General features: G+C 43.2%; 1 protein-coding gene, 1 long non-coding RNA gene and 1 other non-coding gene across 5 annotated transcripts; 1 reads left to right on the forward strand and 2 right to left on the reverse strand.

Annotated features, from left to right (window-relative positions):
• Positions 1-58,968: 58,968 nt before the first annotated feature.
• On the reverse strand, positions 58,969-210,518 carry EPHA4 (EPH receptor A4). Of its 3 annotated transcripts, none has more exons than XM_043577961.1 (17): positions 210,367-210,518; positions 207,231-207,298; positions 202,274-202,937; positions 139,517-139,672; positions 122,454-122,792; positions 94,798-94,922; positions 93,605-93,764; positions 92,294-92,405; positions 83,632-83,690; positions 81,721-81,834; positions 81,274-81,459; positions 77,025-77,086; positions 76,359-76,568; positions 74,315-74,464; positions 70,681-70,874; positions 66,946-67,101; positions 58,969-61,472 (listed from the first exon to the last, which is right to left on the reverse strand). In XM_043577961.1, exons 1-17 carry the CDS (start codon positions 210,455-210,457, stop codon positions 61,466-61,468), a joined length of 2,853 nt encoding a protein of 950 aa, XP_043433896.1. In that variant the 5' UTR covers positions 210,458-210,518; the 3' UTR covers positions 58,969-61,465. The 3 variants fall into 3 exon arrangements, with proteins under 3 accessions (XP_043433896.1, XP_043433894.1, XP_043433897.1); XM_043577959.1 differs by lacking the exon at positions 58,969-61,472 and adding an exon at positions 66,229-66,596; XM_043577962.1 differs by lacking the exon at positions 58,969-61,472 and adding an exon at positions 66,481-66,596 and having other exon boundaries at positions 66,917-67,101.
• On the forward strand, positions 92,430-92,972 carry LOC122481826. The gene is made up of 2 exons (XR_006296940.1): positions 92,430-92,533; positions 92,685-92,972. It is a non-coding gene; the product is annotated as an uncharacterized LOC122481826 (long non-coding RNA).
• Positions 210,519-279,618: 69,100 nt separating the features above from the next.
• Positions 279,619-279,725, reverse strand: LOC122482238. The gene has a single exon (XR_006297044.1). It is a non-coding gene; the product is annotated as a U6 spliceosomal RNA (small nuclear RNA).
• Positions 279,726-288,358: the final 8,633 nt, after the last annotated feature.

The raw sequence follows: 288,358 nt of genomic DNA on the forward strand, positions 1-288,358 counted from the left end.
CAGCTCAGCGTGCTGAGCATTTTCCCCAAGGATTCCGACCGATATGTACAACAAGACAGGGAGTCTGAGGACTGCTTCTCCTTAATACACTCCCTGGAAGAAATTCCTCCTCTTCAATTCTTAAGGCATCATGACACTTGCCAACCCATGATGAGAAAGCCTCAAAGTCATGTCAAAACAAGAGTCTGAAACACTCCAGGTCAGACGCTCACCGAAAGGTTGTGTCTTTCTAATATTCTAAGTCATACCACCGACCAGTTGGTTATCCTCTAACCACTCATAGGGGGGGGGCCCTGACATGAGACCAGCTCCCTCCCCAATCGTGTTAGAACTGGATATCCCTCTGTTTCAATGCCAAGAAGCTTAACCTCCCCACCAGGGGAATCGACTGCATATCCTGTCCCTGGGTGAGCCCCACTAGTGACAGGCAACTCATTGTGTATTTTGATACATTGTGTAGAACTCATTCTATACGTTGAATATCGTTTATTTCAATCATTAACAGGTTCCTCTGCTTACTTTTAAAGTTTATCCATTCTGAGAGAGAGAGAACGTGCCTAGGACAGGGGCAGAGAAGAGGGAGAGAAAGAGAATCCCAAGCAGGCTCCCTCCACCCTGTCAGCACAGATCCCCACACAGGGCTCAAACTCACGAACTGTGAGATCATGACCTGAGCGGAAACCAAGAACCAGACGCTCAACAACTGAGCCACCCCAGGGCCCCTCATAATCTTAATTGAAAAGTAGAAGAATCTAGGGCGACTCTTGGTTTTGGCTTACAGCTTCACAGGTTGAAGCCCCATCTTGGGCTCTGTGCTGAAAGTGAAGAGCCTGCTTGAGATTCTCTCTCTCTTTCTCTCTCCCTCTCTCTCTGACCCTCCCCGACTCACACTGTCTCTGTCTCTCTCAAAGTAAATAAACTTTAAAAAGTTAAACAAAAATCGTGTTCGCCTAGATTTCTCCTGCTTTAAATTTGCAAGAAAATAACAGAATCCTCATCACAAGGAAGACGTATAAAGTATGTATTCAAAATGTCCGAGGCATTCCCACGTGTGGAATTTATCAGCAGGAATATCCCGGGCGGTACACGCGACAGCCATGACCCCAGTCGGTGATCGCTTCAAACTCTGCCTAGCTGCTCTCCACAGGACTAGTAAATATCTCTAGCATCAGCAACTAGAAGTCATCTTGTATTCCGTGTTTTTGTCGCCTTCTTGGCAAAGCCATTAGCCTATCAGATCATTTTCATTTCTAAAATATAATCTACATCTCTCTATATTTCTACTACCTTTAATACCTGGCGCAATCTACCATCAGCTGTCACCCGGATTAACATAAATGGCGTAACCTCACTGCTTCCATGACTGCTTACCAATAATCCCCTTCGTACACAGAGGGACTAGTGCGATGTTTCTAAAATGTAGATCGCATTGCCTCATCCCTCCTGGTGAAAACTTCCAATGGCTCCCTCGATCTACAAGGCCCTGACGTAAACTTGTAGTTCCCTGTCCTTGTTTCCCTCACTTGTGAGGGAAAGGCTAGCCTCACTGGCCTTCTTTCTAAGCCCCAAGCATGGCTTCCTCCCCCTCCGCCCCGCCCCTGCCCCGGCCCCCAGGTCTTCTTGTTCTTCCAACCCGGACAATCAGCTTCCAATCTTTACGTGGCTGACCGTCTTAATATTCAAATCTCAACTCAAGGACCACCCTTCAGGGAGACCTTTGTTACCACACTCTCCAGAGCCCTGTCCTCAAGCTACGTCCCATCACATCTTACTGGGTGGCTTTCTTCTAATATTTATTACTATCTGAAATATATCATCTGTTTATTTATTTGTACTGTCTGTCTTCACATTTAGAATCTAGCTCCGTGGATCAGGAATCTTGCCTCCACTGTTTACTCCTTTCCGTCCAGTCCTAGAATGACCCTGACACAGAGGAAGGCCTCAGAAGCATTTGTTCAATTTGTCCTGCCTGTCCACTGTCACAGAGTGAGGCAAGGTGGAGTGGCTTCATGCTTATTTTATTTTATTTTTTTTTTACGAAACATTATCAATCAGCTTCACTTTATGCTCTAATTATTTTGCCTCCCTCCTAGTAGACATCAGCTAAACCTTAACCGGCTCTGCTCAGTGATAGAAAATGCTAGAATGTGTGCAATGTGACATTGTTCTCACTTTCAATGACTGTCTCACGCGTGATTTCTAAAACTTTGATTCTTATACACAATAGTAACCTACTTCTCAAGCGAAGAAGTGTTGGATTTAAAAATACACAAATGTGACAAAAGGAAAGAGGGATGACAAGAACAAAAAGACCCGAAATACGAGTACTTCCCGGGATGAGCAAATCCTCCTCACCCAGATCACCACAGAGGAGCTGGAAAGGATGCCTCTGTCTGTGAATTTCAAAATCAAAAGGTTATTGCATAAGATTGGGGATTTTTTTTATCTTGCTCTCTGCTCATACAATCTTTAACTTAGCAGCCAGTGGGAAAGTCTGAAGGAGAATATGCCTGAATCAGAACCCTCTATGGCATTGTTTATTAGACCTTGAGCACGTCACAAAACCTGGCTGAGACTCGTTGTCCTCATCTGAAAATGGGGCGGTGCTGATACTTGCCTGCTGCTGGACAAGCAGCACGAGTGTATATGAAGTGCTTTGTGACATGTCAGTCATTACCGCTATGAGAAAGACATAAAGATGGAGACCAGGGGCGCCTGGGTGGCGCAGTCGGTTAAGCGTCCGACTTCAGCCAGGTCACGATCTCGCGGTCCGTGAGTTCGAGCCCGGCGTCGGGCTCTGGGCTGATGGCTCAGAGCCTGGAGCCTGTTTCCAATTCTGTGTCTCCCTCTCTCTCTGCCCCTCCTCCGTTCATGCTCTGTCTCTCTCTGTCCCAAAAATAAATAAACGTTAAAGAAAAAAAAAAAAAAGATGGAGACCAGTGGTAGAAACCTACACTGGACATTACAAAGGATACTCCCCAAGTGCTAACCATTCACAGAGAAAACAGGGAAGACAGCACACCATTGAGGAGGGGTAGGAGCTGGAAGCGCTTGGTCTAGAGCTTCTCAGAGAGAAAATGACACTCGAACAAAGACCTGAAGAAGGAGAGAGCCGCCATTTTGCGGACAGAAACAGGAAACGATGATTTGAAAGAAGTGCCCAGAACGGCCCAGAGGTCAGGAATCTGAAAAAGCAAAGCAGAAGCAGGTGTAGGGAAATGCACTGCAGGTTTGTCGGACGGGAAGACAAAAGCCTGAGTGTAACCAGAGATGAGATGAATTAACCTAGAGAGGAACTGAATGGTGGGAGGGCTTAAAATCCCAGACAGAAGGGTTGTGACCAGCTCTGGAGACAGGCAAGGGCTTGATCAAACGAATACCCAGGACCGCTGAGAATCCTAACACCCTTCTTCTGCTGCAAGAGAAGACGTGTGCCTGGATAAAGGGGGCAAGAGAGCCCCACTGCACTTTGTCAAATCAGCCTGCATCTGAAGAACTGGGTTTTGTCTCAGGTGCCACATTTTTCAAAGGACATGTCTTGAAAGCACTCAGAGGAGGGTGACTCGAGTGGAGAAGTTAACGGAAAGCATACCAGACAAGAAAGGGAGAATTGAAGAGTCTGGTTATATGCAACCCAGAAAAGTCAAGAAATGCGATAGAACCATCTTTTCTGGGTGGGTTGCTCTCAGGGGACTTCAAGACATTACAGAAAATCTAGGACCCAGGAGATCCCGCTCTTCTGAGGAGTCAGAGAGCTGTACCGAGAAGTCCACTGACCGGGAAGCCAGAAGACCCGGATTTAGTTAGAACTTCACTCCTGGCTTGTGTAGACATTGCTTACTTTCCAAGTTTTTAGTTAGTTCGTGTATTTAAAAAAAAAAAATCTGGTTACACTAGAAAATCTCTAAAATGGTCACATAACTCGTGGCCGAGGCACAAGAAAATACCTCGATAGTTCGGTCTTGTACTTACCAAGTTAACCGGAAATATTAATTTTCCTGTTCCTCATTTGAACGAACCGAAAAGGATGCAAAACAGAACAGCAGTTGATTGTTTTACTTTGAAATTTTGAAAATTAGCCAAAAGAATAAATACTTGGGAGTGTATCAGAATCCCTGTACCCGAGAGATCGTACCAGAGTCAGAGACGAAAATAAGGCACCACCAGTGTGTCTCAGAGGGAGCGTATCTGGGAAGCCAGGTAGGAAGAAGTCACTCTCGAACTGTGTTCAACAGACATTTTGTGCTACATACAGAATGTCTGTGCCCCCCACAAATTCACATGTGGAAGCCCTAACCCTTCGGCTGATGGTATTTGGAGGAGGGGCCTCTGGGCAGTGGTTAGGTTTCGGTGAGGTCATGAGGGTGGAATTCGTGTCTTTAAAGGAAGAGGAAGAAAGGCCAGGGCTGTCCTTCTGTCTCTGTGCCATGTGAGGACATAATGAGAAGTTGGCTGTCTACACGCCAGGAAGAGGACCCTCACCCCAAACCCAACCATGTTGGTGCACCAATCTCAGGCTTGCAGACTCCAGAGTTGTGAGAAATAAATGTTGTTTGAGCCACCCGGTCTATACCTTGTTGCAGAAGCCAGAGCTGACTAAGACATCAAGCGTGTCTGGATGCTAAATGTTATTACTTCTAAGGGAAAGAAAGAAAGAAAGAAAGAAAGAAAGAAAGAAAGAAAGAAAGAAAGAAAGAAAGAAAAAAGAAAGAAGAAAAAGAGAGAAAGAGAGGGAGAGGGAGAGGGAAGGAGAGAGAGAGAGGGAGAGAGAGAGAGGAAGGAAGGAAAGGAGGGAAGGAGGGAGGAAGGAAGGGAGAGAGAAAGATGGAGGGAGAGAGAGAAAAGGAAAGGAAAGGAAGGAAGGAGGAGAGAGAAAGGAAGGAAGAGAGAGAGAGGGAAAGAAGGAAGGAAGGAAGGAAGGAAGGAAGGGGGGAGGGAGGGAAGAAGGAGAAAAGGAGGAAGAACAAAAGAGTTTTATGGTAAAATAAATTTAGTAAATGGTAAGTTCAACAAAACAAAAGTTTTCTTTAGTGTAGGATTTTTCAACACGTTTCATATGTTCAAGGGTCTTGTGACTCAGGAGGGACATCGTACAAAGCAACTTCTTTTTTTTTCAAACCACAAAGGTGACCTTCCTCTTCACAATGCCCACTACCTCCCCCTGCAAGCATTTTAGCAAAATGTTTATCAAACAATACTTTACAGAAACCCTACAGAACTCTGCCTCTGGGTTGGATGGTCCCAGTAGAGGTGGTAAGAATGGTGAACTCACCCCGTGGGACTAGAGCAGGGATCCCTAAATCAATCGTTAAACACGAACAGGGTCCCTGCTACGTGTCCATGGTGGTAGCAGATACAGAGACTGAAAGCTCCTCTCACTATTCTCACTTTTCAAGATACGAAGAAAATAAAAATTTGCTCACATAAGAAGATAAATAACGGTGTGAGACTCTTATTTGCCAAGTGTCTGAAAGAGCTGCGTGGACTGAGAGCATTGCAGGAGCATGGAAAGGTGGTGGGAGCCTCAGCAGTGAGGGCAGGGGAGGGGAGTGTGGTGGCGGGCTCTTGGATGATGAGCAGGACCAGACTGGTCTACGGCAAGAGTCAGACATTTTAGCAGAAAGAGGAATATGATCAAAACGATAGACAAACACCAGGGATGCTGTGGGGCACTGAAGAGATGAGTCTGGGGCTGAAAGTTCTGGAACAGTGGCACATGATGCCACCAGAGGGGCAGGGAGGGGAGCTTATTAGAAAGAAACTCAAATACCAAATGTGGGACGTTCCAGCCACGCCATGCAAGCGATGGTAAGATGCTAAAATTTTCGAGCAATTGTGTGACCCGATGGGAACGTTCATGCCAACTTCAGCTGCACAGAGACGACTGAAGTTGCCAACTACTCACTGCCCCCCCCCCCCCATTTAGAGGCAAAGAATTCTTATTTCCGAAGCAAAGCGTTCACTCAGTTCCAGAAGGAATCCAGGGTGAAGGGGGGAGTTTCTGTTTTCTCTCTTCTTCTGGCAAATAAATGATCCCTCTGGTGGAGGAAAGGGCTGGGTGGGCTATTTTTAGCCTCCTGCCAGTGGACCCCAGTGATAGAAGACATAGATATGTTCTAATAAAAGATTCAGCTAGCTTCCTAGGCCGGCTCTGCACACTGTTTAAGCAAACATTCTAAAAATAATACAATAAACTTATATAACCAGGAGAGACAAGCTGTGGGTTGCAAAGTGATTTAAAGTGCTTCCTACTTCAGTTTGGAGATTTCTTTGAATTTCAGCCAAGACAAAGCCACGATGGTGTCTAAAGGAAGGAGCCTCAAAAGAAGTCTGGAGAGCCCTTCTTCCTCATGATTTCTAGATGAGCTGGATTGCAACACTCAGAGCCTTCTCTGGCCCAGCAGAAGCCACCCCTTCGTGAAGGGCAGAGCAGGGGGGCCCTGGGCCTTCTTCATTTCCGTCATTCATGTCACTGCTCTGCCTGAGCCCAAAGAGAATTCCAGGGGGTGACTCAAGTCAAGCAACGGGGATGGAAATGGAGGAGAGAAAGAAAGGTGTGGAGCGTCTGGTCCTGTGTCATCCTCTTCCTCCTGCCCCATCCGACTTGGCCTCCCCCACCACCTGGTCACAGATGCGGTAGGGCCATGAAGCCAGTAGCCGTGCTCCGGGGAGCTCTTTCTGCCAAAAAGCTTTCCCAGGTGAGGGGGTGAGGGAAAGAGGTGGTCTAGGGAGCCAAAGCCTTACGCAGGGGGGGCTAGACCCCTCAGTTCCTAGTTGTACCATATTGTCAAGGGTTACTTCAGGAATCTAAGTTTTTTCTACGAATGGCCCTGGAGAGTAACACATCGCTTCCACTTAAAATACCATGCATCCCCATTGGAAAGGTTTCTTCTTTTCAAATTGATTTATGAGGGTCTGGGCTCCTCTTATACTTTAGTTAACCTAAGACTTAGGAGATCATTCCAGTGGCACGTCCGGTCAGCCATAAAAGAAACAACCACAAACAAGAGACTGGCGTGGCTAGAAAAGTGAAACATCAGACATTCCGAAATTCTTTTTCGGGCTGCTCTGCTGACCTCCCAGAAAACCTCCAGTTTCCTCTGAGTGCCAGTTCAAAACCACCACTGCCCGCTGGGCCTGGGACTGCTCCCTCTCACCCCTCTGGCCAGCCCCCCAACCACAGAAGGCAGCCATCTTGGCAAGTGGCCGCGCTTAGCATGGTGGATGGAGGCAGCTGGATGGAACCTTAAGCAAAAGGAAGTCCACCTAGCACAGACTGTGAGCTGAATATGCAGGTCTCACTCCCCCCCCCCCCACCCTTTGAAAAGGGAACTGCCTTCAGCTCCCCTCTTTTGAAGGATAAGCCTGAAAGTCAAGCACTGCACTGTTTCTGGGTTGCACTTGCTCTAAATAATGCATTCAGTCCAGGGCTGTCCGGGGAAGAGAGCACTGGGGGTGACAATATCCAGCCCCGTCACTAGTCCAGACTCTCTATCCCAACGGAGCCCGAGGCTCCCCTGAAAGCTCATTTATGAAAAAAAAATACAATCAAGCGGGGCTGCGAGGGGCTGCCCCTAGGGACCTTTTGTGTCATTGCCTTGAGGAGAAAGAAATTCACCTTGAGCTGCGCCGCACTGACGTTCTCTACATGCTGTTCTGTGCCTGATTGAATGCAGCGAATAATAAATCCAGGCTGCCCAGCTTCTATCCGCTGATGGTTATGTTGGAGCAAGGAGGCAGGCGAGATGATGTTGTATCCTAAGGACACCCAGCATTCATCTTTCTAAGATGATGAATCAGGAGACCCACTATTCACCCCGTTAGAAACAAGAATCTACAAACCGAGGAAGAAAACCAACAGCTCATTATCATTTCAAAACCACAAACTGAGCAGGGGCGGGTGAGGGGTGGGGGGGCAGGGAAGGCAGGAAGCCGAGGGGCAGCTCAAGGACATGTGCCCTCCCTGTAAGGGCTTGACAGAGTGAAATAAATCAGCCCCATTGAAGACACACAGCAGCTCCCACGGGCAAGGGAGTGGGGAGTGCATTTGCTCAGCCTGAGGTTTCAGAAGCATCTCCGAGGCTAGTCAACTGTGGAAGAGCCCAGACGAAAGAGAATCGTGATCTGTCATCCGCACAGGGACACGTGCTATTAATAATTTTACCACCGGGAGTACCGGGATGGCTCAGTCGGTTCGGCGTCCAAACCTCCGCTCAGGTCGTGATCGCACTGTTGGTGGGTTCGAGCCCCACCGTCCGTCGGGCTCTGTGCTGACAGCTCGGAGTCTGGAGGCTGCTTGGGATTCTGCGTCTCTCTCTGCGCCTCCCCTGCTCGCACGCTCTGTCTCTCGAAAATAAATAAGCATTTCAAAAATATATTAAAAACTAAATCTACAACCGGAGGAAAAGTAAAACGGTCCAGCAAACTGGATAGCTTGTATGATTTGGGTCCTTCTTTCTTTTTTTTTATTCTATTTTTGAATTTGATTTTAAATCCAGTATAGTTACCACGCAGTGTTATGTGAATTCCAGGCGTGCAATACAGTGATTCAACACTCCTATATGATACTCAATGCTGGTGGGGATAAGTGTACTCTTTTTTTTTTTTTTTTAATGTTTATTTATTTTTGAGACAGAGAGAGACAGAGCATGAATGGGGGAGGGTCAGAGAGAGGGAGACACAGAATCTGAAACAGGCTCCAGGCTCTGAGCTGTCAGCACAGAGCCTGATGTGGGGCTCGAACTCACAGACCTTGAGATCATGACCTGAGCCGAAGTCAGACGCTTAATCGACTGAGCCACCCAGGCACCCCAGGGATAAGTATACTCTTAATCCCTTTCACCTATTTCACCCCTGCCCCCCAACCTCCCTCCCCTCCGGTGACCATCAGTTAAGAGTCTCCACGGTTAAGAGTCTATTTTTTGGTTTATCTCTATTCTTTTCTTTGTTCATTTGTTTTATATCTTAAATTCCACATATGAGTAGAATCATATGGTATTTGTCTTTCTCTGACTTAGTTTACTTAGCATTATACTCTCTAACTCCACCCATGTTGTTACAAATGACAAGATTTCATTCTTTTTTATGGCCAATTAATATTCGGTCACACACACGTACACACTTCCTTATCATTCATCTCTCAGTGGACAGTTGGGTGCTTCGATATTTTGGCTTTTGTAAGTAATGTTGCAATAAACATAGGAGTGCATATATCTATTTGAATTAGTGTTTTTGTATCTTCGGATAAATACCTAGTAGTGCAATTGCTGGGTCGTAGAGTAGTTCTATTTTTAATTTTTTGAGGAACCTCCATACTGTTTTCCAGAGTGGCTGCACCAGTTTGCATTCCCACAAACAGTGCTTTTTTCCTCCACATCCTCATCAACACTTGTTGTTTCTTTCCCGTGGTTTTATTTTAGCCATTCTGACAGGTGTGAACTAATATCTCATTGTGGTTTTTATTTGCCTTTTCCTGATGATAAGTAATGTTGAGCAATTTTTCATGTGTCTGTGGACCATCTGTAGGTCTTTGGAGAAATGCCTATTCATGTCTTCCACACATTTTTAATTGCATTATTTGTTTTTTGGGGTTTTTTTTAGTGTTGAGTTGTGTAAGTTCTTTTTTTTTTTTTTAATTTTAGAGACAGACAGAGAGAGAGCACATGAGTTGGGGAGAGGGGCAGAGAGAGAGAGAGAGAGAGAGAGAAAATCCTAAGCAGCACAGAGCCCAGTGCAAGGCTCAATCCCATGACCCTAGGATCATGACCTGAGCCAAAATCAACAGTTGGACGCTCAACCGACTGAGCCACCTAGGTGCCCCTGTAAGTTCTTTATATATTCTGAATACTGGCCCTTTATCGGCTATACCATTTTCAAATATCTTCTCCCATTCAATAAAATTATCTCTCAGTTTTGTTGATTGTTACCTTTGCGTGCAGAACCTCTTTTTTTTTTTTTTTTTTTGAGTGTAGTCTTAATAGTTTGTTTTTTCTTTTGTCTCCCTTTTCTAGGATTTTTATGGTTTCAGGTCTCATATTTATGTCTTTAATCCATTTTGAGTTTCTTTTTCTGTATGGTGTAAGACAGTGGTCCAATTTCATTCTTCTGCATGTAGTTGCCCAGTTTTCCCAACACCATTTGTTGAAGAGACTGTCTTTTTCCCACTGCATATTCTTGTCTCCTTTGTCAAAGATTGATTGACCATCTAATCATGGGTTTATCTCTGGGCTCTGTATTCTGTTCTGTTGATCTAGGTGTCTATTTTTGTGCCAGTACCATACTATTTTGATAACTACAACTTTGTAATAGAACTTGAAATCTGGGATTGTGATACCTCCAGTTTTGTTTTTCTTTTTCAAGATTGCTCTGGCTATTGGGGGTCTTTTATGGTTCCATATGGATTTTAAGGGTTTTTTGTTTGTTTGTTTGTTTGTTTGTTCTAGTTCTGTAAAATACGCTGTTGGTACTTCGATAAGGATTGAATTAAATCTGTAGATTCAATGCTTTGGGTAGCATGGGCATTTTAACAATATTGCTTCTTCCAATCCATGAGCATGGAGTCTCTTGCCATTTGTTTGTATCATCTTTAATTTCTCTCATCACTGTTTTATAGTTTTCAGCCTTCAGATCTTTCACCTCCTTGGTTAAGTTTATTCCGAGGCATTTTATTATTTTTGGTGCAATTCTATATGGGACTGTTTTCTTAATTTCTCTTTCTGCTGCTTCACTATTAGTATATAGAAATGCAATGGATTTCTTATATTGATTGTGTATTCTGTGATCTTACTGAATTCATTTGTCAGTTATAGTAGCCTTTTGGTGGAGTCTTTAGGGTTTTCTGTATACAATAGCATGTCTTCTCCAAATAGTGGAAGTTTTGCTTTTTCCTACCAATTTGGATGCCTTTTATTTCTTTTTCTTGTCTGGTTACTATGGCCAGGACTTCTAGTACTATGTTGAATAAAAGTGGTTACAGTGGACATCCCTGTCTTGTTCCTGACCTTAGGAGAAAAGCTCTCAGTTTTTTACCATGAGGATGATGTTAGCTGTAGGTTTTTCATAAATGGACTTTATTATATTAAGATACACTCCCTCTAAACCTACTTTGTTGAGGGTTTTTTTTTATCATGAATGGATGTTGTACTTTGTCAAATGCTTTTTCTGCATTTATTGAAATGATCATATAGTTTTTAGCCTTCCTCTTGTTGATGTGATGTGTCACATGAATTATTTGTGAATATTGAACCACTCTTGGATCTCCAAAATAAACTACACTTGATTGTGCCAAGTGATTTCTTTAATGTATTATTGATTCTGTTTGCTAGTCTTTTATTGAGGATTTTCACAACTATGTTTATCAGAGATATTCACTTGTAGTTCTCTCTCTCTCTTTTTTTTTTTTTTTGAGTGTCTATATCTTGTTTGAGTATAAAGATAATTCTGGCCACATAGAATGAATTTGGAAGCTTTCCTTCCTCTTTTATTTTTTTGGAATAGCTTGAAAAGAATAGGTATTAACTCTTCTTTAAATGTTAGGTAGAATTCACCTGTGAAGCCATCTGTTCTTGGACTTTTGTTTGTTGGGAGTTTTTTGATTACTGATTCAATTTCATTGCTGCTCCTCTGTCTGTTTAAATTGGCAATTTCTTCCTGATTCAGTTTTGGGAAGTTATATGTTTCCAGGAATTTATCCATTTCTTCTAGGTTGTCCAATTTGTTGGCATATAATTTTTCATAATATTCTCTTACAATCCTTTGTATTTCTGTGGTAGCAGCTGTTATTTCTCCTCTTTCATTTCTGACTTTGTTTATTCAAGTTCTCTCTCTCTCTCTCTCATGAATCTGGCTAAAGGCTTATCAATTTTGTCGATCTTTTCAAAGAACTAGCTCCTGGTTTCATCGATCTATTGGGGTTTTCTGTTTGTTTGTTTCTGTTCTGTTTATTTCTGCTCTAAACTTTTATTATTTCCTTTCTTCTCCTGGACTTGGGTTTGGTTTGTTTTCCTTTTTCTAGATCCTTTACATGGAAAGTTAGGTTGTTTATTTGAGATTTTTCTTGACTTTTTATGTAGGCTTGTATTGCTATATACTTCCCTCTTTGAACCACTCTTGCTACATCCTAAAGATGCTGGACCATTGTGTTATCATTTTCATTTGTCTCCATGCATTTTTCATTTCCTCTTTGATTTCTTGGTGGATCCATTCCATGCCATTTATAACATGTGATTTCACCTCCATGTATTTGTGCTCTTTTCAGATTTTTTTCTCGTGGTTGATTTTTAGTTTCACCGTATTGTGGTCAGAAAAGATATATGGTATGACCTCAATCTTTTTGAATTTAGTAAGACTTGTTTTGTGGCCCAATATGTGATCCATTCTGGAGAATGTTCCCTGCGCACATGAAAAGAATATGTATTCTGATGTTTTAGGATGGAACGTTCTGAGCGTATCTGTTAGATTTATCGGGTGCCATGTCTCATTCAAAGTGACTGTTTCCTTATTGATTTCCCACTTGGACGATTTATCCAGTAATGTAAGTGGGGTATTCAAGTCCCCTACTATCATTGCACTATTATTGATTACTTCCTTTATGTGTGTTATTAGCTGCTTCATGTAGTTGGGTGTCTCCACATTAGGTGCACAAATATGTACAATTGTTACATCTTCCTGTTGGATTGCCCCCTTTATCACTGTATAGTGTCCTTCTTTGTCTCTTGCTGTAGTCTTTTTTTTTTTTTTAAGTCTATTTTGTCTGATATAAGTATCGTTGCCTTGGTTGTCTTTTGACATCTCTTTGCATGATAAATGTTTCTCTCCTCTCACTTTCAGTCTACAGGTGTCTTTAGGCCTGAAATGAGTTTCTTGTAGACAGCACATAGATGGGCCTTCTCTTTTATCCCCTCCATCACCCTATGTCTTTTGATTGCAGAATCTAGTCTATATACATTCAAAGTAGATATATATTATTGCCATTTTGTTACTTGTTTTGTGGTTGTTTTGTAGTTTCACTCTGATCCTTTCTTCTCTTGCTCTCTTTCATGGATCGTTTGGGTGTCTTAGTGATATATTTAGATTGCCTACTCTTTATGTTTTGCATACCTGTTACTGGTTTTTGATTTGTGATTAGCATTCAGCTTGTATATAGCATCTTCTGTATATATCAGTCTGTATTAGTTTGATGATTGCTTAAGTTTGAACCCATTCTTTCATCCTCTCCCCCCTCGATGTCTTAGATATAGGATGTTATGCTTTACATCCTTTCATGTTATGAGTCTCTTGACTGATTTTTATGTGTACACTTATTTTCACTGTTTTTACACTCCATATTTTTCTTACTCCTACTCATAGGCTTTCCTTTCCACTCAAAGAGTCCTTTAACATTTCTTATAGGGCTGGTGTAGTGACCACGAATTCCTTTAACTTTATCTGTCTAGGAAATTCTTTATCTCTCCTATTCTGAATGATACCCTTGCTGAATATTCTTTGCTGCGGGGGTTTTTTTCCTTTCAGTACTTTGAATATATTATGCCCCTCCCTTCTGGCCTGCAAAGACTCTGCTGATAAATCAGCTGATTGCTTTATGGGATTTTCCTTGCGTGAAACTGGTTTCATTTCTCTTGTTGCTTTTGAAATTCTCTAGCTCTACTTTTTGCCATGTTAATTACTACGTGCCTTGGTGTGGATCTCCTTGGGTTAATTTTTCGGAAGGGCTCTCTGTGCCTCCTGTTTGTAGATTTCTGTCTCCTTCCCCAGATTTGGGAAGTTTTCAGCTCTTATTTCTTCAAATAAATATTCTGCCCCCTTTTCTCTCTCTGCTCCTCTCTGGGATCCCTGTAATGCAGATGGTATTATGTTTAACAGTGTCACTCAGTTCCCCAAGTCTGTGTTTCATTTTGCATTATTTTTTCTCTCACCTGTTCAGCTTGATTGCTTTCCATTACTGTGTCCTCCAGATGAATGATCTTTTCTTCCACTTCTTCTGGTCTGCTATTCGTTTTATCCGGTGTATTTTTAATTTGATTCGTTACGTTCTTTATCTCTGACTGTTTTTTTTTTTTTTTTAATGTCTTCTCTCTCTTTGGAAAGGATATCACTGAGGTCCTCCACCCTTTTCTCAAGTCTTGTGACTATCTTTATAATCACTGCCTTAAATTCTCCCGCAGGCCTCTCACTTGTCTCCATTTCACTTAGGTTTCTTGCTGTGATTTCGTCCTGTTCTTTCATTTGAGAGGGCTCCTTCCCTCTCCTCCTTGTGCCTCACACTCTGTGCCTGTTTCTGCGTTAGGAAAGTCAGTTGTGTCTCCTGCTCTTGACAGTAGTGGCCTTACGAAGGAGAGGCCCTGTAACGCCCTGCCCTGCGTGCCGTGTACCGCCCTTCTGGTGGAAAGGCCACCAGAAGCTGGCCCTTCCAGGGTGTCTCCTGCGCGTGTTGTGCGCGGCCTACTGTGGTTGGCCGAGCTGCTGTTTTCCTCTCTGCCTGTGGTGGGCGGGGTTTGGCCCCTGTGTCGTTAGTGGGCCAGTCGGGGGGCCACCTTGGGCTTGAATCGTGCCAGGCCAGCCATTTGCCAGAGATGGAAGCAGCACCAAACTGCAAGGCGTGTCCCTGAGAAGGTTTTGTTGATGGGTGGGGCCTGCGGTCAGACCAGCTGTCTGCCCCCAGCCCACTGCTGAGCTTGCAGTCAGACTGGTGTGTGTGGTTACCTTCCCCTCTCCCCGGGGCAGGAGTCACTTTGGAGTAAGACTCCCCTTAGGGGTGGGGCTGGCAGTGTCCATGTAGGGTTTGTGACCATCGGCTGTGGGAGGGGACCTGGAAGAGGGCCTGGCTGGAGGGGGTGTGTCTGAAGGGGAGCTCCGAGGGCGGGGCATATTGTTAGGAAGTTAGGCAGGGAGTGTGAGCACTGCCTTGGTTCTATGTGTTTAGACTGGCAGGGTGGAAGAGGAAAATGCCAGCTGCCTCGTTTCTGGAGAAGTCTCCCAAGGATCCCTGCCCCTCCAGTACATGCTCTGAGATGAGTAGACCAATCTCCCTCCTCTATGCCCCCCCCAGGTGTTCTGCAAACTGCTGCTTGTATGCTGTGTATCTGAGGGGATGTTTGTTGTGCTGTCTCTTTAAGTGGGGGTGGGAGGTGCTCAGTTTCCTCCTGTGCTCCCAGCTCCCTCAGAGCCAAGGTGAGTGATTTTCAAAGTCCCAGATTGTAAGTCCTACTTGTTGTAAGAACTCACGACATTTAGAGCTCCGGCTTTCAAACCCAAATACTATGGAGATTTGTCTTTCCTGGGCAGGTCCCCTGGTGTCATAGCCTGTTTCTCTCCCTTCTGCCCCTGTGGCTCCCTCCCTCCAGCAGCCAGCCCCAAGGGGTTTGGTTTTCTATTGCATCTCTGCCCTTCCTACCCTCTTCCATGTGGCCTCTCTTCTACATTTTGTTGTGGACAGTCTGCCCTGCCAGTCTTTGGGCCATTTTCCGCGTTATTTACCACCGATGGGAACGTTGTCTAGTTGTATCCGTGAGGCAAGGTACACTTAGGGTCCTCCTACTCTGCCCTCTTCCCCCAAAGTCTGTCCCTCCTTCTTTCTTGGCTTATAATCTGAACTGTTACGGAAGCCTGAAAAATGCAGTCGTGAACCAAATACGGTAGTGATTACTGCCTGAAGGCCTCGTGATCAAATCACGTCACAACTAGACACAAAAATACCAACTCTGAGAAGTCACGTGGAGGAAAACAATGCAGGGCAGGATGAGAGAGAACCACGGGGTGAGTCTACTTTAGACAAGGTATTCAGGAGAAGACTCACAAGGAGGTAGTGCCGATAGCCTGTGTCCTAAATGACAAGGAGGAGGCGGCCCTGGGAAAGTGGGGCAAGAGCATTCCAGGAAGAGGGGAACTGTAGGTCCCATGTTCCTGACCCGGGCAAGAACTTGGCACATTCGAGGACCCTGAGGGAAGGTGGAAGGGGAGAGAGGCAGAAGGCAAAAGATTGCCCCAAAGTAAGTTTCCAGCAATGGGTGGTGGTCACACCACAGAGGACCTTACTAATCATTCCATATATCTGTATGTATGTACACAATGTGTGCCTACCGCGTGAGTTTCTGGGCACCGTGTGTTTGAATTTCATAGAAAAGTCATGAAAAGCCATTCATGAGTTTCGAGCTCGGAAGAAGAGTGATCTATTTACATTTGAAAAGTATCTATTACCATTTGAAAAGTGGAAAATCAGTGGGGAGGGGGAGAAAAAGTTGAAAGGAGCAATTAGGAAACTCCTGCTGTAATTCAGGAAGGAGTGGATGGTGAGTTGGATGACAGCCATCTTGTCCTGATGGGACTGGAGAGGAGTGGTTGGACTAAAGATGTACTTGGAGCGGGTGCTGAGAGCACTTGGTAATACCGAGGGTGGAGAGGAAAAAGGAAGGGATCAAGAATAATTCTACTCTGAGACCGGGATGAATAAAGACCCAGAAAGGACCAGGCCTGAAAAGACAATTAAAAGGGCTCTGTGGATATGTAAATTTTGAGGTGTTTTTCAGATAATGAAGTGAAGAACTCAAGTAGGGAGGGGTGTGTATGAATCTGAAGCCCGAGAAAATATGTACATAATTGGGAGTAGTTGGAATGTAGGTGATGTTTAAAGACAAAGAGAGCTGCAATCATATGGAAAACCTGTAGACAGACAAAAAGGCAACATGTGTTAAAAGCATTCATTTCCTTTCAGTGACCCTAAAAATTATTTTTAGAATAACAATCAGTTTGATATTTGACAAAAAGAAGGCATCTCATCATTGGCCACTTGATTTTTTTACTACCTGCCTTTTCCTGTATTTCCATTAGGATGGTCCTATTTATGCTTCATGAATGTTCCCTGTACATTGAGGATATAGACTTTCACTACTTATGTTGAAACAGTTCCATGGGGCGCCTGGGTGGCGCAGTCGGTTAGGCGTCCGACTTCAGCCAGGTCACGATCTCGCGGTCCATGAGTTCGAGCCCCGCGTCGGGCTCTGGGCTGATGCCTGGAGCCTGTTTCTGATTCTGTGTCTCCCTCTCTCTCTGCCCCTCCCCCGTTCATACTCTGTCTCTCTCTGTCCCAAATAAATAAATAAACGTTGAAAAAAAAATTTAAGAAACAGTTCCAGTCTGTCATTTATCTTTTAAATTTCTATACAAGATTGAGTCTGTTTCCATCCTATGATTCTGTTTGTTTGTTTATTGGTTTTGGTAAAGAAATTTAGACTTTCTCTTCATGATTTGGCCTTTGGCATAATATTTGTAAAATTCTTGCCCATTACCAGGTCTTTAGATCAAAAATATAGAACTTAGAAGTTTATTACAGCATGTTTATAACTAATTTAAAAAAAAAAACTAGAAATGTCCTAAGAATATATCAAAAATTGATTTATTAAATGTGTAGCTTTATAAAACAAAATGTTTCAGCCATTAAAAGTAATGTATGTCTATTTAACGACATTGAACTATCTCCAGTATGTATTTCGTAAAATTTAAAAAGAGAGAGAGAATAGAACATCTCAGTTTAGGATGACTCCCTTTTTGGAAAACTTGTATTATTAACAGCTATATTTCTGTCTATTGCTATTTCTATAACAAAAGAGTAATCAAGGGGCGCCTGGGTGGCTCAGTTGATAAGCGTTTGAATTTGGCTCAGGTCATGATCTCACAGTTCATGACTTTGAGCCTGTGTGGGGATCTGTGCCTGGAGCCTGCTTCTGATTCTGTGTCTCCCTCTCTCTCTGCCCCTCCCTCGCTTGTGCTCGGAGCTCTCTCTCTCTCTCTCTCTCTCTCAAAAATAAATTAACATTAAAAAAGAGTAGTCATTTTACTTATGTATATCTTATCTCCCAATTAATTCTTTTTTTTTTTAATTTTTTTTTCAACGTTTTTATTTATTTTTGGGACAGAGACAGAGCATGAATGGGGGAGGGGCAGAGAGAGAGGGAGACACAGAATCGGAAACAGGCTCCAGGCTCCGAGCCATCAGCCCAGAGCCCGACGCGGGGCTCGAACTCACGGACCGCGAGATCGTGACCTGGCTGAAGTCGGACGCTTAACCGACTGCGCCACCCAGGTGCCCCGTCTCCCAATTAATTCTTGAGATTGGATACTCTCCTCATATGCTCCGTACTCAAAAAAATAATCATTACTTTTTATATACATTAATAAGAGATCATTTCTGATTTTTTAAAAAAATGTGTACTATTAATAATGAGGCTTCTCGTTTACTTAGCACATAATATGTGCCAGAGGCTGCACACACATACATCAATTTAAAAGGGTAGAGAACTGGCAACAAATACTTCAACAAACACAAAATGAAGTGATCATTGGCTCACCCCTAATTAGCAAGTCAGAAATTTGGATGGATGCTGACTGCCTTTCATAAAAGTCTTCCAGTTTTTTTTTTCCTCCTTTTCATGGCCAGGGGCAAACGCGTCAAATAACCCATCCAAACCTGACATTGACAGCTTCCCACCTGCCTTTTTTTTTTTTTTTTTCCTCTCTCTCTCTCTCTAGACCCCTCTAGATACCCAGAGCCAGCAAGCTGCCCTAACCCTAGATTCTGTTACCTACTTAGATCCTGCTGTCCTACCTTGTCTCCCTCCACCAGAGTCCTCTCCAACGAATCCCCTCCGGCTGGTGGTCTCATTTCTTTAGCACAGCTGGTCTTATCTAGGACTTCTGGGGGGGGGGGCGCCAGCTGAGTCAGTTTCTTCTGGAGAAGTAACAGCTGACATACTTTTGATCTTCCAGGAGTCATCTGCGTCCAAAATAAAATCAAGATGTACAAAAGGAGGGGACCCTGTAGCAAAAACGACTCTCATTGGTGAAATGTTATGGCCAATTGAAGTGGGAAAAAAACATCCAGCAAATATCTCTGGACTGTCCTGCTCTGGCTGAGGGTCTAGCTGGAAGTGAGAGCAAGAACACAAAAGAACTGGGAAAGATGTCGGGGGGTGGAGAGAAGAAGGGTCACTTTCTTTATGATGCTCTTGACTTTTATAATGTCTTCCTTGCCTACCTTTTGAGAACCATGGATCCTCTAAAGTCTCCGCATTTGGTCTTGTCTTGTTTTGTCTTTTTGTTTGCTTGTTTTTGTAGACCTTTTCCCTCACTTTGGTGGCAGTGAGAGCTCCAGCCACAGAGGGGAAACAAGCAAGAGTTTTTGGCTCCTTGTGCCTGATAGTACCTCTCATGGGGAAGGTCAAGGAGATGTACCTTGCAAGAAAACCCCAAGCCATTTCGCCCATTTTTACTCTTCATCCAACCTCACATTTCCTGTCTCCAAAGAGTCTCACCATATCCTAAATTGGCCAGGCCTTGAGAAAACTGAGAAACCACACTGTCTTGGTCCAAAGAAATAGAGACACGGGGCTTACATTTTTCTCTTCCATTAACATTCAAGTATTTTAATGAACACCAGATTTTACTATTTGTTCCTAGGGGAGGACGTTTGAGTTTTCTGTGGCTCATTTTATTTTTAATATTTAAAAATCTTTTCCCTCAATGAGGCATAACCATAATTGCATTTGTAAGAAGTAGGCTCTATTTGGTTAGTGGAACGATTTCATAAATGCGGTGACAAAAATTAACTTCATGTTCCTTTCGTAAGGTGCTTTTCTCTCCGTCTTTAAATAATATATATATCAAAACCCGGAGGTTTTCAAGCCAACCCAGATCTTGTTATGTGTGAATACCAATGCAAGCCGGTGTAATACCAACGTAAGCAGTTCTTAATGACTGATAAGAAGCCATGTAAGCAGGTAGAGACAAAGAAAAACTCATGTGCATGAGATTGTTCCGTCTCACCACAAAGAAGAGCAAATCATCCCCCAAAGTATAAAGTGGTTTAAAGACAGGGAATTGAGAACTAAATTTGCAGCTGACATCTTGACAGTCGCATGACCTAGTTTCAGGCACAAAGCTATGCAGGAGAGACAAGTGAGGAAAAGGAAGGAGAGGCAGATGGAAAGAGCCAGAGAAAAGGAAGAAAAAGAGAAAGAGGGCGATGTGTGTCAGTGATGGGAAGAAAAGCCATCAAAAAACAATTAAGAATGAGAAAAAACCAATTAAGGATGAAATAGTATAACAGAATATAGCAGATAGACTATCAACCTTATAGTTGTCCTTTGACAGGCAATTGATTCATGGGATAAGTCTTATACATTTAAAGATTTCTGATATATATTTATGAATATAAATTTACATTTTTCAATACACAAGTGACCAATGCTCTATCGGGACAATAGCCCAGTGAAAACTGAGGGAAGGGGAAGAAAATTTTACGTTAATTTTTCCAACATCTCAGATGGTGGACACCAAGCCCTCCAAATATCGGAAGTTTTTTCCTATGTCTATGTTCCGTAAGGCTACATCTGTTCTCGTGACAGATTCAAACAGGCATCTCTGAGTTCATAGAATAACCCTGACCGGGACCAGATTATAGGAAAGAAAAGAGAGGCCCCAGGAGTAACGTCAATGCAAGGGCAGGAAGGGATACATCTGCCGGATACAACACGAAGGCCTGAGGATCATGGGAAGAAAACAAAGAAATGTTCTCGATACAGTGTGCAGGTGGTCTGAGAGCCCGGCCTGCCTCAGTCACCCGGGCAGCTACCCGGGATGGGGGCTGGAGGAAGATTCTCTGGCTGGTACCCACCCACAAATAGCAGAGATGGGTGTCCCAAACGTCCCATATAACAATGGCAACAGCAACACGATGAGAGAAGGTAAGTCTTGCCTCAGTCAGAAATTCATAGCATCGTCCATGTTGGGGTGCAGGGAACTGGGGTTGAATATTGCAGCTTGCTGGGGCAGCAATGTCCAGGGTTGATGTACAGACTTTACGGGCAAACTTAGGAAACCTCAGAAATGTTAAGGGAACGAGACGCTTAAATATGCTATATCTCTCAACATCAGTCAGGTGAGGTTTTATAACCAATGAAAACTGGATATTAAAGTCAATGTAAGGCATTCATAATCCCAAATAGAGAAGGGTGGGTAAACTGGTTCCATTTGTATTGTTTTTTTGTTTGTTTGGTTGGTTGGTTTTTTGTTGGTTTTTTTTTTTTTTTTCCTGTTGCCTATTATACAAATCCACTCAACAAAGGAAATCCTGAAGACTTAACTCTGAGTGGCTATTTTAAAGGCCCGAAATTCCTTTCGTTAATAGTCTCCAATTCACGCCTCCGAGATACAAGGTTGTGTTTTGCTTTTAAAGATAAACTAGGATTTAAGATTTAAAAAATCTGTGTATCTTCCGGATTAGGTGGTACCTAGGACCCTCATTACTCAATGCTCATTCTTCTGGTTATGCTTTTCCCATCACTTCAGCAAGGCTGGGCATAGCAGGGAGCGTCGACGTTTAGCAGTTTTGTGAGTACTACCTGTGGATTTCATTGTGGGGACTCAGCCCTGCCTTTTCCACATTCGGGCGTTGATAAACACTATCTCAGTGGATTTGTCCATCGCTTCATTTCAAATTCCATTTAATGCCCTCCCAAGGTGTTTTCAAAAACGATAAGCCGGGGTTTCATTTAAATATAACTTGAGATTTTTCAGTGTTTTAGATCAAATTTGTCATAACATCAATGAAGCACTGGCTGAGATAAACGTTCTGTCTGGGGCACCACACACATTTTTCTGTAAAAAAAAAAAAAAAAAAACAGATTGGTAAATATTTTTGGCTTTGTGTGCCATATGGTCTCCACTCAACTCTGCCATTGTACCATGAATTATACAATGATAATATATCAACAAATAGGTGTGCCCCTGTTCCAATAAAACTTTATTGATACAAACAGGCAGCCAGCCCACGGGCCCTAGTTGGTTGCCTCCCATTCTAGGTCTTTATATGCTTCCACAGATATCTTTGTTTTGTTAACGTCGTGTTCATAACAATGGTACCTGTTTTTAGAAGTGACGCATGAATACAGAAGCAACAACAGATTTCAGAAAATGAGAGCACAGCCTTAGAACCGAAATGCCAGCTCTCTACGAGAGCATTAGATTGCTAAATAAACAACAAATGAAGCTATTTTAGTAAATAAATTACTCCTCCGTGTCAAGAAAAAAAAAAATCACAAAGCGCAGACTCTTGGTATTAAGTTAAAATAAAGATCTGGTACATTCGTAGCCTAATGATAATTTTTTAAGTTTATTTTTATTTATTTTTGAGACACAAGCTTTTCAACATTCCGTCAACACAAAGCCCAATGCGGGGCTCAATCTCACATACTGTGAGATCATGACCAGAGTGGAAATCAAGAGTCAGATGTTTCTCCAACTGAGTCCACCCAGGCACCTCTGTGGCCTAATTATAAAAGCACATCCATACACACAGAGAAAAAAGGTGATGCCATACAAAAATGATCGAGGAATTACCTTAGTATGTAGACTGATGAATATTTGAAATGCCTAGTTCAGAAAACCCCATCTCATCATATAAGCAACAAAACTGTCCCCTGATTGCTTATTAAGCCCATGAATTTTCGGGAATGATAGGCATGAACAGCTAAAGCCAAAGAGAGAAGCAAAATAAAAAGAATTTGCCTCACTCTGCTCCGGTGTCTGTCCATGACAACCATGTTCAATGTCAGAAAAGGTAGGGAGAGTCGCCTATTAAAGGAAGCCAATGGTTCTTCATCAGCAAATGTCATTTCTAAAGATAATATGCTGATTTAAACTTTCAACTTTCCTCAGGAAATATTTTTTATAGGCCCACATTTTCGTAAAACCTCTTTTTCAAGCAATAAATATGCAAGGGGGGAAATGTGGCTTCTCTGTGGTTTCTATCATAATATAAACATAAATTCCTCATGTAATTCTCTGTTCTGCAGATCAGAGAACCGGTTTTATTCAAACTTGACAAATAAAACAGTCAATTCCTGCTAGCTCATCTGGTAGGCATTCAGTAGTTTCTGTGGCTTCTTTGTGCAGCTACGAAAAAATCCTTTTGTGCTGGTTTCTTTTGTAAAAATTACGCTTGAGTTTTCAACAAAGAGTGGGTTGTGTTAGATACCCTTTTCTGCGCATCTCCTTACCACTTTTTTAAAGCTTTAATTTTTAGGGGCGCCTGCGTGACACAGTCAGTTAAGCGTCTGACTCTTGATCTCAGCTCAGGTTGTGATCTCATGGTCTGTGAGTTCAAGCCCCACATCGGGCTTTGTGCTGATGCGCACAGAGCTTGCTTGGGATTCCGTCTCTCTTTCTCTTTGCCCCTCCTCAGCTTGTGCTCTCTCTCTCTCTCTCTCTCTCTGTCTCTCTCTCAAAATAAGTAAATAAGCTTAAAAAAATAATAAAATAAAATAATTTTTAATCAACATACAGTAAAGTTGACTTGGATGTAGAATTCTATGAATTTTAACACCTCTATAGATTTATGTAAACACTGACCAGTTCCAGCGAGCCCCAAATGCCCTCCTACTGTCCCTGACTGATCACTTCTTTCTCCATCTCTGTTCCCTGGCAACCTCTGATCTGTCTTCTGCCATGACAGTTTTGTTTTTTTGAGACTTTTCCCGTAATACAAATCACGTAATCTTTTGAAATCGCCTTCCTTAACGTAGCATAATGCTATCGAGATCCAGCCTCGTGAAGCAGTAGGTCATTCTGTTTTATTGCCAGCTAGTTTTCCATTATTTTGATGCACCGTGGATCATTTATTCACCCATTGAAAGACATTTGGGTTTTTCCCAGGTTTTGATGATGATGAACAGAGCTCTATAGCTCTATAGCTCTGCTCACGTGCAGGTTCTTGTGTGAACCTAAGTTTTAACTTCCCTTAGGTAAATACCTAAGGGAATACGGTAAGTGTATCTTTATCACAGATAAATAAAGTTATCTTTATTCGTAAAAATTATGCCTGAGCTCTAAACAAAGAGTAGTTTGTGTTAGATATGCCTTTCCGCCCATCTTATTACCACTTTTTTTTTTAAGTGGCTTTTTTTTTTAAATTTTTTTTTTTTCAACGTTTATTTATTTTTGGGACAGAGAGAGACAGAGCATGAACGGGGGAGGGGCAGAGAGAGAGGGAGACACAGAATCGGAAGCAGGCTCCAGGCTCTGAGCCATCAGCCCAGAGCCTGATGCGGGGCTCGAACTCACAGACCGGGAGATCGTGACCTGGCTGAAGTCGGACGCTTAACCGACTGCGCCACCCAGGCGCCTCATAAGTGGCTTTTTTTTAAAAAAGCCGCTTTCCAAGGTGGCTGTACCATTTTGCATTTTCTCGCAATAGGAGAGTTCCTGTTGTTCCTCAACCTCACCAGCATCTGTTCTTTTTAGTATTTTTGTTTGTGCTTAGTCATTCTAATTGGTATGTAACAGTGTCTCATCATCCTCCTTTAACAAAAATTGTTTTCTCTTTTTGGGTTTCTATTTTCTACTCTTACTACAAACTATGTCTTCTGACTCTGTTTTGTTCTAGTGCTAAAGAGTCTATGCTTTAAGGAACATTACACCCGTTCCTTCGGCATCTGTCTTTCCTTTTCCCCATCCTTGGTGGTTCCAAGCTGAGTGTAGAAGCAATTCCTATTTCCGAAGGAGTAGCAAGTAAGTGGTTAATAGACAATGAATCACCTACTTTGGAGCAACACCCTATTGGCCAGGGATTGGCCATGTTGATTCAGGTGTGTGTATAGTATTTTTTTTTTCAACGTTTATTTATTTTTGGGACAGAGAGAGACAGAGCATGAACGGGGGAGGGGCAGAGAGAGAGGGAGACACAGAATCAGAAACAGGCTCCAGGCTCTGAGCCATCAGCCCAGAGCCCGACGCGGGGCTCGAACTCACGGACCCGCGAGATCGTGACCTGGCTGAAGTCGGACGCTCAACCGACTGCGCCACCCAGGCGCCCCAATTTTTTTAAGAAGCAGAACTGGATTGTCCCAGTAAGGTAATTCACCTACGAATTATCATATATACCCAGGCTTGCCATCCGAAGGAGATTCCTAACAAATACATCTCCATACTTGTTGACAATGTACCCTATGATAGGGTTACAAAAATAGCTAAGCACTAGAAGGTCAAACTTGCCTTTGCAATATCCGATTTTGGGACTGAACCCTTGTAGGCTAATAATCAATGGAAATGGCAAGAGGGTATAATTGGGGATTTCAGTGCAAGGATTCGTTGTGAAAACTGCCAAGGTAGAGAGGGTGGACGGGACTAGAGTTATGAGAAGGGTGGGGCTGAGGGACAAGCCAGGGAGTAACTAAACCTGGTTCTGGATCCAGTTCCTTGGTTATGCAGTCTTTCAAAGTGGGCTTGGGGTAGCCTAGAAATGTACCAAGAGCCCTAGGGAAGAGGTGAGCTTTGCAGAAGTTTGGTGATGAGGACACACGTGGGGTGTTGTAGAGAAAGTGTGTTCACTGCACCCGTTGGAGGTTGTCAAGCCTGCAGATAACACACAATTAAAAAATAGTTTCAGAGAGGGACAACTCGGCAGCTAGGATGGCTTGGAGAGCATAAAACAGAAAGAAAGGAAACTAGCTGGGAGAGTCTTAACATAACCTTGGTCCCAAACTCTTAATAGAGACTCTGCTTTTTCTCTGCTCTCCCGTCAGTGTCAAATTCCTCTCTATTCTCTTCTTTTATATTCACATCAATCCCACCTCACCTAGCACCATGATGCTTCAATCTTGGGTTACTAATGGTTCCATATTTCGTCTGTTATTGTCTCCTGGAGAATGTTTGGAACAATTATCTCACGTAGACAGCATACATATGGCTTACATTTAGATGGTGAAGGGGCAGTGGCTTAAAAAGTTTTCTCAGGATCTTGAGTGTAAACTTTTTGTTTTATACTTTGTTGTTTCCCAGTAAAAGAGAGATTCAAGTTCAGTGTGACGTGTGTCTGCCAAACCCTTCAACCACTCCTGTCTACTGGGGCAGCAGGCTGCTGATGCTGCCTTGATTCCCTGCAGGTCCCCCAGAATCCTTGGAATACACTACACACTTTTCTCAGTGTGTACTCTTTCTTTCTTTCTTTCTTTCTTTCTTTCTCTTTCTTTCTTTTTTAAATTTTTTTATGTTTATTTATTTTTGAAAGAGAGACAGAGACAGAGACAGAGCATGACAAGTGGAAGGGCAGAGAGAGGGGGAGACACAGAATCCGAAGCAGGCTCCAGGCTCCGAGCTTCGGCACAGAGCCTGATGCGGGGCTCGAACCCACAAACCACGAGATCGTGACCTGAGCCGAAGTCAGCCACTCAACTGACTGAGCCACCCAGGAGCCCCAGGGCTACTTTTTTCTTGATGAATTTTAAGAGAGAAAGCTGGACTAGACTTGGACATTCCCAGGATCAGGATCCCAAGAGCTGTATAAACAAAGTCCATGAAAACGACCAGACTCAAAATTCCTGGTACATTTGGAAATTGGCACAGGGCCTTGTACATAGTCGTTACTTAATGTGTACTTAATTGAATTGGATCTCACCACTTTATTTGATGTAACACTTTGCTCTATTTCTTCCTGGTGATAAGAGTAATTACAGGGAAAGGTTTCTGAAAGAGACAAATACTAACCAACTACATGCACAAATTTAAAATTATTATAAAACTCTTGGCGTGTGGAGACACAACTGTCATGGACCCAGATGATGACGCACTTTATGATATGTGTATACAATTCCCGGGTGTGAAGTTTGGTGATACACAATGAAATGTACTTTGATTTAAAGTTCAGAGGGAAATTTTCCATTAGAAAGTCTTCTGATAGGCTGCCACTGTCAGTTATTCATTCACTCGTATTTTCCACCTCTCAGTAGCTAGAGGCAATACATCAGAAAGACACATTTGGGAACAAATCTTGGATCAGCCTATCTTCATTAGACCGTCCTTAATTACATACACTTGGTCAACAGTTCATTAAATAAAACTACTGGAAAGTCAGCTAATGTTAATGCTACTCTCTAAGTATTACTTGGCTGTAAGCACTAACCTTCACCCGTTCAACGATTCCTTCAATCCATGACTTAATCCTTCTACATTTTTCTAAATGAATCTGTCCATCTGATTGAAAACCGGAAAACATAAATCAATGTATTAACATCCGGGAAGAAAGGTGTTGGCATGGTCTTTAGAAAATATGTGGAATCAGACCTAATCTCGCTCTGGAGGTAAGAGGCTTTGCTTTTCTATACCTTCTTTATTATTATTTTTGTAATAAAATGACGTAAGATGAGTGAACTAGATCCGCGGTTCATCTCTCTCTCTGGGGCGGATATCATATGCCGGCATTCCTACAAGATAACCTAACCCGCTACCATACTGCCCCGAACAACCCACGTCGGTAAATGGTATCTAGTTTTCCTACTTACTAGGGAGTGTGTTTTTAATTGGCCACATCGTTAAAAACTTCTGCAGGACCCATTCTATCATTTTCAGTGTTATGACTACAATTTTCTTTTCTTTTCTTTTCTTTTTTTTTTTTTTAGGCTCCTTTTTTGGAAAATCACAGCGTTGCTCTTACATTCCCATGGTCAGAATCTGAGTTGGAAATTTTAGAAGCGTTGCGAAGAACTACTCCCCCATGCATTTCCCCTGTTTCTTTATCCCATTTATGTCATATAATTATATACCTGAATATAATCTATCAAAAAGATTACCAAATATAACCCTGGGAAAATCCAGGATAAGTACACTTCCACAAATATTTATGGGATTTGTGCCGGAGGCTTTGCGCACAGACGTTTCTCCTTTTCATTTGTGCCAAGTTGTAGTAGGTCTGTATTATCACATTCTAAAAGAAGAATTAAACAGACAAGGATTCTGAGTGACTTTAGGCAAATACTTCCTGAATCCCAGTTTCTATCTATAAACGTGGAGGTGGGTGGGAGATAGTTCTACGAAGGGGTCTTCAAGGCTCCTTCCGCCAGCTCTCTTCTGAAACTCCAAAGACAGGTCTCTTTCTGTGGTCGACCGATTGGTAATTATTACCCTTTAATTGGTAATAATTGCTGACTGGTAATTAATTACCTGTAATCGTTTACCTGCGCAGCAGACAAGCCAAGACAGCGACACGCACAGCTTCATGGCACCATTTTTACGCTTACGCGCCAGCCCCTGGTGTCTCTGCATCATTTCCAAGCGTCGTTTGTCAACCGTAAGATGGCTCCCCCGATGAAATCCTGTGCTTAGCTCTTTCAGGTTGTTGAACTCATGCTTTTACGTTCCCCTCTGCCTCCATTTCATAACCTTGAAACTAGCCAGGTGGCCTACTCTAAATCACCGAGGGTTAATTAGTCACTGTTTATTTGTAAGCGTCGGTCCTCTCTGCTCCCAACATCTGCTTCTTGTACTCAATGTTTAGCATCTATCACGGCTCATCGTTACCTCTGATGAAGCCGGTTGGTCACGGGGGCCAAGTTTCAAGCCAAACTTTAAGTCAGTTTTCTTCACGTTGGCACATCGAACAAATATTTGTGGAATAATGACTGGATTTGGTTAGGGAGAAACCATAGGCTCATGTTGAGGCCATGGTTTCTACTAAATGGAGTGTAAATTTTCTGTGTTTATGTTAGTCACTACCGTTGCATTGGCATAATAGTTGTAAAGAAAGATAACACAGTATTACAGAGTTCTTTTTCTGTCAGCTGCAGCGAATGACTACTGAATCGCCGGGCCCTTTTACCTTGGCATCTGCAAAGGGGCCTTCATAAACCTGAGAGAAACCTGTGAAATTGACCCTCAGAAGATTTCTATCCTGGGACAAGACACACATCCCACCCCCCTCCGAAGAACTCTTGCCTGGCCTATGAGGCATCTTGGCTGCATCCTGGATGGGGGAGTGCCTTGTCCAGGTTCCCAAGAATAGGTTGGTTAAGGTATCCTCCGAGAGGCACACGGAAGGATGATTCTCAAGAAACTTCATTTCTGCCCATCATAATGTGGCTCAAAGTGGTAATCCAAAAGGATTTTGTTCTCTACTCTCACCAAACACGGAGCTCGAATCCTCCCAAAAGGAGAGAGTGGGAGAGAGAATAAATACTACGTGTATTTCCAACACTACATTTTTTTTTTCAATTGGTGACTGAATAGCTGCCCTCCACCCACTCCTCTCGGAATTTTAAAACCGTTTACCAAAAATGGAAGGACTTCTTATTTGCTCTATGCTTTGAGTTATTAGAAGTCTCAACTCCAAAGAATCAGGTCTGAACTAGCAGCCAATAGTGAACCCACACTTCTGCCCAGATAGCCTCAGCCCCGAGCTAGGAATTCAAACACAAGTGGAAGTGGACTCCATTTGTCTCAACATCAATGAACTTGTCTTTATAATGAAAGACAAGACTTGTTTTCCCAGACCTGTAAGAAAAACATATCTGTTTTGTGTACCGCAGAAAACCGGTCCATGGACAGTGTCACTTAATGAAGGCAGAAGGTTTTCATGCCACAAAGAGAGGCCTAATGAATATCAAGGCCCTTGGCCATGGGAGGGTTGCCTGATTGTACCAAATGCTCTCAGCTGTTGCCTTCAAAAGAGGAACTTTTTTTTTTTTTTTTAAATATACCAGTGATTTTCCCTTTTTAACTGGTCTTGAAACTTGTCTCAGCTTTGCCAGCCACAATCCTGGGGACTGATACCAAATCAAGACAGGCTGATTGACGCTGATTTGGAGTTTATACAAAGCAGGAAGAGTGCATACGCTTTCCATATGATTTTTTTTTTTTTTTTACAGAAAAACATCTGACCCTGGATATGTTAATTTATAAGCGACGTCTTGAGATTTTTTTTTATTTATTTATGCATGTTTGTCAGTTCTTTGAAAAGAAAGGGAGAGAAGCTGATTGCCTTCGCAACATGAATTTCGCAGAGACTCTCTAAAACGGAGCGAAATGTGCTGTTTCCAAAAGCCAAAATGTTTCTGTCGCTAAACTGTCCTGGTTGGCTGGAGTAAGAGAAAAATAATTTAATTAGGAAAAGGAACTAAGAAATGGCATGAATTTCATGACTCGAGTATGAAAATGAAGGTAAGAAAAAAAACAAACCCAAACGTGCATCAGCCAGACGCATTTTTCCTATTCATGAAATATACCATTTTCTTGTTTGGGCGTTTCGGAGAGTTACAGGAGCTGAGTGGGAAGGACTGACCTTGGTAGGAGTGGGAGCCTCAGTCCCGTAGGAACTTCAGTCCTGTAGCTGGGTTGAGCTGATTTTTTTTTTGCCTCGCTGCTCTACGTTCTCTGCTTTGAAATTCAACTATTCTGTCTTTCGTCTCTTACGAGAGGCATGAGACCCTGACACCAGACCTCTGAACTTAAGACAGCAATCATGTGTCTGTCCCTTCTTGTGAAATGAGTTACACCAGTTGGCCAGTACAGTATGATGGTTAGTGCGTAGGCCTCAGGAGCACAAAATCCTGATTTTTTTTTTTTTTAATGTGTATTCATTTTTGAGAGACAGAGAGAGACAGAGCGCAAGCGGGGGAGGAGCAGAGAGAGAGGGAGACGCAGAATCCCAAGCAGGCTCCAGACTCTGAGTTGTCAGCATAGAGCCCGAAGCCAGGCTCGAAATCACGCACCGTGAGATCATGACCTGAGCCAAAGTCAGACCTTAAATGACTAAACCACCCAGGCGCCACCCCACAAAACCCTAATGTAAATTCTGGCTCAGGCCCTTCTGTCTGGTTGAACTCAGGGAACATGTTTTTAGCTACGAAATGGGCGTAGTAACTCCCATCTCAGGAGGCATTGGGAAGACTGAACAAAGCTCAGTTGGGTTACATGTGAGCTACTCCAGGATATCTGGCACATGTATTAGGCTCTGAATTTGGCAATGATAACGGAGTGTGTATTGTTTTATGTCATTTCAGAGAGGAGCATGTCAGAGACTCTACTAATCCTTTCTTTTCCATACTAGTCTAGAGATTAGTGCTTCTGTTCTAGCTATTGTTTATTTATTTTCAAAAAAATTTTTTTTACGTTTATTTATTTTTGAGACAGAGCATGAACGGGGGAGGGTCAGAGAGAGAGGGAGACACAGAATCCGAAACAGGCTCCAGGCTCTGAGCTGTCAGCACAGAGCCCGACGCGGGACTCGAACTCGTGGACTGCGAGATCATGACCTGAGCCGAAGTTGGTCGCCCAACCGACTGAGCCACCCAGGCGCCCCGCTATTGTTTAGAATATCAAGCAAACTTACTCCGCGAGTCACAAAAAAAATAAGACCTGTCATTGGAGGTGCCCTGGAGAAGCAATGCAAATATAGTAAATACAGCAATCTTTGAAACAGGAATAATCAAAACAAGACTAACTGAGTCTTTCCTTTGTCGCAACTTAAAATAATGGGAAAAAACAGAAGCGGATTTCTCATGAAGACCAAGAAGCTCAATTCCTGAGCCCTCGCTTCCTAGACCCTTGCTCAATCATCTATTTTCAGGCCTAACTTTGCATTCTTTTCCTCAAGGAAGACTCTCAGAATTGTATCACCATCAAGGCATGACACCCGGCTCCACCCTGCTGATGTTGTCTCTGATTAATTTTCCTCCTAGAATTCCTGCTCCTCTTCCCTACTGAGCTTTTGATGTAAAATGTGAATGCAAAGTTTGGAAACTGACGTGCAAAACAAACAAAAGGCAACTGATCATCTGATTAATTGGCAAAACCCTCACCCTCAAAACACCCTGAGCACTGGCATATGTTCACTAGCAGTATATTTGGGTGTTTCACACCCAATGCATCACATTTGGGTGTTTTCTTACTCAATTATAAAGCAGCGTTTTAAATCATTTGGACTGACAAACGGCATACATACCAAAGGGTACAGAGATTATAAGTGAAGAGCCGGGCAGAATCTTAGAAATTAAAGACATCTTTGCAACAGTCCCCCATGTCGAAATATATGACATTCCCGACTTCCTAGAAAGCTCTTTTGTGCTCTGTCATTTATTTTCTCCAGTTTTTTTTCTACGTGAAAAACTTCAAACCTTCAGAAAAAAAAATGAAATAAGACAAAACACACAAGCACATGGCTTAGCTAGATCCACTTAACCATTTGAGAATCGTCATAACACCTGACTCCTAAAAATCGATGTATTCCCCAATGGCAGGACATCCCCCAAATGGCCACAATACCATTATCGCAATAAATGACACGTCAATTAAGTGGCATCACCTATTGTCAAGTCCATATGCAAATTCGTTCCCCAAATTTTCCTTAGACTTTTCTTCCCATCCAAGATTCAATCCGTGTTTCTGTGTTACTTCTGTTTGTCGTGTTAGCGTTAGTCATCTTTATTCTGTAACAGCCTCGCCACCATTTTTGCCTTCGGTATATTGAAAACACAAACAATATGTCTTACAGAATGTCCCAGAGCCGGGCTCTGAAACTGGGTCTTCTGACTGTTTTTCCTTGTCGTTGTGCTTGTTTTGTTTCTACTCCTGAGGGCGGTACGTCAAATGTCATGGGCAAGACCGACTACGTTATTTCTGGGACCTGTGCAAAATGAAAATGCGGGGCTCTTGTTCATAAAGCAGGAGGGGAAATGCTGTTTAAGAGAGGAAAACAATTACGTTTTTATCTTTAAAATTATTTTACTCCTATGAAACATAATGAGTGGTAGTATTAATACATGAATAACAATATCAATTTGCAAAATGCAAAATAATTGGTATCATATTATATAATAAATAATAATCCGAAAAAAGTCAGAACTTTATGAAATGTTAACATGATATCTGGAGTGATCCTAAAACTTTTTCTGGCTGTCTTCATTGATTCATTTTATTAGATCAGTCAAATTTATACTTTTAGCAAATTCACTTTCAGTCAATAGAATTGAAAGTAATCAGTCTTGCCAGATGAAAGACAGCAACTGATTTTTGATCATTTTTAACCCTGAGGAGGATCTTACGGTGATGTGTTACCAATAACTGTTAAGGGCATCATTTTATAGGCTGTGACAATATTGGGCGAAATTTTTGATAAGTTATTTTGAAATACAAATTTTTGTACATTTAGAGCTAATGATTCTTGAGAAACAATCTTTCTAAAAAGATGTAACTCTTCATACAAATAGGTTTTACGTAAGTTTAAATTTAGCTGTAAGTGTGAATTCATACAAAGGCATTCTGATGTGTCCTCTGTCATCTTACATAACGTGCGGAGGTCATACGAGAAACCAAGAGCGGCTTCACGGTTTGTATGTAATTCAAGTGCCTATTTATGCGTTATATCACTGTATCTTCAATTACAAGGAAATACTCATCTTGAAATTGTTTTCTTTGGTTAATCCAAAGCTTCATATGAAAAGAGTGCTCTTTTTTATCGAAGGTGATAGTTTTTAAGTTGAGTTTCAGTTTCTAAGCCCGTGGCTATTTGCTTTGCAATGGCACAGCGGTTTTTCAAACCCGCAGGTTCTAAACTCTTTTAAGAATAACTCCTTGATATGCTTTATTGCAATGTCCACGCATGTGCTCCTATTTTGTCTTAATTTACTGACAAAGTTGGCTGAATGCATGCCAGTAGTCCTGTGCTGGTTATATATAATCAAGTTGGCTGTTGACGCATTCTGTTGCCTCCTTGGGGACCCATGGTGCCCTGGACTGCCCTGGGCGTGCACGTGTGCACCGGGTGGCTGAGCCAACTGCTCAGCGTGCGTGTCACCTGCTACCCTTCCCCGCCCATCCACCTGAGCCCATACATGCCTCCAACTGGTGTATTTCCTGTGCTCACACACATGGGTGTGTGACCTGTGAGGTCACATGGCCCTTCTCTCTCTGCTCACCCACATGCCCAATTGCATTCACTTACAAAGCACAAATTCAAAGGTAAAATTATGACCAATTTCTTTTTTTTTTTTTTTAATGTTTATTCATTTTTGAGACAGAGAGAGACACAGCATGAGCAGGGAAGGGGCAGAGAGAGAGGGAGACACAGAATGTGAAGCAGGCTCCAGGCTCCGAGCTGTCAGCACAGAGCCCGACGCGGGGCTCGAACTCACGAACTGCGAGATCATGACCTGAGCCGAAGTCGGACGCCTAACCGACTGAGCCACCCAGGCGCCCCAAATTATGACCAATTTCAAGACAGAATAGCAAAGCATTCATCCCAACTCAAGCCTGTCCTGAGAGTCGGACCATGTGACTGCACAGGTCACCCACTCATGAAGCTGGCTGGCCCTAGGAACTGGCTAGGAGATTGTCCCCTAGGAGGTCGGGGGCAAGTGAGTATGTGTCCGCACATTATTTCCACCACGGGGTGGGTGGCAAGCCAGAACTGAGAACCCTGCCCCGGGTACAGCAAGACCAGTTGGCCTGGTGTTCCGTTTTTGTCAGGAAAACACAAAAATCCGGATGTTATGTGAAATATTCCAGGTTAAAAAATATATATATTTTCTTGAAAGTTTTTAAACACTGAGCAAAACGTTTACAGGTTGAAGTCGGCCTGACTGTTGTTGGTTTACAACTCTCCCACTAAGAAATTTTGCTAGATTAGATGGAAATAGCACTCAAAGCCGTAATGTTTAAAAGTCTGGTAGGAAACTGGGGCTCCTGGGTGGCTCAGTCGGTTTAGCGTCTGATGTGGGCTCAGGTCATGATCTCACGGTTTGTGAGTTCGAGCCCTGCATTGGGCTCTGTGCTGACAGCTCAGAGCCTGGAGCCTGCTTCCGATTCTGTGTCTCCCTCTCTCTCTGTCCCTTCCCCCTCTCACTCTGTCTCTTTCAAAAATAAATAAACATAGGGGTGCCTGGGTGGCTCAGTCGGTTAAGCGTCCGACTTCGGCTCAGGTCATGATCTCACCGTCTGAGTTCGAGCCCCGTGTCGGGCTCTGTGCTGACAGCTCGGAGCCTGGAGCCTGCTTCCGATTCTGTGTCTCCCTCTCTCTCTGACCCTCCCCCGTTCATGCTCTGTCTCTGTCTCAAAAATAAATAAACATTAAAAAAATTTTTTTTTTAATAAATAAATAAACACACAAAAAATAAAAAGTCTGGTAGGAAATTGGGTCAGGGGTACAATTTTTAAAAAGCCAGAACTAGTGGAAGTAGACCTGTATGATTTATTTTTTTGGATCAAACTGCCGTATGCCGTGATTTTCCCTCAGACTCCAGAAGAAAAAAAAAAAAAAGCATGATGAGTAAATGCGTGGAATACCTTCAGACTTATATTATCAAATTAAAAGGAAAACACACCTCACAAAGTAGACGGTGAGTGTCCCACTGCGGGTAGGAGTCCCAAGGGAAAATAAAGATACATTGTCTTTGTCTCGGTTTCATCTGAAATGTGAAAAGCCTAACATTAAGCCATCTCTCCCCCACACCTCGACCTGCCTTGCCTTCTCACCCCCAAACTTCCCTTTGTCCCAAATCCTGTACATTTGCTTTCACAAATCCAATATCCAGCAGTTACAATTAGGGAGAAAAGAATGGAGACGTCTTTCCCTGAAAGTGAAAAACTACAGCTGAATTCATTTTACTTAGCACCAATGAAAACACACTTATGAATTTATAAATATTTTGCAGCACGATTCTGCAAGTGTTTCTAATTTGGGCAATGACAGGTGTCTGTTGTTTAAAATGAATCGTGATCCTGGGGTCTTTTACTTAGGATTCAAAACAGGCCACTGCAGAAGAAGCAAATCGGATGCCAAGTTTTCTTCGGCAACAAGTTGCGGGGTGCCCTGCTTCCTTAACTCAGTTGACACGTATCAGGCTAGCAGGTGAAATGCCTACTATGTTTCACCTGCTGTTGCACCTACGTGCTGACTTCTTCCGAACAATTCTGAGACCTCGGTCTTAACCGTCCCATGTTATGGAGGAGAAAGCTGGGCTCGGAAAGGACAAACGACTTAGCCAAGGTCGTACCGTGAAGAAGCGGCAGAGACGGAATTCACACACAGAGCCTGAGTCTTACCCAGAGGGGTGCTCGCCGACGATCACCCTCGTCTTTGCCGACAGCAGCTCAGCTGAATGTCCGCAGGAGTCACCACCACAGAGCAATGCCAGTCTTACATGCAGCTTAGGGGAGGGGAGGCGGTGGGCTTCGAGTGAATGGTGTCCAAATGCCTCGTTGTATGTATTTTCAGGGGGCAATTGAGAAATTAAATCCTAGGGCGCCAGGGTGGCTCAGTCGGTTAAGCGTCCGACTTCAGCTCAGCTCGTGATCTTGCGGTTTGTGAGTTCGAGCCCCATGCCGGGCTCTACACTGACAGCTCAGAGCCTGGAGCCTGCTGGGGATTCTGTGTCTTCCTCTCTCTGCCCCTACCCTTCTCTCTCTCTCTCTCTCTCTCTCTCTCTCAAAAGTAATAAACAAACAAACAAAAATTAAAAATAAAGAAAAAAAAAGAAAAATTCAATCCTAGACTCTGAGGTCAGACTGTTTGTGTTCAAATCCTATCTCTGTAACTTGGTTTATGACCTTTGGCAAGTTACTTGGCTGCCAAAGGCCTCAGTCACCCCCCCTTGGCAGAATGGGAATGGTAACAGCACCCACACCTTGGGACTCCATTGAGGGTACAGATAGGTAATGAGTAGAACTCGGTGAGTATTGTACTTGGCACGTTGTGAATGTTCAACAAATCTTGAGCGTTGCGAGGCTGCTCAGTTTGAGGAGACCCTTGGGAGCACACCCACTCCCAAATATCTTACCTGCCCAAGAGTCACATCTGAAGTCTTTTTTTTTTTAATTTTTTTTCAACGTTTTTTATTTATTTTGGGGACAGAGAGAGACAGAGCATGAACGGGGGAGGGGCAGAGAGAGAGGGAGACACAGAATCGGAAACAGGCTCCAGGCTCCGAGCCATCAGCCCAGAGCCTGACGCGGGGCTCGAACTCACGGACCGCGAGATCGTGACTTGGCTGAAGTCGGCCGCTTAACCGACTGCGCCACCCAGGCGCCCCAAGTCACATCTGAAGTCTTGACAGGACAAATTTAGTCTTAGAGGTCACTAACCCCTCCTCCTATTTCAACAATCAGTTCAGATGTTTGTTTGTTTGTTTGTTTGTTTGTTTCTCCCGGGAACTTTCGCAAACATACCATACTCATTTGTCTAGCTTATCAGATTATACACCGTATTAAAGAAAACTACATTATTCTGTATTATGATGTATGCTATCATACTAGATACAGTACGACTAGAACTAGATTTTTGCCCTACGAGACTGTGTGGTCGTTGAGGGCACATCATCTTTCTCTCTTATCCACCCGCGGGTGTATCTATGAGTGCTGACTCTTGCCCTAATCTGCTGACATAGACTCTTACCTCTGCAAACCACTCCCTCTGGTGCATGCAAAGCACCTCTGTGAATCGCTACCAATGTCACTCTTTCTGGCAAGCACCATGGCCCTACTAATGTCCGGACAACCCGGCCCTCCCTCTGGGTACCATCTCCTCTGTCCACCACAGTCACCACCTGTCAGGCACCTGCTGGAGTCATCTAAGCAGCATCTAAGGAGTTGCCTGTGAACAAATGGGAATCTTCCTCCCTCTGTCTGCATTTTGCCATGTCCTAAAATATTCCAGAATAGTAGTGGGGCAGGAATGGTAGGGAATGGCAGTGGTTCGCCTTAGGTAAAGGCAGTACGGGGATGCGTTGCCGGTGGAGAATTAAAAATAAAGCTATCTAAAAGGTCGATCTGTACTTTATTATCACTGTGCCCTGGCAGTTCTTTTTTTTTTTTTTTAAGATTATTTATTTATTTTTAGAGAGAGAAAAAAACACGAGAGAGAGAGAGGGGGTGAGAGACAGACAGAGAGGGAGAGAGAGTCCCAAGCAGGCTCCATACTATCAGCACAAACCCCGAGGCGGGGCTCAGTCTCACAACCATGAGATCATGACCGGAGCCTAAATCGAGATTCGGCCACAAGAGCGATAATCACATAGGCTTAAAAATTAGCAAGTGTTGTTACTTATATTTTAATAAACATGGTACTCTACATGAAAGTTAATTCAGAGAACTCCCAGCTGTAAAATCGCCCTCCAAAAACACACACTCAACCGTACAATTTCATTTGAAGAGCTGAGAATCCTTTGAAATCGGTCCAGTTCACGTTGGGTGCGGTTTGTGTCTGCGATTTCCTAAATACTAAATATGTCTGCATTTAACCAGTAGGTTCAAATTAATGACCACATCGTGCTTGGAAAGATGCAGAGATAGAATTTGAGCTGCTTCAACTCTGTCATTCTATCTGATCACTTAGATTTTTTTGTGTCTGGTACCTAAAAGCAAGGAAATATAGTGCAAATAGCAAGCTTTGCCTCGTAGGTACAAATTTTAGTTCGTACATTAATTTGTCGAATTTTAATATTAGCACTAAGGTGACGTTTCTTTTTCAATTGCTTTTCAAGCAAAAAGAACAAATCAAGAAAATAACGCGTTCATTATTACAGAGAATATTTTTTTGAACTGGGGAGAACAAATAAGTAATGCGCTCCAGGTATCAGATATGTTGGGGATGTCATAAAAAGTTGTGCTGCCCAGGCCATGATATTTTACAAAGAATGATCTTTCAGATATTACTGAAAGCCAGAAATCCACATTACAGAACAGAAAGAGAGATCATGTTACTGAACACACATATTACTGAAACATATCATACTGGATGTATGATATTACTAAAATCTAGACCAGATGCAACAAAGTCTGAGCTGGAGACAGAGGTCAAAACCTTTGTTTCTAGGCCAGGCTTGTCCTTCTCCTGGTCTTCCTCCACTTCCAAGGTTTCTTGGGCTTTTTTTGGCAATGTCTCCTGCCCCACTCGTTCTCCCAGGTGCTCGGATATGTGGGCGCAAGGCCAGTCATTCAGCTTAGCCTCAGACTGGGGCCCCTCCACCTTTGTAACCAGCTTAGGTAAGTATACAGCCCAGACAGAGCAGGTGTATGATAAATGTCCAATGGATAAATGAAAGAATGAAGTGCATGAAATTAAACCACATCAACATGATCCCACTGAATCAGAGCTATTTTTCTCTTGGCTGGATGGGGAAAGGGAAGGGAGGCTGGGTGGGTGTCAGGGAGTTAGGTGAAGGGTCCAGCCTAATGCTAGGCATTGGGGTAGTTTAGCTCACTTCCAGCCTGGCCAGGTTGGAGCCTGCGTGGGGTCATGTTTCAAGAACTCCTCTGCCAAGTGCTGGAGTTGAGCAACCAACAAGGAGAGTCCCTTTATTGTTGCTTTTCTGTTTCCATAGCACTTTAGGTTTCATGCTTTGCAACCATTAATTATTTATTCCGCGAGGCACTCCAGAGAGATTATAAACTAGGAAACATGCAGAGGAAGATCGAGTGCCATGCCAGGCCTACGGGACACTTCAGAGACAGTGAGGATGACTGCCTCATGATTTCCACTCCTGTGCTCAGATCCCCAAGGCCCTTCCACCAGCCTTTTCAACCACAGGTGAAAAAGCGCAGCCTGGCCTCCAGAAGCCATTCAAACATTGACTCCACTCACTGTGTTTCATCGTAATTGAAGACTTGTAGGAAAATGACTTTAGCTTTTGAAACTCATTTATTTTTGTTTATTTTTAATTTCTTTCTCCGAGAGCGTGTGTGCAAGCGGAGGAGAGGGGAAGAGGGAGACAGGAAGAATCTCAAGCAGACTACATGCTCCGCACAGAGCCCGACGTGGGGCTCGAGCCCATGACCCTGGGATCATGACCCGAGTTGGACGATCAACTGACTGAACCACCTAGGCATCCCAAAATTAATTTAAAAGGAAACTAATTATGAGGGAAAAGAAGGAGTTATATATAAAATATTGAGCTTTGACTCAGTTTTTCTTTCCTTATCAAGTAGTGAGCAGGGGTGAAGCAAGATTTTATGGACCCTGCTATTTTGAGCCCTGAGGATAGGTGGTATTTTGATCTATCAACAGGGCAGGGAGTTAGTACTCAGCAAGCTAGAATTTCAGCAGGACTTCCAGAGTGTTCTGGACATCTCCAAAAATGGATGGATGTCCTATCATTTGGGCTGTGGCATCATCCATTCCTCTAGAGTGTCTTCTGTAACCCCTTGGACCACTCTAAGCAGGACTCAGGGAGGCCCATGAAGCTCCACGTGCTCCTAGTAAGATGGCCTTTCCTGCAAACATATCACCATCCACCTCCTACAAACTGACCAAGAACTTTTTTTTTTTTTAATTTCTATTTAATTGGTTTCTTTAATTAACATCCAAGTTAGTTAGCAAATAGTGCAACACTAATTTCAGGAATAGATTCCTTAGTGCCCCTGATCCATTTAGCCCCTCCCCACAACCCCTCCAGGAACCCTCTGTTTGTTCTCTATATTTCAGAGTCTCTTATGGTTTGTCCCCTCTCCCTGTTTTTATATTATTTTTGCTTCGCTTCCCTTATGTTCCTCTGTTTTGTCTCTTAAAGTCCTCGTATGAGTGAAGTCATATGATATTTGTCTTTCTCTGACTAATTTTCTTAGCATAATACCCTCTAGTTCCATCCACATAGTTGCAAATGGCAAGATTTCATTCTTTTTGCTTGCCAAGTAATATTCCATTATGCATATATCTATCTATATATATCTATATATAGAGATATAGATATATCACATCTTCTTTATCCATTCATCCATCAATAGACATTGGAGCTCTTTCCATACTTTGGCTATTGTCGGTAGTGCTGCTATAAACATTGGGGTGAATGTGCCCCTTCAAAACAGCACACCTGTATCCCTTGGGTAAATGCCTAGCAGTGCAATTGCTGGGTTGGAGGCTAGTTCTATTTTTAGTTTTTTGAGGAACCTCCATACTATTTTCCAGAGTGGCTGCTCCAGCTTGCATTGCCACCAACAGTGCAAAAGGGATCCTCTTTCTCCGCATCCTCTCCAACATGTGTTGTTGACTGAGTTGTTAATGTTAGCCATTCTTACAGGTGTGAGGTGGCATCTGATTGTGGTTTTGATTTGTATTTCCCTGATGATGAATGGTGTTGAGCTTTTTTTCATGTGTCGGTTGGCCATCTGAAGGTCTTCTTTGGAGAAGTGTCTATTCATGTCTTTTGCCCATTTCTTCACTGGATCATTTGTTTTTTGGGTGTTAAGTTTGACAAGTTCTTTATAGATTTTGGATACTAATCCTTTATCTGATATGTCGTTTGCAAATATCTTCTCCCATTCTGTTGGTTGCCTTTTAGTTTTGCTGATTGTTTCTTTAGCTGTGCAGAAGCTTTTTATTTTGATGAGGTCCCAATAGTTCATTTTTGCTTTTGTTTCCCTTGCCTCCGGAAACATGTTGGTAAGAAGTTGCTGAGGCCGAGGTCAAACAGGTTCTTGCCTGCTTTCTCCTCGTGGATTTTGATGGCTTCCTGTCTTACATTGAGGTCTTTCATCCATTTTGAGTTTATTTTTGTCTATGGTGTAAGAAAGTGGTCCAGGTTCATTTTTCTACATGTTGCTGTGCAGTTTTCCTGGCACCACTTGCTGAAGAGACTGTCTTTATTCCATTGGATATTGTTTCCTGCTTTGTCAAAGATTAGTTGGCCATATGTTTGTGGGTCCATTTCCGGGTTCTCTATTCTTTTCCATTGATCTGAGTGTCTGTTCTTGTGCCAGTACCATACAGTCTTGATGATTACGGCTTTGCAATACAACTTGAAGTCCTGGATTGTGATGCCTCCTGCTTTGGTTTTCTTTTTCAAGATTGCTTTGGCTATTTAGGGTCTTTTCTGGTTCCATACAAGTTGTAGGATTGTTTTTTCTAGTTCTGTGAAGAATGCTGGTGGTTTTTGATAGGGATTGCATTGAATATGTAGATTGCTTTGGGTAGTATCGACATTTTAACAATATTTGTTCTTCCTATCCAGGAGCATGGAATCTTTTTCCATTTTTGTGTGTGTGTGTTTTCTTCAATTTCTTTCATAAGCTTTCTATAGTTTTCAGTGCATAGATTTTTCACCTCTTTGGTTAGATTTATTCTTAGGCATTTTATGCCTTTTGGTGCATTGGAAATGGGATTGATTCCTTGATTTCTCTTTCTGTTGCTTCATTATTGGTGTATAAGAATGCAGCCAATTTCTGTGCATTGACTTTATATCCTGCTACTGCTGAATTCATGAATCAGTTCTAGAAGTTTTTTGGTGGAATCTTTTGGGTTTTCCGTATACAGTATCATGTCATCTGCGAAGAGTGAAAGTTTGACCTCCTCTTGGCCAATTTGGATACCTTTTATTTCTTTGTGTTGTCTGATTGCTGAGGTTAAGACTTCCAATACTATGTTGAATAACAGTGGCGAGAGTGGACATCCCTGTCTTGTTCCTGACCTTAGGGGAAAAGCTCTCAGTTTTTCCCCATTGAGGATGATATTAGCGTTGGGTCGTTCATATGTGGCTTTTATGATCTCGAGGTATGCTCCTTCTCTCCCTACTTTCTTGAGGGATTTTATCAAGAAAGGATGCTGTATTTTGTCAAATGCTTTCTCTACATCTCTTGAGAGGATCATGTGGTTCTTGTCCTTTCTTTTATTGATGTGATGAATCACATTGATTGTTCTGCGGATATTGAACCAGCCCCTGCATCCCAGGTATAAATCCCACTTGGTCATGGTGAATAATTTTTTTAATGTATCGTTGGATCCGGTTGGCTAATATCTTGCTGAGGATTTTTGTATCCATAATCATCAGGGAAATTGGTCTATAGTTCTCTTTTTCAGTGGGGTCTTGGTCTGGGTTTAGAACCAAGGTAATGCTGGCTTCCTAGAAAGAGTTTGGAAGTTTTCCTTCCATTTCCATTTTTTGGAACAGCTTCAAGAGGATAGGTGTTAATTCTTCCTTAAATGTTTGGTAGAATTCCCCTGGAAAGCCATCTGGCCCTGGACTCTTGTTTTGGGGGAGTTTTTTAATTATTAATTCAATTTCTCTACTGGTTATGGGTCTGTTCAAATTTTCTATTTCTTCCTGTTTCAGTTTTGGTAGTTTATATATTTCTAGGAATTTGTCCATTTCTCCCAGATTGCCCATTTTATTGGTGTATAATTGCTCATACTCTTCTCTTATTATTGTTTTTGTTTCTGCTGTGTTGGTTGTGATCTCTCCTCTTTCATTCTTGATTTTATTTATGTGGGTCCTTTCCTTTTTCTTTTTGATCAAAGTGGCTAGTGCTTTGTCAATTTTGTTAATTCTTTCAAAGAACCAGCTTCTGGTTTCATTGATCTGTTCTATTGTGGTTTTGTTGTTGTTGTTTGTTTTGATAGCATTGATTTCTGCTCTGATCTTTATTATTTCCTGTCTTCTGCTTGTTTGGGGTTTTATTTGCTGTTCTTTTTCTAGCTCTTCAAGGTGTAAGGTTAGGTTGTGTATCTGAGACCTTCCTTCCTTCTTTAGGAAGGCCTGGATTGCTATATACTTCCCTCTTATGACTGCCTTTGCTCTGTCCCAGAGTTTCCTTGGCTTCCCTGCACTTTTTAATTTCCCCTTTAACTTCTTGGTTAGCCCATTCATTCTTTAGTAGGGAGTTCCTTAGTCTCCAAGTATTTGTTATCTTTCCAAATCTTTTCTCGTTGTTGATTTCGAGTTTCATAGTGCTGTTGTCTGAAAATACGCACAGTGTGATCTCGATCTTTTTGTACTCGTTGAGGGCTGATTTGTGTCCCAGTATGTGATCGATTCTGGAGAACCTTCCGTGTGGACTGGAGAGAATGTATATTCTGCTGCTTCAGGGTGAAATGTTCTGAATATATCTGTTAAGTCCAACTTGACCAAGAACAATTCTAAGAAAAGGCTACAAGCAGAGTTTGTTAATCACCTTCATAGAAAAAGCCACCACAGCTCATCCAATCATGCTTTCAATTTCTGCTTACCTCAGCCACTTCCAGAAGGTTAGGACTTCTGGATTCCATTGTTCCTTGGGCTTTTATGTCTCTGTAGCCTCATAATCTCCTCATCTGACCCAGTCTGCCACCACTTCTCTGCCTCTCAAACCCTTCCACTCTTACCTCTGGAACTCAGAGGCTGTTATGAGCCAAATTCCTTTCATCACAACATTTACTCCAAGGGCAGAGGTTCTTTTTCCTTCTCTCTCTGATGGAATCTGGCCATTGTCTAACAGCACTACTTCTCCAACAGCCCTCACTACCAACAACAATGTTTCTCTATGGCTCCCTACTACCCTAGGGCCTGGACATGTGGTGTTATTTAACTTGCTCCTCTTGGTTATTTCCACATAATTTCTCATCCCTTCTTCTTCAAACACACAGACTCCTTTGAGCCACATCTATCAGGTAGCACCATCAACTATCCCTCCTTGTTTTACTCGTGTAATAAGTACTCAATTAGGCCTCCACATATATTGAAAATATTAGCACCCAGCTCACCGCCTGTCTTGCCAAAATTAATCCTGCCCCTGTCATCACTCTTGGCAGCTTCAACATCTAACGAGATAATCCATTCATCACTTTAGCTTCTCATTTCCAACAATCTTTCCTTCACTTCACCTTAGCCCTCAACTCTCATGATCTTAACAACCTAGATCTCATAATCTCCATCTCCATAATTATATTACTTCCACTATCTTGACTTGAAGCATTGTACTCTCTGCACATCTGCTCTGTCTTTCTACTTCACATATTCTAACACCTTCCCATTCCAACAATTCTTTGATCTTTATTGGGACTTCCACTCTATTGACGTTAACACACCTATCAGTCCCCCTCATGTAGTGGGCTTACATTCTTTTTTCCCCAGTTAGATTCTGTGGATCACACAGGTTCTATGGATCACAATCAGAGAGAGGTGGGTATTTCTGCCTCGGAGTCTCTGATGAAACTGTAGTCAAGACCGTGGTCATCTGAAGGCTTGACTGGGGCTATAGGATCTGCTTCTAAGTTGGCTCAACCACATGGCTGCCGGCAAGAGTCTTCAGTTCCTCACCACGTGGACCTCTTCATATGCTGTTTGTCTTCACCAAGGGCAACTGACTTTGTCCAAAGGAAAGAATCCAATGGTGAGAAGAAGAGGAAGCCACAATACCTTTTATGACTGAGTCTCAGAAGACACACACTGCTACTTCTACTATATTGTTAGAAAACAAGTCACTAACTCCATTGTACGCTGAAAAGGAGGAAAATTATACTCCACCTTTTGAAGGGAGAGTAGCTAAGATCCCATGTTCATATTTTTACATACCGTGATGCGACAATGTGCGTATGTTATGTGTTCGTAGGGAGAGGGTGGCAGGTGAAGGAGCAGGTAGGATCATGAGTTCCTTTTACAAATAGAAGCTGTGTATCATTTTAGGATAAGATGACAAAACTATATTGCATACTTTCAAACTGCTTCCATTGTTTAAAATTGTTCAGTTGTTTGTTGACTAAAACCACCAGTGGATGCACATACCCGTTTCATTATGTGTCTAAAAATAAGCTTTCTAGTCTGTCCTAGATCTAAACATGTAGTTTCAGGCCAAACATGTTCTTTTCATCTTCACAATATGGATATGACTTATTTGGGGCTCTATTTTAGAACCACCTAGAAAATGGATCCAATCTCCCACGTGATCTGTGGAACACAACGTTCAAAGGCAACGAATACAAATTAATCTGTACCAATTATCCTGCTTGTTCAGGCACTGAGCACCCCTGAAACTCTCCCCTACCCAGGTGTTTTTCAGATTCCCCAGGGGTAGTAACATCTCATGTCTCCTCAGCATTAAGTGCTCTCCTGTTCCCCAGCTCCAGCATTGTACTGAGGTAACTGGTCCCTGACTATAGGCAAGAGGCCCCAAGAGAAATACTGCTTCACCACACATCAGGTCTCCACTGATGGCTTCTCTAAACACTGGGAATACCAAAGCTGCACTATGATCTATGGCACTGTTTGGACCCTGAAACTCATAAATATTTCATGAACACGTGTCCTTTACTTTCTGGCTTTATCACCTGCGGTAGGTGATAATACTGTTCAGGAAATATTTACGCACTTCCCCCTCCCTCATGACAGGAGAATATGCTCCCCACCCATTGATGTTTGTCTCCGCCATGTGCCTTGCTTTGACCTCATGGTGGATGGAAGGTACTTCCCTACCTCTGGCTCTTGAGTTCAGTCATGTAACGTGTTTTTGTTAAAAGGATGTTAGTGTGCATGACATCATGGAAGCTTGAAATGTGAGCGGCATTTTAGAGTGGCACGTATGCAGATCTTATGTGGCAATAACCAATTTATAACTTCTGTGATCTGAAAGTTAGTCTCTCAGGGGTGCCAGGGGAGTGGGTAGACACTAATCTGTCCCTTCCAATGTTTTTGCACACACTCTGTCCCCTTCAGACACTCCAGGACCAAAGTAATCAAAATGAAGGAAGGACCTAAGTCCAGTTTGAGACTCAAGTCAGGTATCTTGGTACATTTGATACTTAGCTGTCCTTGCTCTTTGTGAATCAGCTTGTAGCATTTCTTTAAAATAACATTTGGAATTAAAACTTCAGAACAACTTTTCACTACCACCTTCAAAAAGCACCTTTCCTATAGAGAGAAGTTTACTAGAGTTTTCTCTATTTAATTAGGCTCTCATGAATCATTGGATTTTCATATACGTGACCTCACCCTGCAGGGTCAGAGGTATCTTTGCTGGCAAATCTTTCACAAAGAAGGCATTTGTTTCAGAAACACACATTTAATTTAGATGAATTTTAACAGCCACAGTGCTTGATTCTGATGAAAATGTTTACTAGCAGCATCTCTGCTTTGGAACCATTTGTTTCTATTATTTTGACAGAAACAAAATTTGGTTGGTTGTTGTCTGGGATGTGAAGTGGTTTTGTAAGCATTTCAGCTTGATGCCCAGGCAGGCAGTCACAATAATTCTTCTCCAAATAAATGGGAACCACTGTTTTTCTATTCATTCCTTCAAGAAGAAAAGTTTAACCAGTGAAAGGATTTGCAAAACACGGCCTTACAAAAACCCTAAAGTGAATCTCAACAAAAGTTAGCACATTGTAAATATTTTGCAAAGGACTGAGCAATCTTTTCCTTCAATAAATAGTTGTCTGCACAGTAAAGAAATGAAAAATCCACAGACGAAAGCGTGTCGTTTCTTTTATAGTGGGGAACAGCAAATATTATTGAATTCGGCAAGACTTCACGGTGCGCCTTATGAGTTATACGTAAGGTGGAAGGGGGGGTAAATTTCATGCCAACATATTAAGTGACATAGAAGTGACTTCTGTAATTAAATCATTTTTTTAATCATCAAAATTGAAAATAAGAGAAAACAACTTCTGAAGAAGTCCAGGGTCAATCAGCTAAATAAACTAAAGTCATTCAGTCAACTAGCATTGATTGGATTTTAGCAAGATGAAATTGACTTTGCTCCAACTCCACCCACTTCACGAACTAATTAAAAAAGCACATCAGCAACATCTTCAATCAGCTAAGCAAGATAAGTGGGCTTCAAAGCAATCAACTACAAAACTCTGTCAAGAATAGCAATAGATCCTCAAAGAACCTCCGAGAGCTTTCTGAAAGTTACTTGCGTCAATCGGAAGAACAAACCCTCACAGACATGGGCTTGTGACTCGGGGGGGGACCCTTTTGGACAAGGTGGCTGGCAGATAAAAAAGAAAATCACACACCAGCAGGGCATACGTTAGCATCCAAGATCTCCGTCGACTTCGGCCCACCGAAATTTCCATCGCGCACGAGTGATAACAGTGCTTGGATCAGAAGGTCCTGCAGGGTCATTGGACAAATCATTTAAAATGTCTAGAAAGGTACGAGCTCCTATAGGCCTTAAATGGAATAGAGGATTATTAGATTACCTTTTGCAAGGAGCACTGGCTGTGGGTCAGCAAAAGACCTTGCATTGTGAGTGTCCCACTCTCTCTCCCATCCAAAATACCACAGAATATTTTGTTCATTTTAGCATGGAGGAAAGAATAAAAGAAGCCCTTTGAGTTCACTTAATGGCACAAGGAATGTTTTTCTTCTTTCCGTGTGTTTCCATTCTCAAAGTACTGGAAATCTAATTTCTTGATAAAAGAGACCTAACTAGTCAAAGCTCTGTTCTATTGACGATCCTAGGTAACAGGTTCAGGAAAAATCTGAAAATAGAAATTTCTTCCCTTGGACTCTCTGATGAAAAAAAAAAAAAGAAGAAGAAGGAATAAGGAAGGAGGGAGAAAAAGGAAAGAAAAGACACAGAGTGACGTAAGAGACCATCCACGACTAGTACGGTGTTAAGTTTTCTGGTCAACCTTTGGGTTGGTTGGGTGGTTGGTGATCTTTCTTTTCTCTCTCTGTCTTGCTCTCTCTCTTTCCATCATCAGTGATTTGTTTGTTTGTTTGTTTGTTTTGTTTTGTTTTTTATGGTCCAAGTCTCTATTCACAATTTTTATTGCTTTATATGTGTGAAGATATTTTTAAACCTTTCAAAAAATAAATTTCTATGAAATACATGCATTCAGTGATTGCAGGGCTGCATGGGTGATGATTGGGACAGCTCAGGCAACAGGGACCAGTCAGCGTGTCGTAGAACACGAACCATGCACCAGATAACCTGAAAGTACTTAAATATCATAACAGCTGCTACAGCAGTACCAGGAAATCTGCTAAATATCAGTGCTGCCCTTCCTTTCTGTGACTGTATATAAACACTCTTGCCTTCAGAAACTCATATCTAGGAACCAAGACATTTAAAACATATACTGCATTTTTGAGCTGGAAGATAGTAAAGATTGGGAAGCCCAAGTCCTGGTTTTAGAACAAAGAGTCAGGAGTGACATATTCCCAGTTACATAGCTCTTTGTAGCAGAGTTCAGGCTAGATCTAGTATCTTCTAAACTGCATGGTATTATTTTCCAACAACATCAAGCAGAGAGTACTTATTACACTAAGTAGATTTCCTATCATGTTGGTGAATAGCTGGGGGAAAATCAATTTCAGGTCATCGATCAGAGAGTTAAAAGTCTTACTTAAGGTGTGAAATGTTACTGGTTCTCATGAAAACACAAATTTCCCTTACGTCCCACTCCTCCATCAAGGCGGTTGGACAGATAACAATAACGATGGGCATCGTATACCAAAAGAGCTCGGAAATGAAGAAAAAGCAATGTTTTCACAGGTCTGCTTTGGGGAAATGCTGTAGGAAGTCAACCAGTGAACCGCATCCCTCTCCAGCTCTGTTCTTCAAGAAGCAAGATAGTATTTTAGGAAGAGCATCATCTTTGGAGGCAGGTGGATCTGATCTCTTCCCAGCCGACTCCTGGCTAATAGCCTTCTCTAAGTTTTCTAAGTGTTTCCCAGCATCCTGTCTCCCGTGTCGTCCAGAACAAATCTTCCAGGTTCCTTTTGGTTTTCCTGTGCTGCTGAAATACTCATGATAGCACACCTTTTCTGGGCAGGTACTTTTCACAACAAACCCTACTGCCTCCTCCCTGGCCTAACAGTGAACTTACGGATCACCCAATTCCCCATATCACAGTTGGGAAAGGATTAGGGAAGATGTGGTTTACCCCAAAGGAATTGAAGTTTAGGGTGACAGGGAATAACTCCCAACTGCAACCATCCCCGTTCCCAGATTTCTCATTAGATCTCCTTCATTCGGTCAGCACTCTGCCTGTCTCCAGCTTGTTTCTTTGTGCAGCGACCCAATCCTTCTCACCACTCAAATACTCTAAACACTCCCATGGCTCAACTTTATTTCACCACTTAAGGCCTTAAAGAAGAAAATGTCCTCTCTGCTAGTCCCAGGGGGAGCGTCTGTCCAGCCCTGGAACTTCCTCCTTTCAGGAGGACTGACAGTGATCAACCTTCCATCCAGGACAAAGTTGCCACCCGATGCATGTGACCTGGTGTCATAGTTCAGACGTGGCATTCACGAGAGTCAAAAGGCTATTTCCCAAAGTCTGGCATATTCAGTTTCAACACCACACGTAGGACAAGAGTCACTCATTCCCAGTTGCTAAGACTAGTCCAGTTTTTTTTTTCCTTCCCCAAAGTATGTCTTCCAAATTAAAACATGAAAATATGGCAATTTGTATATCATTTCTGTCATGGTCTGGCCTCACGTTCTGATTTCCTGTGAGCAAGTTTCGGTGCTCTGTGTGTGTGTGTGGGTGGGTGGGTGTGCATGGATCTAATAAAAAGGGAAACAAATTGAAGGGATCCAAAGACAAATCATAGCCTGACCCTGAAAATAAGAAACTTCTTAGAAACCTGTAAGTGATAGGGTTTCAGCTTGAAAAAACTGTTTTTGCCTCCAGTCCTCATGGGGGTATAGAGCGGTGTTTGTGGCTATTGTTAATCACGGTTGGATTAGTAGGATGAAACGGTAGTTTGAAACATCCAAACGAAGTAAACGGACATCAGATACTAAATCTCAAGTGATAGTTCTTAGGAAAAAAATAAAGCAAAATATGGCTAAGCTTGTAGGACATGAAGGTAAAGAGCTACCATTTCTTAAGTGCCTATTACCGTGCATCTGGCCATGTACCAATGATTTACTTCCACGTGGCAACCTTAAATGTTAGACCATTCCTATTTTACATATGAGGGAAGCATGTAATTTGCTTAAAACTTAGGCAGTAAAGAGCGGAACTGGAATTCGTATCCTGTCTATTTGATACAAAACCCAATGATCTTTCTAATAGCCCTCAACATGCTCTTCCATTTGCCTGACACCCGGGCAGACGATACAGGATGATAAAGATGGCAATACTGAAGGTGAGAAAAAATGAAGAAAACCAAGAGGTCAAGGAGTTTTAATAGCTTTTGGATGATTCACATATTTAGCGTGAGGATATGTACTAAGGGTAATGACAGAGTATTTCTTCTTTCCTTGAATCTCAATGCAGTGAAAACAAATCATGAGGCTTTGTTTATTCATCCATGCAAGTAACCCGGCCAGCAGTGATTGAGAACCTGTAATGTGGCAGGCATGCCTATATGCATGAAGATATAGACAAGAAAGTTAAAGATTTTTTTCTATTATTTCCAAGATTCTGTTGATCGTATAGTCTAGTAGGGGAACCGACAAGAAAATCAATAAGCACTCTGCATTGCTAAAAGCACTCTAGACAAGGTAGGCAAGGGGTGACAGGAGAAGTGACTTAGTGACTCAGACTCACAGGATAAAGAAGTACTCCATTAGGCGCTGACTCAGGATCCTGAAAAACGAGTAGGCATTAACTAGGTCGACAAGGTATATAAGGAGAGGAAACAGCATAGGTAAGGCACTGAAGTGTGGCAAGCCTTGGTGTATCTGGAAAATTGTAAATCGGTCTCTTTGAAACTTGGATAAGTGACACTTGTACTCTAAGGTTTAGTCTCTTCACGGGTGTGTTAGAAACCATCAAGGTATCTTCTCTGTGCAAGTGGATGGTTTGTTTGAACGAAGCAGATTCACACCTAGCAGAGTTCTCGGTCCTTGGCAAAGTCTTCATTAATGTGAGCTTTTGTTACGGAGAAGGTTGCAGACAATGGTGGATTATGGTTTGGGTTAACAGTCACAGAAATCCTCTGGGTCAAACTGACGTAAACAATGGAGGAGATTTCTGGGCCTCCGATAGGAAAAGCGCAGAAGCAGGCCAAGCCTCAGGCACGGTTCAGTCAGAGGCACAGCTAGTGGAAAGCTGGGAAATGTCTGACAACCAGCTCCGGGGGAGAAAGGAAGGAGGAGGAGGAGGAAGAAAGAGGAGGAAAGAGAGAAGGAGAAAAAGAAACAGCAGCCCTCACTTTCAGTGTTTGTCCACGATTATGGTGTAAACACTACCACAGTGGCCAGTTGCAAGCTCTATGCCCAATGGGAGGCTTGAGCTCACATGCTCTACTGACTGAGCCGGCCAGGCGCCTCACACGCATCCTACAACTTTAACAATCAGCTCTCCGGAGCTGGTCGGTACAAACCGGCTCCAGTACACCCTTGGATACGGCTCTGTTTCTTTGAGACTCTCTTCATCTATGTGTCTACCATCTTCGTCCGGAGGCTGACTTCTCTCATGATTCCAAAATGGCTGCCAGAGCAAAAGTTGCCCTTTATTGTTCACGGGGGGGGGGGGGAGGGGGCGGGGTGGGAGTTCAAGAAGGATTGCTTCCCATACTATGGGTAAGACGTCTCAAGTTTCACCCTGAATGGACCTCTCTGGAGCAGCCATTGGTTCAGAGGTTTACTCTGGGTCAGACGCACAAGGATAATATAGCGGGGGATGGGTCAGTCCCCCCCTAATGACATCAAGAGAAAACCTGGATCCTCAACAGATACCTGTTGGGTGCTATCAGGGGGAGACCCCAGGGGGAGTGAATGCCACGCGAGCTACCGGAGTTTATACCTGGGGAGTTTATACCTCATTATGAGGAAGTTGCCCCCCGGGGAGGCAAATCATTGAAAAATGAGTCTTTTAACATCAGATGCCTATCCTTATTTAATAAGCTAGCTCTGCTTTTACTATCGCGGCAGATGACATCAGGGAAAATTGTGTAGCACGTTAGCCTAAGTTTTAACTTCGTATATTTTATAAACAGTCGGGACCTAACTTATAAAGAGGCAATTTACGAGGATCTTCTCATTTTGCAAATGAAAATTTGTTTTGATTCTCTACGTTCCTGGCCATTTTGAGGAGGGGGAAAAAAAAAATGAACTCAATTAAACCTTGGCTGAATGGTAAATGAGGTGGTGATTCTATTATGTCATCCACAAGATAATGCATAAGCAAGAGCGACCTCCAGGGCAATTAGCCCCCTGAGAGATTCTAGTATTTCAATAAGTCACAGAAAGAAATTCTGAGCAATTGAAAGAATAAGAGGTCTATTCATTGTAATGTTCTTTCGCCCAAATTTAAAAAAAAAAAAAAAAATTTGTTGTGCACGTGTGTCTTTTTGCCTTTTTCTTTTCAAGTATTTCTTGAACTTCTTCGCAACTTTTCAGCCCGGCACATTTTGCCTCGGGCTGATTTTAAATTATGCTAATTGGAAGAGGGAAAAATGCTGGTAATGGAATAAAACGGAACGCTATTTCTTATAGCATCTGGTGCAATCTGAGCCATTTAAAAGTGCATCTTACGGAATAGAGCTCTGAATAAGCAATGCCAGTCTGATTACAAACAACATGGGTCTCATTAGAATCCGTCAATCTGATTGCTAGGTAGTGACATACTGCAGATTACTAGGCCATAATTGCCTCTTACATATTATGTGTATAATATATAGTTTCTCTGGTGTATGTTTAAGCCACTTTCTCTCATGGCTATCTTTTCCAGCTCTACACAAAGCAATGACTATGTTCTACTAAGTTGATTTTAACTGGGTCCTTAGGTCCTAATTCTATTTTCTCCTAAGTATTCATCAAGTTTTCTACAACAGCACTGTAAACAAAGAATTATGTTCAGGGCGATCGCCAGAAACAAGATATGTCAGGGGTCTATTACCCATTCAACAGGGAGCCGTCCATGGCTGAAGGCACTTCCTCCAAAGGGAAGGGTGAACTAACTGAGGCCAGAGCCCACGGTGTAGCTACACGTCTTAGGTTGGTGACTGAAGCGTGTCGTGCATTTTTGCTTTGCCAAAATCTCTTTGGTTCTTTACTAGGACTAGAAGAAGTCAGACATCTTAGCCCTGGTCATGAGTCTGGTGCAAATAGGTACTTGGAGTATGCCTTGGGTGGTGAAGGTGGAATGCGTGTGGTGGGTTGGGGATCAGGAAACTTGAGCCAAAATCTGTACTTCAGGGGGTGCATCCCTTTGCTTTTCTCTCCTTCAGTCCTCATCTGAAATCCCAAAGGATAGACAGAGGACTTTCGTTCCGAGACATGAGGAGGGTTTCGTTTTCAAATGTGTTTGGAAAATGCTACCTTAAATTGGCAAAACCAGTTTCTTCACAGCAGGACTTCTCAAAGCCCTCAATGTACCAATGTGCTTTATGAATCTCCAAAAGAGGGTGATGGGATGCATCATGGTTTTCCCATCTTAATTGGCTGTAGAACCCTTCTTGCCCCAACCCGTACCATCCACTGGATAATATTCGTGAACTTCTTACCCGTCTAATGTTTTATCAAAATATGCGTTTTTCTCAGGGCACCTGGGTGGCTCAGTGGGTAAAGCGTCCCATTTCGGCTCAGGTCATGATCTCATGGTCCGTGAGTTCGAGCCCCGCATTGGGCTCTGTGCTGACCGCTCGGAGCCTGGAGCCTGCTTCGCATTCTGTATCTCCCTCTCTCTCTGCCCCTCCCCGGCTCGTGCTCTGTCTCTCTTTCTTGCTCAAAAATAAACAAACATTAAAAAATTAAAAAAAAAAAAAACGTATACTCTCGTGGTACATTTGGACCGCACCGACATTCACATGACCTAACTGGCTTGCGTAGACACCCATGTTTGCAGCCCCTGCTTCTTACGGAATTGATGACACTGAATTCTTTCAAGACCCTGACCAAGTAGAGAATTCTTCCTCTTGTTTCAAAGGTGAGTAAACTTAGTTTCGAGGAGATGAAGTGATTTGCTCAAGGTCGCCAGAGGGAGTGGGCAGCCAAGGTAGAGTTCACGTTAAATCTGCGTACTTTGTGATTACGTGATGCTCAGGCTCCACTTTCGTTCATTTTTCTCTTGCGCGTGGGGGCGTCTTTTGTTTCTGTTTGGTTAATGGTCAGTCTCTCTGTCACACACTGTCATCAAAGTGAAGAATGGCTCTTGAGAAGTGCCACCATCCGTGATTTTTATGCCTGGAACACAAACGTGATTATTACAGAAAATCACTACTTCCTCCCCCACTCCATATCAGATAGTCGTATTTTAGTGATAATAGACGACACTCTGTTTTTAAGTGAACAGTAGACTTTGGAGATCAATTCTTACAAAACACAGTGCGTAAGGTGAACACTGTATTTCAGTTACAGTTTCTTTCAACTAGAGCTTACCAAAAGAAAAAAAATCAACATGACAAACCGATCAAAAATAAGCCACCTGGCAACAGAAGGGGAAAACAGTGCTTAAGAAAGAATGTACTGGCACCAAGGGGCGCGCCTGAGTGGCTCAGTCGGTTAAGCACCGGACGCTTGGTTTCAGCTCAGGTCATGATTTCATGGTTTGTGAGTTCGAGCTCTGGGTCAGGCTCTGTGCTAACAGCGTGAAGCCTGCTCGGGATTGTCTTCCCGACCTCTCTCTGCCCCTCTTCTACTTGCATTATCTCTCTCCCTCTCTCACTCTCTCTCCCTCTCTCAAAATAAATAAATATTTTAAAAGAAGAAGGCACGCTTACCTGCTAACAATGGCTTGTGGCATCAGTATCAAGCTGGAACATACCCGCCTGGAAAGCTGCTCAATCGGATTGAGTTTATCATACATGGGTCAGGGTGATGTAGAAGTTACAAGCAAATTGCTGGAGTCCAACTAGTTGTGTTTAAATCCCAAATTCCAGCCCTATCAGCAAGGTGGCCTTGAACTAATTGTCTGACCGATGGGGACGTTAGTATTCTCAACCATGAAATGAACGCATGAAGCCTTACATCTCAGACACAGGCAGTTGCATTTAAACAAACAGCGGAATACATGTCTGGCATGTAGGTAAGTGTTCAAAAATACTAAAGGGGATGGAACCCTGTAAGCCTGAGCTTTAGTGCCAGTTCTTAGGATGCTTCAGGAAGAACTTTAATTAAGGTCTTGCCCATCCGATCAATGTCCAGGGGTTAAGGTGTTAGGGTTTTGCACATTCTAGTTGTATCTAGTTGTATCGTTATTCAGAGGAAAAATAATGCTTCAAATCGCTTGCCCAGGATTAGGGGTTTTTCTATGTTCCCCACTCCCTTGCCTCATCCTAGGAGCACTGAGTGGCTAAGGCAATTAAAAAACCTGAAAAGGCAGAAACTTTTGTATATCAACAGAAAGCTGTGACTGGAGAAAGCATAGAGATCTGTGTTATAGAAAGAAAAATGTTATCGCTGAAGTATCTGGGTAGATGAGGACAAGAATGCAAATGTGATAGCAAGTCTGAACATTGCTCATGCTTCTCTGCATTTCTGGGGAAATAAGCATTAGACACATTTATGGGAGAAAATCAAACAACGCTTATAGATGCACTTGACTTCCCCAGGAAGCCTTCCCTGACCTCCCGTTGGTGCACGGTGCTCCTTTGTACTTGTGGTAGAGACTGGCTAGCTGCTCAGCTGATTTAATTCCTCTTCCTGTGCACACAAGATTCTTATTTCCGGCCTCCAAACAGTCGCTTAGGCCCATGTGATGTTTTGGCCAATAAGATAAGAGAAGTAGAAATACAAGCCCTTTCCAAGCCTGGCCATAAAACAATCATCTACATTCTCTTAGGTGGTGTCCTTAGATGCCACAGATTGAAATAGCAGCCTCACAGGAGGAAAGGAGCTTGGATCCACGTCACCGTTTGCAAAGTTGCCAGAAAGATCCTCTGCATCCTCATCAGGCTATGATGATGTTTGCTAGAAACAACACTTCAGCGTGTTAAGCCCTGAAAATCTGGGGCCATTTATTACAGAAGCTAGCATTCATGACCCTAAATAATACAAACGTCTCATATGACACTACACTGAAATCAATCTCAAAATTATTTTTCAGATGACATGTGGCAATTTTGATACCATTCTGCCAGCTCATTCTAGAAAACCTAGGGGAGAATATTGGTCGCTGAGATGGCTAAGTACGCGCCAACCTGACTGGTCATGGAGGGGGGTCCAAATTAAACATTATTTCTGGATGTGTCTGTGAGGGTGTTTCTGGATGAGAAGAGCACTTAAATTGGTAGATTCAATAGAATGCCCTCTCCGGTGTGGGTGGGCATCATCCAATATGTTGAGGGCCTGGATAGAACGATAGGCAGAGAAAGGCAGCATTCCCCTCTTGTTTTCTGCCTTAACTCTGTGAGATAGAACATCTCATCTTTTCCTGCTCACAGATTGGGATTTACGCCTTTGGTGTGGCTGGTGCTTAGGCTGTTGGAGTTGAACGGAACTACCCCATTGAATTCCCTGGGTCTCCAGTTTGCAGATCATGGAACTTCTCAGCTTTCATAAATCCATGAGCCGAGTCCCTGTAAAACGTCTCTCTCCATATATTGATAGATACAAATATATTTCTAATACAGTTGACTTTCTGTCTTGTTAAACAAGTGGGACAGAAAATACCAAGCCCAGTCAGTCTCACAAATATCTTATTGACTACATGTTAATATAGCTGAAACTCGAGAGATACTTAACTGAGAAGGAAACACAAAATAACCTGTTTTACATACCCCAGATTCTTTTTCTGTCAAGATCTGTTTTCAAATGTCTCTGATAACACTAAACAGCATGCTCTCGTTCTCTGAAGCCAGCTGCTCTTAAGGGCTTTCGTTAATACATTGTAATAAGTCTTAGGACTGATTTTCAATTAACAGGGGCTCAGCCAATTGATAGTTTGTTTAATGAAATGGTGTAATGAGGACAGCATTCACCCTTAAAACCATGGCCCTTATTATTTTTGTATGCCACACTCATGTAGAAGTTGATGAAATTGATGGGCTTTCTCCCCATGAAAACACACATAGACATGTCACTGTTAACATTGGGACCATCTTTTAGGGATACTCTTGGACCCCAATGCACTCTCAAGGATCCAGGAATAAAAGCTTCTGGTAAGGATGGGTAGCTGGTCACTTGGATCAGTAGCAAAGATGTTAGAGAGGGTATAGAACTGAGGATGTTACAGAAGACAGGTTATGTCAGTAAAAATGCTCTCGAGACTACTGTAGTCCCCTCTTATCCACGGGAGATACATTCTGAGAACCCCCAGTGGACATCTGAAACCATAGATAACATCAAACTCCGTATCTATGATGTTTTTCTTTCTGATGCATACAGGCCTGATGCATACAGGCCTATGAGAAAGTTTTTTAAATGTTTATTTATTTATTTTGAGAGAGAGGGAACACGAACAAGCGGGGGAGAGACAGAGGGAGAGGGAGGGAGAGAGTGAGAGAGAGAGTGAGCGAATCCCTAGCAGGCTTCATGCTGTCAGTGCAGAGCCTAACACGAGGCTCAATCTCACGAACCGTGAGATCGTGACCTCAGCTGAAATCAAAAGTTGGACGCTCAACTGACTGAGCCACCCAGGTGTCCCTAAAAGTTTAATTTATAAATAAGGCACAGTAAGATATTAACAATAACTAATAATAAAATAGAATGACATTATATATACAGTAACAAGAGTTATATGGATATGGTCTCTCATTCTCTCAAAATATCTTGTTTTCTAATAAAAATTTTTCTTTTAGTGTTTATTTATTTTGGGGAGAGAGAGACAGAACATGAGCAGGGGAGGGGCAGAGAGCGAGGGAAACACAGAATCCGAAGCAGGCTCCAGGCTCCGAGCTGTCAGCACAGAGCCCGACGCTTGAACCCACGAACTGTGAGATCATGACCTGAGCCGAAGTCAGCCACTCAACCAGCTGAGCCACCCAGGCGCCCTCTCTCAAAGTATCTTATTGTAGTATACTCACCCTTCTGCTTGTGATGACGTTGAGATTATAAAATACCTAGGTGACGAAGTGAGCTGAATGACATAGGCACTGACATAATATTAAGTTACTATTGACCTCCTGATGCTACCCCAGAAGTTGGGTCATCTGCGCCCAGGCCACGGTGGACCGTTGGTCACTGAGACCACAGATGAAAGAGGACCACTGTAATTCCCATTTGCTGAGTTCTGGCTAGATCATCTGGTTAGACACTGTGCTAACGTTCTAATATATTTAGTCTTTATAAAAGTTTGTGATATTATAATTGCCACTCTACAAACCAGAAAATGGGCCCAGGAAGTTAAGAAATTCACCCTAGGTTGCATGGCAGGAGGGGACACGAAAATCCAACCAAAGTTCATGGTCTTAATTACATTGGATAGGTGCAAAACTCATAGAACCTAAGTCCAATTTGCTAAGGCGTGGTTCTCAAGGGCCAGGGCCATTTGGAAGTCAACGTTTTTTATCCTCTAACTAAGCACACTCAATTGGAATTCAAGATCTTGTGGGCTAACCAAAGGACAACCAAGAATTCATGGATTTAGAAACAGCATGCATGTTGACAAATTATTGAAAAGAGACAACTAGATTCCAGGTCTGTATACGGCAACTACTTTATTATTTTCAAATGCAAACTCTTTGCATTTAGTTTGCTATTTTACAATTTTACAAACTAGGTATAAAAGACCATAAATAAATGACATAAGTTATGTGTACCTAAAGTTCATGAAGGGAAGAAAAATACCTTGACAAAATAAAACAAAATAGAAAAATCTATGTCTAACTCAAGAGAGCGCTCAAATTTTGGAACATGTACGAACCAAGCAGTGTTCTGTTAATTTCCTTTATGGTATGAACTAAATTATAATAGGCCTTGTACATTCTAATTTTAACCACAGTCCTTGCATATTCCAACATACTTGGAGTGATACAAAAAATAAATGCACTCTTCAGTGTGTATCAACGCTTGATGTTTGGAGAATGTTAAGTGAAAATATTGCTTCTAGAACTTTCCTTGACTGGTCAGAATTTGCGTGTCTTCGGACCAACATTGAGGCTATAAGCGTGTATGGATTAATACACATATCCTTCACAGATCGAATACAAGAGTTCTCAAAACATACACACCAGTAGTGTCGTGAACACAACCTGTCTCCAAAATAACTCTTTGAACACACCAGAACGTTTCATCCATGACTGTTAAAAATAATTTGGGGCCGGCAGACACATGGTGAAGCTACTCGATTTGGTGCAGGGGAACAGCTTAATGCTGCCCTAATGGAAGATCTGAGCAAGATTCAGCATCTGAACTCGCTAGGCCAGCACTCGCTTATGGGGCTAATCCAATCCCTGAAGTTGGCCTCCTGCCCTGACCTCTGGGGAAAGATGACCAGCTCAGAGATTCAACCTCATTTCTTTATACATATTTTTCAGGCATCAATGCATAGGCACATCCCTTTAAAAATATAGTAAAGTCCCCAAAAAGGGGTGAATTCACTTTGTCACTCTGGCATAGCTATGAGAATACAATGCCACACACCCTGTCAGAATGTAATAAATATTTATTGATGATTTTCTCTACTTCTTCAATAGCATAGGGTTCGGAATCTTTTTTTTTTCCCATTTTTCCCTGATTTGATGTTATAGCTTATGTAAATGGCCACAGTTTCTGCAACCGTAGCTGAGAATACGCAAGGCAGCCACTCAGATTATGAAAAAATGGCAGTATGTTGGCTGGAGTTTGGTACACGTGTCCTATCAGAACTGAATCTTCACACACTGGACCTCAGATTCTAGAAGGCTAAGGGCCATAGGAGTTAGCTGCATATGAATTAATTGTAGAACTCATCCTCTAAACTGGGAACCTGAAATCACTTGAGGACATTTAATCCCAACTATGCCAACCTCAAGAGTCACTGGCATGTATTTTTCTGTGACATTGAGAGACAAAGTATTAATCCGGGACACATCATCTCAAAGCTGACACACGCGTCTACGTTCATCTCCGAAAGCGCATGGGTTGCATATATTTGTTCGCATTCAACGAGTCCATTTATGCAGGAAAACAAAGGCTACTTCTATTCCACTTGGGGTCACCAGACAAATTCCATCCCCTTCTCTCTCTCTCCATCAAGAAATTGGTGATTCAGATGGGAAGTTCAGTCCGCATTAATGATCTCGACGATGGGTCGTCACCCGCACGGATTTATATTCTAAAATTACCCCCCTGCTAAGGTGAAAATGCCTCCATCCAAAGCTGTCGAATTACTTATTAAGGTTAGTGTGGCAGTTACGAAACACACTTCTAGATACAGGGCATTGAACACTTCCGGGCTGTCTTTCTAAGGGGACGGGTGCGGTCTCCAGGCCCACTGTCGCACGCGGCTCGTAATCTCAGGACCGGTGGAAAAACCAGCACTCTCCGGGTGTAGCATTCCACAACATTCGCAGGCAGGTCTAAGCATGAGGTCAGACGCTCACGCGCGCACACACACCCGCGCACTCGCACACTCACACCTATGTACACACATCAAAAGAGATAGTCAGCTCATATTTAGTCTAGGAAAAAAATATATTTATATCACTGCAATGGCACACCCTGGGTAAAATGTGACTTCAGCAATGCATATCATAGGCAGCTCAAGGGAACTGGCTTTGTTTTGCGTAGTGGCACCTGACCTGGTGTCCGTCGTAAGACCTGTAGCCTTGGGTCACTTGCTGCCGCACCAATGCAGCAGTGACGCACAGGAATGAGATACGGAAATACATATAAATAAAACCACAAGGAGTTTAGGAACAAGGGCTCTGCGGAGTTGGTGCTGCGAGGCAGTCCGTTCCTCAGTGCAACGGGAGAACAGGTGCTGAGCCTCGCACGTTTGCTGTTTCTTTCACTGGGAAAGGAGATTGGAACGTCAGCCATTTGTTCTTTTCAGGTACGGGTGTTGTTTCATCAGGGTCTTTGCTCCAGAACTGGCAGAGGGGAAGCAGAAGAAACACATCTCGAAGGGACGGAGGAGGGTGTGTTCTGTTTTCTTCTGTGGGCTTTGTGATCGACAGGAAGGGCTGTGAGGCCAAGATAGCAGAATCTACTCCCTGTAGAGAAAGGAGCAAGATTTTAGACAAAACATCAACCAATACGGCCAGCCAGTTGTCAGCCAACGTTAGGGGCAAGAACAAAGCACGTAAGGGTCGGTGTGGCTCAGTAAGAAGCAGCTCAGGAGGGAGAGCATGAATTCTGCTTTCCTCCTCTGAAACAGGACCACTATAGTAACAACAACAACAACAACAACAAAAGTGTTTATTAGTAGCTTAATTATAACAACTTGGGGAAGGGACTCGTCTTCCTCCTATCACACGGATGAGGCCGTTGAATCTCAGCAGAGCCGAGCAATCTGCTCACGGTCATGTCACACATGGCAAAGGAGCAAAGCGGGGATTCGAACCCACACAGTCTGAGTCTATAGCCATGCCTGATCCACTGTGCAAACAGCCTCTGTGAGATGAAAATGCTGACTTGTGATGATTCATTTGTGTCAGAGGAGAAAGGTAAAATGATGTGAAAGGCAAACTGCGTTACACGTAAAGCCCCGGATACTAGCTCCCAGTATTTCCAAAAAGGGAAATTGTGTGTCATGGGAACAGATCTGGCAACGCCACGATCCGCCATTATTCAACGACATGATTGGCAAAAATGCAAACGAAGAAATAAAAATCACTGAACGTTTTTCTTACAAAGGAACTTCTAATGAAGGAGAGTATCTGGTAAAGGAGTCATACGAGTTGCATGGACCAGGCACCGAGAGGGACCCTTTGGGCCGTGGCACGGGGAGACATTTGGTGTGCCAGTGAGAAAGGTTTTGGGGGCTCAAGCCCACCAAGAACTAATCAGTCACGACTGCCCCATCAGTCTAGCACTGGGCAGATCAGCGCGATGCAATGGAATCATCGTGGCTCTCCACTGTCCTCACAATTATCAACGCAAACCCGAATAAGCAGTTCCTCTTCTTTCTTTTGTGACAACTGACAATCAAGGTAGCTTTGGGGACTGTGTCTTCCACCACAACGGTATCGAGAGGTATCTCAGGTCTCTCAGGTATCGAGAGAGCAAGGATTAAGGCCGGAACATATCTTCAAGGACAGTTTAGCTCGTTTTATTAAACCAATCGTTTACATGCTGGTTTTGTACCTATGTGTGTTTGTCGTGTGTGAGATATAAATCCAGGTTAGTTTCTTTGAGGTCAATGACCATGATTTGGTCTTGTAGAGAACACTTTAGTCTATTTGGAGAGAGAGAAATAAAGTTTTCTTATAAAATACTCAGATAGAGATTACTTCTTAAGCAACTTAAAACTATACATGTGGGTACGGTTATAACTAGCAAGTCCTCCCTGCAAGAAGCCTCTTGTCAACATCATTCATTTTGACAATTATGGGGGGGAAAAGAAAGAAAGAGAAGGATTTGGATCTACTTTTCCAACTGTGTCTTCTCTGGAAATGAGTACGTCTATCAAATGTAGTTCCTGAAACCTGACTGTGCAGAGACTTAATCAGGCAGGCATGTATTTACATGCAGGACAAGGAGAACAGGAGTATGACCTTAAGACTGTTGGAACACAACCAACGCCATATGGATAGGCACACTTTTGGAAGGTGATTTTGTTGTACTGCTAGAAATCCCACTCTTAGAGGAGAAAAAGGAGTCCCAAAACACTTTTGTTCCCTTTCAGTTCCCCAACCCTCTTCTTCACTAAATGCCTGGATATAAATACATGTTGTGAAAATAGTTTGTAATAGGAAGTGGGCTATTTGGGGACTCACTGTGTATGTGAAAAGGGTTGGATGTTTGAAGTGACAAGGGTAGGAAATACGAAGGATTGTATCTAGCTGATGCCAGAATATTCTAAGGTGGAGAAAAATAAACGTTAGCTCCTTTGAATGGAGACAACCTCTTTATCATGGGGAAGTGCTTGGACAAAGACCAAAGCATGTGGTCTATGTGGCATCAGGAGGGAAAGATGTGACTTTCACTGCATCTAAATAAACAAAGCATTGTTCCTCTGAATCCGTTATGAAGGCATCAAAGTGTCTTTACCATCCAGTTCCATCTGTTACAACGGGATCTGACTTGTGCACTTCATTTTTTTTTTTCAATTCTAAAACAATGTCACGAATTTCAAGGCTAAGCGACAAAGGAGTATTTGGTAGGTCTACAAAGGTAGGTGTACCTTTTGTACAGACACACGTTTAAATCACATCCTCACGAATCCATTGAAGGTGAAGCGGCTTCGCGGGCAAGGCTCCTACCACTGAACTTCATTTCACCTCACTCCAGCATGTTGCAATGCAACATTTGGGTTCGCGAGTGAAATAGGGATGAGTAGCACTCGGAAAACCCTGGAGGAGGAAGAGAGCACCTTCCTTCCGCGAAGTCCAGCGCGTTCTACATAAGAGCGTGTCACGTACGCTTACGACAACGCCGTGTGTTAGGAAAGGTGTTATTATTGAAGTATCATCATCTCTAATTTACAGGTGGAGGATCTGAGTTATAAAGAAACATGGAGTGAATTTCCCAGTGTCAACATCTCAGCTGGCTTTCGAATCCATAGCTGTCTGGACGCCAGAGCCTGGCTCCGTGCCCTGGGAAACAATGCAACCTTCCCTCTGTCCTCCTGTTTCTCTTCTAGAATGTGTAACTTCGCAGAAGCAGTGAGGTTTCACTTTTACAGCTACTGGATATTATTGTGGGGACTCGGAAGGCCCTCTGTTGGCCTTTCCACTGGCCTGGACTCTACCTCCTACGCTGTGTTAAAATGAAGGTTCGGAAGGCAACCTTTGAACGTCGTAAGATTTCACGTCCCACCTTGCAATCCTTGCCTGATGAGTTCACGTACACAGATACTTGCTGAGAAAACAACACGACGACGGCCGCACAGCGTCCAGCATTAACTCGTTAGGGTAGCTTAGAGCTGACACGTTCTCTTTTTAGAAACGTTCTGCTTTGAGTATGTTCAGCGTTTAGAAAAATAGCGCAAGTCTTAAGCTGCTGCCTCGAAGAAAGCAAGACTTCTAATTATTCGGTGTATGCAAGGAAACACTCTTTTGACTTACAAGATAATGTCATAATGCCACCTTATTTGAATTGCACCGTGGAGATTGAAAACAAAATACTCCACAGATTCCCTGAAGGAAAAAAATAAACATATACATTTTTTATTTTTTTTATAGCAAGCAAAAAACCCCACCTACATTGTCAACTTTGAACATGGATATCCGGAACTCTTAGGGTTCAGCAAAAGTGGTGATGAAACAGAAATTGTTGGAGTAGTTAAAAAAAAAAAAAAAGAAAGAAAGAAATTTCACATTCCTTCTGAAGAGAAAAGCTTTTACAACCAGCGTGGCAAAAAGGTTTTTGCTAAACTGTCATGATTTGACAGCATCAGATTGAACATGCCTTTTGCTCTATAAGAAATAGCTTTCAGCATAAAACCAAGGGTGGGGGGGGCGGGGGGAGGAAGGTCATTAAAATCAACCAAGTTTTTGTTTAAAAGCGCAAATGGAAGCGTTTAAGAAGTTAAAATCTGTCCAGGCAAAAAGAGTTAGGTCGTTTGTTTCTGACAATACACAAAGCCATTTAATTCACGTTGCACGAGGAAAATTCTGGGATTAAAATAGAAGGATCTAAGGCTCACGGCCTTTACGGATGAGAAGCCATGTTTTCCGGTAGGTCACATTCTAATAGCGAGGACATCAAGGTAAGTTCCAAGTCTCACTCCTGACTTCGAGGTAAATCCTCCCTGGCTGACCCTGTCTGGTGCCGGGGCTACAGGAGCAGGGCAGAAAATAAGAATAATGGACGGACCTTCCAGGATTTCTCAACTGCAGCAAAGTCTCCAAAGAATGAGGCATGATCCCAGATTAGAGGTGATTACTTGGTACCCCAAAGATAGGAAGTATTTGTGGCCCGAATGACGGGCACCAAAGGGTAAAAGGAACTCAGTGTGAGAGAGAGCCAGTGGGGGTCTAGGTGCCATGTTCCCAAACCTGACTTCGTATGGTTCCTATTTCACTTCTTCCCGAAGGAACAACAGGGAAGAACCTACTGGCTTCCATACCGGTCTCTACTCCCACAGTCAAGAGAGGACTAACATCCTGAAAGAACCCCTAACTGCCTGACAGTCATGAAAGAATATTTATTGGTTGGTGTTTCAAGTTGGATCGAGTTAAAAAGAAAACCAGAAAAAGAGTTTTCACTGGAGAAAGATCCATTGCGGATTCTTTTGCCTTACCTTGTAGGTCTGGGTTTGCTTCTTTAAAGGAGGGAAGTGTGCAAGTTCCCTATTCAAGATTGTCACGGTCCACTATCCATAAGGTAGTTACAAGAAGTTTGTAGAGTCCCAAAAAACGACTTTATATGGCACAGCCTCGGGCCCAAAGAAACAGACCTTGTTTGTCCAGTGAGGGGGAGGTGTTTGGGTTTTATTATTATCATTCTTATTATTTTTCTTTTTTAAAATCCACTTTCCTTTTCTTTCCAGCCCCTTATGATGACTTTCAGGTCACCATAAGCCACCAGGTGGCCCGATGAGCTACGCGGTTTTCACCTAGGTTGTTTTCCGTGGTAAGAACCAAGCCTTAGAAGCTACGACTGAGTCCTTCCCAAATGTTCCTGGGCATGGTATTCATTCCGGTGAGAGCAAGAGGACGGCCATTTACACCACAAACAAAATACTGTAGCTGTAATTCCAAATGGAGAGAGGATCAAGGATGTCTCAGAGAAGCTCAGTGTCTGTCAGCAAATACTCATCAAAACCCGGAGGTGGTGTTCTATTTATACAGGTACGTGTATTTTACAAACTGGTGACGGACGGAGTACTTCTGAGACACAATGGGTTCCAGGTCTCGATTCGAGCGACGGTCTGTCATTTCCGTAAGCCCCGCGATCTCAGCAAAATCTGTACACCGGGCGACGCTGCAGGTTATTTTACTCTTTCTTTCATTTCAGAGGGCGAAGACGGAGTTAAAAAAAGTGCAGTTCTTCAATTAAAGTGCATGGATGAGGTAAACTAATTTCAAGAGTTCTGAGTTTATTCAACAGCACTGGCTCAGACAGGAACCATTCGGCCGTGTATCTGCTGCATTTGGGTTCTCATCGCCTGGACGCTGCTCAGAATCTTATTCTGATGTGTGACGGCTGTGATGCCGATTCTTGCCAGGTCACTGGATGTAGGGGGAGAAGTGAGAGGGAGAGAAAAAGGCATGAGGGCCGAGAATCTCGTTTCGGGGCTTCATGCAGACACACATTTGAATCAGCCACAGCTCATACGGCACAACAAGGCAGGTATGTTCTAATGTCTAATTAAGCAATTTAATGCAACAATGTAGGTGCTCGAGAGGCTGTGCAAAAATTACACGCGATCAAAACGAAAGGCATTCCAGTTTTCTTTTTCTTTCTTTCTTTCTTTTTTTTTTTTTTTAATGAGTAGGATGATAATGCAGCTCAAAGCAAGAACGGCAAATACTATTAAATCTAGATTTACCCTTTGGTGTTACATCGCTGAGTACTTACTCCTGGTTCATGTGTACTATAGCCTCTAGTGTGGTATAGCCGGCAGCCGTGAAGTTATCCTTATACCGGTCCATTTTAATGGCCTGGAGCCAGTCGCCAACGGATACCACGGCGGAGAACTCGGGAGAGCTGGGATCCAACAAGGCGGTGTTAGGTCTGGCGGTGGAACGAGAAAGTGTGGACAGACGAGAACCATCAGTGAGACAGCAAGACTCAGAAGTCAGATTGCCTAAGACAGGCATTGAAATGCCAAGGACGGGCTTTTTAGAGGACTGCCTGTTGTCAAATGATCATCGTGCGACGGTTTTTTTTTTTTTTTTTTTTTTTTTTTGCCCCTCATCGCACAAAGTCGCTAAAACATGTATCAATCGCCTTCTCTGCCCTTGATTCCACTTCCCACATTTGTTTCTTGGGGACCTCTTGGCATACTAAGGATCATCCCAGTCTTTTCACATCTCAGCCTGGGGGGAAAGATCGGGGGAGACCTTGTGGCTGATACCCGTTGAGTCTTTGCAGGAAGAGGGAAATTCCTGCCAGCACTATTACATACCTCAGGACAGCAGCTATGGAAACCCTAGTGAAGTAGGAGTAAAACAAAAAAAACCAAAAAAACAAAACACTGTGAGCTTGCAACTCGCCAGACTTGATGGAGCGGAGAAAACAGCAAGAGTTCAAGTCCAGCGTGCTCCCAGCCAGGTCTGCAAGGCAGGCTCAGTGCATTCAAACAAACTTGGGGACAGCAGGGAGTTAATGCCCTCTTTAATCAGCCCATGCCTGACCAGCACGTGTGCCAAGACGGGAAGGAAGAATGGCCACTTTGATCACCGCGTGGATTCTCGTCTTCCCTTGCTGGGGCTCTTCAATAATCATTTCAAGGAACTCTAGGCACTTTTTATGAACGTATTTCTTAGTTTACGCATTTCTCAGGCCAGGTGTCTTACGTTAGGTCATTGTCAAGAGCGACTACACTTCAAGGCGGGAATTTTGCCATTCCTCGTGATACTGATAATACAATAATTATTATCAAGAGAAACATAGTCCTCTTTATCATCAAACTACTTAATAATTATTGGGTAGACCTTCACCGGGTATTTTATGCCACCTTTACTTTAATCACCTGTAGAGCAACACGGCTACTTGTTTATTATATTTCCTGGAGCTCCCGTTTCCCTAGACATTATAGAATGGGGTTGGTCTTCACATTCTGACCTAGTTTTCCTCCTGAGGCTGCGCTGCTTAAATAGAGATGTTTAAATAGGAATATCATCATTACTGAATTTTTAGCCAAAAAGAATATATTCTCTTGTGAAAACAAAATTAAGTCGGTATAATGCCTTGATTAATTTTCTGCGTGGCAAAATTAATCTAATTCCATTGTTTATTTTATAATTTTTACCTGTTATTTTGGTTTGCACAAATTCTTTCTTATGTAACTATTTCAAACAAGACTTGTTTTATCAATCAGTTTTGTGTCCAAATCGTAGCTTGCCACTGTGAATTTTTATGTCCGTTATTTCAATTAAGTCCAATTTTCTGAGTAAAATTGTGTGAATTTTTATGACAAGAATAATCAAGATTTAGCTCTTCCCCCAATAACAAGTAACATCACATAGAATTTTAGACATTAGTGTTCATGTTTATCAATAATATTCATCATTAGACAAGACCAATAGTTTGCATTTCTAACTTTAAGCCAAGAGCATGAATAGGGCAACATGTAGGCTCTAGGTACCCAACAAGGTCAAAATGACCTTAGGATGAAAATAACCTCATTCACTATCAATGAACTCTAAGGATTATTTGCAAGCTTGCTCTGGAAGTCTTTGTGCTCTCTGTGGAACACCATGACATCTGCCTAATTTGTGCTGAATCACATACAATGTTATACTACATCCCATTATCAGCAAGCAGTAATCAGCATCAAAGCTACCGAAGTACCATCAGCGAGAAGAATTTAGAATTCTAAAAAGTATATCCAATAACTCAGTTTGTTCTCAATTTGTTCTGCATAATTGTACGAAGCACACATTATGCAGTATCAGTGGCTGAAGAGTTTATACCAGCAGGAGAAGCACCAAATACCAATGAACCAGACTTAGGACCTTCAGACAAAATTCATGGGATCTGGAGCTGGAGACCTAAAAGCTGGAGGAAATTCACCTTGGAATAGAAGAGGCCAGAATTGAACTGGATATCGGAGAATTAAAGAACAAAAAGTAGCCTGGAGATGCTAAGGGGAAAAAAGTTTTTTTTTTTTAGGTCACTTGGCTATCAAGTGGCAAAGATAAGATGTGAACTTAGCCCATCCCTAGTGTTCTTTCAGAAGAGCTTGATCATTAAGCTCTTGGGCTGTGGCAAATGCCAAGGGATCTGAAAGCCCAGAAGAGAACAGAGGGTGTCTCTGCTGCTTGTTCCAGATTCTTCGTGCACTGAAATAATCAGCATATATACCTTCTCTTCCGCAACCATTAGGCTAAGTTTGCAGAAGACTGGAAGGGGAGCTCCCTGCACTGACCGAGACTGGAAGGTCTTGGACATTGTGGGAAAAAAAAAACATCCTCCAATTTTTAACTCAGCGTCATGATGAAAGAGGAGCCTTGAAGAATTGCAGATTTGGAGGTGAGTAGATACCTTACTTCTTGCAGGCTCGAAGCAGCTGAGTATCTTATGCTAGTCTTCATTTAAATCATTTAACTACCAAGGGCGGTCTATACTCTTTGGGGTGGGACCGGTATCAAGGTATCCGGAATCTTACACCAGGTTGAAAAGTTCCTATTGAATTAAGAGCACTCGGGAGTATCTGGGATCTCCTTTCTGGACTGATCACGCTTCTTCCTTTTGCCCTTTCCAATGAAACAACTACCTATTTTACAGATGGTTCAATTATATTCATTTTTAAAACCCTTCTCAAACATTCAGCCATATGCTTTGCAACTTGATCAGTTTCTATTTTGGTCCTGCTTCCTTCTACTCTTGAAAGACTCAGTAAAGAGAGATGTTAGGAACTGAAACCGAATGAATTTTGTGCTTTGTAAGCTTGCATGCGCCTATAACCCTTTAGAAGTCAACCTAAAACAGTGCCTAAAGAGGGGCGCCTGGGTGGCTCAGTCGGTTGAGCATCCGACTTCGGCTCAGGTCACGATCCCCCAGTTTGTGGGTTCAAGCCCCGTATCGGGTTCCGTGCTGACAGCTCAGAGCCTGGAGCCTGCTTCAGATTCTGTGTCTCCTTCTCTCTCTCTGCCCCTCCCCCGCTCAGGCTCTATCTCTCTCTGTCTCTCAAAAATAAATAAATGTTAAACAAAAAATTTAAAAACAGTGCATGAAAAGCTGTCCTCTATTCCTCATTTTTTACTAATCCAGTGTTCCTTTCCCTTCCCCAAGTATAGCATCTAGTGACCTGAATGTCTTCCCAAAGTACATTTTATCTTTCTTCCTAAATGTTCAGGTCCAGCATAATAAAGTAAGCACTTTAGCTATTTGTTGCTGGGTTTTTAAATTTTTTTTTTTTTATGTTTGTTTTCGTACTACTTTTTGAGGCCCGACAGGTGTTAGGCTCTACGAAATGGTGAACAAAACTACCATAACTACTCCATTAACTGAGACAGAAGCCACCCAGGCTGCAGAGAGCTGTGCAGTGGCCTCTGACTCAAAGGCAGGAATTAAAAGTGAGCCACCGCTCGCCTGCCACCTCTAATGTATTATTTCATACATCACTATTAAGAAGGCATGGCCGACCTGGAGCTCTCGGTCCCCGTCCTCTTCAAGCTGTTGGGGTTGCGGATGAGTTTGTCCAACATGTTGACAATCTGCCCAAATTTCGGCCTATCACTTCTCTCCTTCTGCCAGCAGTCTAGCATCAGTTGATGGAGTGCAATGGGGCAGTCCATTGGAGGAGGTAGCCGGTAGCCTTCCTCGATGGCTTTAATCACCTATCAGAGAAAACAGAACGCTATATATTAAGCGGCCAGGGGAAGCTGCTGTCAGAGGTCCATCCTCCTGACCGGCAAATTCCCCTGGACGTTCAGCTGCCGGCAAGCTCGAGCATGGGAACAGCACCAATTTCTTCGCAGAAGCCAAAGCTGGACCTGAGTGTTGCTGGCAACGGGACAGGGAAGCCAGCTGTTGCCATGAGCTGTTCTCAGATGACAGGCAATGCCAATCTGAAATTCTAAAGTGAAGAACGCATCAGTGTTCCGAAGTGGTTAGAACACAATCAGATCAACAGCCTGGTGTTGGGCTGGCTCTCGGAGATCACATGGTGACCGCCCTCCTCCTCCTCCTGCTATCCAGCATCCTCTGAGCCCTCGTAACAAAAGACACTCTAGCCTCGTGTTACAGATCTTCCTTCAGAAGCATTCATGGTTGCGTCCAAGATGAACGTCTCGTTGTATCCTTTTAAGTCTGTATCCGCTTGCACAGACAGCTCACGGGTCAGTACAGGAGCCCTCCTTCCAGACCTCCCAATCCAGAAGACACTCCCTCTCTCTAAAATAGCACTCTCCTCAAACCCTCCACATGGCCAACCATCTTTCCTTTTGGAAGACCAAAATACACCAATATACCAATGCTACATCACATTCTTGGGTCTCAGTTGTCTGACAGTTGGCCCTGTTAAAAGGTGTTAGTAAGTGGATTAAAAAAAAAAAAAAGTAGTAGCAAAGAAAATTAAAAAAGAAAAAAATTCTTTTCGAGCATTCACATTCTGAAGGGGACCTTTCCACATCTAAGGAAAGAAGTTATAATGGTAGACGGTTGTCTCATTGCCCAGAGTTCTCCCTGCCTAATAAGACGTGAGTTAACTCTCTAACAGTCTTTCTTCTAATTCAAAATTTTTGAATCTGTCTTCACAGGTATTACAGTAGTTTTCTTATTGGCCTTTTGCAAAGCCCCCCATCTTTAGTGTATGAATCCCAGTAATGTAATATCGTAGGACTCATGCCAAATTTAAGGAGGGGGAGTATTTCATAATTTCTTGGCTACACATTAGCATCATTTATGGGAATCCGATGAAATTCTAAAAGTCCTTTTTTTTTTTTGGTCTGGAGATTTTTTTAAAAAGTTTTATTCATTTTAAATCAGTTTCGTTTGGTTTCTATCAAAATGGGTAGCTGCTAATGAAACAACCAGAGCTCTAGCCATCTCAGTGGCCACGCTGGATTCACCCCGCAGTGGGGTTTATATTTCCTGTTCAACAACTGGCCTTCCACAGCAAACAGTTAATTCAGCTGGGTCCAGTTTCTATGTATCAGTATGATTATTGTCTTTTCAGCTGGCACACAGTTTGACAGTCCTCTTGTGATTTATTAAGCCCCCTGATCCTTTTTCTCCCGTGTATTTTTGCCAACATCCTGTTGTATTCGTATTATTTACTACTCCTTCTAGAGTAGACTTCTACATGCTATCTTACTAAACATTGGTCTCTTTATTTCTGGCAATTACATGAAGTCAGTTTGATCTTCTGACTTTCTTTTATCTTCCCAGGTGCATGGTGTTGACTCTAGACTTGATGACAACATTTTACATTGAATTGATGAGAATGAGAGAAATATTGGGCTAACGCCAGGATAACACAATTTGTTATGAACCCTCAGACTGCTTAATACTCTTTCATTAGCTTCCTCTCCACTGCCAGCTTGGAAGATGGCTTGTGGGTTAACAAAGCATATTTTCTCAGTTTACTGCTGAATGCTTTTGGGGGGCTGAAGAGTAAAACAAACAAAAAACTTGGTAAGTCTGCCATATTTGCGACAGTTATTTTGAGTCCATTCACCATATGCCAAATGAATTCTACTCATGAAAGTGATTTCCCAGTTACATTTCCTATTGATTCCTGTCCTACGCAGAACCCAACGGAGACAAACACGCGGGAACGACAGATCGACATGATCTGTGGGAGAGAAATGGCTTCAAATGCTCCTCACGGAGAAAACCAGACAACTGAAAAGTTTAAAACAGTAAAAATTATTTTAACGTAATATAGAAACTGCCAAAACCATGGGTCTGAAAATATTCAGGGCCGGGAAACGGACAGGATCTTGAGAGTCGCATTTGGTCACAACTGCCAACTGAAAGAGAGTTGAAGTATCACATCGTTAAAGGAGTCAAGGTATGCATTACTTGCTCATTTAGGTTGTTTTTGTCCTTCCGTCAAGTCTCTTATCCGAAAACAAATGTTGTTACAAGGTAGGTACTGGAAGGTGTCTGTAGCACAATCACATCAAACAACGCATTACACACCCCTCACTTCTGTAATTTTTTTCCAGCCTGCGATTACCTACTAGTTATGCTAGCTGCTGGCCTTCTTCCTATCCGCTATGAACTTTTCTGTATAACTTAACAGATAACACAATGTCAACACCATCATTCCTCTTAATCTGGCTAGCGAATTCTCTTCTGCGCCCCTCGCCGTGGAGTGCATTAGTTTCTCTATCGCTCTGAACATTATTTTATTGGTAAGGCAACCAGCATCCGATTTCTCGAGTTCTTCATCTAATAGCCAAGGCTGTGCAACCTCTTGCTGTTTCAGGACAAAGCAGATGGTCAGGTAGCATTCCACATCAGAGAAAATTTTTGAAAAGGAGATTTTTTTTCTAAGCTGTAATTTTTAGTGAGAAATTGAAGGCCACGCCTGTGGAAGCCCTGTGTGCTAATATTTTACTTCACACGTACAACTAACAAGTGTTCTGGGAAGACCCCTTGGTCCAAGTTTTTTGTTTTTCTGTGTTTTTCCTTCTTTTTCACTGGAGATGTTTGTAATTAAATTCTATTACTCTGGAATCTTATTAGTGTCATTATTGAATGCTTTTCTGAAATTGCAGACATTGTGGATACTCCCTTATGAAGTAGTCCAGATGGTACATTTAAAGGGATGTGCATAATTTACAAAGGGTCATTTAGTGGAGCTTTATTTTAGAGTCCTCAAGGGGCAAGCTCTAATTACAACTATGCCAGCTTTAAAATATTCACTAGTTCTCTTCAGATAAACCCTTGGTGTCCATTTTTTCACGTGTGAAATTTGCGTTTTTCATATATCCTTGTATTTTCCTAGAAATCAAAGTTGAATTGTATGCCACTGTGGATTGGAGCATTAATCACGTAAAAGATAAATCTATCGAATATAAATCTATAAATTTATAGATAAAAATATAAATCTACTGAGTTGGTCTCTCATGCTACCCCCATTTAGGCGACGTAATTTTGGTCCTTGAAATCCACGACTGTGAGGTTTAACGAGATTATTACACACATTTGTATTGAGAATCTTGAGTTTCATGTATCATTTCAAGCTCAAGCCTACTCCATCGTACACTGATGCAATCCTTCCTGAATCTCAATGCAGAGACATATATTTCAGAACATAAAGACTCACGTCTTGATTGGACATATCCCAGTAGGGTCTCTCTCCATATGACATAACTTCCCACATAACGATTCCATAGCTCCATACATCACTCGCTGATGTGAATTTACGATAGGCAATTGCTTCTGGCGCGGTCCACCGGATAGGAATCTTGCCACCCTGTGAACATTCGAGCCATAAGTTATTCCCTAAGTACATCACTGATGTGCCATTTTAGTCCCTGAATGTTCTTACTGTTCGCCAAGCAGGACAACAGCATTCCTGAGATAGCTCTCCAAACAATAATAAGAGACTTGTTTATTTTAACTAGTCTTCTAAGTCGAGACACTTCTCATGTGTTTTCTTTGGTCACAGGGAAGTGAACAAGTAGTCTGTTTAATTATTTTTTAAAGAGCCTACCTATTTGAGTTCTGCTTCAGGCGATATTGTAGGAGAAAGGAAGTCGCAGGATTTACAACATGCATATGTTATGACGGTGTATCAGTGGATGCGTAGCTGACGCTCACTTTGACTTCTTGCTGAATTCTCTCACCCAGCAGCACAATGGTGATATTTAATATTGCTTCTGGAGTCATGAACTAAGGAAGTTAAGTATGAAATTTTCTATCCTCCACACTGCCATCCTTCTTTTATATAGCATGAGAAAGATGCTTAACACGGTTAGAAGATAACACATTACGCAGGCTCTTAGAGGAAGACAAGTAGCAGATGCTAATGTCATTACTGACTTTAATGGAGGGAGGGCACCTGCAAACGTGGCAAAGGAACTGACTATTACCCAGAAAAAGTTTAAAATCGGTGCTTGATTTTTTTTTCTTTGCCCCAAATGTCTATTGTTTGGTTATTACACTTAGGTGAGAGGGGGTTTGAACCAAGTTTCAAGTTTCCTCAGGTTCCATCTGGGGAAATTAATACAACTTAACTTGCGACTCCAGCGTTTCCAGAGAACATCATTTGAGAGCTTGCTTTACTGAGGCTGCTAAACGAGACACTAAACAGTACTAGAAATTACATTGATTCACTGCAGTGTGACTGAAACACTGAAAACCCAGAGTGTTACATTTCTACTTGTTCTATACAGAAGGACACTTGCGCTGCCTTCCACCTTCCTTAACTAGTTGGCTAAGGTTTAATCTACGTAAATGGATCATTCTCAAAGCCTCCTTTAATCTTCCTCTCCAAATAACTGGTAAAAATACAAGATCTTCAGTATTCACAGAGATGCATTCTTTCTTACATGAATGGACTTAGAATTCAAAAGTGGATAGATGTGTAAGTTTCAAAGCTAGAGCCACGGCCATAGAACACTACCAGGGAAAGAAAAGAAACCCACCCACCCACCCACCCGCCCACCAACCAAACAAAAACAATGCTGAGGATTGTAAATGCAAAGTGAGCATCAAAGGAGGAAAATGTCTGCTTTCCGTTGATTTCAGCAGTGCCCAGCCTTAATGGCCAAACCCTTTTAGGATTCTGTGTATTCCATTAGTATCTTATATTCAGATTGTCCAGCTAAGAGAGGATAGCCATTAACTGTATACTGATAACTCTTCACTGTGCCCTAATCCGGCCTATCTACCAGGAGTAAAACGAAGGCCATTAACGTTGAAAACTCCTTGCACAGTGTAAATGATTTATAAATCCTGTATACACATCCTCAGACTCAGTGGCCAACCAACTAGAAACGTTGCTCTACCTTGTTTAAAATAAGAAGACTTTTTAATAATAGAAAAGAATCAAATGGAAAATCTAAAACAGGAAGGAAGGAAGGAAGGAAGGAAGGAGGGAGGGAAGGAAGGAAAGGAAGAAAAATTAAGTGTAATAAATACAATAATTACTCAAAGCTCTAGTTTGCAGTTTTTAAAGCAGTCACACATCTTAAGGCGGTTTCAAAATCCCTCTCAGAAATACAGCTTCAAAGTGAATGCGGGGATATGAAGAGGCTCTGAAGGATGAGGAAACTTACAAAATCACAAAGGGCTTAAACATCAAAGTGAGAAAAGAGGAACAGTTTCATCAGAGTCAAAACCCAGAGGTCGCAAATCCTCCTTACCCTGGTGGTGTAAGCTGCTTCCGGATCATCCTCAAGTACTCGGGACATGCCAAAATCAGACACTTTGCAGACCAAGTTGCTATTTACCAGAATATTCCGTGCAGCCAGATCTCGATGCACATAGCTCATATCCGATAAATACTTCATCCCGGACCCAATGCCACGGAGCATGCCCACCAGCTGAATGACAGTAAATCTGCCATCATTCTTCTGCATAGGAAAGGAATAAGGAAAAATCTCATTAGCATTAGGCCAAATTAATTTTCACCAAAGCATTTATTATTACTTAGATCTTTTTTGATTTCTGTATCAAGCCTGCAATGAAATGCCACACTATTTCCGGACCTTTCTGACCGAAGTCACTAATTCACTAGCAGAGTGTATCCTAAGAACTGGGTTTGCTTCCTGTGGTAGATGGAAATTATCCAACTGTAATGAATCTACGGCTCACATAGCCCCACAATGCAAGAATAAATCAAACACCACCCTCATTGAACATGGATTATTTAATAGCCTTTAAAAATCACATCATTCTCTATTTCTCCCCTTCTTCCCTTGCCCCATTAAAAAATTCCATGAACACAACTAAACAGAATGGACGCAAGGAGTCTGTTAGAGTTTTCTAAATACCGACATTCTTGGGTTTAATATAAAGTAGTCACGTACCCTGAGGAATGCATCCAAGGAGCCATTCTCCATGTACTCTGTTATGATCATTACTGGTTTACCTAGAGTTTTCAGAAAGAAAAACACAAACCCTTGATGAGCACTGCAGTTAATGAGATAAAAATGGGCTGTGCACAGTTTTACTGCCAAGACACCTGTCTTGTGCGATCTAATTTAATTAAAACAAGCCAAGCTTATGCCTCAGCTGTGGGGAGCTAGGAATGAAATATTAAAAGGACGGGTAGGTTTAAATTCCATCTGGAAGGTTAACCCTTTGGGTGGCCTGTTGACAAGGTCTTTAACTAAAGTGGCCTCCGGTATCCAGGGAGCACATGAATGGATAATTGCTCTCTCAAGCAAAAGGGGAGGAAGATAAATGGGCCGGCCTGTTTAAAGGCGAAAAAATCTTTAGGATAATTAATTTATTTTGTCCCCAGAAGAGCCACTTGTGTGATGCTAAAGGAATCAATGGACAGAGAAACTTTTTTACTTATTTGGAGAAACTCAAGTTTCTAAGAGCAGTAACTACGCAGGATACTTCATTACTCAGACACATCTTAAAGCTCAAGCATGCACAATATTAACCCCTCTCCTCCCCTCCCCCCGACGCCACCTTACTCAGATCGGGAGATATCTCCTTTCTTTTCCCTTTCCTATCTATAAAAAAAGTTATCCTATTTGGTCCTCTAAGCGGACAACTTCAGCAGCAGCGACAACAGCAACAACAACAAAAAACAAAAATCAGAGAAAAGTTGCAGGAAATTATTTCAACTGAGACAAGTTAATTCAGCACTAGGATATCCTTGCTCCCCCTTCACCTGTTTTTTTGTGTGTGCGTGTTTGTTTGTTTGTTTTTAGCAAAGAGAATAAAATGAATTTAAGGTTTGGGAGAAGTGGGGGGGGGGGGACAATACTTTTATTTTACTTTAGTTTTCTTTCTGAGGAACTTAGGAAATAAGAATCATTCTTTAGTTTCTTCATGGCTGGCAATTGACTCAAGATCTGAAACTCCTTCTTTTTAAATAGTGTTTGTGGGAGGGAATTGGGGTGGGGACGTAAATCCTCAATATTGTACTAAGGGAAAGGTTAAAGCAAAGAGAACATAAAAGATTCCCCGGGAGGAAAATAAAATGCTCGTTTGATAAATCAAAAATATTCACTTTCATTGCTATACTTGTGGACGGTTTGGACTTAGACATTCAGTCAGGGAAAATGGACTGGGGTAGGTCACTGCTGGAAAGTTCCTGTAACCATCCTAACTTAATACCTTTCCCATCCGGAATAGACTCCGTTCTGATGTGCGGAGGGGGGAAATGTCTTTATTTCAGAGGCAAAAATTAGGAAGAACAGAAATTTTCAATCTCAAAACAGTCCAAGTTATCATTTTTTAAAATCACTTGTTTATTTTTAATGTTTTTACCTTAAAGTTTACTTACTTATTAAACTTATAAGAGAGAGAAGGGAGGAGGGGCGGGGTGAGAGGGAGACAGAGAATCCCAAGGAGGCCCCTCACAGACAGGATAGAGCCTGACGGGAGGCTCAAACTCACCAACCCTGAGATCATGACCTGAGATGAAAATGAACCATCCAGGAACCCCAATCACTTTTTTTTATTGTGTTTTTGGTATCATGTCTAAGCAATCTTTCCGAGGTAAAACTTTTGGATGAGGAAATGATACCACGGAGAGTTTATTCTCTGTGATGAATGAAAGAAAGCTGGCAGAAAAAGGGGGAAGTCGTGGCTTCGATCAAAGGGTGAGGAAAACCACTTCTGGTCTTTGCCCTCAGCTGGAGGGAGTCGTCTCTGAACCCTTTTCTGTCCTCCCTCAATATAATAAATAGGAAGCTCTTTGCTTTACTTATTTTATAAATTATTAAATACATTTGTAATAAGTTAATTGTATTAATTTATTCTGATAGAGAGAGAGAGAGAAAGTACGGAGGGTGTGGGGAGAGGCAGAGAGACAGAGACTCCTAGGCAGGCTCGGTGCTTGAGCCCGGTGGGGGACTCGATCCCACCAACCCTGAGGTCATGACCTGAGCCGAAATCAAGAGTCGACGCTTAAACCCGCTGAGCCACCCAGGGGCCCCGAAGCTCTCTGTTTTAGATTCATGTACCCTCTACATCTGCGGCCACGGACAGACCAAATGCATCCAAGTGAGCTGTAATGAACCCGACTCAATCAAAAGATACTTCGTCAACCGATGAGTGAGATGGACTCTCTTGCATTAACACCTACTTCTACCTCACCAGGTCCCTCTGGAGGTGTGGACAAGAGCGCAGAAGCCCCAGAAGAGAGTTGCGGGGGGAGGGGTGGTGGAGGGAATGTATCATCTCCCCATCAGTTTAAAGAGTTCTTCAAGTAACTGCTGGTAATGAATTCACACGCTCCCACATCACCTTTGTGCCCTCGCGCCTCCCTCCTCTGACTGTTGGCGGGTCTTCACGATTTTTCTACATTCCTTCTTCTGTTTATGAAAAGTATCCATTTGTCAGAATCTTTATGAGCTCTCCAAGAGAAATAAAGACGAATGTCTCCGTAAGCAGAGGGGCTTATGAAATGGGGCTCAGCTGGGCTCACGGAGGGAAGGTGGTTCCTCCCCTGAAACAGGCAGGGACGTGGTGGGGGGGGGGGGGGGTGGGGGGGTGGAGTGGGGGAAGGGGCCAATTCCTCTGGTGGAAATTTTCAATCATTTTAACTCAGTGACAACTGCATTATGCAAATGCATCCAGTCGTTTATAACAGTTACAGCTGTAATAGCTATGGGTTTTAGAGGCGCGGTGGGACTTTAATACAGAGATCCCCTGGTTCTTCTCTCTTCTGCAGAGGTGCCACGAAAATCACTGTCTGCAGCAGGAAAAAACACCCCAAGCTGAACAGAGCCTCCTTTTGAGAAACTGGACCCCTGCAGAAGTATTTAAACAGAATGTTATCTTTCAATTAAGGTAGTGAAGGGCTCTGGGCAGCTCCGAAGGCCAACGGGCAACAGAAAAATATCCTGTCTGCAAAACTAATCTTAAAAAGCAAAGAGAGGCATTCTGTGCTAATCATAGCCTTCGCCTTAGGTGGGAAATCATATACCCTTAGCACCAAGGTTCCGTTTTTGAGGGATTCCGATGATGGGGAAAGGTGTACTTCTTAAGACATAGCGTTACCATTTAACACTGAGGGAAGTTTTCTGTTGTTTAAATTCGCCAAGCATTATGCTAAACACGGGAAGTCTTTCATCCAAAATAACCTTCTTGGGCAAGTTCTATTCTCATCTCTATTTTGTAGATGAGGAAACTGAAATCTTGAGCAACTAACTGCTCACGACCACATGCTTTCCTAGCAGTGGCGTGGACACGGGAGTCTCCAAGTCCGGTGCCCTGAAGCCTTTGCCTCACCTTCCAGATCCTTTCTGCTCTACCCCAGAGCTAATGGCCAAAGTTGTACCCTTTTAACCTACTCTTCTCTCCCCACGGCTCCCTTTTACCCACTCTGCACGTGTTCACTGAGGGTGCTTTTCACAGGCACCTTGAATCAAGTGAGAGGAACCTTGGCCTTCCTGGAGACACGGCCCCGGGGCTTATAAGATCTTTGCCGGGTAGTGACGTAGTAGGTACTGCGCCTCCTGGAACAGAGCCACCCTTCAGTAGTAACCGCTTCAGCTCACTGTCCATGTGGTGCCTTAAAAATGGGCCTTAGCCAGCCTTACAGATGTATTCAGGGTTTGCTTCACAAAATGCATCTGTTGAGCTGTGTCGTATTTTAACCGAAGCGTGGTTCGCAGGCTCCGCGAATGCTAATGGGCTAAAACAGGAAGGTTCAACCAGGTGTTACTGTAAACAGACTTCCAAGATTCACTCCCCGCATCTGGAACTGAAGGTTCGAGCACGAGGCGTGGCGAGCTTTTGTTGTGTTTCATACGAAAAGTACTTAAATTTTATTTTGCTTACCATCTGCTTGCGCCTACCCTGTGACAATCAGTTTGGTCTAGCAAAGGTTTGAAAGATGGCGAGGCATACCAAAAATCTGCAATATTAATTTCCCTAAAATCTCACACAAGCTGCCTTGGAAATAGGGTATCAGCCTAAACCATAGACCCATTGAGAGCTGACTGCAAGATTAATGACTTGTCCTGCACTGATTTCCTCCCATTAGCAATCAGTGGGTCTGCTCCATCTGTCATTTCCCTGGAAAGAAAATGTGCGTTTAATTTGCCAGGAACTTCTAACTTGGCTTTGTAAAAAGAGTGCCCCACGTACATTTGGTGACAACGCCTTCCAAGTGAATTATATTCGGGTGGTCAAACTGTCCCATGATGCTGGCCTCACTCAGGAAGTCTCTCCTCTGTTTATCTGTATAACCAGCTTTCAGAGTCTTGATGGCCACACAGATCTCTCTCTTGCCAGGCACTTTGAGACGCCCACTGCATACTTCACCAAATTCACCTTTGGGAGAGAAAACGAATCAACGGTGGGCCAGAAACACATTCAAGATGAAAGTAAGAGCTAACATTTGTTGCGTGCTACTTACATGCCAGGCACTCTGCTAATGTTTTACATAGATCAAGGGAATTTCACGTACGCAGATATTCACATACCTACCTGTACACGCGATATGTTCGTACACGTTTGTATAATCCGCATAGGTATATTTAATATCCACAAAGAAAACAGGCTTGCTTATTAGAGAGACACTCAAACACCTACCAACTCCTATGACTTTTTCAATCTTAATGCAGGATGCGTCGATTTCTTTGGCAAATTCTCGAACTGCTTGGTTGGGATCTTCATAGGTAAAGGGGTCCACGTACGTTCTAACACCTAAGTAATAAACACGTGACAGGTTGGCAGACTACTTCTCAGAAACCGCTAATGAACTTAAGTCGTCCGCGTCTAAAAATATTTAGCAGAGGAAGTTTTCTTAGCATGACAAACATACTTAGCAACAGACATACAGAAATGTTTAAACTCTTGCTCTGGTTTTCATTAGTGGGTAAACAAAGAATTGTTAGCTACTTAAGAGGCCACAGCTCTACTGACTTCCTGGAATGTCTTCACCCTTCAAGGAGGAAATTTTAAAAACAACCCATCCCATGGAGGAAAAGAGAGTCTCTACCAGAAAATTTGGAATGTGTTAGCTGCATACCTTCGTGCAAATTGGTTGCTCGTGTCCCACCCACCATCTGCAGCTATATTTGCTCAGGGAAGATAATGGGAACTTCCTTTCTTAATCGGCCATGTTTACACGGTGCCCAATATCTGGACCAATTAAGCACGTGACCGATAATTAACAAATGAAGATGAAAGCTAGGTTAAAATAGATAAGAGGGACAATGCTAGCTAGCTGACTGGAGAATATACACTCTGTATTGGGCTTCCACATTTATTCTGCTTTGGAAAGAAGGTGTTATAAGACACTGAAGGTCATCCGAAAGCTGCAGTTGGAGAAAATGTTATAGCCTAGTTGTGAATGGTTGGAATATCAGGAAGTGTCATTCAGCCAAACCCCACAGACAACTCGCAGCCGAAATTCAGAATGTCCCAGGGCTGCTGGGACAAGAAGCATCAGTAATTACTGGGACCCCTCCTTTCCCTGCCAGAGCTCCTAGGGCTTTGGGGTACAGAAAGGGGGTAGGGCACCGGTTGGCCTAATCTCCTTGATTTTCCGGAACTATCAGTCTTGTCCTCATCATCTCATTTAAATTAAAAAAAAAAAAAAGTCACGTTTGTTTTTAAAAATATATATACCACATGCAAATTTTAAAAATATGGTTTTAGAAAGAAAATAAGGTGACTAAATGGAAGGTTGTCAGACATTCCATAGCCTTTATTGCTTTATGTCCTGTAGCCAAGAAAATCTTTCTCAAGATGATTCTTCCTACCCCTAGTTTCTCTCTTCCTTCCACCTCCCTGTGCTGCTGTCCAATAGGGCACTTATTAGCCACACCTTGCTATTTACATGTAAATTACTTAACAATCAAAGAAATTAAAAATGTGCTTCCTCATTCACACTTGCTCCTTTTCAAGTATTCAATAGTGCACGTGGCTACTGGCTAATGTGTTGGACAGGGCAGGTAGAGGACAACGCCATCATCTCAAAACGTTCTATTGGATCTTAAGAATCTTCTACCTCGTCAAGTCATTCTAGGGCCAGTTCTTTGAATTTATTCTTTGACCCCCAAATAAGCAGAACCCACTAAAGAGATATTAGTAGTCCTGAATGCCACAGCACATATTGTTGGGGGTAGAGCGATTACTGTTCGTTCCTTGTTCTTTTCCTCTCCAGAAACTGTATCTTACACAGATGAGAAAAATTGTCACCTGTTAAGCCTTGTCACCCAGCTACACAAACGACCCGCAAGACCAATAGTTTTTCAAGGTAGACAGTAAAATAAGGAATAAGAAGAATCGAAAGGAAGTTTCCCCAACCCCCATCTTTAACCTCACTCGAAACAATCCCAAATCACTTATTTCAGTGGGACATAAGTACATTACTTAGATAATTCTATGAAAGAGCTATAATACTGATAGCCACATGAATTTAATGCAGGCATTTCTAAACTGAAAACACGAGGCAGAGTCGAAAAATAAAATTTATTCTTAATCCGATTGTTGTACCTTGATTCAAATGTTTCTCTTCATCTGCTTCTTGTTTAGCTTTACTGTATTTGCTCCGTCTATTAAAAATTAAAAAAAAACACACACACAATTATTTTCAAAAGTAGTAAGCCACAAGATAAGTTCTTTGCTACCATACTATATATAAGGCAGGCAAATAAAAATACTGTGCACATTTCACAGGCAAGTAAACCGAGGTTTATGGAAAGTTTGCTGGTGAATAATGGTTTCAAACACAATCAGAACTGATTGTGTCTCTGCCTTTTTTTTTTGAGAGAGAGAGACAAATCATTAGTGGGGGAGGGGAGAGAGACAATCTTAAGCCGAGGGCCGTGGAGCCCTCAGCAGAACTTGATCTCACCGCTGTGAGATCATGACCTGAACCAAAATCAAGAGCTGGACGCTTAACCAACTGCACTAAACAGGTGCCCCCAGAGTCTCTGCTCTTACCCACAATGTTAGAAACTAAGGTGATAAAACAAATATTTTATAATATAATTTCAAATCTCCAGAATCAATTTTTCTTATTGAAGATAGATTATAAGTTTATTGGCTAGTTTTCCCATACATATTCCAAAGCAAAATAAGTTTCCATGGGTGAATTATGGATAAATCAAATGACGATAATGTTCAGTATGTGATAAGTAATAGTAAGTCCTGTTGCTACAACCACAAAAGCCACTACCAGAAAAAAACTCATTATCATATTATATGATATTCTTAAAACAATAGTTTTGTGGTTATTGACAAAAACCTCATTATCATATTATACGATATTCTTAAAACAATACTTTTGCGGTTATTGGTTTCAGCTGCTGCTTGCAAACTCCTAAATTATTAATGAAAATTTAAAAGGTAAATATTTGCGCTTTCTACTTGATCACGTTCCTTAAGAGTTTGCAGAAAACTTGAAAGAGTAAAAATGAGAAGTTTCCATTTGTAGCCGAAATCTCTTTCCAAAAAAATGGCGTATGATCTCACATTTGGTATTCTGCTCTAAATGTCCTAAAGAAATGAGCTTTGGGTGTTACAAAAGTCTTGGGAGTCAGAAATCTTGAATACGTATAAATCTTAAATCAATAATTTTGATACGTTATATATGCATGCATGGGTGTATATATATGTGTATGTGTGCATATCACTGAAATGAATCAAAAGCTCAACTCAGTTGGTACAACGGATTTCTAAAGTTTGGGGGACGATGAGGTCAAATAAGTGAATAAGATGTGTACATTTGTGTTTCTGTCCCAAATGTAAAGTGCACTGGAGTTCACTGGAGTTTATCTCCTAGTTTCTAGGAGCTTTACAGACAAGCTAAGTCCAGATTTCTCACAATGAGGAAACTGAGGCCATAAAGCATCTCGGCAGTGTGGTCCTATCAGAGTCTGGACCCCTGAACCCCTGAACTTTGAGCAAGTAGAGAAGGGTGGGACGATCGTGTAAAAGAGAGAACAGCAGAGAACCTAACGGGGCCGAACTGGACAACCGGAGATGCAGTCCCATCACGGTCCCCCGTCAGCTCCTGATTGTCCTCGGTGCAGGATCCAGCTCTGCGATCGGGCCCTCAGGGCCTGCAGATGTCTCTCTGTGCGTTGTCATTTCCCTGTAAGTAATACCACCTTCCACTTGTACACTGCATTTCACTTCTCAGAGTGTTCCGGACACATTATCATCCCCTCCGCTAACTGTTTACAAAGCAGGAAGCAGCTTGGTAAACAGAGACCTCAGTCACTAGAGTTAACTGCCAAGCATGTAGAATTCTTGCATTTTTACTTTGCTTTCAACTTTTTAAAGAGCCATCGTGTCTATTTTTGAATCCTATCTTCACGACAACCCCAGGGAAGTAGGCAGCCAGACAGACATGCTCAGTTCCACAGCACATGGGGCAAGTGATTCACCCACGAGCCTCTTAGCAAGGACAGGAGTGCGTCTCCCCTGATCTGCCCACTATTTCACATGCCCCGCGTAGTGGAGATGAAGTTATATCAAGATATCTGATGAGAGTTATTGTAAGTAATACTGTATTTTATATCAGTATATCCACTTAAGTTGGATTCCACTGCTTTGAAAAGCCATTGCTTCGTCAAGGAAACGCAACATGTCGAAATGTCCCGAAACCAAGCGTCTGGATGGGAGATGTAGTCGGCCCCTCCCCGCCCCCTTCCCCTTTTAAAGGAAATAGAAGTGTTAGGTCAGGGACTATGAAAACAAGATTTTATGTCAGGGAAACGCGTGGCGAGGTCCCGGGGGTGTGATAGGGTCCTGCCAGTCTGTGCGATTGTATCTTATCAGCGTTCCTAAAAGCATGATCTAAAATTACAAGTATATCTCTCGAACCACTTAAGATTTCCAATACTGATTTGAATGTCTTTCCTTTAAAGAAGCAAAACAATGCATAGAGCAGAGGAGAGCTTTGGTACCAACTTTAAATGGCCAGCGAGTCAGTCAAAAAGACCCTGAAATATCCCAATAGAAACAAAGGCCTCCAGCTGTCCAGGAGTGCAGTTATCTGTTTTACATCAAGCACCTCCATTAAATATGTGCAAAGCCAGAGGAAATGCAAAATGGCAGGGATCATTAATTATAAGGTGGCCACGCCCACCCCCTCCTCAGACTTCTAAACATAGAAGGAGGAAGTAAATTAGAGGGGAAGGTGTAGTTTTAAAGAAACTTCTTGACTTGCAGTGTTCCTTGGAGGAGAGGACCCTCCAGGAGTCCAGAAAATGCTGGGAAAGAAACACAAGAAATTACTGTTCAAAGACGAATGGTAGCCTGATTAGCTTTTCCATGATACACTGGAAACGGAAACGCCCAAGTCAGGATCCATCTGTGTCACCTGATGACTCTTTTCCTTGGCTCAGGGTTGGACAAAGTGTACGTTAGTGTTCCAGGAAAGCCCACTGAAGTTGGGTTGGCCAGGCTGGAGGAAACCACACAGCCTAAAGAAGTGCTAACTCTAAACTGACATCCAAGGCTGATCACCTGAATGGCAGAAGGAATCCTTTGTTGCTGAAGATCTTCTAGTTCCTGGGATTTGGGCAATCTGATTGTAACAGGGCGGGGTGGGGGGGGGGGAGGGGTTTGTTAGTGAATGCTCCAGAAGGAAGCCGGGACCTTTCATCTGCAGGAGGGAGAGGAAAGCCTCCCCTTCAGGTGGAGCTGGGAGGCAGAGCTGAGCCCTCCCCAGCCCTCCGTCAAAAGGGGGGCGGAATCAGGGTATTAGCAGGCATTGTTGAGGAACAGCGTGAGCCCCAAGCACTGCCCTCCCAACCCATGTGTCCTTCTGGCACCTTGACTATTCAACAAAACAAACAAAACCTTGGAGGGGGAGCGTGGCAGGGGCCCAGCACAGGAAAACCCTGCTTTTATTAAAATACTAACTTCCCTGATCAAGTGGATGGATTTGATTGATGTGGTTCACTGTTCCAAAACTAATTAGCAAAAGGTAAGTAATTTATTCAGCTAAAGTGCAGATTAAAGAAGATAAAGCAATGTAATAACCAGCACGGCTCCAGGAGGACCCTTTGCAGCATTTAATGGCATCACCCATGAAGATTCATAGAGCCCATCCTTCTTTTTCCCCTTCCTTAAGCTGTCATTGTTCTTGCACCAAATGATGTCTAAATGTTCTTCATGAGCAACATTTTGAAATGGTTGGAATTGAACCGTACAATTGCACGCAAGTTGTTTAGAAATGTTCCCAGAGTACCATCTGCCCCCTCATTGTATGAATTTACATGACTCCATCAGAGCCAATTGAGGCTAACATTTGAGTGCATTCATTCTTATGTGATCATAATATTCCAATTAGGACACCAGGCAAGATAGATACAGACTGAATGGGAACTGGCTCAGCGTTACGCGAACAGTTAGCTCCAAAGTGGAAAATCGTAGCCTTCATTCGAAGACAAAATCAACGCGCCAAGTCTGACTTTATGGTGTGCGTCAGGCGTGCACATGAACTCACAGACTGCGACTGCTCCCACCAGCCCTGAGACTCCTGAAATCGGGGGTCCGCTCGGACCGTCCGCGTGGGCTTTTGACGTAGGTCAGTTTTTTTCAGTTCGGAAGACATGAAAATAATCTATGCCAGTATCGGTAGCCAGGGACGATGGATTCCTGTCCTGATCAGGCGACTAAGTAGCTGTAGGACCTCGGTTTAGTTAATTGTTTAACCTCCTCGCCAGGCCTCGAGATCCTAATGCAGAAGATGCCAGTGTTAGAATTAAGTAGTTTCCTACACCAGAGCCACGGGTATATATGTTTCCAGAAATCTTGCGGCAACCACCTCGTTTATTTTCTTAGAATCAATTCACTTGTTTTTTTCACTTGTTTTTTTCTTTAATTCTAATAAAAACGGGACAGTCAGCATACCCCAACATGAATGGACATAACAATAACCCAGTAGAACCAGCCATCATTAGAAAGTCAGTATAAAAACCTCCATGCCTGGTTATCAGGCACTACTTGTCTCTGATCACCAAAAGAGAGAGGAGAGCCTCATCTTGTATTCTAGCCTCTTCTTAGAAGTTTTTCCCGAATAATCAAATATTATTTGGGGGAAGGGCACACTGGCCTAAAGCAACCCAGATTAAGAGTATTTGGGATAACCTGATGAAATCACGAATAAAGGAGCAGGGATCAGAGAAACGTAACGCATTGTAACACATTCGATCATCAGTCCCGGAGGTGATGACCTTCTCGCTGCATTTTATGATGTCATTGTTAACAGTCCTTTCAAAAATCACTTTAGCTAGCAATAAAGTGGTTCCACTGCGGAGACCACAAATAAATACCTGCAGCAGTATGGGGACACGGTGTCATGCTTCTGAGAGAACGCACACGCGTGGTTTGGGAGAAACTTTCTAGGGACAGCATCGCATAGATACAAGGCAAACAGCACGTAAACGGCCCCGCAGCAAGGACACTGTGTGCCCACAAAGCTGACACGGTCTTCTAATTACAACTCAAGGGCCGGAGGACACACGGACCGTAGACACTTCTAAAAAAATGTAAGGTAATTAGCTTAAGATCACGTGGGTGGTAAAAACATACAATACGTCTTAAGCCAACGTACTCGGCGTATCATTTCAAATACGTAAATAAAGTTTATAAATGTGGGGGTTTGATGCTTTCACTGAGCTCCCTGAATGGTTTATACACGCAAGTTGGCCGAAAGGAAAAGGGGATCTTCTCATTGAGAAAGGAATGGAGATTACCCTGGCTCACCTACAGCTCAGGCTTCTCAGTAGAAAGGAAATATAGTAAATGAAACAATTGCTATCAAGGAAAAAAAAAAAAATTCTAGCAAGATACCAGCTGTGAGCCTGAGGCCGTTTCCTCTTTCCTCAATGACAAATTAGCACCAGACAGATTTTTCTTTGAGGTGATCGGAAGGGCTGAAACTTTTCTCGGTGTGTGGGTCCCTGCCCTCTACTTCTTAAAAAAAAAAAACTCACATGGCATCATGTGGGCCTCCGTTGGAGGGGGATCACCTTAAAAGGGGGTCTCTCCGTCTCTAGCACCGACTCCGCCATCAACATTCTGTGGCTCTAAAACATTAAGCAGCAGCCCTATCATTTTCCAGCCAGGATATTCCACGGGTTGGTTTCCAGACTGGTCGGCGAGATCATTTGGGGGCGCCGCTTACTACCTTTCGCACTGAAAGCACGGACCAGACTTTTGTCCACACTACCCGTCTCCTCCCTCTTCACCTGTTCTTGTCGCATTGAAACATCTGTACTGCGGCGTGACAGAACACACAGCCTGCGTGCAGAGGACAAGCAGCTGAGTGTGCATCAGCGGGTGCAAAGCCTGTCAGCTACCTGGCTCCAGGCGGCTTTCCCGTGACAGCTTTATGGCCGACACTAAAGAAGAATCAATAGGAGGGCAAGGGGTTGACATTTCATTTTCTAAAAAGTGATCCATTGAGGACCAATCACCAAGCGGTGTTTATCAGCCTTGGGAAGTGACATTTTTTTTTAATGGGGGAGAAGGGACAAGAATCATCGCTGGGTAACTCGACAGGCTCAATTCTCGAAGGTGGGGACTCATAATTGGAAATCCGATGCATCCTCCTATCCATTCTGCCCTAAAGAATAAAGTGATCAATAAAGGCAGCACGGAAATCAAGTCATCAAGTTTGCGATTCTATGTTCTATAGCTCCAAGCTTTTAATAAGCCTGTCTTCCTGCATGACATTTTCATGCGCTTTTCCTTTCTTTTTGTCAAAGCAGAACATCCGGAAGAAACTTAGGATGGGGTGACTTCTTCCTAATTATTCCCGTTGCGTTGGTATCGTTAAGGTAACTTGAAAAGACAAAGGTAACGCTAAAGAAACGCTGGTCGCATAGACGAAGGCTCCCATCAACATCAAAGAGGAGGTTGAGACACAAGACGAGACCCACTTTCTGCAAGCGAGTATCCTCTCAGATGGTTCCGAGCATCACATGGTGCTGAATTTTAGCCAAATGTTATTTTGAGGTGGAGGAAATTAAGAATTTTTTTCGTAGTTTGAGACTTTTAAATGTCTTTCCTTTCTGCTAAAAATTATTGCGATGCACCGTCAAATTTTCAGAGGCGGAAATGTGTGATAATGAAAGCAAGAGCCCATGTGATTTTCATAACCACCCCCCCATCCCACCATCAGAAATGGATATAGATTATTGCACACAGTTGCCCGTGTGTTTGTGTGCCCGCCATGTGGACATACGCAAGACCCAAAGGCAATGGACAAGCAAGAGGTTCATCGTGACTGACTTCCACAATCAAATGCCAGGAAAGGTAAGTCCGTCTGGAATTCAAATTCTGGGGGCACCCGGGTGGCTCAGTCGGTTGAGCGTCCGGCTTTGGCTTGGGTCATGTTCGCGCGGTCTGTGAGTTAGAGCCCCGCGTTGGACTGGCTGCTGCCCAGTGCAGAGCCTGCTTCACATCCCCCTTCCCCTGCTTGCATGCTCTCTCTCTCTCTCTCTCTCTCTCTCTCAAAAATAAACATTTTTTAAAAAAATCTTAAAGAAAAAAAGTCAAATTCTGTTTAGGCCAAATTGAAGTTTCCAAAGACTGAGATATAGCAATATATGGGTGCGACAGGCACGTCTATGTATGTTTCGTGTATGTAACACAGCAAAAGGAATAAGCCGTTCGAGGTTCTTCGGGATGGAACTCATGGCTCTAATCAAACATGCTGCTATGGACTTTGCACCGAAAAGAACAAACACAATGACAAATGTAGGTGGTGCCTGCTCACGATGAGTTCTTGTTCCATACTGTAGGAGAGTGACCGTGATTGATTTCAATACCGGACATTCGGGACAGTGGGAGAGGAGCCATGATATTAATAAATACATGTGACAACTGAGACCATCCGGGCAAATTAGGATATACAGTCATCACCCTAATTATAAAGTATCACAAAGTGAGGAAAAAGCACCATGGCTTGCTCAGGCCAGTGGCAATGGCCAGAGGCATTGTCGTGATATCACCGAGTTAGGTCACCAACAGCAGAGGCAGAGAGAGACAGGATACAACGGACCCTAGCCAGGGAGCCGAGCATGGCTACTGGGTAAGCCAACAGTGGGTCTCCTATTAAGGCAACGCAATGATCCTAGACCAGTACTGCACCTTTCTGAGATCATTTTCCTCTTCTAGTACATGAAAGCGGTTATGTTTAAGATGATCGTTTTTGACATCCCCAGGTTCTGCTTTTTTTTTTTTTAATTTTTTATATTTGTTTTGCCAAAAGCTCCACCTTGTGAAATAGTGGACAGCATAGGGGAGTGAAGGTTGGAGAAGCCTAGAAGTGGGCACATATTGGAGCTAAGTGGCCATCCCTCCTCCACCCCCCCCCCCCCCCGCCCATTTCCTCGGGAGCCTCTGGGGAGGGCAATAATGAAAAACATCGGCTGTCTGGTCATTTTCATTTCTCCCTCTCTTTTCTAGATTGTTTTTCAAGTATCAAGTTAGTTTGTAGACTTTCATAGAAGAACAAGTAATCTGCTGTTTTAGATTCATCTCCAAGAACAGTGCGATGCCCACAGCATGCTTAACGGTTCTCCTTGTTGATGGCCTTTCCTGGAAGAAGATTGAGCGCGGAGCCCAATTATTTGCTTTGGTTGCAATTATTATTCACCGAACTCACATTGAAGCACCTACTGTGTGCTGACTTCTCTACTTTACCCATCAAAATTCTGTCAGTAACTCTTACGGGCAGATCTTCTAAGATCCTCTATCCCTACTTTATAAAAGGGGAAAAAAGACGGTAAGAGTTTAAGTAATAGAGCTGACCAATGGTAGGGCTCAAATTTTGGACCCACGTTTTATATGGCTTCTTTTTTGCTTTGGCAGTAAGTCCGAGCTTAAGAGAGGTATAAATGTAACACCTTACAGCTCAGAGTATCTAGAAATCTCTCATTGGCTTGCTTTTCAGCTGGGTTTCCAGGAATTAGCTGGGTCTTTCCAGGACTCTCAGCTGCCACCAGTCACAGCCAACAGCTCCAGCAGGGACGTGGGGAGATCAAAGCCAAGAGCAAGGAGCTGGCCACCGCACATGCCCTGTTTATGATGTTAATCAAAAGCCTGGGCTTTGTGGGGAGGAGACAAAAAGCTCCCTCATAAAAACCCGAGATGGGGGGTGGGGTGGGCAGTGAGTGGCTTAAGTGCTTACCTCCTGCTGATGACAAAAGCCGCAATGAGAATGACCACCAGCACCACACTGCCTGAGACGGAGACCAGGAGGACTGTGGAGTTAGCCCCATCTCCGATGATCCGGGAGGGCACTGGCAAAGACAGTGACACAACAATCACTTCTGGGAAGGTCCCAGGAGCTAAAACGTCTGTCTGCCTGGGGCACAAGTTCCAAAGTGCTGAAGCCATGTGGACCGCTCAGAGCCTCTCTTGCCCTTCGGTAAGTGCTTACACAATGGGATTTCTAAGAGAGCTTTAATGGGATGAAGACGTTCTCTGTATAACTGCATGAAGAACTTCAACCAGAAGATTCTTCTTAAATCCCCTGGTAAACATTACCGCCCATTGTTTTTTCTTCTTTCCGTTTCTAGTTTCAGCCCTAACGCTTATTTAATGATCTGGTGCGTTCCTTAGTGAGAAGCACACTTGGAAATTTCAAAAACGACAAGCAGGTTTGAATACTTACCCACCCCTCACCCCAAATCTATCAAAACCCTGCTTACTATTGCCCAGCTCAAAAGCCACGTCCTCTTTGAAGCCTTCCAGGAATATCCCCCCAAAATGTCAAACCCCTTCAGATTCAATTCTAGAGTACTTCCTCTTCTGTTTTTACAATCATATTTTATTTCACAACTTGTGAATAAAATTACTTTCTAGAACTGACGTTGAAAATTCTTCTCTACATCTCCTTCTCAAGTAAGCTCAACTTTGGTTGGTTAATTACATAGGGGGAGCCATCTTATGGAAACTGCTTATTCATCGGGCATGTCCTTTGTTAATATTTTCCATTTAATCAATTAGTTGGTCTAGCTCACAATGTTGAAAGATTTGATATATTGGTCCAAAGAGGCTTTAAAAAAAAAAAAAAAACCGATCTGACTTGGTTAAAACAGATTCCTAGAAAGAAATAAAAGGGCGGGGGGGAAGGGGCCCCTTCTTTACTCTTCCCAGGGAGAAAACTTCCTATCTTAATGTAAGAGAGCTATGCAAGGCTCAATCGGTCCACTTAGCAGCCCCGTCTTTCATCGTTTATAGAAGACTCAAAATAAAAAAATAAACAAATAAAGAAGAAGAAGAAAACATTTTCAAGCATACAAAAAGACAGGTTAGATAATACGAAAAATGCTCTTTTCTAAATAGCATGGGATTTTCCAAGTTACAGACATCTTATTTCCACGCGGTGTTCGCTGCAACAGAATGTTTGCCTGACCAAAAATGAGGTACAGCTCCTTGGATTTCACTGTAATGTGATTTCACCTAGGCTGTAAAAAAGGGCCTCAGCAGCTGATACCTGTGTTGGTCGTGACCTCTAGGGGCTCACTGAAGTCTCCATAGCCGGCTGCTGTCCTGGCTCGCACATGGAACACGTAGGAAGTCAGAGGATTCAGGCCTTTGATATCCGTGTTTCTGGCAGCCGTCCGGACGATCCGGTAGCTTCGCTCATTCTGATCCTGCATCGTGGGGACGATAAAATTGGGGAAGGTGGTAAATAAATCCCTCACCTATGCTAGGCCCAATTTTAAAGGAACCAGGCCAGGGCACTCAGAAGTTGAAAGTAAGTAGAGATTGCTAAACTCTCTAAACCTTATATTCTCTTTGGCGTGGGAACTACCACTGTTACACGTTGGATGTGGAAAGACACGTGGAGTTCAGGTATGATCACCATTGATGCTGACCATGTCCGGACCTTTACTTATAATCTTTTTTGAAAAGAACATCAGACGGTGGTTGGTGGCTTTTCTCACTCCACAGTTGACAATTTAAGAGAAATAGCTGTAAGAAGTTCTCTTGTCTGTTTCTATTTTCTGTCTAGAGAATGTCAAAAATGCTGTAATCTGGTTTCAGTGAAAAATAAATCCTGTCCCTTTTCTGCTTTTAACAAGGAAGCCAATAAGTGATTATCTTTAAAAAGAAAGAGAAGTCAATTGTTCATTTTCTAGACAATCTTGAATGCAAATAGCTCTCTTCAGAATCCTGTCCTTTATGAGAGACAAGTTATTTGTAAAAATAATGTCTTTCTATAACTTTAAGAGGCTGCAAAAATGTAATTTTCCTTCCCCGATTTTCTATTAAAAGTCATCAAAACCCACACCTTGATTCTGAATAGCAGTGATCTACTTAAACAGATCATTATTTCGACTTTTATGAGTCACTCTCACCGATAGAAGGCTTATATATAAGAACTTCTTCGCTATCTTGATTCCCATTACTCGAAAGAAAAAAAAAATGGTTATATTAGAACACAATGTATTTTTCCTATTTTTCAAGATAACTGATTTAATACATAAAATTCATAATTGGATTCGATTGGGGAACAAAATGCATTTGGTTTTGAAATTCACCGGTACTCTGGATTTACAACTGGCTAAGAACTAGAGAGACAAAGGAAGAAAGGAGGGAAGGGAGAAAGGGAGGGAGGGAGGGAGGGAGGGAGGGAAGGAACAGAAAGAAGGAAGGAAGGAAGCTTGCTCATCCAAGTAATACCTTCTCGTAATACTTGACTTCATACTCCAAGATCACCCCGTTGGGTCTATCTGGTTCCAGCCAAGCCAGAGCAACACTGTACCTTGTGACTTCTTTAGCCTGGACCAAAGCAATGGACGATGGTGCTATTGGGAAAACAGACAAACAAACAAACAAACGAAAACAAAAGACATCTTGCTTTAACGGGGAAGAAAATGGCGGTCTCAGTCAATAATTTCATTCTACTTAAGAAGAGTGTCAAGGATTGTCTTGTCGTCCCCCCCGCCCCCCCGGTCCCCAATTCACTCCTTCCCAGGACAGAGGCGTACCAGTCGTATGATTCTCTTCAATACTGTGGCATACGGTTTGTCTTAGAAAGAGAACCTCTGAAGAGCGAGCCTGGCCGGTCCACAGGCCTGTGGCGTCACCTCCAAAGAGCTTGCAGCCATGTCTCACAAAAGGCTGGAGGTACACAGAACGCCGCCTGCTTCTTTATTTTGGCAAGCCAGGAAAGGCACTGGAAGAGCTCCTCTTGAGCTGAGTAAAACCGCACCTCATCCCACCTCCAGAGTCATCTTACAGATCTTTGATTTTATACCAGCAGGGGAATTTGCAACTCTTCCCCGAGTACTGTAGGACATGCAAAGAATCTACATCCTTTCCAACATAGATAAAAGTACTGTTCCATTGTAGCTACGTCTGCCGTGTGGCACGATGATGTAAATTACGATGAACCCAAATAAAGCGACGATGTTCTCTCTGCACATGTGTGACGTTCTGCAGCTATTTTTACAGAAGCTGAGATCTTGCTTTTGCCTCTTGAGGAGCAAACTTTCTTCATTCCCCGAAAACAGACACAAAAACGGTCCTCTACCGGGTGTGTTGTCGGGGGGGGGGGGTTATTTTCAGATCTTGAAAACCAGGCTGCCCTCTTCTTCCTTGTGACGGTCACATCTCCAGCCCGCTGTTGTCGAGCTCTGCTGTGACTGACAATGACACAAATGTGCCATTACAGGGAGAAGAGGGGCATTCATGAAATCTGTAATCTTACCTAACAAAGCTGGTCTGTACAACCAGAGATTAGGGGGATCTTCCTAAATTGAATGCGTATTCTTGTTTGTTACCAAATCGGGGGAAAACGCGAAAACAGACATCAAACAATGGCCCCTGGGGAGCAACATCATAGTGTCCTGCTCTTTCCCAGCACACACACGACAGCCAAACCCTAACTCAGAGGAAACAAGAGAACAAGTGAAAATTAGTTGTCACTAAAAATGAGCTGGGGCTAACTTCAAACACGCTTGACCATATCTGACAGGTATCTTGATGGAAAGGAAAGCAACCAGAGATGCCATCATCCCACAGGGGAACCTTCCAGCTCAAGTGAATCCAGCAGGGAGCACCTCCCGGAGGCCTGGATTGGGCAGCCTGGCATCTCCCCTAGGGGTGCTTCAAGAGGGCGCGTGCGCGTCCCCACGCACCCACCCTGCCCTATTTCTCTCTCCCTCTCCTTCTCCCCCGAAGCTATTCCAGACTGAATCTCAGGCATAAACACAAGTGAAAGATACAGTGGATACACATGTCCTCCATCAAAGGCAACCCCAAGGTTAGTAACAATACCCAACTGGATGCACAGAGAGCTGTGTGCCGCAGCCATATGGAAGCCACTGAACATCTGAAGAAAATGAAAACCGGAAATGTGCTCATTAGCGGCATTAGGCTTCCCTCCCCCAACACACACAGACGCACACGCACGTTTTCCCTCTCTCTCTCTCTCTCTCTCTCTCTCTCCTTCCCGGTTGACACGGAACCATTGTCCAGCAAAATGCCAGCAGTGACTTTCTGAAATACGGAGATCGCAAGAAGGCTAAGAAAGCTGCCCGGCTGTGAAAAGCTATTTCACTCCAGGTAATAAATACATTGCCTAACAGAGCACTTTAGCATACACTCCATAAAAAGGGGCTCTTTAAACTCCGATGTTCGGGGTTGGAAAGTGAAACAGAAAAGCAAGGACTTTAGAAAGAAAGCGGTGGGGGTGGGGGTGGGGTGGGGTGGGGGATCATAAAGTTATAAAATGGACTTTCTCTCAGAAACGGCCTGGGTTAGATCCTGATAAGTGGCAGATTCCTCGGGAAAGAATTGCCCGGCTGCCCTTGGGGCGCACTGACGAACTGAGCTGGGTTTCTCTCTGGTTGGGTTACCGCTAAACTGCGGCACGTGGGCCATGAACCTGATTTCCATTTTAGAAGGTGGGGCGGCAGGGTTTCCGTGCCCACTGAAGGGGAAGATGAACGCAACCGAAGTGCTCACAACATCGCAGGCAGGGAGTTCACAACACAATCACGCGCACTAATAGAATATCCCTAATGCGGCTCGAGGCGGAGAATCCGTGCGCCCAAATGTGCAAATAAACCAACAGTGCGCGCTCTGGCTCGGCTGTCGTAAAAACGGGAGCAAACGAGACAGAAAGAGAAATGCAGCGGCCTTCTAATTCCCGAGAGGTATTATGCCGTGTGGCTGTCATGTCTGAAGTCTTTCTGAACGGACGTGTTCAGGAAAGCCTGTGTACCAGGCCACAGGGACAAAGGCATTCCGTCGCCAAGTGAGATTGAGGAAATATACCAACTGCACAGCAGTCTAACAGGGCAGCCCTTCCTTCCCCGGAGGAGAGCGTCTTACCTTCGCTGGCACAAAGAACACCAGTCTGGAAAACTCTGGGCTTCACCGCACTGCCACTCTGGAGGAAAGAGGCAAGCTGGATCCGCGCCACATCGTAAGCCACGTAGGGGGTTCTTCCCTCGCCCTTCCTACCCGGCTTCCAATCCGGCCTCCAACTCCACATCTGGAAGCCATCGCCTGCCACGTGGGCCCGGCTGCAGCTCGCTTCCCCAGATGAGGCAGCTGGCAATGGCACTTCTCGATCGTTCTCCCACCCCCAATGGTCCCCAAGCTCGTTTTCTCATGCCCTCCATGTAGCTGCTGCCGCATCCCTCTGCGACGGGTACTGTGCTTTCAGCGACATTTTTCTTGAGCCAACACCCTCTATTGACTCGAGCTGTACTTAAAAAGAAAGCCCCATTCCTGATATACATGAAATCTTGTTGTCACTGGCAGTTAATAGCGGGTAGCCATAAAAATGAATATGGAAATAAACAGTGCTATCAAGGTTGGCTGGACATTCTTGCCTCCTCCCCGTGCCTTACCAAAAATAGAGATTAGCCCCAGGTGAGAGACGCATTAAGGATAATCCCCGAACCCGGTTGAGATTCTGGCCTTGGAGTAACTGGAGTCTCTGAGAGAGAACTGGGAAGAAACAAACTTTCACACAGGGCAACTCAGTATTACAGAACGGTCCACGTGGACTTTCACTAACATGATCTCTGACGCCACCATTGGGATGTTTCCACATTTTGGTAAATCCTGTCGAGTCCTTGTCAATTAGAAAGGTTTCGGATCCCGGGTCCAGACACCCCAGGGCTCTGTCCTCTGCTAACAAATTTGCAAGACAATCTACTGATAGAATAACAGATTGAACACTCTCCTTAGTTCCAAAGAGGGCCCCTCACCATAGGGGAAATTTGGGTCAACATAAAAACACCAAGCAGGGGGTGGCTGGGTGACTCAAGTCAGTTGAGTGTCCACCGTTGGTGTCAGCTCGGGTCACGATCTCAAGGTTCGTCCGTTTGAGCTCCATGTCAGACTCCGTGCTGTCAGTGCAGAGCCTGATTAGGATTGTCTCTCTCTGTCTCTCTCTCTCTATCTATCTCCCCCTCCCTCCCTCATTCTTTCTCTTTCTCTCTTAAAATAAATTAAAAAAAAAAAAAAACTTAAAAAAATAAAATAAAACACCAAGCAGAAAAAAGGTCCTGCTTGCCTCTCAGTTCTCTGGCTTACATTCTGAACACCGTGGACACATAGTTTTTCCTCAGTACTGACTAACTCATCCACTAAGCACATACTTAGTGAGCACCAAGAGAACAAGGAAAAGTTAAGAAGGGGAAGACAAATCAGAATCAAATCCAGTCCGTGGTATCAAATTAAGACCCATCGTATCCATCAGCTTGTTTTTTAAGTTTATTTATTTTGAGAGAGAGAGAGAGAGAGAGAGAGAGAGAGTGGGAGGGGCAGAGAGACAGGAAGACCCAGAATCCGAAGCAGGCTCCAGGCTCTGAGCTGTCAGCACAGAGCCCCGTGCGGGGCTCGAACTCACGGACCGCAGATCATGACCTGAGCCGAAGTCCGACGCCCAGCTGACTGAGCCACCCAGGAGCCAAAGGAAATTTTTATGATAGTCTCACAGAGAAGACACCCATTTTCTAGAACTCAAGAGGAGACAGTTCCTGGTAACCTCTTCTTTTCCAGATTCTCCCATAGTGATGGACAGAAGTACAAGGTGAGGTGGGCGCTTCCTTATCCCACTGTGGTTTTAGACACGCAATGCACCTGCTGAAGAGTCAGAGGAAAAGTCGGGACGAAGCGGAAGGCTGATGAAAGTATCCTCAGTTGAAGAAAAAGACACGTCTTAGGTTGGAAGCATTCCTACCTACCCACAGACTTCCCTCATAAAACAGATGTTTGCTTTAAGGAAAGTTTTGTGCCCCCGGACATAAGGAAGAATTCTTCCGTGGCTAGACTTTTGGAATAACACACAACTAGGACAGCTGGTCATGCTAGTCAACAGTAACATGGTTGAGAAAGATGACTGATGGATGTGGAAATCACAAAGGCAAGAACTACTCTGGGGTAGTTTGAAAGAAAGGTTTGTGACTTAATTCAATTAAGTCCTTAATTTTCAAGTGTTAGGAGCAGTATCTCCAATGACCGACAGATGTCCACTTTCCTGTCCTGAGATGCTGTCTGTCATCTGAGACCACATCCTATTAATCTCAAGGGTATTCGGTAGTTTTTAATCCAAGCCATATTCTCTATTTCCTTTCCTTTTCGCTTACAAATCGCGCTGACATAACCGTTCAGTCATTCGACAAATGCCCTTTAAGCCTCTGCTCGAAGAACTTAAAATCCAAAGAGCTAAGGAGGCATTTATGTTTAGACAGTTAAGCGCTATCTGGCTAAATAAAGATAGTGGCTGAGATGAGAAGCCGGAATAGGCAGGAGGGCATCGCAAATTGCAGAAAGAACTCTGGAAGGATTTGGAGTAAAGTCGGTGAAACACGGTCAAGATTAGGAGGGACAAACAAGAGGCAGAAAGGTGAAAGATGGCTGAATAGAGGTGTACCTGCTCCAAGTACGACTGGAAATTTCAAGAAAACACTTAGCGCTCTGACTCTGTGAGCACGGAGGGCTCATCTAGGACATGTGAAATGAGATACAGATGAAAATATATTTGATTCATATACTTACAAGTATTCTTTGCCTTAGTAATTTGGTGGGAAGACCAATGACTTCTAGCAGGATTGGGGGCAAAATTCTGGGTTTGAAATTTACCAGCTGCCGTCTTGGGCAAGTCACTCAAACTTCCTTCACTCCGTTCTCCCATTTCTGAACCACCTTCCTCTCAGATACAAACGAATAAAAGTGAACTAAATGTGAAAATAGAGCTTAAAAAAATCTTTGTAGACACTGAAATGTTTTCTAAATATAAAGTACCAGAAGTAAGTCATCCCTAAAACAACTTTTTATCTGCACCTGTTTCAGATGACCTTTTGTGGGTCTGGTTCTGCTATTTAAGTTAACTAAGCTATTGACAATTAGGACTAAAGCAAAGGACAATTCTAATTATAAACGGAGTCTCTGTTTTCTAAGAGATATGAGATGCTTCTGAACTTCTTTCAAGCACACAGGTTGTAAAATGTCATTCAAATGTGAGTTGACATTAAAACTAGTTTCCACTGCACCTGTTACAGACAACATTTTGAGGGATTTGTTCTTTTGGTTGACGGAGGTGTTGACAGTCCTCTCTGGATTTCACCTCTATATCCGGAGGGTATGTAAATAGTTCTCCTAACCACAAAGGTACCGTGGTGGTGAAATCTCTCCCACCAAGTCATAATCCTGAATCCAGAAAGGGCCCTAAGCATCTCTCTTGTTTTGTAAGACCAGAGTGATCTCCAAAGATGCGCTAATGTGAACAAAGAAGCCATTAGGTACCACGTGGATCCCCGAAATCCCACCAAAAGGAAGTGTCAGGGTAATAGAGCCCAGAACCCTACGTAGTCAGGTTAAGGGCAGCAAGATTAAGCATGTGGAACAGATGTCTTTCTGCACACTCATTGAAAACAAGTAAAATGGAAAACAAATAAAATGGTAGTGAAATATCATTTTTTTAAAGATGGACCAAAAACCATTGAGGATGAAAGAAAAAAAAAAATTCACCAAAGCCTGAAGGTTGAATGAACTGAGCTTTCTACTAGAAAGCCAACATAAATGATCACCCCCCCCCTTCAAATAATTCTGTATTCAGAATTCCACATATCCCTGGGAAACTGAGAATGCTTTCTGAATAGAATCCCCATTTGCTATGTACCTGCGGTTACGCTTGGTGGGAGACCTGGCCCCATGCACGCAGAAAGCACATGTGGGTTTTATCTCCTTGTGTGTTTTTGATAGACAGAAACAGCACAGATTCGGGGGCTCTATCATGACTCTCTAACGGTGGTACATTTCACAAGGAAGAATTACAGGAGATGCTTTGATGTCAAACAGAGGAGGCTCCTTTTAAGCAAATGGTAAATTTAACTTTCTTTGGTTCAAAGCTCAGCAGTTCTCCTTGCTCCCCACCAACGCGAGTGCTACAATTTTCTTTTATTCGCTTCCTCAATGACTTGCCATTAAACACCTACAAGTCATTTTACTGCAGCAGTTTGGTACTTCTGACACCCAAATAGGATGGAGAGGAGAAAAAAAAAAAAAGATAAGGAGCAAAGAAAGGCAGGAAGGAGTTGCTGTGAATCACCGCGGGCCATCAAACTGTTTGCTTGGGTCCAGTATCGGGAGCGATGAATTAAAAACAGTTCGGAGGACTTGGAGTGGGGAGTGGGGGGAGGGGGAAAGCACTGAAACAGATCGACTGCATTTCACTACTGGCCCAAATTAGGAGGGCGGAGGGAGGAAGGCAGGAAATAAACAGATGCAGTGAAAGGTCTCCAGCCTGCAGGCAAGGAAGAGTGAAAACAGCCTTTTATGAAAGTCAAGAAACCAAAAGCCTAGGATGTCAGTGGTACAACAATGCCCAGTGCTTAGAGGGAAAAGGACTTCTTAACCACAGCGGGGTTCCCCCTCCCCAGGATCTGAATGTAAAGGGATGATGTTTACTTAAGGGGTCTTTCACGGATAGGAAAAATAAACCCGAAGTTTATACATATCTCTGCTTAATGCAAATGGCATATTTAAATTTAATTACTTGGAGCTTAAGGTGGTTTTTGTTCCCCCCTTTCTCTCTCATTTCAACACCGCAGCTCTGATTTGCTCTTTATCAAAGGTTTGTGCATTTTAAAACGCTGTCAGGCATCAAAATTAAATGCTCCAGAACACTAATGATATCCTTGTGATTAAGGGTTTTGTCGTCACAGCAATGCTAAGAACTCTCGTGCTAATATTAATTGCTTTCTTCACATCCCACCAAAGGGAGGGAAGGATTTCTCCTCTGAGCTTTGTACGACCAATGGCATTGAACAACACTGTAATTTTGTTTTGTATTTTTTACTATTATCACTGCGGTCTTTTAGAGTACTCAACAGTGTGCCCTGTTTCATTTTATTTTATTTTTTTTTAAGTTTATTCATTTCCTTTGAAAGAGAGAGAGAGAGAGAGCACAAGCCGGGGAGGAGCAGAGAGGAGACTCAGAATCCAGTGCCCTCAGCGTACAGCCCTATGTGGGGCTCGAACTCAGGAACTTGAGATCATGCAAGAATGGAATGGTCCTGAGCCACCCAGGCGCCCGCAGTGTTTTCATATACACATGATTTCGTTTGCAATACGCTCAACCAGCTGGGTTAGCCCTCCGTTATTTTTTAGGTAAAAGTCATTAAGACTGCATTCCTGTCCACCCTCCTCAATAATCACCAATGTAAGAACGCCACTCTGCACCCCACAGCTTTTAGCTGCTGTACCATTAATAAGCACCTAAGCACATTCTATCCTAGTCAAGAAATAAATCTGTAAAATTGTTTTTTTTTTTTTAAAGGTACCGAGGGGCGCCTGGGTGGCTCAGTCGGTTGAGCGACCGACTTCGTTTCAGGTCACGATCTCACAGTTTGTGAGTTCGAGCTCCGCGTCGGGCTCTGTGCTGACAGCTCAGAGCCTGGAGCCTGCTTCGGATTCTGTGTCTCCCTCTCTGTGCCTCCCCCACTGTCTCTCTCTGTCTCTGTCTGTCTCAGAAATAAATAAATATCAAAGAAATTAAAAGAAAAAAAAGGTACCGAAAAAGTTGATGATTCCAAAATCGATACTGAATTATTTTCCTATTCAACAAAAGATCTAGAACCAAATTCTCGATTGAAGCCTTTAGAAGACTCTGGATTAAATGAAGCTCATTTATATTTAAATATGGATGTATTAATATTAATTAAGCATACACTTAAAATATATGAGGGATGCATTTTTTTTCCAGAAGGTGATTTCTTTCCAAGGTCAGTACAAAGAGTCTATTTTAAACAAATACTATATAAAGTAAAGCAGGGCACCATAACACTTACCAAAAGATACAACAGACCCATGCTTACAACGATTTTCAGAATCTCATTTTGGGAGACTCCTGGTGTTTTCAGTAAGTGATCCAAGAGTAAGACTTTACAAAACATTAAGCTCAGACTCTTAATTTACTTAGCTTTCCAGAGGAATGGGTGGCAGGTGATCTTAGAAAAACCTTTTATAGGGAGCTATTAACCATATTTTAAATGATGGAATGTGATATTCTTCCCTTTCATGTTAAGTATCTGCAGAAGAAAGGTGAAGGTGTTGGGATTAACCTCTGTGGCTAACTGCCCAGAAGATGAGAGCCCCCCTCCCCTAAATAACTGTTTCTGGGGGTGCCTGGGGGGCTCAGTCGGTTAAGCATCCGACTCTTGGTTTCAGCTCAGGTCATGATCTCACGGTTCGTGAGTTCAACCCCTGCATCAGGCTCTGCACTGATAGTGCCTGGTTGGGATTCTCTCTCCCTCCCTCCCTCCCTCCCTCCCTCCCTCTCTCTCTCTCTCTTTCTCCTTCCCCTGCTCACTCTGCCTGTCTCTCAAAATAAATAAACTTCAAAAACTTTTAAAAAAAGAATAAATAGGGGCGCCTGGGTGGCGCAGCCGGTTAAGCGTCCGACTTCAGCCAGGTCACGATCTCGCGGTCCGTGAGTTCGAGCCCCGCGTCAGGCTCTGGGCTGATGGCTCAGAGCCTGGAGCCTGTTTCCGATTCTGTATCTCCCTCTCTCTCTGCCCCTCCCCCGTTCATGCTCTGTCTCTCTCTGTCCCAAAAAATAAATAAACGTTGAAAAAAAAAAGAAAAAAAAAAAGAATAAATAACTGTTCTGGGATGGAGCTGCTCAGACAGGGACTACATTTCCCTTACATGTCAGATGGTTCACGTGACTGAATTTCAGCAAGGGAATGTGGGTTTAAGTGACTATTCCTCTTCTAGGCCCGCGTCTTTGGGTTCCTCCACCCTCTCTAACTTACAGTCTGCCCGCTGGATGTTGATGCCCACGTCCGTCTTGAAAGCTCTCCCACCAACCCCTCCCTCATCACCACCCGCTGGATGTAACTTGGGCAAGAAATAATTTTAATGTTTATTTATTGTTGAGACAGGGACAGAGCATGAACGGGGGAGGGTCAGAGAGAGACGGAGACACAGAATCGAAAAGCAGGCTCCAGGCTGTGAGCTGTCAGCACAGAGCCCGACGTGGGGCTCGAACTCACGGACCGCGAGATCGTGACCCGAGCCGAAGTCGGACGCTTAACCGACAGAGCCACCCAGGAGCCCCTAAGAAATAATTTTAAATGTCAGTTAACCTACTCACTGACATTTGGGGTTACAACAGATATTCATTCAGGTAAAGTGTAGCCATTTGGCAAAAAGAAAAAAAAGGACATTTTTCGAATACCGTTTTCATATAATAACTAACTAAAGTGTAGTGTATTGTGGCTACAGAAGATTGAGCGGTGGTCTAAAGCTGCCTGAATGGCCTTCAGGTCCCCTCTTGGGGATGCACCTATGAGCATGCACCGTGAGCAGATATCGACGCACTCCTCTGGCGAGCGCGGCCCTGAGGTCGGCCCTGCCCGGAATAGAAGATGCAGGTTTGCAGGGACACGATCGGCCACGGGTCTTTTACCCGTGAGTGGATTCAGCAGAGTCCCACATTCCTGGGCTCAAAGATTCCGCTGAGCTCGTCTTAAGGTTAAACGGGAAAAGACAGTGGTGTTCTCCAGATGGCTCGGTTGAGTTTTCTTTTCAGAAAAGGGTTCCTCTTCGTTGCCTAGTTACCAGCTGGCGTGGCCTGGGCCACGTGAATTGGAGGAAAACAGAGAAGAATGGGCAAATGAGCAAATACTGGTCTCCTCGGTGAGGCCCTTGGGCACACAGGTAACATCGCTTCATCCTTGCATCTCCTCTGAAGCGCTTATAATTATCCCCTTTGAATTCATATCTGCAAACTTAGGTAATACACGGAAGTTCAGTGATCGGACCAGCGCTATAAAATGAAATTTTTAAGCCCCAAGAGTGCCTGCCTCAAAAGCATACAATCCTCCTACCGGATGACGCGCCTGTAAACACACGCTCAACAAGTGAGCATTTATTGAGTAACTACTACGTGCCCAGCACTGTTTCAAAGGCCTTGAATAAATTAATCCTATCACCCTCACGAAAACCCTACGAGGCAGGTATTATTATTGTTCTCCTTTTACAGATCAGGAAACGAAGGCACAAGAGGGTTTGAAGAGCTTGCCCCGAGTGACAGCATATAAACGGTGAATTCACAAGTCCGGTCCCGGAGCCCACAGTTTTCAACCCCTGAGCCACAAAAGGCCTCTGGTCTCTCCCCTCCTCGCACTGGTAAGAAATGAGAGATCTGAACGTTAAATGGCTTGCTCTCCAGCAGCAGCGCTAGCAACAGAGCAAACCTTAGGTCTGCTCCACGTCAGTCAGGTACAGGGCCACCTATGTGCATTCCTGCTTGCCAGAAATCCAGAGGTAATTTAGACATGACCTCTGTGTCTAGACAAAGCTTAAAGCTTTTACAGATGGATCACCTCATGAGAGAACTACTTAGAGGGCTAAGGGAAGAATTGTCTAAAATGGAAAAATTCAACTGCAAAATAAAACAACAGCATGTGAAGCTAGGGAAGGTGGAGGGAGAACGGGGCAAGGCTGTGGAAGGTTGGCGACGTTCTATTCTTTGCCCTGGTTTATGGCGGCACAGGTGTTCGCTTTGGGATAATTCATTGACTATATGTTTATGTCTCATCCACTCTTCTGTATGTGTGTATATTTCATAATCAAAAGGCTATAAAAGACAAAGAAAAGCGTTAACTAAGGGTATTAGGGATGGAATACGAAAATTAATATTAGACCCATCCAAAATGCTTAATCTTTTGGGTAAAGGTCTAAAGGTGTCACGAAAGATCTAAGTTTTTGCAACTTAGGACTTTTGTAACGAGTTAATCGTTCTGTTTCACGTTTGAGCCGTACAGCAATCCCTGCTTCTCTGTAGTAAAGAAAATGTATTAATTAAATGCTTGTTTTGCTATTTTTTAAGGTTTATTTATTTATTTATTTATTTAAAAAAAATTTTTTTTTTCAACGTTTATTTATTTTGGGGACAGAGAGACAGAGCATGAACGGGGGAGGGGCAGAGAGAGAGGGAGACACAGAATCGGAAACAGGCTCCAGGCTCTGAGCCATCAGCCCAGAGCCTGACGCGGGGCTCAAACTCACAGACCGCGAGATCGTGACCTGGCTGAAGTCGGACGCTTAACTGACTGCACCACCCAGGCGCCCCAAGGTTTATTTATTTTTGAGAGAGAGAGAGAGAGAGAGAGAGAGAGAAAGCCTGCCTGCACGTGCACGAGGGGCAGAGAGAGAGGGAGACAGAAGATCAGCTGTCAGCACAAAGCCCGACGTGAGCCTGGAACTCACCAACCACGGGATCATGACCTGAGCTGAAGTCGGATGCCTAACCGACTGAGCCACCCAGGCACCCCTCACTTTTTAAAAATTAGTATCTTAGGGGCGCCTGATCTCGCGGTTCCCAAGTTCGAGCCCCGGGTCTGGCCCTGCGCTGACAGCTTAGAGCCCGGAGGCTGCTTCGGATTCTGTGTCTCCCTCTCTGTCTTCCCCTCCCCTGCTCGCACTCTGTCTCTCTCCCTCTCAAAAGGAAATAAACATTAAAAACATAAAAAAATAAAATAAAATAACAATTACCATCTTAAATTAGCATTACTATCTGTATAGCCATACCGTCAGTTGTAGAATCACAAGTGAGTAACAGCTCAACTTGGAACCGAGGCACGTATCCCCCAGAATAACGGGATGGCTTAGGGGCACCGAGTGTCTCTGCTGTAGTTCAAGTGTGTATTCTGTTTCCTCTGAGAGCGGCTTGTTTTACTTTCTATTTGCTTACTAAGAAACTTGTTGGCAGGTTCCAATCAGGGTAGCCCAACATTTGCCAACAGAAACATGGCAGGATTCAGTGTGTATTTCCTGTTAAGTACGAATGCCAGTTTGAGGCAAATAGAAAAACAAGTCTTTCTACTGGAAGGCAATTTGTAAGAATTTGCCTGAGCAAGGCAACCGTTTTAAGATAAGGGAATGGGCAAAGTTTAGCAAGAATAAAAAATTTGATATTTTGTTTTCTCTGAATGCTGCTAGGAAGATGAACCTTCTCACTGCTTCTCAGGAGGTTGAAAAGTATCAAGGAAAAGCTCTTAGTTGCAATGAGTTTGCATGTGTCTTGATAGGACAGGAGGACGAGCCTTGGGCAACGTGAGCCCCTCCATGCCCAACAACGTCTGCCAAACTTATTCTGGAATCCGGAGGATGGTGGAAAGGAAAGGTTCTGTTCTGCTGAGCAGAAATACAGCATAGAGAGTAGCAAAGGGTTAGCTGCTCTGAATCAAGGCTTCTATTCCTCGAGCTGTCAACTCGGCTCTTGGAGAGCTTGGAGCCTTCCAAATCTGGAAAATAAAAGCTGTGCTGTGGGCTTCAGGTTGTCTTTGTTACTCAGACAGCTGCTAATCGTCCTGCTGTGTTTGGAACCAAGGAGACAATGCTGTAACATTTAGCTTTCTGACATGCGAAGCATCTAGATCAGTCCCCTATTAAAGATGTATTAATCACAAAGACTCTAAAAGCCAGGAAGATAGATGCGCCCAGTAAATCTTCTGCTCTCGCCTTTTACTTTCCACACTCAGGTTTCTACATTTACAGGCAGACATGCTTAAAAGCCTGCTCCAGAAACTGACCAATAAAAGGCCTTGTTCATTACTTTATATCAGATGCCCGATGATTTCCTACCCCTGAAAAGCCTTTCGGAAAGAGGTAAGACATTGATCATTCCGCTAAAAGAGTCGTCTGTTTCAATAAATAGATCCACTGTGACTGTTGTCATCTTGACTTTGTAAGTGCGATAACTGATTCAGGAGTGTGGCTTTCTTTGCCCCTTGCTACGGGGACATCCAAATAATGTGTGTAGTTAAAAAAAAAAAAAAGAGTTATCCGATAAACTTCAGGGAACAAAATTTTACTCCTCCTAGTACTACCAGTACTAATTAGCATCACTACTACCCATGCTAGTGCTCCTAATAATACGAATACCTGGCCTCCAAGCCAGGCCAAATTACCCTCAGGTCAAGGCTCCGAGTGAGAGTGAATAAATGGTAGCTTATTCTGGACTCACACACCTGGAACAATGGAAAGAGTATGTGCTGGATGAAGCCTCGGAACCCTGTGTACTGAAATTTATTGTTAATAAAAGGTCTCAAAGTCACTTCTCCACCTTGGTCTTCATTTCACAAGAGCACTGAAGACAGACTTACCACATTCTCCATAGCATGTGTTACGACTGGGTGACCTGGTGATCAACCCCAAAACAAAGAAAAAATTGAAAGAATAGAAACAAAGAGTCTGCCTGATATTATCATAGAGGCCCAGAATGCAATTTTCTTTCTTTCTTCCTTACATAGAATCTTCATAGGAGGCATCCAATCACCATAATACGAGAGGAAGAGAAAAACCTCAACACACGAGGTTCCTAGACCTACAGAAAAGCAGCATTAGCCATTCTGAGTTATTGTAAATCTTTTGAAATTAGATTGCTACTTTTTTTTTTATTATTTCTGAGGCTAATGGAACCCATAAGAGACAAGTACAATATTTGTGAGGTGCCAGGTTGGTGCCAGCTCAAGGCCCTGAATTCCTTGGCTTTCGCTGGACTCTGAATATATCATGAATAACTCCTTCCCCATCACCGGCTCAGTGACAGTCCACCATCTTCCAAATTGAAAGAGTAGGAAGTCAATTAGTGTCACTTACGATGTGAACACCTGTCGACTAAGACCTGGACTGAGACCAATTTCATTACCACAGCCACTCAATGGCTGCCAGATGGTCAGGACTTGGACCACTTATGATGTAGTCCAGATTCAAGGAGGTGACCTAAAGACGGAAAGGTCTAGAGTCCCATTAGTCATCTCCTGAGCCATCCAATTCCCCAGCACATATACAATTGGAATAGGATACCTATTTTTCCTAATGGTCATTTAAAAAGACCACAGGAACTGCTAAAAAAAAAAAAAAACAAAAACAAAAACAAAAACAAAAAAAACACAAGCTATGGTAACCTAAAATTGAGGATATTAGCTCCTTAAATAATAAGCATCCTCGCCAACCATGGTCATTTTAAAATCCCAAACTACTGGGTAATAACTCAATGTCCTTTTCTCTAATTGCAGTTCAAAACACATGGACAGAGCAGGAACACACACACACACACACACACACACACATGAAAAATATTTGACAAAGAATAAAGTGGAGCACGAAATTATAAGCTACAGATTATCACTGACAGAGTAAGATAGATAGGCAGAGGGTACATTTCAATACAATTTTGGTCGCGAATCTATGTGTTCTGTGCTACTTGGAATTTTTCCAAGTCCAAATGTTGCTTGGCTTAAACAACGAGGGCTAAAGGATGAGAAATGATGGCCATGGATGATAAAGTAGAGTGTTGCAGGTGGAAGAGACAGAGAGAGAGACTGAGAGACAGAGATTGAGAGGGAGGGAGGGAGAGAGAAACGGGAAGAAATCCAACCCTGAGACTCTCCATTTTATTCCCAGTTGGCTTCATACACGGAAGTCTGGGAAAGGTCTGAATACAGGGAAATCAAATATTCAGGGGCCAATATCCATAAGCCATAGAATGAATGCTGAGGAGCTGGTTTTTAGTACTACTTAGGGAAAGCTTTGTTTCCTTGTAGCCAGATCTTTCTTGCCCAGTTTCTCGGTCGCTACAAAGACAAGCACAAAGTGACTGGTAAGTGGAGAGAAGCGACAGAGACCTTTGGGTTAAATTACAACCAGCACATTTGGAAAATGCTTCATACACAAATGGTCACCACATGCTATGCTCTCAAAACTAGGGCCACGAAATGATATTCTTACAGCCCTCATATTTGAAACCCTATCTTTTTGGCAATTGTCATAAAAGCTATGATCGAGGTTAGAGAAAGGAGCATAATTTATGAGAAGGAATTTTAAGCTTGGGAATTTGCAACCATAGAATTAATGTTTTTTTTTTAATATTGGGGTATCAGCCAGAAACTAAATTGTATGTGCCAGATAGTTTAAACTCCTACAGGCATTATAAGACCGAAGCTGCAACAGCGGACCTATTAAATTTTAAAATGTGATTAAGGCCAATGGATGTCTCCAACTGGATCTGTGTCTGAGAATTCAAGATAACTTTTGTAGTCTTAAAGAATAACAAAGAATGAATTAGGAAACCTCTCATTGTTTTAGGGCTTGAATTTTGTTTTCTTTCTTCTCTTTTTCTTTTTTAACTAGGAAGTTTCACAGCATCTCACCGGGACCCCTCTTTAACAGAACTTGCTGAGGTGTGAAATTCAGTATTACTGGCCCCACCCAGGAGTCACTCTGTAAATCCCAAAAGGACCTCATTAGAACAACACATCACCTAGAAAGAGTCCCACAGCATGGCCTCCAAGAAAGACAGTGGAGCAGGGCGCCAGCACACTACAGGCACTTTCCCGAAACTATTTCATGTCCTTCTGAAACAGGAAGGGAAGAGAGAGGATGGAGAGAAAGAGAAAAAGCCATCGTCCGAAAGCACGCGTACAATGAAGGTTATACTCTTGAAGAGTTTACAGTGAGATTTAAAGAGCTTCTCGTCTGTCATTCTTCCCCAGACAATACCCTCTTATATTACACAAAGATTCTTTAAATATGTCACCAGCCTCTTCGAGCCACACCTGAATTAGATGGCTACTCGCCATTGGTGTCTGCGATGAGGGCTGCGAACACAATTTATGCTTTTTAAGTTCTATGACACTAATTTTCCCAGGCTGCTATTCTGCCATGTTTGTACTCCCTGCTTTCGGTGGAAAACAAAGCAACAAGAATCCCAATTACATGCTGTAATGATAATCACCACCCCGATGTTAAAATGGGGAGAAACGAGCTGATGTTACTTTCGCGAATTCTCAAGTCTCCTAAAGCGTCCTCCTGGGAAGATTCCCCAAATCAGGCTCTGCTAGAGCCCTGTAGGATTCAGTGAGTTTCCGTGCAAATAAGGGCTACACCAACAACTCTTCTGATCATCTCAATTTTTCAGATGGAAAAAAAAAAATCGTCGTTGATCATCTTGGAAAGTGGAGGGAACACTTGAATAAGCTTTCAGCTAGTTGCATATTCAAAATCTCTAGCCTGTTTGTATGTGTGCCTCTGGCTTTGATGCAGGAACGTGGAAGAAGCTGTGCTCTCTGCCCACCTGGACACTTTCTATGCTCAAAATACACCCTTAGTATGCTAAAAAAATAAATTAGGGTTGATTCAAGAGGCAGATTGACAGCTTGCAGTATGTTATCTAGAAAATAGCAACCCTCCGGGGAGCCATTGTGAGCTTGCCCCATTCAGTGCTTGTGCTAATCGATGGATCTCACCCAAGTGAGCTCACGGGTGGCAGTCCCTATTTAATACCCACTGAGAAGTCGCAGTCACATTTTTGTCTTGTTGGGATGCACACATCACCATCAAAAGGTTCCTAGACAAGAAGTTTTTAAAAATCATCCACCCCAGAGCCTTCATTAAAGAGGCTTTTTTTTGACAGTGAGCATCCCACTGCCTGAGAAATTCATACACAGAGCTTATCATTTGGAAGATGCCAGGCAAAAAGAAGTGGCCCACCCTCTCCTCCCTCCCTCTCCCTCTCCTTCCAAGAGGGATCACAAAATAAAACAAATATTTCAAATCATTGTCATTTACCCAGAAGATATTTTGGGTAGATTGGGTTTTAGAAAGGTAGTCCTCGTGCCTTGTAATTAAAAAAAACAAAAAACAAAAAACAAAAAAAACAAAAAACAAAAACAAAAACAAAAACAAAACCCAGATGGGTCAGGAGAGCCACAAAGAGTTCCTTTAGCACGAGCTGGCCAACTTCTCAGAATAGAGGAAGAAGGAATTTAATGCAAGGTTCTGTTTCTTCAGTTCTGTGCCTGTATTGATGGCCATTTTGCTGACCCATCAGCCAAATTCCCACAGCGCTCCGGGTACCAGCCTTCACACGTGAGATCCAATCATTAGTGACATTTTCCAACGAAGCCAGGGTGGTCCCCAGAGAAGTGGCCACACTGATGTGTGACATACCTCTCTTTTCTGTCACTGTAGTTCTGGGGCAGCCCATGGAATCTTTTTCATTCTTCCGGCACAGGCCAAGGAGGAAGAAGTACGCCTGTGTGTGTTGGGCGCAAAAGGTGGATGCTGGGGGAAGACCTTCTTAAAAAGAGCTATTTTTAGGGCGCCTGGGTGGCTCAGACAGTTAAGCGTCTGACTCTCGGTTTCGGCCCGGGTCACGATCTCACAGCTTCATGGGTTTGAGCCCCACTTCGGGCTTTGTGCTGGCAGTGCAGAGCCTGCTTGGGATTCTCTCTCTCTGCCCCTTCCCCACTTGTGCTCTGTCTCTCTCTCAAAATAAATGAATTTTTTTAAAGCTATTTTTAACATTGATGGATAGAGTTAAGGCTTGCTTATCTTGACAGATTAAAATGTAAAACCTAAAAAAAGAAAGAAAGAAAAAGAAAATCTTCCCAAGTCTTCACCTGAAGACAACATCTGGAATACTCTCTTGCTGTACACCCACGTGAAAACAGCGCGCAGACGCTGACGTGCGGAGAAGGCTCTGTACGGCGGGGGTAACCTGGACACACATTTTAATGAGTCCCTGTAGATTTAAGATCTCTCCATGCAAGATTAGTCCTGCAGCACAGCTCTTGGTTTTCCCGGTGTTTAAGGGAAAAAAACCCTTTAAAGATATTAGTAGGGGGCTAATGGGACGTTTGATAAAGTTTCTCTGGATCTTTTTATTAATGTTCAATGCAAACTAGACTCTAGGGTCTCTCCTAGCTCCTCGGAGGAGGTAGTCATTAATTGAGCCAGTTGGAGTGATACCTCATCAATGTAGAAGCCCACCTAAGACCTTTGCTAGTCCTGCACTGTTCATTTCTCATCTCAGCCAGGCACTTATTTTTCAAATCTCTTGATGGCTTCTCCAGAGGGTGCAAAGGCGGTGTTCGTGTTCGAAGTAATAAGCACAGCACTGAGAAATGAAAAACGAATCAGAATGAGGACGTCGAGTGTTTAGGGTGAATGCCAGAGAATGGATTTCCCTTCACACATACACACACACACACACACACACACACACACACGCGTATGTGAATATGGACATTTATGTAAGAGTGAAGGGATGGGAGCGGGAAAAAAGGTGTCCTCAGTCTTGGGTGTAAATAACACTTTCATGTTCTTAGAGGGAAACCAGTTGACTGTTGAACAGCATGGGTTTGAACTGAGAAGGTTCACTTATATGTGGATTGTTTTCCATACAAGACTGTCCTATAAATGTATCTTCCCTTCCTTATGAATTCCTTAATAACATTTACTTTTCCCTAGCTTACTTTATCATAAGAGTATAGCATATCAGATACATAACAGACAAAATAAGTGTTAATCGCTTGTTTATGTTATTGGAAGGCTTCTGGCCACCAGTAGGCTATTAGTAGTTAACTTTTGGGAGTCAAAAGTTGTATGTGGACATTTGACAGTATAGGGGTTGATGTCCTTCACCCCTGCAGTGTCTGAGGGTCAACTGTACCAACACCTTTTTTAAAATGCAACGCAATTTTTATATATACAGTAATTACGAGTAGGCTCAATACACACTATTTGTCTATGCTGTTCAGTCAGCCTTGAAGCTGGATAATTTAGTAGGTTCTTTTATTTTTTTTTCTCCCCATCAGGACTTGTGGCACCCACCCTGAGCATAAATTCATGGACCCTGGTGCCACACAAAAGAAGCTGTGTACCACTATACATCTCCTGGATTGTTTTATTCTTTTTTTAAATTTTTTTAACATTTATTCATTTTTTAAGAGACAGAGACAGAGGTACGAGAGAGAAAGGGAGACACAGATCCGAAGCAGGCTCCAGGCTCTGAGCTGTCAGCCCAGAGCCCGACACGGGGCTCGAACTCACGAACCGTGAGATCATGACCTGAGCCGAAGCCGGATGCCCAACCGACTGAGCCACCCAGGCGCCCCAAGTTTGTTTTATTGTTAATTATGATCACAATTAGTATGTTTAATAATTATAAAGGCGGCAACAATATCCAATAGACATGAAATTATTTTATGTATAACATTAGAATCAAGCGACTGTTCCCTTTCTTAAAAAAGTAAAAATGTGCTGCATGTTTTAAAATGTACATTTCCTGGGTGCCTGGGTGGCTCAGTGAGTTAAGCATCCCACTTCGGCTCAGGTCATGATCTCACAGTCCGTGAGTTCAAGCCCCGCGTCAGGCTCTGTGCTGACAGCTCAGAGCCTGGAGCCTATTTCAGATTCTGTGTCTCCCTCTCTCTGACCCTCCCCCGTTCATGCTCTGTCCCTCTCTGTCTCAAAAACAAATAAGCATTAAAAAAACATTTTTTTAAATAAAAAAATAAAATGTACATTTCCTAGGCATTGTGATGTAAACCAGGAGCCCATAGGAGGATCTGGGCTGTTAATGAGAAAACCATAGCCTGGCTTCTCTGAAGCCCATTGTGTGCCTGGTTCGGGCCTGTAATTACTCATGCACAGAAAGGACTCTAACCAGCTTCCACTCAGAAGTCCTAAGGATTACATACCAACCACCGAGGACGCGCAAACAACTTCCCAGCAAAATCTCTCAACAGAATTGCTCTACAGCTTGTTTAAAGAATTTTAAAAATGGGTCTTGAGAAAGATTTCCGACTTAACATTCAACTAGTTTCATCGCGTGTTTTTCCTCTAACTTTCTTAGGAGTTAGAAAAATAGAACATGATTTACAAGAGATCAAAGGCAAATGAGAGATCATCTCCACGAAGGGCCAAGGCATAAGAGAGCGTCTATGACTATTTAAGAAGGAAATCGCTGTCAGCATCTAGCAACCCAACAGTGCTCGGAATGCATATTTTCAAGAAAACTGAACATCGCCTGATCAGAACACTTCAAGCAGGTTCTACATTATACATTTGAACCTGAGGGTCACTGGGGAAAAGGTCTTTGGTACAGGAGAGTGAAGGTATGCTTGAAATCTACCTGATTCCCTGAGATCTTGTTTATGTAGCCCAAACCTCTGCAATGGAAAGGGTCTTGCCAATTAGGAAAATTGTCTCGAATGTGAGATTAATCTCAATGTTAATCCACCACAACCTTGACCAGGGTGGTTTCTGACAAATGACACCATTCCCAACACCTTCCCAACCTCCTTCCTGACTGGTCCTCTTTCTCGATTTAGTACTCCAGAGCAGGGATCGGCAAACCTTTTCCCACAAAGAGTGAGATGGTTAATATACACGCGGTACGGGCCACTCCCTCTCTTGAAACTACCCAGCTCTGCTCTTGCCCCGTGAAAGCCGTCTCAGGCAGTCCGCCAACGAATGAGTGGGGCTTCGTTCCTGCAAAACTTCTTTACGAACACAGAAAATTGAATTTTATATAATTTCCCAGTGTTTCAAAATATTCTTCTTCTTTTGGTTATTTTCAACCCTTTTGAAATAGAAAAAAACATTTTTAGTGGGTTATATACACCACCTGGGAGACGATGGAGATTTGGCCCCTGGATTTTGGTTTGCCAACCTCAAGGGCACTAACAGAAAAGTCAGACATCTGTGCTTCAAAAATATCAACAGAACTTCCCCCTTGCTCCTCTCACTTCTCAAACTTACAGAAAAGCGTCAATTCTGGTCACGTCCGATTTGGCTTAATATTCCATCACCATTCTCCAAGTCGCCAGGGGTGTGCTTTCTGCCTGTTACTTTGATTGCGAACCACACTTGAGGCCACTCCCATGCTGCCCCTCACCCCTAACTGTGGCCAGCACCATTCCAGAACGACTTTGCTCTCCAAGGCCTTTTCACACCGGGCCAAACTGGCCTTCCTGATCTCTCTCCCTTCTTCCTATTCCTTCCTACCCTTGGTTGCCATCACACAATGGCCCCATTACCTGACATCTGTGTTCATTTCACCCTAGTCAGGGGCAGAATTATACACACTGAAGCGAAAGAAGTTTGCACAGGTCCTTTCCAAAGCTCTGTTCTTCATTTGATATTTGCACTTTTGTAGGATATGTTTGAAATCGCACAAAAATTGTCTAAGCCTCAGACCCCACAAAGTCTGGTGCCACCATTCCTGGAGCACATTTCCTAGCTCAATTGCTCTAAGATGTTTCTGTTTCTCCCACCATCTCCTTGAAGCCTTCCCCTTACCATGTAGAAGACAGGTAGCAATTATACCCAGTGGGGATGAGAATTCCCACTGTTCTCCATTATCCTACTCAAATAACATAATCTGTCTAATTAAAAGATGACAGAGAAAGAAAGAATGGGAACTTGCCAGTTGAGTAATAAAAGACAGTATGCCTCTTGTACTCAGTTATTTTCTTTTCTCTACTCATTATTTTGGTTTTATTAAATTTATCACTACTTGAGAAAGAATTCATTGATTGTTTTGGGCTATAAATAAACGTGTTAAGTGACAAACAGGACTTGAGTATCTGCTATGGACTGTGCGGTGGCATTAATGTCGAGGTGTCCTGTCATTTTATTGGTGATGTGGTGGGTTTTGTTTTTGTTTCTGTTTTGCTTTTTCAGTCTTCTTGATTGTCCATCCTAGAGAACAAGGCTAGTATGACAAGGAGCACCAGTTCATGCATGGCAAGGCAACTGGGATTCTTTCACAAGGGCCCCCAAAGGGCTGTTTATAACCCTCTAAGAGCAGCGTTGGAAGAATTATGTTCCTGGCATGGAGCAGTGGAACCAAGCAGAGACAGGCTGGCGATGGAACCCTTGGAAAGTCGGAATTTCTATGAAGTCATGAAATCTCCTTTTCAAATGTGTATCACTAGAGTTTCTCCGTCTTGGCACCATGGGCATTTCGAACCAGATAATTCTTCATTGTGGGGGCGGTCCTACGCATGATGGGGTGTTTAGCAGCATCCCCGGCTTTCACCCACGAAGTGTAATGGCGGTCCCACCTGCGACAGCCAGAAAGATCTCCAGGCATCGCCACATGTCCAGGGCGGCGTATGGAAGAACCATACTCGAGAGGCAGCTAGCTTACTGTGTTGCCCTTCCAAGGAAATACCTTGGTAGGTGTGAGTTTGGAGGGGTAGAGAGAAGGCAGGAATCACAGACTTTTGGAATTAGAAAAGATCTTAGAGATCAGCTAGGTTCAAATAATTATGCAATCCACCAAATATCTGAACTCCTCCAAACTCAGTGTGTTAAAGATGTTTGTCACTGGGACACTGCAGCTGTGCTGACAAGAGGTTACCAGATGCCATTTCATCGTCAAGGATTTGGAAGAGTATCTCATGCAAAGGAAAAATCAGAGGTGTGATCACTGGGGCGCCTGGCCGGCTCAGTCTGTAGAGCATAATGACTCTTGACCTCGGTTGGGGCGTCGTGAGTTTGAGCCCCGTGTTGGGTGTAGAGTTTACTTAAAGAAACAAAGAAACAGGGGCGCCTGGGTGGCGCAGTCGGTTAAGCGTCCGACTTCAGCCAGGTCACGATCTCGCAGTCCGTGAGTTCGAGCCCCGCGTCGGGCTCTGGGCTGATGGCTCGGAGCCTGGAGCCTGTTTCCGATTCTGTGTCTCCCTCTCTCTCTGCCCCTCCCCGGTTCATGCTCTGTCTCCCGCTGTCCCAAAAATAGTTGAAAAAAAAATTTTTTTTTAAAAAAGAAACAAAGAAACAATCAAATAAATAAATGTGCCACAGCTCGCTGTCCCAGGTGCAACTGGGGGTTAGGAGGGAATGAATACCACCCATAGCAGTTCGTAACGATGTAAAACAGACGAAAACAACCTTGAGTACGATTTGGCTGGCCGCAGAACTGAAAGACAGGGGTGGGGGCTTAGAGGGGGTGTGAAACGGTGCAAGCTGACTCTGAGATCTTCAGATCTACTGCTGGCTGCCATCTCAGCATGTTACTTTTTGCAAAAAGGTTCACAGCTCGGTTGCTTGGCCGGGAAAAGGAAAAACCCTTGTTTCCTTCATACAGCCTCTCTCTCTCCTGGCGACACATCCTGTATTCATTTGCCCGAGATGGTCCACTGGAGTAAAAGTAAACCAAAGGAAAGCCATTTGGAAAACAAATCACCCGGCCGTCTCCGTATTCCCTTTTCATAAACACCAGAACCATCTTCTCCTAAACAAAACACGCAACAGTTGCCACAGGATGTTTGATGGAGGAAGGGACAGGTTCAGTTTTCCCGGGGAATCTCACTTTGTTCCTTTTGGACTGTAATGCAGGGAAGTGTCGGGAGGGAGGAGTTGCCTTTTCCTGGTCTGTTCTTCTCCTACGGGGGACTTCCGCGGGAGCTTCCCACCCTCACCCTCTTCCCGGCCTCTCCTTCCCACTTTTGGCATGGGGTGGGGGTGGGGATGAATTCTGTCACGGAAATCTGCTGTCTGACACCCTCCCACCTGCACAGAGTGGACAACCTCGGGGGCACAGGCTTGATCCTTCAGGGAGCCTGCCGTCAGCCAGCTGAGCCAGACCGTCTGGGTGACACTGGGCAAGTGTCTTTAAGAGCCAGCCCTTTTGGCCCCGGAAATAAAGCTCCCATCCTTCAATCAGATGGTGGGCAATAAAGCTGACATCCTGAGCTCCCGGGGTCTGGTCCCCAGTGTCAATTGGGTTTGAATTCAGGAGGGGAGGAAGAGCATCTTGTTAGTTACTTCTTAAGACCCCAACAATAGGACCTGGGTGAGAATGATTTAAATAACCATGTGAGAACACCAGCCCATTCACACCACATTCCACAACTAAAGGATGAAAGGCCGGTCAGACCTACCTTTCTGGTGCCCAGATACTGGTCGCCTAAAAGGGGAGAATGCCAGGCTGAATACAGGGATGCTATTAATTATCCAATAATGGTAAAAGAAAGCAACTTTGTCCTTTCAGGAGCAGGGAGGGTGCTCACTGGTTTCAGGTACTGGCCCTGACGTTAGCTTGGGTGAGTCAGGCCACCTTCCTGAACCTGTTCAGCTCTGAGCGTCTCAGAGGTCCTGGTGACAAAACCAGGTATCTAAGGAAGGCCCGTAGTGTTTGTTGTGGTCGTTAATAAGTGACTGATGAGAGAAAGAACCCTGTGAAAACAAGGCAGAACAGGCGAGCCCCTAAACCGGGGCTTTCAGGTGGTAAATGCTAATATGCGTTTATTCTATGGATTCCTTACAGAATGAGCCATCATTGCCTACAGGGGTCCCTAAGGAATGGAGTTTAATGAAATGATAGAAATGACTGCAATTAGAATATAATTGTGTGTACGTAAATACGCTTAGGGGAGCTTTGATAGAGTTTACGGTTGCCACATTCACCCAGAATTTTGGCCTGCGTTATTAATTTGCCCTACTATGAAGAAAGGGTTTGTTAATCAAAGATAAACTATTCCGCTGATAGCGAATTAGGAAACTCCAGATCCTGTAATGAGGCAGTGCCTCGCACATACACAACTCTCTGCTAAGCGAAAGCTTTCTGGCTGGCCACATAGGAGGTCTCCTTATTGAAAGATTTATTTTTAATTTTGAACAGCTTCCCAGCATTACCCTTCATGAAAATTAAAAGAGGGAGCTGGAAGTTTGTCCTGTTCAGCAAACCGCCCGGCGGGTCTGCTCACCACGGCAGAGAAAACCTCACCGTGTCAGAGGAATCCCCCGTCCCCCCCCTTCTGCTAGATCGAAAAGAATTACACCTACATTTTTAATAAAACTTAGACTTTCTTCCCCTCCCTCTCTCGTCTTGTTTTTGCACGTTTTCTTCTTTCGGAGGCTTCTTAGCCTGCCTTCTTTGCACTCCTTGGGCCTTCTGGCCTGGTCGGAGCTGACATAATCCCTTGGCCCGCATTCTTACGTATACAGAGAGTCATGGGGGTCCCCCCACAAAATCTGTGGGAGCCAAGCCTGTCCTCAGCATGTCTCCCAATGGCTATTCTCGGCCAAAGAGAATGACTTCACCTTGTACAGCTGAGGCCTCAAAAAGTCCCTCCCTACTTTTAAATCAGTTAAGCACACAAAGTAGCGATGTGTCTGAGGATACGGCGACGGCCGAACATAAGAATATTGATTGAATCATAAACCAGATTCCCCAGCGGGCGCAGAGAGGCTGGCCCCGTCTAACTCAGAGACAGCAGTAGCACCAGTATGTTCCCCGGGATCCACGGGCAATATTTCCAAAAAAGAACCAATAAAAAGCTGGCAAAGACAGAGTACTTGCGATGCTATCAAAACCTCCTAAATCACACCAGTCTTTGTAGAAAAGTAAAGCCGATCACCGCTAACCGTGTTCAACACCCGAAAGCGCAGAAATAAAAGACCAGAGCAAAAGCAGACGATCTGTTCACACCACGTATTTTACAAGACGGGTCACATCTGTACACTTGAAGCTACTTTCCGGTAAGATTCGCCATTCGAGCCCCAGTTTCAAACCCCCACCCGAGTCGTAACTTTGTATTTATTCTAGAGAGTTCAGGGCAAGGGGAAAAATAATGGCTTTGGAGTGGGACGCTGGAATACTTTTCACTACAGGATCAATTAATACAGATATATTTTACTTAACTATTGAGTGCACTTACTGAAACATTCATTTGAGAGGGAAGTACAGTAAGAGGTGATAGGACTGCTTGGCAATTTACAATCCTTTTCGGGCGAAGTTTGTTGTTCTTAAGGGCCTCATGAAAGGATAAGCTATCGCTCTTTTTTTTTTTTTCCCCTATTCCCCTTTAACTCGCCAGAAATAAATAACAGGGAGCCAGCAATGTGAAGCAGGTGGCAGAGACCCAGGATGGAAAATTAGCCGGAGAAAGCGTGAAAACGTTTGCAAGGGATGAGCGGGAACCAGTGGGTCAGTAGCTGCAATTTACAAACCCAGATTGGGCTTTGCTCTTTGAAACGTTTTATAGATATTCGAGACTTTGTAACAGTTCTGCAATGAACTCAGCAGAAACTCTTCATGAACAGAGAATGTCTTCAAGTCGGCTGAATTAGAAGAGGAAAGTGATGCGGAAAATGGGGTAAATGCACTCTCCCCCACGTGTCAATTATGGATTCACCTAGCAAAGGGGCTGCAAACCTACTATGTGTTTTGAGGAAAATTCTGCCAAACCACACAGAGAGAGCTGCCCATTAATCTCTTCACCATCCACAGATTTACCTGATGACTCTAGTAGAGGCAGGTATACATTTTTTTTTTTAATTCAAACAAGATCAAAACATAGCCACTGATGCTTTTGTTGGAAAAGACAGCACATGCCAATATGGTGCTCTGCATTGGTAAAAAGAATTTTATAAGCCAAAATAACCTGTTAAATGCTCTGATGTCCAACCATGGGCCTTGTGATCAAAATGGCTGATATGAATCCCTGACAAGAGAAGTCCAGCATGGAGTGACCCATCTCACCGACTGTCATCCCCTTTCAGTCAGACAGCGTCTTTTAATCTCATGTGATCGTCACCACTTAGCACAGGGCATGCTATGCAGTTGGGTGTCCAAAACAGTATTGGTGAACAAATGATCATTCTTCTAAGAATCTTTTGTATTACAAGGCAGCTCGCAGGATTATAATCAGATCCATGGGGTTCCACTTTAACTGTAGAAGTAAGTCTAAGTTAATTCATGGATACCTACATAAGCCCTTTATCCTGTACATTTATTTTTTATTTTTTAAACTTTTGAAATTTTTTTTTTTATTTTTGACAGAGAGGGAGAGAGAGAGAATGGGGGGCGGGCAGAGAGAGAGGGAGACACAGAATCTGAAGCAGACTCCAGGCTCTGAGGTGTCCGCACACAGCCCAATGAGGGGCTCAAACCCACGGACTATGATATCACAACCCGAGCCAAAGTCAGACACTCAACCGACTGAGCCAGCCGAGCGCCCCCTCTCTCTGTTTATATCATACAATAAAGTAGATCGGATTCCTACCTGCTTGGTTGGTTGTCACGGTGACAGACACCGACTGGTCCGGGCTGGGGTTATACTTGGACACCCCATTCACGGCCCAGATTTCGAATGTGTAATTGGTGTGAGCCAGCAGGTCAGTGATGGAAACTTTGGTGGTCTTCAGGCCATTCTGCTGGGGGGTATAGTGGACCCCACTTCCACAGGGTCGGCACTTGCTGGAATCACCAGCCCCACATCTCTTGCACACCACATTGTAGGAGATGTCCTGGCGACCACCTGTGTTCTGAGGGCTGCTCCATTCCAAGTTCACGGACGTCTCATTGACGTTTGAGATCAAGTTGAGGGGAGCAGATGGTGGGCCTGGAGAAGGAAAAAAAAAACACACACATACACATACATTATCACACCAAGAACTTAAACTATCCTTTTGGAATCTCTCCGAGTTTCTATTATTCTCTGCAGCGATGGGAAGTAAGGTGGGCCCATGTGGCAAAGAAAGCAGAAAGCCAATCAAGCCAGCGAGGAAAAAAAAAAAAGAAAAATCTTTTAAAAAAAGCACACCGTGAAAGAAGGCTGCTACATCGGTAACACTGACTGCTATCCTGAGACGGCGTGCATCTCGACGTCAACATCAAACACGTTCCAAGTCCAGGCTTCTCTTTGAAGCGGCAGAAAAAGAAGATAGAACTTATCTGGTTTTTATCTCACCATCTGCAAACAGGCACAGATGAGCCTGATTCAAGTTCCCAGGGCTAGTGTGGGACCCTGGTAGAGTAAGAGTTATGTGCCACTTCTGAAGATAAATCGGGATTGCTAAGTACAGCGCGTCCTCAATGCGGAGTAAAATTAACCGAATCGTATAGACACGCCTCTTCAGCCCAGCACGGCAGTTGGGAGTTAAGCTCGTCATAGGTAATTAGTAGGAACTCGTGTAACCTGGTTGCAGCGATGTCAAAGGTAGAGTCGTTGGGAGATCCCAACTTGCGGCAGGGATCGTGCAGAGGCTCTCAGGCCCCACGTCCTGCCCTTCAGCTAGCCAAGGCTGGACCAGGCCCTTTTGAGCTTACTCATTCCCGCTGACATCAAAGAGTTTGTGAAACATGAACGGTGGTGGTGGTGGCTGTTTGGAAACAGAACAACTGACCGCAAACAACATAGTGGTTGGTTTTAAAGATAGCAATAAAAAAATAATAATAATAATAAGACTAGAGAGCCATGACGAACCCCCTTGTTTCTTGCCGGAGATTAGTCTTTACGTGCCAAAGAGCTGCAACGCAAACTGCCTTCAAGGAGAAGAATCTGGGTGGGAGAAGGGAGGGGATAGTCCTGGACTGAGCCAGTACCAAAGGCTGGAAAGATACCTTCCCCACTCTGATGCCAAATACCTCCTCAAAGGGACAGGCGGAAAGTCCTCTCTTCCTTTCTCTTCCCCATTTTGGTCTTCCAAGAAAAGAACCAGAGTGAGTTTTAATGGAAATTTCAGGTTTCTGGCTCACCCTATCTATTCTAATGTATTTGCACTGAACTGCTTTAAGGGGAATGTGACCATGTTCCTCAGGAAAAGGAAGTTAACTGGAGGCCTGTGTGAACTGGGAAGAAGCTTTATCTAGTCAACCACAAAGGACTGCCTTGTTCCAAAGTAACCACGGGGACAAAATCGAACGAGGCAACCTACTAATAAGGAGTCATACCCAATATTTATTACTCAGCTCATGCTGTTGGACTGCTAAAGGATCTTGGTGGTAATGCTGAAAAAGGGTTAATCCAGGGCTTCCCGATCTCCCCTCGAGACTAATTATCAACAGCCTCTCTTAATTTTGAGATCTAGGCCCCGTCCAGTGTCATAAAATTTGTTCTTAAAAGAGTACCCCCACAGGGAGGCGCCTGGGTGGCGCAGTCGGTTAAGCGTCCGACTTCAGCCAGGTCACGATCTCGCGGTCCGGGAGTTCGAGCCCCGCGTCAGGCTCTGGGCTGATGGCTCGGAGCCTGGAGCCTGTTTCCGATTCTGTGTCTCCCTCTCTCTCTGCCCCTCCCCCGTTCATGCTCTGTCTCTCTCTGTCCCAAAAAAATAAATAAACGTTGAAAAAAAGAATTAAAAAAAAAAGAGTACCCCCACAGAAGTCTGCAGAAAGAAAATACGAATTTCTTTCTTGCTGAGGTTTCATATTTATAGCTATGGTCCTTAGCTTAGTGACTGGAATATAATAAAGGTAAGTAAGTGGGTTCTGAATACGTGAACAGTTATCTAAAATCATAGTGTCCTGGAGACAGACAGGAAGTTAAAGATGATTTGGCCAAACAACCTCATTTTAAAAAGACGAGGGAACTGAGATCCAGTAAGTGGACCTGCAACTTCATTAGTGACAGAGTCGGACTAAAATCGAAAAGTCCTGACTCCCACTCCGGGGTTATTTGCACTCCGTTATGTGGCTCCCCATAGAGGTGTAATAACAACAAAAGCAGTAGTTTCGGCCAAAGTTTAAGAGGTAAAGGTAAAAAGGGAGGGTGTATCTTCAATCCTGTTCAAATTTTACGGGTGCTTGCCACCACGGTGAAATCCACTAGTAGTCTGCAGCTAAAACTTACCACGGCTCGGTTTATAAAATGGGTCAGCCACTGGCTCTTACTTTGCTATGACTTCCAGGGTCAAATACGAGTGACTCTTAAATCCATTAACCTCCTTGCCAAGGTTCCTGATCCACTTTCACATGGGAAAATGTGACACAATGAATCAAGCAATGCAGAAGCAAAAAGTCAGTAATTAGTATGTAGGACGGGGCACGGCAGTGTCTAAACAGAGAAGAAATGGAGCAGAAAACTAACTGGTCACAGGACTCAGAGATATAACACTGCCCCATGGGAAAGAAAGGAAAACAAAACAAAACAAAAAGATGCTGCAGGATTTCAAAATGGAGGGCTGGGCCCCAAACAAGTGGTGGCCTGGAACAGGCTTCTCTGGGCACCGATTCTTAAAGAAGACCCTGCGGTGGATGCTAACGGGAAGACAGAGGACTAGGCAAATTCAAGTTCAATGATGCCTCCATGAATGGTTTGGTGACTTGTACTGCATAGGTTTTGTTTTGCTGCCATAGGGAGTGATGTTATATGGGCTTAAAAATTGGACTATGGTAGAGTTTTATTTTGTGGGTTTTTCTGGGGGGGAGGGGTAGCAGATAGAAAAATGCCCACCCAGTACGATAATCACGGTGTTCTGCAAAGGCCTGGGAAAGAGTGCATGCTTTATAAATTAAAATCATAACGGTGGTTGTATTTTGTTTGCAGGATCGTGGTTTTCTTTCTTTCTTTGTTTTTAAACTCATGTCCATTGAAAGATGGTAAGTATATTTCCATTTATAAAGAGGTGCCCTCTTTTCCTCAGAAAAGAAAGTATTCTCAAGACAAGAAAGTATACGCTTTAATACAACCCAAAACTCCATCCAGATCCAACAGTAATACCTAATATTGACAGCAGCACCTTAACACAATTACCTGTAGAGATGGCTATAATGAAAAGAAAATAGCATTCTGAGTAACACGGGCTGTCTCAGTAAATACAAGGCATCCAGAAGGAAAAAAAAAAAAAAAAGACAAAAACGTAACTCAGATCATCTTGTCTTCTGTTTACGTGAAGTAAGTAGTGTATCTGGATATTTGGGAACCATTAAGTTTCTGACAAGGGATTTTGCCTGTCTCACCAGAAACAGGTCAACTTGCAAGCAAGTCTCCAATTACAAATATGAGATCTGTAACAAAACACGGTAATCATACTCTTTGTTTAAATTTTCTAGTCTCCCTATTGAGATCGCACCTACTAAGCACCAAGCCTCAGGTAGCTTATAGGTCATTATACGTTACAGGGTCTTGTCCTTTTATCCTTTCCCAAACTACCCACTACTAGCCCTTATGTAGTACCGTCAGCAATCCTGCTTATGGCATCGTCCCACCGTACAGGTCACATTTATTTCTCTAACTTTGGACCACGTGACGGGGTCTTGCTGATCAGACATACGCTGCGTTATCTGTTTCTGCCACCGGTCTATGTACTCCCCAAGAGAGCTGATGTCGTCAGCGTTTCCCAGTGTCTACCCTGATTCCCACTTCAGCATAAGCACAGTAAACGTTTGAGGAGTTGACAAGTGAATGAATGGCTGGATGGCAAACTAACAAAGTCCTGCAATGCACCTGAGGCCCCCTACCTACAGTGTGTGAATTAATACAGCCCTCCCTGAGCTAAAGCTGGGAGTCAGTTCTTACAGACTCATTAGCATTAAGCCCTGGAGAGGGGTGTCTCAATATACCTCGTTTAATTCAAGTCCCCCTGTTCTACACTTTAATAATACTTTGCAAAAAGGAAGTAAGGCTGTATACCATATCTTAGTGATCACTTCCGTTGGGAGGGATTGTGGACTCATTCACATGCTTATTGTTTGTTGCCTGCTCTAGAAGACAAAGGGAAAGACAAATCAGACTCATTTTGATGCTTTCCTGGATACCTGAAGAAGGAAAGGGCAGGAAATCAGGGGGAAGGAAAAGACTAAAGGAAGCTAAATATGGATGATGTGAGCAGGAGGAGGTATAGTGCAGGCCCCGGACTCACTCTCATTTTTTATATCTCCGTTACCAGCCCAGCATGGCTGGGAGCTTAAAATGCGGACTCCATGGGGTGCCTGGCTGGCCCGGTAGATCATGCAACTCTTGATCTCAGGGGTTGTAAGTTCGAACCCCACGTTGAGTGTAGAGATCACTTAAAAACAAAATCTTAAAAAGATAAATTAAAAAAAAAATATGTGAGCTCCCTCAATCAAAGTTTTGTTAATTGAGGACTGGTTATTACGGCTTTCTTTCTCCATCTTGGTTCCAGCCGATGGTTTATTTGGTTCAGAAGCTGTGGGCAATTTTATACCTGAAGAAAGTTAAGTTTTACATTTTCAAAGGTAGGCTGGCATTTTCCTTAGTAGCCTTTCTAGAACCACAGTTTCCTGTACGTTTTATGTTTACCATCAACATTAAGACATTTTTTTTTTCAACGTTTATTTATTTTTGGGACAGAGAGAGACAGAGCATGAACGGGGGAGGGGCAGAGAGAGAGGGAGACACAGCATCGGAAACAGGCTCCAGGCTCTGAGCCATCAGCCCAGAGCCTGACGCGGGGCTCGAACTCACGGACCGCGAGATCGTGACCTGGCTGAAGTCGGACGCTTAACCGACTGCGCCACCCAGGCGCCCCAAGACATTTTTAAATACAAATCAATCAAATGCTGGAGTGTCGGTAAGGGGAAATAAATGGACTTCCTTTACATTTTTTTTTACTTCTTTGGAATTCATGTATATAAGTCCCTCCACGAATGGAGGTAGAATGTTAAACTCTTTTAAACGTCTCATGTTTAGAATGTCCTTCGTGTTTGAAATATAAGTTAGTGGCATAGATAATAACTCTGCTATCAGGGCCAAAGGTCAAATACAATAATCTTTAAGTTACAAATCCTTTACAACAGTATTCAACAAAACTTTCTCTGTAAAGGACCAGATAGCTAGTCAGTATTTCAGGTTTTATGGGCCACTCGTTCTCTGTAGCTACTACTCAAGTTTTCACTGTACCTCGAAAGCAGCCATAGACATCACCTAAACAAATGGATGTGACTGCATCTCAAGAAAATTTTATTTTCAAAGACCGGGGCAGTCGAATTCGGCCTTCGGGCCGTAGTTTACCAGCCCCGGCTACAAAGAAATTGTTGGGAGAAGTGTACCCTCCCTTCAAAAAGATGCTCGTTAAAATCCTCACAATTTGGCACATTAATTCTAGGGACTTCAAGCATACCCTGAAACTATCTCGGGAGCTCAGTCCAAGAACCCCTGATTTATATCTTCCGACAGCCCTGGCTTCTAAGGTTGAAGTTACATCTACCTTCACGGACTCAGGAAGAAATAAAATATGTGCAATATTATGGCCTATTTCTTGAGTTCCTCGGTGCTCTGAAAGCAATGGGCACCGTATTTCCTGCCACTGTGAATAAAGTGAATGAACATCCATTTGCTTCACTGGTGTGAAATACTTTCTCGATTGCACAGCAGGTACTTGTGAAAGGTGCTACAATGGGTAATTATTATTTTCTAGTGGGATGTCAGGTTGCATTTGGTTGACAGGAGTTTGACAATATGAAGTCCCAAAGAAACCTTAGCCAAATTATAGCAAAAGCAAAGGACTATCATATCATATAATAAAATATCATATCATATTGTATCATAAAAGGAATCTTGATCTCCCTTAACCCATCATGTACTCTCTTCTGGGAAAAGACAACCTTCCAGAAATAAAGCATACTCTATCTAGAGAAGTTGAGTGAATGTGACATTTAAGAAGGGCAACATTCCAAGTATAAAAGAACATTCTAGTAACTCTACAAATCTTAAGTTCTTCTCTCCTGTGCATTAGGCAAAAGTCTAATTCCCGAGTAGTTTAGAGAACACACTAGTTTACGTCAGGATTTAAAGTAGCCCCATGTAGGAGAACCCAATGTTAACATGTCCACATGATATCTGTATGAGCCTTACTTATCAATAAGTCATTGAAAAGGGATCAGCCAACACTGAACCTAAAGTCATAAATGCCTCCGATGCGAAGGAGGAGCTTGGTGTAAACCATTCCAAGGAAAGTCAATGTCAAGCTAAGGGCTCTCTACGTACCCCACCCCCAACCCACAAGCCAGATAAAATGCTTTTCTTTTTCAATGTTAGAGGTAGCAATTGGTACTTCAGAAGAAGTTGGAAACCAAAAAGACGGATACAGTGATCACTGCAGCCAGAAGTGGGTTCTGCCGAAGGTTTATAAATCTATATGGATGCAAGGTATAATATGCTATATAAACCCAAAATTTGCAATGTCTTATAACAATTGTTAAAATGCTAACAGATTGTAAGGCTAGGGGGAAAAGTCAAGTTGAAAATTCCCATTATTAGCACAACTCGAGACACGCAGCTCATATGTTTTAGACTTGGGAGTTCCACCTGCAATTCTCTCCCCTGGCTTTTCCAATAGCTGCCTCCTTATCCCTCAGGGGGTCCCAGCTCAGGTCCTCCCTCCTCCCTCCTCCCTCCACGCAAAATGAAACGCTTCGTTTCCTCCATTGTACTCTATCACATCATCTTTTTCCTTCTTGTGAGAATTTTTGATCATCCTATTTATTATTCATATTCCAATTAGAACAGAAATATTTTTTTCTGGTTCATGAGAGTATCCCCGGCCCTTAGGAAGGTGCCAAATTTATTAATAGGTATTCATTAAGTATCTACTGAATAAATAAACGAATTAATGACGATTCCTGAACCCAGTCCAGCTCACTCATCAAAGGTGTCACCACTACAGCACTGGTGTATGTTGCAAAAGCATATTCCAGGGGTGTATGGATGGCTCTGTTGGTTGAACATCACTCTTGATTTTCGTTCAGGTCATGATCCCACGGTGTGGGATCGAGCCCCACATTGGGCTCTGCACTGAGTGTGGAGCCTGCTTAAAATTCTCTTTCTCCCTCTGCACTTCTCACCCTTCCCCTCTAAAATTAAAAAAAAAAAATAGGGGCACTTGGTTGGCTCAGTCAGTTGAGTGTCTGACTCTTGATTAGGCTCAGCTCATGATCCTAGAGTCAGGGGATCAAGCCCACATCACCCTCTGCACTGAGCATGAAGCCTATTTAAGATTCTCTCTCTCCCTCTGCCCTCCTCCTCTGCTCTCACTTTCTCTCTAAAAAAAATTAAAAAAATAAATAAAATACCACATTGCTTAAAATAAATAAAATAAAATAGGATATTCCCAAAAAAACAAAAAAAAAACAAAAAAAAAAGGCAATCACAGGCTAGAAGTTTGAAAAAATGCAAGCCTGCAACCAAAGCAATGAGATAGTTGATAGGAGAACAAAGTAGCTGGGCTCACGTCAAGAGTGGTTTCCAGAACCCTCACAGACATCTAATAATACTTAACGGATTTTTAATCACCATTTTAACATTCCACGCCCGAGCCACGAAATTAATTCTGGACGTGGAAAGAAACATCCCCCAGGAGCATGGGCAGAAGCCTGACTCTTAAATGATCAATGTCTTCAAATGCTGCGACTGTCACCCTACCAAAATGCCAAGGCAACAAGTACAAGACGTCTCTTCTGAGGAAGAGGGGCCGTGGGTCTCGAGTTCCACTTCATAAGGCTTCATTAATCATGTCCAACTTTTGGACTGTCAATGATACTTCAGTGCCTTAGCCGTAAAACCTTCCACCCCTTCAGATAAGCCTGTGTTAATCTCTCTCCGGCTGAAAGACAGGCTAGAACACAGAGTCAACAGTTGGGGTGTGTAAGTTTTGCCTGAAACGAAGCCCAGGCTTCCTCCCACCGACAGTTGTGTATGTTGCCACTGTTAATCGCTTTCTCTCAGTCCCTGCGGCTGTGGGTCAGTTTACACAAAGACTGCTGTTTGGGGACACCTCTTCTGAGATCGATGAACAGTGCAGTTTCTGTGTTTCAACGATGAGTAGAGCCAAAGCGTAACTGCCCGTCATTAACAAATAGAACCATTTGGATGCACCAACCACTTGTTGCTCCGTGAAACATTCTTGGCTTCCTGTCAAAGTAACTTCTTGCTGCAATTCTGCCCCTGCCTCTTTTTCTGGCGTATCTATTCTCACATCATCCTCTCCAGACACCTTCGTCTTTACTGGGCTCACGGAGGTTTCGGTTTATTTATTTGAGGACGACTAGTTTATGGCTCAAGTGCTTTAAAAGGAAACTCCCCATTAGTCATGAGGAGGCCACAGTGGGAAAGGCAGAGCAAGGCGCTTTGTTCCGTTTCTTCGAAATTTTGAGCAGTTCGCTTTAAAAGTAGCCAGGCTGTGAATTAATTTACATTTCTTGCAAGCTGGTTTTTCATACTTTATCTTATTTCATCCTCATAGTAAAATCTGACAAAGGGCATCGATCAGCCTCGGCAATCTGATGACCAAACCGAAGATAAGAAAAGTTTCGCAAGTCGCCCAAATGAACACGATCCAAATGCGCAAAGGTACTGTGATCAGAAAGTCTGATTCTGGGGCTATAATGGCCCCTGTCACAAAGATACAAGCAATCCAAGGCGGGGGGGGGGGGGGTAGAAAAAAAAAAGAAAAAAGAAAGCACGACTCTGAGCTTTTTGTGGACCATTCCTCACTTTCTGACTTCCTCCCAGAATCACGTTTCTTCTAGTTGCCTGTCCTTAAGGCTGAAATGTGCTGCCATGACTTCCTAGATGGTGCTCTTGTCTTAGTTGAGTTAACCTCTCTCTCTGGTCCTAACTTCCACTCAAGAGGGCAATTAGGAGTTTCTGTTAAAGGCTTCTCCCCTGGGGTGAGGGGGGTGGGGGCACAGGGAGAAGGTCACACGAGGGGCGGGGGGCAATCATATCGATGCAATGAAACTCTTCTCTGAGTTTATCTTCTGTTGAGCTGTAGATCATGTGTAGAATAAGAGTCAACTATGGGAGGAAAATCAAAATACTGAGAGCAAAGAAGGTATCCAGTTCTCACCCCAGGGGACCTCAGCACAAGGTATAATTGACCCTGTTTCATAGAAGCATGCTGGGCACAACCACTGTATGACTTCCATGACTAGTGTCAAAAATGCGATCCAGAAATGACAGGGCTCGATTGATAACAAGCCACTCTGACTCATTCATGGTGGTGGAAAAATTGCAATAAGCTGGCTAAATGGCGTTGGCAGAGATTATTCAAGTCTTTCACTTGGGCATGTATCACATCAGTGTTCCTCAAACCTATGCACGTTCCAGTCGAATCCACGTTGTACTAGTAATCCCTATACAATGTCCACATTGGACTGTTGATCTGTATAAAATGAGAAGTAGGCTGGAGGACAAAGAGAAGGCTAAAACAGCATTGTTTTAAAACACACAGTTCGAAGAGAGGACACTTGATCCTTATTAAATACCCTGAAGCTTTTTCAAATTTTATAAACAGCCCAATGGCAAGTGGTCAGACTGGGATCCATCCATCCTCTTCCAATAAGCACTACTTGGTGATCTTTCCCCCTGTAGCCCTAATTCTCTTCGTACAAGAATCACACTCTTGGCCTCTCCAGAGGTGCTTTTCTCTCTATTGGTAGTCAAAATGCCGAAAGGCAATCAGAAAGGGAGAGGCAAGGATGTGGGTTACTCATTACCGATACCAGACTCTGAACCACTGAGATCTACCCAAATAAGCCAACAGGTTCATTTACCTGTTGAAGACTGCATCTGAATCATCAAAATCTCTTTGATTGTTCTTATCTGTTGGGTATGGTCCGAGGACAGGCATATTAATCGGCTTAACAACTGATTACCGGGCGGCATGACCATATGTTGTGAACTAAAATCCCTGTCACAGAATCTGGCAGCGGGAGAGTTGGTGTCTCAATCTGAGTTTTTATCCCGCGACAAACGGAATGTAGCATGAAGTTGTAGTCTCATTTCACAAATTCGATAAATGACATAAAGCAACAAATTCCCCTGTAAATTTCAGATCCAAGAATTTCCGTAAAAATAGGTTCACAAAAATGATTGATTACATGGCCGATCAACTGGGATATGGTCAGAGATCAACGAACGGATCTCTTGCAACACTTATCAACGAAACTGTAGGAATCTTTGGCTTTTGTTTTCACTCCTACACCAACGGGTCTTTCATGACCGCTGACTACACTCTCATTGATCAATTTCATAGAATGTCCTGCCTTCCACCATTATATTGCTAGTTATTGGAAGCCCTAGAGCAAAAAGATATATGCTTTTGGGTGGGGGAAAAAAATGTAGCTTACTTAAAACCGAAGGCTGCCTTTTATGCTATGGTTTATACATCAAAGACTCATGCTAGACATCCCTCCCCAAATCCCTTAGCCAGACTGTTAAGCATGTAAATCTTTGGGGCAGAGAACTGAACCGAACATCAGTGGCACCTTCAAGGGCTTGTTTGAAAATGGATGTGAGATTTCCAAAATTAAAGCGCTTAAAAAAAAAAAAAAAAAGGGTCTCTCTTCTCCTGACCTTGGAAACAAGTAAGGACGATGTTATTTTAATTTGCATTCAAGTTTTAACAACACAGTCACACAGCACCACTGGGATCCACATTGGGTTTCCACTGAAAATTGCTCATCATTTCATTATGGTTCATTATGTTGATAACTGTCAGAAGGCATTAGAAGCGAGGGCTTTGAGTAACAGACCTGAAATGGTAATTTTAAAACAATACACTTTCTGGAGGAAATAACAGTGGTGCACTACATTCAATTAGAAAAGGCAAATGTAGAAACAAAGTAAGTGATGTTCGCTGTTTGGAGCTACGCTATTTCAGTCTCTCAATAACCTAAGCCTGCAGACCAGCGTTTTCAAATCAGGACGTTTCGTCGTAGACCTTGGGAAATTTGCCCTCATTAGCTCTAAGCTCCTCCAGTATAAATTGTCTTAAAAGCTGCAAATTTGGGGTATTTTAGGCCACGTCTGAGGATCAATCAGTCACTCTTTGTTTGTTTGGCACAGCTGACTGAATCATTCAAGGCCGTTGACTTGGAGACAGATTTGTGAAGACCCCTCAAGTTGGCAATCCAAAATCATAATCTCTTATTTCACAGAGTGCTCCAATCAGGAGGCTGTAATAAGTTTCATCCAACAAGTTAAACAAAGAGCACCCCAAAGCACAAGGACAGATTTCCAACTGAAACGTACAGAAAACCATTCTGGTAATGGTGTTCAGAAGTCAAGGTGGCAAAACCACGAATTAGCTTTTCCTTCCCAGATATCCGAAGCCCGATTTACTTCTTCTAGAAGGCATTTTTGTCTAGTACATTTTGCCACACAGTAAGGGGTTGGCAAGTCACCTTAAATAGGATACAGGTTCGGTCTCCCGGGGAGGGAAAGACCTTTCTCACTATCGTCACTGAACAAGCGACTAAATAACTAAGGTAATCAAAAGGCTTCCTGCACAGGCATGTAGTTGGCTTCTCCCACCACTGCTGACTGTCAGACCACATTCCTGACTACAGAGAAAGGTAAGAGGGAGGTGAAAGAGATCTGGAGGGGAGGGGCTGGTTATCAGTAGAGTTAAATGACATGAATCTCTTTAAGAAAAATCACATTCAAATTCCCTCTAAGAAATGATTCACGGGATCAAAATTTCTTCATCAGCTTGAACGGCATCCTTGTGTGTAGACAGGTATGGGAGTCTGTGTTGCTGGCAGTCACAAAAACCCTGTCACCTTTCTTGACTGATACCCGTGTCTGAGGTGAACATTGACATTTCCACTCTGAGGCAGTAACCTGGTGGGGACTGTGGAAGAAAATATAAACAAGCAAACAAACAAAGCTCCATGGTGAGTGTATTTGATGATGTAACTCCAAACCAGGTTGGGTTTTCTTCTGGGAGACAAAGGAAGGATTCAATTTCCATCAAGGGAGAATGTCCCCCACCCTTGAAATATCTTCCTAGAGTCACCACTGAGCTGGAGAATAGGCCTGACAGTTACAGCCATGGAAAAGAGGGCCTCCTGTCTCCTGCCATCCATCAGGAAGGATCTAAATCCTCACCACACAAAGATGGTCCAACTACCAGCAGAATCAGCAATAGCTGGGAATTTGTCACAAATGCAGCCTATCAGGTCCGACTTCTCCTGCTAACCCCTAGGTGACTTCCGGGTGCTTCCTACATGCATTGATATTTAAGAAGCATTTCTTCTAACTCTCTATTCTGACCGGGGTGCGGATTATTTTCTCGAAAATATTCGTGATGCTTCCACGGAAATACAGCCTATCCCACAGGCGGCCATTTATGCTAACCTTAACCAGAAATGCCAAGAGAGGCACTCCTAAAGATAGTGTTTATTGGCCATTTAATCCTTTGAAGTTCTCAAGCAGCGTGCATGGTATGAAGACCTTCTTAGGTGTTTCCTTCTAAATTAGCCGATGCTGCTTGTGTTCACCTGGTCTAATCGTTCTCCGAGTGAACAAAAACCTGATTTTACAAACCAGTGGAGCAGAGTCTCTCTTTGGCTAGAAGAATGAGGCTCAGATAGTGTGTTTTATTTCTTCATTAGCGTGCCGTCACAGTGAGCGATCACTAAATGCAGGGCTGCATGAGAATGCTGGAGTTAAAGATAGCATAATGAACAAAGAAGGTGCCTGATTATCATGGCTGTCAGCACAAGGGAATTGGCTTTGTCACCTGGCTTAACCAACTGGTAAGAACTGATTAAAGGCTGGAGTCGGTTTGAAAGGATCCCTGATGTTTATGTTCCTTTCTCTCCCCCACATCTTGTCAAAAGAATCCGATAAAGCTGGGGCGGGGTGGGGGGGGGGAGGCAAGGGGGAAGGGCTTCATTCTGTGGGTTATTTGAATAGGAGGTTCTTGGAGAAACTCCCACTGTCTTCTCTATTGGAATGCCTACTAAGTGCCGACCAGGACTTCCTGCGATGGCAAAAATACTCCACAGAGGAGCTGTCCAGTATGGTCACCACTGGCCCCATGCGGCTAGGGAGCCCTTGAAATATGGCACAGCATAAATTGGAAACTGAATTTTAAATTTAAAGAGTCATATGTGCCTAGTGGCCACAGTATGGGACAGTGCAGGAAGGGAAAACCCGAAAGTGAGCTGTAAAGTAGAAGAGACTATAATTCTGCTGCTTAATTTACTAGTAAACCTATTAGCAAAATATGGTCACCCCCCCCCCAATTATCCTTGTCTCCAAGGAGGTCTTAAGAGTCTTATGTCGTTAATGTTTATTAAATTAAAAAAAAAACGCTTAAAAATAAACTCTGTAGAGAAGTGGGCTCAACTTTGTGTTTACAATGCAATTACGGGGGCAGCTTTTGAAAATGCTGATGCCTGAATCTTATCCCCAGAGATTCTGGAGTCTAGTGCAGCCACTGGGCAATTCAATTGCACGGTCAAGTGAGAAAAGCACCATAGAGAGGCAGTCAGACGCGCTGGCAGTGTGGTGTGGACGTGGTTTGGGGGAGGAAGTGACCAGCTGGGGACACGAGAAGGGACCAAACATTTGTCAGATCCCTACCGTGGGCCAGACCTTTGCAAATATTTTCTTGTTTAATTCTCAAAACAACCCGACAGGCAGATCATGAGAATCCCAGCTGACCGATGGGTAAGCGGCGTCGAGGGGTTGAACAACCTCAGAACTTTGTGGTGTTAACAGCACCGTGCTTCCTCCTAGCTCGAGTCAGAGGGACGCAATAAACTTAGAATAACACAAAGAGCTTGAGTCAGTCAAGTGTAGGCGGAGTACTAACAGGATGGACCGGGGGGAAAAAGATCACATATCGCGTCGCTATTTTCATGGGTGTTTTATCAGTGACACAAAAAGCTGCCAGTTTTCCTTCCTTCACGTTATTGAAAGCAATCGCCGACAAATGCAAAAGTTACTTTAGCTCTGAAACTTTTTGATGCCCCCCCCCCAATTGCTAAAACCCATATTTTCTTTTTCTCATTTGGATCCTCAAGATACAGCCAACAATTTATGCCTACGCAAACATTAAATTCCAAGGGCTCGGCTACCACACTGACACATGCGGCAAAGCATTCCAGTAACTCAGGCAGGTGGTGACCTCTGGGGTCTCCCTAAACCGCTCCCACGTAGCAAGGTGCAGTAGTTACGTGATGGGCCCGTGGTCCTAGAATGCTGGTGACAGATCGGAATCACGAGACTGAAAATGCCTGGAGGCAAGAGCCAGACCATCTTGCCATCAAAGATGAATTTTATGAGGTTCTTAACACAGTCGGGCCGCAGTCTGGGGAAGGTTCTATCTGTATGGGAAGACAGACTGCATGATGCAAGGTGAAGGCAGCCATCACACGGTCTGGCCCCAATACTGCCCTTTGAGTGTTCTGGTGCCCTAAAATCCCACACCCAGGGAACTGTTGGCAGCCGGTGTGGTCAGAGGAGGAGAGTTTACCTGATCCCACAGAGTGGAACACGGGATGAGGACTCTCAGGTTGGAAAAGAAAAAGACCGGGACTTGAGCTTATCAAACATCATGGCCATCTAGAGAAAGTACTTAGTCTAGGGAAGGAACACAAAAAGAAAACGAGGAAGTCTTTGCCCATTTACGCTTACACCCAAGGCTGGCCCTCGTATTCTCCTTCCGTCAGGAGGGAGTTTGAGTTCGACCCAGGGAGGGGAGTGGGCAAGAGAGCCTGCCTATGATAAGAAAAATGTCAGTCTTCTGGTTGTGCAGCTCTATCCCCAAGCTGGGGTGGGGTCCTGGGCTCCTTCTTAACATCTCTGAGCTGGCAATTACGTCGTGTATAAACGGAAAATAATGCCTATTTTATAGATTTGGTTTACTATGAGCCCTGTGATGAGGTGTATTGAAAGTGTCTGATACATTACCTGGGTATCATAAAATGATTCTTCTTGTTTTTTTGTTTTGTTTTGTTTTTTCAGTTTATTTATTTACTTTGAGAGAGAGAAGAGAGGGCAAGCTGGGGAGGGGCAGAGAGAGAGGGAAAGAGAGACAGAACCCCAAGGAGGCTCCACACTGCCAGCGCAGAGCTCAGTGCAGGGCTTGAACTCACAGAACCATAAGATCATAACCAGAGCTGAAATCCAGAGTCAGGTGCTTAACCGACCGAACCACCCAGGCACCCCGTTCTTCTTCTTCTTCTTCTTTTTTTTTTTTTTTTTGAGAGAGAGAGAGAGGAAGCTCACGTGTGTGAGCAGGGGAGGGGCAGAGGGAGAAGGAGAGATAGAATCTCAAGCAGGCTCCACGTTCAGCCCAGAGCCCGACACTGGATCATGACCTAAGCCGAAAGCAAGTCAGACGTTCAACTGACTGAGCCACTCAGGCGCCTCTGTGAAATGGTTCTTACTGCTGTCGTCGTTTATAAAAGAAACTCTGGAGGGTCCAGTAATGTCAGTCCAAATTTAGGATGGATCTGGAATCTCTTCCCACTCTTTTTAAGGCTGATACTTGCCTTAACCAGACAATGGCCTCACAGCCAGAAAATACTTCTATCTGGAGGGATGTTGGCTCCAGGCCAGCCAAGATGGAATTTGTAATAGGGAACAAAACAGTAACAGCCATAAACACAGTAAAAGCTAAAATATACTGAGTAGCGTCACTTTTTGCGTTTCTATGCTAACAGGGCCCACAGGACGGTGCTAAATACCAACAACGATGACGGAGGTACTATTTTTAACTCCATTCTACAGATGAGGAACCGGAGACGAAACTTAGGAGACTAAACTGTCAACCTGCTCTTAACTGTGGGGAGGGAGGGATGTTGGAAACAAAGACAGAACATGTGTGAACCCCGCGTGCCTGGCTCTGTCCCTCGACACACTGACTCACGCGGTGGAAGCACCATGAGGGGAATGCCTGGGCCCCCCCGCTGCCTATTCTGGTCAAGGTCACAGCCACGGCAGGGTCTGCGAAGCCCACAGTGCTGGTGGAAGCAATGGCAACACTAGCAGCTCGGTCCACAGAAAGTGGGAGAACAGACTTCCCTGCTCCTCTGCATACCAAGGGGCCAACCCCATCCATTCATTAGCCCGGCATGTATTGAGTGCCTATCATTAAACAGGCGTTTATTAGGACCCGGGCCTAAATGTTATGAACACAAAACTATGAGGAAAGAGGGAAGAAGGGTAATGACAACGCAAGCCATGACCTCAGTGCCCAAACTGAAACCACAGCCCACACGTGATCCCGTCCCCGGAACCCTGCCCGGGACCTGTCTGCCCCGCAGCTGTCAGGCTTCCCCAAGACTCCCGAAGGAGACGGTAGAGCCATGTATAAATCCCAATCTCAGCTCTAATCGCACTGCCGGACAACCCCTGAGAGCCCTATCACTGCTCCAGAAAGTGGCCTGTGGTCAGCTGTGCGTTTTGAAGGCGACCCGGACAGCGAGACGGATCCTTCCTTTTCGTAAGCATTCCTCCTGCTTTGAGTAACAAAAGATTTCACAGTCGATCTAACTTGCCCCCTCCCTGGTCATCTTGGGAGAAGACCCAGCCAGGCGGGAACGGCAGCCGTTGGCATCGAAGAAACGAGACAGAAGCACACAACTTACGGGTGCAGGGCATAGAGGCCGCGTCGTTGTCGGCTCTGAAAAAGCCTCGGTCACAGGTGCACGATGTGGCTCCTTCCCAGACAGAGTAGCTGTGGGGCGGGCACTTGGCACAGGTGGCATCCGTGGAGAGGGCCTTGTAATAGCCAATTTTGCAGGCTACGGGAAAGAAGGAAACACACACCAATATAAGCCACCACTAACAGAGCAGAGCAAAACGTCACCTCCTTGACCCAGCAGAAGGGGGACGTTTCTGTGAATCGCTAGTGATCACCTGGCTTGAGACGCAGGTAAAGCAACGAAAAACATTAATCGGTTACAGTCACTCTTCAAAGGTCATTACATTCCCGGTCAGGTGGCAAGGAGCCCGACGGGAGACATTTTCTTAAAACCAGGGGTATCGGTCAAATTGCAGCTATGTTTCCCGAGGGCTTCTTGCGTGCAGGTACGCTGCTTACATGCAGGATGGTGTCCAATCCCGATGAACAGCTTGCGCACACGTACTGTTATCAGCCCTCCCTTGGAAATTTGGGATGCTGGCTTTGAAAAGTCCATTCTTGGTGGCAGACCACGCGACAGGTAAAGGTCAGGGACCAGCTTGGACGCCAAGTGTTCTCTCCCCCAAACCTACGCTCTTGGCTACATGCTACGGAATCTGAGAGCGTGGTCTTGAACCAACAGTCGGAAGCGTATCCAAACGCTCACAGAAAAATTATCGGTGATTATTTCCTAATTACCGGTACGGAGGGAACCAAAGCAAAAGGCCAACAAAGGCAACGAGGCATAAAAGAAAAGAGTTGGTAAGACATGGGTCACGGTTTCAAGGGAAAGTAATATAAAGTACCGACCGTAGATTCTGGACTATAACATATTGAGATTTTTTTTTTTTTTTTTTAAGATCAGCCAATATTTTATGTTCATTTTCAGATTAATAAAACCCTCTTGTTTTCCCCTCTCTCTATTTTTTCAACACCCCACTGCCTCCCTATGCTCACACACCCTACGTGGCTGCTGCAGAGAACATGGGCCATATAGTTCTTTATGCACCTGACATGCTTTCCATGACCTCATCTTCGCAAACATCACGCTGACACCAATGGCAGCTTTTCCTAATGTGGAAAATCTCAATAATTCTGGGAAACCTCACAATAAAAAATAATTAATAGGGCCTTGCTCCCCACCCCACCCCCCCGTTTCTCCCCTCTGCCCTTCACCATCACCTCCCAAATCTGTCTCCACTTGAAATAAAATTGACCAACACCATCAGTAGTAAACCCACAGCGACAAGGCCATGAAAAATAAAGTTGTTTCGGGCAACCAGAGGTTTAAAAAAAAAAAAAGGTGACAGATACCCACCACCTTTCCAGTACGATTCCCTTTCAGTGTTGTCCATTTATCTCATCCTTAAGATGTTCCTAAACTATCAAAAATACCAGCTGGGAGGGGCGCCTGGGTGGCGCAGTCGGTTAAGCGTCCGACTTCAGCCAGGTCACGATCTCGCGGTCCGGGAGTTCGAGCCCCGCGTCGGGCTCCGGGCTGGCGGCTCAGAGCCTGGAGCCTGCTTCCGATTCTGTGTCTCCCTCTCTCTCTGCCCCTCCCCCGTTCGTGCTCTGTCTCTCTCTGTCCCAAAAATAAATAAACGTTGAAAAAAAAAAAAAAATACCAGCTGGGAGAAGAACCCATTAGGCATTTGCCATCAGCCTGACCACGAAAGGAGACCGACCACGCCAGAAACCCAGCGGGTTTCACTCGAATGAGGAGACAAAAAAAGAGATCCGCAAAACTGCGTGATTCTCTGAGGAGATATGGCCACGTTCCCTTGTCTCATTACCTCATCCCTCAAGCATCTGTACGGCTCCCAGTTGGAGTCTATTCCTCCCCTTTGAACAGCCTGTTGGTATTTTCTTAATCATGCTCTGGTAATGGCAAGCGGAAAGGGAGTTTAGCAGAAGCTCCAGAAAGGCACACGGTTATTTCACTATTATTAACTAAAGTTGTTTATGGAATTTCCTTTAACGAGCCAAAACTTTATGATGTGTGGAGCACCGACAATAAAAGTGCTAGGAGATCAATCTCTCCCTTATTTGCTTTCGTCTTTCACTGGACCGGAGAATCTTAGAAAAACAGGTTGCTCCAATGACTGAGATTTATGTGTCTCAAGTTTAGACCCATCACATAATTAGGGATGGTTCAATATGCAAGGTGCTTTCTGGTCATGCTTAAGATGGCCCTAGGGTTTCGACTAAAATCAGAAACACCAGCTTGGGGAGAAAGATGCACTGAGGGTCAAGCTTGTCCTTCCCACGTCAAACACAGCGAGTCCCTGAACTCAGAAACAAATCCACTGGGTCCTGGGGGGTTACTGAGTCACAGCCAACAAAGGCAAGTTGTGGAAACGTGCTGCAGGTTTGGTAGAGCTGGGACTGAGGAGGAGGCATAAATTGCTTTATTTTTCCGCATCTGGATAGTGGATTGAAATTCTCCATGTTCCTGGCGCACCTGGGTGGCTCAGTCAGTTAAGGGTGGGACTTGGGCTCGGGTCATGATCTCGTGATTTCGTGAGTTCGAGCCCTGCATCAGGCTCTGTGCTGACAGCTTTCTGATTCTCTGTCTCCCCCTCTCTCTGCCCCTCCCCTGGTGGTTTTCTCTCTCTGTCTCTCTCTCTCTCTCTCTCTCTGTCTCTCTCTCTCTCCCAAAACTAAATAAACATTAAAAAAAAAAATTTTTTTTTTAATCCTCCATGTTCTTGATGATCCTTATGCACCTCCATTTCACCAGGCAGCAAAACCTAAAAACTCACAATGGAAGTGGAAGAGTGACAAGAAAAATTGGCCCATGATTTGTTCGCCGCAACACGAAAACAGAGCAGGTCGAGAAAGGTGTAAGGAAGAGAAAAACAGACTATTGCTATTTCGTCAACTTCTATTCTGATCAGACTACTTCCAGTTAAAAAATTAAATTCAGAGTTCACAGAAGTCAAATGAGAGGATGTCGTGAATTTCCTAAAGTTCAAAAATTAGTTGTATATTTATGTTAATTTCAGGGAAAAAATGAGATCGCAAGTTTATAGTTTGTCTCCGTTTCCTTGAAGCTGGTAGGAGTGTGCTAGCAAGAGTTAGGTGTATGTGAATTCATTTGTGGAATACGGAGTTTTATACGCATTTGGAAAATCGAAGGCTGTTGTTTTTTAAACGCACTGACTATTTTTTTTTTAATTTTTTTTTTCAACGTTTATTTATTTTTGGGACAGAGAGAGACATAGCATGAACGGGGGAGGGGCAGAGAGAGAGGGAGACACAGAATCGGAAACAGGCTCCAGGCTCTGAGCCATCAGCCCAGAGCCGGACGCGGGGCTCGAACTCACGGACCGCGAGACCGTGACCTGGCTGAAGTCGGACGCTTAACCGACTGCGCCACCCAGGCGCCCCCGCACTGACTATTTTTACTCTCTTTTCCTCTTGCTTTTACAAGCGCAAGGAAAAATACCACATTGTCATTGTGCTATTCTCGGCCACCCTTGCCGCCCTTAACACATTCCTTTGTCTTCAACTACATTAAGACCATGTTATTAATATTTCAGCATTCTTAGAAAGGCTCTCTCAAAATACAGGAGTGGTTTTTCATGCACGCAGCCATTGTGCTGCCCACGTTCAAAATGACCTAGTAAATTGATGGTTAGGTACTTTATTTTGCTCTTGTGGTTCACAGTCGTCTAGCATTTGGTGCGTGAATGTGGAAGCAGATCCCATATTTATTCACCACCTATTTGCATTTTTAAAATGTCACTACATCTGTCATTCCAAACAAAACCCCCACGAAAGGTGTATGTGGTCTAACAAGCATTGACATGCGTTGTGATTTTCCTTCACTCTCCCAGAGGTGAGAACTATTCCACTGTATTTTTTTTACGGCCGGGGCTTGGGAAGCAAGTTAGGAGTGAGTCAAATTGTACACTCTACACCCAAGAGCGTGTGTGATTCCTTCTGCCCCCTCGCTGGAGTACAGTGAAGGAGCACCTTATTTGGCCTTTCAGATACGTCATTGCGGGAAGATGAGTTCACGTGTGCAGTGAAAACTCTGAATTCACTTCCTTTAGTTTTGCGGTAATGAGCTCTTTCTGCTGACTCTAAACAAAAGGAGAAGACAAGTGAGGACAAGAAGAGAAAGCAAAACTCTTTTCTCTCATTGGCTCACCCAGTGCCATAACGGGTTGCATTTTAAGGATAGTCTTCTACGGAAGTTTCCCTGTGGCATACTTACACATCGTAATTTCCGGTGAAACACAAAACCAAAATGTTCTTCAGATGATGTAGTACCTTCAGGATTTCTCGGTGCACAGATGATTGACACGAGGTGCAATGCCAAATTCAAGGAGCTAGTTAAACCCACTCTTTAAAAACATTGCATATAGATGGTGTGGTCTTTTTCCCCCTTCTTAGAGAAATAAAGACCGTCTTTACGGTTCATTTTGAAACCGTTCTGGTTGCAAGAATATCTAACAATAACAGCACCTGTGATGATAGATCAAGCACTTAAGGTGTTCATAGGCATCGTTTCATTTCATCTTCACAAGGATCCCTTGAGCTTGAGACTTTATCCCTATTCGCGTTTTGCAAGTGAAGAAACTGAGGGTTGCAAGTAACTTGCCTGAGGTCACACAATTAGGTGGAAGTCAGTATCTAACCCCGGCTCCTGTGCTGATGAAAGTTTTTATGCAGTTACACAGGGTGAACACTGACCGTCAGCAAAAATCCGACACAGATGGAACAGAGTACAAAAGAACTGAGGTTGGTCCCAGCTTCCCCTTGTGCCCCCAGACCATCCTGGGGTTGTTTTCACAACCAGTGCCATGCTCTCTGCAACCTGCGAAGCAGTTTCTAAAGACTCTCAGAGCTGCACTGGCCGGTACGACGGCTTTAGGCCATAGGCAGCTACTGATCTGGTCCAAAGCAGGCTATAAGCGTTAAATACAAGCTGGATTCCAAAGGCTTAGGGCCGCAAAAGCAAAGTCTCTTATTAGTAGTTTTTATATTGATTACATATTGAAGCAATAATGCAGGGGGGTATAGCAAGTCAGAAAAATGTACCATTAAAATTAATTCCGCATGGTAGATCTCACCTTTTTTTTTTTTTTCATGTGGCTACTAAACTTGAAATTATCTAAGAGGCTCGCAATCTGTGTCTGTTGGACAGTGCTACTCTCAAAGTCCCTCATAGTAAGGCGCCTGTGGCTGCACGCATGCGCACAGGGACTCTCGTAAAGGCGGAGCGCAGAAAATGCTGGGGCACGCGTCACAGTCACCCCAGCACCTTTATAAGGTTTAGCCTAAGCCCACCTCAGAGAATCAGAGAATCGGGTCAGTTTCTATTTAAGCGCTGCTCTCAGGCACCTAGCTAATTTGAAAAACCTAATTTTGGCCCAAGTACTCATAAATAGGCACAAAACGGTTAAAAATTACCTTCCTAGGTAACAAATTTGCATTTTAATACAGAGTGTCCTGAAGGTCAAGGCTGAAATTTTAGCAGTGGCTCTCTGGGGGAAATTTGAACCTTGGTTTTTTGTTTTGTTTTGCTTTGTCTTGTTTTGTTTTAAGTTCATTCATTTTTGGGAGAGAGAGAGAGAGACAGAGAGAGAGAGAGGGAGAGTGAGAGGGAGAGAGAGAGAGAGGGAGAAAGGGGATCCCCAGTGGGTTCTGCACTGAGAGCAGAGAGCCCAAGGCAGAGGCGAACTCACCAACGGCTGGAACTTAACTAACAGCGAGATCAAGACCCGAGCCAACCCACTGAGCCACCGAGGCGCCCAGGAAATTTGAACCTTATATGCAAACTCGTCTCCAGGGAACAGATGGTGCTGGGGAGAGCCCATGGGTCCCTCCAGCCTCTTCGTGTAGGCATGCTATTCCGCACACACTTCCAAATAGGTTCTATGGGGACACTGCCCTCGGTGTACTGACTGGCTCCACAGTAGGTCTGGTAGGTTTAGGGAATCTACTTGAGAAATATCAGAGTCACTTTTAAAGGGCATTATCCAACTCAGTTCTCTGATTAACTGTTTACTTGCTAGACTATTATATGAATGATGTAAGAAAAACTGACGGGAAAGGAAAACAATCTGTCAAATAAGGTTTCCGCTTTGCGGTGTTTATAACAACGCAAGCCCCAGCCATCTTCGGGGAAGCCCTGAGCATGAACTGTTTCCCCACTGCAGAGATGGGAAAACTGAGGTAAAGTTAAGGATTTGTCCCAAGCAGGGTTGATTTTCTAACCTAGGCGGTGTGGACTGAATTACTGCACTCATGGGGGAGGACGGCGAGAGAAATGGGGCTCTGTTTGGGGGCCCATCTGATCAGATTTCACTCCCGAAGAGGAAAACACGGCTCAACACTGGTTTTACTGATACGCACTGAGAGTAACTGAACATTTGAGTTTTTTGAAGGAACCTTAAAAATCAACTAGTCCAGGGATTGGCAAACATTTCTGTAAAGAGCCAAACGGCACATAATTTAGGTTTTGCAGGCCAAGGGGAAGATTAAGAATATTAAGAAGGTATTTCTATTGCAAGATAAAATTCTAACACATTTTCTTTATTTTTTTATTAATGGGATTCAAAATAAAATAGTAATAATTAAGTCATTTTTTAAAAAAAAATACAGATTTACTGTTGGTAAGGATGAAATTCTTTTTTTTTAAGGTTTCTTTTTGAGAGAGCGACAGAGGGTGAGCAGGGTAAAGGCAGAGAGAGAAGAAGACAGAGAATCAGAAGCAGGCTCCAGGCTCTGAGCTGTCAGTACAGAGCCCGATGCGGGGCTCGAACTCATGAACTCTTAAGATAGTGACCTGAGCCAAAGTGGGATGCTTAACGGCCTGAGCCACCCAGGCGTCCCAAGAATGAAATTCTTATCTGGAAAGATAACATTTCACTTACTTAGGTATCAAAGACAGTGTCCCCTATTACGGAATTGATTGCAAATGTCATCTGTAAAAAACATTTTTGGCTCTCAGACCATACAAAAACAGGTGGTAGGCCTGAGGGCACTACTTTGCTGACACTTGATCTAGTCCAACATACTCATCTTCGATGGTAGTTCCTTCTAGAGCATTCCAGGACTAGGTCTGGAATCCAAGGTTCTGTGGTCTCTGTTACCCTACAGGGCCTCCGTTAGTTCTGAATGGTGAAGCTTAATAAAAAACCCTTTGTTACTATTGCTGCAGAAGAAGAATAAACTTTCCATCAACCACCTTACTGGAAGACTGACCTGATTCAGTACTAGTATTAACTAAATCCACTTTTAAAATGATTCTCTTGGGGGCGCCTGGGTGGCGCAGTCGGTTGAGCGTCCGACTTCAGCCAGGTCACGATCTCGCGGTCCGGGAGTTCGAGCCCCGCGTCAGGCTCTGGGCTGATGGCTCAGAGCCTGGAGCCTGTCTCCGATTCTGTGTCTCCCTCTCTCTCTGCCCCTCCCCCGTTCATGCTCTGTCTCTCTCTGTCCCAAAAATAAATAAATGTTGAAAAAAAAAATTTAAAAAAAAAAAATGATTCTCTTGGTTAAATGACGTTTAACCTGATTTGGGGGACAGTATCTCTTAGATGCTATACATTTTTGCAATTAGACATTCTGATTGACTTTCACTTTCTATTGTGTTAAGGTTTTATTTCCTGGGAATCCTGAGCTCAAATTGTTTTCCTCTACACAATACAAGAATGACACTCGCCTTTGCTCGTCGTGCCGCTAAAATCATAGAACAAATAAAACTAAAATAGGCCAAATTTGGCAAGGATGCCTAGCTTCTATTCCCGGGAGCGGTCACTCTCAGACTTTAACATCCACCAGAATGATTTGCAGGTCTCGTATAAAGATTAATTGCTGGACTCCAGTCCAAGTTTTGGATTGTTTGATGGGGCCCGAGAATTTGCATTTCCTACAAACTTCCAGGTTGATGACAATGTGGTCCGGGCACCACACTTTGAAAACCACTGCACAGAGGCGCCTGGGTGGCTCAGTCGGTTAAGCGTCCGACTTCGGCTCAGGTCACGATCTCACAGTTCGTGAGTTCGAGCCCCGCGTCGGGCTCTGTGCTGACAGCTCAGAGCCTGGAGCCTGCTTCACATTCTGTGTCTCCCTCTCTCTCTGCCCCTTCCCTGCTCATGCTGTGTCTCTCTCTGTCTCAAAAATAAATAAACATTAAAAAAAAATTAAAAAAGAAAAAAAAGAAAACCACTGCCCAACAGTAAACAAACAGACCCATCTCTCAGTAGCAATGTCAAAGGACAGTTCATCTCAAATTAGGTAAAACCATCTCATCCATTTTCTAGGACCCAAACGCTACAGGGAATGACAACTGGGCCTCATTATTATCAGGGGGAGAGTAATTGGGTTTGGGGGGTGGGAGAGAACGTGCCAGAAATGTGACATTTAAAAAAAAAATTTTTTTTTTAACGTTTTATTTATTTTTGAGAAAGAGAGAGACAGAGCATGAACGGGGCAGGGGCAGAGAGAGAGGGAGACACAGAATCGGAAGCAGGCTCCAGGCTCCGAGCCATCAGGCCAGAGCCCGACACGGGGCTCGAACTCACGGACCGCGAGATCGTGACCTGAGCTGAAGTCGGACGCTTAACCGACTGAGCCACCCAGGCGCCCCGAAACGTGACATTTTTTGAAACTGAAGGAATGAAAGACTTCCATAGGAAATCGAAATTATTCTTCAAACCAGTATAATTGCACTTTGTAATAAACCCCGACATTATAGAACAGATCCTGTTGTAGAATGTTTTCATAAAAAATGGATTAATCCGACACGCCTGGATGGCTCAGTCAGTAGAGCATGGGACTCTTGATCTCAGGGTGGTGAGTGCCAGCCCCACGCTGGGTGTAGCGATGACTTAAAATTTTTTTTAAATCTTAAAAAAAAAATGGATTAATCCGAAAATCTAAAGGACACTTACTAAACTAGCACTGTCTCCAATAAGTAATTGTCCCCTAATACCGGTACTATGAATTGCCCCTCTTTCTTTTGACACTGTGCTTCAAGACTATTAAATGGCATGTTTAATTCCTGTTTATTTGATTTCAGAACACTCTTCTGTTATCTGGATGCTACATTCGGGATGGCAAAACCCAGTGTTGTGTTTTGTTTTTTAAGTGATTAAATAATGGAACAATTATATAGAGATGTTTTTGATATACACTGGAGAAAATGCTTTCTGAAAGACAGTGGTTCTCGTTCTGAAAGGCCAGATGGGAACCAAGTCTGTCCCACCCATGCCGAGGTACAAGCCTGTGCCGAACACCTGAATAATACATAAAAGCTGTACGAATCGTAAAAGCTCTGACCTGATTTTAGTGACTTTGGGTCCTCACTCCCCCCAGGGTATTATTTTGAGATGGCTTTAGGGGAGGTGGTAAAAACAGAAGGTTTCAGATAAAAGGAAAATATTTCATTTTGGTTATCTCAATCAAGTTGATAAAGGAATAGACTGGACATCCGTTTCAGGAACTTAAGATATTTAGGGCAGAGATGCTTCATAATCATCAACAAAAAGATTGTAAGTAAAAGTAAAAAAATGACCAAAGGAAAAAGTAGTGCAGAAATAAATCACCGGTTACTTTTTTCTCTAACATTTCTACTCATTGTCTGACTTCTTTTTAGACCCCATAAGCGTCTACAGCAGGGGCAGCAGGGGACAGAATGAGAAAGGCCAGCACTTCGGTCTAGAGTCCTCTAGACCCGTATTTGCTTCTTAGTCCCGCCATCTATTTGATATGTGAACTAGAACAAACTAAGTCCTCGGACTTCGACTTTCTCCTGCGCGGGGCCGCTGTCATGATGAAATGAGACAACGGGTAGGGGTGAAGTTTGGTGTCTGGCCTGTAGTAGCTACTCATTAAAAGGGTGATTTGTTAGGGCTGCAGTGTCATGTGGGTGGCCTGCAACTGAGGAGAGTGTGGATAACCCACGTATTTTACATAGTACTGGGCACAGTTTCTAAATCATCGCCAGATAACTTACTCGTAATTGTTTCATTTCCCCTGCTAACGTGAGAGAGAAAACTTTAGAGTGAGTTCCAGTTCGTAGCATCTGCAGCTTATTTAGTGACCGCAGGTATCAGGTAAAAATTTCCTTTTTATTAAAAATATGTAAACACATTTGTAGAATGAAATAGATTACTGGTGGGGGGTGGGGGGTGGGGGGTGGGGGTGGGGGAGGGGATTCAAGGTTTCTTCTTTCCACTGACAGTTTATGATCCAGACCCTTCTCTTCTAGCTAGCCACAACCCTGTCCCATTGTCTCCATTCCATCTCCCTCTATTGTTTCCACTGTGACTTGGGAGCTAGCTTTCATAAAAACAGATGGAGGGAAGAAACAATGAACGAAAAATCTATGCTGAAAATTGAGTTGCTCTTTCAAGAAGACAATGCAGTATAATCTCATAAATAGGTGGGTAATTCTAAAATGTCAGATGTAGACGGTTTTCACGTAAGATGCAGTAAATCCTCTGGAAGGAAGTTCACATAAAGCTTGCTCAATTTAAATTAACTCCATAAAAAATTATTGAACACAAACAAGAAGAATGCAGTGGAGAAATAACTTATTATTTCCCCTGCTTGCCTGGGAAACAGACAATCTAATTATGGAAGGAGCTATTTCTCTTCTGGTGAATTTGGAGGGAGTCAACTTGAACAACAGAAGGTCCGAAGTAGACAAAGTTCAATTAAACATGGAATTAATTAGCAGACTCCGCACGTTGACAAGACCTCATTGCATTGTCAGAAACTCTACACAACCCTCCTCCTTATTGTGTAAAGTTAGTGATGGGAATGAAGATTTCTGGCTGTCATCTCTGTACCTGCAACTTTTGGCTGGTATGCCTGGGGCTCTCCCTCGTGGGGGAATTTTTAAGGGCTCCAACAAAGGCAATCAGGCTTCCAAATACAGATGTAAGTTACTTGACTGATAGATAAAGTGAAGGGCGGCTTTGGGACTTTTGAAAAAGACATAATCTATTCCGTTTGTTCTAAAAACCCCGAGGTTGCTACCAGGTTTGATTACAGTGCCGTTAGAAACTTTTATTTATTGAATCAGGACAATTCTAAGATAGAGTTACTATGAATTTGTAATGGATCACGATAGAGCACTGTTAGAAACAAATTACATCGGCTTGCTAAGGGATGACAATTTCAAAGTAGAAGGCAGCACAGCAAATTACTATTTGTGATTATTACTGGAATTGCAATAATTTCTTTTTTTTTTATGTTTATTTATTTTTGAGACAGACACAGAGCATGAGTGGGGGAGGGGCAGAGAGAGAGACACGTACAGAATCCGAAGCAGGTTCCAGGCTCCAGGCTCAGCACAAAGCCCAACACGGGGCTCGAACCCACCAACCATGAGATCATGACCTGAGCTGAAGTCGGATGCTTAACCAACTGAGCTACCTAGGCACCCCGAACAATTTCTTTTTTAATGTGTAGTTTGTTAGATAAAAGATTCCCTACACTTACTCTAAGCCTTGTTCTTCTTCCGCATAGGGCACTGAAAATTTTCTATGTGAAAAAAAAAGTAAGGGATTTTAACATTGACTTGAAAAACAAGTCAGGGAAAAAAAAAAAACTCAGGGAAACAATCTAATCCCTAAACTCTCCAAATTTTGTATTTTTTCCCTTTATCTCATACCTAAATTTCACATATCCACGACCATGACTTTCGTAAGTAAACTTCGAGACTGAAGAAATGTTAATTTGATATTTGTTTTCGATTTATCTATTCTATTTGAAGACATAATGTTCACGTATATGGAGCAGAACTTAATTGAATGACTTAAACAATATTTTAAGATTATGACAAAATGTAAGCTTATCGGCTTTTCTAATATGTTAAAATCTGTATGAAGAAAGGAAACAGATGGTTACTAAAAACACAAATGACCACCCTATAAAGAAAGACGATCAAGAACAAACAATACTTTAAGATGAGCTAAAGGCAGAAAGCGTTTAATCATGTTTTTAAAAACACCTAATCTCTGCCTTGAATTTGAACATAAATTACTGAAAATTGAAGGGAATACTTCGGAAAGATTTCGATTAAGTCCTGCCATATAAACTATCAATCCTCACCGTGGATAGTACATCACTCTGAGTGATGTACTATCCGTATCTAAAGCCATTAACATGGAACTTGATTACCCGTGACATTTCAGAGAGGGCCAGGTTTTTTGATGAGTTGCTATTGTCTCTTTCACCCTTTGGTATTTGGGTCCATAAAGACTGGTGGTGGCTCATTACATATCCACTGATTACAAATACCAGGTCAAGGCACTGAATAAAGGAAGCAGCTGTCTTATCTTCCACAGCTAACGCTACCGCATCTGAATTTAATACTGAGTCTGTGTGATTAGCATCGGCATGTAGAAAGCTACCCCACTAGGAGGCATGTGCATTTATTTGTTCACTTGGCCACTCATGTTTTAGCAAACATTTATTAAACCTTTACATAGTAACAGTAACTGTAATAACGATAGTGAATATTTATGGAACACGTACTAGGCTCTAAAAGGTGACAGAAGGGGCACCTGGGTGGCTCCGTCAGTTAAGCTTCTGACTGCGGCTCAGGTCATGATCTCGCGGTCTGTGAGTTCGAGCCCCATGTCAGGCTCTCAGAGCCTGGAGCCTGCTTCAGATTCTGTGCCTCTCTCTTTCTCTGCCTCTCCCCCACTCGTGCTGTTATTTTTTTTCTCTCTCTCTCTCTCAAAAATAAAGAAACAGTAAAAAAAAAAATACTAAAGCACAAATAAAAGAAAAGATGTATTTCATAAAAAATAAAAAATAAAAGTTGAGAGAAATGTGAAGCTGTTGCCTTCAGGAACAGAACAGACCACTGCTCACCCTCACATCTCTTTTTTTTTTTTTTTTAACATTTATTTATTTTCAAGAGACAGAGAGAGACAGAGTGTGCATGGGGGAGGGGCAGAGAGAGGGGGAGACACAGAACCGGAAACAGGCTCCAGGCTCTGAGCCGCCAGCACACAGCCCGACGCGGGGCTCGAACCCACCGACCCTGAGATCACGACCTGAGCCAAAGTCGTTCGCTCAACCGACTGAGCCGCCCAGGCGCCCCTGCTCACCCTCACATCTTAAGGAATGTTCTCCGGCAGAAGTGCCTGCAGACTACTATGGGGTCCTTCCCTATGCACCTAACCCGGGCCATCTGCTTGTGGAAGGAATGGAGTAGAAAAGTGGCATCTGAAAGAGTAAGCGACCCCTGTGTGGAATACTCCGAAAGAGTTTAAGCCAGGAAGCTACCCCGGAAGTTCAAAAAGGACAGCGGGTGCTCCCGGCATCCAGTAAGCTGACTGCGGCAAGGACTCTCTTTTTAGGGAGCTCACAGCCCGACTGGAGACAGAAGTGGTTTCCTCATTAACTCCACGTACATCCTATACGTGCTCATTTGCTCCATTTAAAAGTCAAGGTGGTAACGAAGACTGGGAAAGAATGAAATATGGTCTGAAGGCAGGGCCAGATCAAGAGAAACACGTGTTAAATAATTATTTGATTAACTCCAGCAGCGTTGCTCGTCATTGTCACCGCAACGACTTTACAGCCCGGGTTGTCACAAATCATGATTTACGCCGCGGGAATAACAGCACAGTAATAACTGCTTGGCGCCCCTTCTTCCTTTTTGTTATGTTGATGGGGCCTGAGGATCTCAAAAACAGCAACAACAAAAAATAGCTTTAAAAGACTGACTTCCCCCATGTCAGTTATTAGCAACGCACTCACGATGCTCTGCTGAGGGTTTTGATCGTGAGTTCCTGTGCTGTTTGCCTTTTGAACACGATTGGGAATTTTTTTAAGAGAATTTTCAAATTCTGAGTACTCCTAATAAAAAGAGAGTGATTCATGTGTAACGGATGCGATCAGGTTAAACGTCTGCTTTTGGCACTGCAGGTAGTGGATTAATGATTTCTCAGAACTATCGGCCAACATTTAATATTCTATGTGTCTGACCATTCCGACACTGCTTATGTCAGAGGAGAACAAAATAAAAATTCCCAAGGAGCTCCCAGAAGAGTGCTAGTCTAGACCAAGTGAAATTTATGGGGAATCTGCACCGTCTGTTTTTGGTGCAGTATAGTAGCAATCTAAGAGATGAGAGCAGGAACCAGAGAACCAGACGCGAGATAACAGTGATGCGTTTGCTACTATACAAAATAGCGTATAACCCACGCATTCTCTCCCACTGACTCAGTTACACTCATGCAGGCGGGGAGCATTTGATCATTTATTCAATGCCTTCTGAAGACATCCGGTCGACAGACCCGCGTCCTGAGAAATCAGTTTCAATTGCTAGCAGGAATGTGCAGGGTGACTTGGAGAGCCCGCATGCACCTGCCTGGACAAGGATGGCCTGGTACCTTGTTGGGGGCTTACAGGTGAGCTTCCTAAAGAACCACATGAACAAGATGGGGTCAGGGGACCTGTGCATTCACGGATCTGGACTCCACAGATCCACAGCACTAGAACACACACATCCGTGCCTTCACTTGATCTCCTGTGGTAAAGCAAAAGGGCTGATCTCTAGATCCTCAGGATGGCAGGGCAGGTCGGGCTGGTCCCACCCCCCAGGGGCTCTGGGAGGTGCTCCCGGGGAAAGTGCTTTGGCAGCCTCAGCTTTCTCTGTCATCAGTCTGGATCCGTGGGAAAGAGCAAGATGCCAAAAGTGCTTGCAGGTGAATTCTTCGTCCCTTTCAAGTGCATCTGACTTACACTGATGATTTAACAAGTGTGTTTATCTTTTGCTGGGAAGGATTATCAGTTTGGCCGGTAAATCTTTCCCAGTTATAAATTATAAATCACAAAGAGGGATGTCAGGGGAAATACCGTCATAATCTGCCCGTGCGTCTGTGTCTCCTCCCAGATATCAAACATGAGCAACCGTGATGAAAATTGATATTAATACAATTAATACAAACAAAAATGAGACCATGATGCTGACATGTTCCCACAGGGTTGGGTCATGAAGGAAGAAAAAGTAGAAGTCCCCCTCCTTTGTAAAATATAGATGGGAGGAAAGTGAATGGTGACCCATCTGAAGAAAAATGGAGGACAAATCACGCTGATTATCAAACACGAACGAACTGCGTGTCTGTCACTAACATAAACTAAACCCATGTCAGATGCACAAAAACCTTTACTCATCCAAAACCAACTCCTAGACCAACCTTCAAACATGATTACGTACAGCATAGGAAATTGAAAACTTTTTCTAGGATTCGATTTCCAAGACCTCCATCTAGGTATACGGAAATGGTTTAATCTCTTTGCTAATAACTCTTCCTTCCTATATAGCACAAAGCAATGGAAAATCATTAGCAAGTCCTTCCAAGCAGCCGTCAAAAGTAGATCACTTTTGTGTCTAGAAAGCTGTGACCAAGAGAGGAGCTGCATTTTACGTATTAGGATATGAAACATTTTTTTCCTAGCCCTGAGGCGGAGTCATTCTGAAGGAGGCTTGGATTCGAAGGGAGGTGAAAAAAAAAAAAAGAAAAAGAAAAAGAAAGAAAGAATGATGAGGTCATAAATACTTCCCCAGCCTGGCGGGGGGGGGGGGGGGGGGGGGGGGGGGGGGGGGCGGGAGGGAGGAAGCCATTAAAAAAAATTGGCAGGTGAATGATCATTTGCATGAACAAAATGAAGCTCTTTTTCCTCAAGGCTATGTCAAGGTTACACATGGTATGTCAAAAACACAACCAAGAATCCACTCCACGCTTACGTAGAAGTGCAGGAAGTGAATTCAGACAGCACGCCTGCCAGGAGGCCAGGCTCTGGAGACAGCAGACCTGGATCCCGGTCCCAACATTTACCAGCTTAAGATCTCCAGGCCTCGGTTTCTTAAAATTTATTTATTTTTAAAACTTATTCATTTTTGGGAGCGAGAGAGACAGAGCATGAGTGGGGGAGGGGCAGAGAGAGAGGGAGACACAGAATCCAAAACGGGCTCCAGGCTCTGAGCTGTCAGCCCAGGACCCGACTCGGGGCTCGAACTCACGAACCGCAAGATCATGACCTGGGCCGAAGTCGGACGCTCAACCGACTGAGCCACCCAGGCACCCCCGGGCCTTGGTTTCTTGTAAGGACACCAGACTTCTCCCTTTTGGGACTGGTGCAGGCTCATCCATGGAACTCAGGATCTAAGCTCTGCCACTTACCAGCTGTGGAACCAGGAGCAAGGGTCTGATTTACTGCCTCACAGAAACAACCTTTTTTTTTCCTCCAATAAATTCATAACATTGAACTTTTTTTTTCCATTAATTTTTTGTTTTGTTTTGTTTTAGAGAGAGAGAGAGCACAGAGGAGATCGGCACAGGGAGAGAGAGAGAGAGAAAATCCCAAGCAGCCTCGAAGCTCAGCGTGGAGCCCAACACGGGGCTCGATCTCACGCCCCTGGAGATCATGACCTGAGCCAAAGTCAAGAATCGCATGCTCGATCGACTGAGCCACCCGGGCGCCCCCTAACTCTCAACTCTTTAGCGAACTTTCTCTTTACCTGTCTTGGCAGAGATTTCTGAGTGTCTCTTGTGTTCTTTTCGCCACTTATTAAAGTCAAAGAAAAGAGAATGGAGGAAAGAAATGTCTTTTCTTTCTGGTGTCGGGGTTCACTCAGTCTCCATATATTGTCGATCACTTACACGCGCCTGGCTCAGGAGGAGGACTGAGAAGGTCTGTGCTTCCAGTTGCGGACATTCGAGTGGCAGGGTGTCACTTAACAGGAGAACGACACGTGTGATGTGGAAGCGTGAGGTGGGGAGGGGCTGAGAACAGGTGTTGAGGAACCGCCCTTCATAGGGGACCAGTGAGTTGGGCGCGGAGCTAAACGGGCGTCAACACATGTGAAACTTTACATGGAGAAGCATTCAAGGAAAAAGAAAACGTTGCGGTGGCCCTGTGCTGAGTGGGTATTAGACGGATGGAAAGACTAGCACCGTCTCTGGGCAACGCTTCAAGAGCGCTGAGACCAAGTTCCGAGTGCAGCGGGGTCTGCACTATGAGACGTAAACTCGGCGCACAGTTTCAAGGTTGTTCTCAACACGGCAACGCGGTTTGCTGCAAACGTTCAAAAGATCGTTTGACTGCTGGTGGAACAGGGACTAGAGGGAGGCTACGGGGGCCAGAGAGACGTGATGGTCACCTAGGGGAGGGGGAGATAGTGGAGCTGGGCTTAATAGCTGGGTTCCGAGTAAGCCACGGAGGTGCTCAGTTCGCTCTCCCCACGGTCACAAGGTGTTCCTTGCAGTGGACTTAAGACACCAAACAAATGACCTAAGAAGGAGCTTTGGAGTTTCCCCTTGGCTCCGTCCTTCCATATGAGTCATGTCTAGATGCACCTGAGCAGACCGGGCCACCACTTCCACCGTTCATTACCAAGCACCTCGTGCATTTGCTAACACAACAGCCTTTAGGAGCTGGTCTCCAGGCCCGGGGTTCAGGCCGCTTACGGCAGGCCACACCCGGATGGCGGCCACAGGACCGCACCCACTGACAGCCGCCGGCCTAGGGGCCAGATTCCTGAGCGTGATTCAAACCGGAAGCAAGAGTGCAGCTGACAAGACCCTGTCAACAGCAGCAGAAGTAGATGAAGTTTATGAGGTTCCCAGCTGACATTCGGTAGCTCTTGGTGCGGGCCGTGAGCTGGTGTTTTGCAAGTGAGGACCTCGCTTTCCTGTTTCCGCACAGAACTGCTGGTGACCTAATTGGGAGACTAGCTGGCTGGTTACCAGGAAGGCTGCCAAATCAAAGTAGATTTGTTCAGATCCAGTACCCTTCATGCCCATTTCCCTTGATTGCCCCTACGGTCATGGAACTCAGTCCTTATTCTTCAGTGTAAAATGGTCCGTATCTCCAGCTTGTAAGAAATGAGGATGGGGCGCCTGGGTGGCTCAGTCGGTTAAGCGGCCGACTTCGGCTCAGGTCATGATCTCGCGGTCCGTGAGTTCCAGCCCCGCGTCGGGCTCTGTGCTGACCGCTCGGAGCCTGGAGCCTGGTTCGGATTCTGTGTCTCCCTCTCTGCCCCTTCCCCGTTCATGCTCTGTCTCTCTCTGTCTCAAAAATAAAATTTAAAAAAGTTAAAAAAAAAAAAAAAGAAATGAGGAAACTTCCCATGAGAATGTCTCTCTCTTACAGACCCTCTTTATACCCCCTCCTTCGGCACAACTGTAATTAAGTAATGAACTGTGTATTTAGAGGTTTACTGTCCATTTCCCCCATGGAACACATCTTCCCCTGGAGCTCAACGGCAGCCAATATGCCCATCCTGTTTACTATGAGAGCTCTAACACTGAGGACAGTAGCTTGTTAATGCTAGCCGCTCGGTATATGTTTACAGAGTGAATAGATGGATGAATAAATGGCTTCGTTAGCATCTGAACTTTGATGACCACCTCCAGAAGTTTGGAGCCAGAAGGCAGCCCAGTCCAACTCTTGGCCGTGACTTTACAGAGCTCCTTTCGGGTTCGCTTTCCCGTTTCTGTGTTTCTTGGCCATTGGGACTGAGATTTCCCCTCAAACAGCCTCGCAGCATCACAGGCTCCGTTGAAAAGTTGCCAAAAGGGGGACAAGACGATCCTAACACGAGAAGGCAAGAAGGGCCGCTGCTAATATTTAGAGGGCAGAGGAGCAGGGGAGGCAGGATTTTAATGCTCTCTGTTTGTGAGTAGCCGTCCCTCAGGGAAGGAGGAAAATCGTGGTTCAGATCACCCAACAGAAAATGAATCCAGAGAACAGATTAGTCCTGAAAAGCGAAAATATTTAGATATGAATAACTTGGGGAGGAACGATAGCAGGAAAGGCTGGAGGGGCTGGGGCTGGTGGGGGAAGAAATAAGTCATATCAAAGGCAGCCCGGAGAGCTGAGACAGATAGGATAAGAGATAAGTCCCTTTGCCTAGTTAGTCACACTCTCCCACACACAATGCTCTTGGCAAAGGTTCCTTTACTAACAAAGCAGCCACATGTTTTCAACAAATCATAGTGCAGTATAACAGCTAGGGTGCCTGTAAATGTAGTTTTACATAGATTTGCGAAAGCCTCAAAGGGGTAGAAAATAACAAAACAAGATCTGTGCTTTGAGACTAGTAAATACTAAGATTATCCGGGTCCTGTGGCCACAAAGGTGACACAGATTTCCTCACTGTAACTGTAAGTAAGGCATTGTTTCTGGAAAGGGGTGTTTGGACCTTGAGTCGCGGGCAGCAGAGCCGATGTTAATCCCAGGGCACTAGAAGGGGGCAAACAGCTGGTGGCTGAAAGCAAGACTGAGGGAAAGAGAGAAGAGGAGAAGAGGAAGGGACAATCGACATGGAGAAAACTCATTCCCTTTTCTGCAGTTCTTCAGGCTAATCCGAAAGAACTTCTCTCTTCTGTTCGGCTATAAACGCATCCTCCCCAGGAGACTCTGGTCCCCGAAGGTATTACCCCTGCTGGCACTCAAAGCTAGTCCCACAACTGTCCCTTAGGAAGGGAGCCTTGTCGAGTTTTATGGCTAACAGAACCTTGAAAGACCTGTGCGTAGTGGGGGAACCACCAAATCAACCTCTCAAATGTAAGGCAAAGGGAACGTTTTTAACTCACAGTCCGAATAAACAAAAGCAGGTTACCTCCAGCACAATCTAGAGTCCCAGCCATGCCTTTTCCATTTCTTGGAGGATTATGTTTCTTCCTCTGTAGTTTCTCAGTTTTTCTCTCTATCCTCACCTCTTTTGTTTCGTCTCCCCTTGCCTTTACTCGCCATTAATTTGACTTAATTTTTATAGATTTTTTTACGTTTATTTATTTTGAAAGAGAGAGAGGGAGGGAACACATGGGGAAGGGGCAGAGAGAGAGAGGGAGAGAGAGAATCCTAAGCAGGTTCTGCACTGTCAGCGTGCAGACCGACAGTGGGGCTCGAACCCACGACCCATGCGATCATGACCTAAGTGGACATCAAGAGTGGGACACTCAACCGAGCAACCCAGGCACCCAAGGCTAATTTTTCAATACTCCTTTCACATAATAACTAAAATATAATGTTCACGTTCATGGTGACAAGCCTGTTTAAAATCTTTCATGCGCCCCATTGTATATACCATGAAAGTCAAACAGAAGAGTACAGAAACCCAAGAGCCCCAACATCCTGCCCTAATTTGTCCCCCGAATATCCTACATGCAATCAAACCAGACTGCGGACCGTCTGATGTTACTTGAATGGTCCACACAGTCCCACTCACTTACAAATAAGAAAATCTTAACCTCTCTTCAAAGCCTAAAACCAACCATCGCCTCTTCCATCAAGCATTGCTGCTTTCAGGAATCAGAACTCAAGTTTATTTTTGTGTACACAGCACCTTTATGCTGATTTGCACATTTATTCCCCTTATGATCCAGCAAGCGACTGATAAACTCAGAGGATAAGACTTATCCTAGACATAGTTACATCACACACACACACACACACACACACACACAGAGCTTAGTATCTTATCCTGAATATAACAGATATGTTTTCAGGAAGTATGAATCTGAAACTCACTATTCAAGTGTTTCAAGGTTTTCAGTTTCTTTTTTTTAATTTTTTAATGTTTATTATTCATTTTTGAGAGAGAGAGAGAGACAGAGCATGAGTGGGGGAGGGGCAGAGAGAGAGACACACACACAGAATTCAAAGCATGCTCCAGGATCTGAGCTGTCAGCACAGAGCCCAACACGGGGCTCGAACCCACGAACCATGAAATCATGACCTGAGCCGAAGTCAGACCCCCAACCGACTGAGCCACCCAGGCGCCCTTCAAGGTTTCCAATTTCAATTTCTCTCCCCCAAATCTTACGTTTGAAAGTTCCTGTAAGCTCTGATTTTTTTTTTTCCTATGTGCTGGTGCCCAAACGAAGAAAGCCAATCACCCTTGCATCCACGTTTCATAATATGACATCCTAACATTCTGAGAGTTGCACTTTCAGTATGCATTATCTGACATATTATACAATGAAAAAGGTTACTACGTATTCAATGACTCTTTAAAAATCTATTTGCATTTTACGAGCCCTAATGGTATCTGCAGGTGGTTGAAAAGTAGAGATTGTGAGAGTCTGATTATTGCACACACAGTGAGGTGTGGCTTGGTCCCCAGTGTTAACCCAGGGACATCTTGCAATAATTCCTTCCCTATTCTCATCCCCCCCAGACCGTGACCTCCTACTGTGAATGTCAATCAAGCAGCTATTGCCTAACTTCAAGCAGCCAACTTCACCTCCAACTTGCCCTTGAATGGGGAAAGGAAGAAAGTCCTCTCCAACACCAAACCAACAGCAGTATCTCCCTTCCCATTAGATGTCTCAGGATATATAAAAAACGGGACTGAAATTGGTTTGAAGGTCTCTAGGCCAAATGCCTGAGAGAGTAGAGATATTTATAACCAAAACAGGGCCTAGAGAAGAGGAGTCAGGTTTGGAAGGAGGGGCGCGGGGTCAGTTAGGCGGTCACTGACTCTGAGATGTTTGCGTTGAGATGTCGAGGAAGCAACTGGAAAGACAGGTGTGGAGGTCAGTGCGACTGGAGACAGAGATGTGACAAACATCTGGGAAGCACACAAAACTCACAGGCGTGGAAGAGCCGCAGGTTCAGAAAGAGTTCAGGAAAGAATTAGAAATGCCAAGTTTCAAAGGCAATTGGAGAAGAAGGAAGTGCAAAGGCAAGGCATACAGGAGACCGAAGAGTCAGAAGGACACTAGAATTTCCTGAGCACCACCAGAAACTTGCCTAACTTCAGGCAGCCAACTTCACCTCCAACTTGCCCTTTAAACATGGGACCTCATTTAACCCTCCCCGTGTGCTCTCGACACGGCCACTGTCAGTTGTACCCACCGTGCATGCAAAGCACCTGAGAATTTCAGTGTCCAGTGCCAATGGCCAAAGGCTATATATATTCATCATGGAGGAAACAGGAAGGAAGTACAAAATTAGAATTTCAAACAGTCAAGGAAGCTGTCAAGGAGGATGAGGTCTAGCAAGAGGCTGGGATTGTCAACGTCAGAGGTGTTTGTAACCTTTGAGAACACGTGGCACAGGTAGAAGGTTACTGCAGGAATGGTTCAGCTGATCCACCACAATGAATCAAAAAGTTAGCTGACAACCCCTAGGCAATGACTAACCTAGACATTATATAAAGACGACAGATGGCTATTACGATAAAGCTCAGGGAAGCTACTGGAATTAACCCCGCCCCCCCCAAATATCCAATAAACACCCACCCAAGAACATGGTTCAAACAGGGTCTTTCCCCACTTCATTTACTTGGGTTCCATTTTCCTCGCATCTTCCCTTCTGAGAGTTCAATCGCATCCTTAATATCTTTACTTAGAAGCCACTACCCCCCTTGCTATAGATTAAAAGTGATAATAAAAATTAAATCCTAACAATTATTTGTTTTTAAAAAAACTGTCTAGAACCATCTAGAATTTGAGAAGCTGGTTAATAGCCTGAGTAATATGAGCAGCAAAGTTACTGGGGCTCGGAAACACACTTTTGCTACTTTAACTTAGAGTTTGAGAGGTCAAACTCGAAGAAGTGTGAGTTGAATCAGTGAATTTATGGATTAACCAACTTATTGAATAAATACTTTTACACATCTAGCGTGTATCAGTGAGTGTTCTATGTGCTAGGAATAAATAAAAATTCCTTGTCAATTTGGTGGGGAAAGAGAATAACACAGACATACATACAATAAAATAAAATAAAATAAAATAAAATAAAATAAAATAAAATACTCAAAGTATGGAAACAATGGTAGGTGGTTAGAAGTGTTTTGAAGGGGCAATAAAAAATAAGATGTATTTCAATTGAGAAAAATGAGACACCCAAACAATGCTTGGCTTGTAGAGGGCAGTGGAATGTTTACTACGTGGTAGACTGGAGGCCAGAGGCAAAGAGAATGACTCTAGAGCAAGAGGCTTCTGGACATTCCTGGGTTTTGCCTCCTGACAGTTACCACCCTCACTCCTTAGTATCCGTACTCCACAATCCACAGGGGAGCATGAAACCCATCAGATTCTGCCCGAGTGGACTTCAACGGTAGGCTTCTGGCTAAAAGAAAGAAAAGTAAACCTTGAGAAACTAGAGAAAGTATGATCACCTATGCACTATACTCAATAAGGCAAGTGGTAAATTAAATGATCTTTCCTCCATATCTTTGCAGGTATTTTTGCCAAATCGAGAATGAAAGTGCAGGGCAACGTTTAGTCCGTGCTGACTCGTGGTATACCTAGAAGTCATTATGACCCACCACGTTAGTCTTATAACCAGTCTTATATGAGAACGAACATTACCTAGGAAGTACAATTGTCATTGCCTGTGTTAAATGGACAGGAAAACCAGAAAAGATAAGGAAATACGGTCCTAGATGCTGACCTTTCAGAATTTCCCAAAGGCTCAATTATCTACATAAACTTTAAATACAGTTGACCAACGTGAGGGTTGGGGGGGGGGCCACCGCTCCCCCTCCCCTAAAAATGTAACTGCTGATATCCTACTGTTGACTGGTAACCTTACCAATAACATAAAGGTCAATTAACACATATGGTGTATGTTATATGTATTATGGATTCTTACAATAAAAGAAGCTAGAGAGAAGAAAATGTTATTAAGAAAATCACAAGGGGAGCTCCTGGGTGGCTTGATTTCAGCTCACATGATGATCCCAGGGTTGTGGGATCAAGCCTCACGTTGGGCTCCATGCTGGGCGTGAAGTCTGCTTAAGATTCTCTCTCCCTCGCCCTCTACCAGTCCCCTGCTCGCATATGCATTCTCTCTCTCCAAACTAAATTTAAAATTTTTGAAAAATTAAAAATAAATCAAGCAAATCATAAGGAAGAGAAAACATATTTACAGCACTGTACTGTATTTATCGAAAAAACTCCACATGTAAGTGGACCCACGCAATTCAAAACCATTTGGCTTAAGACCAGCTGTATATCCTAACGGCTTGACTTAAGACAAGAAGACACAACATATAAGAAATTTGTGGGGTGTCTGGGTGGCTCACGGGGTTAAGCGTCTGACTCTTGATTTCAGTTCAGATCGTGATCTCACAGCATGGGGATTCGAGCCCCTGATCCAGTGCTGTACTGATGGTGTAGAGTCTGTTTGGGATTCTTCCTCTCCCTCTCTCTCTGCCTGCACTCTCTCTCTCTCTCTTTCTCAAAATAAATAAACTTTAAAAATTAAAAGAAAAAGGGGCGCCTGGGTGGCGCAGTCGGTTAAGCGTCCGACTTCAGCCAGGTCACGATCTCGCGGTCCGTGAGTTCGAGCCCCGCGTCAGGCTTTGGGCTGAGAGCTCGGAGCCTGGAGCCTGTTTCCGATTCTGTGTCTCCCTCTCTCTCTGCCCCTCCCCCGTTCATGCTCTGTCTCTCTCTGTCCCAAAAATAAATAAAAACGTTGAAAAAAAAATTAAAAAAAAAAAAATTAAAAGAAAAAAAAGAAATCTGTACCTAAACTTCTGAATACTTGCAACATGTCAAGTATCAATTCAGATTACTACCACCTGGATCAGTCACCACATAAGAGATCTTCACTCGCATCCAAAAATCCAGATTTGACGAGATCGCATTTTATGGCTACTGCCAATAAGTTAAAAATAAACACGCTCATATTTAAGGTAGGTGTTGGCTCAAGTCAGAGATTGAGAATGCCGTTTTTAAAATAACAACCTTATTTATTTTTATAACGCTTTAAGTTCCCCATAGGGTGCTTATCTCTTGTCCCATTTACCTGGGATAAATGCGAGGGAGAGGGGAAAAAAAAAAAAAGAGGGCAAATTTCCTACATCCATAAATATATAATTTGATAACCTTCTGAAAGAGTTGACGGTTTTCAATAGTCACCAAATTACATGCCCATGATAGAAATTTCTATCTCATAAAAGAATGTGATAAACATTGATGATGGCAACTAGACCGATCGGTCAAGCGAGGCGGCATTCACCGGGGCCTCGGGGCAAAGCTTGCCGCCATCGGTCCCCCTCCCCCTGACGTCCATTAAGCCCCCTGAAACTTACCACTTAGGCGGATGCAAACCGGCACCGGCCTCAATGTACCACGTATATATTAAGTTAAAAGGTTAATTTTCTGACTCGTGGTCTGGATATTAGAGCTGTGAAGGAAAATGAATCATCATATGCTCCCTAAATGAGCTTTCAAGTGAAACAAGACCCCGGGGGGGGGCGGGGGGGGGAGGGAGGGAGGAAGGGATATGTCTTCTGTGTAGTTCCATTAGTTCTAGCTATGGGGATGCTCACTGGGGACACCTGAGCCGCCTTCCATCGGGGGCGGTGAGGCCAGCGGCCGACGTCAGGCTGGAATGGCACGAGGGAGCTGCCCTGTACAGTGACGTGGGGGACTTAACCCTCAGTTGTGTCTCCTCGGGGAAATGGGGACGTTATGTATGTGAAGACCAAGGGCCACACAGGACCTGGCCTAGCACTCAAAATGTACTGCCATTAGGTGGCCCTGAGGTCCTCCCCGGGAAATGTAAACGTGGATCCTATACCTTCCACATAGAACGGGTTCCTCCTGAAATGGGGATTCCCCTGAAAAGGTGTTGCCAAGAAAAGAGGCTCGGGGTGGGCAAGGAAGAAAAATCCTATTGAGTAGTTTCAGGCTCTGTGTCCCCAGTAGGGCGGGCTATTGCCTACGATCCCATCTGCAACTCTGAATTAGATCCTGCTTTTTCCTATTTGATTTTCACCACGACAAAGCAAAGGTCCAGCGAAGGTGCCAACCAGTTAAATGGCCAAAGCAGGAGGCAAAGTGAGCTTTACCACATCCCCAAAATAATTACAGCTAATGTTTATCGGGTGGTTATAGCTCAGCGCTTAACATTATCTTATAAATACTTCAGATGATCTTACAAATGAGGAAATACATTACCTCTATTTTAAACTAAGGAAACTGAGGCAAGAAGGGTCAATCAGCTGGTTGAGAGCACATGGCTACTGGGTTTTGGAATCAGTGTCTGGACAAAGCAGTATAATTCCAGAACCAGGGCGTAAAACGCAAGCATGCCTCCCGAGTATCTGTCTTTCCTCTAGGTGCTCAAGGACTAGGGTCCATGGTCAAGAAAAATTCACACACACACACACACACACACACGTGTTTAAATTGAGAAGCGGTCTTCAAGTCCAGTCTACTAATCTCTCTTAGAACAACACAAAAGAATAAACTAGAAATGTGTGGAAGTCCAGTAAATTCACCACCGCCCACTACTCTTGGTTCAAAGGATTTAATATTAATCAATATGTTCTATTCCTCCATGACAAGCATCTCTGACTAACGTCCATGTGCACCTGCCCAGTGCCTCATGGGAAAACAGAGAGAGAAAGGGAGAAATGCAAAATATGACCCTGGAAAGAGGTAGCGGAAATGAATAGACACATTCTTCCAAAGTTGCCCTGGACAGACCTTCACAATCTCCAGATTTAGAACAATGACTCAGCCCCATGGGATGGAGGGGTCATAGCATGATGTGAAGCCGTATCACTCCACCCTCATTCCCACCTAGATATTTACAGCCAGGTGTGGTGGCCCCCAGCCCAGACAAGAGATCCTCATGGGTCTGCTCAGAGCCATAATATCTAGAAGCCCATTCTTTCGCAGGACCACCTTCACAAACCCTACATAAGGATTCCGCTCAAAGTAGGCACGGATCAGTCCTGCAGATGGTTTTTTTAAGTTTATTTATTTATTTGGAGAGAGGGCGCGCACGCGCGTGCACATACAAGCAGGGGAGGGGCAGAGAAAAGGAGGGACAGGATCCCAAGCAGGCTCCATACCATCAGCGCAGAGCCCAACTGGGGGCTCGAACTCTTGAGCCATGATCAGGAGTCGGACGCTTACCTGACTGCACCACCCCGGTGCCCAGTCCCGCAGATATTAATGGCTTATATTTCCCCCACAACGGCCCTATGAGGCAGGTACTATTTTCATTACCTTTTTACCAAAGAGGAAATGGGAGCACAAAAAAGGTGAAGTTGAGGTGCCCGGCATCTGGCCAAGGAATGGGTATGGCAGGGTTTACACTGAGGCTGTCCGACTTCAGAGTTCTCGGTGCTGCCCTGCCAACCCTTCCTTTTATTTTTTTTTTAAATTTTTTTTAACGTTTATTTATTTTTGAGACAGAGAGACAGAGCATGAACAGGGGAGGGGCAGAGAGAGAGGGAGACACAGAATCTGAAACAGGCTCCAGGCTCTGAGATGTCAGCACAGAGCCGGACGCGGGGCTCGAACTCACGGACCATGAGATCATGACTTGAACCGAAGTCGGACGCTTAACCGACCGAGCCACCCAGGCGCCCCAACCCTTCCTTTTAATAGTCCTCCCGCTTCTGAGGCTCATGAGCAGAGACAAAGAAATTCTTTCGCGTATTAAAGTTGTTTATGTATCTTGCCCAGGCCTCATCTCCACCCAACAGGACTCCCCATTTCGCCTCCCCTCCCTTCTCCAAAACCTTATCTGTTGTTTAAAACACAGAGCTATGCCTGTCCTGTTCACTCTTGTGTAAATCCAGCAAGATTCCTGATATAGAAGCCTGTAATCCCTAGTAAATGTCTGATAAGAGTCTCTTAGGTGAGAGAGTAAACATATTAGCTTTAGAGGAGAATGTACCCATCCAGTTAAAAATAAACAGGCTAAAGAAGAGAGAGCGCCCAGCATGAAATAGCAAATAAAATAATCCCAATTTCAGGCTGGATGACCACCTTAACAGAAAGCACGCATCCACTACACGGATGCATTAACAAAGGCAACAACAAAAATCTTTGTTTTTACCTGCCTGCCCATCTGCAGCTTCCAGCCACCTTTGCTCACTCTGTCCATATCCCCCCCGAGCCCACAAGGTCAAGCCTGAACACCTTTTTCAATTATAATGTGATTAAGCTGCTTCTTGCAGGGCTGATCGGCGGATCACTTTCATAAACAGTACCTCATTTAATAAACTGAATCGTCAACACAACGCAGAAAAGTAGGAGTTCTCCCACTTCCTGGATTAGGAAACAGCTTCAGCGAGGTTGTCCAGCCAGCAGAGCAGGAACCTGATCTGATTAGAAGAAATCCAGTGCTGCTCCTGTGTCACCCCCTCCGAGCTGGCGGCCACACCTCTCACGGCTTTCCTTTTCTATCTAGCTTGCTGCTCCTATGCTCTTTGGTGCCATCCCCATATGTGCTAGACCCCGGAATTTAAAATAGCTTTAAGTAGTCATGCAACTAAAGGCATGCTCTTAGCCTCTGTCAGATACAGCCTTCCGAAATAAACAGAGAGTCAAATTAGAATGTCCAGTCTCGGGGACGCCTGGGTGGCTCAGTCGGTTGAGCGTCCAGCTCTTGATTTCGGCTCAGGTCATGATCCCAGAGTCGTGGGATCGAGCCCGTGTTGGGCTCCATGCCGAGCATGGAGCCTGCATAAGATTCCCTCTCTCTCTCTCTCTCTCTCTCTCTGCCTCTGACCCTCTCTGCACACCCCACTCATGCACATGCTCTCTCTCACACACAGATAAATCAATAAATCAATAATAAAGAAGAACATGCAGTTTCAAGTAAATTAAAAGCAGAGAGAGAGAGAGTACAGGGGTGCCGGGGTGGCCCGGTCGGCTGAGCGTCCAACTCTTGATTTCGGCTCAGGTCATGATCCCAGGGTCAAGAGATTGAGCCCCGAGTGGCTCTCTGTGCTGAACATAGAGCCTGCTTGGGATTCTCTCTCTCCCTCCCTCTCTGCCCCTCTCCCCGGCTCTCACACTTCCTCTTTTCTCTTTAAAAAAGCAAAAACACAAACAGGGGCGCCTGGGTGGCTCAGTCGGTTAAGTATCCATCTGACTCCAACTCAGGTCATGATCTCACAGTCCGTGAGTTGGAGCCCCGTGTCGGGCTCTGTGCTGACAGCTCAGAGCCTGGAGCCTGCATCGGATTCTGTGTCTCCCTCTCTCTCTGCTCCACCCCCACTCACGCTCTGTCTCTCAAAAAATGAATAAGCATTAAAAAAATTTTTTTCTAAAAAGCAAAAAACAAAAAGAGTTTAAAAACATTCTATTCATTTGCCAAAAAAAAAAAAAAAGAAAGGAAAAAGCGATACCTCAAGAATATACACAGTATATTAACAATGGTTCTGTCTGAGTGATAGGCTCATGGGTCATTTTGTTCACTCCACTCCAGTACTTTCTTTATGCTTTCTAAATTTTCTGTAATTAGTATATATTACGCTGCTTTGGCAGGAGAAAATCATCTAAAAAATTGCTAACCAAAGAAAACACTAAAATGAGGAGTCTCTTGAGGAAGGACAGAAAGGGACAGCGGTCACCGAGGGTCACTTTTGCCGGGTCCGAGGGAGCCACGGGGAGCTGGGGGTGAAAGCGGTCACCACCATCCACAGAGCACAGGGGAAACTGACCAGAAGGCTCCCTCTCTCCACACGGGGACCGTGACTTCTGGGAAACAGCCACCCCTCCCTGAGGGCCGGCAATCCTTTCCGCCTCTGAACACCCTGACTTGTGCCAACCAGAGAATGCCTATCTTCTAAGACAAGTTTGCAGACGGTCTGGATCTGGGATGAGGAGTTGAGTATCCTGTAGGCAGAGCTAATTTTTTTGACCTAACGCTCAGAGATCCCCCGCCCCCCCCGTATCAAATCTCTGACTCAAATTCATCCCCAAGATCATCACACGCTATCTTTAAGCCTAGTCTTAGAGCAAATTTTAATGTATCATAGCTCTGCGGTAACGTCCCTGAATGTGGCATGAACGGTAAAGGTTTGTAGGCGCGACACTTGGAGCTTTGACACCCAAATCGAGCGCCCTTTTTTTCTCTTTTTTTTTTTTTTTCCTTCGGTTGGGCAAACCCTCAAGTATATTTTCCTCAACGTGAAGACAGAGCCCTGGAAACAGAAAAGGTGTCTTAATGTGAGTGTTGTTTTCACACGAGGAAATCCGACCTACCGCAAAACCAAGCTCGTGAAAGGGGAGAAAAACGGATTCAGGAAGTGAAATGATGTCCAGTGTTATGCTAACTGAATATCAAAATAATAAACACCAAAGGCACACAGGCCAGAAGGAACAGGTAATAAATCAAAATCCTTGGGGGAATGGGACCTCATTAGGCTTGAAAGAGGGACCAGTGTTGCCCAAACTGGTTGTTAGCACAAGGTCCTCGCTACCTCCCTCCTTTTCTTCTTCCTCTTTAAAAAAAAAAAAAAATTGGGACCAAGGCCACGTCGTTTAAGACGTAATATAATTCCTTTCCTTACGGTACATGCCACAGCAAGTTGCCATCAGCTGTTATTTGTTATTGAGGATCTGTGTAAACACGAAGGCCAGGAGACTGACTCACCCATCAGAACAGGAAGAGAAAGGATGTGATCACACTGTTACTTTCAACCGCCTTCGTGTTAGCATTGTCCATTACAGAAGAGATGGCAGTCGACGTTCCCTAACGTCCTAACGTGAAGCGTTTGAGCCCATCGGGAAGCAAATTCTAGAATGGAACAATGTAGCAGCAGGTTACCAGGGTGGGCTCGCAAACTCAGGTTTGGGCACCTACCTGTGCCCGGTATGGCACTAGAGTGATTCTGCCACCAGCAGAAGGGCCCTGCGGGGGTGCCTGGGGACACGAGGACCCTGCACAGCCTTCGGTGGAACAGCGCAACCAGCAGGAAAGGCTGCTATGCTAGGAATCCTTGAATATGTGGGCTGACGGCTTGGTGTGTATGATGCGGGAACGGGACACACAGGGAATTCTCTTCTCCAGCCCCACGGGGTGTGTCCACAGCCCCGTAGAGCCAGGAAGGGAAGAATCGCCGCAGGACATTGCGGTCTGCAGGAAGGCCGTTCCTTTTGTTATCAAAAAGCAGCACGTCCTGGGGCGCCTGGGTGGCTCAGTCGGTTAGGCGTCCACTCTTGACTTGGGCTCAGGTCATGATCCCACGTTTCGTGGGTTCGAACCCCATACCTGTCAGTGCAGAGCCTGCTTGGGGTTCTCTCTCTGCCCCTCCCCCGCCTGCTCGCTCTCTGTCTCAAAATAAATAAATGAACTTGAGAAAAAGGCAGCACATCTTCCCCTCTGCCCAGATTCCACGACTCCCCTGTAGGGTGGGTAAATCTGATTCTTTAAGCGCTGCCCCCCGCCCCCCCAATGCCAAGGACCCTGGAAGTCCTTCAAATACCGGCTGGAAGTGGCTGAAGACACGTTGACACCTCAAGGGCCTGGGAATTAATTTACTGAGGCTAATTTGCAGTCACTCGTTCATCCCAGTGCACCCAGCTAGAGTCAGGTTGAGAAAAGAATCAGATGTTAACTGGACTCATTGCGGTGATCATTTTGCAACACATTTTGCAACACTTGGTTGAGCATCTGACTTCGACTCAGGTCATGATCTCGCAGGTGAGGAGTTCGAGCCCCACGTCCGGCTCTGTGCTCACAGCTCAGAGCCTGGAGCCGGCTTCCAATTCTGTGTCTCCTCCTCCCTCTGCCCCTCCCCTGCTCACGCTCTGTCTCTCTCTGTCTCTCAGTAATAAATAAATATTAGAAAAAAAAATTCAAATATCGAACCACTATTTTGTATACCTGAAACTAAGGTAATGTTGTCACTTATACCTCAATAAAAAGAAGCATTTAAAAAAAGAGAAAAGAATACTACTATTTCAATTGCAGCAAATCAATGTCCTAGGACCACTCGAGAAAGCAAGGTCAGGCAAGAAGAATTACCAGAAAAGTCCAAGAAGGGCTTCTAACCATGCTTAGTGTTGAAACTGCAAAATTAGAAACACTTTTAAACTTTCTCTCTGAAATAAACTAAACACGAAAATCCAGTTGGAAAATGTTTACACGGGCAGATTTATTACTCCAGTATAGATTAATAGATTAACCACTTCAGTGCCTCCAAAATACTGATCATTTCTCACATTCTTCAAAGCATTAGACCTGTTTCTGCTTGCAGAAGCCATCCGTACTTTTTGAGCTGAGAGTCAGCTTGCCTGGGACTCAAAATCCTCTTTCAACTAACTTTTGCATTCTATAATTTTTACAAAATTCCTGGCACTCCTCAGGCAAGGATTTCACAGCGATCACAAATGGAAGTAGAAAAACAAAAAGATATTCTAATTCAAGACTGAACCACGAGAGAAAGGAAAAATATGCAAATTTACTTCCTATACAAATAAGTCCTTTTGCCTTCCAACTCAGGGCTGATTCTGGATGATATCCCTTTCCTTCTTTGATGTGCACGAAAAGCTATTTTTGTTTTGCTTTAAGAACAAAGGTAATATAAATAGGGTAAGTTACATCCATCTATCTGTATCATGCCAAATCTGGACTAAACAATTGCTATGTTTCTAGATGCAGACAAAAATATTTTATCTAAATGTCTATTTTATTTTTTACATTACAGCTACTCAAACCCAGTCAGAATTTTTCTTTGGGTAAAGGTCATGGCTGGATTTTCAGAGACTTCAAATACAAATGTTTGCTTGAAAGAACGGAGAAATGAATGAAGAGATACCACGTGCCGAATTTCCCAATGAAAACGCGTCAGCAGCGAGAAATTCTAAATGCATCACTGACCCTTTTCCTTCATCAAGGGAGTGACCGGTGCTCTTTCGAAGGGGGCTGACTGAGACCAAGCAAATACACTGGGATGCTTGCAAAGTTAATTTCAACGATGGATCAACTGTCACAAAGATATTTAAATTCATCCTATTGTGGGGCACCTGGGTGGCTTAGTAGGTTGATCCTCAGACTCTTGATTCGAGCTCTTATGATCTCAAACTCTAGGGATGGAGCCCTGAGTCCGGCTCGCTTAGTATGGATTCTCTCTCTCTCTCTCTCTCTCTCTCTCTCTCCCGCCCCTCCCCCCAACACGTGTTTTGTTTCTCTCCAAAAAAAATTAATTATTTGATTATTTATTATAATATACGAAGTCTCTTATTTATTTATTTATCCTATTGCAAGATAAGAAAAGCTGAACAGTTAAGATTTAACAATCTTGGGGCGCCTGGGAGGCTCAGTCGGTGAAGCATCCGACTTTGGCTCAGGTCACGATCTTGCGGTCCGTGAGTTCGAGCCCCGCGTCGGGCTCTGGGCTGACGGCTCAGAGCCTGGAGCCTGTTTCTGATTCTGTGTCTCCCTCTCTCTCTGATCCTCCCCCGTTCATGCTCTGTCTCTCCCTGTCTCAAAAATAAATAAACGTTAAAAAAAATTAAAAAAGAAAAAGATTTAACAATCTAGTTATTGGCCACTTTAATTTGCTAAGTAGGCGCATGAATGAACTCAATCCCTCATTATTATAAGGGTAGAATATTAATTTCCAGTTCCTGCTCCAGGAACCATTTTGAGCCATTTTGTGAGCTTCCAGGGCATAAGCAAACACTCAAAGTAGTCATGTCAAAGTTGTCAAATGTCTCTGAGCCACACAAACAACCTTGGCATAGAACCTATGACAAAGTTACATTCAACAATGTGCACGCATTATAATAAACCCATTACTGATCCAACCCTCTACATCTCCAGATACTGGCATCCTTGCGCTCGAAATGGGTTACCACCAATCATGAGCCTGGTCTGGTCTGCCTTTGACTTGGTTTCCCCTTTCCTGCTTGTGGCTCCTTGTTAGAACGCTGGAATGGGGAAATGGAGGTAATCCTTTCCCTGCCCCCACATCTGTATCGGTGAAGAATACAGAGGTGCACATGACGAAGGGAGTTGATGGTTGAGGGAGGAAGACACTGTGTTCAAAGCATAAATTCAAAGGTGTGTCCCTGAGAGAAAAATGTTGAAACCCCGGTCTACACCCATCTGTGACTCCTAAAGTCAACACAGCTTCCAGACACAGAGGAAAGCACACTGAACGAGTTCCAGGCTATGGCGTTTCAAAATATATGTAATAACGATGGCACCCGGGGCCGTGTCCCTTCCAAAAAAAAAAAAAAATCAGTATGATTTCAAACACATCCTGGCAATTAGTTTTGTGACAGCTACGTCAAAAACATGCCTTTGAGGTAGGGGTCGGGAGGGACACTCTCTCCTCTACGAAAATCAGAACAGCCTTCCACAGGGCTATCACTTTCCAGACTCTGCCAACGTGAGAGCCACCCCAGAAGTGTTAGGGCAAAAGCCCCTCGGTGGGACCGCCTTTTCCCACACCTCTGTGTCACCACATGTGTCTCCGCCCTAAGTGAGTAAAAGGTACGTTCACAAGAGTCCTAAGGAGGGCAACCCACTGCTCTCTACTGCTGACTATTCAGTCTGTCTAACGCGGAAAGCGGAGATTCGACGGCAAACGTCAATCCAAATGCTTCCCTTGAAGGAGAGCAGCAGACCCCCATTTTACCTAATTTCTTTACAAGGATAACTAAAAGGAAGATTTGAGAAGGGCCCAGAAGGAGAAGAGCCTGCATCCCACTTCCCACAGAATGAATTTATGCAAAACAGACTTCCAAGAAATAAACACATCACCGGTGATCCAGCCACCCACAAGCGATTCGGGAAATTGCTCCGTTCCTAGCTCTGATGCTGGCCTGGATTCTACTTCCATTTATTGGGTCTCCTTGGCTAATGATCTACATCCAGCCCTGCTCCCAACAAGGTTTCTTTTTAACCAAGTGCTTGCTTAACTCAAGAAAATTCTGATACCTTTTATCTACAAAAGCTCCGAATTCTAACACTGGGAAGGACCTCCCTCCTGGAACATTTACGTCTTGCAGGTGCCTGAGGGCCTGGTTTGGCAACAGTGTGTGGGGGGTGGTGGGGGGAGGGATTTCCCTAGTTTTTAGAGAGAAGAGAACAAACAACCCGCAAGCTGTGATTCCCCCTAGAATCCCTAGTCCCCGCGTTCACTCTGAAAGTCTTAGTAGTTGATAATTTGCCTGGGTCTTCTTTTTCTGCTATTTAGTTGATAACTGTTTAGTTGATTTGCAATAATTTTATGCCTATAACCCAAGTGGATAGCCTTTTACTTCTGTGGAGCTGTACAGATTACTCCTCCTCCCCTCCAGAAACAGTTTCCATAGAAAAGAAGGCCTAGGGGCGCCTGGGTGGATCAGTTAAGCGTCCCCGTCGGACTTGGGTCTGATCTCGCGGTCTGTGAGTTCGAGAACCACCTCGGACTCTGTGCTGACAGCTCAGAGCCTGGAGCCCGCTTCGGATTCTGTGTCTCCCTCTCTCTCTCTGCCCCCCTCCGGCTTGCTCTCTGTCTCTTAAAACTAAATAAACATTAAAACAAATTTTTAGAAAAGAAGCACTCGTATCGCTCCAGCAGACAGAACTGCTTCTCCCTTAAGCATCTACCTGAGTTTTATTTTCATTTGTTTTGTAATTAACTGGAAAGAACATTATTCAGAGCACCCAATCGAAACATATGTGGAACCGGCTGAATTCTACCTGTCTGGGATTGATCTGATTGGCCTAGATGGGTGCTGGTCCTGCACTTTCTTGGATCCACAGGCCTTTCTATTCCTACCAAGTTAAACAGAAACAAGCAACACGATTACCTCCCTTCAATCTTGTACTTGGTGGCAAGGGGGCCAGCAACTCACTTTCACCTCCGTGTCAACCAGGCTTCTCGGTGTGGGGAGCAGAGGGGCTCACAGTGGAGTCCAAATTCTATTCTTCCACCTACCAGAACCACCTGGGGGCTTGTTAAAAATTCAGGTCACAAACTCAAAACTCTTGTGATGAGTCCTTAAAAATGTGTATTTATAGGGGCGCCTGGGTGGCTCAGTTGGTTAAGCGTCCGACTTCAGCTCAGGTCACGATCTTGCGGTCTGTGAGTTCGAGCCCCGCGTCGGGCTCTGGGCTGATGGCTCAGAGCCTGGAGCCTGCTTCCGATTCTGTGTCTCCCTCTCTCTCTACCCCTCCCCTGCTCATGCTCTGTGTCTCTCTGTCTCGAAAATACATAAAAACATTAAAAAAAAAAAACTAGGAGCGCCTGGGTGGCGCAGTCGGTTAAGCGTCCGACTTCAGCCAGGTCACGATCTCACGGTCCATGAGTTCGAGCCCCGCGTCAGGCTCTGAGCTGATGGCTCGGAGCCTGGAGCCTGTTTCCGATTCTGTGTCTCCCTCTCTCTCTGCCCCTCCCCCGTTCATGCTCTGTCTTTCTCTGTCCCCCAAAAAATAAATAAACATTGAAAAAAAATTTTAAAAAAAAACTAAAAAAAAAATGTGTATTTATAGCAAACATCCCAAATGATTCTAACGTACAAAACAAGGGTTCATTCGTTTTGAGAACCCTCGGGGTTCATCATCGGGGGAAAGCCCAAAAAGCCATCATCCTCCACAGAGTATTATGTCCTTCTTACAACTATGCAAAGTAACAACCATGGGCCGACCTTCTAGGACAGTTCCAAATTCCAAATCTAAATAAACATCATCATTTGCTTAGTGCCCTGAACTACCCATCTACAAGGTAATAAAGCATCAATCACACCAAACCGAGAGCATTTTTTTTTACTTTTCCAGCAGCTGATTTGTTATTTTCCCCTTTTGCTTAAATGACGCCATAACCTTCAGGTCAACTTTACTCTGAGGCTTTCCTTATCTTTCTTCTGCATACCTAAAGTGGCAGAACAAACATTTTGGTAAACATTACAAATCTTGCTATCGGTGGCACCTTCCCTTCAGTTGGATGAAATATCTAGACTCTACCGAGATCAATGGCTCTCAATAGCCAGAAGAGAGCAGCCAATCAATGAGTATTTGAGGAATGAGCCAGAGCCAGAGAACAAAGCCCTCTGCTCCCCTTCAAAGTCTTCCCCAAATCCAGTCTCCTCAGCCTCTGAGGACGACAGCACTGTTCCCGGCTCAGGGACGCCCATTCCTCTTCCGTCGTCATCTTTATTTACCCACATTTTATTGAGTTCCTCTCTTGCTTGGAAGCCTTCCCAGATAACTCCAGTCAACATGGATGGTTCCTTCCAATCTCTAAGGAAACAAGATTTACTATCCTCTCACACGTTTGGACACTGAAGAGCTAAAAGGTATTTTGCAGACGACTTATCCCAGCTAATTATTTTCTTGATGGGGAAACTGATGTGAGAAAGCTAAGGAATTTATCCACAATCAGATAACTGGATATTTTCAGAAGAAATTAGAAACTCAACATCTTTTCACACTGAAGGACTCTTTCTCAGGCAGAGCGTAGGCCTTCTGGGAGCTTGGACTTCAGATGAGAAATTGTTTTTAATAAATGTTCTAGTGCTTACGCTTTTATTGACGTCTGACCATCAGAGTACTTTCCGTAAGAGGGTTTACAGTAGAGCTTTGACTTTCTTTCTTTTTTTTTAATTAAAAATTTTTTTTAGTGTTTATTTTTGAGAGAGAGACACAGCATGAGTGGGGGAGGGGCAGAGAGACAGGGAGACACAGAATCCGAAGGAGGCTCCAGGCTCTGAGCTGTCAGCACAGAGCCTGACGCGGGACTCAAACTCACAAACCGTGAGATTATGACCTGAGCCAAAGTTGGACGCTCAATGGACTGAGCCATTTAGGCGTCCCTAATTGTTTTTTAATGTTTATTAATTTTTGAGAGAGAGAGAGACAGAGCATGAGTGCAGGAGGGGCAGGGAGCGAGGGAGACAGAATCCGAAGCGGGCTCCAGGCTCTGACCTGTCAGCACAGAGCTCAAGGTGGGGCTTGAACCCACAAACCGTGAGATCATGACCTGAGCCCTAGTCGGAGACGTAACCAACTGAGCCCCCCAGGTGCCCCTAACTGTGACTTTCTTGAAAGTTATGTCCCCAAATCTCCACTAATTCTGAAATTAGGAAGTCACTCTATAAGCCATATTTCGGCCAATTCCCTTATCTCCGAAAGGGGGTTATTATATCCCCAGTTTAGGATGACTGAAATGTGAGAACATGTATCAAATCAGAAAAACAAAGATACACTGAAAGGAAGCAAAGAATCTTGGTTAAGATGTTAAGTCAGTAGCCAGACTTCTCCGGTTGAATCCAGACTTTCCATTTACTAACTGTAACTTTGGGCAAATTGCTCTCCTTGTCTGAGCCTAAATTTTCTCATTGATGAGGAGATAGTAACAGTCACCCCTCCACCAGGTTGTGGTGCTACAAGGAAATACCGAAAGTCAAATGTGTAGCAGAGACCCCAGTTCTCGCCAGGTAGGTGCACAGTGACCTCCACACAAACGATTTATAATTTTTTTAATGTTTAGTTATTTTTGACGGATAGAGACAGAGCGTGAGCGGGGCAGGGGCAGAGAGGGAGAGAGGCACAGAATCCGAAGCAGGCTCCAGGCTCTGAGCTGTCAGCACAGAGCCCCACACAGGGCTTGAACCCACGAACCATGAGATCATGACCTGCGCCAAAGTCGGACGCTTAATCGATGAAGCCACCCAGGCAGCCCAACAAATGATTTGAATTAATGCCAGAAAGTAAAAAAGATAAACCACTATACGCCACGAACCTTTGCACGCCTTTGTGCACTGCTGTGAACACTCATGCACGCTTTCATTCACTGGGTCATTCATTTCAATAGCAACGACGCGTCAGGCTCAGCTCTAGGCCAGGAGGATTTGGCGGGAACCAAGGAGGCCCCGCCTTCACGCACATTGCATCGTGGTTGACAGATAAATCTAAAAATGCCACAGACCTACCACATCCTGATTCCATTGATGCCACCAACTTTCCAAATATACTTCTTTTGAAGCTGCGTTCAAAGCAAGTTAAAAGTTACTCTCGAAAAGAGTTTGTTACTTTGCAATCATGCCTTGTTCTTGATTCGAAAGAAAGCAAAATTAAACGGCACGCTTGATCCTCTCACTGATCGACAACCTTCTCTACGATTTCCAAAAATTAAATCCACCTTAAAAAGCAAAATTGCCCAATGCTAAGCACGTTTGAAAAGAAGGCATTAGACAGTTTGAAAAAGGCAGTTCCAAAAAGGTTCCAAAGTCGTGGTGGCACTGTAAAGATTCTAGAAAACCATCAAGGTGACCACTTTCAGGGATTCATTTGCATAAAAGACTCTGTATTTGCTCTTAAAAAAAAAAAAAAATTGCACTCCAGACTCACACAGACTTTTGTGTAAGCATTCTGCTCAGTAAAACTGAGTACTGGGCATACAGCAAGCACAAAATTTGTTATTTATTGAATTGAACCAGAGCCTAAAACATACTGGCATGAAATAGATGTGTGGTAAGGTTATAAGTCTTCTGTTCTAAGACACAAATGAAAATCTCCTTAGGGATACAGCTCTACCTGTAATTTATCTCTACATTATTCTTGTGTGTAATATTATTTTTGGCATGTTAATGCATTGTCAAAGAATTCCAATCTAGTGACATGACAAAAGCTGTATTTCATTTTGGAATGTAAAAAGTGTGAAAATCAATCGAATTATATATCAACGACACGGAATAAGGGTAACCAGTATATTCTGGGTAATGTCACTTTTCCGGAATGATTAGCAGCCTGGAGCTATTAGATTAATTACTAGAGTTTTATTCTTACTATTATAATCAGTTGGATTTGCTGAAGGGAGATAAAGGCTCAAAGCTTCCCTCCCCCCCCCCACCAAGAAAGAAAGAGTGATTTGCCAGAATCCACATAATTCAGATGATTAACTTCTTTTCTTGGCACTTGACGAAACCCATGAGTTTATGCTGGCAAATAAAATAAGTGTTGAAAGTTGAAGTCACTCTTTGATCGAGTAAATAAACCCACAGAAAATTCAGCCTCAATTACACTCTTTAAATTTATGACATCTCCAGTATCGTAACAAGACGGCGACAAATGGTGCTTTGTTACTGAAAACGCATGATGCATGCTCTGACTGTGCTTCAAAAATCAATGGACTGTTTATAAATAAACAAAATCACAATGACATTTTTTTTTTCCTTTCCCCATGTATTCATTCATTCATTTCAAAACTCACGTACAGAGTGCCTGGACAAAATAGGACCCTCCATACCTACACTGTTTCAGGCGCTAGAGAAGACACAAAGATAAATGGAATATAGATTTATCCTGGAAGAACGAAGATTCTGGCACTGAACTATCTACAGCTATATGTAGCTATATGAGTTGTTCCCCGAACACAGGGCCACAACAACCCAGTAGTAATAAATAGTAGTAATAGCTAATATTATGTTTGAGTGACTACATGTTCCAGGCATGATTCGGGTGCTCTGAGAGTATTTACATGTCCAGTCTCCACAACAACGTGATAGGATAGGTGTCGTTACTATCTACGTTTTACAGGCGAGTGAACTAAGCACCGAGCAACAAATGGACTTGCCTGAAGTCAAACCGCTAATAAGGTGCAGGGAGCTCATCTACTAAGTCATACTCTGTGCCCTGAAAAGTCAGAACGTGTCGATAGAAAATAAGTCACGTTACGTAATGTACTCAAAACACCCAGCAACGTATTTTGGTGTTCCGAAAGACAGTTGCAAGGGAGAAGAAAGTGCTTCTTCGACAGCGCCTTGAGGAATGTGTTCCACTGAGACAGGCAGGATGCGGGGCAGGTTGAACCGTGGAAAATCCCAGCAGCTGAATGCAGTGGAGGAACCGTTTAGAAAGAGCTCGGACCACCTTTCCCTAAAGGGCCATAGGTGAGGACCAGTTGTTTCAAAGTACGAGTATCTGTGATCAGCTCTCACGTTTAGTAATATTTACAATTCCGGTATATCCATCTCCTACGGTAATTGTATATCCAGCGTCTATAATGAAGGCCGGGTAGGTCTGGAGGAGGGGAGCAGGTAGAGGAGGAGAGATTTGTCATCACGCCCCAAAACTACCTCATTTATTAGCACTTGTCTATTTTTACAAGACACTTTTCTTAATTAGTTCCATAAATTCTCTCTGTTCACGGCAAAACATCCAGCTGCCGCTCTTGGGATTACTTAAGTTTCTACGTGCAAGACAAAGCAAATACACATCCAACTAGTGATACCTGTAGTCAGTGAACCGAGTCATTTTCCACAGTTGTCTTCACCTCTGACAGAAGGTGACCCGTGGTTGAATTTGCCCAACGCAACTTAAGTTACCAAACAGGTTATGTTTGGTCACCTTATTATCCTTCCTCTTTTTGTGTTGATCCGACCTTTTTAAAACTCGGTCTTCTAGTCGGTGGGCATACCACGAACTGGGTACCAACTGGTCCTCTCCGCACAGGACGGGGGATATAGCGAGAGAGTTTTTGTTGAATCTGTGAGTGGGAGGGGCAAGTCCTGTTGAATTATAATAACCTTAAAATTATAAGGGACCAGAGTTCATTATTCCTGTCTTCCTTTGCAGCGAAGGATACTCGCTGAAGCTCCTCTTCCTAAAGACTCCCTCTAGTTTCGGCTTAAACACTTTCTGGGGCAGAGGGCTTACGGCTTATCTTTGATGGGTTGGCTGCCCAGGCTTGTAGAAACCTCACCGACATAGGCAGAGGGAGATAGGGGGTAACTGGAAGCCAGAGGCACTAAGTGTATAGAAACAGATGTAGGGCCAAATTAGTGTCCCAAATCTTGCGGAAGCCCGGTCTTGATTTGGGACAATGTCAAACTCTCAGGATTCTGATCGAGAGGGTAGAGAACAGAAGCAGCTGGGGGCGGCGGGGGCGGGGGGCGGGGGGAGCCAAGAAGGTATCATATTGGAAGTCAGGTAGGCGATCCACATTCAAGCTCCTGATGATTCAGAGTAAGATTCTGTGAGATTGGGAAACAGGGTGGCAGCAGCCTAGGGGAAGGGAACGGCCGACTCATTCATAGAGGATTTCGGGATTACAGCCAAAGGTGCCGGTCCCAGTAGGGGCCTGGAATGCTGAGCTGGAAAGAGACAGGAGTAGTTAGAGTTTCTGGGCCAATAAAGTGTGTGGGAAGCCGTAACACCCCAGGCATGCCGATGCCAATATTCACCCCAAGCAAGACAGGAATGCAGTCTGCAGCAGCAAAATGAATCCCCACCCGGCAAGTAGGTGATTCTGAGGTCAGCAATGAACCACTTCCTTGGTCTGCCCTGCCAGGTGAGAGGAAAAGACAAGTCCCACCACGTAAGCAGAATAAAATCATTCTGTCTTTAGACATGTCCAGCGTGAAGCCAGAGAGGACAGATACCAACATATTCCCGAAGAGGACTTCAAGTTTACTCGGCGTGTGAAAATGTATCTGTGCATTTTCGAAACGCTCTACAATGAACAGTAATGGTTTCGTGAATAAGATGTGCTAATTCATTCAGTAGAAAAAACAATAGGAACATGGCTCTATATTTCATATTGCTAAGAGGTTAGCTGCAGAAAGCAGAATGAATGTGTTAGGTGCGAAGAAACGCACTCATGGTGTCATTGTCCGTGGAGACTCGGCGCTATTTCCAAACCGCAAGTTCCTCCAGATTAGGGCCAACATGTGTAGGATCCTCTCACTGAGAAAGAGAAGGCCAAGAGGATTAGGAGAAGGTGGGAAAGAACCGATGAAACAGTTTCCATAGTCCGTCCACGCAACTGGAAAAATAACTTGCAAGGTGCTTCGTTTGTTTCAAAATGGGGAAGGTGCAAAATTGAACTGGATAATTAATATTTCATAGTGAAAAAGCGGGTCCCCGGAGATAACTGCAGGAATGCTAGCAGAGGCTCTTGGATGACCTAGTTTAAAGGTGTTCAAGCTCCGAAGGGTAACAAGATGAATTTTAAGGTCACAGAAACAATTGATTACACAGCAATCAATGCATTTAACTTCTAAAGAAGGGGAAATCAGCCAGTGCTACAGGGATTTGAACTCCTGGTTTCTACGTGTGTATTTTAAAGTCCACGCACTGTCCATGAAGTCATTTTCCTTTCCAGCCGGTGAAACCCTGAAGGCATTCTGCAAAACTGCAAGGCAACATTGTCTAAGCGATTACATAAAGACAATCAGCCCCATCAAGCTCTCTTTAACAATGTCTTCTTGAAAGGCAGCATTTCTCTGGGTTTTAAGAGCAATGATGCTCCTTAGCGAGGAGAAGAAAAAACTTACAGTAGATTTATAGGCAATAATTTGCATCAGGTAGCTAAACTATATAATCCTTTATATGAAAGGTTATCCTTTACATTAAACGGTAACTGCCAACAGCTGTCACAGGTAGACAAAGAATCCCGCATTTGTTTAAAACAAGCAGAAGTAATTGATTTTTAGCATGAAAAGAAAGGCTTTGTAGGCAAAAAAAAAAAAAAAAAGTTTTCTCACAGGCAAGTGGAATAAGTAAAGCTATCTCCCACTTTCGATAATGAGTTTTGCTTGGAAATTAACATGTAACGTCCCTAGAGGTGCCCCATTCCTCATTGTTTGATTCAAGCTCAGGTAAGCAGCATCTCAAATCTGAGCCTTTTTCACGAGGTGCCAAAACCCTTAAAACTGCACAGTGTTTCAAACCAACGATTATGAGAAAATAATTCAGGCTCGATTTTGAGATTTTGCTGAGATGATATTCAGGGCGATAGTATCCAAAAGCACCAAACAGAAAGCAACACATGTCCAACTCAAGTAGGCGGCTGGCTGAAGAAACTGTCCTATGTCCAAGCAAGAGAAAACTCTTCTTTCTTGATCTGGAAGGATGTAATGGTCATGCTACATGATCAATAAATCTTAGTGTGTGTATATGTTGTAGATATCAAAAAAAAAAGTCTGAAAGCATAGGAACTAAAATGCTAAAAGCATGATTCTCATTATGTGGTGACATTATAGACGATGTTGCCAGTCTTTTTTTTTTTTTTTTTACTTGCTTATGTTACTGCTTTTTTACAACTTGTGGATTTCTTGCGATTTTTTTTCCCGAATTTGATAACCTGTGACTCATCAGTTCCCTTGAACATGGCTTAAAACCATATTTAGACACCCCAGTAAGTGGTGTTTTCTATGCTATACCTGACAGCTATGCACATAATAAAGCCAGCACACAATTCATGAGAAAGCTATGTCAGAGTCTGGTGAAGTACCAATGAGCTAAAATTTTAAAAATTACTATATTCTTTAACCAAAGACATAATACATGTATAATAAACGTTAACACATACTATATATGGATCATATGAATTACACTGCAAAATTCAAAGTAATAGTATTTCCATTTCATGGATGAGGAATACAAGGGCTTGGAGAGATTACTTGATTTGTAACCATAGAACCCTGGTCACTAGGTCCCTAGTTCTAGGCCACCAAGCTGCATTGTTTTCCGGAGAAATCCACATAGGCATAGATGGATATATAAAATAAACTCTGAGACAAGGTGACAGAAACATTGTAACAGACTGCCACATGGTCACATGTGTTTTACAGAACAGGACAGAGACATGTTTCATCTCCTGTGATGGAATGAAAAGTGTCCTCTAAGGATTCATATGGGGAAGCCCGAACCCCTGGTGTGACTATATTTGGAGACAGGTCCTTTAGGGAGATAATTAAGGTTAAATGAGGTCATAAGGGCGAGGCCCTAATCCCACAGGTATCCTTTAAGAGAATCTCTTGCCCAACACACACACACACACACACACACACACACACACACACAAAGGCCATGTGAGGACACAAAGAAAAGGCGACTGTCTACAGCCAGGAAGAGAATCAACCCTGACGGTACCTTCATCTTGGACTTCTGGCCTCTAGCACTGTAAGAAAATCCATTTCTGTTGTTTAAGCCTCCTTGTTGATGGTATTCTCTCACGGCAACCCAAGCAGCCTAAGGTATTTCCCAAAGGGTATGAAACAAAAGCCTCCGAAAAGCTGTTTTTCTACAAAGTCAAATTCAGAATTGAAAAGCAAAGAAAAATGTGATTGTCCTTTCTTGGACCAACACTTTCATCCATTCATCCCTTCACGAGTATAAACTAAGCCTGCATCCTGCCACACCAAACCACCCTCCCTTAAAAATTACCACATCCTTGAGGCGCCTGGGTGGCTCAGTCGGTTAAGCGTCTGACTCTTGAGTTTGGCTCAGGGCATGATCTCACCATCTCACTCACGGTCGTGAGTTCCAGCCCCACGTTGGGCTCTGAGCCGGCAGTGCGGGGCCTGCTTGGGATTCTCTCTCTTCCTCTCTATCTGCCCCTCCCCCCCTTATGCCTTCGTTCTCTCTTTCTCAAAATAAAGAACTAAACTTAAAAAAATCTTTAAAACCCTGACCACATCCATGAGTGGGTTTCATGCCATATGCATTTTTGCCTCCCATTGCCTGGCCCCAGTAGACGCTTAAGAAATGTTTGCAGTTGAAATCCTCTGCTGTTCAATACTCTGTTTAATTTTCCAACAACATTCCTTCACACCTCATCTGCAATGATATTCAGCCTTCCCTCCTCCAGGACCTCACCGGGCTTTTTTCACTTATCAAAGATTATAAGCAGTTTTACAAAGCCGCCTGCTCCCTCAGACTGTGAACTCTTTCGTGAGGCAAGCAGTGCGTAGAAAGCATGGAGAGTTCAGTATGTCCTGGTGTGGACAGGGAGAGGACTAGTATATCCAAGGAGGCCAACTTTATATGGGGGGAAACAGTTTGCTGAAACCCCAATGAATGCAATCCAGGACGAAGTTTGATCTTTTCTCGAAACGGAGGAGCAGCTTTGGTGGCTCACGCCTTTTCTGAGTTTTATACCCCCTTTAGCGGGACAAAAAGGCAGGACTCTACAATGTCAGACTTCAGGAGCCTGTCCTTATTCATCTATTATGTACTTTATTAATTTGAGCCTCAGTTTCTTCATCTGTAAAAGAAGAGGCATGATCTAAAAACGAGATTCCTAAGGTCTTTACAGCTTGAACATTCCCCACTCTTTTTTTTTTTTAATGTTTATTTCATTATCTGGGGGGAGGTGGGCGAGGGGCAGAAAGAGAGGGAGAGAAAGAATCCCAAGCAGGCTCCGCGCTGCCCCCAAGGTGGGGCTGGATCTCACAAACCGCAAGATCATGACCTGAGCCGAAATCAAGAGTCAGACGCTTAACCGACTGAGCCACCCAGGAGCCCCGAATGTTCTCCACTCTTAGGAAGACAGATGTCCCACTTCAGTAAGCAACTGTATGGAACATGGTTTCCCTTTGTCTCTCTCAGCAACAGACTCCAACCTAGTGCATCATGCCATCAGGATAAGAAGGGAGGACCACGAGCCATCCAAGATGTTTCTGTTGCTTAAAGGACTATAAAGAAAGCTTTTGGATGGGCAACTGCTCAGCCTGGGCAAACACATTATGTTTTCTACGTGTGATGTTTGTGCAGAGAAAACTAGTATGTTAAAGAAATCGCCATGCTAAAGTAATGACCTCCTTTATTAATTAGGACTGCATTGCAAGCAAGAGAACACCTGATTCTAAATGGCTTGATCTAAAAAAAGAAAGAGAGAGAGAGAGAGAGAGAAAGAAACAAGGAAAGAAAGGGAAAAAGAAACAAGATTTTTTGTGAGTTACATAACAATTCAAGATGTAACTGCTTTTAGGTGCTGAAAGGTGAGCCATTTCCACTGAAAGCACAAGGTAGCAGCACAGTAGGGGGTCAGTGGATGCTGCGGGGGGGGGGGGGGGGGGGGGGGGGGGGGGGGGGGGGGGGGGGGGGGGGGGGGGGGGGGGGGGGGGGGGGGGGGGGGGGGGCTAAAGGAATTGACAAATACAGGACTCCCCCTTACCCCCGGTTCACTTTCTGTGGTTTCAGTTACCCATAGTCAACCACAGTCCAGAAGCCGACGATTTCCCTTCTGTCATAAGAAGGTCAGTAGCAGCCTAACGCTGCATCGCTGTGCCGACATCACTCGCCTCATTTCATCTCATTGTGTAGGCATTGATCATCTCACACCATCACTCGCTGAAGGCTGAGTACAGTGCATTAAGATTTTTGAGAGACCGACCACATTCCCCCAACTTTCATTACGGTATATTGTTATAATTGTTCTGTTTTATTATTAGTTATGTTGTTAATCTCTTGCCGAGTCTAATTTATAAATTAAACTTTATCATAGGTAGGTGTGTATAGGGGGAAAAAAAAAAGCATAGTATATATAGGGTTTGGTACTATTTGCTGTTTCAGGCATCCACTGGGGGTCTTGGAATGTGTCCAAGATAAGGGATGTTGTGGGGGGGGGACCACTATACCACCATTTCAATTGTTTCCCCATCTTTTCTTCCTCTTTCCCCTTTCTTATAGAAAGGTATTGCCTCCTGCATGGTTTCATTGCCATTTTTTTTCCTGCACACATTCGCAAGTAAACACTCTGCCTGCATACACATGCCCAACATCTATATAATTAAAAGTTCACCCTCCTTTTCAGGTTGATTTTCCTTGTAAATCTCCCTGGATTTATTATACCGCATTTCAGAAATCAAAAAGCTCTCGTTTGCACGGGCTGTGCTCCTGTTAGGACGAGATGATGCTCTGTCTTGTGTAAACCTGGGTCTATACTTATAACTCTCCTCTCTGCTGTGATACAGAGTCAAAATAAGAATAATTTGCTCAGTAACACACTCTGTGGCAAGGTCTTCAGCCTTAATAATTGCAAAGTCACAATTTGCTCTTTGTAGGGCCACTCGAATGCCACAAAGGCCACCCATTGGCAGATGAATGTTTGACAAATCTTGGGAGTCAACACAGGGCACTGTTTACATAAGTCTATAACCCAGGCATTTTAAATATTCTTCTTACCTTGTTAGAATAGAAGGTGATCCCATACTGTTAACTTGGGGATAGTTTCCCTTCTTTCTAACAGTCCTTACGTAGAGAAAGTAGGGTGGAGAGTTGGCAAGTGTGGGGGCTACAGCCAGTCTGTCTGATTTCAAATCGGCTTGGGTAGTCTACATGACCTCAGGCACCTTCCCGTGCCTCAGCTTTCCCAGCTATAAAATGGGCATAATAACAATAACAAATAGCCTTTGAAGGCTGTTCTGGGACTTCATACATTAAACCTAGTAGAGCACTTGGTTGCTGGTCATTGCTATGGCTGCTTTTATAAAGTGTTAGTAATTTCTTCCAAAAGACATTCCCCATCTCTTTTAATTGGTGCCTACTGGGAAAGCGTTATAGTGATTTTAAGACGTTATGGTGTTCAGTTAAACTGAAGAAAAATTAAAGTAGAGAGGTTGATAGTAAGTATTCTGTGAAAAGCTCTTCCATCTTTCCGCTACGAGATCCTAGACCCAGGTTACTTACCCTAAAGGAAATATTTAAAGCAGGGTGGGTACCAAATGTCCCAACGTCTTAGAATCTTAGATCTTCTCGTCTGGTCCAGAAGTTTCCAATTGAGATTAGTATGCATGCTCAGGGTATTTGGGAATACGAGGGGAGGTTTGGGCCTGTCACAGTGACAGAGGACGCCACAGGGATCTCGTGCCTGGGGACGACTCAGGATACTAAATGCTGTGTAACACGCTTGCCCAGTGGGCACAGGACAGACCTGCAACGCTGGATGGAGTACTCAAGGAAGAAACTGTCCTGCCCAGAAGGACAACGGTGTCCCTTCTGAGAAACACAGGGTCTCTAGTCTCTAACTTGTTAGATGCCTTGGGGTCATCAAGCCAGTGCGAACACGTCCGAAGATATGGAGCTCATCGCTTCCAAAGGCATCGTACTCCACTCTTGCCTAGGTCAAAATACTAGATAGTTCTTCCTTCTATCGAGGCAACATCTGTCCTCTGGCCTTTGTTCTGCTTGTTGCAGCCTACAAAATAATCTGTCTGCTTGGTTAAATGAGAAATGAAACTTGCCCTTCCTCAAAACCGATATAAAATATTTACAAATTATTATGTCAAAGTTGTGGCTCTGAGGGACACCAGATGTTCCTGTAACAGTGGGTCTGTCATTTCACGTTCTGTCTTTCTCTCTCAATAAAAAGGGGGAGCAAAGTACCACAGCTCAGCGGGGCCACATCCACATTGACCCGCGGTGAAATGCAGCTTTCCCCAATGGGATATTAAATATTTTCTCAGCTAGATTCTCCTTAACAGCCAGGCTCCTGATTAATGAGTGGCTCAACCATGCCACTGCACTAACTCTAGGTTTAACGATCCCGTTCTCTTCACCTTATACATTTAAGATCCGCACAAGTGACACAAAAGCTCAATAATGAAATTAGGGATGAGAGCAACGTGACGTCTTTGCTTTCTTCCTAAAGTCAGCGGAGGCTGGGTTTCCCTGAATCAAAGTCAAAGAGGATGTCTATTCTGTTAGGGTTGAAAAGCCATCCATGTGATTTGAAAGACAATCGAACAAAGTCCCAGAGCCAGCTTCCTTTATGGGGTTGTTGCACTTTTTATTGAATTCTAGCAAATATACAGAAAAGTGCCCAAATCCTAACAGCACAGTCGAGAGCCAGCTTTAATGGTGAAAGCTTTCAAACTCGCCGAGAAAAGCTAATTCTCACACACATTAACTTTCTGCGATGCCAATAAAAAATGGAAAACTATCAAAATTAACTTTATGAATCGACTATCATACCAAAACCTGCTAAGAATAAAATAAGAGAGAGGGGCGCCTGGGCGGCTCAGTCAGTTTAAGCATCTGACTCTTGGTTTCGGCTCAAGTCATGATTTCACAGTTCGTGAGTTCGAGCCCTGAGTCTGGCTCCACGCTAACAATGTGGAACCTGCTTGGGATTCTCCCTCTCCCCCTCTCTCTGTCCCTCCCCTGCTTGTGCTTTCTCTCTCTCAAAACAAATAAATTAAACTTAAAAAAAATAACAATGAAAAAGAATAAGATGAGAGAGAGAAAGAATGACATACAGTCGGAAAGAGAGAGAAACAAGGAGAAGAGAATATATAGGCTAATAGCAGTTGGATATTTCCTAAAGATTCAAGATAAACTTATAATAAAACTTTCCACATTTTATTGACCACTGAATAGATACCATCTCCCAAGTGAAACTTATGTACATTGTCCCACACGTTATGCATATTATTGAATCCTAAGTATACCCATGGGGTAGGTATCATCATCCCCATACAACAGAGGAGAAAACGGAAGCTAGAGTAACTAGCCCATAGTCGCATTGTATGTGAAAAAGCTGAGATTAATTTTTTTTAATGTTTATTTATTTTTGAGACAGAGAGGGACAGAGCATGAGCAGGGGAGGGGCAGAGAGAGAGGGAGACACAGAATCTAAAGCAGGCTCCAGGCTCCAGGCTCCGAGCCATCAGCACAGAGCCTGAGGCGGGGCTCGAACTCAGAGACGGTGAGATCATGACATGAGCCAAAGTTGGACGCTCAACCGACTGAGCCACTCAGGCGCCCCCAAAAAAGCTGAGATTAAAATTAAATTCTTATTCCAAAACTTTGGCTCTTATGCACCATTTTCAATTAAAAAATGGAATTCAAAAAGCTTTTTATCAAAATGTACTGCCACCTAATAGGTTTTTTCCCCCCACAAATGCAAAGAGAATTTATGGACCATTTTCAGAAAAGCTGACTATATTTAATCTTATAAACACAACAAGTCAAAAAAGCCACATAACTAAAAGTGATAGTTGAAGTAATTTAACCACATTTAAAATTCCTTCTTTTTAAGAAGTGTTTCGATATTGGGAATAGGATATTCAGAAAAAAAATATCCCATAGCATTCGTAAATGATGCTCACTGAAATTGGGCATAAAATAAAGACAGCCACAACTGACACTATCATTTATTACTGGCCTGAAAATTCTGACCGATGTCGTAAGATACAAGTCAGAAATAAGGGGTTTTATGTTTAGAAAGAACGAAAAACTATATAATTTCACGCAGTCAAAACTCTCAGTTCTCTAGAAAACTCTAGAGAATTAACTGAAAACCTATTAGTATTCACAAGACAGTTCAATAAAAAGATTGGATGGAAGATAAACATACAAAAATCAATAGCTTTCCTGTAGATCAGTGATAACCAGCAAGAAGACCTAATGGAAAATATTGGAAAAACTCAAGAGGTTTGTGTTTTTCAGTCATTATCCGCAGCAGAAGTCAACAACCCTTTCCTCAGGGAGGGCTTCCTTTTGAGGATACCTATTTTTTAAAGTTGCAAAAGAAATGACTTTATGTCTCCCTAGGAGAAGAAAAAGAAAAGATCTAACAATGAACTTAAAAAAAAAAAAAAAAAAAAAACAGAACCAACACAATTCCAGAACAACCGCTGAAATCTGAAATCGCAGTGCAAGATTCTTACCGTATCAAGTACCCATTTACACATTACTGCCATAGTCATAGCTACAATGTTTTGTGAATGAGAGTCCCAGAGTCCGTCATAAAGATTAGGAAAAATTATGTACTTGGTTTATTTTAGCTAAGTAGCCCTTTTTGCCCTGTGGAGAACTTCCAGGATGTAAGACCGTTTGTGACTCTCTGGCGGCGTGTTTCCAACATTTTTTTTTTTTAATGCTTCTTTTCATTCATGCAAAGATAACGTTCCCATTTTCCCATCAACATGAGTTCCTTTCACATAAAACCACACTTTTATATTGGTTTACTGGAGTCTTGCATCACCATTAATTTAAAACCCTAGGATACAGAACTGCTGGATGACTGTGTTGTAAACCTGAAACTAATAAAACACCGTACGTTAAAATAAATAAATAAACAAATAAAATAACATACAAATGAAAAACAAAGACAAAAAGTCTAGGATACAGACCGGGAGTTCCGAAAGACAACTTTTCAAATGGAAACCTGAACGTTCAAGTATTACTTTAGGCTGTACCTCTCTGTTGGCACCTCCTTAGAAAACAGAGTAATGACATCTCCATTTCTCCCATTAGTTAATTAGCCACCTTTGCATCTTAAGTACTGGAAGCATTATGCTGTTAATTACCTACCAGTCCACTCTCAAAAATCAGTTGCTTTTTTTTTTTTTTTGTACGCATAGATTTGCACAACCCTTAAAAAAAGAAAACAAATCTATATCAATGGCTCCTCTACACGCAGGCTAAATGTTACAAAAGGCAGTGCTCTAACGGTTGGCCAAAGGTGAGTCCGGTCAACTAGTGCCCTTACTTCTCTCTCATTTCTCCCAACACTTCTCTTCTAATCCTGTCCATACTTACACGAACTGCTACAGCTTTCCTGAAGCTGTCAATTCCTCCTGCATCCGTTTTCAAATGACCGGCGAAGAATCATTCTGGGCACTAGATCAAGCTGTCAATGTTCCCAACTCAGCAATGAACGATCCTCTTGAAATCTCCCCCTGGCATATCTGTCAAGGGCCTCCCAGGGTTCTTCAAAACTCTTCCCCCTTGGAGGAGAGTAAGAAGGGTGGAGGAGCCAGAAAGGTATTGATCCATTCTTTTAACATGCTAATTTGCCTGGGGGCTGCTACAGTCATTGCCAAGCTGGACCCTTCAAAAGGAAACAGTTTTCTCAAAGTGGAGATGTCTTTTTCAGACGTTTAGAACTGAAAACAAATGAGCCCAAGCCTCAAGTTCACAGTGCAACATGAAGGAGGCTGGCCAATTAGAAATGGGATAGGTCAGGGGCGCCTGGGTGGCTCAGTCCGTTGAGCCTCTGACTGCCGCTCAGGTCATGATCTCGAGGTCTGTGAGTTCGAGCCCCGCGTCGGGCTCTGTGCTGACAGCTCAGAGCTTCGAGCCTGCTTCGGGTTCTGTGTCTCCCCTCTTCTCTGTCCCTCCCCCGCTCATGCTCTGTCTCCCTCTGTCAAAAATAAGTAAACATTAAAAAAAAAAAAAGAAATGGGATAGGTCATATATGGAAAGGTGGTCTAAAACTCATTGATGGTAACAAAAAGTTTGGAAGTTTAAAAACAGATTTTAAACTTCTAAAGCCTGTGTGTGCATCACAACCAGTTAAGAAGTAGTCTATCGTATAGCCCGCATGAATCGTTGGGAGAAAAAGAAATAGGACTTTTATCATTAAACTGATGTAAAACATTAATAACATTATATTGGTGAATGCTTGGACGTCTCCATCCATGATAAAAATGGAAAATAAAATTGATCGTTCATTTAATTACACCTCTAGCCGGTGACACCCCATTAGGGCCAGACAAGAAAAAGGCGGAGGGAATAATAGCACCATTATTAAAGCATCTTTGGCTGCAGTCTTTGTTATCAGTTTATTATTTCATCAATGAAACATGCAGTGCAGATAAGACGACAAGACACGACCGCAAAGTGTTACCATATTAAGTTTGTGAAATGAATTCATTGAACGCGATGATTTGCTCATAGTTTCCAGGTCAGGTATTTCTGGGGATACATTGTTGAGTTGTGAATGGCTATCAATGGAAAATGCCACATAAAAGAGGCGGCGGTGCTCCTGATGAAGGATCCGCTGTGGAAAACGATAGCTGGGAAACTTGGGGTCTTAAATCAGGGAAGTTCTTAAGGACAAAAGCCCATGAGAAAAGCATTCCTCACTGAGCTGTGTCTTAACTGATCATGAGGTTGGCCCATATTTACCTGCCATGGTATTATGGGAGGAAATCAGTATTCTGTTAACCTCTGACCCCTGGGATCTGAAGCAGACAAAGGACCAATCTGGAGCCCTGGGAGCACACAGCCAAATGTCAAACAGCAGGGAAGCGATTGTTACGGAAACATTTGGCGTGGGCACAGCCAGCTTCATTGGGGCAAACTGCTATTCACAAAAACAAGCCGTGAAGAGATAACGCCATAAAATATGAACAAAATGGAACCTTTTCTGTCTTGCTTCTAAATTGTTAGCTTTATGGGACATCATGCTGAACAGTATGAAAAAAATCCAATTTGCTTTGAAGCGCATTAGTCTGTCTAACATCCTAATTATTGTTTACATTGCCATTTGCCTTCTATTAAGAATTGAATAATTACCCAGCACTTCATAGTTTAAAAATACAAGCAAACAGGATTATCTGGGTAATTAAGAAACTGTACTTTAGCTTTGTACTGCTGCAGAAAGTATCTGTACACGTAGGGGAAATGATAATTATCAATCAACTCACTTCAAATGGTATTTTAAGGATTTTGAGCAATTTGGGATCTGTAACTTATTAAGAAGAGGTTAGTAAGATCACCTTTAAGAAGTGTGGGTCTGTTTAAATCCATCCTTAGAAACAAGAGCCAGATAAGCAGCTGAATTTTCTCATCCACTAATGACACCAGAGAACACACGAACTACAGAGCCTTCTGCTGTTCTTTAATCCTAATAATCCATCCCAAATGGACGTTGAACAGCATCATCAAACTTTGTCAGACCATGTGGAGCTCAACCAAAGCTCTTCCATATTTCGATGTTGTTTTAGCTGACCCTGCCTCCACTTAATTGCACTGCGAAGTCTGGCTATGCCCGTTTTCTGCCCTGTGAAATTAGCTCGAACTCACAACTAATCGAACTTCAAAAACATTTCATGCAAAGTCCTCTTCTTCTACTTTATAGGATGCATATGATCACAGCCTACGGAAGATAGCGCTGCTTTCAAGCAGGGTGAAGTTCGCTGGGTTATACACGCAGGGTGCTTGCATTGCCCTTCTAGGAGAATAAAGCAAAGGTTAAGTCAGTTTGGAGACACTGGGTGGGATGGGAAGACAGGAATTGGACAGGTGATTTTCAACCCCCCGTGAATGCACGTATGAGATACGGAACCGAACACAGTCAATACACCTTGTAAGGAAACTTATCTGGGACAAGTTGAAGATAAAATCAGACATGGGATTTTAATTGCGACTCTAGGTACAAAGCCTGATGGACTCATTCATTTATGTAGAAACAGATGAAAATGCCAACGGTGGTCTGCAAGTTATATGCCTTCAGTGTCTATTTGTTGAAGGAATGAATGGATTCCAGCCCACCAGTGACCTAACGCCTATTTCTGGAACTTCCTGAGATCTGACAATTGCTTTTCAAAGAATTTTATCTTTTTACTTTACAATTTTTTTCCAGCCCTTTGTTGGGACACTTCTAAACATTCCTAGCATAATCTGAATTGTGCACTCAGAAAGAACGGCAAGATTCCAGCTGAAGCTGTCACTACACAGACAAGCTAAAGGCTTCACCAACACTAGGTTACTTTCCAAAGGTCAGAAAAAAAAAAAAATGAGCAGCAGGAGCCGGGTTGTTTTGCAAGGGGCAAGGGGCCGGGGAGCGAGAAGCAGCCACCCTGGGGGGGGGGGGGTGCGCATAGAAAGAGCCCAGTGCAAACAGTGCACTCTCTGCCCCGCCCCCAATCTCTGGAAGCATTCAAATCAAAACCGAATTCATTTGCATGGTGTCTAAATCAGTGGGTTCTGCATAAACAGAAGGAGATTTCGGCTGGAGTTTCCAAAGGAAGCCCTCACCGCCTTTGTGAGAGGGGGAAATGGGTGTGCTGTTTTGCATGAGGGCGCATACAGAAAATGCAAATGAAGACTGGGCAGCCTGGAAAAGCAACCCCGGGGCCGACAGCTGACGACCCGCATTCACCCACAAAACCCTCGGCGGCTCCAAAGGGAGTTGTAAGAGGTTCCGACAGGATTGTTTCCCAAGAAGCCGCAACAGACCCTGAATATTCATAAAATGTCCATTTAGTCATGGGACTATTAATTACCCGTCAGATCATGGAACTGGGTGACCTCACCTGCTCTCCTCCCCCCAAAACAGCTCAGAGGTACCAGCTGTAAGGCCCACAATGAGAAAGGTTTTATGCCCCACAGTCTCTCCGGGTCCAGGGGACAGCTGAGGCCTTCATTAATCGTGCCTCCTCACAAGGACAATAAAACTAAAGAGCGCTGAGCCACCTTATTGGACACAGATAAGCAGCTTTAAAGGGCTAAAAGCTACAAATTGCTGTCTAAGTTGATAGAAACATCTACAGGGTTGAATAAATAAAAGGCCATTCTTCTAAGCTACCTTCATCTCGCAGATTCTGGAAGCTTTCAGAACTTTCCTATTTCCTTTTCATTTTCAACGTGTCTGCAGCAAGGCAGAAGGGTGCATTCTACGTACCATCAGGGAAACTAAACGGCTGATGGTCTCACGACCCCTTCACACTTCTAAAAATATTTTAGAATATTTAGAGGATGCCAAAATGCTCTTGTTTGCACGACTTAAAGCTATCGATAGAAATTGAAATTGAGGGACTTGAAAATTATTTCTTAATCCATTCTAAAAACCGGGGCGCCTGGGTGGCTCAGTCATTTGGGCTTCTGACTTCGGCTCCAGTCATGATCTCCCGGTTGGTGAGTTCGAGCCCCGGTCAGGCTCTGTGCTGATAGCCCAGAGCCTGGAGCCTGTTTAGGATTCTGTGTTTCCCTCTTTCTCTGCCCCTCCCTCACTTGTGCTCTGTCCCCCTCTCTCTCAAGAATAAATAAGCATTAAAAAAAAAAGTTAAAGAAAATGGTTTTTAAACCATCTTTACGCAAATTACATGTTAATGAAAAAGTAACTATATTTCCCCAAAACGAAATTAGTGATGAGAGTGACACTGTTTTACATTTATTTATTTATTTGTTTGTTTTGCAAATTTCTTTAACGTGGACAGCTGGACTCTCATATTTGCCAGTGCAACCAATTCAATATCTATCACATGTAGAAAAGCCTCTAGAAAACTCCACTCATGAAAGAAAAAGAAGTAAAAGGCAAATGATAGTTCAGTATTAATTAAGAAAGTTTTGACCTTGCAGATCGCAAGAAAGGGTCTTGGGGAATCCAGCTAGAACACACTTTGAGAACCACTACCCTGGCACAATGATGGGAGGAACAGAGGATCTAAATCAATGCACGTAAGATGCATCAGTTCATGTAACCTCCTACCCTTGCTTATGTGACATCCCCCCCCCCCCCCGCCCCAGCAAAGAGAAACAAAACAAACCAACTTCTACTCTGGAACCTAAATGAATTGCTTTCAGTGTTGGACAGACACTGGTCAAATAACCCATCCCTTCAACCTATTTGTATCTAACAACAATAAAATTAACAGTAACAGCTTCCCCTGACCAAGTGCCTAATGATTCTAAACGCTGCACGAAACCCTTTTCTCCAAGCATGCTTATGGATGCCTATCGTACATAGTAACACACCGTTGCCGCCAATTTGCAAACGTGAACTGGAGGTCAAGTTAGTGTCCGTGATCACACAACTGGTTAAGTAGCACCATTAGAAACTAAACCCGAGTCTCAAACTCCAAAACCAGGTCTTAGCCACTTTACACTAAGAATTATGTTCACCCATGAGCTGCAGAGATTTGTGAATGTTCAGGCAGAGAGATGATTCATAAACACGATGAAAAGAGAAGACCCACCTGAAGTAGGAATTATAAACAAGGACCTCATTAATACATTTAGTCACATGCAAAGATTTTGATATAGCATGCTGACCCCATGAAACATTACTCCACCAACTAAGCATTTAATACGAAGCAGGCCACAGTTCCTTGGGTGGAACTAAGGAACTCGTTCATTCAATGAACATTTAATGAGATCCCACTATGTTCCGTATTCATTACTGGTGTCACTTGTCTGCTTATGCCACAAAAATATTACCAGGAAAAACTCAAATCCCAAATACCTATCAATAAGGGGAAAATTACATATAATGTCGGATGGTCATACTTCAGAATATTAATTACCCATCATGAAGGATGAAGAAAAGCCATATCCTCTAACACGGAGTAATGTCCATGATAAATAGTCAAGCGTCCTAAAAAACAAGATGATAATCAAGGGGATGATTCTATTTCTGTTGATTTTGTAAATACATGAAGATAGATGACATTTGGGCTGCCTGCCAAATTATAAAGAGTGGTCACTCATAAAAAGTTGAAGAGTTTGAGGCATATAGTTCTTTGGTAATGTTAAATTCTTCAATTAAATGACAAAACGAAAAAGCAAACCCAAAACCCTGAGTCGTAAAGTTCAATAAGAAAGTCAAACTTCTCTCAGGACCACCTCTGCTTTACACAGTAGTAACTGAAAAGCCATTTACACCGTCTTTTTTCCAAAGACTCAAGTCTTAACAGAATAACGACGTCTTAATTCATTTTTTTGAAAGGTACGAGAAAGCTCGCTGAGACTCAAATAAGTCATCAAATCTGAAACAGCAGATTCAAAAGTCCCTAACTGAGATAATTTCCTATGTGATGCTCCGGTGAGCCCAAAATAGAGACCACTCCATGAGTTCACACTTACAAAAGAACCCTGGTCACACGAAGAAGGGAAGAGTTAAGAAAAATATGACAGAAAGAGGACAATAATTAAGCCCTGCTCTTTTATATAAAGAATTGCGTCTTTCAGTGATCACAGCCAGGCTTCAAAGCCGAAGATAAAAGCAGCCATGTGATTCAAGTAATTGATTCTTAAAGACCTGATTCAAAGGTAGAAGAAAAATTTCAAAGGTGGAAAGGATATGGAGCAACATTTCTCTGAACTATATTCGTAATGCTTCCTTTCCGCTACCTCTTTCTCCTAAACTCTTTCTACAGCATAGTAAGAAAACAAAGTGGGGCGCCTGGGTGGCGCAGTCGGTTAAGCGTCCGACTTCAGCCAGGTCACGATCTCGCGGTCCGGGAGTTCGAGCCCCGCGTCGGGCTCTGGGCTGATGGCTCAGAGCCTGGAGCCTGCTTCCGATTCTGTGTCTCCCTCTCTCTCTGCCCCTCCCCCTGTTCATGCTCTGTCTCTCTCTGTCCCAAAAAAATAAATAAACGTTGGAAAAAAAAATTAAAAAAAAAAAAAAAAAAGAAAACAAAGTAATTTCTTCTTCGTTGTCTTTTTTTTTTTTTTTTTTGTAACATAACTCTCTCCCGCTTTTCAGAGCACAAATCTGAAATATTTCTGTTATGGCCGTCAAAGCGTTTGCATCTTGTTCTCTCTCAGAAGAGCTTTTAATGGTCCCTTTTGCTGATACGAAGGCATCACATTTTAATAACAGGTAATAGAGGTCCTAGATAGATATATATGAACCCAAACAATCTACAGCAAAACCGTGTATTTCAGCAAGGCTTGATTCCTATGTGGTTTAACTTTGTCACCGTTGTGATTCTTTGACTTTAAGAGTGACTCCAGAAAAAAAAAAAACAAAAAAAACTTTTTTTTATTAGTATTATTTTTATATATACTCTCTAAAATATCTCTCATTAATATTTCACAAACAGTAAATCCGTGACTTTCCTTTCATTTTTCAGCTTTTTAATTAAGCAAAGACTATATTAATAAAGAATCCTCTCCTCTCTTCCTCTGCTTAAAGTTTCTGAAGGAATGCAGACAACGGTATAAAACATCTGGACCATTTCCTCAATGGGGGGGTACATGTGGGGCTCTGCGGGGAGGTGGGGGGTGGTCCAAGGTGTATATTTTCTTTTCCTTCTTCCAACAGCCTGAGGAGACCCGGCCACCAGACAAACTAGAACTTACTTGTCCGCTGCGGCCAATCACGAGGCAAGTTCACACCACTGCCGAAGCCAGCCAGGGGTAGGTTCTCCCGGAGGAGGAAGTGTCGTTCTGTCCCCAACTGTCCCCAGCGTCCCTGGAGGACTCCATGAGCATGGACTGCTTGGGGGTAAGAACGCCAAGAGGAAGTGTCGTTCTGTCCCCAAAGTCCCTTGAGGACTCCGGCAGATGACGAGGCTTAGATTCAAACAACAGCACTCCCCGGGCACCGCCCCCCCCCAGCCATTTTTGTCCAAGGATCCTTTGTCAAACATGTAAGACCTGAATCCGTCTTCACTCTGACCCCCTGGACCCCAGGGAAGATGGATGAGGAAGCGGGTGACCTTTCACCTGCTTTAGTGGGCCTGCAACAGTAGGCCCACTGGAAAGACAATTGGGGAGGAACCTGTTGCCAGAGTTCTGAAGACTGCCAGTTCCCCCTTTATATCCCTCCGAAAGCTCTCTTTGCAACCCTGGTCTTTCTTGTCCCGCCCCCAAATCACTTTCCTCTCACTCAAAGGACAGCTCTCTTTCCTGCAGGGGAGAGATCAAATGACACCCTCCAGATACCATTTTCAACATGGAGTGTGAAAATAGACATTATTGTTGGTTAAGGCGAGGGCCCTGCTTCCTTCCTATCTTTAGCCTTGACGTCCCCGAGTGGCCGGGAGATTGAGTTTCTCTTTTACTTTTCCAACTCAATGCCCTTAAACGTCCACAGCTTTGGGAAGAGCAAGTGATCAAAAACTTGCTAGCATTAACATGGGCTTAATGCTTTGTGGTCTACAAGGTGACTTTTACTACTCCTGCATCACCGTGTCCTCGTCGATGACTACAAGCTAAGTAGAGTTATCGTCAACCCATTTTACAGATGAAGAAACAAAGCTCAGAGGGCTTAAGAAAGGGGCTCAAGGTCACACAGTTAAGTGACCACACTGAGACACATTTCTTTGTCTCAGTGCTCTCTCTGCTCTACCTGGATGCGTCCCAGTAATGACGTCAAGGATGGAGACGACTATTTTTATTACTGTTAAGATTTTTACGGGCTTGAGTCATCTTTAAAAAGTTTCACTCAAGTTTGGATCTGAAGAATCTTGCCATTCAAGTTTTTCCTTCCTCCCTAAATGCATCAGCAAGTCCTCCCTGGTAGTATTAAAAACAAACAAACAAACAAACAACGTGCAAGATTTTGGTCAAAAATGTCTTCTTGAAAGAGTTATCGTTTTATGAGCAGCAAAGAAAATACCAGAGTGAGAACAATAAAGATTCAAAAGGAAAAAAAAAAAAAAAAAAAGGCCTCAACCTCCCCTTCCATTAAATATCTGGCCTTGTGTTAGGAACAGTTTGCTTAGAAATGGACTGGACCTAAAACACGGAGCCCCACCCTTTCCACGACCCATATGATTAACTGGATTCCCAAGATTATTTCCATAAAGCAAACCACTAAAATGTTCAATTGCCTTTACATTCACTTCCCCCTCCATCTTTTTCTCTTCTTCTTCTAATTTGGGCTGTAAAACTGTCAAGGACTTTCACAGGGTAGCAATGTATGAGTTACTGGGCTCGGTGACAATTGAAAATCAATGATATTAGATACAGAGATGTCCTAATGCCAGAGCAGGAAATGGAAGACAATGGTGTTTTTTTTTTTTCTTTTAAATATATATAAGAATCTTGACATGGGAAGACGTGCAAGTCCTGTGTTACAAAAATCGAAGAGGCAGAATAATTTACTCTAGATGTGATGCGGTGTCATTGTCCTGTTCACGTCACTGTTCCTGCTATGATGATTGCAATCTAGGTGCCAATAACAATGCTCTCATATATGTTCTAACACTTCTACCAGAATATACTTCAGGGTTTCAGTTTGGTAGAGCCGATCTAGTAGCTGCTAAGTCAAGAGCCAACACAGTGACCAAGAAATTAATCGTTGTAAACAAACAAACAAACAACTTTAACCACCAACCTAAAAGTTTTCAAGTTTACAAGTTTACCTTTTCACTCTGGGTCAACAGAAAAGGTTTATCGTTTTATTTACGATGGATTTACGACATTCCTTGTTAGCTACTCCTAGAAATAACTAGCAAATCAGGAGTGCCACTTTAAAACAGCATAAAGTGTAAAGGAGAAAAATGCATAACCTATGACATCAAATTACCACAAATGCAACTTTCTTGAGGTTATAACTGTTGATTTCCAGTCAGGCAAGTGGATTGTCCCATGGCTAATCCCACCCTGTCATTAAGATGGTTGAAATGCCAGACAAATTGTTTGGCAGTCAGTTATTGCGGGGTCTTTAATCACCAAATCAGATGAACCATGTGGCAATCAGTCTACAGCTCAACAGTCACCCTGAGAACAGATTAATCGGATCCGTTCCATAGTCGGGACCAGAGTTACACAGTTTAGCAGTAACCGTAAGATTGGTGGCAGCAGACTATTGATAACCACTAAAAATAAAACATCAAGCAAAAATAACAACGCTAGGCATGACTGAGTTTTTTAAGCCTTAATCCACACACAACACGAGCAATCCATCTAAATATGAACTTTTTTCATCCCCCTGCTCAGAAACAAAGCCGCTGCGAAGAAAACTCTTTTACAAAAACTCCCCACGAAGGAGACATAAGGGAAGGAAGAATTGCATACACTAAACTTCAGGAAAGAAAATCTTCTTGGTAATATGATAAGTAGTAATTAACGTGATAGAAAAACAGTCTCGGTTTCTTCAAAAACTCAATAACCAAACTGGATCACAATTCACTATGGCTTCCGACCATACAGATCAAATAAGACTCTCATTAGCTCTTTATCACCTCCTCGGGGAAATCAAGAGGTCTTTCATCAAGATTAATGTCACTTGCAGACCCTATCAATGGGTGCTTGGTGGAACAGAGTGTACTTGAAACTCTGTCACTCCATTTTGTCTACACTCCACTCCACTCGTCTACACTGGCCCATGAGACAGGAAAAACTGGACTTTCTTCACACAGCTCGATTTTAATCAGTGGGAGGGAATTGCAAGAATGCGATCCTAATGTCACAGTTAAGTCGTTGCTGTACATACATCCGCGACGAGAGATGTTTAACCACTGCTGCCATTTTCCCAGGTCTGTAGACAGCAAAACTATGGCTTGAAAACGTGTCTGCCTGCTTAAAGTAAGGATCAATCGAGTCTGTTTCTTCCACTTGTTCATTTACATTTCAGAGGGCACATCAAGCCAGTTCAGATCTAAGTGCCTGTTAGCAAATGTGTTTGGCCTTCTGCTGATTACACAGCATCATTTATTTTGTCAGTATTAGAAATGTCTTAGCCTTGCCACCTGGAGCTATAGCACTTACTCATTAGACCCCTCTGTCCCACCACATCCCACAGGGGCTGCTAATTACTGGCTTTACTCCATTTAGTCTCATCTCTGATTTAATTACGTGCACTAAGCCCTAATGAAAAGTACAATATGGCTCTCCTTACCTTGGCATTCTCCATTCCACTCTTCATGCCCAGCATTGCATAGGCAGTTGCCAATGGGTACCAGCCACTCACCATCTGCCCCACAGTACATTTTTGGCACATCCTTTTCTTCTGAGTTGTTGACACAGGAGCCTCGGACTTCCACCAGGGAAGACGTATCAGCCCCTGTGATGGTGTCTGGAAATTGGGCCAGGTTGCGAACGGTGAGCGGACACTTCTTATAGAACACGCGGACCGATACCAGGGCAATGCAGGCCCCCACATCCTGAAAAGCCAGGTAAAACCCCTTTTTGCTCAGTGGCCCTACATCCCGGATCTCAGTGTTCAGCTTCATGATTCTGTCACCAATGTCCACTTGGGTGAAGCTCTCGTCGGCCGCAATGGTGTCAATCTTGGCAAACTGGCTCTCTCGGATGAAACGCTCTTTGTCATTGTCCGATTCATAGTAGTACAGGTTAAACGTCTCCTTGCAAGTCCCCATGACACCCGGAAGACTGTTGCAGTCTCTCAAGGTGAACTTGATCTCAATGTACACCCTCTGAGCCCCTTCTCGGGTGATCCAATCAGTTCGGAGCCAGTTATTCTGACTGGGTTCCATCACATTGCACACTTGGTAGGTTCGGATTGGTGTATTTTTTTCATCCATTATGCTCACTTCCTCCCACTGCAAAGACCCAGGGGAAATGTATCAATTACAAAATGTCATCATACAGTGATTTGTCAATTCCGTTTTACCCTCGCAGGACAGTGATGATTTTTGTTCCAGTGAGGAAGCAAACTCCTGAGCATCAACCCTCACCAATGAAACGTCTTATGGGAGACAAGACAACATTTTATTGGGGAAGTATTTTTTTTTATTTTTTGTTTTCTGATTTGTGTGTGTGTGTGTGTGTGTGTGTGTGTGTGTGTGTGTTTGTGGTGGTTTCATTCTTTTGCCTAAAATCCAGAGGCATTGGTAGATTTATCGCGTATGAGTTCACTAGCAACTCCTTGTGGTGGTCTAACAACCTCAAATTCACCTATTACAACAGCTACAATTTCAAGTGGCAACAGTTCAAATTTACTCGTAAATGAAAAACTAGTATGTGTATTGTTTCAACAACTGAGCAGAGACCTGCAAATTAAGAGCAGGAAGAAAGAAGCTTGCCAAAGGAAGACAATTATCAGTTAATTAGTGGTGCTCCTGTCAGAACTTTGCTCTCTAATACCTAAAAAAAAAATGTCAGTCGATTTTTTTTTTTTTTTTGGCACCGTCCCTATTCTTTAAAGAGGTAAAGAAAATCTCACTCTTCTGGTTTTGGTAATCCCGGGAAGACAGAGAGCAAACTTTATGGTTGGATTTCTCAAATCCACTGTCATTCATAACAATGAGACACCTTTGCAGAGCAATGGATTCAATGAATTATGTATATTCTGATTTTCATATACGTATTTCCTATTTTTAAAACACATACCCGTAAGGAAACAAGAACGCACATATGCCTCTTCCAAATATTCTGTGGACATTGAAAATACAATAGTAGGTGGTATCTATGATTGAAAGCCCAAGACAATTAAAGAAGGCTTTTAGGGTTTTCTTTGCAATCGACTTCCTCACATAAAGATTCTACTGGTGGGACAGTCTGAACTCACTGTGACTAGAGTAGTAATTTCACTCTTGCCACAGCTTTTAAAAATAATCCTAAGAGCAGCAAGATTGTTTGGGGGCTCCTAGAGGGCTAGCAGGAAGCCTCCAATTCTTCCCTAATATCTACAGTGATGCATTTATATAGATCTGGTATAAATCAGCTTAAGTATCTAACACATGAATATAATTAGAAGAAAAAAAAGATAGTTTAAAAAAAATTCATATTCCATAATAGCTCCACTTAAAGCTCCATTCAATCCAATGAAGTACGTACAACCATAATGGATCTTTTAACGGGTTTTCCATCTGTGCATTGGAAAACTATTAATGGATGGAAATGTTACTCTGTGAAGGGCCACACTGCATAAAATTCTGTATCCCTTTCATCTGCGACCATTATGAAAGTTGGAACTGGGAGGGATAAGTGCCCTGTGGTGATTAAAATTTCTTTTTATCCGCTAAGCAATAAATCACCAGTAATTTACTTATTTGGGGAAATTCGTGTAAATCCAAAAATAGATCTCCACCTTCAAAAAAACCCTACTCAGCATGCTTCTCATCTCAGAACAAAGGGAATATGGAAAAACACATTTATCAATGTAAACGAAAGCACACAGGGATATCTCCATAGAGTTCATACAGGATAGTTTGGGTCTAATGTGAATTTTCCAGCCTGACCTTAATTGTCTAAACACATTGATCAATTCACCAGAACAATGACAAATCTCGGCCTTAGTTTTGTATTTTACAATCAGCATCAGAAACTCAGTATACTCCTTTAAAGGACCGCTGCCAAGAAATTAGGTTTTTGCTACAATGTTGCCATCAGGAGCCATTCCTTTCAATTATTCTATGTTCTGCTTAGTTGTTCTTACAGAAAAAAAGAGAACAGGGAGTTGTCTCTGGCTATATTTCATATCTGACTCTGTGGTATTGTTAAGTTTTCCCTTCCTCTTTACAAATAACAATAACAACAAATAAAGGACAACACTTATTGACCAAACCGTGATCCCAAGTTTCCAGCCAAGAAAGATATAAGCCGTTCTCCCTACAGGTAGAAATTTCAGAATAACCAAAAGATACAAATGTGCTTTTATGGTTAGCTAGAAAGAACTTTTTAAAGCCAATCCATCCATGCTTGGTAGATAATCCAATTCATACCTTCATTCTAAGCCTGAAAAAGTCTTCTTAAATTACGAGATCTACAGATTAATGAGACTTTATAATTCGGCACATAATTTCTCAATGGCTACTATATATTTTGGAATGACTAATTCTATTATACATAAACAAAATGTCATTTCCAGCCCCTTGCAATAATATCTAAAATGTTGCACCCCTAATACTTAAGGAGAGGGGGGAAAAAAACAAAACAACTACATTCTGCATTCAGAAGTCCACATTAGGTCCATAAAAAGTCCTGGGTTGTACACAATCAGCTATATAGGCACAGTATTATTTTAAGAGACTTCAAGACGACCGAAAGAAGTTTTGTGTTTAGAAAAAGTGAGCAGGTGTCCTTTCAGCAGTTGGGGGGTGGGTGCAGGATGTGGGATGTCTACAGCATATTAAGTTGCGGTAAAAGCTTTCCAGAAACTAGATAGACCATAGGCTGTACTCAGAAATGTGTCATTCCTTGCTTTTAAACAGATCCCATGTATATTTAGTGTAGCAAGGCAGGTCCAAAATCATATTCGATGCCTTCTCCCTTCAAACTTGAGAGTGGCCAGTAAGAAAATAAGGCTCATTAAATTTTCAAAGTACTGATGCGTTCCATCCTCAATTTTGCTAGCAGTTCTCATACAGTCAACCTACAGAGCTATCCTCCTGGTACAGCATGGGAAAGCCTCCCTGAATCAGTGACCTTTCCAGGGTATAGGATTAACAAGAGGCTGACTCTCACAAGATAAAGCTGTACCTTTCTTCGCATTCAAAGGATGAGGGCAATTGCCTGCAATCAGCAGTGAATACAGCCTGTCTACACTGCCAGAGGCCTGCCAATCACTCTCCCTCCCTTTAAAAAAATGGTTTTGAGGCCCGACTAGAATTTTTCAGCAGAGAGCCAACCAAGTGCAGTCAAGTTCAGGCGGATAAACAGGAAGGCAAGGCGACCTCCGGTTTATTTCATGTGGATTACACGACCTCTTTTGGAAAAAAGACCGCCTAAGAGTCTCCATTTGCCTTACTACTTTCTTGCCTTATTTTTGAAGCCCGCCTTTTACAAGTTTCTGTGAATCTTTACTTTTTTCATCCTTTATTGTTGATTCAATGGACAGGTGGTGTGAGGGACCATACCGGGAGCTGGCCTTAGGGCTTTCGCCTGCTAAACACTCCCTCTCGTTCACCTCCATTGTTTTTAATCAACTGACTCTGTCATAGATTATCAAGCATATAAAAGTAGAATGATCTACTTAATTTTTAAAGGATTTGGGAATTACTTTAAATTTGGCAGAAGCCAGAGTTAACATGCTAAATGGATTTCTTTCCAAAGCTGATGCATTCTGACCTGTTCTGAAGGGCGGAGGGGGAAGATGTGGCCATTGACCTAACGGTGGTCTTAAATCTTCAGGAGGCAGGGATGGCACATTTGAGAAGAAATGAACAGTGATGAACTCTCTCATACTTTATCTTCTAGCTTCCCCTTTCCCAAAGATTCAAGATTCCAAATATTTAAACTTTCCACATTCAGCACCAACAATTCAAAAGCTTGTTGTTGTTGTTGTTTTGGTTCGTTCATTTGGTTGTTTGTTTCTGCATATATTGTGCCCCTGGCACAAGTTCATAGGTCTTTCTCTTTGTGCGCTAGAGAGCTGCAGATAGCAAGGTAAGGACCATCCCCATCACCCCCCACCCCCACCCCCGCCCTGTTGCTTACACCTAGAACTAAACCTGTACCTGCTGCAATCAGAAAATGTTTTCTCCCTGGTCTCTTTACTTATGCATTTTCCTCATCTGGAAACAGAACAATTGCTCTAAAATGAACCCTGTCAGGACTTCACGGCCATCACATTAATAGGCACGAATTCTAATTTGGTCCCTGGATTGTATTTCTTGAGGGTATTTTACTTTTAAATAGGCATCTAAGTCTATGCCTCCACCAATCTCCTAATTTTGAAACCCCTTTCTGCCCTTTTGGTTTCTACTTCTTCTATGACAGAGCCATCCAAAGGGAGTATAGGATTTCTCCAACAAAGCGTAATTCACTTCATAGGCCATGGTGGAAATCTGACCCCCTCACCACAATCAACAAGAATCAAGCCATTAGGACTCTCAGAAAGTTGCTAATCACTCCTTTTTACCCTTTGGATCAGAGAGCAACTCGGAACTTACCCCTCCTTCCAGAGGGCTCGCTATCCACCCAAGTTCTCCCTGAACAGACCTGGAATCCAATAAGGTAACTGCAAGAAAACAAAGAAAAAAAAAATGGATTAATTTCCAATGGCAAAAAAACCCAATACTACAAAAACCATTTGCCTGAGCGTTTCCATATGTGCTGAGGGTGTGCATATCCAACTCTGATCAAAACCTAAACTTGGTCTCACTTATGTAAATAATCATTACTTACTTGATCTTCTCCCCTCTTTAAATCTGCACGTTCTTATTTATTTAACTTGCTTAGCATTTAAAATTCCATCCCAGGACGGAGTTGATTCATTTTCGAAAAAGGATGAATAGAGAATCTCAAGTACAATTCAAAAAAATAAATATATCTATGTAGGGCAGTTACACTCCAGAGCAAAACCTGCATTCATCTCTGTGTGGTATCTACTAGCGTTATTTGTTTTTGCAAGTTTCAGATGACCACATAACTCATCATCGAGTGAATTCTAACAGAGAGTACTCAAAGGGTCATGAAAAGGCTCTATCATTTCTTTTCTCCCTCCCCCACCAAAGAAAGAGGCCCCGGATGTGGTATCCACTCTTTTTTTTTTTAAATATGGAAGTTTCAGAGAGGGGTAATGGCCGACCTGTAGAATTAAAATGCAAACACACGGGAATATTCTCTTCCCCGGGTCTTTTGGAGGACAACCAGAGACTTCTCCTCAGCCTAGAAGGACATCACCGGTTTGAATTTTAGGTGAGGGAGTGCTGTCTAACAGGTTTAGTGTCCTTGTGCTGCACCTAAGAGGGTGGGGGATGCGGGGGTGGGAAGGCCACAGAGCTGCTACACCCCACCCAGGCTGGAACTGTCCTAGGCACCGAGGACACTGAAAAGGACACAATGGATTCTTAACCTCTCCACATTCCCTTTCCCACCGAGATCTGCAGGCCTGGGGGTCGAAAGGCCCATCTCAAAGGAACCCCCGGGTTATTAATTTGATCAGTGAGGCTGGCTCTTTAGGCTGGGGGAGGGGTGGGAATAGGGAGCCCGCAACCTTGCTCCTGGGCACTCCGATTCACCATCTCACCGCCAGGCCCCTGAATTCTGCCCACCTTCCCTGGTTTCATCCCCAAGTCAAAGGGCTTCAAATCAGCGCTTTCTCCCGGTTTTCCCGAGGAGCCAGAATTCCTAGGGTCTCTTAATTATTTTAAAATGTAGAGCCCTACCCTGCGTCGCTCCCGCCCAGAGTTGCGCCCCCCCCCCTCCTCATTCCCTCTTCTGGGTCCCTAGAGAAAAGCCCGCTACATCCATTTGGATTTATGTAAGGTGGATTAGGGACACAAAGGGAACAATAAGACCCAATTTACAAAAAAAGGGAGGGAGTAGAAAGGGAGGGTAAAAGGGAGAAAAGGAAACGTGATGGGAATAAAAAGCAACAAAATGAATTAATTTTTAAGGGGGAGGAGCGGCCGGAGGGGGGAGGGGAGATACCACCCCCCTTCGTTCTACATCAGTCTACAGCTCTATCAACACCGTTTTTGTCTAGCGCTCCCAAGTTTTGCCTCCAAAAGAAAAAACAAGAAAAGGGTAAAGAAAAAGAAAAAAAAGAGGAAAGAAAAAAGAAAAACAAATCTCTGTTACGTCTGGTGCCAGAGAGGTCTTGAGGGACGTCCTAACAAGTGTGCGAAGTAGTCAAGAGAAAGCGAGATCCATGCTTCCCCTAAAAGGAATGACCCTGGGGATCGAGGGGCCTCCGCGACCACGATGGCACCAGAAGCCAGTAAGGAAGAAGGGAGGAGATCGAGAGGGTGGGAGGGCGCCCCTTTCCTCCAAACAGTGTCTGCCGGCAGGTGTGCGAACCTCTCCGAATCTCGCCTCCGTCTGGCGAGCTCCTGGGTACCGGATGCCCAGCCAAGGCTAAGTTGGTTTTTGGCTCCCTCCTTCGGAACAGGAAAAATGATAGATTGCGCAGGGACGCGTGGACGGATTCTGGAGAGATGGACGGATGAATAGATGGATGGATGGATGGATGGATGGATAGATGGCTGGGGGAGGCAGCGGGGGGCGGGGGTGTGTGTGCAAGAGTCGAGGAGACGGGTGCAAGGCTAGATGCACGCTGACTTGAAATACAAGCAGCACCGAGCACAGGCGCACACAATCAGGACACTCACGCATAGGCACACACAGTCGTCCGCGTCCACGCGGGCACCCGCGCACCCACACACACGCATTTGTGCGCGCGCGCATACACACACACACACACACACACACACGCATTCAATTCGCCTTTCTCTGAGATCATCAGAAACTAAATGATCAACCTCCACCTCTCCTACACGGATACAATCTTTCCAGCACGTCCGAAGAGACGCGCGGAAAATACACCCAGACGGGTCCGGCCGGTCTCGCACATTCCATCCAGACTAACCCAGTGTATAGTTCTGGGGGCAAAACCCGAAAACTAGTACGTTCAACTTGCCACCGGGCTCCCGGGGTCTGCGGGGTTATCTGGAGAGCATGGGCGCCCTTAGGCCAGCGATCGCGCACCCGGAGCGCGCGGCCCAGCGGGGAGAAAGGTGTCTGACGCCGGGCGCTACAGAAATCAGGTCACTGGCGACCTGCGAGCGGCGCCACGACCGCTGTGCAGCTGAGGCCCCGCAGCCGGGTCCTGGGAAGCCCAGGGCTCGGGAAACTTTGCAGAAACCTGAGCTCCAAGGCTTTCGCAAGAACCCTGGAGCACCAAGCAACTCACTTGGTTCCAGGCTTGCGTCCCCCCCTTGACCGGGGCTGGGCTGGGAACGGTGGTAGGTCCATTTTTTTTTTTTTTTTAATCCTGGCGTTAGCTCCCGTGTATCCCCTGGGGCGCCTGGAGCTCGCCTCGCTGGCGGATGCTGATAAACTTTGTCCTTTCGCTACAAACTTGGGTAGCTCCGCCGAATGCACGGTCACCTCCCGGGGCAGGCTGCCCGGCAGCTTCCCCCCTCCTCCTCGCGGATCCCCTCGTCCTGGTCCCCTTCTCCGAAGTGGGGGTGCGCCACTCACGCCAGGATCCCCTCACACCCTCCGGCCTCGCGCTCCCGCGGACCATTCGCCCGCAGATCCACCTCTCTGCCCGGGACCGCAGAAGGACCGCCTCGCTCTTACCTTCATTCGCGGGGTACACCCTGGAACCGGTGACAGCGTCGCAAATCCCAAAGAGAAACGAAAAGAGGACGAAATAGAAAATCCCAGCCATGGTTCGCCGGTGCCAACGCTGCTCCTGCCGCTTCTATCCCAGTGGAATAAATGCTTAAGTTAGGAGTGCAGCAGGCTGAAGACATTGCCAAGGGGGTGGGCCCAGCCCGTGACGTTCACCCGCCAGTCCGGGGGCCGCGGCCAATAGTGGCGCAGACGGGGCGGCCCGGCCCCGCCCCACCGAGCAGAGCCGCCCCGAAGCCCCGCCCCCTCCGGGCTCCGCGGGGCGCGCTGTCTCCCGGGGCCTCGGGGCCCCAGCTCTGCCAGGTTCGCGCCCCCGCCGGAGGGAGACGGCCTGGTCCCTGGACGTCGCCTCAGGGGTCCAGCCCCTGAGCAGTGGAAGGAGCTTCGAAGACTGAATCGACTGGGGGTGGGGGGCGCGGTGGGGGGGATCCGATGAAGATTGGCAACCCCCTCTCCCCCCGCCACGGGCGGTTTGAGATGGAGGAAAAGGTTCTTTTACTGCAATAAAATAAGTATAAAGTTGACCCTGCCGCTTCGCTGTCGCTTTTTTCTGAGGGTCGGAGCGTTCGCGTCTCGAGCGCCCGGGCTGGCGCACCGCCCCTGGCACCCTCTGCTACCCTGCCCCGTTTGTGTCTTTACGGCGCGTCTCCAGATGAATGCTCTTTGGGGGAGTTCTGTGGCTTGATTATCTCTCTCTTCCCTGGTTCCCCAGCTGCCTGGACAGCAGAGACCCGATCGGTCCCCAACGTCCAGGGCAGCTCCCGGCGGGAGGCAAGGCTCAGTCACCGTCTGCAGAGACGGAACCAGTGACTTCTGAGCAACGGAGAAGAGCCCTCTGGTTGCACCTGGCGTTCACGCAGCGGGTCTCGCCCTGGCCGGGACAGGACTTCCCATCGCCGCAGGACGCCCGGAGAGGGCCTGGCCTGAGCTGCAGGGAACCGACTGCGTGTTACCCGGGGGGTCGTCCCTGGGACCAGGCCTGGTCAGTCCGGAGCGCCGGGGCACAAGCGAAGGGCTTCAAGCGGGAGCGGGGGTGCCTGCTGCTGCCCAGACCACGCAGGTGGGGACGCGGAGGCTGCCTGGCGCGGCCGCTGCAGCTCTGCGCTCCGACGGCTGCCGGCCGCTGCTCCGCACCGCTCTCCGCGCCCGGGGGCCGGTGGAGGGCTGCAGAGGCGGCGCAAATCCTCGCAGCTGCCCCTGCCCTGGCCCGCGAGTGTCACTGTCGACCTTTGGGGGAACGCAGGCCCCACTTGGGCCTCGGTCTGTTCCCAGATGTCCCGGCTGCGGGCGCAACCATCCGAGCGCCGCCCGTCGACTGTAACGCAGCGGGCGGCCCCGGGACGGGCCCCCCGAAGCGACTCGGTGCGTTCCTCCGGACCTTTAAAGGGACCCCGGTTCCCGTTGAAGCCTCCTTCTTCCCTCCCCCAGGCCGCGCCTCCTCTGTCAACCTCCAGGGTAGGACCGGGATTTTCTCCGGAGCCTGGGTCCCAGCGGGTGGGCGACCGCGGGGAGGTGGCAGCGCCTTTCCCGGCGCAGGCAGCGGCTCATCATGAGGCAACCGCGCCACCTGCCGGCCAGGCGCGGGAGTGCGCGGCCCCCGCGGAAAGGCGAGCGGACAAAGACCCGCAACCTGCAACCCGCGGGGTGGAGGTGTGTCCGCGGGGTGTCTTTTCAACCGCCCGCCCACGTCCCGCGCACCCTGACCGCTCCTGCGGTGTGGTGGCCGGCCGGGGTGCCGAGGACCCAGGGGCCGTGCTTCTGGCCAGCTGGGTTACGGAAAATGGAATCAGAACGCGTTTCAAGGAGAAACTCATAACCAACACCCCCAAGGTTGCTGGAGTCGCTTCTGTCCCTGAAAAACATAAAAAGGAATCCTAGATCAAACGGGGGGGGGGGGGTAGGGCGGTGTGGAGGAACGAGGGGGTCCCGGCTGCGGTTTCGGGTCGTCGGCCACCGCAGCGCATCGTGTCTCCTCCGTGGCTGGAGAGCTGCACCCTTGCAAACTCCGCAGCGGGCTGATGAGATGGGCAAGTTTTATTTGAGCTCGCAGGGCGAGGGCGTGGGCCGCAGCTGTGCGGGTGGGTGGCCTAGAGGGACAGCTTGCGCGGGCCCCAGGTATTTTGGCTTCTCGGTGAAAGACCCGCAATGTCACAGTCTGAGGACGTGGATGTCAGTTATTGTAGCTACTGTTTTCAGGCAAGTAAGAAGGGGGGGGGGGATGCAGACGGGAGGATGTACCCTTATGTGTATGTATCAATTATTTAAACAACTACACGGAGTCCCTTTAAGGGATTCACTTCTAGATGCTTTGTTGTGTTTCCCTGGGTTTTATAGAAAAAGAAAGGTGAATTTGGTCCCGGCCATGTGGCACAGCCACTGGAAAGAGGAAAGAGCGATTAACGTTTTGAAACAATAGTTGCCGGTTGCCTCTCCGCAAGAGTTTAAGTTTTAGTTAGTTTTCGTTTTACGTGCACCTGTGGTTGGAATGGAACATGGACTGCCTGCCTTCCTAAAAACAGTAGCATTTCTAGAACACGCACCGTTTTTTCGCCTCCTGGGATACGCTGCACTGAATTTTGAACATGGTCTTTCCAGCCCGACTGCCTGAAAGCGAGGCTCCGTTGGCTGGGGTACATTCAGTGACTCCCCCTTTTTTTCTTCTCATTTTCTTTTTTCAGACCCCAAAGCGACCCAGTAACCTGGAAGACCAAGAGGCGGGAAATGCTATCTTGGAAAACTGAACTGTTTCCTCTACTTAGAGGAAAAGGTCTCTAACCTAAGAGGCACCATTCCTGCCCCCAAATCGGGCAAAAGTGGAATAAAAGATGATGGTCCAGTCTGTCGTCAGCCTGGAACCACTTTACTGGAAGACACAAGAATTTTCAACAAATCAATAATCCACTGGGGTCAGGAGCATACAATAGAATACCATAATCTCAAAAAGTACCTAAAACCACCATCTTTTAAAATAAATTCGCTAGGCTTTAGAATAAAACAAGCCTCCTAAATGCTGTAAGAATTCAAGAGTATTGGGGTGTCTGGGTGGCTCAGTCAGTTCGGCATCTGACTCTTGATTTCTGCCCAGGTCGTGATCCCAGGGTGGGAGGGATTAAGCCTGGCATGGGGCTCAGTGCTGAGTATGGAAACTGTTTAAGATTCTCTCTCTCTCTCTCTCTCTCTCTCTCTCTCTCTCTCTCCCCCTCTGCCCCTCTTCCCCACTCATGCTGTCTCTAAAATTAAAAAAAAAAAATCTAAAAAAAAAAAAAAAAGAATTCGAGAGTATTTTGAACCCATTACAAGACATGTCAAAAGGTATGTGGTTATAAGTGTAATGAATATAGTGATCCAGTATTTCAAAAATTTGGACACATTTTTTCCCCTCCTGTACAGTGCCTATACCACAAAGACTTGAGCTACTTTTTAATTTGCAAAGACCTTTTAAAAAAGTGCCAAGTACCCCAGAGTTTCCACCTCTAAGTGGAGGGGCCGATTTCACCAAAGTGGTAACGAAAGGACGCTTGACCTCTGGACAAGTAACCAATGAGAAAACTACATAAACGCTAGAGAGAGGACAACACCAAGAAGACGAATCCACTCGGCCTTTTACTGAACACTTACAATTTTTTTAAAGCTAGTTTTGTTGGACCTCCTTGGATATCACTTCTTTTTAATGTTTATTTTTGAGAGAGGGAGGGAGAGAGAGAGAGAGAAAGAGAGAGGAAGCGCACAAGCGGGATAGGGGCAAAGAGAGAGGGAGAGAGAAAATCCCAAGCAGGCTCTGAGCTGTCAGCGTAGAGCCCGACACGGGGCTTAGCTCATGATCCCTGAGATCATGATCCGAGCTGAAATCAGGAGTTGACGCTTAACTGAGTGAGCCACCCAGTCGCCCCTGGCCATCAGTCTTTTTATCAAGGGACCCCCCACCAGTACTGCAATGACTCCCTGTCGTTGCCAGAAGCAGGGTTTTCAAGACAGACCTAGCTGATCTGTTAGTAGCTGTGTGTCTTCGGGTGAGGCATTTAGCCTCTCTGAGATATGGTTTTCTCATGTGTGAATTGCATTTAGGTTATGTGATTCTTCTAAAAATGGAGTGAATTTTGTAGAGTACCTGGTGTGGTCTCTGACGTGCGGTCGACAGTTATTATTACTCTCAAATAATATTTTACTAGTAACTTTTTCATAGTTAATAACTTAATATTAATCATGTTATATCATCAATTTAATATTAATAATTTAATGTTATTAAGTGCGCAGTCATTTATTCAGCTTGAAGCTTCCCTTCTACGAGGAAAGTAGGCACTGTGATTTACACAGTAGGCTCCCTGAGAGGGGAGTGTTGTATGTCAGCACCTCCTGGAGTCGGGAGGGAAATAACTTCTCAATTCTTCCTTTCTTTCGTTGTTGATTTGTTACAGCTCACATTCAACCCACGTCCCTAGATGGTAGAGTTGGATTTGAGCCTAAGGATTACACTTATCTCCAAATTTCATAGTTTCAAAAACAATTAAGTGAAACAGGTGTGGGGAACCCAACGCCCACCACCAAATCAAAATATCTGCGATCATGAGTAACCGATGCTCTGTCTGATGACGTAGCCAAGAGGGCACTCTTGGCCACAAGCTACCACCTGAAATATGGTATCCTGAAACAACATTTGGTGGGCCTCCTAAAGCTCCCAGAAAACCCTTTTGGAGATTTCATCCTTTGATACCGAGACTTTGATGTTAACTCTGATGCAAATAAGAAGGCAGGACTCTTGTGAGCCCTTAACACCTGAGTGAGAAAAATGGCCCCAGAGCTCAGGTCCTGACCAGTCAGAAGAGTGAGGGCGGGACACAGAAAGAGGCCTTTCTGAGTCACTGAGAAGGAAACAGACAAGGAGTTCTCCAGGAAGAAGGCTTTTCTGAAACTTTGGCACTGGACCCGAAGTCTAATTCAGCTTTAACAAACATTTGTCAACAGAGGTTTCTTCTCAGCCCTGATGATGCGTGATACCTACCACATGGGGATGTGGGGGCTGAGCGGATACCATCAGGAACGTTCTGTCATCCTCAGGACTCCTCAAAGGGTGGTGGAGAGAGAGAGAAAGACACTCAGCTCAGTCCTGGGACAGCTCTCGATCCCAAGAACTAAACATTTTGTGGAGAAAATCAACCTTTGTTCAAGAGAATTTGGAGGAGATCGTTTGCATCGGGTTTTGGCTGCATTGGGAACAGGAGTTAAACACTGAAACTATTTTATTTTGTATTTTGCATGAAATCCATGCTCGCAAAGAAACTGAAAACGCTGTTTACTTGGAAACCTTCGAAGAACACCTATGAAATGGTGTCCACTCAGTGTAACTCAAAATGCCAACATAAGGCTTCAAGTTACAGTGATTAAATACTTCGATATTTAGTAGTTATATTGATTTATGATCATTAAAAAACTTGAAATTATAGTTGTTTCATGATGAAATATTAATGATAATATATACGTGGATAACAGAAACTGGTGCAATTTTTTAAAGCCATTTTTACCAGAGAAATAATTATCTAGTTAGAGAACCAATTTATGGAAGTCCTGTAATAGCCCTCTTCCCCCCCCCCCCCGAAAAACAATGTGTAATTGCAATGAAATGTTGTAGGAAAAAGAACATAACCATGAACATACTTTATGATTTACTGCATAATGAGAATGTAAGTTTGGAAACCTAACTTTTCTTTTCCCCATGATAGTCTAAAGCATTTACAGAGTATTTTATGTCCCAAACATTTGTTTTATAATTTCCAAAGATCTCCGAATATTCTGACAACGTCTAAAATGACACATAATGCATTTCCTTATGTACAACATAAATCCTGTAAATGCTTGTTTAGATAATGGAAACTTAAAAGTGTATTTATAGAGGAAATGTTACTTTTGAAATTATATTTATGTATCATTTTTGTAACCCAATCATTTATGCCAAACAGTAAATAGGGAAAGTCTTTTCTTTGCAAAAGATTAGGCCTCTTGACTGTTTATTCAAAGGGGCTAAGAGGAAACTCAGTCAAAACTCCGAGAAAACGTAGCATATGCTCTTTTCTGCATCACATACTATGGGAGTTCCACTGTAAATTAATGAAACCTTATTAAAATCAATTGAACACAAATACATTCCCGATATAAAGAAATACAAGAGTGAGATTCATGAACAGGGTTCAGTTCAGGTAGCGTTATTTGGGGGCATTCTGGATGTGTACTGTTGAAAACAATGAAGAATTTCTAGAAAGCAAATGCCAGCTCAGGAGTGTATGCATAAACCTGCATCACACAATTTTAAACGTACTAAGCAGCCCTCTGCCCCTAAGTTATAGGTAGGACCACCTTTTCTTAGACCTTGACTCTATCTGCGCAAATAGACTGGGGTAAATTCAGACAAAAAATGAGTTTTATTTGAAGCAGGGGGGTAAAAAGAATTCAGTTAGTACTGGATCATTTGACTCAAAGTGACATCTAAAGTATGTCAGTTCAGGAGCCCCTGGGTGGCTCAGTTGGTGAAGCACCGACTTCAGCTCAGGTTATGATCTCGCGGCTTAGGAGTTCAAGGCCCACCTTGGGCTCTGTGCTGACAGCTCAGAGTCTGGAGCCTGCTTCCAGATTCTGTGTCTCCCTCTCTCTTCCCCTCCTCCACTCATGTGCTTTTACCCCCCCCCCTCTCTCTCTCTCTCTCGCTCGCTCGCTCTCAAAAATGAATAAACATTAGAATTTTTTTTTTGAGTCAAAACATGCACAGGTGGTTATGAGGGAGATTCCAACATATTTTAACTTTAAGAGTGAGGTCCTATCTCTGCAATTTCAACCGGCCTATTTATATTACATTGGACACTTATAGAGGTAATTGAACATTGGCAGGAAATCAATCAAGTCTCTTGCATCAAATGATCAACTGCAGCTCAGTAAAGCTGGGCCCCATTTCCTCTCATTATGCTCTAATCTGAAACTTTTACAGTTTTCCCTCGGATTGTTATCATTTAAAATACTTTGATAAATGCCTCCTTGTACCCACACTGCTTAGCAGGCCACCCGGGTTAAGCGACACACGAATCTAAATTTGCATTGCAGAAACCGCTGCAAAAGTACTAAGACACTTTAGGATGCTTTGGGCCTCTCCACTTCCGGCTGTCTTCAGCAATTTACTCCTTGTGCCCCTTTACAATGTGTATTTATGTGTTGCAGATTTATTTATAAACTTGGGTGCTGTTTCAAAAACCTGACTTCGATTAAAAATACGATTAGCTGGTTTTAAAACTCCTAAAGCCTTCTCCGTCTGGACAGGTCTGTGATTTAGAACCTTCCTCTTGCTGTGTTCTGATTTAATCTGTTCGGCTGTCTTTTTTTCCCCATGTCCACCTACACCCAGCTGTCCATCTTCCTGCAACCTTTTTGCTGTCAGTCAAGTGACAGTCTTCGATGGAAGCTTTGTGCACCAAGGCCTCCTGAGGCCCAGCACCACATTTAGATAGAAAAGGGGTGGGGGGGGGATATAACCAATTCTTCTTGGAAAACTGGGGGTGGGAAAGTACCAGTGGGGGAGTTTTGGCCCACAGCCCTTCAGAAAAGGCTTTCTCAAACACATGCAAAAATGCAAACACATATACCAAACCCCCACATCTGTAGCCCAGCACCAACGTGATGTACAAGCACCCTGGGAGGGCAAGCATTCCAAGGCTTGCTGATGCAAAGAATAAAGCACCCTTGCTGAATTTTATCAGGGGTCGGAATCCAAGAATAGACCTAGTTTCTCTCCTAGTGTGACTGATCACATGTGTCTAGCTTCCCCGTCTTGGATTGACCGATTCTTAGCCGACTTGTAAGTACTAACATCTCTGCATAAAAATTGCCTGGCTATATTTATTTTTGCTAATTGGAGAGTAGCTGGAGGAACGTTCTGCATATGGCTTCGTATGGATTGCATCCTGCACCGTTTAACGTCTTAATATTGGGAGGAGGTCGCGTCCTATAATACGAAGCCACACTTTGGAGACATTTCTATTTGTACAGCAGATTACTTCCCTGAAAAGCCAGATAGGTCATTAGCACAAATTCAAATTTTGATCTCTAGAAAGAGAGCCTGAATTAAGATGTGGGCCTTATTTTAATTACTCTGTTTTTATTTGGTGCCATCGGCATTCTGATTATAAGCGTCTCTTAAATTTGACATCATTTTCTCAATCCGCTGAAGTTGCAGGATCTTTAAACAAAATGTTCCAGGTCTATGTTAAAATCACTGGGAGCCCTGATATTCTCTAAAAGTAAACAGATTAATTTTCACCTTGTCTCGGGAAATGAAATATAGTTGCCTCTGTTTCCACTAAGGTGTATGTCTTCCAAAATATTTTATACACTGTAACATCGTACAACATCGTCATGTATTACATTTTACTTTTTGTACTAGCTACATTCAAGTTCTACTTTTAATGTGTTCTTATTTTTGTTTTATTGGAGGTAAGAAGATACGAAAGTAAAAAGTGGGATGATATAAATTTGAATATTATAATTTCCCATCCTACATATAAATTGTTTTGCTGTCTGGGAGCATTGTTGCTTGTAACATTTGGGTTTGTCTTCCAGCAGGCAAAAGATAAGCCGCAGTTGTTCAGAGGCAAGAGTATAACCAATAAACCTGAGTCAATAACTTTATAACCCTGGAGTTTATTTGGGATGTTAACACAGATGCTTGGCAAATCCATGGGGAATGTTCGGCAAATGTTTGATTCACCAGTGCCTTAAACCTATCAAGTATAAAGCCAATAATTACCAAGAAAACAATTTTGTGATTTTTCTTTTTTCTTTTCTTTTTTTCCTTTTTTGCCGGAACAGAGTTAATCTTCAAAATCAGTGACTCTCTGGTACTTAGTATAAAAAATAAAACCAGTTTAAATGTAAAGAATTCTGGGAAATTATATACACACACAGCGGGAGAGTGGCAAAGAGAGCAGCCTTTAACTTTTAAAATCAAAGCCCTATTATTGATTGTTCTCAGTTTCCATAGATCTTTTTCAAGGATAATTTACCTGTATATCATTCTGTAATGTGTTTTGCTCTTCATGTTCTGATAAAATACACATGCATAATTTAAATGTAATATCACTTAGAGTTCAACTTTTTTGACGGTTGATCAAGTTTCAAAATGATGAAATCGGTGAGAACAAATGAAGTAATACTGGGAATTAATATTTTAAAGCTCTGGAAACCCCCAATAAATTACACTTGGTTGCAGGTAGAAAGAAAGCTTTTAGTAAATTGTCTTCTTAGTAAGATGGTGCCCAAAATAATATTGGTCTTTAGAATTCAGTTTGGGTTGATTTGGTATGTTTCAATATGAAGCGTACCAGGAGGTTATCTGTACAAATATCACACACACACACACACACACACACACACACGTACATGTGTGTGCACAAATTCACACAAACCCAGAAATACTCTTGGTACTCCACTAAGGTCATTATCCCTAAAGAACAGACCTTCGTGTAATCCTATCTCACCTTCTAACTCAAAATAAAAGCAATTTATATGGGGAAGGGGGGAAGGACGGTGGATTGTTAAGGAAAAAAATAAACTCCTTAAAAATCGGCATCTGTATAAAATTGCCTCTTTAAACCTCAAAATAAGTTATTGATTTTCTCTTTTAAGTCCCTAATATTGAATTTCTCCTTAATTCTTTCTTCACCATAGAAAAGCATACATTTTTCCTTTTATGTTCAGTGTATTTAATTTGGAAGTAATAACCATAAAAGATGAATTTCAGTAGGTAGTCATACTGTGCATGGAGGGGTGTTTTCCTATATGTGTATTCATAATTAAATCAGGGTATAATTAATCTATGAAATAAAATTGAGCTAGCTGATGGTAAAAACTTCCCCAAAACTTTTGAAGGTTTGCTTCTTTTGTGTGACCACGTGAGATTTGCATTGACTCTCCTTATGAGGCCCATTCATTATAGCCATTTGGGGAATAAATGTAGATTTTCACACAATTACTTGCTTGTTGCCACACCAAAATGAATGGCCTTATGTTGTACCATATTGGACAAATGTGCCCACTTCTGTAAACAGAGTATCTGATTACATTCCCCATTGTCTCCTCAGTCAACTTTTGATTTTAGGAGCTTGAAGATTGTCCCCAAAAGCCACAGACATTGGCTTTTTTGCTAGCTGATTATTTGCCCTCAACAAAGAGAGGAATAAAACCCCAAACAAACGCAAACAGCTTAGCTATTTGTTAGCAAGTACGCTTACAAGTTAGATGGTTTAGAAGATTCAAATTGCTGATTAAGATGAGATTTAGAGAAACTGATGCTTTAAGGTCATTTCCCCCTGTTCTCACTTTTTTCCAGAAGTCAAAGTTAACTTAGAATTTATTGACCTTTTGAAAATATTGTCGGAATTAAGCATTGCACAAAAATCTATTTCTTCATGGTATGGTGTAGCAGAGCCATATACAGACTCGACGTGGGAGTTTTTGACCATTTGATTGACAATGGCATGTGATTTCTAACATCACTGAGACTCAAATTTAAATTATGCACCTTATAGCTAAAGCAAGAGAAGGTGCCATTTACTTAAAGGACACTAACTGTCCATCTGGCATTCAACCTCATCTCAGCTCTCATGTTTTCTGCTCTTCATCTCAAACACAAGTCATTCTCTCTACATTTTCCACATTCTAGTAGAGAAATACATGCCCTAGTGAGAGTCTCAGTTTCGTAATCTGTAAAATGGGGTTAATAATTGTGCCTACTTCGGGATTGTTATAGGGAATAAGTGAGATACTCCACCTACTGCCATAAACAGAGGACCAGGCACAAAATAATTGTTTTTTGTTAACAGTATTGTATCTTAATTCGGTGTTCAGTGAGTGAGGGGCTAAATAATTGTGGTAAGCCATTTTTTTTTAATTCCACTATATTTTTACAATGTAATTGTCCAGAGGATTTTTTTTTATATTTTTTAATGTTTATTATTTCTGAGAGAGAAAGAGAGAGCATGAGCAGGGGGAGAGGGGCAGAGAGAGAGGGAGACACAGAATCTAAAGCAGGCTCCAGGCTCGGAGCTGTCAGTAGAGAGCCTGACATGGGGCTTGAACCTATGAACCTTAAGATCATGATCTGAGCCGAAGTTGGACACTCAACTGATTAAGCCACCCAGGCGCCCTTAGGAGATGTTTTTAAAGAGCCTGACAACTATTTCTCTGCCGATGATTATATTTTGATTTGTTACTAGTCTTAAATTCAGAGTTGGACTCACTGTGGTCCATAACGGATTGCCTTCCTCCCATGCCCCATCTCTTGTAGATATTAATCTGTTTTTAGATTTAGATAATCTGTACATTAGGCTTCTTCTATTGCAGAATGTGTGTGCACATGTACAAACTGCTTTTTTGCCTGACTGTCACAAAGTGTGAGCCATAACTTTTTGTCCTAGACCTGAAATTTACATGGAAATACAGATGTCAGTCAAAACGGCTCTTTCTCAAACACAGATGACCAATTCTTAATTCGTGGAATGTGGATTCTGTTTATGATATTAAAAAGCAGAGTATGGAAATCAAACGATTCAGCCAAAGGGGCTGCAAACACATGTCAAAACAATAAAAGGAATGCCATATTAGAAAGCAAAAGTCCTGGGCTGGTGGATGTTGGAGAAGTGTTGCCTCCCTGTGAGCCTCGGTTTCCAATCTAGATCATCAAGATGGTTCCTTTCAGCTCTAAAATAATATGATCCCAGTTCTAGCAACTTCCACACTTTTTCCTTGGGGAGGAATAAAGCTTCATATCCAATCACTTCCAAATAATTATCTACTATTCATGAACAAAGCAAACATCGAGTGGGTTGTATGAAACTTGATGTTTCTGTGTGTAAATCCTCTGAATTTCTGTACAAATTCTGTAAGGAGAATACTTAAAACCTATTTTGGATTTTACATTAAAAAGCTCCGTTTTCAGGGGCGCCTGGGTGGCGCAGTCAGTTAAGCGTCCGACTTCAGCCAGGTCACGATCTCGCGGTCCGTGAGTTCGAGCCCCGCGTCGGGCTCTGGGCTGATGGCTCAGAGCCTGGAGCCTGTTTCCGATTCTGTGTCTCCCTCTCTCTCTGCCCCTCCCCCGTTCATGCTCTGTCTCTCTCTGTCCCAAAAATAAATAAACGTTAAAAAAAAAAAAAAAGCTCCGTTTTCCAAAATGACACATGTAAAAACTCAAGCGTGTGAGAGAAATATATGAAATGCTCCGTGTAGTTAACTTCTGTTATCGTGTTAACCTTTTATTGTGTTTATGAATGCAAGCTTATGAATTCATAACTCTCAGAGTTAGAGGGTCTTCATAAATAAAACAGCCCACTTGGATCTGCATGTTTCAAAAAGCAAGGCAACAGATGGATGCATTTTTAATTAGTCAATCCATTGCTATCTTTTGGTTAGAAAATTTTCTTGCAGGTTGTACAAAATCTTCCGCTGAGTACAAAAACAAGGACAATCTCAGAATCACAGGTTTCCTGAGAGAACTATATATTTCAATACTTTGATAACCTATTCAGATTTTGTATCGTGATAAATTAAACTAAATTATTGGTGGAGAAACAAATCAAACAAAATAATTTGAGGTTATTGTAAACCTGAGACATGAGTAAAATTAACATCAGTATCTAATTTCTTTTATGTTTACTGATTTTAACAGCGTTAAGTTTGCCAGTATAATCCAATTCAATTCAATGCAATGCCAGAAGGAAAGAATCTACAATATTATGCTCCAGTTTTTAATTTGCATTATACTGACAAATAATTGTGGAAAAAGAGTCTCTCTGCTTTGGAAAAATTACGACAAAAGTGAGAAGATAATCTTTATCAAAAGAAGCCAGATGCAAAATTGTGCCAGGTTTTCAGAGATTATATTGGGTGGTTCCTAATTTTAAATGCTGTCTTCTTCTAAGGAGAAAAGAAAAAAAAAAAGTCGTCTATCAGATTATCTTTTCATATGCACAAAGTAAAAGGGAATGGAGAAATAAAGTAATTATTTCCATAATTCGGGCACTTAAAACTTTCTTCTAAAATATCCCAATGATTGATATGATAATTTTGACTGAATTAATCAAATTACTCTTTCAGACTTTGCCTTCTCATTATGTGAGTAGATACAATCTAAGTGTGGATGTAACATTTATAGATGCAGAACACTGAACTCATAGGTTACAGTACCTTTCAAGACTCATCCAATTATACATAATCACTTACCTTTTGGCAACATAGATAGTAACAAGTGATCATCCTCTTCTCCAAAAGCGCCTATGTTAGAACTTTTCCTCTGGGACCCTGTAGCGTCACTCTACAAGAGTTCCATGTATGACATTAGACCATTCTCACCATACAACTTTTGCCAACCGCTGCGGCATGTACGATATACAAAATACAAGTAATGACGTAAATATTGAGCTTGGAATTAAGTGCATAATGAGTTTAATTAGATTTTATCGGTCCATTCAATAAAATGTGTTAATGTCAAGAGCTTGTAAGCGTCTTCAGAAGCTACAAACACAAAAAAATAAAGGATTAGCCCTAAATCGGAAATTTGTTTCTTTAGAAATCTGATGATGATTTTGATAAAGGGTTCATTTTCATTGACTACGTTTTCACAACTTTGTAAGTTAGCAACATAGTACAAAAGGGGAAAAGAAGTTTACAAAACCTCTAGACGATCCACTAGTAAACCCAGGAATAGAAACCAAGAGAGCCTCTTGGAATCTAGTGTCATTATCTTCATGAAAATTCCACATTAAAAAAAAAAAAAAAAAAGAGGTGGGGAGTCTGGGTGGCTCAGTCCTTGAGCGTCAGACTTCATCTCAGGTCATGATCTCAAGGTGCCTGGGTTCCAGGCCCACGTCGGGCTCTGCCCTGACAGTGAGGAGCCTGCTTGGAATTCTGTCTCCCTCACTCTCTGCCCCTCCCCCACTCACACGCATATACTCTCTCTCTCTCTCTCTTTCTCTCTCTCAAAAATAAATAAATAAACATTAAAAATGGAAGAGGTGTACCTTTTGCCTTTGGGAAATGAATAAGAGACAGATTTGTTGGTCATGCCTGAGGAAAGATGTTTTAATATTCATAACAAAAGAGAAGACAGAAGACCTAGTTAGCTTCATTCTCCTTCTTTTTCGCTGAAATGAAGAGATAGGCTTTCAAAATGGAAAAGGAAGGAACAAAAATTGAAAATTTAAGCAGCCAACAATTAAGCCTTGTGTTAGGTGCTCGGCTACAGTGATAATGAAAGCAGATAGCCTCCCCAGGACGGGGAAAAGAAAAGAGAGAGCAACTTCAAGTAACTAGAAATCTTCCAGTGCCATTCAGTACTTCCCCTGAAAAACAAAATAACTTACAGGTATGATTGTGGAGTCATGGTTGATCATCTTTAAGACACCCTGAGAATGAATGGGATATGAAAAAAGTGGCAAGCGACATATGGCATTCTGCTATTTGCAAAGTGAAAAGGCTAGACGACAAAAATGAAAAACCAGTAAGATTAACAATGATCTCTGGCAAAATGTCCTAACAGTCCTAACAAGTTGTTAAAAATACAGCTTGGGAACATATAGGGACGGAAGAGAGGATCGCTAGGCATTAGAATTGTTTCATTAGGGGTGCCTGAGTGGCTCAGTCGGATAAGCATCCAACTCTTGTAACAGACTCTTGTAACCAACTCTTGATTTCGGCTAAGGTCGTGATCTCACAGTTAGTGAGTTTGATCCCCACATCCGGCTCAGCACTGAGAGTGTGGAGCCTGCCTGAGGTTCCCTCTCTCCCCTTCCACCCCCTCTAAATAAGTAACTTTTAAAAACTTTTAAAATCTAGAATTGTTTCACTAAACTCGAGTCACACCTCAGTGCCTCACAAACTTCTGGCACATAGTAGGCACACAATAAATTGTGTTGACGACTCTTCTTTTCTGGTGGAATAGTTTGATCAGATAACACCACAGTGTATCTTTATTTTAGAAAGATAGTTCAGAGCATTTCTCATATCGTAATGGACAAATGGCTGTGTCCAATTTAACACATTTATCAGTGATTACGATGAAATCAGAAGCCAGCTTACCATGTCTTTGGTACACAAGTGAGAACAGCTAATTTACTGAGCAGGAATCGGGTTTTAAATGATCTCGGTCTACTGAAACAGTGGAATAAAGCCCCAACGTGAAATTTACTGAGATCAACATAAAGCCTTGGGTTCAGATTTTTAAAAATCAGTTCTATAAGTCTGTGATTAAAAAAAAAAATATGACTTCGTACCAGTTTATGTGAAGAAAAGATCTGTTAGGTATGGTGGATGGAAAGCTCAACACGTGTCCGCCATGAAGGAGAGGAGGTGATAAAACAATGTGATAAAACAAAGGTGATAAATCTTGGGGCTAAATAAACCAAGTTCCCGTGTCCAGATGAAGCGATGGAAGGTACAGTCCTACCGTCATCTACATAGCGTGGACCACATCTGGAGCTGGATGTCCTTTTTTGGATTCCACATTTTTACAGGGACGTTGACAAATGACCAAAATCCGGAGGAGGGCAGCAATGATGGTTGAGCCTTGAGGCCATGACTTGTGAGAAATTGTTGAGGAGAGTGGGTCATGTTTAACAAAGAGAAGCTTAGCTTAGCAGACCATGACAGCTGTCTTCAAGGAAATGGAGGGCTGTCATGTGGAAGAGGAGAACCTTTACTCTATTTTGTTCCAAGGGCAGAAATGAGATCAGCGGGTAGCTTTTACAAGGAAACAGATTTCTTGTCAATGTGAGAAAGGAAACTTTCCTACAACTGGCGTTTTTCTCTATCTGATGTTCTGTGAAGCAGGGACCTGCAAGGAAAGACTCCTGCAGAACCCGGTTAACCATTTATCAGCGTGGCTTGAAGAGGAAAATCCTGCTGAGAAAATAGAATTCCTTTACCCCTAAGAGCATTCGTGAAATGATAGCTAAAATAAACACATCGCTTGGCCATCCAGAAAGAATTCGGGCTGGAAGTTTTGCACAGAATGACTGCTATTGTAAATTATGTAAAGATCAAGGAAGCAGTATTTGTCAAAGACCTGGAAGAGGGATCTATGATCAAGGACAGGACTGCCCATACAAATATATAGACCATATATATGAGACACCTCTGTTACCTGAAATGTTTTGGCGCTGAACTTTTAAAATAAAAAGAGCTAGGTAAAATGAACTTTAATTATATATTTTTTTAATGTAACCCCAAGTATCTGAAATCTTTCCATTTCAATAGGTACTCAAAATTAAGAAATGTATGGGGCTAATTTACACTCTTTTTTTTTTCTTTTTGTATTGTCTTTGACGACCTTTGTATATACGACGCCTACAGCAGGCCTCAGTTCTGATCGATCCGGTTGGAAGGGCTCAAAACTATATGCAGCGAACGGCTACCGCCCTGGGCAGCAAAGACTAGGAGCTTAAGTCCCGGGGCATGGCTAGTTAAAATGAAGGGAGTTCTCAGTAAAAACCAGGCAGAACAGGTTACCAAGAAATTCCAGAGACACAGCCAAAATAAAGAGGGGAAAGCTGCGGAATGTTTTCATTCTGGCAACCACCAGAGCGATAAGAGCCAGGAATACAGGTGGAGTTTGACCGAACAGAACCGAGAATCCATTTGAGGCTGAACTGCACCTGCCCCACTCCTGGTTGCTCTGGCAACCAGACTCCCTCCCCATGCTAATGACATTATAATGAGAACATCCACATGCAAATGAATTAAGCAGTAATTACAGGCAGATCCTCACTTGTTCTACGAGCTCCACTTAAGGGGGTGGTGGTTGAGAGAGGAGTTGGGGAGAGCCTGGGACGGCATGGAAGGGATCGCAAGAGGGAAGGATTCCAGTTGCAGAAGAGAATGGCCATCGGGAGCCTCTACACCAGGCAATAATGTTGTGTGGTTACACATCCACGGTGCCCCATTTGTTTGGCTTTCCCCGCTTCCTACCATCACTCCGGGGAGAGAGACCACCCAGGGGAAGGAGAGGAAAGAACGGGATTGACAACAGCAACTTTACAAGGCAGGCACAGGGTTTAGGGAGGAACGAAGATTCCGTCAGCCCCACCGATTTCAAAAGAAATTCTTACGAATTGTTCTGCCTCCCAACCCACCCAGGGGGAGCTACCCCCGAAAAACATTGAAACTCTGGGAAAAGATAAAAAGGAGAAAGAAAGCCGATGCTTTATTCTTGGGTCTGGTTTGCTCTTAATTGCTTTTTACAGTTTCCCCAAGTAGATCAGAGCCCCATATTAATTAATAGTGAACAAGTTGAATACTGAACTTCAGAAACTCGATAACCCTGGCAACAAGGAGAACGTCTCGGATGTGGGACTAGTGAGTATATTGAGGTTTTGCATCTGGTAGCCGTTTTCATGTTTCCGGAATCTTTCGGGGCCTCTCAGAAAAACAAGACACTTAAATATCTGGTGGATGGTATTTCTGGAAAATTCTCCACAACTGATCAAACAGTTTAGTGCATTGGAGGGTGCGTGGCTTTAGCTATCACACCGGTGGTGACAACAATACGATTAACACCCTGCAACAGTAATATGATGGGAAGAGAAATTACACTGAAGTGTGCGTGTGTGTGTGTGTGTGTGTGTGTGTGTGTGTGTGCGTGCGGGGTGACGGTCGTGGTGTAGCAATGAGATTTCACAAAATCAGAGTGGGTAAATGGTGGTGAAGAGATAGTGGTGATGCGTCTAGCTTAGTCTTCAAATGTGGGTTTATGAAGGAAATAATATAACACTTTTCTTTTGGAATAAGAGTGAATAATTATCTAGTGCTTATTAGGTACTAGGGACTATTCTAGATTATGCAGCAACCCTATGTGCCAGGCATTCTTGCTAGCCCATTTTACGGGTGAGGAAATGTGGTTACTGGCCCAACCTCACAAGTGACAGAGACAAGACCTGATTCCCAGGTAGCTTGGTTCCAGAACCCTTAGATATATTCCAAGATGTCTGCCATGGAAACTTCAAAACAGTAAACCAATTTTCATTAATGAGGGTAACTAATCAACTATTTTGTTATCGAAAAGAACTACTAATGTAGTGGAATTATTGACTTGGTTATGACATTTAGGACAGAAATGAAATGAGTAAGCCAACTTGGCCAGAATGGAAGGTTCGCATACGGCCTATAGGAGGGAGGTGTGGTAAGGGGTCCAACCGCCAAAGAATCCTAAAAGAGCGAGGCTCCAGAAAGGTGCCATTGAACATGGCTGATGTGAGGAAAACAGTATCTGAAGGCATTTAATTTAGCAGCAGCATGTCAGGATGGGAGGGAGAAGAAACTTGAGCTACTGAGACCAGTGAAGCGTATATATTTTTACCCAAGTGCACGCATGTAAGGGCGGCAGTAGTAGGAATCGAGGAAATAATCACTGGACAGAAATTTCCAAGGAAAAAACCCAAGTGAGACCTTGGATATTAAATGGAGTGAGCAGCATGAAGAAAGCAGAAAAGAAGGACAACCCAGGATTAAATCCAGTTCATTCTGCCAAAGCGGGTAGGTGACAGAAAAGTCCTCCTTTCTGTGATAAATGAGGACAGAGTTTCAGCCTGGATGCTATTCATCTTTGGGGCCAGAAAATTCTTTGCTGTGGCACTGTCCTGTGCCCTGCAGGATGTTTAGCATCACCCTTGGTCTCTACCCACCAGAGGCCCGCAGCACCCGTGCTCAGTGTGGCCATGTCTGCAGACATTGCTAAATGTTGCCTGCAGTGTTCTGGGGGAGAAAGGGGGCAGCAGCGAAATCACCCTCCGTTCGGAAGCTGCACTGATTTAGGAAACAGAACGCGAGGTTAGTGGACTTTGAGGTAGTGGTGGGACAATCAGGTAAAATACCCAGGAGCCCTGGGGAGTGCCTTAATTGAAATTCCAGGGAGAGATAAGAGCCCAAAGGGAAGATGTTTGTATTATCTTGCAAAGAAGCAATAGTGGACAGGATATCTGAAGAGAAGGTTTAAAACAAAGAGACAATACATACATAATACAGGCAGACAGACATGCAAAATAAAATAAAAGGCAGAGGCTCTGGAATAAACAAGAAAGGAAAGAAGAAAGAATACCAATGAAGGGAACAAGGAGTATCTTAAGGCCAGGAGAAGGAAGCCAGGTTGAGCAAGAAGAGAATCCCCAAGGAAGGAGCTGCTTGGGGGGGGGGGGGGGGCGGGGGGGGAGGGAGGGAGAGCCTGGGGAGCTGCCAGCGTGTTAGACACTGTTGATTAGGATGTCGTGTGGGTCACAGTGATTCTGGAAAGAGAAATTACACTGAAATCTGTGTGTGTGTGTGTGTGTGTGTGTATGGGGGGTGATGGTCGTGGTGTAGAAATGGGATTTCACAAAATCAAAGAGTGGGTAGAAGAGGTAGTGGTGATGAATCTGGCTTAGTCTTTAAAGAGCTTTGGTGCTGATGACTACAGGAGAACCAATGTACCTGGGGTGGGGGAGAAGGGCGAGATTGATGAAAGAATTTCCCTTTTTCAGATACGAAATCATAGAGAAAAGTTTTCCATCAGCCAGGCAGGCAGGTGCCATTGAAAACAATGGAAAGGTCAACGTATTGGGGGAAAAAATCAGGGGCCTTAGTTTGATCCTTAACTTCTGGGATGAACATTCGTCTATAAACACCTGTTCCTCGAAACTCCCAAGACCAAGATGTAAAACGGAAAACAACACAAATTTGCTCCTTGGTGAAACTGGAGAACCAACTCCAAAAAACTTTGTAAGGGAAGGGGGTTATTGGCAACATACCTTTGGGGCTTTTTGCTGTTTGACTCATGTAAATGTCTATTAATTTTTGCAAAAAAACAAATAAATAATTTTCCTTACAGAAAGGCAAGAGCTAGAATATAAATATCATGCTTTTTCGGTCTTCTCTCAAGGAGAGAATTCTAGAATTACATTGTACACAATGTTCAAAACACATTATCCTTGGGTATGGTACTGATAAGTTTGGTCTCCTGCCAAATGTCTGAGTTATTTGGTTTTTGAAGTCAGGCACCCATGGTGGTTAGTAATAAGCTGAAGGGAAATATCTTAGACAATTGGCAAGAAGTGTAAATTCTTAAGCTTTTGGAATCCCCCCCATTTTTGTCTAGTTTGTCCCAAGTATCATCTCAAGTCTCCTAGAAGAAAAACTTTTCAACAGCCTAAATCTTTTATTACGGAACTTACTTCCTTTTTTTTATTAACATTTCCATCTATCCACACATTTAGAGCTAACTAGAATTAAAGGTGCTTGCCGCATACAAGATTTGTACATTGTTTTTAATTTATTATAAATTTTTCTAAAATTATGCACATTCTTGGAAACTTTTAAAACAGTTTATATGCTACTCTCTGTGATTAGGAAAATCTCCCCATTCATCACTGTAGTTACTTACCATCAGCACACCTAACATAAGCATAAATAATGCATCCTTTCTGGCAAACATAAACATTATATAAAATTCAGAAAATCGGGGCGCCTGGGTGGCTCAGTCGGTTGAGCGCCCGACTTCGGCTCAGGTCATGATCTCACAGCTTATGAGTTCGAGCCCCGCATCAGGCTCTGTGCTGACAGCTGGGAGACTGGAGCCTGCTTCGGATTCTGTGTCTCCTCTCTCTGTCCCTCCCCCACTTGTGCTCTGTGTCTCTCTCAAAAAATAAAGAAACATTAAAATTCAGAAAATCTAAGTATCGAATACAACATACCGAACTTGGTTTCATTTAACTGATTTTATGGGCCTTCATTTCTTGAGTTATGGATTACTACCTTAAGGATCTCAGAAATGTTCATCATAAAGCTTTGCTATGTTTTGTCTCTAACCTTCTTTCACACTCCCTTTTCATTTGCTCTCCAAAAAAGCACTGATTGAAAATGATTTACTGAAAAAGATTATTTGTGCGATGCCTACTAAACCATTCTGGGTGAAGCGCTCAATTTGAGTGAAATATTTTATATTACAACTGACACTCTAAGATCCTAATTACACACACGCGTAGCCGTCTTGGTGTCCTTCATTCATGTGCTTCTAAAAGAACACGTGTATTTCATACATATTCAAACGTTTGCACGTACTTCTTGAGGGTCAGGCACTGACACTGTGCAGTGCTAGAAATCCTGTAGGGACCCAAGTAGCAAAGTCTCTGTCGCCCTAGAGGTAAACCAGTGGAGGGGAGGGGGAGAACAAAGCAAATGCGCAAATCTCGTAACGTCATAAATGATAAAGGGAGTCGCAGCCAGAAGTGGGGGACCATGGCTGCTACAGGAATGAGATATCAGGGAAGGCCACTCAGATAAGGTGATACATGACTAGATGGAATATATTCTCATTGTATGCGTAATGAATATGCTATATATATATATATATATGCATGTATATATATACACGTATATATATACACACATATATATATGATCTATACGTATATACACGTATATATATATATATACGTATATATATGTATATATATACGTATATATATGTGTATATATATATGTATATATGTATATATGTGTGTATATATATACGTATATATGTGTATATATATGTATATATGTGTACATATATATATACGTATATATATATATATATATGAATCTATTCATTTTCTCTATGCAGAAAACCTGGAATGTCAGTCTCCAGGTGCCTGATCAAAAAGGCGCAGATTTTTTTTAAATATAATTTATCGTCAAATTGGCTCACATACAACACCCAGTGCTCATCCCAGCAAGAAAGGCACAGATATTTAAAATACTGATTAATTCCTTTTACCACAACCTCTTGCTTGCAGTGAATCTAGTTACTTCAGTCATAGATTAAATCTAACAAGGAAACATTATTTATAGGAAATATACATTAAGGAAATCCGTTCTGTGCTCAGGTTCATATTTTTGGTTTGACCTGTAGTGTAAGAATTGGGTCAGACACGCTATCTTCAGTGTGTTCAACACATCAACTTGTTCGTAAGAATTACTGACAATCACGTGCTTGGTTTAGTTCTGTTACTTCTCCCACCCCACATTTTCGTCCACAATTTATAAATTGGAGCTCAATGGAAAGTTTCCATCAAACAGAGTAAGAATCTGTCATTGCCATCAGGTCCTCTTGACAACGAGCACACATGATAAATACGCAATATTTTTATCGCATCAGTGCCCAAAATATAAGTTGTTTTGGATGCAGTACAACATTGAAATGGTACCAAGTTCTGGAACTGAAACAAGAGAATATATTCAAGGAATGGATACCATTACCTGACCTCAATATAAATGAACTCTCCTTGCATGTATGGTAAAGATTCACAAGATGTTAGAAGAAACACGGTTAGATAAGATCTAGAAAGATCTGGACGTATTCAAAAGATATTGGAATAGGGATGAAAACAGTACGCGATGCCCAAATTATATGGATTTTTCCAGATAAAGTTGAAGGGCTGGCTTCAGGGTATGGTTGCTATTTTCCTAGGGTTGTTTCCAAACACTACAACTCATTCAGTCAGCAAGAGTCCCAGTGTCCCAATTATTTTGCACCCCAACAAGTTATTGCTCTGGAGAACTGTCCTTTATTGTAGTTTTTATGGGTCACTATGAATTAGTAACAGAGACACCTAAATGCACCGCCAGTGGGCTATTTATACTGGGGCATAAACAAGCCTAGAACGTGAAATGTTGGCACAATATTTAGGATATTAGCCTGTAAAATCATTGTGAACAAGCCTAGGAATTTCAGGCTACTAATATCCTCCATTCAAGTGACAAAATTTAACTGCTTGGCTTTATATTTCTTTAACCTGGTCCCAGCTAATAATTTCCCACCTTGGGTTTTTTTTTTTTAATTTTTTTTCAACGTTTATTTATTTTTGGGACAGAGAGAGACAGAGCATGAACGGGGGAGGGGCAGAGAGAGAGGGAGACACAGAATCGGAAACAGGCTCCAGGCTCCGAGCCATCAGCCCAGAGCCCGACGCGGGGCTCGAACTCACGGACTGCGAGATCGTGACCTGGCTGAAGTCGGACGCTTAACCGACTGCGCCACCCAGGCGCCCCCCGACCTTGGTTTTTTTTTTTTTTTTTTCACGTTGCGTGCTGTCTTCAGTGTTCTTCTTTAGCCTTTGGAAATGTTACAAACAAAAACCACAACAAACCCGTTTGAAACCGACTGATTAGTCATCAAGCAACTAGTGTGTGTTTAATATTGACTTAGGCCCCGTGAGGGCCAAAGGGCACCATTACCCACGGCCCCTGCACTTGGAGACCCTGCCATTTCATTGGGAAGATGAGATAAAAAGAGTCCACAGAAGTGAAAGCCAGAGAACATAATACAAATTTAATTACAACTCGTTCTGATGTTTGTGTGCGTGCGTGTGTGTGCGTGTGTGTGTGTGTGTGTGCCATGTGTTCCTTCAAAATTAAAGAGCAACCCTTGGATGTGACAGGTTGCTGTCACACAGTGATGCGAAAACCTAGCTTATATGTTTTTCTTGCTCATCTTAACCCAATCTGCATTTGATATTCCGAGATGAGTACTTTCAAGCAAGCCCTGTACGGAAAACGGAAAGAAGAGGAGGGAAGCTTCGGCCTAATCTCCGTGCCTCTGAGCCGCTGTCCGCATGGGAGCTTCCGCGCGGCCCTGTGTCCCCGCCTGGGCCACATTGTCCTGACCGTCTCAGAGCAGCGTGGTTGGGCTAACCCAATTTAGGAGCTTCGGCAACATCTGGTAGCGTTGGCATCCCTGCTCGGCTCTGATTGTCGCTCCCTGTGTCCCGAGCGTCTGGGGGGGGGGGGGGGGGGGCTGTGAGGCTAAAGCCCGCGTTAGCAAACGTTGGGGTGGGGGGCGGGCAGAGGCATTCTTGGGCCTCCCCACGCAGCGCAGCCAGAGAGGGCAGGTGGCAGGGTGCACAAAAGTGCTGATGCCAGAAGGCCTGACACGCTGCAGGCAGTGTGTGACATCTCGTGGCTTTTGGCTGTTGTTGGGTGTGATGTGTGTCACGGGCATGATGGATGACTTTCAGATCTTTCCCATTATATCATATCTGTAAGCAATCCCCTCTTCCTCAAATGCCCTTTTGTTTCCCCACCCCGGAGCTACAGATGGCATCTACCCACACATTCCCATTGTGTGAAGCCCACAGAGGACTTTACCATTCTTCAGGGATCCTGCTCATGGTTCAGTTGCTAGCATTCAATTAAGACTTGAAATTATGTCTTTGGGCACTTTGACCTCTTTTAACACCAGAGGACTGGTAGCGATTGTGGCCATTTCGGAATTTCCAGAGGTGCCGCGGAGAGAATTCATTAAGGTCTAAACGGAGACACTCGGTAGACAAAATACACACGAGTGTGTTTTCCACCCACTTCAGAATTCGCGTCTTCGTTAGAGAGAAAAACGTATTCTCTTTGTGCGTAAAGCCATCTGTATACACGCATGAACTCCCGACAAAAGGTGGAGTGATCTCTCAAGTGCAAAATTCAGCCCAACGGTATTCATATTAGATGCAGAAGTGAAACGTACATGAGTTGATAGAGTCCAGAGTAATAGCTTCTTCTTTCTTTCTTTAGCTCAATGACATAGACTGCATGTCTCATTGATGCAGCAAATATTTTTTTTTACTTAAGAGAGTCTGCGAGGATGAGTAATGTAGAAAGGAACAGATTGGTTATGCACACAGTCTTTCCTGTTCTTTTCTTACAATTGTTCCAAGCATTCTATAAAAGATAATACAAGCTGTAGTTATGGATAAGCCAGCGAATGAGCACAGAGATTCCTTCTGAATCGTAGAAAGAAATCAATATGTCGTCTGGGTGCTCTCAGGTTCAACATATCCCCCACGGCAGGTGCAACGTGTGGGTGGTTTAGACCACTCAAATGGAACACTCCAAACTAGCATTTAAATATTTGCGGATTGAAGTGACATTAGTTCTGGAGGGTGAAAGCCACACGGTTGCCTGGAAATTGTAGATAAATTTTAAATAATCGGTCTCAGGCTCCAGGTTCCAGGTTAATTGGGTCCAGAGAGTAGGATCAAGGAGCGTACCTTGATAGTTATCAACGGAATGCTAGAATTCCCAGGAAGGGCTCCTGTGTGTACAGATAAAGAATTAAAGGACTCTTGGGAAAGTCAGTATCGGGAGGCACACTCAGTTAAAAGGAGAGGGAAGAAAGGAACCAAAATAGGAGAGTTAGTGAAAAAGAGACAAGAATGTGGTCAAACACCGAAGTAAAAAGATGAAAGGATATACTAAATACAAGTGGCTGAAAAGGCTAATGGCTTTGGAAGGCTCACCTTGTGAAATGATACAGACACTTGCCGAAGTATTGCATATGCATCACACAACCTTTTGAAGGGCAGCTACTCAATCCATTTATAATTTAATATGGTGTCTTTTGTGGTCTCCAAATATGTGCGTTCTCCTATGGCAGTGTCTCCCAAATTACCAAATCATATGGCTCCCTGGGTGCTATTCAAAAATATAGGTTTTTAGGGTCTTCCCAGAGAGGTCTGGGTGGAACTAAGTGTCTTTTCTTTTAATAAGCAATTCACATCATTTTTATGCTGAGGACATTTTGGAAAGCACTGACTTTGAGAAAAGTAAAAAGTTGTGTAGTTTTTTTGTCGTTTTGCTTTTCAAGAGAATACTTCAACAACCAGAGATAAGCCTAGCAAAAATATAGACTTTACATATATATTTGGCGGTGGATATTCAACACATATCTTTGACTAACTGTATGAAAACCGAAGATTATAGAACATTACTAAAGGAAGGTAGCCTAAAGCTCAAGGGCAGCCTCACAATTGGTAAAAGGAAGTTTTCAAATAACCAACTTGCTTGATCCTTTTTAATTAGAATTCTTAGAAATCAATGACCAGTGACGAATACGTTGCACGTCACCAAACGACTTGGTGACCTACTGTGCTGTGGATCCGGCCACAGTGTGTGGATCAGTGATGGTTTCTGACACCATAATGGCGTCCAGGGCCATTTCCTTCACCGAAGTACGAAACATCTACAAGAAGGTGCTGCATTCTAATGGGATGGCTGCACAGATAAGCTCTAAGCCTCCTTTATCAACTTCAAATCATCTAGAATTCTGACTTGAACTAGCAGGACTCTGTGAGTCAAAAAGACTAGAAAAGAGCGTATTATTTTTTTCGGGAATCCCCACCATAGCGAGTCCCTCATTCAAGAAAACTATTTGAGCTTTCTGAGAAGATCGCCAGAAGTCTACCTTTGTGTAACAGGAGAAAATGGCGTCTCAAGGTGGCTGAAAATCACTTCTCTTTTTCGGAGAGGACCTAATTCGTCAACATCAAATAATTTCCAAGGCAATCACGCATCATGTCCCAAAAGTTCCCACGCATGGAAAAGTGTGGAAGTGTTGTCTGTAAAGCTGCCAAGCCATTTCCGGGCGTCAGACCCTAATCGCGAGAGGGATGCAAAAGAGAAACGACAGGGTGGAGAATCACTTCATTCCAACAAAACGTATAGGCTTAAGCCAGGGTGCTAAATTATGAATTCAAACCTCAAGCTGAATATTAATAAAAGTTTAAAATTTCAATACATGAATTGGAAGCATCATAAGCACCATTGCTGTAAATGGATCATGAATACATGATGGTTACCTGAGAAAAATTGTGATTTGGTTGCCCTTAAGGAAAGCATAAACTTCATCTCTTGGTAAAAATGTTCCCATGGAATCCAAGGATAAGTCATGGGAACTGCATTGCGGGACGTTAAGCGTTGTCTCTGCTCTCTACCTCCGTGATGCCACCAGAGCACCTCACCCTACTGTGACAATCAAAAAATGCTTCCAAGCGTTGCCAGGTATCCCCTGGTGAGGGAGGGAAGATTGCCTCTGGTTAAGAACCACTACTCTAAAGTGAGCATCACTCAAAGGAATGCTCTTCCATTTTACCAGACCACTTTGTTGCTTGTGAAGAAAAGGGCCCCAAACTGTCAATATAACACTGTACTTTTTGGCTGTGAGACAACGTCCATTTTTTAAAAAACCTTATCCTGGCATGTCTAACGTCCCTGCCCATGGAGTCAATCAAATTCCTCCAAAGCAGCCTGCCCATAGTCACGTTAACGTGCATAGATGGAGGGAGGAAGGAGTTCTCTTAGAAATTCCAGATACTGCAGGAAGAGAATTACTTCTTCAGGAGTACAAAGCATGTAAAGACTTTAGTCAGAATAGAAGTCCGATGACACTCAGGATCTAGAATAATATGAAAATCCTGCTCTTTGCAATGATACTACAGTATAAGAAATTGTCTCAACATGAATTCAGGCACATTTGTTGGGGACAGGAGCCTCATAGAAAGAGATTGCTCCAAAATCGCATGAGTTTTTTAAAAAGGGGGGCACCGGGCTGGCTCCATCAGTAAAGCATGTGACTCTTGATCTCAGGGTCGTGAGTTCAAGCCCCATGTTGAGTGGAAAGCCTACTTAAAAAATATATTTGCAATTATTATATTTATCTTCTAAGGGTAAAACAGAATGTATATGTTAATGTACATATTTAAGACTAAATATCATTAGGAAATATCTTGCCTCGTGAATGTTTTTTTGCTTTAAAGAATCAGGTTCAGAAAATTTACCTTCAGCACTAACATATCTGATCAAAGTTTACCTTGAATCATAAATTTGTCCTCCCCTTAGTAGGCTAAATAGAATCATGGATTATTAATTTGTTATTTTTCCTCCTTCTGCAGGCATGAGTTTGCATTCCGATAACTAGCCGCTCTCCCTCACTGTTTCAAGCTCCCTGTCCCTCTTTCTCCTGCACGCTGTGCCTACAAAGGGTAGAAAAGAGTTGGGTTCATTGACTTGAATGAGATGAAAGTTCTATAAGGTCAGGGACAGAGACACATTTTTAAAAGACCGAATTACTTAAAATTAAGCACATGCTGTAAGACACTCAAAGAGAAGTAGCTAAGAAGCCCAAGAACTTTTCTTCCAAGAAATCAGCAACCGTTATTTAGTGTCGAGTGCTACTTAATATTCACTTCAATCAATGTCCCATCTCTAATGATTGCTTTGCTGAGTGGCATCCACCGGGGCTCCAGTGATAAATATTTAATAAAGGGAACTCCCTTTACTTTTTTTTTCTTTTTTCCCATATGCATTAAATTAATTACTTCATTTTCGCAAGCAAAGCTGCTCTCTCGAATGTTACTACCTCAATATTTCACACTCTCGAAAACTCTCTGTACCGGGTTGATTTACAGTGAAACACATTTAAAGATTGAAGTTTTGGGAGTGGATTTTGACAGAAAAAAGAAAAAAAACCAACAACATGAAAGATGCTTAGCCCCCAGAAAGGAAAGGGTCTCTTATGCTTCCCTCCTTCAGATTACACTGCTCTGTATTCGGTCATTTCAGTGAAACGACATAGAAATTTTGCTTACTGCAAAGGGAAAAATAAAGACATCTTACTTGCTTTGCAGAGGGCCTGATTTCCCAGAGACTTTTTTTCTCCCTTCCCCTCCTCCTCCTCTTCTTCTTCATCTTCTTCTTCTTCTTCTTCTTCTTCTTCTTCTATTTTCTCTTTTTGGTAGAATTCTATGTATGCCGAAGACATTCTGTTCTCGTGAGCTCTACACTTCTTATTCATGGCAATTCCGTTCACATCTTTGATCTTGGAGGAGATCTCTTGTGCATATTTTGTTCTATTTATGTCTTTGATCTGGTTTCTTGTGATTCTTTTTAAGGTTGTGTTTTTACTCGAAAGACAGTCAGCCTACAATATTTAAAAAGGAAAAAGGGGTGACATTTGGTTTAGCCAGACGACCTTGTCTTTTTAGGCATGTGGATAAATTAGACTCTCTCTGCACCTCTCGGCTTCTTCTTCCAATATGCTGATAATTTGTGTGTTTCAGCTGTCATAACAGCAAAAAGCTCAACAGTCAGATGAACTGCAACACGGTTGATCAAATTCAGCTCAACAGTTCTGCAATCTTGTTATTCCATTTGTCGTAAAAGAATCAGATGGGTCCTCCAGTGACATGGACGGTGACATAGCGAGGCAATGGTAAGGGAGTGAATTCACAAAGCCCCTGCTTATGGCTGGCTTAAGGAGTCTTATTTATTTGTTATTATCATTATAACGTTATCTAATGTGAATTTATTTTCTGGTTTCTGTAACATATCATTTATACTCAGGTTTCAAGAATTCACCCAGGTAGTTTAAAGGTGATATGTATTACTAAGGGGAGATTAGATAATAAGACAGCAGCTAGCGGTCGCTGTAGTGATGGCAAAGTGCTATGAATAAGGAGGCCGCACGGGATCTGGGAATATACATGACAAAAATTGGTCACCATGGCAACATTTGAACAGTGGGAGACAGGAGCTGAACTGAGCAACGCAGAACTGCAGTGGCCTGATTGAAAAGAACTGCCTATAATTTAGCTTGACTGACTTGTTATGTAATATGTTTTCTGTTCTATGCAAATGACTATACAAATGTGAGAATCCAAAACAGTCTATAAATTCAGACTGCCATAAAGAACGTACACCTTTCTTTGGGGGTAAGATTAGGAATTCCAATTTGTAGCAAGCCAGAGGGTTCTTTGTTCCTAATAACAGTTGACTGTGAGCATTATCTCAGGTATTTCTCTACAAGGCCATGTCTATAAACAAGATTTCCATATTTTAGAGGCCCATTTATGCAAACGCTAAACATCATTTTATGAAAGCAAGTAAAGGCAGAGTTAGAAGGCATAGAAAAGGGGCACAAATAGAAGAAATTGCTAAGTTGAACAGCTCCTTGGTGAGCTGTATCGTAGAAAACGTAATTCAAGAAAGTTTTTCTTTTAATTATTTTCAGCAAATGTTTGCGCTTTGAATGATGCGGATAACTATCCTTGCTTTTCTTTTCAATTAGTGTGTGTGGCATAGGGTCACAGAGACATAAGGAGCCTCAAACAACCATATGATATGATAAACAAAGGCTAAATGGCATTTTTCAGTTTTATATTTGCATATTAAGACTGGGGACCTCTAAAGGGCACTCACAACGTATGTGTAGACAAGGACAATCAGAATATGGCCTATGAAAATGTTTTAAGGACAACGACTCTCGGTTAGTAAATCTTCTAAATATGAAGTCTTCCCAAGGTTCAGTGATACTGAGCATAGGAGCACTTTATAAACCATGTAAGCCAGAATTATGAAGAATCATATAGTTTAATGATGATATCCCTCCTAAACTGTGCATGTGTTAATAATAATAGTAAAATTTCAGTAATTATAGAAATAATTAGACCTTAAATTAACTGAGCATTGTGTACATGCCAGGTGCTCTGTGGAGTCATTAATCCTCCCCAAATCACTGGAAGGTGGAAACAAACATTCTCCCATTTTGCAAATGGGGGCTTAGAGAGCTAATTTGCCCAAAGTTGCACACATAGGAAATTGCTCTGATTTGAACCTAGAGCTGTCTGGCTCCAAAGCCTAGTTTTCTAAACACAGCTTCTTTCTGCCATATATTCAGATTATGTCTTTTTTTTAAATGTTTATTTATTTGTGAGACAGAGAGAGAGAGAGAGAGAGAGAGAGAGAGAAAGTATGTGCCAGCAGGGGAGAGACAGTAAGAGAGGGCAACAGAAGATCCCAAGCATGCTCTGTGCTGATGGCAGAGAGCCCGATGTGGGGCTTGAACTCAGGAACCATGAAATTATGACCTCAGTCGAAGTTGGACGTGCCACCCAGGCACTCCATATTCAGATTACTTCTTTTTTAAAAAAAAGATTTATTTTTGAGAGAGAGAGAGAGCAAGCAGGGAAGAGGCAGAGAGATTGGGGGGGAAGAGAAGATCCGAAGTGGGCTCTGTGCTGACAACAACGAGCCAGATGCAGGGCTCAAAGGCACAAACCATGCGATCATGACCTGAGCCGAAGTCGGAAGCTCAACCGACTGATCCACCCAGGTGCCCCTCAGATGACTTTTTAATAAGGGCTTTCTTCTCTATTCCTATTACCAACGCTTTTCTCTGCCCATCTCATCTCTTGTCAGTCAATTACAACCCTTCCTTGATGAATCTCAGCTTCAAGTAATGCACTCAGATACTGGAAATTTATGCCCTTTGCTTTGTAATCTAAAACTCATGCGTTCCTGTCTTACAAATTCCTACTTATAAAGTTTTACCTTTTTATGATCATGTATCAGTTAGCCTTTCCTTCTATTTTAATTGGCTATCCTAGATTAGGAAGAAGAATATCTCTTTGTTTAAGTCCTGAATATCCTCATTCAAGTTGTGTTTGTGTGTTGATGTCACGAAGGAATCAGGAAGCAAACGGAGAATTGGCCAGGATTTACTAGAACCCAGGATTCTCATTGGCCGGAAGCCCTAGGTCAGAGAGTTTCTCTACTTGTGTGTACGGGCTCCTGTGACTCAACATCACATTTGCAATATTTATCCATATTGCTTTGTGTAGCAGTGGCTTGTCTGGTATAATTTCCGTATGCTATTCCATTGTATGCACATGCCACGATTTATTCATCTACTCTATTACTGGGAGACATTTGCATGTTTCCAATTTGGGGCCGGGATGAACAATGCTGTTATGAACATTCTACTAGATATCTTTTGGGAAATACACGTACACACTTCTTTAGGTGTTATAAGTGGTGGGACACGATCAACTCTTGGCGGTAAACACCTGCCAAATGGTTTTCAGAATGACTGTTCCATTTACCTTCCCATCAGCAAACAACATAGGAAACTCCAGTTTCTTCACATCTTCACCAACACCTGGTGTCACCAATGGTTTTGATTTTAGCCATTCCAGAGGTCGCGAGGTAGTATTGTTTTTCATAACTAATCAGACGGAACGCCCTTGCACATGTTTGTGGTCCGTATGGATAGCTTCTTTGGGAAGCACCTTTTCAAGTAACTTGCTCCTTTTTCCTACCTGGTCATCTGTCTTTTCCTTATTGATTTGTAGAAAAGTACGGATTTTAACTACTAATGCAGGGATAAATCATATACGTGAGGAACTTGCACTTTTTTCCAGATCTTTACCTGCTTTCTTCTTTCACAGTTCCCCTTGTATTAGTCAAGATATAATCTAGTTTACTATAATAAGAATTCCAAAATGCAGTGGTTTAAAGGTGGTAGAAATTATATCTTTCTCACGTAGCAGTCTGAACAGCTCGGGATGTTGAGCAGCTCAGCTGTGTTGGGGACCAAACTTCTTCCATCTCAATATCTGCAATCCTGCAGGCATTGCTTTTGTCCCCAAGGTGGTCATCATTTCCAGTCGTCACCATTTCTCCACTTGGACTCAAGGGTAAAAGGAAAGAAAAGAAGGGCATGTTTTTTTTTTTTCTACTCTCTTGATATGTCTCAAAGGATGTATACTTCAAGTCACATCTCATTAGCCAGATCTTAGCTTTATGGCCAAACCTTCCTTACTGGGATATATACTCTTACTTGGTGCTGGCTTTGCCTCTCTAAAGCCTCTATTATAGTGGAAGAAGGGGAGAAAGAATGATAGCAGTCTCTGCCACTGCCAGAATTGACAGATCTCTAATCCCTGAATTGAGAAATTAGAAAGATTTCTCAGGTAGGTACCTCTAGTGTATGTCTTTAAAATTACAAAAATGGGATCTGAAAAGTACTTGATATCCCTTCTAGGTAGCAGTCCTCAACAGAGAAAGCATTTCAAAAGTTTTTCCCTAATGGATTAAGAGTTTGCACAAAATATTCACATGGAAACAAAGTTAGACGTATTTAAATTGTCACTTAGGGCCATGTCATTTGCAAACCACTGACAGTGGATAGGAGGGTGTTGTATTAGTTTTCTAGGGCTCCTGTAATAACTACCATGGACTAAGTGGCTTAAACTACAAGAATTTGTTTTCTCCCAATTCCAGAGATCAAGGGATCAGCAGAGTTTGTTTTGTTTTGTTTTGTTTTGTTTTTTATCTAGAAGCCTCCCTCCTTGGCTTGTAGTTGGCCATCTTCTCTGTGTGTCTTTATGTGGTCTCCCCTCTATGTGTATCTGTGTCCTTCTCTTCTTGTTATGAGGATACAAGTCATGTCTGATTAGAGCCCACCTTAGTGACCTCATTTTAACTTAATGACACCTTTAGAGATCTTATCTCTACATATAGTCACATTCTAAGGTAATTGGGATTAAGATTTTGACATTAGAATTTGGAGGACGTAGTTTAGGCCAAACTGGTATGGAAGGTAGATTAGTTAACTGTTGGAGTGTAAATATCTACACAGATGAAGCTTAACCAAAGATAAAGGAAGTTTTATCATGGAATTCAGGCTGACAGTTTTCAACTGGGCTGTACATTTTTGACAACTTTTAAAGTTTCCAGAGAGTGGCATGGGCCAAATAAGATATCCCTCATTCATGTCTTGCCCTCAACAGCAACAATTTGGCATTGATCCATGGGCAAAAGTGTTTTTGCGGGAGCTGAGGGATCCAGATAGGAGACTGGGAAACCCAGTGTAGTCGACAAATGAGGGGGGCTGTTTTTAGAAGACAGGTCTGCACTTAGGTAGCTGACTTGTCAACCATGGTCCCAGCACTAGACCAGCAAGCAGTTCTGTACCTCCAAGGACTTGACTACAGCCCCATGTTACTTTAGTTCTGTCAGCAGCCATACATCAAGGGGCCTGGGAGAATTCTCACCCACCTATGCATCAGGTAATAGGCATATAGACTTCAGTCTTGGTTGTGGACCCAAAGTGCCCCAAAGACTGGCTCCAGCCCCTCCCAACCATGGTCTGAGACTCCCTGGGATAATCACTCACAGAGGAGAGAGGCTTTGTGGAAGTCCCAGAGCCCAGCAAAAAAGTTCTAGCATACCATTGTAGAAAAGAAAAATAATAAGATTGGATGTCTTGGAGAGGGTGAGAGGAAACGTTTAACTTTTCCTGCATTCCTCCTCCCCCAGGGAAGTATAGCTTGATGACAAGAGAGCCTTCATTTCTTCTGTGGGGGAAAGCGATGGCATGTGAGTGAGTTCCTGGCTTCCCTAGCCTTGTGGGACCCTGCCAAAGAGGACCTTTCCCTCTTGCCACATCCAGAGCACTGAGTCATGAGCTGCATGGCTAGGCAACATGACAGACTAGAGGAACAGCAGCTGGGACTCAGAACAAAACATATGTAGGGGACAAGGATCATTCTGAGCACATCAGGACTCAATCAGGAGGCCTGTCTATGAGCCACCGGTGATGTCTTGCCCATAGATACCCCCACCTGGCCCACTGGCACCCGCAGCATTCCATGTGCCTCATCCACACACTTGCCTTCACTCTGTGGTGGATTGCCTGTGCATGTTCCAGATGGCGGCAGGAGTGAGATTTTGCAGGCGGCTAATAAGCATGTACAGAAAGCCAGTCTGAATCTGTGGGCCTGGGAGAGAATCCCCTTGGAAAACCAAAACTGAGGGTATGGACATATGGCTTGGCCCTGCAGGATCTAGAGAGGGCATACAAACGTAAGAATTCTGCCATAAGAGAGAGCAAGAAATGTGGAGCAGGTATATCCGTAGAAGGTCTGAGAGTCTCAGGATCCCTAGCAGTGCTGATGGGAGGTATGTCTCTCCTGAAGTCAGTCAGCAAAGACTGGAGGAGGTGAGTGCCACTTCAAAAGTGAAGATAGCGAGGCAAGACTTCAAAGACCATGAAAAGTCAAGGAAACCTAACAATACAGAGGGACACGATAAGTTTTCTAGGAGCCGACTCTAACGACTTGGAGATCTGTGATTTACCCCATCAAGGATTCAAAATGGCTCAATGATCTACAAGAAAACAGAGCAAGACTATGAAACGAAATCAGGAAAAGAATACATGAACCAAAGGAGACGTTTAACAAAAAGAAATTGTGAAAAAGGACCAAACGGAAATTCTGGAGCTGAAGATTACAATGAATAAAATACAGAAAAATGCGGTAGACAGCATCAATAGCCACGTGGTTCAAACGGAAGAAAGAATCTGTGAATTAGAGGACAGGACCTTTAAAATTACCCAAGAAGAGAACAAAGAGAAAAGGATGAAAAAGGAGTGAAGAAACCATCTGTGGTCTATAGGAAACCTTCTAAAGAAACAATCTGCAAATTATCGGAGTCCCAGAAGACAAAGAAAGAGAGAAAGGGAGAGAAAGCTTATTTAAAGATAAAATGGCTATGAATTTCCCAAATTTGGGGAGAGATTTCAACGTCCAAGTTCACAAGGCTCATAAGCTCACCAAAAACTCAACTTAAAGAGATCTTCTCCAAGATACGTACAACAGAACTGTCAACAATCAAAGACAAAGAGGCAATCTTTAAAGAAGCAAGAGAAAAAGAAGCTTGCAACTTACAAAGAAACTCCCAGAAAGCTATCAGCAGATTTCTCAGCAGAAACGTTATAGCAGTAAGGGTAAGTATATAATCAAATTCAGGATACTTTAATACTGTAATATGTTGGATGTGCTAACTGCTTAACTCAAGCATAAAGATTAAAGAATAAGAGTATTAAAAATAACGATAGCAACAATAATTTTCAATGAGTATGTGATACAAAAAGAGGGGAATTCTGACATAAACTACATAAAAGAACGGAGTAAATGGGTAGTGGTTTTCATTTTGTTTTGTTTTGTTTTGCTTTCGTATGTGATCAAAGTTGTTACGAACATAAAATAGAGAGCTATATCTGTTACGGTGTTTTATGAAGCCTCATAGTAACCACAAAGCAAAAAAATATATAGTGGATGCACAAAAGGTAAAAAGAAGAGAATCAAAACACACCACCATGGAAAATATCAATTCTCAAAGAAAGACATCAATATAGGAAGGAAGGAACACGGGTCAGAAAATAATTAATAAGATCACAGTGGTAAAGGGTGCCTGGGTGGCTCAGTCGGTCGAGCGTCCAACTCTTGATTTCAGTTCAGGTTACAATCTCATGGTTGGTGAGTTCGAGCCCTGTGTTGGGCTTTGCACTGACAGTGCACAGTCTGCTTGGGATTCTCTCTCTCCCTTTCTCTGCCCCTTTCCCTCTCTCTCTCCTCTGTCCTTTCTCTCTCTGTCTCTCTCTCTCTCTTTCTTTCAAAAATAAATTAATTTAAAAAATCACACTGATAAGCCCATACCTATCAATAATTATTCTAAACGTATGGATTAAACTCTCCAATCATTTTAACTTCTAGGACACACACATAGGCTCAAAGTGAAAGTGCACAAAAAGATATGTGCATCCAACAGCAGAATATATATTCTTCTCAAGTGCATATGGAGCATTCTCTAGAACAGAGTGTTAGCAAACCAAGCAAAACAAATGTTCGCAAATTTAAGAAGATTGAAGTCATATCAAGTATCTTTTCTGACTACATTGGTATGAAAGTAGAAATCAATAACAGCAGGGAAACTGGAAAATTCACAACAGGTGTGACGTAAACAATACACTCTTGCACAACGAATGAGTCAAAGAAGAAATCAAAAGGGAAACCAAAAAATATCTGGAAACACACAAAATTGAAAACATAATCCATCAAAACGTAGAGGATACAGCAAGAACAGTTCCAAGAAGGAAGGTGACAGTGATAACACCTCCATCAAGAATATTATTCAGCCGTAAAAAAGGAGGAAATCCTACCATTTGTGACCACAGAGAGAGACAAATACTATATGATCTCACTTATATGTGGAATCTAAAAATCCAAACACGGAAACAGAGTAGAATAGTAGCTGCCACGCCTGCATGGTGGGGGAAATGGGGAAATAGGTTTTGGTCAATAGATGTTGGTCAAAGGGCTTAAACTTCCAGTTACAATACGAGTAAGTTCTGGGGACCTAACACACAACATCGTGATTATAGTTAACAATACTGTACTATATACTTGAAAATTGCTGAGAGTAAACCTTAAAGTTTAAAAAAAAACTTTAATGTTTATTTATTTGTTTGGAGAGAGAACACAAGCAGGGGAGGGGCAGAGAGAAAGGGAGACGGAATCCCAAGCGGGCTCTGCACCATCAGTGCAGAACCCAATGCGGGGCTCGAACTCACAAACCCTGAGATCATGACCCGTAGCCAAGCTCAAGAGTCAGGCACTTGACCCACTGCGCCACCCAAGCGCCCCTTAAATGCTTTTTATCGCAACACACACACACACACACACACACACACACAGTAGTTATGGGAGTGATGGAGGAGATATCTAACCCTACGGTGGTACTAATCCCACGATAGATACGTGTGTCAAATGATCACACATACACCTTAAACGAACACAATATTATATGTCAATTACATTTCAGTAAAGCTAAAGAAAAAGCTTCCAACGGTTGCGAGGTGTCTCTCTTCCCTTCTGAACTTGGTGGCTGGGTGTTTGTGGCCACGATCCACCTACCCCCATTCTCACGTACTTACTGAGGCTCTTCTGCTCTATGGTACTGAACGCTCCAGTCACCGGGCATGACAATGTCCCGGGGGGGAGGTGCATTACTAGGGCCAAGGTGAATATGGGGAACCCTCCTATTCTTTACCGCAGGCCTGGAAGTGAGGGCAGAGGTTTCTTCTCACGCCATTCAGCTTGCATGTGTTGGTTGTAGGTCTGAAGCTACTGAGGTTGGGGGTGGGGCTCCTATGGCCAGACAAAGGAGATCCATGGCTTGCGTTAAAAGTTCCTTACTCTCTGAATACAGAACCAGGGTAGGAACTCTGGAATGAGGCGTGTAGTGTGAGAGGCGTCCTGAGACACCGGGAGCAGACACGGGGGAAAGGAGGGAATCAGGACTGAGATGAGAAGGCACTGTGGTGGTGGACAGCAGGGAAGGCGGGGACGGGGACACGGCTCCTCCTTTGCCTTCACCATTGTGCCTCGCCTGTCCTGCCATCACGGACAAGCTGATGAGAAGGGTATTTGGAGCAGCGGAAGGGATATAAGGGCAGGGAAGGAAAGACAACAGTAAGGTTGCAGAAGAAGGAGACAAAAGCAGATACAGAAGTGCGACAAAGGGACAGATTCTGCGGGAGGGCAGCGGGCGCTGTCACCCCAGACCTTAATGCAGCTTTCAGTTCCCACACTCCCCAGAGGAAGCTCACGTCACCTTTTAATCATTTATACTTTTGTGTCTTGTTTTTTTTTTTTAATCATCAGCCACCCTGGTAAGGTGGTCATATTTTTTCCCCAACTGAAAAATAAATAAGTTGATATCATAAATAAGAGCTGAGTTAGCTTAATTCAATTTAAAATTACCTATCGACTATGAGACTCAAAGCTTACTCAGGGAACGCCACATCTTATATTTTGTTATGGAAAAGCACATACTGTAATTTTGCTTGAAAATCAAAAATTGCTGGGTTGCCTGGGTGGCTCAGTTGGTTAAGCCTCCGACTTCGGCTCAGGTCATGATCTCACAGTTTATGAGTTCAAGCCCACTTCGGACCCTGTGCTGATAGCTCAGAGCCTGGAGCCTGCTTCCGATTCTGTCTCTCCCACTCTCTCTCTCTCTCTGCCCCTCCCCTGCTCGCGCCCTGTCTCTCTGTCTCTCAAAAATAAAATAAACATTAAAAAATATTTAAAAATTGGGGCGCCTGGGTGGCTCAGTCCGTTAAACGTCTGACTTCGGCTCAGGTCACGATCTCGCCATTTGTGGGTTCGAGCCCCACGTCGGGCTCTGTGCTGACAGCTCGGAGCCTGGAGCCTGCTTCGGATTCTGTGTCTCCCTCACTCTCTGCCCCTCCCCTGCTTGCGCTCTGTCTCTCTCTCTCTCTCTCTCTCTCTCTCAAAAATAAATAACATTAAAAAAGTTTAAAAAAATATTTACACATTGAAAATTGCAGAAATAAAAGAATTAATTTTTCCGTGAATATCTGTTTTGCACACTGGATATTACGTGGAAAGAGCACGGAGTCATCCAGATATAAACGTATCTGGATTCGCTGTATGTATGCATAGTCTTTGCATTTGCGTCTCTCCGTATACACATCACATATGTTGTCAAAACAGCTTCCCCTGTGCGCAGCGCCCCATTCCCACTAGCGCCATTACCTGCATATGGCGGTGTCATAATTCTAAACAAATAGCTAATCCATTGCCCGCTTTCTCTTCTGTTTTCTCATTTCTGTTGTCTATCAGCATCTCTGCCGAATGCTTACCGAGACAAAAGCACCTTGCCAGCCGTGATGAGGTTTTACCTGGTCCGAAGAAATGCTCTTTTGCCCTTCAGCAATTTAGGATCTACGTGGGGTGACAGCCATCCCAATTCCCAGCCCATATGTCAGGGGAAAGGACTGTCATATGGCTACATAATGATGATCACTCTGTAGAGGTTCTCTCCTCTGTAGGCATAGGACACCGTGGCCTGTTGACTCCACATATATTAGATTCGCTGTCTGGAAAATCTGTGCCATCTGGGACCCGGTGGGATGGGCCAAGGCGACCACTTGGGGTGTAGATCCTGTGGTTTTTCAAGCAGCAGGGCAGTGACACTGCGTGGGTTTGAAGGAGTCCATTGTAACAAGGGTCTTAATGCATATGGAGTTGGGGATAGGAGGAATAAGGTGGTTGTTGTTGTTGTTGTTGTTGTGGAATAAGGTGTTGTGTTGTTTGTTTATTTGTTTTAATTTGAGAAGATTTCAGCGGGAAGGTGAAATGAAGCTCACGGAATAGAAAACACAGTGTGTGGGAGGGGGGCGGTGGGGAGCAGGGAAAGAAGCACATTTCTATAAGTTAGCCATTGTGCGTATCTACAACGCAGAGTCAAGGTGGGAAGATGGAGGGAGGAATGCTTCTTGCTCACATGCTTTAAAAAAATTCATTCAAAAAAGACTTACCGAGGGGCGCCTGGGTGGCGCAGTCGGTTAGGCGTCCGACTTCAGCCAGGTCACGATCTCGCGGTCCGGGAGTTCGAGCCCCGCGTCAGGCTCTGGGCTGATGGCTCGGAGCCTGGAGCCTGTTTCCGATTCTGTGTCTCCCTCTCTCTCTGCCCCTCCCCCGTTCATGCTCTGTCTCTCTCTGTCCCCAAAATAAATAAACATTGAAAAAAAAAATTAAAAAAAAAAAAAAAAAGACTTACCCAGTGCCCGCTGTGTCCTAGGCACAGTTCTACATCCCGGGAAGACAATCACAAGGAAAACAGATAAATCCCCTGCTTTTGTGGAGTTCGTGTTTTAGTGGAGAGAGGTACAAAGCAAGAAAAATAAGAAGGCATATTATGTACCATCTTAGAAGGTGACAAGTATGTGGGGAAAAAAAATAAAGCAGGCTTAAGAGGACGGAGGATTACTGGAAAGAATGCCATTTGAGGGGAAACTTGAAAGAAAGGAAGGTGGTAAGCCATGGGTATAACTGGACAGAAGGAACAAGACGTACAAAGGCCCTGAGGTGGCAGCAAGAAAAACTGAGTCACTAGAGGACAGAGCAAAGGGTGAGTCAGAAAGAAAATGAAAGAAAATGAGACCCAGACCATGTTGGGACCTGGGGACCCTGGTGAGGACTTTGGCTTTTATTCTGAGTCAAGAGGACAGTTATGGGGGCATTTTGTGCAGCAGAATATGCTCACGTGTTCAAATATTCAGTGAGCCTGGGTTTCAGACCCAATGTTGTGCCACGTGCTGGAGACACAGCGGTGAGTGTGAAACAGCCGTTGCCCTCAGGGAATTCGCAATTTATTGGAGAATTTGGTCCCTGATGCCACCTAATGAAGGGACATGGTGGGTTCAGAGCAAGCGTAGTGGAGAAAGCACATGGTTGGCCACAAGTCTTAGATGTGGGCAGAAGCTTGGTCACATACCTTCAGCAGCGTAAAGACGATGATCCAAGCCTCATGTTCAGAGGCCACGCCTCACCCCAACCTTCACAGACTGCCCTCTAGAAACAATATCCCCCAGGGTGGTCTTCATCTGACCACCCTGATGAGAGTGGTTCTGATGAGAGTGGTCTTCATCCGATCGGTTCCCATACCCTAGTGACCTCAGTGTGGGTCCTCCCTTTTGAATGAGTTTTGAGTGGGAAAAAGAGAGTCTCCAACGACTAAATGCTTGAGGTAGAAATGAGGGTGGGAAACGGGGAGGCAGAGATTTATAGGGGCTGGTGACGAAAAAGGTAAACTGATCCTGAGGGACAGAATAGTGGGACATGAACTCTGTGGCTCAGTGGAGGCGATGGAGTTAAACAGATGTAAAGGAGGTAAGCCAGAAAGCGACAGAAGCTATGGAAGAAATTAGCAGGGAAACCAGCGACTTTGAGCAACATTACGGAAGCTAAAGCATTACCAATTTCTTTTCTCGGGTTTTGTTTTGTTTGATTTTTTTTAAGTTTATTTATTTATTTTGAGAGAGTGAGCAAGCGAGGGAGGGGCAGAGAGAGAGAGAGAGAGAGAGAGGGAAAGAGAGAATCCCAAGCGGGCTCCACAAATTACCGATTTGTAATACACTGAATAAAAAGTGTGCAGACAGGATCTCCTATTTGGCTCAGTGCCTTCTAAATATCTGAGTAAATGAACTGTAGCAGCACATTTATTTCTTGAAGAGTGCTCCAAAGTTCCAGTTTTCCTTTAGGCTTTGATTCTCACTGGATTTCCTTTGGGATTCCCTTTCGGAAAGGACCTGGAATTATAAATCATTACAACAACAACTAAACTGATTATTTTTGTGCCAGAAAAAAAGAACTAACAAACAAGGGAGTTCCTACATTATTTCTGTTTTCTTTTTAAAGGGTAAAATGCCCAAAGTTGGCAAACATTTTCTGTACAAAGCAAATAGTAACTACTTTAGGCTTTGAGGGCCATCTTCTCTGTCCGGGCTACTAAGGACTGCCATTTTAATGCAAAAGCAACCTAGACAGTATGTAAACGGAGGTTGAATGCGACTGTGTTTCAATAAAACTTTATTTAGGAAAGCAGGTAGTGGGCTGGGTTTGCCCCAAGAGCCATAGTTGGGTTTCATTACCATGTTTGAAGTCTGCCTCTGTTGTCGGATTTTTTTTTCTATTTGAGTTGCTATAATTCGTTCTTATTCTTCCTTGATATCATGTGTTACCCCCAAATCTAATGATTTGAACAGAACTTTTAAAAGCTTAACCTTTTTCGTATTTTCCTTCTTTCTTTTTTCTTGTCTTGCATTTTCCTTTTCTTTCCCCCCACCCCCAAACGTCAGTCTCCTCCATGGTTTGAAAGGTTTATAGCAACAGGACCAACTAAATCAGCAACTACCAGTAAAAACACCAGATGAAAATGGATGGGTCCCATCCTATTTTACCCAGAGAGTAGGAATTCTTACCGAAAGACTCAACTTTTTTTCTGTCTCATTTTTAATGCTTAGGTAAACAAACGCCTTTGCTCCTAAATTTTGCATGGGGGAAAAAAAAAAAAAATAGCAGTCTTAAAAAAAGAGCAACATTTTTTTTTTTTTTTTTTTCCTGCCCATGAAGTGATTAAAACGTTGACGGCACACCAGCGTCCCTGGGCTTTCGTGACAGCTGCCATTTCTACAGAGCAGGACCACAGAGCCAGGGCGGGATTTATTGGTAAACAACTCTGCTGGGCCAGGGACGCTCTGCCTCCGTTTCACCCCAGCATCTGGTGTCGTGTTTTCAGGCTCTACTTCCGCAACTTGGACAAAGGCAGCGCGTCTCGACCGCACGCCCTCGCTCCTGCCGCAGCGCTGCGTTCGTTCGGTCAGTTTTCCAGGACCCAGACCGTGAGCTTTTGTTCCTGGAAATTGACGCAGGTTGCCTGCGGCTTGTTAACAGCGAAAACATTTTCGCTGTTCCGGTAGAGTCTACGTTAAGGAAATGGAAATCACAGTGAGTTAGAGATTTCCTTTTGGCAGAAGACAGAATAATCGTTTCCCCCAAGCCTCGCCAAACAGGACCCGCGACATCTTGGAGGTATTTTCAGTTTGTGCAGTGTTTGCGCAGCGGCCCTAGTCGCACGTCATGGGCGATGACAACAGCTTCAAACGTGGCTGTAGCAACGCGACGGGGATATCCATTTAAAAAGAGAAGCATGTAAAATCCAGGTGGGAAATTCAGTAAGGCATTCAGAGAAAAGTCTAGTTTTCATTGCCAAAGGAACAAATGAATACACAAACTGTGTGTGTCAAAGAAACAAACAAACAAACAAACAAACCCTAGAAGGCCACCGAAGGAAGTCTTGCTCGCTAATGTTTGAAAATAGCCCTGTCTGGAAAGGTATGCTTTTAGACTAAGAAAGCAGAAAAAACTAATTAGACAAGAAGCAACCGTGAACAAACATGTTAGCAGAATCAATAACTGGAACTGATCGGCTATTTCTTTAATTGCGCCAGCTGGGCGTCCGTGATGCGCTTAGCGGAGCGTAATTACCCGTTTCCATCTCACAGAAAAGATCTTTTCATTTCTTTTTCTTCCTTTTACACAAAAACTGGGCATATGCCATCTAATATTGCTGCTGATAATAATAATGCTAGTACTAATAATAATATTTTTTAAAAAACTGAAAAATTAAATGGAAAATGAGACCTCTCGTGTAAGATGACATTTTATGAATAATTAGACGGAGGCCAAGGAAGCATGCCAATCATGCTAATAAGAATGTGAGCTATCAAGGAAATGTAACTAATTTCTTAATTTAAAGGCCATTATGTGCTCCGTGTGCAAAGCTGCATTATTAAAAGTAGGGACAATTGGCTTTGCTATTTTAGCACGAGTTCCGTAGTTTGTTCTCGCTTGTAGAGCTATGATTGATTTGATCCCAAAGCACTGTGCCTCCTGCAACTTGGAGGACCACGCGCTACCGTTGGCTGGAACCATTAGTAGGAATTAAGACACTACAAGTCGTGTAAGTGAAAGGAATAGAGAAGAAAAAGGTTTCACTAGTTAATTCAAAGAAAAAAACCAACCCTGGCCCAATTGATTTGTACACTTTTTCCCCCCGAGTGACAGCAAAACAAAGGTTTGTAAGCATGTAATAGACTGGAAAGCTTCGTGTTTAAAAGTCCTAGTTTAGCTGTGTGCAACGAAAAAAAAAAAAAAAAAAGCTTATCGTCTCTGACATACTGCTGTGGGAACCTGGCCTCTTTAGGGCAGTTGTCACCTGGGAAAGTGACATGTTAAAGGCAACATGTCCATAGAGAGTGAAGGACAAACCAGCAAATACTGGAAGATTGTAATAAAAGAAAGGATTTTCTGATGCTAATTCCAAAGTTACCTACGATGCCTTTTCTAGACATCTAAAAAATATTTCCTCAAGTTGTTTTGAACAAAATGAAAGAATCCATTCTAATAAATGCTTTGACACATTTGTTCCCAGATGTAAAGAAGTTATTCGTAAAACAAAAACAGGAGCAAAACCAGGAAAATAAATTTTCAGTGACAAATCGTCCTGAGTCCTTTTGTCTTTTCTTTCTTTTTCCTGAGTTCCATCGCGGTTTATGAAATTAGAAAGATGACTGCTTTACTCAACAGGCATAACTCACCTCAGCTATAAACACTGTAGCTACATTGTGCTTGTGGGTGCCTGGATTCTACCAGCCCTGGAGCACATCTTTCACCCAAGATGTTCGGGAAGGGGAATCCCCACCCCTCTTCTTTGAGCTCAGTTCAATTGAATTTAGTTCGGTTTAGTTCAACCCAACAGATCTTTACAGTGTGCCTACCATGCACCAGCCCATCATGAGGCACTTGTCCTCTGAGAGACCCATCACCTTTCAGTCCCAGAGAAAATCATGCATTTCCTTTTTTCCAGGCTCTCCAAAGGCAGAGTAAAACCAGGCTATTTCTATGTGGCAGCAAAGAAGAAATAAATTACTGACTCTAGGAGCTTTTAGTTGTGGGGTAGCTAGCTAATTTGGCTCTGAGAAAGATAAGATAAGAACCCTTTATTTTTTAATGTTTATTTATTTTGAGAGAGGGCGAGAGAGAGAGAGGCAGAGGGAGAGGGAGACATAGAACCCCAAGCAGGCTTCAGGCTCTGAGCTGTCAGCACAGAGCCCAGTGCAGGACTCGAACTCATGACTGTGAGATCATGACCTGAGCTGAAGTCGGACGCTTAACCGACTGAGCCACCCAGGTGCCCAGGTGAGACCCCATTTCTCAAATCACTTATTTGCTTTATGACTTTGCATGGGTTATTTGATTTCTCTGGGGGCTCGTGAGTCATATCTGTAAAATGGGTATTACAACATTTTTCTCATAATACTTATTTTCTGAAGGGAAAATTTACAAATTACAGAGCAGTGCGAAACATAACATAACAAACATCTAGGTTCTGAATAACCAGAATTGACAATGGTTTATGTTTTTTAATATTTTCTTTTAATATAAATATATATATATATATTTAACATTTTTAAAAATAATGAGTAGTGAATGTGTGAGCACCAGCTTGAAATGGAAAACCAAGTATTCTAAGTTTAGTAGGCTCTTTCAGGTTGAAAGTAAGAGACACCTCAGGTACCAGATGATGAGACTTTATCCTGAGATGCCAGAAGGGGAGCTTAGGCATCACACGGCTCCCCTGAATCCCTGGGCTCATGTCTACTGTCGAGAAACGGACTCTGTCATCAAATCTGGCAGAGGCTGCCAAGTTAATTTCATTAGTCCACATGGGGAGGAATAGAAAGGAGTAGAAGGCTCAGAGAAGAATGTAAATGTATATGGCACATTGTAAAAATTTAAGAAAGCAAGGCCCGTAAGCAGTCTTACTTGGCAGGAAGAAAAACTGAGGTTCAGTTTCCCTTCTCAGTGATGCTGCATCATGGAAATCGTCTATACCTGCTCCATCCAATATGGTAAAGCATGTAGCCACATGTGGCTACGGAGCACTTGAAATGTAGCCAGTGCAATGGAGGACCTGAATGTTTGATTTTATTTAATGTTGACTAATTTTAATTTGAATTACATAACCACACGGAGCTCATGGCTACCATACTGGATAGCACAGCTCTAAGCCAACCATTCTGCCTGGGTTTATCCCAGGTCACTACCCCATGTTTATCTTTAAGCAGGTTACTTAGTCTTTCCATTTCTATGTTCCCTTTTCATCAAAAAAATAAGAGTTTTTGATGTTTTAATGAGTTAAGATAAAGGGTTTAGAATGGTGCTTGGCATCAGTAAATGCTATGTGAGTGTTTTCGTTATTTTTATAATGAGAGCAAACATTTGTATATTTGGCCATTTAGATTTCTTATCCTGTGATTTTTTATTTATTTATTTATTTATTTATTTATTTATTTATTTATTTTGCATATAACCTTTGCCTGTTTCACTATCTGGTCATTTGTCTTTATTTTATTGATTCATTCCAAATTAAACCAATTTTGAGAAACTGTCTGATAAAGGATTTTAAAGTGACCATGTCAAAGACGTTTAAAAGGAGAAGCAAAGGAATGACATCCACCAAAAATATAGCATTTTTGCATTTTCTAGGGTACTCTAAAAAAGTTTCAAAGGAAAAAAAAAGAGAAAATGTGGAAGGGTAATAACTGAGAATTTTCCAGAATTAAGAAAAGAAAGGATCTCAGAACAAAGTATATTTTGCATATTCAGCAGGATAAATCTAGATAAATCCACACCTAGAAACATGATAATGAAGCTGAAGAACAATAAGGAAAAAAAAACAATCTACCAATCTCCTATGGTTTTGCTTCCTCCACTTTTTCACCGGGTTATTTTTTTTCTGCTAAAATAAATCATAATTTTTAATCTGTATTTTGGCAGGGATCTGTAGGTGGTAAATTCTCATAGCCTTTGTACTCTGAAGAGCATCTCTTTTATTTTTCTCTTTTGAATGTCAGTCTAGCAGAACATAAAATTCTAAGTTGGTCATTTTTTTTTCTCCTTGACACTATGACGATATTAGTTCATCGTCTCCTGGTCTCTGTTACAGCTCCCAAGAACTCTTTGTCAACTCAGTGGTCATTCATGTAAAGTAAAGTACACAACAGTAGCAACTAATCTACAATGTTATGTTTAAAGTCTAATCCACAATAGCAAAAAAAACTATATGTCCAAGACCTTTTTGAAGAAAATTACAAAGCATTTACAGAAAGACTTGGATAGCCTCATAAATAGTCCAGCTTCATATGTAAGCAAATCTCATTTATATCTTTGTAAAAATATAAATGCTTTCTGAATCCCATTCAATTCCAATAAGTATCCCAACATGATTTGAATGGAATGTGGCAAGCTTATCTAGTAAGTACGACGGAATAGCTAAGGGTCAAAACCAACACAATTTTGAAGAAAAACAGTAAGAGATTGGGACCTTGTCCTATATGGTAAAATGTATACATATGGTAAAACATATAATCAAGAGCATTTGATATTGGCAAAGAGAGGGACTGAGAAACAAATGGAACTTCAGAATAGAAAACCTCTGTCAATATTACTGTCTTTCATAGCATTAGTTTTCTTCTTAAGCATGAAAGTCGGCTTTGCAGGTTCATTTTCAGGGAAATGTTGATTTCTGTTTTATTTTTGTTTTTCTATTTCTATGACTTTATCACTTTCATAATTTTGACTTTTCTGCACTGAGGCACTTTGTCTCCGATTTCAAAACATGCCTTACTATGCAATTAGGAGTACCTGTTCTGCAGGGGCATCGAGACGTCACAGATTCAGTGCCATGAGCTGCCTCATTGCTGGTCGTTTGTACAAATGTCAGGACACAGCTTCCTTTAAACTTTTCTTTAATGTTTATTTATTTTTGAGAGAGAGAGAGAGACAGCAGAGGAGGAGCAGAGAAAGAGAGAGACACAGAATCTGAAGCAGGCTCCAGGCTCTGAGCTATCAGCACAGAGCCCGGTGTGGGGCTCGAACTCATGAACCACGAGATCATGACCTGAGCCAAAGTCGAATCATTCAACGGACAGAGCCACCTAGGCGCCCAAGTTCCACTGCCATCAGTGTGTTCGAAAAGGTGTGGTCTATGACAGAATCAATCTATAAGTTGCTAACTACAAGAAAATCTTGATAGTCTCCAGAATTGGATCCTGAGATCTTCATGAGTCTCAAAGTAGTATTTGCAAATAACTACTACACAGCTTCTTTTAAAGCCCTAAGCCCAGAACTCAGTTGGGCAGCATTTCAACCCCCCCCCCCCTCCCCGCCTTGGACTATTTTAACAAGTCTGCAAGCCTTGTTAAAACCCAGCTCTTATCTTTGGGCACTGACTTCTAATTCTCCATTTTGTTATTTTAGTCCCTACTACCCTTCCTAAGTTGCACTCTTATCTACTACTGTTAGCTTCCAGCAATGGAACCCATCAGGACAGGGATTTCAGCTCTATTCATTGTTACCCTTCTGCCCCCTTTCTGCTTTCCATCAGCCTTAGTGAAATGTTTGGAGCCAAGGAGATGAAAAGGTATTTCAAACTATGAACGTATGGAGCCATCTTGGTAGATAGAGGTCCTTCAGACTACCATTAATTCATCTGAGAATGTCCTCCCAGTGAAACAAGAGAGTATGAATTCATGTCTCTGCTTTGTAAAAAATCTGCTTTGAGTGGAACTAAATCGATGTTTAAGTAACAATCTAACTGGAACTCTAAGCAACTTCAACAAATTCTGCTCTTGGCATCTTTGCATGTGAAAGTATTCAATGAAAATCAAAAGGTACATACTCACAAAGCTATCAAAAATGCAGTCTGCCAACTCCCTGCTCCTGTCTGTATCCTTTCTAACCAATAACACAGAAAACCCTTAGCTGTCCTTGACCTAGAGCAGTAGTTTTCAGATTGTGTTCTATAAAGTCCTGGAGGCCAAGTTGAGGAGCTCTGCCTTTTTTTTTTTTTTGCTTTATGTTTTGGTTCCGTGTGCATTTCGTTTTACAGAAAGTTCCACTGCCATAAATGTGTTTGAAAAGGTGTGGTCTATGACAGAATCAGTCTATAAGTTGCTAACTACAAGAAAATCTTGGTAGTCTCCAGAATTGGATCCCGAGATCTTCGCGAGTCTCAAAGTAGTATTTGCGAATAACCACCACACAATTAGTGTTCTCAGTTTTCTCTTCTGCAAAGTGGTCCCAATAATGATTACATCACAGGCTGTGGGAGTTAAATGCAGTCATATTTTGAAAAAAAGAGAGACCACCATGCTGCATTGAAAGGAAAACTGGTTGATGAGCAAGTCTCTCTATAGCTAAGTGACTTTCTTTTCATACACCAACCTTGAACACGTGCAATTTTAGTTCATGCTAGGGAGGGGAAAGATTATTATAAACTGTGGAATTTGGTTTATCAACAGAGAATAAGAACTACAAATGTCCACTCAAAAATGGTGGGGGCCACAGCCCTCAGATCACCGTGGACTGAGTGAGATCTCTTCATCTCGCTGGGAGATAGCTGTAATGCTATCCAGCAATCCGCCTCCCTTACAACTCACCTTAGAAGGACCCCTCCATTTTTAGTAAATAAAATATCCACAGGGTCTCAATTATTCTAAGAACAATAGGGATCAATGCAGAAGTCAGGACTAACTATTCAGTGAGCACGGTGCTGAGCTCCCACTCTCCCCAAGAAATTTAGAATGTAAGATTTATAGCATACCTCTGAAATGTTATTTCCAAGACAAGTATCCTCAGTGGAGGTTTGGAGAAGCAGATAAATGCTGTAGGAGTTCTGTGGTGGGAGAGCTTGCCCTTGGTGGCTCGGGGTGAGTCAAGGATGCTTCCCGGAAGCCATGAGACTTGAGTAGTTCTCTCTTGTGGCTGGCGATCCCGGTGGAGAGGGCACGATGGCAGCGTGGGTTGAGTGGATGAAAGCTTGGGCTTTGCGATCCAGGCTTGTTGAGTATAAATCCTGATCCTGGCTTTTCCTATTTCCATGATCCCGGACAAGTTATTTAACCGCTTCATGTCTCTGTGTTCTCATCAAAGTGGATTTTAATAATACTACCTGTTCTAATAGGGTTATTGTGAAGATGAAAAGGTTAACTTTTCAAGTGCTTACCACAGTGCCTGTCAGTCCAGCAAGTGCTACGCCAGTGTTTGCTAGACAGAAAAGAAATAAGGACCTTGCAGTGCCCGACTTGACCCATATGAACTTGCTTTTCCAGAGCTCAATTCAAAACACTCAGTGATGGAAAAGGGGAGCTTTTTTGAGTCTCCAAAACAGATGGGTTTGATTTTTCCCTCTGCTAAGACTGTTGGACTATTTCTAGACACATATGAACACAGTGAACTCTAGAATGGTCTTGAAACTTGTGTTGCTTGCTCAGTGGTTTATGAAAGTTAAATTCTCGTAGATGGAACAGAAAGCAAATTTAGAATAATGCAGTATTCTAAAAAAGCCTGATTCCTTTCTGTGAGCCTGGTCCTATGTGGAGTGAGCCAGGCACACTGGTCTTTGATAATAATTGCTCCTTCTGGTGAGACGAATTAGCTCTGCCAGAGTCCCAGGGTGTTCCTGAATATGTTACCTTCCCCAATTAGGAGCTCTAAAAGAATCTGTAGATTTTGGATTCTATGATTTAAAATGTTCTGCTCCCTTGTACCGAACATAATTTGGCATAAGTAGAATTAGACGAGCTACCTTGTCTGCCTAAATTGCTATCACCCAAGTGCTGATTTGAAATAGCACCTAAAGGAAAAAAAGAACATAAATCTGCCACGTAAGTGTGACTACCGGGCCTCTGAGCTGGGGCAACTTAAAGCCATGTAATTGTCAGCTAAGACAACAAAGCTCTTCGAAGGGTTTCTTTCTAGCACCAAATTACAGATTGTCCAAACAGAGAAAATTAAATTAGACTGCTTATAAATTAAACGTCTTCCACTAGCAAGATTGCACTGCCCTGAAGGAAGTGTTGCTCTCAGGCAATAAGCAGCTTCGATAACGTGACAGCTGGATCTGCCACGGAATTTATAAAGCCATTCAAAAAGATCATCCTCTTCTCTCTGCCTGGCGCCCACCTCACTCCCAGAGAATGAAATTGGCACCTGCAGGCCGCTTGGAATTACACTTGGTACAGACCCATCTGGGTATCAGATGTCTGGCTTGTTCACCCTTTCAGAGGAGGGTTTACAAGCTTGGTCTCCCATATTTGTAGGAGGCCACAGTCAAGGCGTGGGGTGAGAAGCACCGCCCTGAGATCGCCAAGCTCCAAAGAGTCTATCACATCGCTGTTGGGTCGGGTCTGAAATGCCATCACTGGAGATCTGTTCTGCGAGGTCTGTTCCGTGAGTTAGGTTAAGAAAGGAGTCAGCAAATTTTTCCTGTAGAGGGCCAGATTGTAAATAGTTTAGGTTTCGTGGACCATATGGTCCCTGTTGCGACCATTCAATTGTGCCTTGTTGCCTGTGCGGTCGTTAGACAATGCGGAAATGGATGGCTGTAGCTGGGTCCCAATAAAACTTTATTTACAGAAAGAAGCAGCTGGCCAGATCTGACCCTCTTTGTAGGCAGAAAGGGAAAGAAGAAAGAAAGAAAGAAAGAAAGAAAGAAAGAAAGAAAGAAAGAGGAAGGAAGGAAGAGAAAGAGAGAAAGAAAGAAAACAAGGTTACGTAAAAAAGAAAATCAGAGATATGCCAGATTTGTAAACATATCAGGTATTTGTAAACCTGGAAGCTGGAAGCATAAACTTGTGAATCCCAAGATTTCTGTAACCAATGAGGACGGCCTTCACCCGTGGAGGAAAGGAGACTATTTTCAGATAGGTGGAACTTCAGAAAGTATACCATCAAAGAACTCTTGCTAAAGACCGAGGAATTACTTCCGCGTAATGAAAAAATGAGTCAGATCAAGAACTTAAGATGGGGAAAGACAACATATGAAAAAATGATGCAATATGTAGAGTAAAATTTGGCTGAATAATGATAATAAATCCCATATTAAAAATGAAGTTTTGTAAAAAAAAAAAAAACCCTAGCTTTACTTTATTTTTTACTTTTTAAAATAGGGAGAGAAGTTTTTTCTTTTTTTAATTTTAGAGAGAGAAAGAGAGACTACCACAAGTGGGGAAGAGCGGCAAGGGTGGAGGGAGAGGGAGAGAATCTCTTTTTTTTTTTTTAATTTATTTTAATGGTTATTTATTTTGAGAGAGAGAGAGACAGAGACAGAGTGTGAGCAGGGGAGGGGCAGAGGGAGAGGGAGACACAGAATCTGAAGCAGGCTCCAGGCTCTGAGCTGTCAATACAGAGCCCAACGCGGGGTTTGAACTCACAAACCATGAGATCACGACCCGAGCCAAAGTAGCTTAAAGTCACTTAACTGACTGACTCACCCAGGGGCCCCAAGAGAGAGAATCTCAAGCAGGTTCCATGCTCAGCTTGGAGCCCAGGGCAGGGCTTGATCCCACGACCCTGGGATCACCACCTGAACCAAAATCAAGAGTCAGATGTTTAACAACTGAGCCACCTAGGTGTCCCAAAAGACTAGCTTTACAAGAAAACTTAATAATTCTCTGCATTAAAAGCAAGTATAATCAAAAGAGTTTGATATGGGCATATTATCAGCAAAATATTTCATTGAAATCTAGATATTATTAGATATCACTGAAATCTCAAGCACAGAAATAAAGGCATGTTCATATGGAGATGTATATGATAGAGGTAACACTACAGGCCAGTGGAAAAGTGAAGGATTATTCAGTATAGCATGGAAACAACTGGCCAGCTGTCTGCAAGAAACTAATGAAGGACTTCCATCTCATAAGATACACAAAAATAACTCAGATAAGGCTTGAATATCTGTGTAAATTTAAAATATCAGAGGCGGGGGCGCCTGGGTGGCTCAGTCGGTTGAACTTCCGACTTCGGCTCAGGTCATGATCTCGCAGTCTATGAGTTCGAGCCCCGCGTCGGGTTCCGTGCTGACAGCTCAGAGCCTGGAGCCTGCTTCAGATTCTGTGTCTCCCTCTCTCTCTGTTCCTCCCCTGCTCCCTCTCTCTCTCTCTCTCTCTCTCTCTCTCTCTCTCAAAGGTAAATAGTTCCCCATGGGGCGCCTCGGTGGTTCAGTCAATTGAGCGTCCGACTTCGGCCCAGATCATGATCTTGTGGTCTATGGGTTCGAGCCCTGCTTTGGGCTCTGTGCTGCCAGCTCAGAGCCTGGAGCCTGCTTCCAAGTCTGTGTCTCCCTCTCTGTCTGCCCCTCCCCACTCATGCTCTGTCTCTCTTTCTGTCAAAAATAAACATTAAAAAAAAATTTTTTTTTAAACATCATAGGAAAACATAGGCAAATATTTGTTAAACGTTGAAGTGAAGGGGACCTTCCTAAGCAAGATAAGAAAGTTAGTTATGTTTTTATTAAAAGATTAATAGGTTTAAATCTAGGGGCGCCTGGGTGGCTCAGTCGGTTAAGCGTCCAACTTTGGCTCAGGCCGTGATCTCGCATCTCATGGGTTCGAGCCCTGCGACAGGCTCTGTGCTGACCTCTCGACAGCTCGGAGCCCGGAGCCTGCTTCGGATTCTGTGTCTCCCTCTCTCTGTCTGTCCCTCCCCTGCTCACACTCTGTTTCTCTGTCTCTCCCAAAAATGAATAAACATTAAAAAATTGGAAAAAAAATAAGTTTAAGTCTGTAACAACATAAAGTCGATGTGGAAACAGCTTAGCTAGAAGACAGAATGAGAGAAAAGATTCAGAAGAGTGCCCCCAGAAGAGCTCAGAATGCCACAAAAGCATGGAGGAGGGGCTCCTCTGAGTGGCTCAGTCGGTTGAACGTCTGACTCTTGATTTCAGCTCAGGTCATAATCTCACGGTCGTGGGCTCAAGGCCTGCGTCGGGCTCTGCACTGAGCGTGGAGCTTACTTGGGGCTTCTTTCGCTCCCTCTGCTCCTCTCTCTCTCTCTCTCGTAAAAAAAAAAAAAAAAAAAAAAAAAGAGGTAAAAAAAAACCCTACATCTTAATAATAGGTCCTGACAGGTCTGCCTCTAACTGTAGGATCATTTCATCTGTACACATAACTTAAACACCGATTCAAAGACATAACTACACACATACACAAACAAAATGGCGCAATAACGAACAGAAACACATACTACACACGCAAATGCTCCTTTTCCCCTTAACTGAGTCTTACAGACTCTATGAGGGAAACCATCTAAGCTCCTAGAATTGGATCTATAAAGACAACCTCCACCCCACGCTGATATATACTCATGCACCCACACTCAGATTCATAAATTAGCAATGCAGAAAAAAAAATCACAAGGTGTTAAAAGACTCTGAAGGACCAACCTGAGGAACGAGATTACATGCCTCTGTGGAACCCACTAATAAGAAAGAGAAACCGATCTCTCGAAATGATTGAATACATAATAGGATCAATATAATTCCTTCGAACACTGAGTCATGAAAACGGGGAGAAGTACAGCCAGAGAAGACTGGGTTTCCATGAAAGTTTATTTCTAGAAGGAAGTGGGGCCACAGGTAGCTGACTGACTAGTACAGAAAAACCGTTCAGATACTATAAAATCAAACCAAGAAATCCTCGTATTCTGAGACGAGCAAGCCTTGAGAAAATATAGTAGCCGCGTAGCTTTACTCATCAAATTAAGTGAAGAAACACTAGAGCTGACTAATAAGTTAATAAAAATAATGCACTAAAGAATAAGGAAGGTATATAAAATGATGATGATAAATAAAGTCAATACATCATAACTTATGTAGAAGTAATGATTCACTATAAAACTTAGTGAAGACATTAAAATTCTTGGGGTTTTACATTTTCTTGAAATTCTTGAGTAAGGAGGAATAAAATGTGCTTATTTACACATCATGATCAGTTTATTCCTATAAAAATCTGGTTGGTAAGCTCAAGAGGCAGAAGAATTCCATTTTTTCTAAATGTATGAGCCTCTAGGAGAAACATTAGAAGATTCTACTTCTCATTTTTTAAGGAAGCACAGATTTTTTTATTTATTTTTTATTTTTTTATTTTTATTTTTATTTTTTTTCAACGTTTATTTATTTTTGGGACAGAGAGAGACAGAGCATGAACGGGGGAGGGGCAGAGAGAGAGGGAGACACAGAATCGGAAACAGGCTCCAGGCTCCGAGCCATCAGCCCAGAGCCTGATGCGGGGCTCGAACTCCCGGACCACGAGATCGTGACCTGGCTGAAGTCGGACGCTTAACCGACTGCGCCACCCAGGTGCCCCAGCACAGATTTTTTTTTAAAGATAGCTAGCAGGAAAATGAAATGTATTCTTCCAAATCAGAGACTGTATTATTTCCAAGTAAAACTGAAGTGACGTAATAAATAAGATTAAAAGGAACAACGTAATCAAGGATGCACAAGGAAACAACAAACCACATAGATAGAAAGTAGGGGTGAGAGAAATGGGTGAATTTATTTTTTTTGTTTATATAAATTGCTGTATTTAAAAAGATTCATTTTAAAAAGAAAACAGATAATATATGTTTGCTTATTAAAATCCGTGTGAATAGGCCAAACTTTCTAATTTAAAAACAAAAACTTTACATTAATTTAAGATGTACACCTAAAATAACATGACGTACAACCATACTTCATTTTTTCAAAAATGACAGCAAGGGTGCCTGGGTGGCTGAGTTTGCTATTTATTAACTCTTGATTTGGGCTCTGGTCATGATCTCATGTCCGTGACATTGAGCCCCACATTGAGCTCTGCATGGACAGCAAGGACCCTGCACGGGATTCTCTCTCTTCCTCTCCCTTTGCCCCTCCCCACTCTCTCCTCTCTCTCTCTCTCTCTCTCTTTCTGTAAGTAAATTTTAAAAAAAGCAGAAGAAAAGAAATGACTTATAAGGGTTAAAATCAAAGAGATGGACAAACACTTATAAGATAGAAAGAAACCAAAAAGAATTTGTTTACAAAGATTCTCTGTTATTAAAACTCTATGGCCCCAATTTGGAAGCAGCCTCGTATCTAGTTGCAAGGGACTGGATAATTCATATCTGGCACATTCCTCCCATAGAAGGCTAGAAGTCAGGGTTGACGTTTAGTGTTATATTATACTGACACCAATATGAATGACAGTTCAAAAATGGACATCCTCGGAGATCCTGCACTTCCAGACAAGTGGCTTGACTTAGTTATTTGCGTCATAAATTGCCTGATGGGAGAAGAACCAGTCATGCAACTCTCTCCACAGTTGATGGAAGGCTCCATACAAGAGCCCAAGATAAATGGATATGGGTATGAGAGAACACAGCCGCTTAGAGATGGCTTGAGGTGAGCACTCCCCAACAGTGAGGCAGAAGTGTTCCATCTGGAAAGAGGAACCCTTTTGCACTGTTGGTGGGAATGCAAACCGGTGAAGCCACTCCAGAAAACAGTATGGAGGTTCCTCAAAAAGTTAAAATAGAACTACCCTATGACCCAGAAGTTGCACTACTAGGTATTTATCCAAAGGAGACAAAAATGCTGATTCGAAAGGGCACAGGTACCCTAATGTTTATAGCAGCACTATTGACAATAGCCAAAGTATGGAAAGAGCCCAAATGTCCATCGACTGATGAGTGGAGAAAGAGATGTGGTGTAGATATACAATGGAATATTACTCAGTGATCCAAAAAATGAAATCTTGCCATTTGCAGCAACGTGGATGGAACTAGAGCGTATTATGCTAAGTGAAATAAATCAGTCAGAGAAAGACAAGTATCATATGATTTCACTCATATGTGGGATTTAAGAAACAGAACAGATGAAGATAGGAGGAGGGAAGGGAAAATAAAGTAAGATAAAAACAGAGATGGAAACAATCCATAAGAGACTCTCAAATACAGAGAACAAACTGAGGGTTGCTGGAGGAGAGGTGGGTGGGGGGGATGGGCCAAAGGAGTGAACGGCATTAAGGAGGATGCTTGTTGGGGTGAGCACTGGGTGGTCTATTTAAAAAAAATAATAATAAAGTTTTGGGGAAAGAAAAACAAGTGTTCTATCTGGAGGACACCAAAAAGCCCAATTGAATCTCTTTTTCAGGAAGTAAAAATGCTAAAAGCATTTACTGAACTGGGATTAGATGTACAAAGAGAAAGCCCTGGTCTGCTTCTCGATTTGACTTCCCTCACCATCCAGGACCCTGTGTTACCCCTGAAACATATCCTTGTTATCAACAGTCATCTATGATGTTTCTTCCTTGAGACTTTATAGAGCCGAATGATATATATGCAAAACATAATCTCATTGTTTCTATGCATAAAGAAAGATCTGGAAGTCTATGCAGTAAGACACTGCGGTTAACTCCGAGTACTGGAGTAGTTCATGCTCTTTGCTTCCTTCTTGCTACATATCTGTGTTGTCTAGTTTTTTCTATAATGAATATGCACCATCCAGGCAATAGAAAAATAATAAAAGTTACTTCAAAATTAAATTAAATTTAAAGGCAAACTAATGTTATAAGCAAACAACATGCTTTCTAAGCAATTTGGTAATGTGCATACATAAACTTTTAAATTGTTTGTATTCTTTGACCTAGTCATTCTACTTCTGGGAATCTACCCTAAGAAAATTTGATGCAGGAAAAGCTTTGTGTGCAAAGTTGTTTATCAAAGCATTATTTGTAATAGTTCAGAATTGGAAGCAACTGAAATATTCGCTGAATAAAGTTTGGAAATGCCACTTCACGGAATATTACGGAGTAAAAGATAATGCAAAGGGTTTATAATAACATAGAAAACTTCTCACAAAAGAGTGAAAAATTGCACCTAGGGTTAAGTACTATTTGTATAAAAATATCATATCAACTGCGTATTTGAAAAAGAAAAAGAAAATAGAAGTAACAAGCATCAAAGGTTTGCTTTCCCTTTGATCAAATCTGACTATAACAGCTCTCTTCCCCAGTGGTGAGATCACATAAACCTTGGGGTCCTTAATAGCACACTCAGCCAGTGATCAAGTGTCTGCGCAGAAACGCGGAGCCTCCTGATCAAACACCAACCCCTGCAATGCCCAGTTCAGCCCCGTTGACTAGTGGGCACTTGTAGATGTCCAGTGCTCTTTGGGACTGGGAAAGGGAACAAGGGGAAGGAAAAAAGGAAAACCCCTCGTGACAGTGTACCATCTTGCCCCAAGACCCAAGAACGCCACCTGAAGAGGAGGTCTGGCCCATAAGGAAAGTGGTAGAATCGTATTTAACTGGCCATTTTCCGGTCTTGCTCCCCAGGTCTCCTTGAACTCCGGTGTCCAGTTCATTAAGTAATAATTCATTCAGTCAGTCACTTGCTCAGCTCTATTTTGACTGTCTGCTCTGTGGCAAGCAGTGTGGCAGACTGATTGTTTCTGTCTCCGATATGATGGGAAGTCAAAACTTAAATCAAAATCTTATACAGTATTTGAACACTGACAGGCTAGCTGATGATTGTAGGACACTCGTTAATTTTTGGCAGTGTGAGAGTGTGAAAGTGTTTTGTGGATTTTTTTAAAAATGGTTTTTTATGGTCCAGAGACATAGACTAAAGGATTTAAGGGGATATGATATTTGGGGAGGGAGTAGGGCAGTATAAAAGACAGAAGAGATAAAAGATGCATAGGTTGTTAGTTGTTAAAGCAGGAGGAAGAAATGCGGTGCATTATATTTTCTCTACTTTGCGCGTGCTTGAAAATTTCCATGATAAAATGTGTTTGTTTTTTTTTTTCTGAGCACCAAGAAAATTAGATGCCGTTAAACAAAAACAATTGCCTGGAAACATGAAACATATGAACTGAGAGGAGTATTTTGAAGGAATGGAACATAGAACTAGGAAAATGAATAGCACAGAGCTTGACCTAGATTGAGTCATCAAGAAGGCTTGGATTAGTGACTCCTGGACTCACCTGAGGAAGAGGAACTGCTAATTTGGTGAAAAAATGGGGCGGGTAAAACATTCCAAGCAGTGAGACCTACCTGTGTCCAGACCATTCGTTAGAGGACTGCACGGAATGTTTTAGAACCTAAAGAAAGCTGGACTATAAAAAAACAATGGCACAAGTTCCGTGCAATTAGCTGTCGAGGTCAAACATGGCCAGACCAAGCGGGGGGGGGGGGGGGGGGGGGGGCTTTAGGGCAATCTGAGGATATGAGTCTTGTCCTAAGAATAATAAGAAGCCTTTAAAGTTTGGAGGCCTGAGATCGCGTTCACATTTTGCAAAGATGATTACCTTGGCTACGGTGAAAAAATGAATGAGGGGGGTGCGGTGGGGGGTAAGGGTGTGCTACGGCACACAAGAAGGCCAGTAAGAAGCTACTATAACGGTGCAGGTAAGACATGATATTAGCTTTGTGGTTTGGATGGAGATGAACAAACGTAGCTGGACTTGAAAAATGTTTGGGGGTAACGGCCACATCACTTAGTGATGGGTTACGTATGGGAGACTAGGGAGAGGGAGAGTTTGAAGAATGACTGGCCCAGCATTGTATGCTACAAAGATGAGGGACAAAATATTCCATCTTAAGAGATTTTCGAGTCAAGGGGCGGGGTAAATAACCAGTTGTGACCTAATAAAGCTAAGAGCTAAAATAGAAGTAAACCCCCTATGGGAGCATAGAGGCTATGAGTAAACTCCCACTACCTAGGGGTCAAGGAATGCTTCCCCCAAAATGCCAGGTGAAGGCAAGTCTAAAATATATGAATGCGTGTTGATGGGAAAAGGAAGGCGAGAATGATATTCTGGCAAAGGAAATAGTAGGAGCCAAAAAGTGGAACACTTCACACAGCATGCAGGGCAAGGTGGAGATCCCTCGAGGAAGTGAGGCACCTGAGATTCCTAAGGCACAGCATTTGCGGACGTGTCCTCACAGGATGCCAAGAGGCAGCACCAACCAATTCCCATCCTAACGATGTGTCTACTTCCTGGTGGATGGGTCTGAAGGGGGGAGTAGTAGGAGGTGAGGTAGCAAAGGTGAGATAAGGAAAGGTCTTGTTTTGTGTCTTAGAAAACTTGGACCTCGTTCTCCGGGAATAGGAAAACCTCAAAAGGCATCAATGCAAGGGAGCGAAAGGCCGGTTTCACAGTTTTAATAAATCTCTCTGGTGCAGAATGAACAAGGACAGCAGACTGAGCAAAGACAGAGAGACCTGGTAATACGCTATTGTCTCATAATCCAGGAGCAGATGGTAATGACTTGGTTAGGATGACACTATGAGAGAGACATTCACATATTCCAGGAACATTTAGGAACGTTGGGGGAAAAGACGAGTCAGAGGTAACACAGGTTTTCCAGTTGAATAAATTAGTAGATGATGCCACTTACTGAGATTCTCTATATGCATATGCACACACACACACACACACACACACACTCACACACACTCACACACACTCAGGTTTATACGCTCAGAAACCCACCGTGCCATTTATCGCATTCAGCCAACGTATTTCCTGATTATACTGCTCTGACTTGCAGAAAACGAAAACAAAACCAAAACGCCCAAACTCTGCCCATTGTCTAGTTTCTGGAACCGTAGCCTTTTCCCGAATCGTTATGACCATGAATACTTCCAAGACCTGAGTTGAATTTTAAAAGCAGTAGATAGTGGAGGGCGATTGTTTTCAACGTGGAAGAATTCTTTTTCTCTTTCACACAAAGAACGACAGATTCATGACTATAAGCTCTTGGAGAGCAGGTAACATGTCCATCTTATTTACAACCATTTTCCCAGATGTTCCTGGTATGGAGTATGTGCTCCTGTATTTAGGGAATAAAAGAACAGTATTTTAACTTAGTAGGATCAGTTTGCTTTCTGCGAAACTAGGTGGCCCAAAATTCAATGGCTAACAACAATCTGGAAGGAACACTATAGCTGCCATTACTCGTGGCAGTAGCTAGCACAGGGCACACCACAGAAGCACTCGGTCTTATGCCTTGAAGACATGACACTATCTCTGTATGATTCTCATTCGTATCCTTGAAGATCAGTTGAGTCAAGTGACTGACGCTGGGTTCAGCTGGGGCTGGTGTCAAGGTACGGGCAGCATGCCGGTCATCAGCAAGAACAGATTTCAGGCCTCTGTTTGTGTCATATTTGTGAATATCCCATTGCTAAAGAAAAGGCCGATGGTCAAGGCCAAAGACAGGGAGCAGAGGGGGTCCTTTGAATCTACTTGAAAGAGCTACAAAGTCATATGGCAATATGGGTGCAGAAGGGAGTGAAAAGCTGAAGCTAATCATTTAACCTAGTACTGTCCACACTCATGGTCACGATTATTCACGTCCCTTCTCCTTAAAAAATACACCCACCCCCATCCCAAGACCTCCAAACTCTTATCCAATCATAGCATCAAGCTCCGAGTCCAGGATCTTATTATCTATATCAGGTCCAGATTTACTTTCTCTTAATCTACAGATACTTTTTTTCACTTTAAAAAAAATGAAAGCTTTTATTATTTTAAGATATCTTGATATTTTTCATTTTTTATTTTCATTTTTTTTGTTTTGCTTTGTGATTGTTAATTGGCTTTTAAGATATTTTGATATTTTTCATTTTTTATTTTCATTTTTTTTTTGTTTTGCTTTGTGATTGTCAATTTGCTTTTTTTCTGTTTTACTTTGTGATTGTTAATTTTATGTGTCAACTTGATTAGAACATGAGGTGGACAGATATTTGATCAAATATTATTCTGGGTGTTTTATCCTTGAGGGTGTTTCTGGATGAGGTTAACATTTAATTTTGAGGAAAGCAGGGGCCCCTGGGTGGCTCAAGTCAGTTGAATGTCAGACTTCAGCTCAGGTCATGATCTCACTGCTTGTGAGTTCGAGCCCTGCGTTGGGCTCTGTGCTGACAGCTCAAAGCCTGGCACCTGCTTCCAATTCTGTGTCTCCCTCTTTCTCTGCCCCTCTCCCACTCATGCTCTGTCTCTTTCTCTCAAAAATAAATAAACGCTAAAAAAAACTTTAAAAAAGATAAATTTGAGTAAAGTGGATTGCTCTCTCTAACGTGGGTGGGCCTCGTCTAATCAGTTGACCTGGGATAGAATAAAAATGCTGAGAGAAAACTCCTGCCTGACTGCCTTTGAACTGAAATATCAGTCGCAAGCCTACCTGTCCTCAAAATGATCTGTTCTCCTGGGTGTCCATTTTGATGACTCACCCTATAGAACTTCACCGCGGTGCGATGTGCCAAGGGTACCTGAAATCACAAGAAAATTCTGTGTCTCCTGGGACCACCCTTTCTAGTCAATGGTAAGTATTTAAAAACCTTTTTTTTTTTTTGCTTATTTATATTTGAGAGAGAGAGAGACAAGGTGCAAGTGGGGAAGGGGCAGAGAGAGAGAGAGAGAGAGAGAGAGGGAAGGAGGGAGACACAGAATCTGAAACAGACTCCAGGCTCTGAGCTGTCAGCACACAGTCCGCAGTGGGGTTTGAACTCGTGGGATCATGACCTAGGTGGAAGTCAGACGCTTAACCCACCGAGCCACCAAGGCACCCCTAGTCAATGGTAAGCAGTTCTTAAATGTATTTTTACGTTAATACAGCATGGATATACTGCAGAGAAGAATGTGATACATACTGTCGAACTTAACACAGTACTTCAGTCATCTTTTCTGCCCCATTGGTAAAAACTTCGAGAAACACCACTAGTGACGGCCATACCTGCTATCCTCCACCTCCTTGTTCATGGCATTCCTTGAGGCCAGGCTACTTTGCAGTTGCCATCTGATTATTCCTCGCTGTGGCTGGCACAGGGCATTCAAAAACTGATACTGGTTGAATCCCTCTGTGCCTGACTGAGATGATCCTGTGCCTGGATTCCCGATACGAGTGTCAGACAAACCTCAGTTGAATCTGACTCTGTCCCTCATAGTAATGTGACCTTGAGCGAACTACGTAACGTCACGTCTCTGAGATTCCATTTCCTTATCTGTAAAATCTAGAATATAATGCCCATTGCATGGGATTATTGTAAGGTTTCCAAGAGATGCTGAGTAAAGAACCCAACACAATGTGGGATACAAAGTAGGTATTCAAGTAATAAGAGCTGTGACCGTGGTCCTGATGATGCTGGGGACGTTGATGATGCTAGCTTTATCTTTTTTTTTTAAAATTTTTTTAACATTTATTTATTTTTGAGACAGAGAGAGAGAGAGAGCATGAACAGGGGAGGGTCAGAGAAAGAGGGAGACACAGAATCCGAAACAGGCTCCCGGCTCTGAGCCATCAGCACAGAGCCCGACGCGCGGCTCGAACCCACGGGCCGCGAGATCATGACCGGAGCCGAAGTCGGACGCTTAACCGACTGAGCCACCCAGGCGCCCCAATCCTAGCTTAGTCTTACCAACTGAAAGAAAGAACGGAAGCTGCAAAACAAATTAACAGTAACGACTGGGGGAAGACTTCCTACAGAATAAATTGGTTTTGCTCCACATCAAACGTCTGTTTTCATTCCATGTGGTAGAAAGGGTAACGTAAAACTGATGTCTGCTCCAAGTTCACGGAGATATACTCACATAAGCGAACAAAATCATCGGTATTCTCTTTCCTCAATCTAAGTGTTAAATGGAAATCGCAAGCCTCCCTCATATTTTCTAAGTTAATTATGAAACAGATATAATCAATGATGCTATAGGGAAAGCACTAAAAATAAAAACAAATGTGTCTTCGGGGAACCGAGCTGTGAGCATTCAAAATCACTAGAGTCGTTTTTCTCTGCCCTTTTTGGTGAGAGCATTTTCAGATGCTTTTTTTTTTTTTTTTTTTTTTTTTTGGTAAGTCTCATTATCATAGAAGAGTGATAACGTGAACAAAATCTCTCAGGCTTAGATTGTGTCCTGAAAAGTTACACCCTCTGCTGTCAGTACAGCGAGGACGTGCGCGGCCACGTCCTAGAAAAGGTTGGTTCTCTGCCTCTGTATCTGTGTAGCCTGAGAGACTATCACCACCTTATCCCTGAGGGCCATACTCTCTACTTCGCCCAAGCCATCCAGTCATTAATCAGAAACCTTCACTTCCCTGTGGCTTATGTCTGTGAGGACACTGTCACAGCAGGGCTGGCTGGGCAATGACTTCAAACATACCTTTAAGCCCTGTGCTTCCTAATAATTTAAGGGCCTTTTCCTGGCAGCATGAGTGTTTCACTGCACCTGTCTGAGCAGGGCCTGTACCTGGAAGGGAGCATCCGCTGAGAAAATACCCACAATTTTCCAGGATGGCATAGCACAGGATATTCCTAATGGAACAACTCACACGTCTTAATGGGTAGCGAACATGACTTAGTGGGGAAACTGGGATGGCCATAAATAGCACTGGTTTTTTTTCCCGTCTGAGTTCTGAATCAAGTGCGAGGTTTATGACATGTGTTAAGTCAGGAAGGACAATGGGCCCCCTAATACGGAAATGCCAAGTTAGACTCGTTTCCTCAGGCCCAGGCTGGGCAGGCTTTCTTGGGGTCTGAACTAGGAAGCTTGTGGTGTGGAGAAACAGAGCAGAAGCCCATGGGCTGATCATCCTCAAAAGGGGTAAGGAAGGGCTGGTCTTCTCATTCCCAGGTCCTCAGCCAGGTCTCACCAGCCTGAGAAATCACCCACTCTCCTCTGTGCAGAACTGGAGCGAGGCCATGGGTGTTAAGCACGTGGAGCTACCTTCAGTGGAGAGAAAAGCTAAGAAGGTGAGAAACAACTTTGTCCTTCTAATGGCCCCCGCCAGAGTTTCCCAACCTCAGCCCTATTGGCAATTTGGACCGGATGCGTCTTCGCTGTGGCACTGTCCTGCACATTGTGGGATATTAGTGGCATCCTCGGGCCCCTCTCACTGGACACGAATAGCCCATAACCTCCTTGCTCTGAGTTGCAACAACTAAAAAATATCTCCAGACCTTGTCAAATTGGCCTTGGTTGAGAGCCACCGGCCGAGACTCTGGTTCTATTTGTTAGAAATCGGTTCATTCTGAACTCTTCTGTTGAGTACTCACTATATCCCAGGCTGGGGGGAAAGGAAAAATCTGGTTCTGGCCTTAGATAGCTGTGTCTCGTAGACACACAGAAATGTGTCTAAGAAGAAAGTTGGTGGTACACATGAACGTCTAACTGTTCCCCGGACAGATTGGCCTCGAATCAGTAAAGCCCAGTTTGACCATGTGGAGGTTGATCTGTCATGCTTTCCATGATGAACTGCCTCTTAGGGAAGCCATTTCTCTGCAGGTCCTTCATTTCTGTTTTGAGAATGACTACTGTATCTGGCTTGACATGCAGAATGTATGCCTACAGCCCATGAAATTTGTTTTCTTCCTGAGTAATGGGGCTCTTCCACCCTCTGTCTCCATGGCATCTGCGAGATCAAAGCCATTTATTTCACAACAAATATTAAGGCCTGGGCAACTTAATCTTGACAGAAGGCAGAATCTCTAGGGAAAATGCAGAGAGTTTAAACAAAAATAACTCACTAATGCCTTCATTCCAGTGCTTCTGACTTTTATATACCAAATATATTGAAGTGATAGGATTGTTATACTTAGGATATCCCTTCAAGCAGTCATTTTTATGGATTTTTGACCGCACACGGTATTGGCACCCCTAAACCCTTGTGTTGTTCAGAGTCAACAGTAAATTCGTGTTATGCTGTCAAGACCTACAAACAAGATTCGCTCTTTGAGTGTTTTTACTTAAAAATAAAGGCTCTGGGCGGGATAAACCCTAAGCCCTCTTGAATTTCTGAAATTCTATGACTCTAAGAAAATAACATTTAAAAATATCACCAATATTGAATAATTGCATCCATTCAGTGGCATTTATTGACCGTCTGCTCTGCACTTTGCTTAATTTCAGGCACTGGAGCCACAGCTAAAGGGAATTGCTTATTTAGGCGTGAAAATACATATAGATACTTTCTCATGACACATATCAATGTTTCACAAGACTCTTTGAAGAACCTCATAATGGGGTCTGCCTTATTTTTTAATCATCTCCATATTTAAAGGAAAGTTTAGGAGCTTACCCGTAACCCTGAGGTATCTTGACATATGGAAATAGGTCTCTTCCCCACCCTTTCTAGCAGAGCTACTAGAATGAGATAGAATAAACCCTGGAAGGCAAAGGGACAGAGAAGTGTAGGGCCAAGCCTATACCAGTCTGGGATGCCTTAGGACTCACTGCTCCATTTCACCTTCATCCTCCCAACACTCACTCTGTGTATTTGTCTAGGGAATACTGAAACCCTCCCCTCTAACAGACGAAATGAACAGACTTTTTCCAAAGAAGACAGAGATGGCCAATAGACACATGAAAAGATGCTCAGTATCACTCATCGTCAGGGAAATGCAAATCAAAACCACAATAAGGTATCCCTTCACACCTGTCAGAGTGGCTAAAGTCAAAAACATGAGAAGCAACAGGTGTTGGCGAGGATGTGGTGAAAGAGGAACCCTCCTGCACGGTTGATGGGAATGCAAACTGGTGCAGCCACGGTGGAAAATGGTATGGAGTTTCCTCAGAAAGTTAAAAACAGACCCACCCTACAATCCAGCAATTGCACTACTAGACCTTTCCCCAAAGAATAAAAAATCACTAACTCAAAGGGATATATGCATCTCGATGTTTATAGCAACATTATTTACAATAGCCAAATCATGGAAACAGACCAAGTGTCCGTTGATTGGTGAATGGATAAAGAAGATGTGGTGTATGTATGTATGTATGTATGTACACACACACACACACACACACACACACAATGGGATATTATTCAGCCCTAAAAAAATAAAATCCTTCCATTTGCAATGACATGGATGGAGATAGAGAGTATTCTGCTAAGATAGAGAGTATTCTGCTTAGGTCAGTCAGAGAAAGACAAATACCATATGCTGTCACTCATAGGTGGAATTTAAGAGACAAAACAAAGGAGCAAAGAGGAAAAAGAAGAGAGAGGAAAGCCAAGAAACAGACTCTTAACTTTGGAGAGCAAACTGCTGGTTACCAGAGGGGAGGTGGGGGGATAGCTTTCATTCAGGAAATCTGAATTCTACCAAGAGGGAGAAAGATGGAGGAGAGGAGTAAAATGGACCAGACATGGGAAGTGAGAATATAATTGGGATCACCTCCATCCTGTGCCTCGGTGATCCCAAGTGCAGTTTCAGAATCCTTCACAACTCAGGAAGCCCAAACCACTCAACGATCCTGAGCACTAGAGATGAAACACATTTCTCTGGTTTTTTTGGTTTTTTTGTTTTTGGATAGGATTTATGGGACAAAAGATGAGAAATCATGGACAACTGAATCAAACAGATTTCTGAATACTCACTAAGCAGGTGGCCTAGCAGGCCTGACTTGAAAAATGCCTTAGACATAAATTTTACAAATGAGGAAGCTAAGTTTCAGGAGGCTGTTCCTTGACGAACACCAACATAATTGATGACAACCATAAATAGCATGTTTCAATGGCATCACCATGTACACCATCCCACCCATCAATCAGAAGCAAGCATCTGCATTTTAAAATATGCTTATAATTGCTTATTATTCAAGTTGACTGTTGGAAAAGCACTCATAGTCCCATATACTGTGAGTAATTGAGTCTCAACTATATATTGTTAAGTGATTTGCATGATCTGGACCCTGAGGTCCTAGCCTGACATTTCCCTCTTTTCTCATTACTGGCTATTCACAGCATCCAAAGACATGACAGAGGCCCCAACTGTGATGCCCTGATCGCTGCCAGGCCCCAGGCATTGAAGCCACGCTTGCTGCCATTCTCTTTGGCTAAGTTAGACACATGCTAAAATGGATACAAGGATCCCAAAGCAATTGCCTTGGAGGACACTTAAACGAAGGCAAGTGAGCACAAGGTGGACACGGGAAAGCTTTCAAGAACCTTGAAATTGAATTTGGAGTCACTAATACAGCTGGGAAATGATAGCGCCGAGTGTCTCAAGGTCACTTGCTACAGAGAAGGGGCCTTTATTTCAAAGAAATTGCCTTGTCTGCCAAGATAAAAAGGAGACATATACACAGCAAAGAAAAGGAACAGATGCTGCAGGGCTCTACCAGGGGAGAGGCTGCAAAACAAATCATCGGCGAGAAAGGGAGTGAGGAACGCCACACGTTTCTTCCATCATTGGGCAAGAGGAGCTCTTCCCTCTCACTCACAGGACAAAAAGTAGGCTGGCTCCATCCAAATGGCCGTTTAGGCCCAGTAGGGCCATGTGCACAAATGGGAAAAGCTAGAGAATATATGATGTTCTCCACTGTGCCAAATCAATGGCTATATTACACCTGCCGCAGCTGGGTCATAAAAGCTGGAGCACTCTGGAACTCTTTTAGACCACAGGGCCCCCACAGTCACAAGGTCCCCCCAGAAACACCATTTCCTTCTACCTGTGGATCCGACATCCAGCGAATTTCAGGAGACGATATAAATAGACTAAAATCTCCCTCGTTTCTGGAGGGGACATAAAGACACCGCAGAACCAAGATTTTTCTCCTTTGCTTCCTTCTAGAACTTTTACAGTTTTAGATTTCACATGGAGTCTATGATCTGTTTTGAGTAAATTTTTTTAATATGAAATGTATTGTCAAATTGGTTTCCATTCAACACCCAGGGCTCATCCCAACAGGTGCCCTCCTCAATGCCCGTTACCCACTTTCCCCTCTTCCCCACCCCTCATCAACCCTCAGTTTCTTTCTCAGTTTTGAAGAGTCTCTTATGGTTTGCCTCCTTCCCTCTATGTAACTTTTTTCCCCCTTCCCCTCCCCCATGGTCTTCTGTTAAGTTTCTCAGGATCCACATAAGAGTGAAAACATGTGGTATCTGTCTTTCTCTGTATGACTTATTTCACTTAGCATAACACTCTCCAGTCCCATCCACGTTGCTTCAAAAGGCCATATTTCATTCTTTCTCATTGCCAAGTAGTCTTCCTTTGTGTATATAAACCATAATTTCTTTATCCATTCATCAGGTTGATGGACATTTAAGCTCTTTCCATAATTTGGCTATTGTTGAAAGTGCTGCTATGAATATTGGGGTACAAGTGCCCCTATGCATCAGCACTCCTGTATCCCTTGGGTCAATTCCTAGCAGTGCTATTGCTGGGTCATAGGATAGATCTATTTTTAATTTTTTGAGGAACCTCCGCACTGTTTTCCAGAGCGGCTGCACCAGTTTGCATTCCCACCAACAGTGCAAGGGGGTTCCCGTTTCTCCACATCCTCGCCAACATCTATAGTCTCCTGATTTGTTCATTTTAGCCACTCTGACCGGCGTGAGGTGATATCTGAGTGTGGTTTTGACTTGTATTTCCCCGATGAAGAGCGATGTTGAGCATCTTTTCATATGCCTGTTGGCCATCTGGATGTCTTCTTTGGAGAAGTGTCTATTTATGTCTTCTGCCCATTTCTTCGCTGGATTATTTGTAAAAATATGGAAGTTTCACAAATCTGCATGTCATCCTTGCACAGGGGCCATGCTAATCTTCTCTGTGTCGTTCCAATTTTAGTGTATGTGCTGCCGAAGTGACCATGAGTAAATTTTTTATATATGGAGTAAGATACGGATCACGGTTTGTATTTGTACATGGGTATCCAATTGTTCTGAGAGCGTCTGCTGAAAAAAACTATCCTTTCTGCACTGAATTACCTTTTCAACTTTGAAAAGGATCAATTAATCCATATATATGTGTGCCTATTTCTGGATTCTATTCCACTCCTGTGATATAACACCTTTCTCCTTTTGCTATTACTGCACTGGCTTGATTACTATAGCTCAGAGTAAGTCTTGAAATCAAGTAATGTAAGTTGTCCAACTTTACTCTTTTTCAAAACTGTTCTATTTTTGTTCCTTTGTATTACCATATGCATTTGAAAATTAGCTTATCAATTTCCTCAAAAAAAATTGTCCTGGGATTTTGGATTGGAATTCTATTGAATTCAATTCCAGTTCAAATGGAAATGCATTAGAATTAGCTTATCAATTTCCTCAAAAAAAATTCTGCTGGGATTTTGGATTGGAATTCTATTGAATTCAATTCCAGTTCAAATGGAAAACTACAGAGATTTTTCACTTAACCTCTTCATATATGTTTTTCTTCTTCCACACCAAACGACCTGGTTCCCTTAGACACTGAAGGTTATAGAAAGAGAATATTCCGTAATTATTCATTACCTTTATTCCACGTCACATACATGGTCTCTAAGTAATAATGTTCATACTATCACCACCAATATAATCATTGTTAACAATTAAAAGCTTTGCTTCTCTCTGTTCTCCTCCCATTTTTATAACGTACTATATCTACATTTTCTCAATATATACATACTCATCCTGTAATAAATGCTTTCCCTTAATTGATATTTTTCTTCTCCTTGAAAGCACACTTTCAATCCATTTATTCAATTTAGTTATACTTCGATTCCTCTGAAAGTGATTTTAAGCTGCTTGAAATAAAGAAAAAGACAGGAGTGCCTGGGTAGCACCGATGGTTAAGCATCTGAGTTCTTGATTTCGGCTAAAGTCATGATCTCGTGATTTGTGAGATTGAGCCCCGAGTAGAGTCGGGGTTCTGTATGCTGACAGCAGGGAGCCTGCTTGGAATTCCCTTTCTCCCCTCTATCTCTGCCCTCCCACACTCATGCTGTGTGCGTGCACGTGCTCTCTCTCTCTCAAAATAAACAAATAAATAAAAAAAGAGGAAAACGTAGTTGTGAAAAAGAGGACACACATATGCTAACCGTAGTGTAAATGTGTGTTGTAATTAATCACAATATTTGGGTCTATGCATCCGAACAGCCAAGTTGAAGATGGAGACGTGACAGGTTACATAAATTGGCGATTGTCTTTAGAAAATTTTTATTTTAGAGGCGCCTGGGTGGCTCAGCCAGTTGAGCATCCAACTTCAGCTCAGGTCATGATCTCACAGTTTGGGAATTCGAGCCCCACGTCAGGCTCTGTGCTGACAGCTCAGAGCCCGGAGCCTGCTTCGGATTCTGTGTCTCCCTCTCTCTCTACCCCTCCCCCCACCCCCAAAAAATAAATAAACATTAAAAATTAAAAAAAAAAGAAAAAAAGAAAATTTGTATTTTATTTTGTTTTTATTCCCACGACTCCATGCCAAACATATTTTTCATATTGTATTAGTAGGAGACATATTTGAGGTGTATAATAACATTTTCAATGAGGGCTTCACAGAAATACAAACATGAAATTTATATGGAGAAAAGTTCAAAACATAATACTGAAGTGCAAGTCAGTAAGACTGAGTGATCTTTTAGGGAAAGATCTTTTTTATACTCTGTTTTTTAATACCTTCCTAGGTACCTAATGTAGCTCTCTCTATCTCTCCCTTTTCCCTTCTCTGTATCCCACTCTAACTTTATTATATGTATACATTATAATTATACAGAGAAGTATATATATTTTTTTGTTTCATATTTATTTTTATTTTTATATTTATACAAATACATACATATAGTAACATATACATATATATAACTTCTTGGTTTTCTAATTAGGAAGAACTTCCCTGCTATCACTATTACACCCAGAACCTTAGCTGATTCTTTAAATCAAGAGAAGACATTTGAAAATTTTAATTAGTCACCTCTTTGAAACTGCCACAGATGCTTTGCCACCATGTTTATGCTGCCTTAAAGCCAGCAAGACATCAACTTCAGGGGCAAAGTAGAGGGAGAAAATATTAGATGCAGATGCAATGATATGAAAAGATGGAGTCAAAAAATGAAAAAGTATAAACTAGGCACGTGACTAGTGGGGTGGGCAGCAGGAGAAGGGTGTCTAGTGAAATAGGGTCTCTGAGGGAACAGGCCAAGAAAGGAAGATCATTCGAGATCATGGGCAGGGCATTGTGAAATTCCAGCAGGATCTACAGAGAACGGGTGTGGCTTGGAGATGTCTGAATTCGTTAAGAGGATATCGTCTTAATGGACAGTAAGTGACCGGATGATTGGGAAAGATTATCTGAGTAGGAGTCGGGTTGAAGAGCCAAGATGAGAGTCTCCTGCATGCCCTCAGAGTTAAAATTCCAGTTCTAAAAATTCTGTGACAAAAATCTTTTCCCTATTGAACTGTGCTTCCTGATAGGCTATATGAAATAGGGTTTCGTTGGCTTGAAGGAGATAGCTTGCTGATATTCAGCTAACTAAATTCTTACTACCACTTGAGAGCAGGTGGGGTCTGTCAGAAATCTTGCGCTTGTACAGCCTGGATGGTCCCACATTTTGATGCCAATTTCTCTATTTTCCTCTTGTTACTCTGTATTTTATTTTAGCCCTGTGTGGGCATTCTGGCCTCTTCATTCCTTGAGGGCTACAATTGACTGGAAATACTCTCAACTGCATGGGGAGTTGAAAAGAACTCTTGATAGGTCTTTGGTCAATCACTTAAGAACATCTATTTCATGGGGGCACCTGGGTGGCTCAGTCGGTTAAGCGGCCTGACTTCGGCTCAGGTCATGATCTCGAGGTCCGTGAGTTCGAGTCCGGCGTCAGGCTCTGTGCTGACAGCTCAGAGCCTGGAGCCTGTTTCAGATTCTGTGTCTCCCTCTCTCTGACCCTCCCTCGTTCATGCTCTGTCTCTCCCTGTCTCAAAAATAAATAAATGTTAAAAAAAAATTAAAAAAAAAAAAACAACATCTATTTTGTTGAAGTCATTCCTGGAATTTTTTTCTATTACTTAAGTATTTTGTGCACCTTTTTGCTTCCCTCTCATGTAAGGACACACAGGTTAATATGAGAGAAGCATATCCATTTGACAAAGAAATCAAGCTTTTTAAGTAACAGCTGTGTATGGGTTAGTTGTAATATTAACAATGATTCCTTATGCTTTTTCCTTATGATGCTTAAGTAATATATTATTTGCATTCATAAATTATTGCAATTTTATATGAGTGATAAAACATCCTCATTAAGAGAAAAAAATCTTACCCATGGGAAATTAAGGTTTTTCCTGAAAAGTGTAGAAAATATATTCCCTTGGGGTGCCTGAGTGGCTCAGTCAGTTGAGTAGCCAACTTTTGATTTCAGCTCAGGTCATAATCCCAGGGTCATGGGATCCAACCCCTTGTTGGGCTCTGTGCTGAGTGCAGAGCCTGCCTAAAGATCTCTCTCTCTCTCTCTCTCTCTCTCTCTTTCTCTGCCCCTCTCCCCAGCTTGCGTGCTCTCTCTCCAAAGGAAAAAAATATATATATATATATATATTCCCTTAGTAAAACCAGATAGAAAGCCTGTTGTATTGGACAGAACACTGAACTTAGGGCCATAAGCATGGGCTCAAACCTTAAGTCTATAACAAGTCGTATTTACAAGTTGTAGAATATTGGATGAGTCATTGAGTCACTCCAGGTCTTGATTTCTTTCTCCAGTTTTCAAGTACAGATAATAATAATTACCTCATGGGATTGTAGTCGTGATCAAATGAAATAACATGTGAAAATCTTCTTGGTAAATGCTGAAGTATTCTGTAACTGTGATCTGTCTTGGTGTGTGCTTATAATACTTTAGGTCTACTATGTTTGCAAAAAAAAAAAAAATCCCATTCAGACTATTCTGGTGAGAAACCTATCTCCCAAAACAGCTATACACTCGGCCATTAGAAGTTGTCATTCTTCCCATCTGGAGAGAATGACTGGCTTGTGTGTGACCCCTCTGAGCCCTCCAGGGAGGCAGAACCCATGAGGTGTGTGGACAGTGACACTGATCCCAGAGCCAGCAAAGTGTCTCCTCCATCCCAACCCATGATAGCTTCCGATTCCAAAGAACATCAAGCCAACTATTCTTTTCGTTTTCAGGGCAAGATGTTGGCTGCTTTAAGATTATGGATGTTATTTATACGGTTGCGAGCAAAAATGATTATACACACTAATATATTTTCATCAGCTTTTGAAAGACACCCCTCCGTCTGCACCCTCCCCCTGACGTACACCCGCTGGTTATGTACTGAAACATGCCATTAAAGAATAAGGTTTTCTTTTTGCTGACAAACAAAATCAGATGCTAATCAATAGGAATTCAGTTGGCAGAGATGTCTTGCTCATCAGTGAAATTACATCTGGATCTGGTTGGTTGATGGTAGGAATCTCCTTTGATGAGAAAGTAAAATGGAAAAAAAAATGTCCTCAGTCACTTATCATAAGAAAATATAAACAACTACAACACTTAATCAATCAGGCAAAGAAACAGAAAAAACCCCATCTGTTGTTAAGGTGTTACAATCCAGTTTTGTCACTCTGTGCCTCCTCCCCCTATTATTATGAGTAAATAATATATAATTTTTAAGTTTGCTTATTCAAAATTTAAATGCTCTTTCTACGAGATTACCCTCAAAAACAGTTGGGGCGCAAACAGTTTAACAAAACTGTGTCAGAACTGACCCTTTCAGTCATATTAAATGAGGTTACTACCCTAGCTCTGTAGCTACTGTTTACCTTTTAAAGGAACCACATGAAACATGAGCATCTACTAACAATAAGTCTCCCCAAAGGGTCTCACTTAGGTAGACTGGCTTCACCCATCGGTGAAGATACATCAGCCAAGTTGTAGATCTACGTTGGAGGTGACACTTTTGCTATTAACCAGGCTTTTTGCACATGAAAAGGGAGTTGCTTACCCCCTCTTCTCTCCAAGAAATATGGTGAAGACAATAGAGTAAGGTGAATAAAAACCACAACCTAAAAATACACGCACAGTGTGTAACGGGATGGCCGTTGACCCGGATAGAGTTTCTCTGTCAGAAATACTTCTCATCTCACTATAGAGAGTTTTGATTCTTTTGGATGCATACCCAGCAGTGGTACTGCTGATTCACACGATAGCTCTCTTTTTAATTTCTTGAGGGTCCTCCATATTGATTTCCACATTGGCTGCACCCATTTGCAATCCCACCTGCACAAGGATCCCTTTAATCCACATCGTCATGAACACTTGTTATCGCTTGCCTTTTTGATAATCGCCATCTCAAGAGGTGTGAGGTGGTATCTCATAGTGGTTTTGATGACGATTAATGCTATTGAGCACCTTTTTATGTACTTGTTGGCCATCTGTATGTCTTCTTTGGAAAAATGTTTATTCAAGTTGTTTACCCATTTATGAACTGTATTCTGTTTTGTTTTGCTTTTGCTTTCAATTGCTATGAGTTCCTTATATATTTTGGAGATTAACCCCTTATCAGATATTGGGTCTACAAATATTTTCTCCCAATCCGTAGGTTGTCTGTTCATTTTGTTAATGGTTTCCTTTGCTGAGGAGATTTTTAGTTTGACGTGGACATTATCTGAAAGAGGTATCTGTACTCTTCTGTTCATTGCTGTATTATTCACAATAGCCAGGGTATGGAAACAATGTAAGTGTCCACCAGTAAATGAACGGGGTCAAGGGGATGTGATATGTGTGTAATGGAATATTATTTAGCCTTAAAAAAAGAAGAAAATCCTGTCATTTATGGCAATGTGGATGAACCTGGAGAACATTATGCTAAGTGAAATAAGCCAGATAGAGAAAGATAAATACTGCATGCTATGACTTAAATGTGGAATGTTTTTAAAAACTTGAATTCACAGATGCAAAGACGAAAAAGTATTTGGCAGGTGGGGGGTGGGGGAAATGGGGAGAGGCTGGTAAAAGGGCACAGACTTCCAGTCATTATATGAATAAAGTCTGAGGATCCAATGTATAACATGGTGGCTATGGTTGACAATACCGTATTTTATAATTGAATTCTGCTAAGAAAGTGGAATTTAAATTTCTCACCAAGAAAAAAAAAAAGCAAATATGTGAGGTAGGTGATGGATGGGTCAACGTGTTAATTAACTTGATGGGGAGGACCTTTTCACAATGGATATATCGCATCATCACATTGTACACTTCAAATATATTGTAGCTTTATTTGTTGATTATTCTTCAATAAAGCTGAAAAAAAAAGAGTGTTTTGAGTTGGTCAAGCCTTTAAAATAGAATATTGGACCGTGTGGGCTCCTTCCTTTCTAGCCATAAAGTTCCCAAATGTTTTCACATATATCGATTTATCTTACCTTCATAGAAATCCTAAGAAGTACGACCACGAGAATGATCCTTGAGTATTACGAATAAGACTTGTGACTTTGTCAAGGTCAAGTACCTAATAGTTGATATATCTGAGTTTCAAACTCAGGTTTCCTAACATTTGATGCAGGATTCCGCCCCCCCCCCAATATTTCTAACCACCCAACTGCTATTTAATTTAGATATTAAAAGTCTGTTGGTCAATCTAAACCTTATGGATGCATTCGATAGAATCAGTTATAAGTATGAAAGTCCAAACAAGCAAAAAAGCATATAGAAAACAGTTTCAAATTTCTCAGAGAACTACTAAAAATATCAACAAGAATAAGCATTTTCTAGCTTAATCCTTCACATAAATAGATACTACTGCTGACAGTGTTTCTTCCAGAGCTGGACTTCCCACTGTCAGCAAGACGCATGCTGAGATATTTACAGTGATTGTGTTTTGCATCACGCTAGCTCCATCCTTCCTGGCTTTTTCTGCATTCTCTGAGCAGGGTGGGATAAAAGGCTGGTATCATGTAGCCATGACCTCAAAAACCCTGGGCTGGGCCCTGTCAATTATGGCACGTTCTCCGGCTTCCAGTTTTTAATCCCCACCGTGACAACCAGATACATTGCTATGCACTCGCAAGTGTATTTTAGCCCCCATTGTTAAACTGACTACCTCTCTAATTTCTTATAGATAAGGATAGAGGAGTCACATTAAAACTGAGTTTCCAACTGTCCTCACTCTGCACACTCAGTGTTGATTGTCTCCTTGCCTGTGACAAAATAGGAAGGTTCACCGCTATGGCTCACCTGAAGGTTTCAGTAATTTAGATTCACTCTGATACCATCAAGGGGTGTGTGTGTGTGTGTGTGTGTGTGCACGCGCGTGGTGGGGGAAGGCGTGATTGTATCAATGGCTTCAGGAACCTGAACTGTGAGCATATAAAAACCATTTTGTAGGAAGGAGGAATAGTGAAAAGGAAAGCAAAGCAAAAGGGACTACCAGAATGGGCAGGGATGATTGCTTTCACGCAAGAGTTAAGGAGTTTAAAATATGACGATTCTACAAAGTCTGACATTTCTCCTGGACCCTTCCATTTCCATTCTTCCTCTCTGCTCTTGCTTCTTTTAGAGTTCAATTCCTCTGCAAAAACTTTCACCTGTTCAGTCTCCGGAAAATCTTCCCTTAGCGACAACTATTGAAATTGACTTTCAATGGTGAGCTAGCCAGGAGCCAAAGGCTGCCTTTCTGATCTCCAGACAGATGGCTGAGGCCAATGTCTCTTTGTCCTTTCCATGTATTGCAACCTCCACCCTCCAAATCTGGATGGCTCCTTCTTTCTGTGCCTCTAACGGCTCAAACTTTGAGTTTATGCTTCTTTCACAACATTCATTTGTTTTGGACATGTTTTACAGGGAGTTCCTTACATATCCGTCTGCCCCCTAGTTCATAAGGCCCTTGAGGCAGGAACTATGTCCTTTTAGAAAATTGTGTTCAAGGTATTAGGACAGTTATGCGGACATAATATGTCTCTGAAATTTCTAATAGTGATTCTTAGTAGGTTGATTTTTTTTCCCTGCCTTGGAAATAAAATAGGGGTAGCACTGGGCCGTGTCTGGAAACATTTTTAGTTGTCAACACTGTGGGAAGGGGTAGCTTCTAGCATTTAGTCGGCAGAGGCCAGGGATACTGCTAAATGCCCTACTATGCCCAGGGTAATTTTCCATCACAAAGAAGTATCCAGCCTGAAATATCCTTAGTGCTGAGGTTGAACTCCCTTGCTAACAGAACAAACTCCCATTCCCGAATAAATCCACGTGTCTCCCTTCAAATATGCTGTTTTTCACGTACCTAAGAGGTTGGCAGCAGAATTTGAATCTAAAACTTCCAGCACAATAGCCAGGAAAAAAAAAAAAGAGTAGAGACAGAAGAACATAAAAACCCAGGGCATCTAGAAAGCCAGCCAGTGGTAAGGTGATGCTAATGTAATTTCCCCTTAAGCTAGTCAAAGTGAAATTGGCTCGGGGTCAGATGGTTGAGGCTCCCGAATGCTTTTGTAGGCAATATGGATTTAATAGAAGTGGAGGGCTGGGGGTTGATCTTGCAGCAGCT

This window comes from Prionailurus bengalensis, chromosome C1 (genome assembly GCF_016509475.1).
Source record: "Prionailurus bengalensis isolate Pbe53 chromosome C1, Fcat_Pben_1.1_paternal_pri, whole genome shotgun sequence".
NCBI lineage: Eukaryota > Metazoa > Chordata > Mammalia > Carnivora > Felidae > Prionailurus > Prionailurus bengalensis.

What these genes read in the sequence shown, in the direction of transcription:
- EPHA4 (XM_043577959.1), bottom strand. Translation starts at nt 210,457, where the DNA reads ATGGCTGGGATTTTCTATTTCGTCCTCTTTTCGTTTCTCTTTGGGATT. An exon ending in AGAGGTCACGACCAACACAG is followed by an intron (nt 92,406 to 93,604) that starts GTATCAGCTGCT and finishes TGTCTTTGCCAG; the next exon opens with TGCCCTCCCGGATCATCGGA. An exon ending in TGAAAAAGTCATAGGAGTTG is followed by an intron (nt 81,460 to 81,720) that starts GTAGGTGTTTGA and finishes TCTCTCCCAAAG; the next exon opens with GTGAATTTGGTGAAGTATGC.